Source organism: Panthera pardus, unplaced genomic scaffold, assembly GCF_024362965.1.
Source record: "Panthera pardus isolate Hobbes unplaced genomic scaffold, ASM2436296v1 HiC_scaffold_4, whole genome shotgun sequence".
NCBI lineage: Eukaryota > Metazoa > Chordata > Mammalia > Carnivora > Felidae > Panthera > Panthera pardus.
Genome location: NW_026526969.1, coordinates 11,860,961 through 12,139,011, shown reverse-complemented (window position 1 = coordinate 12,139,011; position 278,051 = coordinate 11,860,961). Strand labels below are relative to the sequence as shown.

The 278,051-nt window shown below is 49.2% G+C and overlaps 5 protein-coding genes and 3 long non-coding RNA genes across 14 annotated transcripts; 5 read left to right on the top strand and 3 right to left on the bottom strand.

The window, feature by feature from the left end:
- Positions 1-2,590: 2,590 nt before the first annotated feature.
- Positions 2,591-8,748, top strand: LOC128774766 (translation initiation factor IF-2-like). Its single transcript, XM_053894243.1, has 2 exons — positions 2,591-3,926; positions 8,238-8,748. The coding sequence occupies exons 1-2, from the start codon at positions 2,591-2,593 to the stop codon at positions 8,243-8,245; spliced, it is 1,344 nt and encodes a 447-aa protein (XP_053750218.1). The 3' UTR covers positions 8,246-8,748.
- A 1,976-nt stretch (positions 8,749-10,724) lies between these two features.
- Positions 10,725-16,289, bottom strand: LOC109251168 (uncharacterized). The gene is made up of 3 exons (XR_002073396.2): positions 16,020-16,289; positions 11,353-11,488; positions 10,725-10,809 (listed from the first exon to the last, which is right to left on the bottom strand). It is a non-coding gene; the product is annotated as an uncharacterized LOC109251168 (long non-coding RNA).
- An 18,376-nt stretch (positions 16,290-34,665) lies between these two features.
- On the top strand, positions 34,666-44,245 carry FSCN1 (fascin actin-bundling protein 1). The gene is made up of 5 exons (XM_019422550.2): positions 34,666-35,626; positions 41,723-41,879; positions 41,989-42,110; positions 42,331-42,498; positions 42,863-44,245. Exons 1-5 carry the CDS (start codon positions 34,795-34,797, stop codon positions 43,063-43,065), a joined length of 1,482 nt encoding a protein of 493 aa, XP_019278095.2. The 5' UTR covers positions 34,666-34,794; the 3' UTR covers positions 43,066-44,245.
- A 7,594-nt stretch (positions 44,246-51,839) lies between these two features.
- Positions 51,840-55,860, top strand: LOC128774728 (uncharacterized). The gene is made up of 2 exons (XR_008419157.1): positions 51,840-54,228; positions 55,138-55,860. It is a non-coding gene; the product is annotated as an uncharacterized LOC128774728 (long non-coding RNA).
- Positions 55,861-56,700: 840 nt separating this feature from the next.
- RNF216 (ring finger protein 216) lies at positions 56,701-201,150 on the bottom strand. Of its 2 annotated transcripts, none has more exons than XM_053894083.1 (17): positions 201,007-201,150; positions 188,088-188,219; positions 182,366-182,499; positions 173,882-174,736; positions 172,648-172,724; positions 165,077-165,179; positions 163,293-163,457; positions 156,201-156,315; positions 152,345-152,484; positions 148,482-148,532; positions 147,433-147,570; positions 145,907-146,055; positions 145,312-145,390; positions 82,265-82,362; positions 74,655-74,877; positions 60,257-60,326; positions 56,701-59,614 (listed from the first exon to the last, which is right to left on the bottom strand). In XM_053894083.1, the coding sequence occupies exons 2-17, from the start codon at positions 188,152-188,154 to the stop codon at positions 59,295-59,297; spliced, it is 2,784 nt and encodes a 927-aa protein (XP_053750058.1). In that variant the 5' UTR covers positions 188,155-188,219; positions 201,007-201,150; the 3' UTR covers positions 56,701-59,294. The 2 variants fall into 2 exon arrangements, with proteins under 2 accessions (XP_053750058.1, XP_053750059.1); XM_053894084.1 differs by having other exon boundaries at positions 173,882-174,565.
- On the top strand, positions 123,130-129,925 carry LOC109251181 (uncharacterized). The gene is made up of 3 exons (XR_002073399.2): positions 123,130-123,238; positions 128,270-128,368; positions 128,407-129,925. It is a non-coding gene; the product is annotated as an uncharacterized LOC109251181 (long non-coding RNA).
- A 45,419-nt stretch (positions 201,151-246,569) lies between the features above and the next one.
- LOC109251174 (zinc finger protein 658-like) lies at positions 246,570-267,875 on the top strand. Of its 6 annotated transcripts, XM_053893980.1 has the most exons (8): positions 246,570-246,633; positions 250,618-250,710; positions 251,911-252,834; positions 256,183-256,225; positions 259,869-260,005; positions 263,528-263,654; positions 263,904-263,999; positions 266,350-267,875. In XM_053893980.1, the coding sequence occupies exons 5-8, from the start codon at positions 259,895-259,897 to the stop codon at positions 267,312-267,314; spliced, it is 1,299 nt and encodes a 432-aa protein (XP_053749955.1). In that variant the 5' UTR covers positions 246,570-246,633; positions 250,618-250,710; positions 251,911-252,834; positions 256,183-256,225; positions 259,869-259,894; the 3' UTR covers positions 267,315-267,875. The 6 variants fall into 6 exon arrangements, with proteins under 6 accessions (XP_053749955.1, XP_019278092.2, XP_019278089.2 ...); XM_019422547.2 differs by lacking the exon at positions 259,869-260,005; XM_053893978.1 differs by lacking the exons at positions 246,570-246,633; positions 250,618-250,710; positions 251,911-252,834 and adding an exon at positions 255,040-255,111.
- A 5,545-nt stretch (positions 267,876-273,420) lies between these two features.
- On the bottom strand, positions 273,421-274,696 carry LOC109251064 (olfactory receptor 10AC1-like). The gene has a single exon (XM_019422356.2). The coding sequence runs from the start codon at positions 274,485-274,487 to the stop codon at positions 273,510-273,512; it is 978 nt and encodes a 325-aa protein (XP_019277901.2). The 5' UTR covers positions 274,488-274,696; the 3' UTR covers positions 273,421-273,509.
- Positions 274,697-278,051: the final 3,355 nt, after the last annotated feature.

Sequence of the window (278,051 nt, the reverse complement as noted above, 5' to 3'; positions counted from 1 at the left end):
CTGAGAAAGAGCCCAGTTGAAGCGGGTTCAGTGCATGAGGTGGGGGGAACCCACGTAGCACCGCCTTCCTCTCTATGCCCTGTTCCTCCCAGGACACGACTTGGGGGAAAGGAGGTCAGAGCGGGCTGTCAGTTCTCACCCCTCGGGAGAAACGTACTGGGCCTTGAATTCAGGTTCCGTTGTACAGATGGGGAAACTGAGGTGGCCATGGACGGAACCTAAGCTCACATACCTGGGTTAAGCTTGGATTCGGGAGCCCACAAGGGCAAGAGACAGGCTCTCCTGGGGGTTGGGTGACCCACACACACAAATAACTGCCACGCTGTAGGGCCCAGCCCTGGCGGGGCGGGGGCGGGGGGGTGCCCCGGGAGACCCGCCAAAGAACTTGTTGGAAACTGGGAACCAGAACCTGAACCAGGCCTCCCAGGTGACAGCTGCAGGGCCTCTATGCTTCCTCTCCCTCGAGCTGGCCTCATCAGCCCCAGCCCCGGCAAGGAGAAGGAAAGCAAGCGGCAGGGGCCACACAGCCAGAACGTGTAGCATTGGAACTCAGCCAGGAGGTGGGAAAACGCTTCCTAAGCCGGAGATCACTGACACCCACAACGTGCAACGACCGGGGCAGGCATGCTTCAGAGCAGGAGCCTAAACTTGGGCGCCGGGACTTTGTCCTGCAAGCATGATGGGCGGCTACAGAGGGTGTAGGAGCAGGAGAGGGGCAGGGCCAAACCTGATGCTTCAGCAGAAAGTTCTACGTAGTTTGTACTAGAAATACCAGAGTTATCTGGTATTCACTCCCCTGGATGAAGTGAGGTGATGAGCCCCTAGTTGGGACGACTGTGCCTTCACAATCATGCTCTTCCTGAGATGCTCTTCCTGAGCCCCTGGCGGCCGGCCCTGTCCTCCTCACTCCCCATCAGATGCTCCTGGAGGCAGAGGCCTAGATGGTTCCCCAAACCCAGGTGAGGCTCAGAGGGTTGAGGAGACATGCCCAAGGTCACACTCAGTTAGGGAAAGATGGTGAGATGGGCATGTCTTCCTTCTCCATGACCCTGAGCAAGTCACTTTACCTGGAAGGGTCTCAATCTCACTGTCAGAATAGGGGTGAGGGGTGCCTGGTGGGGCTCAGTCAGTTGAGCGTCTGACTTCACCTCAGGTCCGTGGGTTCGAGCCCCGTGTCAGGCTCTGTGCTGACAGCTCAGAGCCTGGAGCCTGCTTCGGATTCTGTGTCTCCCTCTCTCTCTGCCCCTCCCCCACTCGTGCTCTGCCTCTCTCTCCCTCTCAAAAATATACAAACATTAAAAAAATGAAAATGGGGGGGCTGCCAGAGGATGGAACCAGAGGGGGTGTTGAGGGGGGTCGCTGGCTGGCTCAGTCATCAGTAGAGCATGTGACTCTTGATCTCAGGGTTGTGAGGTCAAGCCTCATGTTGGGTGTAGAGATTACTTACAAAATCGAAGAAAAGAAAAGAAAGAAAGAGAAGAAAGAAAAAGAGAAAGAAAGAAAAAGAAGGAAAGAATGAAAGAAGGAAAAAAATAAAAAGAAAGAAGGAAGGAAGGAAGGAAGGAAGGAAAGGAAAGAAAGAAAGAAAGAAAGAAAGAAAGAAAGAAAGAAAGAAAGAAAGAAAGAAAAGACAGGCGGAGGGAGGGGGAGAGAGAGAGAGGAGGAAGGGAGGGAGGGAGGGAGGGAGGGAGGGAAGAAGAAAGAAACTACATGGAGGTGCTGGGCTGGAAAAGGTTCACTCTTGTTCCCAGGGAAGCACTGGGGGGGGCAGTCGCCTGTCTCTAAGGCACCTGCCAGCTTTGGGGAGGGAGCAGGCAGGGTGTAGGGAGGAGGAGAAGGGTGTCCATGGACCAGCTGAAGAACTGAGCTTCCTGGCCTTGACTCTCGCCCACTCCCAGGGGCCCCCTGAGCAGAGGGCAAAGAGCAAAGGGCAGGGGCTAGAGTCTGGCCTCTCCCTGTCCTCCTGGGGCCACTTGTAGACATTATCTAGGCTTAATCATGACAGCTGCCTTTCCCTGAGGGTGCCCTGGGTGTGGTGCCAGCCTTCCAGCTCAGCATCTGTAAGCACCCCCTCACCTGCTCCCCCCCCCCCCCCCATGAAACGTCACCCTGGGCCCGGGGGCAGGTATCAGTCATAGAAAACTAAGGCCTAGAGAAGTTTAGCACCACCCACACTTAGGTCTGGCAGACCCCCAGAGGAGGCGGTGACTGTACAGGTGTCCCAGCTTTGCAAGGAGCCCGACCACAGTCCCCGGGCCCTGCTGCAGCGCTGTTATCTGACCCTCAGCTCCTGAGGCCTCGGAAACTCTCTTCGAGGCCCGGGAATTTCTGGGGGACTCAGGAGAATCACAGCCCGTCACAGGCCACTCACCACTCACAGGACCCCCTAGGGTATATACCTGGGACGGCATCCAGGCCCAGGGTCCTGTTCAGGGTTCACGTGACCCAGGGCTGAAAAGCAGAACCTTTGCACCAACCTGGGCCTACGGGGCTGTCTCTGGGCCTCGGTGTGCTCATCCGTACTATGGAGGCGGGTGGCCTCAGACCAGCGTCCGGGGCCCCCAGGCGGACCCCGGACCACCCGCACGGGATGGGGCACAACACCGGGTTCTCAGAATCCCACAGTCGGCGACGCGGTCCCGCCCAGCGGCCAGGACAGCAGGAGGCGGAAGCGAGGGTAGAGGAAGGTTCTCTCCGCTGGGAATCTGGGTCCACACAGCGGGTGTCCAGACAGAGGCCCACCCGCTCCCAGGTTGGGAGGGGGGGTAGGCGTCTCGGTCTGGGCAAATCAGCGGGTGGAGGGCGCGTCCGAACACCCCAGGGAGGCAGCTGCCTGGGGACCTCCCGAGGCCGGCGCGGTCCAACCCGTTCCCCAAGCCTTCCAGCCCGGGGCGGGGCGGCCGGCTGGGCCTCGGGGGTCCAGGCCCCGCCTCCGCCCAGGGCCCGGGCGCTGAGGGGTGGGGTGGGGGTGCCATTATCTGGCGCGGCCAGGCCCGCAAGGCTCAGGCTCACGTGGCCGCGGCTCCTGGCCTCCCAGGTCTCAGGGCCGCGGCGCGGGCGGGCAGATAAGCCGGGCGCTCCCAGAGCCTGGCCGGCGCGGGCCGGGCCGGGCCGAGCTCCCCGCGGGCCCCCCCCACCCCCCTCCCGGCCGGCCCGGCCCACTTGGCCCAACTTCCTCTCCATAAAAGGCGAGGTTTGGGAGCGCCCGGGGAGGGGGCGTTGGGCTCACACGTGGGGCCCGGAGCTTTGCCGGGGCCGCCCCCCCGCGTCCTCCGGCCCTCCCCCCTCGCCCCTCCCCCGGAGCCGCCTCGCCCCTGCCCCTGGCGTCCCGCGGACCACCATCCCGACCTCGCTCTCCTCCTCCGGCCCGGCCCTGAGCGCCCCGCACTCTGTCCCCACTTGGCCTTGCAACGGCTCGAGGCCCCCCACAGCCGGGCGGGTCCGCGGAGGGCGGGGTCGGGCATCTAGGAGCGTCGGGAAGACCAGCGGGACCGGGGGTCACCCTGTAACTCGGCTCCGTGCGGATGCAGACGAATCGTACTGGCGGCGGACTGTAACGTGCATTTTAATACCTCTAGAGCTTGGGGTGCCTCTTCCCGATTTTACGTGTTCGCCCAGCTCGCCTGTGGCCTTGGGCGCACGTTACGTCTGCGCGCAGCCTCAGTTTCCCCGTCTGTTAACCCGGGGAGAGGCTTCTCCTCTGCTGGGTTTGCGCGACTGTAAACCGCAGCGCCCGCCGGGCCCGGCGCGGGGCTGGAGCAGAAGCGGGCAGGGGGCGGAGCCGTCTCCCGCCCGCACGCCCCCCTCGCTCCTCCGGGGGAGACCCCGCACGGCTGCGTTGAGGGAGAGGGGAAGTGGGCGCCGAGAGACAAACAGTGGGTGCTCAATAGATGCAGCGCTGCCCCACCCCCACCCCGCCCCTCAGGGTGAGTCATCCCTGTCCTGGCCCTTTGCCGAGGGTGGGGGGGCGGGTAGGGCCATCGGGTGCCATCTGGCTCCACCCCCGCCGGGCTAGGCGACCTCGCCAGGGCTCCGCTCCTCTCCGGGCCTCAGTTTCCCCTTGCTAAAGTTCAGGGCAGGGCTGGCGCAGGCCGGCTGGGGGCCGCGGGCACCCCCGCGCGGCCCCGGCCACGTCCGCTGCCCACGAGGCCGCCATAAAAGGCAAGCGGCCGCAGGTCGAGCAGCCAAAACTTAGTCATCCGGCCCGCGGGCCGCCCGGCGCGCTGCGCGCAGCTTCCCTCCCCGAACTTCCCGTTTTCCGAGGGGCCCGGGGAGGGGGCCGAGGTGCGGCCTGGTCTTTCGAAACGCCTGGGCTCCGAATGGCTGGGGGCTTGGCCCGGGGGCGTCCCAGGCTGGCGCTTTCATCCCGGAGCTGCGGGTCAGCGCGGCGCCTCCAGAAGACGCCTGCGAGGGAGGCCCAGGCTGCTGCCCGGATAAATCTCAGCCAGCTGCCCCGGGGGTGGGGAGAACAGTGCGGTGCGGCCATGAGCCCGTCGGTGCATCGCCAGAGCGTCTGGGCCGAAACCACCCAGCGAGCGTCGCGGGAGCAGGGCTGGGTCAAGGGATACGGGATGCAATTCAGTGCAACGTAAGGGACAGCTCGAGCTGCAGTCGCTGGTCCGTGCATGGACCTCGGCGGCCCCCTCGTGCTGTCTGGGTCTCGGGTTCCATTTACAGGCAATCAGGACAGTGGCTGTCCAGAGGTGGGGGGGGGGGGGGCAGGGGCAGGAGGCTTGCTGGAATGGAATTGTACCCTGGACTAATTAGGGTGGTGGCCTTAGGGCTGTACACGCAGGATTGGGCTGTCCTATCAAGGTCGCTGACCTCCACTGTAGGTAAATTATACCTCAATTCAGAACTGTAAAAAAAAAAAAAAAGAAAGAAAGAAATGCACACGCAGGGCACGCCCATACATTGGTTAGGGATGTCTACAAAGGTACAGGGAAGGAGTCGTTGCTGCCGCCTCGGGGTGGGTGGGAAGGAGAAACGTGGAACGCCGGGTGTCTTCTGATTCTGATATCCTGTATTTCTTTCAGAAAACAGAGCTGAAGAAAATACGGTGAAGTAATGCCTGGGTCCGGGAGTACATTATGTTCCTCTCTGTCCTTTCCTGTGTATTTGAAATATTTCACACTTTTCACGAAGAAAGGGCGAAAGCACCGTGGCTGGGAATCGGGACACACGGTGGTCAACCTCTTTGACCCTCGGTTTCTTCTTCTGTACAAGGGGGCAATCAATAATCCCTTTGGGGGAAAGCGTATTGGGTGTTAGCTGCAAAGAGCGAGCCCTAGGCATGCAGTAGGTGCTCAGCAAAGGGGTCTGTTTGGGGCTCCCCTTTTCCTAAGCCCACCTTCCCCCCAGCAGGCAGGACTTGCTATAGGGTGAAGGGCCAGGGTGGGAAGGTCTTCACCTCACAGCTCCATTAGGCCGGTGGCCTGGCCTGGCCTGGCTGGGAAGGCTTGTGTTTCTGACAAATGGGGCCAGCCAGCCCCATGCCCTGCCTGTCCCATCCTGTCCTGACTGTCCTGTCCCCGGGGCCAGGGTCACTCTAGGTGAGGCTCAGGGCCAGTATACTAGCAGGACACAGGCCAGCAGGTCACCTGGCCTCGGATTCCAGGTGGCCAGATCCTCAGGAAGCCACTGGGGGTGGTGAGGGCCCAACAGGGATGGTGGGTGCCAGCCAGTCAGCACTGTTAGGGACACAGAGCCCAGAGAGCCCCAGAGGTCTGTGGGCAACCACGGCCAGCAGGAAGGAAGGGAGGAGAGTGCAAGGTTAAGAAAGTACATCCAGGAAGGGAGAGGGAAGAGAAAGCAAAAGCCTGCATTTCCTCTCACTACTTTTGACCATCTGTACATGGGCACTGCACCCGGCTCTCTGGTGAAAGTCTCCCATGACCCTGAGGGGGAACGGAGACCCCCCCCCCCCCCCGCCAAAGCCAGCACGGTTAAATGACGAGGCCAAGGTGACCCAGCTAAGAAAGGCAGGGTCTGGGGGAGTGTGAGCAAGAGAGATTGACGGACGTGTGGCCAGGGGACAACAGGGCCCTTGCTAGGAGGTGTGCTGCAGCTCTAGGGAAGGGGAGGCCGAGGGAGTGGGGAAGGAGGGGTAGGGGACTGAGAGCAGTAAATGACAGCTGGCTGGGGCTGGTCTGAAGGCCGGACTGGCTGCAAGAGACGCCTCTCGGGTGCCCTCTAGTGGGGACATTCTCCTCCCTGGCGAGGCGGATCTGTGTGTCCGCATTCCATGCTTCAGGGAGTGACCGCCTTCTCCCCGTGTTACCCAGCCCATCATAGACACCCCCATCCAGAGCACCTCTTTTCTCAACGCTCCCTCACCTCCTCAGGCTCTGCCTCACTCCAGGCCTTGCTGGACAAGAAGAGGCCGTGGGAAAGCATCAGATGGCAAGAGGACCCAGCCATCATTCGCCCACCAAAAAGTCTGGCTGCAGCCTCCCAGCAGCCCTCCCAGGGGAGACATCTCTCTCTCCTCCTTTTTTAGACAAAGGGAAGAAAAACCCTGAGGTCTAGAGGGTGCACAGGCACCCCCTTTCTCATGCACATGGTCTCATGCTCTGAGTCTGGACATCTGGGAGCTGTGGCCCCCCTTCCCCCGCCTGTGGGCAGAAGAGCCCCTCCTCTGGTATCTGGGGCCTCTAACCTTCCTGGCAGACTCTGTAACACCCTCGGCTGAAGGGACCCTCTCGAAGGCTCCACATCCCCAACCCCCTCTGCAGCCTTCTGCCTTAGAATGAGGGTCAGGGGGTGCCTGGGTGGCTCAGTCGGTTGAGCGTCCGACTTCAGCTCAGGTCATGATCTCATGGTCTGTGAGTTCGAGTCCCGCATCAGGCTCTGTGCTGACAGCTCAGAGCCTGGAGCCTGCTTCCGATTCTGTGTCTCCCTCTCTCTCTGCCTCTCCCCTGCTCATGCTCTGTCTCTCTCTGTCTCAAAAATAAAGACATTTAAAAAAAAAAAAAAAAAGAATGAGGGTCAGATTCCAACATGTCCCAGGTGCTTAGAAGTCAAGGTTGACCCTGGAGAAAATATACTCCAAATGAATGACAAATGCTGCTAATTTCCAATAGGAACCTAGGGATCGGAGTGGAGATGTTAGGCCCTCACAGCGGACTGTGACACTGCATTGGGCCAGATTTATGGGTTTGAGCGGCGCCCCAGAGAGTCGGAATGTAAGGTGGAAAGGCCCCCGACAGTTTGCTAGGTCTGTAGACTGAAGTTTCAAGCAACCCATCAGTGGCCTGCATTCAGTGAGGCAGACTTTCGAGAACTTTCCCAGTGGGGTGGAAGTGGAAAGTCCAAAGAGAGTCACTTATCATGTGCTACCCACACGCTTTTAGAAATACGTCGGTAGGGGCACCTGGGTGGCTCAGTGGGTTAAGCAGCCGACCTCGGCTCGGGTCATGATCCCACGGTTCCTGGGTTCTAGCCCCGCATCACGCTCGATGCTGACAGCTCAGAGCCTGGAGCCCACTTTCAATTCTGTGTCTCCCTCTCTGCCCCTCCCAAGCTCGCACTCTGTCTCTCAAAAATGAATAAACGTTAAAAAAAATGTTTTTAAAAGAAATGTATTGGCGAAGCAGCGGCTTCATCCCTGTGTGGGTACCTTCTGTGGGCTGGCATCAGCCACTGACGTTCCACTGGGCTGGGCTCCTGATCTCAGGGGGCTGGCTGGGGCACCCCGACTGGCAGAGGCTGAGTGGGAACTCTTAAGCCTCAGAGACCAGGTGGCTGGATCACACAGAGATGGAGTGGTTTCCACGAGGTACTGATCTGCCGTTTTGATGGAGGCTAACCGATCCTGATGTTCTTGGGAATGAAGGAGCTGGTGCCACTGAAGTGTCACTTGAGGCGGACAGCTCTGTCGCTCAAGCGTCCGACTCTTGATCTTGGTTCAGGTCATGATCTCACGGTTCGTGAGTTCAAGCCCCATGTGGGGCTCCGGGCTGACAGCACCCGCATGGAGTCTGCTTGGGATTCTCTCTTTCTCTCTCTCTCTCTCTGCACCCCGCCCCCTGCTCTCTCTCTCTCTCAAAATAAATAAATAAATAAAACAAATAAAGAAGTGTCACTTGACCGATATAGTGGGGAAACTTGAGGTCTGGTGGACAGAAACCTGGCTGGAGTCCCCATAGTCTAGAGTTTCTAGGCTTGAGATATGTTATTTGATGCATTAATAAAGGAATGCATGTATTGGTTACTGTATGACACATTTGTTCTTTCAGCTTGTTGACAACTGCAATTAAATTACAAAGTTTCCTTCGGAATGCAAGCGGGTGCAGCCACTCTGGAAAACAGTATGGAGGGTCCTCAAAAAACTAAGAATAGAACTACCCTACGACCCAGCAATGGCACTGCTAGGCATTTATCCACGGGATACAGGTGTGCTGTTTCGAAGGGACACATGCACCCCGATGTTTACGGCAGCACTATCGACAATAGCCAAAGGATGGAAAGAGCCCAAATGTCCATCGATGGGCGAACGGATAAAGAAGATGTGGTCTATATATACAATGGAGTATTACTCGGCCATCAAAAAGAATGAAATCCTGCCATCTGCGACTACGTGGATGGAACTGGAGGGTTTTCTGCTGAGTGAAATCAGTCAGAGAAAGACAAATATCCTATGACTTCACTCATATGAGGACTTTAAGAGACGAAACAGATAAGGGAAGGGAAACAAAAATAATATAAAAACGGGGGGGACAAAACAGAAGAGACTCATAAATATGGAGAACAAACAGAGGGTTGCTGGAGGGGGTGTGGGAGGGGGGATGGGCTAAATGGGTAAGGGGCACGAAGGAATCTACTCCTGAAATCATTGTTGCACTAGATGTTAATTTGGATGTAAATTAAAAAAAAAATAAAAAATAAATATAAATCGCCTCAAAGAGAAAAAAAAAATCACAAAGTTTCCTTTGTAATTCTATGCATGTTACTTTGGGCACTGAAAAGTATTCTGCCCAAATGTCTATCTGTGATGAATGGATAAACAACAGTACAAGCAATGAAAGACAATTCCACTTTTATCTATTTATTTTTAAAGATTTTATTTTTAAGGTAATCTCTACACCCAGTGTAGGGCTAGAACCCATAACCCCAAGATCAAGAGTCGCTTCCTCCACCGCCTGAACCAGCCGGGCGCCCCTATAATTCCAGTTTTAAAAGGACGAGAAGGAAACGTTCACTCTGCTACAACATGCATGAACCTTGAGCACATTACGCTGAGTGACTCAGCCAGACGCCAAAAAACAAATACTGTATGATTGCATTTATACGAGGTATCTAAAGGAGCCATACACAGAAACAGAAAGCACAAGGGTGGTTACCAGGGGCATTGGGGGAAAAGGGAATTTAATGCGTGTAGGGTTTCCCATTTGCAAGAGGAGAAAGTTCTGGGGTGCTGTTTCACAACAGAATTAATGTACTTACTACTAAACTCTAAAGTTAAAATGTTTGCGATGGGGAAGTTATGTTACTTTGCCACAAATTTTAAAATGCAGGATGCAGTAAAAACACAAGTTAAAGGCTTAAACATTTTGTAAACAGCGTATTTCTGAGAAGAGGACCGTATGTATCCTTAGGTGCCACAGGCGACCGCAAGGTTCCCGGCACGGGAAAGGTTAAGAGCCCTGACGCCTCCTACTGGCCGAACCTAGCAGGAATTCCGGGGGCGACAAGGATTCTGGGAATTGTAGTTTGCAGACCCCCAGCCAGAGCCTCGCGGTGAAAGGTGGGCTTGGAGCCGGGAGACAACAGCTCCAAGATGGGCATCTGGGCTGGCGGGGAATTCGTGGGATGCGCGCTCAGCGCGCGCCTGTGCTCCCGCTACGCACCTGCAGCCTCGCACTGAGGCACACACGGTCACGCAGACCTGGCGCGCGCACCTGTCACTTGCACCACGCAGCACGTGGCGCTCCCGGTTTGCGGTCTGCATCGTTTCCAATCTAACTGGCCACCCAAGCATCTGTGGGTCACGGTGACAGGTGCCCCCTTGCTCCCATCTGACACATCCCCACGGGAGCAGATGCCTTGGCAGTGACCGTGGGAAGTACGTACAGGCTACAGGTGCGCAGGGAGGGGTGTGCCAGTGAGAGGACACAAGCCGGTGCAAAGGCCCTGAGGTAGCAGCTTGCACGGCCACCAGGGTGGCTGGGGGAGGACGGCAGGGGATGAGGTGGGGTTGGCTTCTCTAGACCGAAGAGCCGTTTAGACAAGACAGTAGTCGGGTCTCCCAGGTGAGCGCTGGGCCGCTGCCTAGGGAATCGAATGGCACTCTTCCCCCTGGGGCTGCAGAGGCAGCCTCGGAAGTGACTCAGCGGTATTCCGCGAACTGGGGGAGGTTGGCAGGGATGCTCCAAAGGGGCTGGGGAGGGGGCGTTGCCTTCGCAGAGGCCCCACCCCCAAACTCTCTAGGCCGTCGAAGCCCACGGTCTCAGTTCTCCACCCACCCGCGGCCCAGCGGGTTAGCGGCGGGAATATAGCCTGAGGACTGAGGGAAGAAATAGGGAGCTGGAAACCTGATCTGGGGAGGGGGGGGGGAGGCAACCAGGGAGGGGGGCCAAGACTCGTTCCCACCCTCCTGGAACCTCCATCCCAGAGCCTGGCCTCGGCTGTCGGTGGGGCAGACTGGAAGGAAATGGCGTGGGGTGGCGGCTGGCTCTATTTCCAATCCCGGGTGGCCTTTGGAAGGGGGCTGGGCGAACAGAGTTGGGGGCTGGGCGAACAGAGTTGGTTGGGTCTGGATTCCCTGCGTGACTCTGCCGGCTCAGGCTCTCTCGGAGACAAACTCCTCCTCTGCATAAAGGGAATTGTTCAATAAATAGGCCTTCAAGGATGATCATAAATTACCTGGTGGCACAATGGGCGTGTATGTGTGTGTGCGCGCTGCGCGCACGTGCGCGCGAGTGCGTGTGCGTGTGTGTGTGTGTGTGTGTGCACAACGCACACACCCACCTTGGCTGGGACAGGCTTGAGTGGATTAGGACGGCGGCACCAATATTCCAAGAATTGGGTTCTCAGTTTTCCAATGAATAAAATGGGTATAAGGACCCCCAAAACGAGGCTTGCTGGAGTTAGAGGCAAGCAACGCGATGTCGACCTAATTCACCTAATTACGGGCAAGGCCACGCTCTGGCACTTGCACCCAGGGATGGCTGGACTGAGAAGGCGAATAAATAAACGTTCTGCACGGCTCGGCTCCAAAACTCCAATGTGCCCCCTTAGGGCAGCTGTCCACGACTACAAAGACAAAAGATACAGCCTGCTTCCTCCTAGGCGGGAGAGAGGAAAGGACCCCACCCAAGACTGCCGCCCTCAGGGACCCTGCGCTACCCCCACCTCCGGATTGGGCTGCGGAGCTCCTGACGGCCGCCAGGTGGCGCTGCAGACGCTCCTGCTTCGCCAAGCTGGGCGGGGCTGGATTGTTCTGGAGTAGGGCCCTTCCGGAAGCCTCCCTCAGACCTATGTAGAAGCCCTGCAGCCAAAAAATAAAAAGCAAAAAAAGAACTGTGTTCAAAAAAATGCAAAATAAGAATCAATACAGTACTTACATATTTATGTGGTCAAATTACAACTTAACTTGCTTCATCTGTCCTAGCCTGAGGCCCTGGGGCCCCAGTGTCCCGTTTTGGGGGTCCAGAGCAGGGGCCTGAAGACCTGCTCAGGGTTACAGGAAAGAGGACTAGATGGGGTGCAGAGCAAGGAGGCTTAAGCCAGGCTTTAAAAGTGGGTAGAATTACTGTTGCACTATATGCTAACTAACTTGAATGTAGGTTAAAATAATAAATTAAATTAAAAAAAATTGCGCATGCAAAACACAAAAAGGCATATCTTAGAATGACCTTATAATCCAGAAATTCTACTTAGTTTTACATCCAAGATAAATAAACATGTGTGTATACATAAAAAAACAAATAAAAAATAGGGGCGCCTGGGTGGCTCAGTCGGTTGAGCGTCCAACTTCAGCCCAGGTCAAGATCTCGCCGTCCGTGAGTTCGAGCCCCGCGTCGGGCTCTGTGCTGACAGCTCAGTGCCCGGAGCCTGTTTCAGATTCTGTGTCTCCCTCTCTCTCTGACCCTCCCCTGTTCATGCTCTGTCTCTCTCTGTCTCAAAAATAAACATTAAAAAAAATTAAAAAAAAAACAAATAAAAAATAAAAGTGGGTAGAATTTGGGGGGCCTGGGTGGCTCAGTCTCTTAAGCGTCTGACTTCAGCTCAGGTCATGATGTTAAGGTTTGTGAGTTGCAGCCCCACATCGAGTTCCCTGCTGTCAGCACAGAGGGGGCTTCAGCTTCTGTCTCCCTCTGCCCCCCCCCCCAATAAATAAAACATTAAAAAATGTATATATACACACATATACATGTGGGTAGAATTTGGGGGGGGAGAGGGACCGGACTGCAGGCTGGGAGGTGGACCTGGTTCCAACAAGCACAGAGCCCATCACCCAAGTAGGTGAGAGGGTGGATTCCGGAAAGCATGTGGGCGAGCGATGCCCTTGCAAATCCGGGAACTCGGCCTGAACCTGCCTGCTGATGGCGGCTGGGCACCCCCTAGTAGATGAGGTCAGCGAGCTGTGTCTGCTGGGAACTGGAACAGGAGTGACCTCCGAGCTCCATGGGTCAGAGTGGGCTGGGGGGGTACCTGGCCTGGGAGCAGTGATGGGGAGGGGGTGAGTATCCAGGGAGACCCAGGTCTTGACCCCCTTCCTGCCCAGCCCTGATCAAGGTGGGGGAGGAAGATAGGTGCCAGGAGATAGGTGTCAAAGTATAATTTCCAAAAAGCTAAACAGAGCTGGGGCGCAGGGCTGGGTCAGTCAGTGGAGCACACCTTTATCTCCGGGTCGTGCTTCCAGCCCCACATTCGGGGTGGAAGATTACATTAAAAAAATCTTTTTTTTTTTAAATTTTTTTTAACGTTTATTTATTTTTGAGACAGAGAGAGACAGAGCATGAACGGGGGAGGGGCAGAGAGAGAGGGAGACACAGAATCGGAAGCAGGCTCCAGGCTCTGAGCCATCAGCCCAGAGCCCGACGCGGGGCTCGAACTCACGGACCGTGAGATCATGACCTGAGCCGAAGTCGGACGCTCAACCGACTGAGCCACCCAGGCGCCCCATAAAAATCCATTTTAAAATGTTGGGATAAGATTTCCAAATTCAATAAAAAACAAAACCTGACTAATGTCCTTTGGGGCAACGAAGGGTAACCCTTGAACGGCAAATAGCATACAATTTCACTTACAGGTGGAATCTAGAAAACAAACAGATGAACAAACGAGAAAACAAAGAGACTCTTAAATACACAGAACAAACTCGTGTTTACCAGAGGGGAGGTAGCCGGAAGGATGTGTAAAAGGGGATGAAGGGGATGAAGAGGTACAAATTTCCAGGTATAAAATAAATGAGTCACAGAGATGAAAAGTACAGCATAGGGAGTTTAGTGGATACTATTGTAACAACATTGTATGGTGACTATGCTTAGTCATGGGGAGGATGTTAGCCGCATTTCAATAACAAGTAAAACTTTTAAATTATTTTTGAGAGAGAGAAAGAAAGAGAACAAGGAGGGGAGAGGCAGAGAGAGGGGGACAGAGGATCCGAAGCAGGCCCTGTGCTGACAGCAGAGAGCCCAATGCAGGGCTCGAACTCCAAAACCATGAGATGGTGACCTGAGCTGAGTCAGACATTTAACCAACTGAGTCACCCAGGTGCCTGAATAATAAGTAAGTAAATAAATAAGTAAATAAGTAAATAAATAAATAAATTCTTTCTTTCTTCCTTTCAATGTCTATTTATTTTTGAGAGAGAAATAGAGTGTGAGGGAGGGAGGGACAGAGAGAGAGGGAGACACAGAACCCGAAGCAGGCTCCAGGCTCTGAACTGTCAGCACAGAGCCCGATGCGGGGCTCGAACTCATGAACCGCGAGATCACAACCTGAGCCAAAGTCAGACACTTAACAGACTGAGCCACCCAGGTGCCCCATAAGTACATTTTTTTTTTTTCTTTAAACCAGTAACTGTTGGTGTTATCTTTTGTATCAGACACACATCCACAGGTTAACCTGTAACTTCGCCAAGTCCGAGCCCTTAACAGAAAGCAAACAGCAAGGCAAACAGAGGCCTCCTAGAGAGGTAAGTCTTTAGGTGCATTTGTTAGACAAGGCAGTCCTTCTCTGGGCCTTATTTCGAGGTTTTGGATGACATTTCCTGGCACAGGAGAGACGTGGGTGCTTGGCCAGGCCCCGACACATGCTAAAGCCAGGAATACTCCCCAACCTTTCTAGCCTCAGCCTCCTTAGCCCCGAGGGGCTCGGACCCACATCTCCCAGCTCTGACAGTCTCCACCCTCCAAGACCGATCTTACCACCAAACGTATACCCATGGTCCCCATTTCATTTCATCCCTACCCTGCTCTGGTCCAGCCGTCCTAGGGACCACAGGAAGGTAAGGACATTGGGTTCAGAGGGACTCAGAACAGCCACAGTCCCCAGGTCTGCCCTCAGGTACTATGTGATTCCAGGAAAACTCGGCCCCTCTCCAGGCCTCTGCTTCGGGTTGGCCAAAGGGCAAGGTGGAGGGGGTCTGTGGCTGCCCCCGCCTGCTGTTCCAAGGGGCCCCCCAGATTTGAGAATGTGGGAACCCTCCTTGCCCTTGGTGCCACTGAATGCCATTCAATTCAAAAGGAATGAGCCACTGGGGAAGAGAGACCTGATAAGCTCCTAGTGGTCAGGAGCTCAGAAACAAGGTCTGGTCTCTTAAGATAGTGGGAAAATCTGAGACGTTTTGTGGATTCAGCAGGAAATGGTTTAGCAGTTGACTGACAATGTCTGTCATAAGTGCAAAAATGAAAATAGGTTGTATCTTGTGTATTTACCCAACCCGGTCAAGTAAATACAGGCTCTCTCTCTCTCCAGTAGAGAGTCAGGAAAGCGCAGATTCTGGTCCCAATTTTGCCACTGCCTTGCTGAGTAAACTGAGGAAACCAGCCCCTCTGAGCCTCAGTTTCCGTAGCTATATAAAATGAGAGTTAGTATCTTCCCAGGGTTGACGTGACAATAAATATTGCCAGTGAGTATCTTCATGTTGCAAGAAATGGAAAATACCAACGAATCCTGCTTGGAACAACGAACATTGGTTTCCCTAACTGTCTAGAGATGAGACTTCAGGTATGGTATGATCAGGGTTCTGGCTCAATTTCTCTGTGACTCTGTTAGTATTGTTCCCCCCCCCCCCCCCAAAGGTCAGTTCTGTCTTCAAGGACCCGAAGCCTGCTACAGGCCCACACTGACTTGGGGTAGATTGCAATGTTCTGGGCCAGCCCGCTAAGCAACGGCCCTAAAGTTGCTCCTGATTGGGCAATTTCAGTCACGTACCCATCCCTGGAGCACTGCTTGTTGCCTGGCTCAGAAGGAGCCAGGAAGAGAAATAGGGTCTTCTCCCAGGTTAGAGGAAGAGTGTAGAGTAGAAAGGAAACCAGTAAAAAGGAGGGAAGGGAGGGATGCTGGGAAGGAGCCCCTGGGGAGCACGGTGGATGAGGAAAGGAGCGGCTGACAAACTTCTCCAGGCAGCCCGAGGCCATTGCCTCGGGATCAGACAGCCCGGGAGGCTGGAAAGGGCACAGCCGCTGAGGTGTGCAGGGGGGAAGGGGCCCTGGGTGAGGGTGTGGCGCGGTAGTGGGGGGGGGTACTTTGGGGAAGGTGCCTCCAGCCGGAGATCTCAGAAACCACGCCCTGCAGGAAGCCAGTCGGGGTCCCCTCCAGGAGCCTCCCGGTCCCCCGAGCCTCCTGCTGCGCCCTCCGCGGTCTCCGCCAGCAGGAAGCAGGGGGCGGGCTGGGGAGGCGGCGGCTCTCCGCAGGGGGTCGGGGAGCGCACCGGTCCCGGGACGCGGCGGCTGACGGAAGTACCGCGGGGCAGGGGTTGCAGAGGGCAGAGGGACCCGGGAGACGCCCCCTCGCTAGCCGAGCGCACAGTTGGGGGCTCCCCCTTCGCGGGCGGGGCCCCTACTCACTCCGACCCCCACTGCCGGATCCAGGGCCCCTCTCTCTGCCGCGGCTCGGCGCTCAGGCTCCCTCTCCCCGCCCACAGCCCCGCCATTGGCCTCCCAGGGCTGCGGCCGCCTCGGATTGGTCCAGCTCCGCGAGGCCCCGCCCCCTCGCCGGCACAAAGAGGAGGCCCACCCCGCCTCCGGGCGCTCAGATCCAGCGGAATCCGGGGGCCCGCGTCCCCTGGTTGCGAGCCCCGCGCGGACCCCGCGGCGCGGCTGAATCGTGGCCCCCCCAGCGTGGGGGTTGTGAGCCCCAAAGGGACGGATTTATGCCTGGGGTCCCCGCCGGAGTCTCCACACCTACACCCCGCCCCTGGGGCTCTATGACCTTGTCGGAACTGACCCCCAAGTCCCCCTTACTTAATTTCCCCTCCCTGCCTGTAGTGCTGTGGGTGTGGGTGGGTCGACTCGTCGGATTATTAGTGCCTTGAGTATAAGCTCTTACAGGTGAGAAAACTGAGGCTCAGTGAGGGTAGGTAATCTGCCCCCAAGTCACACAGCAGTCAAGGGTACCCAATTACCAATAATGAGGAGTGGGGAAAAAAAGAAGGGTGGTGTAATCTCCGTGCACCGCCCCGCTCCAGTTTCCCTCCAAACACACTCGAGACCCTCAGCTAAGCGGGCTGGAGGAGGGAATTTCAATAAAATTTGGCAGGGGCGTTTGGGGAGCCAATGTAGGCTTTGTTCCCACCTCCCCCTCTTAGGCAGGTTTGGCCTCCCTGAACTTTACTTTCCTTATCTGTGAAATGGGATGATAACCGCTGTGAAGATTAGACCAGACCTGCCTGGCGTCAGGCACGCAGTAGAGGCTAAACATGCGGTGCCTTTGGAGACGCTGTGAAGGGGTCACAGTCCACAGGACATCCTTACAGCACGGAGGACCTGCTCAGTGGGGGTCTGGAAGGGGGCATTGGCACTAGGTTTCCCAGGGGGACTGACGGGCCTGTGGGTCTTGGATTGTGGGAAGGCCCCAAGCCAGGAGAGCAGGGCAGGGTGAGTGTCCAGGCTGCCCCAGCGGGGTGGGAGTGGGGGTGCCATTCAGGGTTTACCAGACAGGGGCCGTGTGAAGGGGACGATGGGAACAGAGCCTCTCCGTGCCCAGCGAAGATGGGGCTAGGGGGTGTAGGCGGGCTTGAGGGCTTCGGGATTTCCAGAACCACCCCAAAACTTTCAAAGTGGTTGGCACTTGTGAAGCTCTGGGAGAGGGTGACCAGATGCAGGGAACACTGGCCAGGACTCCTGGGTTCAAGCTGTGAACCCAGGACTCCTGGGTTCAACCTGTGGCATATCACGGGTGTGAGTCCTGAGTGGTCAGGGCTTCCCTTGTGGGAACCGGTCAGTGGCCCTGTGCTCCTGGCCACCTGCAGGGTCCATGTTTGGTTTCATCCCCAGCCTCTTACAGCATGGACCAGCATCCTTTGTAAGGAGCAGCTGACCCCTTCACCTCTCCAGCACCTGCAGGGCTCCCCTCTGCATCACCTGCTCTCCCCCCATGGTTTCCCAAAGACCCTCTGCAACCCAAAATGTCTTTTTTCTTTATTTATTTAGAGCGAGAACCAGTGGAGGAGAGGCCGAGGGAGGGGGGGGGGACAGAAGATCTGCACCGGGTCCGTGTTGACAGCACAGAGCTGGATGTGGGGCTCGAACCCACGAACCTCGAGATCATGACCTGAGCCGAAGTCGGAAGCTTAACCAGCTGAGCCACCCAGGCACCCCGCCCCAAAATGTCTTTTTAATCTCTTTTTAAATTTTGAAATAAGCACACGCTCAAAGTTGCAAGTACAATACAAAGTAAGGTTTTTTTCTGGAAAAAATTGGAGAGTGATTTCCCAACCTGATGCCCTTTCTCCCCTTATATTCCCTTCAAACAAGTTTGTTCTTCTTCTTTTTTTTTTTCCTTAGAAAGAGTGAGCAGGAGCCGGGGAGAGGGGTAGAGGGAAAGAGATAGAATCTTAATCAGGCTCCACACTCAGCACAGAGCCTGATGAGGGACTCGATCTCATGACCCTGGGATCATCACCTGAGCTGAAATCAATGGTCAGATGCTCAACCGATTGAGCCACCCAGGCGCCCCAAGTTTGTTCTGTATACATAGCCACATTAAGGTTGCCAAAATAGGAATACGTTACTACGCAATGAAACATGACCTCCAGCTAATGTTCAGACCCCGTGAGTTTCACTCGTTGTCCCCAAAATGTCCTTTATAGCAAAAAATCCAAGCCAGGTGTTGTGGTTAGCTGGATCCCCTCTTCGACCCATCTTTGGCTTTCCTGACCTTGACATTTTAAAAGGTTACAGAGCAGTTACAGGCCAGGAGTGGTTTGGACTTATCTGACCTCATGATTTCTTTCCGATTTTGCTTTGTGGCAGTAATATCACAGCGCTGATGCTGTGTTCTCGGTTCGCCCTGTTCCTGGTGCTGCTTCCTGTAATGATTTGATGAAGGGCGTGTCTGCCCAGGTTTTCTCCATGGAAAGCGTCTCTCTTTTTTTTCTTGGTCAATCATCAATCTTTTGCAGATGTGCTATTTTGTAAAATACTCCATTCCTTATCAGAGTTGACTTCCAATTACTTCGTGTATTTATATCTCTACAGAATCACATTTTTGTATCTATTTTACTCAATGGGTTGTAATCTGATAGTATAATAATTTTTTTTTTCTTTTTGGATGCTAAAATTGTCTCCCACTTGGGCTGTGGGAATACCTCCTATATGGCTCCTGTGTCCTTTGGACATCGTGTCATACTTTTTTTTTTTTAAACAGCTTTATTGAGGTCTGATTGACATACACTCAATTGCACATTTTTGAAGTGTAGGATTTGATAAGTTTTGACATGTGTCCACCGATGAAGCCATCAACCCAATTAAGGTAATGAATGTATTCATCACTCTTTGTGCCTTTGTAATCCCATGCCTCCCACCCCACCCATGTCCTCAGGCGACTGCTGACCTTTCTGGCCTACGGATTAGATAACCATTTTCTAGAATTTTATATATGTGAAACCATGCACCCTTTTTTTAAAAGCTTATTTATTTCTTTTGAGAGAGAGAGAGACTGGGAAGGGACAGAGAATGAGCGGGAGAGAGAGAATCCCAAGCAGGCTCTGCGCTGTCAGCCCACAGTCTGACGTGGGGTTCGAACGCACGAACTGTGAGATCATGATCTGAGCCGAAATCAAGAGTCGGACGCTTAATGGACTGAGCCGCCAGGTGCCCTGCTACATCCTTTTTTTTTTTTTTTTTTTAATGATTGAGAGAAATTCACAATGCATAAAATTAACCGAAGTGAACAAGTCATTGGTATTTAGTGTATTCACAGTGTTGTGCCACAACCATCTCTAACTAGGTCCAGAACATTTTTATCGCCCCCAAAGGGAACCCCCATGCCTGTTAGGCAGTCACTGCCCATTGCCACTAACCCTCTGTCCCTGGTAACCACCCATCAGCTTTCTGTGTCTCTGGTTTGACTTATTCTGGATATTTCACACAGACGGAATCCTCCAATACATGGCCTTTTGTGCCCGCTTCTTCCAATGAACACCCTGTTGCCAAGGTCCGTCCGGATTGTAGCGGATCAGTTTTTCATGCCTCTTTACGGCTGAATACTATTCCATTGAATGCATGCAATACATTTTGTTTATCCTTTTAGCCTGTGACAATACCTTTGGATTGTCTCCACCTCCTGGCTATTGTGAATATCAGCGCTGCTATGACCCTCTGTGTACGAGTCGAGTCGTGTTTGAACACCTGCTTTCAATTCTTCCGGGCATATACCGAGGAGCCACGTTGCGGGGTCACATGGGCATTCTATATTTAACTTGTGTACCCGCCAACCTTTCCGGCGGGCTCTGCACCATTTTATATTCTCAGTGGCAGCATAGGGGGGTTGCAGTTTCCCCGTGTCTTCAGCAACACTTATTTTCCTCTTAATTTTTTTTATTATGGTCACTCTAGTGGGTACGAGGTGGTGTCTCCCTGTGGTTTTGACCTGCATTTCCCGGGTGGCTAATGCCTTGGAGCATCTCTCCACGTGCTTGCTTTCCATGTGCTTGCTGATCCTTGGAGAATCTGGATCCCTCTGACAGGTCCTCCCTCTTCCCTGCACCAGCCCTGATCAGACCACACCAGGGGCCCCGTCCGTCCTTTTTGTGGAGCCTAGGGATGGAGGCACGAGGTGTGGCTGCTCCCAGGCCCTCTTGAGGGGAGAAGCTAGGAATTGTGTGCTTGTTCACACGCAGGGCACGTTCACACACATGTATGATTCCCGTATCTATTGATTTGTATTGAAACTCCTGAGTTTACACTGATGCATCTCGGGGTTCACTGTAGTCTCCTCCCTTTCTGTATTTGTAGCTGCCTTCTCTACCAGTGAGAATCTGGCTGCCGTGATCCTAATGTTCCCAATCCTGCTGTACCCGAGTGTGCCCCCAAACGCACCCCACCTCTCATGGCCACTGTCGCCCCATCGCCCTGCAGACACCCTCCTCTCCTGCTCGGTCACGCTGTTTCTACTGCCTCCTTACCCCGCATGGGCTTGGACACCCTTCGCCTCTCCTGCCTGGAGATGCTCCCCCCTCCACTGAGCTCTTTCCCCCCCACTCTGATCCCCGGAGCCGGCCACCCCCCTCCTGGACACCTTCCACGGAAGCCCTCGCCACCTGCTGGCCTCTGGGCCCTGACCTCTGCGCAGAGCCGCAGCGTGCCCCGCCCCCAAGTGTGAAGGCCCATTTTGCTCTGCCCCAGCTAATGGGTTTAGGACTCAGTTGTTCCAGAAGGGAAAGGAAAGGAGAAGGGGCAAAGAGAAGAGGGAGAGGTCGCCTCTGTTTCTTGCTTTATCTTGACAACTCATGGCAGGTGTGCCCTTTGTAACCAAAGCGAGAAGATGCGACCAGATATTGTACCCCCCTCCCAGCACACCTGCGGGTAGAATTGATGGGGAGGGGGCTGCAGTTCCAAGGCCAGGGCTTGGGCCTCTGCTGGGGAGGGCTGGAAAGGACCGCCTGGGGACGCAGGCACCCCGGGGGAGGGCTGGGCACGGCAGGTGGCCTCCTATCCTCTTAGCTTCCTCCCCAGACAATGGGCTGCCTTCTGCGGCCTGAGATAAGAGCCACGTCCAGGAATCACAGAATCACAGCCTCCTGTCTGCCGCCCAGGAGAGGACTGCTTCCCTGGGGACGGTCCCCTCATGTAGCAGAGGCCACCCGTCTGGTCCCCATCACCCCGCGCCTTTGAGGAAGGGAGGTGTGAGGCCCTACCCTTGCTCCAGGACTCAGCTGCTCGAGGAGAATATTTTCTTTTCGTTAAAAAAAATTTTTTTTAACGTTTATTCATTTTTGAGAGACAGAGCACGAGGGGGGGAGGAGCCGAGAGAGAGGGAGACACAGAATCGGAAGCAGGCTCCAGGCTCCGAGCTGTCCGCACAGGGCCCGACGCGGGGCTCGAACTCGTGAACTGTGTGATCATGGCTTGAGCTGAAGTCGGATGCTCAACCAACCGAGCCGCCCAGGCGCCCCGATTACGTTAACTTTTTTAATGTGGCTCTAGGACATTCCAAGTTACCTTTGTGGCTGGCATAGAACATCTCCAGTCCCGGGAGCCCCCGGAGCCCCACCCAGTCAGCACCTCCCCGGAGGCCGCTCTCTGCTGTCACCCTACACTAGCTTTGACTGCTCTTGAACTTCAGGTAAATGGGGTCACACAGCAAGGGCTCGTTCCTGTCTGCGGGGGGTCAGCCGTGGCATTCATGTCCTGGCACATTCACGGGAATTTACTAATCCAGGCCCTGGATGGGACAAGGGGACCCAGCGAGCAACCACTCCACTGGGTCCTTGGCTTGAGGAGCTCGCAAACGGCGTCCCCTCCTGGGGACAGGGGACGTCTCCTCCCTCACCTCAGCCACCATCTTCCTGCGGGTGATAACGAGCTTGTCACACTCCTGCTCCAGCCTTGCACGGCCCCGCTGCTCTCAGGATAAAGCCCAGAGCACAGGTCTGCAGGTCTGGCCTCTGCCACACCGTCTCCCTTCCTCTGCACCCAGATCTGACTCCAGCTGGCCCCTCAACTCCTGCTCCCCTGCGGGCTCCAGTGGACACATCCCCGGAACTGTTCTATGCCAACGACCCCGTGGGGGAGGCAGCACTGCGCCCATTTCCTGCCCCCCGGGCCCCCTCGGAGGCTGCTTCCTCGTCTGTATGCTGACCTCTGTTTCTTTGAGCCTCTCTGTTCCATTGCAGTGAACCTCGATGGGAACCGATCACGCGCTGATCACTAACCGAATTTCCCTCCTTTATGCAAAGTGAGCAGCAAACGCCTCTAGGGCCGTGGCTTTGTCACCAGCAGTGTCACTGATGCCTTCAGACCATATTACATTTATTGCAGAAATTTCAGAATATCATTTAGACTCATCTCATGGTAGTTCTTTTTAAAAAAACTTTTTTTTGGGGCGCCTGGGTGGCGCAGTCGGTTGAGCGTCCGACTTCAGCCAGGTCACGATCTCGCGGTCTGTGAGTTCGAGCCCCGCGTCAGGCTCTGGGCTGATGGCTCGGAGCCTGGAGCCTGTTTCCGATTCTGTGTCTCCCTCTCTCTCTGCCCCTCCCCCGTTCATGCTCTGTCTCTCTCTGTCCCAAAAATAAATAAAAAATTTAAAAAAAAAAAAAAAAAAAAAAAAAAAAAAAAAAAAAAAAAAACTTTTTTTTTTCAATGTTTCTTTATTTTTGAGAGATAGAGCACAAGCAGGGGCAGAGAGAGGGGGAGACACAGAATCCGAAGCGGGCTCCAGGCTCCGAGCCCGACGCGGGGCTCGAACTCACGGACCGTGAGGTCATGACCTGAGCTGAAGTCGGACGCTTCACCGACTGGGCCACCCAGGCGCCCCAAATGATGGTAGCTCTTTTTTTTTTTTTTTTTTTTTTTTTTTTAACGTTTTATTTATTTTTTTGAGACAGAGAGAGACAGAGCATGAACAGGGGAGGAGCAGAGAGAGAGGGAGACACAGAATCTGAAACAGGCTCCAGGCTCTGAGCTGTCAGCACAGAGCCCGATGCGGGGCTCGAACTCACGGACCGTGAGATCATGACCTGAGCCGAAGTCAGACGCTTAACCGACCGAGCCACCCAGGCGCCCCTGATGGTAGCTCTTAAATCCACCACTAGATGTTATTATTTAGTGTGTTAATAAGGAACACATATATTAGCATATTACATTTAAACAATATGTTGAGAACTTCAATGTAACTGATTTCCTTTGTAATCTTATGTATTTTATGTATATAATCTTATGGCTTATGTGTGTAAAAACATGATACTGAGAAAGGGTTCGTAGGTTGTCACAAGTCTAGTTTGGATACTGTTGGGAAGCTGTGACGTCTGGAGCCCTGGCAGCCATCTTTTGACCCTGAGGGGCTCAGCCTGAGGGCAAAGCTGACTCAGTAAGAATGCAGAATGAGGAGTGGGGGAAGTTCCAGGGTCCTTTCCCAGCTATTAGCAGAAATAACCCTGGAAACTCCCCTCTTCAGGACTTCTTCTTTCTTGCTATTTATTAATGACTTTGTTGTTTGGCCAGCTGAGTCAGAGTTTTCTTTCTTTTACTTTGATGGTACCATGCCTGAAACAGGTTGTTTCCAAAGAGGTCCAGGAATGGCCTAGGGAGAGGTGGGTGAGGACAGAATCCTGTTGGTCTGTTCAGAGTCTTAACATGAATTAGAAAAAGGTACTCCCGGGGCGCTTGGGTGGCTCAGTCGGTTGAGTGTCCGACTTCCGTTCAGGTCATGATCTCGCAGTTTGTGAGTTCGAGCCCCGCATCGGGCTCTGTGCTGACAGCTCAGAGCCTGGAGCCTGCTTCAGATTCTGTGCCTCCCTCTCTCTGCCCTTTCCCCGCTCATGCTCTGTCTCTCTCTGTCTCTCAAAAATGAATAAACATTAAAAAAGAAATTACAAAGAAAGAAAGAAAAAGGTATTCCTCTGGGTGGATGAAAGTTACCCTGTCTGGGGGCTGTGAGTTCAGGCAAAAATCAAAGTCCTTTTTCTTCCAGGCTAACAGCCCCCAGGTGAGCACGCAGGGCTTGTGTGGGAGGAGCCTGAGTTGGCTCTCACCCCCATGCAGCCTTTGTGTAGGGTACAACCTGTGCAACTGTACACGGATGGCCTGGAAGATGACCGCCAGGCTGAGGAGAGTGGTGGGTTTTTTGAAGGGACATGTGGCACAAGTGGCCACGTGGCAAGGGTGGGGCCTGCAAACGTCAGTTCTCAAACACAGGCCCTCCGGCCGCACTTGAGGGAGACCCACAAATGGCCGGCACCCATGGTCTGCAACTCCTGTTCCCAGCCCCGTGAGGACCTCACTTTGTCTGCCAGGGACCACCCTGCAGGTGTACCTCTTGTTCATGCCCCAAGGCTGCCCTCGTCCCCATCCGAGGACCCCCACTGATGCCCGGACCCTTGGGAAGTGACATGCACTGGGGGGACATAGGGGGGCCGTCAGCTCAGGACTCCTGAGCCAGGCAGGTGGTGAAAGACTCCCCCTCCCCCACATGAGCATTTCAGATATCCCGGGCTGCTGTGCCCAGCCAGCTGGCACATCCCGAAATGCTAAGCTGTCCCTGGGAAGCAGCCAGAGTGCCGGGCTGGGGGTCACGTGCTCACTTCTGGAAGTGCGGGGTCTGCAGTCTGGAAGGTCCGCAGGTCAGGGAAGATTGAGCCTAGAGAGGCCTGGGCGGCAGGGAAGGTGAGGGAGGGTCTGGCCTCCTGGCCTGGCCGCCCCTTCCCGCCCCTCTCTGCTGCTGTCTTGCCCTGTGGCAGCTCGGCTTCCGGGTCCACAGGGCTTCATGCAGCCCTGCTCTCAGCTGGGGGGACGTGGGGGCTGCAGCCGGGGCACGAGGCAGACGCAGATCTGCCCAGTGGTGCGGCAGGAGGGACGGAAAGTCGCCAGCGGTTTCCGGGGGTCCCCACACCTGTTGGCCATCTGTCAACTCCTCGGCTGTCTCTCCAGTTCCCAGATCCGGCTCCAGCCTCCCGGGGGTGCCCACGCTGTGGCGGGGGCCCCAGGGATGCCCAGACCTGCGCTGCCCAACACGGTCACACGTGGCTTTTTGCATTTAATTTCAGGGGTGCTCGGTCGGTTGAGCACAAGACTTCAGCTCACTCACGTCATGATCTTTGAGCCCCATGTTGGGCTTTTCAAGGGCAGAGCTCATTTCAGATCTTCTGTCCCCCTCGCTTTCTGCACCCTCCCCAACTCATTCTCTCTCTCTCTCTCAAAATTAAACGCTAAAAAAAATTTATACTGGGGCACGTGGGTGGCTCCGTCGGTCAAGCATCTGACTTCGGCTCAGGTCATGATCTCTCAGTTTGTGAGTTCGAGGTCAGGTTCTGTGCTGACAGCTCGGGGCCTGGAGCCCGCTTCGGATTCTGTGTCTCCCTCTCTCTCTGCCCCTCCCCTGCTTGCACTCTGTCTCTCTCCCTCAAAATAAATAAACATTAAAAATTTGAAAAAAACGTTTTAAGTTAATTTCAGTGAAGTAAAATGAAAAGTTCCGTTCCTCAGTCACACCGCCACATTGCAAATGTTCAACAGCCACATCTGTGACTGGTGGCTCCCATGCCGGACAGAGCAGATTCTAGAACATTTCCATCATTGCGGAAAGTGCTATTGCTTGGTGCTGAGCCAGATGCCTGTCTGGACCCCAGGGACACCTAAACTTGGGAAGAAAGTGCCACAACCCCCTGGGGCTGGTCAGGGAAGGAGCCAGGTGGCTCCCCAGACAGGACAGGGAATGTTTAAATGGGGTCTTTTTTTTTTAATAACGTTTAAAAAATTTTTTTTAAATGTTTACTCATTTTTGAGAGAGAGAGAGAGAAAGAGACAAAGCATGAGCAGAGGAGGGGCAGAGAGAGGGAGACAGAATCCGAAGCAGGCTCCAGGCTCTGAGCTGTCAGCACAGAGCCCGACCTCGAACGCACAGAGAGATCAAGACGTGAGCCGAAGTCAGACGCTTAACTGACTGAGCCACCCAGGTGCCCCCTATAACTTCTGACTTTCCCCAAATTTAACTACTAATATCCTACAGATGACTGGAAGCCTAATCTACCACAGGAACAGTCGATTAACACATATTCTGTCTGTTATTTACAAACTGCAATCTTACACTAAAGTAAGCCGGAGAAAAGAAAATATGATTAAGAAAATCATTACTTAAAATAAATGTAAGAAAAGAAAGGGGAGGGGCGCCTGGGTGGCTCAGTCGGTTAAGCGTCCGACTTCGGCTCAGGTCACGATCTCGCGGTCCGTGAGTTCGAGCCCCGCGTCGGGCTCTGGGCTGATGGCTCAGAGCCGGGGGCCTGCTTCCGATTCTGTGTCTCCCTCTCTCTCTGACCCTCCCCCATTCATGCTCTGTCTCTCTCTATCTCAAAAAATAAATAAACATTAAAAAAAAAATTTAGAAAAGAAAGGGGAGTGTGTGCCTGGTTGGTCCAGTTGGTAGAACATGAGACTCCTGATCTTGGGGTCATGAGTTTGAGCCCATAATGGGTGTGGGGATTACTAAAAAATAAATAAATAAATAAATAAAAATAAAAATAAATACAAATAAATAGATGAATAAATAAAAATAAATAAGCTTAAAAAAAAAACAAAACAAGGGGACCTTAGTGGTTCAATCGGTTCAGCGTCCAACTCTCGATTTTGGCTCCAGTCGTGATCACACAGTTCATGAGTTCGAGCCTCACGTCGGGCTCTGTGTTGACAGCTTGGTGCCTGGAGCCTGCTTCAGGTTCTGTGTCTCCCTCCCTCTCTGCCCCTTCCCCGCTCCACTCCTTCTCTCTCTCTCAGAAATAAATAAACATTAAAAAAAAATGAATTAAATAAACAAATTTACAAAAAAGATTTCTAAAAAAAAAAAAAAAGGAAAATCATAAGGAAGAGAGAATACACTTACAAAATCCTCACGTAAGTGGACCCGTGCGGTTCAAACCCGTATCGTTCAAGGGCCAGCTGCACGGGGCAGGACGGAGCAGCGATGGGCACGGTGCGAACGTGGCCGCAGCCCCACCTGGATGGGTGTGAGCGAGTGGAGGAGAGGGAACGGGAGGGGAGGCGGGAGAGAGGAACAGAGGCCAGACCTGCGGGGACCCGACACCGGGTGCTGAGCACTGGGGAGCCATGGGGGAGGTGAGACACCCTGGCTGCTCCCGTGGAGGCATTGCAGGCCGCTGTACTAGGGAGACGGGCTTCTTATTATTCCTCCCCGCGGGCGTCAGGAGTTGATCAGACCTCGCTGAACCAGGGAAGGGCAGACCCCTTGTTCCTTGCCGAGATGCCCGTGGATTTACGGGCATTTAGCGGAAAGGGTTCCGTGCCGGCTCCGGCAGGAGTGGATGGCCGCTCCCCTTGGCAGATGGAGCTGCGGCCCGAGACAGGCCCGTCCCGCTGAGCTTTCACAGCGTGGGTGGGGGTGAGGGGAGCCCCAAAGGGCACAGGCCGTTTGGAGCAGGAGTGGGGTGGTGGCCGGTGCAGGGAGGCTGAGGCCTGCCACCAGCCAGCGGCCTCTCTGTCGCCAAGGAATCCGGTCTCGCTCCTGGCAAGGACATCTTGGCAGGAGCCGGGCTCTGCCCGGGGTGCTAATGCCCTCTTAATTAGCCAGGCTCTTGCCAGGCACCTGCCGTCACAGCCTCACTTTGTAAAACACGCTTGGGCCTCAGAGTCGGACCAGCCACTGCCCTGCTGTAGGTCAGGTGGGCGGCCGGGTGCGGCACCCTGGGACGGCCTCTGAGCAGCCCGCTGAGGCCCATCCGGGCTTCCCTGTCAGGGCATCGACGTTCAGGAGGATGCCAGAAAGTAAAATGATTTCTAGGGACATGTTTTCAGTAACAGAGATGGGACAGGCCGGCCTCCAGACTTTTGCCCCGGTTGTCCCTGACTCTGCCTTCCTGAACTGGTCACTCGCTTCCCCCTGGACTTCCGGGTTAACTCTAGAGTTCCCCCTGCCCAGGACAGCTCACCACTTGGGCCACCACAGATTTGGTGGTGCCTTCCAGGGGCTATAGTTTAGGGCCGGGGTTGGGTCACAAATCTCTCGCCAAAGCCGATGAGAGCCACAAGCCTGGGACCCTGAAATCTGCCCGTTCCTCCTTTAAAGCTGGGCTACCGCCTTTCTGTTCTGCCCAGGCCTCAGTTGCCCTCTTTGTAACCGGAAGGCACTGAAGCCAGAGACTGGCAGGGATGCTTGTGGAGACGGGGTGATGGCCTCATTCTGCCCTCCTCGGTTCTGTCCGGACAGGGCTGGGGCGCAGCCTATGGCCTCGGCCAGCACAGCTGGCCTGGAGTCCCTCCCATTTGCAAGACAGCCTGGAGGGACGCAGGCCGTACCAGGCTGCTTCGAGGGGCCCGCAGCCGCAGAACAACAGAAGCCATTCACAGGCTCTGGCCTCCAAGGCCCCTCATTTATGGTGGGCTGGGCCGTGGACATCTGTGCGTCTATACCGTGGAAGCACTTCCAGCCCCTTATGCACGCCTGGGCCGCACTCCCCTCCTTTTGAGAGAAGGGAAACCCAGTCCCCATCACACAGCTCTGAGGGATGCTGGCCTGAAGCTCCCGGGACACTTCACGCCCCGGTCCTTCTGGGGACGAGGAACCAAAGCTTCCAGGGGGCTGTGATCAGCCCCGGGCCACCCGAGGCCCCAGGGCCTGATCTCCGGGTGAGAGTCCAGAGGAGTGGGCAGAGCCCCGAGCAGGTGGGGTGCGAGGTTTCCAGCATCTCACTGGGCGGGTGTAAACCGACCGAGCCACCCGGGGGGGGGGGGGGTGGGGGGGGGTGGGGTGGGGTGGGGGGGGGCCTCAACTTACCATTTGAAAGCGTGTACTTCTGTAGCTTTCGCCACCACCTGTATCTACCTGCAAAGCATTTGTGTCATCCCCAAAGGAACCCCGTGCCCCTCAAGCAGTCCCCCCATCCCCCAGGCGACCACCAATCTGCTTTCTGTTGGGTGTGTCCCTTCACCTCCTCTGAGAAATGAGGAAGATCCCAGCTTACTAGAACTTCAGAGCAGATAAGGGAGCAGATAACCGAGAACGTTCAGCACAGTGAGCTCCCCACCCCACCAGAGGGACTCGGTGGCCCCTGAGGGCAGAATCCAGCCAGAGGGCTCCTGGGGACGGTGGGAGCCGGTTCTCCAGCTGGGGAAGATTCCTGCCAGGAGGAGGCAGGGGGAGTCCGAGGTGTAGGAGGCCGTGGGTAGCAGGGCTCAGCCTGGGGATGGGGAGAGGTGAGCACACAGCCGGTGCAGGCGGTCGTTGCCCCGGATGGAGCAGCGTCACCCCACTAGGAATTTCATGACCCGCCATGTGTCTTGGTGCAGGCAGGGGTGCGGACGGCCCTGGTGACGGGGGAGGGGGGGCTCATTGGGAAGAGTCGTCAGGAGACTGAAGCAAGATGCAGAGAAAAAAGCCAAAGCCAAATCAATAAACAAAATCCTCAAATATGAAGCTATACGTTCCTATATCTAAACATCTATCAATATCTCCCAGAGTAGGGGCGCCTGCGGGGCTCGGCCGGTTCAGTCTCCGACTCTGGCTCAGGTCACGATCGCACGGTTCGTGGTTTCGAGAGCCCCGCGTCGGGCCCTGTGCGGACAGCTCAGAGCCTGGAGCCTGCTTCCCATTCTGCGTCTCCCTCTCTCTCCCCCTGCCCCCCACTCACACTCTGTCTGTCTGTCTCTCTCTCTCCCAAAAATAAGTCAACGTTAAAAAACTTAGAAAGAAAACATTAAAGCATGGCGAATCTGGGGCACCTGGGCGGCTCAGCCGGTTAAGCGTCTGACTTTGGCTCAGGTCATGATCTCACGGTTCGTGGGTTCGAACCCCACGTCAAGCTTTTCACTGACAGCACGAGAGCCCACTGTGGATCCTCTGTCCCCCTGTCTGTCCTTCCCCCGCTCACACTCTCTCTCTCTCTCTCTCAAAAGTACATAAACAGTAAAATGAATAAATAAATAAACACTAAAAAACCATTAAAGTAGAGCTGTCCTCTGCTGACACAGAAATCACGCTCCATCCATTCCCCTCCCCCCACCACTGCTTTTGGAGGGGCGCTGGGCATTTTCTTTCTTATTTTTGTCCTTGCTGTGCTTCTGTAAAACCTTTTATTATGGAAATGTCCAAACGTTTATGGAAGTAGAGATGCTCACACAGGAAACCCCACGCATCCACCACCCTCTCTCGGGAAGATCTTAAAGCAAACCCCAGGCGTCTCTGTCATTTCGCGGGCAGAACTTCTGGGGAGTGCTTCCGGAGGGTGAGGACAGCGCGTTCTGGTTTTTGCCTAACGCCCGTGCCATGAATAGCCCCATCTGCGATTTCACCAGACGCTCTGCAGGTGTTATGATTCCCATTCACAGGTGCGGCACCAGAATAAGTCTTTCATGCAAGGTCCCGTGGCAAGGATGTGTCAAAGCCAGGACCCAAGGGACTCCAGTGTCCCCTCGACTTTTGTGCCAGGTGTCCCTTTAGAAAGCCTCTGCTCCTCCGTGGTGGGAGCAGGGAGCCCCGGGGCTGCAGGGCTGGGGACAAGGGGTCTGGGTCTCTGTGGCTCAGGGGCCCTCACCTCGGAGCTGGAGAGCTGGGCGGCCCTTCCCAGTGGCCTCATTTCCCTCCCCGGACCAGGCAGGCGGCACGAGGTGGCCAGCCCGGGGGCAGCTTGGTCTAGGTCCCGCCAAGCACTCCGTTCACCCCGTGCCGTGCCCTCCTTCCAGGGCAGCTCAGGTGACGCCTGGGCTCCCGTGGGACCCTGGGACACAGTGACCGTGTTCCTGTCCTTCCCCAGAGGGACCCGAGGCGGGGTCTGCAGACAGCACCCTGTGACCATGCTGGACGTAGAGGTGCCCAACGTAACTGAGCCCTGGGAAAGGCCAGCGGAGGGAACGCGGGGTGGGTGCAGAGCAGCGGACGACTTTTGAAAATGCTAACCGCATCTGAGATTTTGTTCCTGTATTGGCTTCCCGAAATCATTATTAATAATAATATGTATATGTATTTATGTTTAAAGTTTATTTATTTTGAGAGAGAGAGAAAGCGTGAGTGGGGAGAGGCAGAGAGAGAGGGAGAGAGAGAGAATCCCAAGCAGGCTCCAAACTGTCAGCATGGAGCCCAATGTGGGACTAGAACCCACAAACTGTGAGATTATGACCTGAGCTGAAGTCAGATGCTTAACCAACTGAACCACCCAAACCCCCCAATAATATATATATATATTTATATAAATATAAATATAAATACAAATATAAATATATATATATTTAAAACCAAGAAGTTTCCGGGGAGCCTGGCTGGCTCAGTCGGAAAAACATGTGACTCTTGACCTCGGGACCATGAGTTCGAGCCCCATGTTGGGTGTGGAGATTACTTACTTATAAATAAACAAATTATTTATATAAAAAAGAGGCTTCCCACTCACTCCATCCAGGGATCTATGGTCATGAGATTCACACATGGGGTCGCTTGCTCTGTCCACAGGACACCCTCTTTTCCTGGCAGCTGCTGTGGGCCACGGCTCTCTCACTCCCAATCTCCACCCAAGCTAGTCCAGGGCAAATACATGTCACCCACATCGGCCTTGGACAGAGGACGGAGTGAGCTCCCCACTACCAGAGGCATTCAAGGCAAGACTGGACAGCCTTAATTTTTTACATGGTGCACGGGCCATGGCTGGGCAGAGAGATGCACAAAAACATGTTGGTTTGTGGTTGAGGGTTTCACTATTGGGAGGGGGTTCTGGCCAAAGCAGGGCATCAACGGCAACAATCCAAATGTCCATCCTTATGACACCAATTAAACAAACATGGTGCATCCTGCCAGGGAATATTATACAACTGTGAAAAAGAACAAGGAAGCCACTTTTGTACTGAAGCGGAAACCGTGTTAAGATACACCGAGCAAGGAGCACCTGGGTGGCTCAGTTCGTAGAGCATGTGACTTGATCTCAGGGCCCTGAGTTCGAGTCCCATAAAAAAAAGATACATCAAGTAATCAAAGGGTTGAAAATAACGGAGAGAAGAATACAAACTCAAGTTCGCTGGTCTTTGCGTAAAGAAAGGAAAACACAAGACACCAATCTAACTGCACTTGTGGAGCTGATGGGGTGGAAACTGGGATGGGAACAAAGCCCGGGTTGCGTTTTTGAATATTTGAACCCTGGGAAGGCATCATCTATTCAGACAAAAACTTAAATACTGGTAATTTAGGTCCACATCCTTTGAAATTCTTCGTGTACTGACCCCAGCTGACCTCGTCCCCCAAGTCCTAGGACACAGCCGCTTTTCCACAACACTGCAGGATCGATTGTGTTCACTAGACTGAGACGGTCCTTGTCCTGTGGGGACATCTCAGGTGTCCTTTTCTGGTCCTCCCCCATCCCCCGCCCTTTGCAAAATTGCATGTTCATTTATTTCACAAATAGGCACGAGCCTCCGTGTTCCTGGCTGATGGATCCTAAAAGGCTTACACAGACTCCACCTTTGCTTGACTACAGGAGTTCTCGGGGGTTCCTGGGGACCCTGGGGGCCCGAGGGGACCCGTCTGTGTCCCCAGGATCCTCCTGTCAATGTCGTTAGTGAATAATAAAACAGCTGGCATTTGTTGAACACTGACCACACGCCAGGGAGAGTTTCTCAGCAACTGTCCTGGGGCGGGCACTGTCACCATGCCCCTTACAGGATGGCAAAGCCAAGAGCCAGGGATGTGCATTTGAACCCAGGCTCCCACCATACCCATCTGGACTCACCAGTCTTTCTAGCCCTCAAGAGCGTCACCTGGGAAGGCCTGGACCCCGCTCCCACCTCTGGCCTGATCGAGAGGCAGGAGCCCCCAACCTCTGACCCCCTCCTGGCCTCTGGGCTGCAAAGCTGTGGGAAAGGGCCTTGGGGCCAGAGAGGGGAGCTGCAGACAGGGGGGAGGTGTTGCGGGGCCTGATCCCCGTGGGGGGGTCTCAGCACTCCAGCACCACTGCCGGCATGAGGTCGGGCACCCCACGGCCTTCTGTAAATGCTGCAGCTATCTCTCCGCCTCTCCTCGGAGCCTTGGAAGTTGGCCAGAGATCTGGGGTCTTTCTAGTTAAATGGAGGGCTTTCTGGGGATTGGAATGGCTCCTCAGGGAGGGCCAGGGCCAGTGTCTGAGCTCCATGCCCCCAGGGACTCTCAGACCGGCCTGAGATGGGGGGTCTGTATCTCTTCCACAAGACGGAAACTGAGGCTCTGAGAGGTTAAGTAACTTGCCTAAAGTCACATAGCCAGTGAGACCCTGGGTTTCGAGCCTAATAGCCTCGCAATGACAAAGTTTGGATGTTCCGGCTCTTGAGGAACGGGTTTTGTGGGAGGGGAGGCTATGGTCACTGTCAGTAAACCCATTCAAGCCACAGTGGTGAGAAGGGGACCCCATCTTCCCCTGGAAGATGAAATATCCCCGGAGGAGTTTGCCTGGGTTGGGGCGGGGGGGGGGGGGGGGGTGGGCACAGAGCAGACCAACCAGTAGGAGCTAGTTCAGTGCTCTCTGCCTTTGGCCTCGGGACCTTGTGGGCAGCCTGTGGTCATGCTGGCATTCCAGGGGCTCGCTTGGCATGTGGGGAATGTCCCAGCAAAAGTCCTAGCCTTAGAAAAGGGAAGTGTTCCTAGAAGGGGGAGGAAGTAGGAGGGCGGTGGGTGTCGGAGGGAATGTCCCCTTTGAGGGAGGAGGGCAGAGAGCTGGGGTCCTGAAGGAGGAGGGCTACTCTACCTTCCAACCCCCTTCCAGGGTGCCCAGCTCAGCCACCTATGAAGTGGGAGCCTGGGGGTAGAAAGCGAACGGCCCGGTGGTCCCGGGGGCGCCCACCTGGATTCCACCCCTCAGGCTGCATCCCACCTCCGACCAGCCCGGAAAAGGGTACACTGATCCTGCACTGCTCACCCCACTGCCTGGAAGACCAGCACCCCGAGGCTCCTGCAGCCCCAGAATGGGAACAGCGGTCACTCGTCTCTGCCACCAGCTGAAAGGGCTATTTTGGGCTAGCAGGGCTGGGTGCTTGGGCCACCGGGAGGGTCTGGGCGGCCTTCAGGGCAGAGTCTTGCAAGACCTGAGTTGGGGTTGTTGGGGTGTGCCCCCACCCCTCTTCGGCCCACTGGCCCTCTTGGGGGGCTGTGGGGGCGTCTCCCTCCTTTAGAGCTCTGCTCTAAGGCCACCTCCTCCGAGCAGCCTCCAGACCGCCTCCACCCAGTACTGATGTGTTCTGTGGCCTCTGCGGTCTCTGTCACAACCTCAAACCCGGCCCGGCCCGTCCTTCCTCCCATCTAGGCTTGGGATGGAGGCGGGGTGGGGGTGGGGGTGGGGGGGCTTCGAGGGGTCCCGACCTCTGGGTAGATCCTCAGGCTGCGGCACTGCGGGGGCGGGACCCTGGCACTGGGGGGAGCGAGCCGAAGCGGGGACGCAGCAGAGGCCTGCCGCGCAGGAGGAGAGGGGACGCCGAGCCTGCCAACCGCGCCCCTCCGCGCGCTCCCTGCGCCCCCTCCCCGCGCCGAACCCCGGGGCGGGCCGGGGGCGGGGCCTCGCGGCGCTGACGTCACCCCGCCTAGAAAGGGGCTCGCGCGCCGCGGGCCGGCTTTGTGGAGCGCTGCGCAGGGTGCGCGCCGGGCCGCGGCCGTGAACAAAGGAGCAGGGCGCCGCCGCGGGGACCCGCCACCGACCTCCCGGGCCGCGCCAGGGCCCTCCCGCCCGCCGCCACCATGACCGCCAACGGCACTGCCGAGGCGGTGCAGATCCAGTTCGGCCTCATCAACTGCGGCAACAAGTACCTGACGGCCGAGGCGTTCGGGTTCAAGGTGAACGCGTCGGCCAGCAGCCTGAAGAAGAAGCAGATCTGGACGCTGGAGCAGCCGCCCGACGAGGCGGGCAGCGCGGCCGTGTGCCTGCGCAGCCACCTGGGCCGCTACCTGGCGGCGGACAAGGACGGCAATGTGACCTGCGAGCGCGAGGTGCCGGGCCCCGACTGCCGCTTTCTCATCGTGGCTCACGACGACGGCCGCTGGTCGCTGCAGTCCGAGGTGCACCGGCGTTACTTCGGCGGCACCGAGGACCGCCTGTCGTGCTTCGCGCAGACCGTGTCGCCGGCCGAGAAGTGGAGCGTGCACATCGCCATGCACCCGCAGGTCAACATCTATAGCCTGACCCGCAAGCGCTACGCGCACCTGAGCGCGCGGCCGGCCGACGAGATCGCCGTGGACCGCGACGTGCCCTGGGGCGTCGACTCGCTCATCACGCTGGCCTTCCAGGACCAGCGCTACAGCGTGCAGACGGCCGACCACCGCTTCCTGCGCCACGACGGGCGCCTGGTGGCGCGCCCCGAGCCCGCCACCGGCTACACGCTCGAGTTCCGCTCCGGCAAGGTGGCCTTCCGCGACTGCGAAGGCCGCTACCTGGCGCCGTCGGGGCCCAGCGGCACGCTCAAGGCGGGCAAGGCCACCAAGGTGGGCAAGGACGAGCTCTTCGCCCTGGAGCAGAGCTGCGCCCAGGTCGTGCTGCAGGCGGCCAACGAGAGGAACGTGTCCACGCGCCAGGGTGAGTGGGGACGCCGCCCCCCTCCTCTCCCGGTCGGTGCACAAAGCGCACCCCACCCCCGTACCTCCAGCCTCCCGCCCTTTCTCGCCCGCGGCGCTGCTGTGATCCCCAGCGACGTCCGGTGCGCCCCCGCTAGGCGCGCCGGCCACCCCGCCTCGTCGCGGGACGTGCGCTCGGGCCCGGAGGAGGGGGCGAGGGGTGGGGCTTTGCCCATCCTTGCGCGGCGCCGCACACCCCCGCCCCGCGTCGGGGTTGGGGCTCCCCGGGCCCCACGTAGGCGCCGCCCTACGGGCCACCCTCCGACCCCCCACCCCCACCCCCACCCCCAGCCCCAGCCCCAGCCCCAGCCCCAGGCCTGGAACTCCCCACGCGCGCTGATCCCGCGGATCGCCCTGCCCAGCCCTGCCCAGCCCAGCCCTGGGGGGCAACGCCCATCCCCCCTTTCCTCGTGCCCCTCCCTGGTCAGCTCGAGGGCGAAGATGAGGGTGGCTACACGCTCGGGGCACACCCCCACCCCCCACGGTCCTCGCAGCGCAGGCGGGATGGGGGAGCCTTTGATCTCCGCAGGGTGCGCCGCCACCTTCCAGCCCTCCAGGCCTTTCTCCACCCCCACTCGCAGCCTCGAGAGGTCGGCCTCTGCTGGGGGGTGCGCCCCTCGTGTCTGCCCTTCCCCCCCAGCCCCTCCTCCCGCGTCTGCCCCGCGCTCCAGGCCGCGGCCTTTGTGAGCAGGGGGGCGGGCTCCTCCAGAGGGCCCTCCCTCGCCCCCTTTGTCCTGCTCGGTCTCTGCAGATGGGAAAACCAGATGCGGAGGGGCGGGGGAGGGGATCGGTTTTCTGCGGGTCCCCCCTTGCTGAGGACCCCCCGCGCCGCCCCCGGTTCTAGTGCCCGGGTCCGGAGCCTCTCCTGGAGGCGGCCTCCCTCCTTGCGCCCCGGTCCCGGGACGGCGTGGCGCCGATGGCCCCCTGCCAGGCACCCACCCCGCCCTGCGCCCGCCGCGCGTCTCGGGTCTGGTGCGCTCTGCGCTGCGGGCGTTCGAGGGCGGACTTAACGTGAGCCGAGAGACCCCAGCCTGGCTCCCTCGGGAGGCCCCCTACCCTCGAATGAACCCATCCCCAAGTGTCCCGCCTGGAACAATTGGCTGCAACTCGATGCGTCCTTTCCCGGGCCTCCCGCTGGCCTGGCCATTTCCTACCGGCCTGCGCGCCAGAAATGAGCCCCCCTCTTCCCTTCTTAGATTCTCCCCCTGGGCGGTTTCTCTTCCTTCTGACGCCCTCGTCCCTCCTTTGGCAAGGAAGACAGTTGGTTCTCTGCAGCCAGAGGCCCCACTGGACGGACCTGTCGGGGGCTGGCTCTGCCGAGTGGGAAGTTGGAGCCCAGCCTCTGGAGATGGCTGGATGGGAGCCCAATCGGTGGCCTCCCCCTGGTAGAGTGGCCTTCCCGGACTTTCTCCTGATAGCCAGCCTCCTGACTGTGGGCTGGGACTGGGGAGAGGGGCCTGCAGCCCCTTGTCAGTGGGGTAGAGGCCGGGAAGGGGAAATGGCTGTTTTGTGCCTGAGTTTGCTTGATTTGGGCAGTAATATTTCAAGGGAACAGATGAGCGGGTTTGGCCCAGAGAGGTGAAGCCATTTGCCCAAGGTCACACAGCAAGTTAGCAGCTTGCAGAACTGGGTCAGTCTGACTACAGAATAGGTGCTTTTCGGGACCCCCTGATACCTCCCAGCCTCCAGGGCACAATGGGCCTCCCCTTTCTGGTCTCACACAGCGTAGGTAGGGCAGGACTCCTCACCTCTTCAGCAGATCTTGAGGCCCTACCAGGTGAGACATGCTGAGGCCTGAGTGGTGAACAAATGAGTGCGTGGGTCCGGACCCTTCCCTGTTGTGGCTAATGTTCTTGTTGGGACATGAGCAGCATCCCAGAGGTGTCAAAAGGCCTGGGGGTCCAGAAAGTATATCAGGATCCCAGATTCGATGGGGGAGGGTGGGGGGGGGGGGGTTGGTGACTTCTGAAGAGGACAATTGAGCTGACCTGAAACATGAATACAGGTCGTGTGGATCAGGTGTGTGGAACAGTGGTGCCAGCAGGAGGCACAGCTGGTGCAAAGGCCCTGAGGCAGGAAGGAGCAGAAAGCCCAGTATGGCTGGGAAGGAGTTTGTGAGGTTGGTAGGTGGGACTGAAACAGCTGGTGGGGGCCACCATGAGGAAGACCTTGCCCTTGCCCTTGCCCTCGGGGTCGGGAAGAGCTGAGCGAGCCTGGGCAGATGCCCTCTCCTCTTTATTAAGCTTGCTGGCAGCGTTCGGGTGTGATTCAGGCTGATGGGGCAAGGGGAGCCGGAAATTGGGCCAGTAGGAGTGTTGGCTCATCTGTGAGTTTAAAGGTGCATAGAGTTGGGGGAGGGGTCTTTGGGGGCTGAGATTGGGGCTCTTTTGGCCTCAGATCTTGGGGTCTTCCTCTTGTTCTCGTGTTAGCTGACCCCGGGGCTTCCCGGTGGGATGGAGGGTGACCGGAGGACCCGGAGCCGTTTGGGGGTGGGGGGGCGTGTCTGCGGAGGCCATTTTGGACAGGCCTGCGTGGCAAGGAGGCGGTGTCTGTGCTTCTGACACATGCTGGGAAAAGCCAGCCAGGAAGGAGGAGGATCCGGGGCTTAGCCGGCAGGGGGGATGTGAATCATGTCCACAGGCTTGCACAGGCCTGGCCTGGTGGGGGTGGGGTGCTCCCTGCTGAGGCTGCAGTCTGCTCTCTGGCCTCAGTTTCCCCACCTGCTTGGGCTGCCCCAGGGTAATCCTTTGAGCCAGGCTTTGTTTCTGGGAGGGGGCCGTCTCGGCTACCAGGGAGTGGGGTCCTCTGCCTGAGGACCGATGTGACAGGCAGATGGCCTATGTCCATCCCAGGTGCTCAGAAATGGTGTAGCTGTGACCACGTCCCAGGTGAGGAGCTGGCTTGGGTGGGGCTGGAGGTTGGCAGGGTCTCTGGGGGAGCAGCACGTCACTCCCAGTGGGGTCTCCTGCCGTGCTCCTTAGAAATCTCACCTGCCCCCGACGCCAGCCACACGCTGGGCTGTGCCTCACCGAGGTCCCCCCTTGGTCTCACAGCTCCTTGCCTCTGGCCAGCTGTGCCCTGGGGATGTGCTCGGGAAGTGCCCTGTCCCAGCCACTCAGGGGCACTCAAAAGGCAAGGCTGGCTGGCTGGCTGGCTGGCTGAGAAAGGGCTGGCCAGGTTGGGCTTTGCAGGATGTGTGAGAGCTCTCCTGAAGAGGCGGGACATGTGAGGTAATTCAGGCCCTTGTTCTTGTGCAAGGATGGAGGCAGGATCTGAAGGGGTCAGGTGGTGGTAAGAGTGACCAGAAGGTGGGGCGGGGGGAGCGGAGTCTCCCACCCCCCGCAGCCTTAGCAGTCCCCAAATTCGCCTGGCCTGTCCAAAGTGGACACTCCCCAGCACCCCATTCAGGTTGGGGGAGGGGACTGGGAAGCCCTCTCTGAGCTACCTTAGAGAATGGCTCAGAGGCTGGAGACAGGGAAAGCCATGAGGCAGAGGGCCGGGCAGGGCTGGGGGCGGCAGGAGACGTGCTTCTTTGAGCCCCCACATCTGCCTCCCCGGGGCTCCTGCGGGTCTGTGACTCAGGTTTTCTGTGCTGCTGCTGCTGTTGATGAAAAGAAAAATCCCGAAGAAAACCCTGTTCCCATAGTAACCCAGCTCTAATTAGAGACTCCAAGGCCAAGCGGGGCCTTTCCCGTCTGGGCAGGGCCTCGGAGCCAGGAGGGGCCCCGCTGGATGTTGGGGAGACGAATCCCTCCCCCACCCCTTCCTTTTGGGGTTGGAGGACCCTTTTGGTAGACAGAGGGAGACCGAGGCTGAGTGAGGGGAGGGCACTTACCCCAGGGTGCCTGGCCCCCACTTTGGGTGGCTCCCCTGCTGGCCTAGGCCCTTCCAGGACTGCACACAGCCAGCTGATGGGGTCTCAGTAACCCAGTGGCCGGTGGCAGCTGTGTGCCCCGGGCAGCGACGACCCAGCGGAGCCTCCCGACTTCTGCGTTATCTCCCGAAGGCTGGCAAGTGCCTCGTTTATCTGCAAGGCTGTATTAAGATGAGCCCTTTGAACCAGCAGATTTGACTTCTAACCCAGGTCCCTTCCCTGCTCCCTTCTGCCCCTCTTTCTGGGGATCTCCCTCTGTCTTTCCTGCTGTTGGAGCGTGCCTGGAGGGCTTTTACTCTCCTCTGTTCCCTCCTTCCGGTCAGCCAGCCAGCGCAGGTACCCTGGGCAGGTGGCCGGGGCGGGCTCACAGGGCCCCTTCTGCAGCAGTGGGGGTGGGGCAGGTCGGCCCGCTTTCGGGGACTGCAGCCCCAAGGGGTGCTCCTCCCCTGAGTGGCCCTAGGACGGTCCCATTCTTGGTGGCCCGGCTACCCAGGGGGCCCAGTCCCTGCTGACCCTTATCCTCACCCATTGCTTTACTGGGGGTGTGATGGTGGATGGGGCTCATTACCTGCCTCGCGGCCGTCAGCAGATCCCCAACATCAGGGCTCTGCGGGCCCGGGGGGGCCTGGAGGGTGGAGCCCAAGGGGTTCCAAGAGGATCTATTTCAGGGCCCTGGGTCCGCCAGGCCACACAGAGGGAATGGCTGGAGGCCCGTTTGCCCCCTTCCCCTCCTCAGGGTCACCAGGACTCAATACTCTTCCTCTGGGTGACCTTGGGCAAGGACATACCACCTCTGTGCCTCAGTCTCCCTCTTTGTGGAGGTGAAGGTCCCCTCCGCCTGGTGCTGATGTGGGTTAAGACAGGCTCACACCCTGGGCACCTGGGGGGCTCAGTGGGTTAAGCGTCCGATCTCGGCTCAGGTCACGACCTCACCGTTCCTGGGTTCGAGCCCCGCTTCGGATTCTGTGTCGCCCTCGTTCTCTGCCCCTCCCCCATTTGTGCTCTGTCTGTCTCTCTCTCTCTTTCAAAAATAAATAAACATTAAAAAAAGAAAATAGGCTCACACCCTTCAGGCCCTCCACTTGGTGGCAGAGAGCTAAGGGTGGGTCCCGGCCGGGGGTGGGGGTGGGGGTGGGGGTGGGGGTGGGGGAACCGGGGCTCCGCCAGCCACCAGCCTCCATCTGCCCCTCTGAAGGGACAACTTACCGTCCACCAGTGTGGTCCCGTCTTCCCTAAGGTGTCAGGACCCAAACGGTGACCCACTTGTGAGCTCTGAGTCTGGGCACCAGCAGGTGGGGCAGATGTCTCTGCTGTTGGGTTTGTTCGAACCCAGGCGCTTGGGGAGTGTGAGTTCGTTCTATTGGGGCCGCATAGCTTGCTTCCGGGCTGCAGGGCGTGGGAACACTGGAAGCTCCCTCCGGTCACATCAGGTGCTTTGGGGACAGGGACACGTGTGCAAAGATGCTGCCAGATCACCTGCAGGTCGAGATCGGTGGCAGGCGTGCACTGAGGTGGAGAAAATGCCTGTGTCTGCACAGGGGGGACAGGCAAGGAGGGTGACTCCACCCGCCGTGCCCGGTGCGGTCTGGGGCGCGGGGGCGTGAGACTGCGTGGGACTTCACTTTTATGAGTTTTGTAAGTTCTCTGAAAGGAACGTGAGGTCGCTCTTCTGTTTTCCTGTTAACTTGGACACATTCAGAGGCACGGGGAGGCTACGATGTCTCGATTTCCCTCAGGTGCCACAGTCTGCCATCTAGCTCCATCTGTCCCTTTATTCGTTGTTTTTGGTTGTAGGGAAAGCAAATCCCTGGCCTCGGGGCATTTCGTCTCGAGCTGTTTGTGTCTGAAAAACGAGGCCATTTTCCTACATAACCGCAATATCATGAACCGTAATTAATCCTTAATATTTAATCCTGGGCCGCGTTAAGGTTCTCCCGACTGGCTCAAGAATGGCTTTTTGCAGATGGTTTGTCGGAAGGTATCACTTGTATAATCAGAGGACATGATGCCAAGACGGACGTGGCCGGCCTTGGTCCCTGCCTGGCCCTGCCTGGGGTCTTGGGTTCTGGCCTCTGCCGTCGAGGCTGAGGGGTCTCCGCAGCCCCGCCGTGTTGGTGTGTGAGGGCAGGGCTGTGGGTCAGCCCGAACTGGGGTCCCCGTGCCAGTCGGAAGCTCTCCCCGCAGGTATGGACTTGTCAGCCAATCAGGACGAGGAGACCGACCAGGAGACCTTCCAGCTGGAGATCGACCGCGACACCAAAAAGTGTGCCTTCCGCACCCACACGGGCAAGTACTGGACGCTGACGGCCACCGGGGGCGTGCAGTCCACTGCCTCCACCAAGTGAGTCCCTCCCCCCGCCAACCACCCCGCACCCAGACCGGCCCTCTCTGTTGGGACGGGGCCCGGGGACCCGGGGCGGCCTTGCCTGACCCTGCCCTGTCACCCCCAGGAACGCCAGCTGCTATTTTGACATCGAGTGGAGTGATCGGCGGATCACACTGCGTGCGTCCAATGGCAAGTTTGTGACGGCCAAGAAGAACGGGCAGCTGGCCGCCTCGGTGGAGACAGCAGGTAGGTAGTCCCTCCCTGGTTCCCCGGAGGGTCTGCCCACCTCCTAGTCACTCCCCCGCACCGCACCCCTCCCCCCAGGCCCGCCCCCTGCTGGGTCTCACCCTAGGGCTGATTTGCCCGGGGACCCCAGAGTCCCGCCCTCCCTCTCTGAGCCACACCCGGATCACCCCCGCCCCGCCCCCGCCATGAGGCTCACCGCCCTTCCCCCTTCCTGGGCCAGGGGACTCGGAGCTCTTCCTCATGAAACTCATCAACCGCCCCATCATTGTGTTCCGCGGGGAGCACGGCTTCATCGGCTGCCGCAAGGTCACGGGCACCCTGGATGCCAACCGCTCCAGCTACGACGTCTTCCAGCTGGAGTTCAGTGACGGGGCCTACAACATCAAAGGTGGGTTCTCCGGAGGCGGGGTGGCTCAGTGATTTGGCTCTGGGGAGGGACATCCTGTGGCCGCCAGGCCCTTCCCCTCTTCTCTGTGTAGGAGGGGGGCTCCCCGGCCCACCCCAGAGTGGACTCCCTGGCTCCACCAGAGCGAGAGGCGGGGTTCTGGAAAGGGTGGGCCGGGAAGGTGTCGCACACCTGAGCTGTGGGACTTAAACCCCGGGTGGGGGGAAGGGGCGCGGACCCCTGACCAGCGGGGGGGGGAGGGAGGCTTAGACACAGAGGTCACCCCAGTTCCGGAGGTGGTGATTGGCGTGTGGGGAGCCGGCCCAGCATGGGGCCTGATGGGCCTCGCCCCCACCCCCCACCCCAGACTCCACAGGCAAGTACTGGACAGTGGGCAGTGACTCCTCGGTCACCAGCAGCAGCGACGCCCCCATGGATTTCTTCTTCGAGTTCTGTGACTACAACAAGGTGGCCATCAAGGTGGGCGGGCGCTACCTGAAGGGGGACCACGCGGGGGTCCTGAAGGCCTGCGCCGAGACCATCGACCCCGCCACTCTGTGGGAGTACTAGCCTGCCGCCCAGCGCCCTGTCCCCACCCTGCCCAGACCCTTCTGCTAATAACTCTCTTCTCCAGGCGGGCTCCGGTGTCGTGGCAAGTCCCTTGCCTTTCAAACTGGAAACCCAGAGAAAATGGTGCCCCCACCTGTTGCCCCGTGCCTGGTCCTTGGAGGGGATCTCAGACCCCTCTGCCCTCTCCTCTCTGCCATGGGCGAGGCTGGCACCCCTTTCTTCTGACCTCAGACGACTCTGAGCCTTATTTCCTCAAAGTGGCCAAGGAGGGCGGGGGGGGGGGGGCGGGGGGCACTGGGAGGCCTTCCTGAGCCCCTGGGCCTGGCTGGGTGTGTAACTGGAATCTTCTGCCCCCTCCCAAGAGCCTCTCCCCACCCGCCCCTTCCCGGGAGCTGGGCGCTTGCCCCCAGCTTATCGGAGCCCCTGGTGCACCATCCCTGCGGTGGGGGGAGGCTGTGGGAGGGGGAGGGGGTGAAAGCAGCGTGTGCTGGCTGCTGGCCCCTCTGCACCCGCGGCCTGCCCGTCTGCCCCCCGCTGTGGTCTGGGGCCCTGCCGTCTTCTTTCACCCTGGCCTGACTGGAAGCAGAAAATGACCAAATCAGTATTTTTTTTTCTTTTTTTTTGAAACGAAACATTACTGCCAGAGGCGCCCAGGCAAGCCTGGTTGGCAGCCACGAGTGATCTTCAAGGGGTCTCGTGGGGGATCTTGAATCGGCATCTCCGGGCCTCGCAGCCCTACTTGCTTGCTAGTCGTGGGGGGCGGGGGGCAGGGTGCTTCCCTGAATCCCAAACCCGCCCCTACCTCCTCGGGGCCTCTCGCTGGCCCCCTCCCTCCTGCCTGCCCTGGCCTGTGTCCCCATCTGGTGGTGCTGAGTCCCTCACCGCCTCAGCCAGAGCCCCCGGTGTGATCGGTGCTCCCTGTCCGACTGGACTCCTTGGGTCTTGGGGTGGGATGAGGTTGGGCGGCACCCTCCATCGGGAGCCTCCCGGGGAGCCCCGAGGCCCTTGGCTCCCGGCCCTGCCCCCTGCCAGCCCCCCACCCCCGGTTCATCTCTGCCATGCATCTCACTCTGGGTGTCTTGGTCTTTTATTTTTTGTAAGTGTCATTTGTATAACTAAACGCCCATGATAGTAGCTTCAGACTGGAAAGCAAAATAAAATAATGCGTGTGCAGCCCTGAGCTGGCCCGTGTGTGTGTGTGTGTGTTGGGGGGTGCAGGCGGGTGGGGCGGACGGGGCCCAGGGTCCGAAGGGTGGTCTGAGCAGCCTGGCTGCCTCCAGGAGTGGAGGAGGGGGCCCTGTGAGGGATGGCCTCTTACTTACCCCAGAGATCTGCCTGAGGCCACCAGGGTCCCAAGCAGGTAGCGGGAGCTCCTGGGTGGGGAGGTGGCTCAATCTGGTCCCACAGTTTCCTGCCTCCGGTATTTGTGAGGCCCGTTCAGGCCTGCACCGTGAGTTGGGCCCGTGGGCTTAGGAGGTCGAGGTCAGGGTAACACGAACCCATAGATCCAGCTTTCTCCTGCCTCTAGAGATGCCCTTGACTACAGCTTGGAGGACTGGGGCCCTTGGCCGCCCTCTTCTACTGCATAGGCCTTGTGTGGATCCATCAACACCCCCAAACGCTAGGCCTTGCAGAGGCTGGGATTTCGCGGTCCGACGGGCCCTCTGAGGATGGGCACAGATAGAGACAGGTGCAGGTACTGGGAGCAGGCGGCCGGATGGGCTAAGCTGGGGGGAGGGAGGCGCCAGGTTGGGTCCCTGCATCAAAGCAGGCTCAGCCCTGGAAGTTGGGGGACACTTCTCCATCTGGCACACCGGAAGCTGATGAAGTGTCCAGCCCTGAGCCCACCCTGCGTTCTCGGCCCCTGGCAGCCCCCCCTCCCCCCCATCTGGCCAGCCCTGCAGCGACTGCAGTGTATCACTTAACCCAGAGCTTCCCGAGGGGAGCGCCAGCTCCCATCTTACAGAGAAGACTGAGGTCCAGGGCAGTCAGGCACAGCCTTGCGGGTGGAGCACGGCGCCCTGTGGGTGTCCAAGGAGCAGAGGATGGATGCGGACACGGGGGGCGTGCAGCGTAAGGGCCTGGGACCGCTGGGGTGAGGGGGCTGGAGCCGGCCTCGCCGCCAGAGGGCTCAGCGGAAGCGCTGATTGGCTGCTGGTGACGAAACTGGGAGGCGGGCTGTGATTGGTGGTTCCTGGAGGCGGGAGTCTCGAGATTGACAAGGGCAGATGGCAGCCACAAAGGGATGTTGGGGCCCCAGCGGGGTCCCGGCGACCGGTCCCCCCACCCCTGTTAAAACCAGGCTGGAAGCCAGAAAAGTCTCAGTGACATGGAAGGGACAGATGAATCTTCCGGATCCAGGCTCTTAGACCACGGGGGAGGGGGTGGGCGGGGGAGGCACACTGAGAGGGGTTGGGGTGGGGTGCAGGGGTTCCAGTTGGGCACAGCTGTAGATCCTGCTGGGTGAGGTGGCTCGAGCCCCGCCCACGGACCAGGAATGAACTGCCCTGGAATGACACCAGGGTCCGCTCCCGGAATCCCAGCCTCGTCCCTAACCAGACAAGCTAGGCACAGATTCCGAATTCCATCCATTCCACAAAAATGGGCACCTGTCACGTGGCTGCGCATTGTGGGGGCTGTGGGTGACTGAGGCACGCAGTCTGACTGGGGAGATGATCACACTTAGGGAAAGAGGGCATTATAAGGGACAGGAAGGACAGTCTGGGCAGAGGGAACAGCATATGCAAAGGTCCTGTAGGGGGAAACTAGGCAGGAGGCAGGGTGGAGCCTCCTCGGGTGGGTGGAGCCTCCTTGGGTCCTCCCTGAAGAGTGGGTTTGAACAAGCGAGGGAGGTTGTCTCAGGACCCACCTGGAGGCAATGGGCATCTTCAGAAAGAGATCGATCATCCTGTGGCCTTGCGTGGAGCATGTTGGGGACCACCAGCCTCACTCCTGCACACCCAGGCTCCTCACTTCTGGGTCTTTCCGGGCCTTCGGTTCCCTTCTGTCAGAACCAGCTCTGGGGCCCAGGGTTGAATGCCAGAGCAGGAGACGCAGCCCTCGATCCTGCCAGAAGAACCTTCCTCAGTGTCTCCCCATTGACAAGGGCCTGGCCCCATCACATGCGATCCCACATACACATGGACTTATGTACATGCATGGGCATGCGTACAGAGTCCTGTGCACACACAAACACACGTGCACTAGAGACATGTGTGTGCACAGACACAGAAGTGCTCACGGACACACAGATATGAGTACAGATACACATACGCCAGCTCCCGGGGAACAATGAGCTGTCCTGGTCGGTGGGGCCTCTGAGCTTCCCAAGTGTGTCCGCAGCTCAGGCTTCTCCCGTTTGTTTCTTTCTTTTTAATTAAAAAAAAAAAAAAAAAAAAGGTTTTTATTTATTTTTGAGAGAAGGAAGATGGAGTGTGAGAGGGGGAGGGGCAGAACGAGAGGGAGACACAGAATCCGAAGCAGGTTCCAGGCTCTGATCTGTCAGCACAGAGCTCGACGTGGGGCTCGAACCCAGGAACCGTGAGATCATGACCTGAGCCGAAGTCGGACGCCTAACCGACTGAGCCGCCCAGGGCCCCTCCTCTCATTTCTGGGGCAATCTCAGAGGAGGACACTCCAGGGCTGGCTGTGCCCTACTTCCTGCAGGGTCAGAGCAGTCTCTTCCTGAATCAGGAGGGATGATAGGTAACCTCCGGTGACCCCACACTGAATCATAATGTGAGGCCCCAGAAGGATCTGGACTCTCTGGGGACCCTCCGTCCTCAGTTTCCCCCATTTGAGCAGTGGGCGATTGGCTCCCTGGCAAGACTGTCCAGATGGAGGAGGGGTTCTGAGACCCCTGGGGCAGCGAAGAGAGAAGGGAACAGATGTGGTCTCCCCAGGCAGAAAGAGGCGTGGAGAAGGGGCCTGGGCAGGGGGAGGAGGGGCGGGGTAGGGTGGAGCGTTTGGCCCGAAGCCCAAGCCTCTTAGTGGGGCCTCTGGGCTTAACCAGGAGGAGGCTCATCCTCTAGGAGGTGTGAATCAGCAAGACAGAAGCTGCGCAGACTTGGGGGAGGGATATGCACTCCCCTCCCCCTCCCTGGGACCCAGGCCTGCCCCCCTGGGAGGGGAGGGGCAGACCCACCTTCCAGGAAGCTCCTGCTGGTGCCAGGCATTGGCAGGTCCTCTGCACGGGACCAATAACTTGATCGTTATTATTATCCTAAGAATCGAGGTGATAAAAGCAAGAGGATGACGTCAAAGGGTGCCCGACCCCAGTCCTTCTCCCCCCAGCCCCGCCCCCAGCCAGGGTACCACCGTTGACTACGTCTTTTACTCTTCTGGAAAACCGGCTGTTACATACAGTACCCACAGATAGCCCTTGCTACGTGCTGGCTACTAGCCCCTTATTCACTCACTGAGTCCTGTGACGGGCTGAGTTGCGTCCCCCTTAAATTCTCACGCCGAGGCCCCAACTCCCAATACCTCACCATGGGATTGTGCACGGAGACAGGGTATTTAAGGAGGTGATTATGAGAGGTCGCCGAGGTGAGCCCCACTCCAATCTGTGTCCTTGTAAGAAGAGGAGATTAGGAGACAAATTTGCACAGAGGGAAGACTGCGTGAGGCCTCGGGTAGAGGCCCCAGCCCAGCCGTGCTGACTGACACCTTGATCTTGGACTTCCAGCCTCTGGAGCCAACTGCCACCGTCCCCATCCATCCCAGCCCTGGGTAGTGGTGCTGAGTCCTGCTCCTCCCATTTATTGGTGCAAAGACTGAGGCGCAGGGCGGTTATGAAACTTGCTCCGGGTGCAGCTGGGATTTATATAGAGAAACATAACCTGTCTGTGCAGCACATAGACGCTCGCGGGATGGGTTCTCCCAGAAACAGACACGCACTCAAGGCCAGGGGGCTTATCTGGGAGGTGACCCCGGGAACAGGGAGGGGGGTACGTGAGCCTGAAGGGGGACGGCAATAGTGTGTGAGCGCCGTGGGCGACCCGGGAGACCCGGATTCACCCCGCAGAGCCTTCCCGCGAGCGAGCGTGCGGGCGCTCACCGGCTGGCCACTTCCTTAGTGGTTACCCTCCAGCACTTTGGACTTTGCGGTCAGCTGCAGCCGGGGGTGAGGGGAAGTGAAGGGGAAGCCGGGGTGGGGGACTGTGCGTCCAGGGGGCAGCTGGGGGGGGGAGACCGGCAGGCCCGTGGTTCACAGCAGCTCTGTGCTGGGCAGGGAGGGGCTACGTGGCAGGGCTGCTCTGGCCTCTGCCGCTGTGCCAAGATGATCAGGACCCCCGTTGGGGTTCTTTTATTGTAATTCAGTAAGGAGATAATTTGGGACGGTGGTAAAATGCACTGACACAGAACTTACCGTCTTCCCTGCTCCGAGTGGCCAGTTCAGGGGCATTAAATACATCTGCCACCACCATCCGTCCTCTAGAACTTTCCATCTTGTTGATTATTTACAAAAATTGTTTTTAAATGCTTATTTAGGGGCGCCTGGGTGGCTCGGTCGGTTAAGCGTCCGACTTCGGCTCAGGTCATGATCTCACAGTTCGTGGGTTCGAGCCCCGCGTCGGGCTCTGTGCTGACAGCTCAGAGCCCGGAGCCTGTTTCAGATTCTGTGTCTCCCTCTCTCTCTGCCCCTCCCCTGTTCATGCTTTGTGTCTCAAGAATAAATCTAAGCAAAGCAAAACAAAACAAAACAAAAAAATGCTTATTTATTTTTGAGAAAGAGAGAGAGAATGTGTGAACAGGGGAGGGGCAGAGAGGGGGGGGGGCATAGAATCTGAAGCGGGCTCCAGGCTGTCAGCACAGAGCCCAACGCGGGGCTCGAACCCATGAACCACGAGATCGTGACCTGAGTCTGATACTCAACCGACTGAGCCACCCAGGTGTCTGCAGAACTTTCCATCTTGTAACATGGAACTCTTGCCCCCGGTTCAACCCCAACGCCCGCCCCTCCCCTGGCCCCCTGGTAAAGTCCATTCTGTGCCAGGGACCTCGGGTCAGTGGAATCTCACAGTGTCTGCCCTTCTGTGACCGGCTTATTTCCGCGCGGTGTCTGCAAGGCTCATCCACTTGGACCGTGTGCCAGAATCTCCTTCGTTTCTGCGGCGGAGTATAGTGTCCGTGGGAGGGACGGGCCGCCCCACCGCCGGCCGCCAGCTCGCCTCCGCTCTGGCTCTTGGGAGCGCTGCCACCGGGAACACGGGGAGCCGATCTCTCTCCTCGTCCCTGCTTCCCATTCTGTAGGGTCTTGCTGCGTCCTATGGTCATTCCAGTCTAGTGGGGTTTTTTTCTTTGAGCAGCTCCATACGGTTTCCCCGCAGTGGCTGCACCATCTCACATTCCCGACGACAGCGCGCCAGGGCCGTATTTTACTTTTTTTTGCACACACGGGATCGAGTGCCCCCAGGGCCCCTTCCCTTCAGGGGTCTCCTGACAAACGTGCGGTTTCCTTACCTGCACAGGCCGACCTCGCTCTGGCTTCTCCACGACCCACCTGACCCACCTCGTCCGCCGCTCACGGACATTCACATCTGTCCCCCTTGTCCTGAGCGGCACACGCTGCTGAATGGAACAACAATAGTAGGCAGGAGTCCCTTTTTTTGTTGGTTTGCTTGTTTGATTAGAGAGAGAGAAAGAGAGGGAGAGAGTGAGCTGGGGAGGGGCGGAGAGAGAGGGGGACAGAGGATCCAAAGCAGACTTCGAGCTGACAGCAGCGAGCCCCATGTAGGGCTTGAACTCACGAACCATGAGATCATGACCTGAGCCAAAGTCGGACACTCAACTGATTGAGCCACCCAGGCACCCAGGCACTCTGGGGTCACTTGACATTTTGATAGATGTGGCCAGATGGCCTCCCCGCAGCCCCGCCCCAGCCGTGGGTGAGTGTATCTTCCCAGACCTCGACGGAATCGCCCTCGAAGCTTCTTGCCAGGCTGAAGCCTGGGTCTCACGGAGGCAGGAAGTACAAACGTCACCCCGTGTGGGTTAGGGGGTTCGTCTCCGCTAACGGGGAGCACCCAGGCTCGGTGGGGCTTCTCTACCTCGTCTTCCTGCCCACCGCCTTCCTTCTTCCCAAAGCACCACTGGCAGATTTGGGGGGTATAAATAAAAGCCTCCACAACTCTCAGGGCCTCAGATAGAGTCTCCCCCAAGAGCTGGTCCCTGGTCCCCACAGCGGCAGGTGGTGGCCCGGGCTGTGGTCGGCTGCTCTCCACCTGGCCCGAAGGCCTCCCCGCCGGGCTCCCGTCCGCAGACCCGGGCAGCCTGTCCGGGCAGCTTTCTCCTCCTTCGCTCCTCTGCCCTGCACAGCCTAGGCCTCCCCAAGCTCTCATGTCTGTCTCCTTGACTCAGGGAGGCCACAGTCTCTGCCCAGCTTCCGGGTCCCCTGCTGCGGCCCGGAGGCTCTCCTGGAAGGCGTTGGGGAAATCACGGAGTCCCCTTCTCCCGGGATCACTGACTTTGCTCCTGTTGTCCAGCATCTGAAGGGCACTGTCCAGGGAGAGGTAAGCCCCGTCCATCATCCTTGTTCCTCCATTATGGCCAGAAGTGGTGCTTCTGCACCCCAGCCCGCCCCCCTTTCCTAAAACAGCATCACGGAGAGATGACTCACGCACCATATAATTCGCCCACTTAAAGGGTACAACTCAGTGCTTTTGTACCTCACGGATACATGCAGCCGTCACCACGGTCAATTTTAGAACATCTCATCATCTCAGCAAGAAAGACTGTCGTCTTTCAGCTGGCATCCCCTACCCCTCCAGGGCCCCTTCAGCCCTAAGCAACCACTCATCTACTTTTTGAATCTTTGGGTTTGCTGACTCTGGTGGACATCTCACATAAATGGGATCGAACAATCCGTGGCCGCTTGTGTCTGGCTTCTTTCGCTGAGCACCATGTTTTCAGCCACGTTGTAACATGGGTCAGCCCTTCTTCCCTTTCTATGACCAAATATTGCGTTGTACGGATAGAGTCCTTTTTATCTCTTCATCAGATGATGGACCTTTGGGCTGTTTCCAGTTTTGGGCTACTATGGATAATGCTAAATTGTCACCGTATTAGCAAACGTTCTAGGGGAGCATCTTTGTACCCTGAAAACCCCCACTCGGTATCTGGGCCATCAGGACACCTGTAAAATTAGAGCCTGTTGTAGCTGGGAGGGCCATTCGGGTTACCCCTTTCCTTTTACAGATGGGGAAACTGAGGCTCCAGCTAGCAGGTGACTTACCCACCATGACACAGGTGGGAAACCACTTGGCCACATTTTCTGATTCCAAAAACAATTAAGCTGACATTTATGTGGCTTCCGTATGTCAGACTGTGTCCTCACATGCAATAGCTCACTTAACGTCCCACAAACCCCCTTCTGAGGTGGGTATTAAAAAAATTTTTTTTTCATGTTTGAGAGAGAGAGAGAGAGGCAGAGTGTGAGCAGGGGAGGAGTGGAGAGAGAAGGAGACAGAATCCGAAGCAGGCTCCAGGCTCTGAGCTGTCAGCACAGAGCCCGACGAGGGGCTCAAACTCACGAACATTGAGACCGTGACCTGAGCTGAAGTTGGACGCCTCACTGACTGAGCCATCCAGGTGCCTCACGAGGTGGGTATTTATAGCCTCGTTTCAGATTTATTCTCTCAACAATGATTCCCTGAGCAGCCTGGACCCAGAACCAGTGCGGGAGACGCACCGAATATTCTCCATGGCAGGAACCGTGGAGAATATTCCATGGTAGGGACCGAGTCTGAGATGGCCAGTGGCGCGTGAAAAGAGAGCCCACGGAGGACCGGGCCTCGGCTCAGAGCCGGGAAATGGCAGAGCTGGGCAGGAACGTTCTTTGGCAACATCCAGCCTCCAGGACGTCTAGGCTTCCTCTTTGGCCCGGTTCCCCATCAGAGGGGAGGGACGGGAGATGTGTGTGTGGGAGGCATCAGAGTCCCCAGAGGTCTGAGGCTGGGCCGGTTAGGACAGCCGTGTGGGCTGGGGAGCCATGTGGGTCATCCGCTCTGTGCCCCCGTCCAGGCCTGCCCAGGGCCCCAGCGGGGGCCCTCGAAACCCAACAGGGCCTGGGGCCAGGCTGGATCTGATCCTGGGGGTGGGTTCTGGGGTGCCTGGGACAGGGGGCCGCCACCAGCGGGTCGCAGAGACGTGTGCCACCCGCAGAGTGCCCTTCCTTTGAGCTCTGGGCACGTGTTCATCTTCTGGACGTGGTGGCCCTCAGGACTCGTGTGTTTCTCCATGTGAGCTGCTGGGAAGGTGAAGTTGCCTTTAAGGACCCGGCCGGGCCGCCTGGTGGAGACGTGTTTCGGGAGCCCCAGTTCCCGGCTGTGTTTATTTTAACACTGTAGCTTTGCCTCTGCTCCAGTTTGTTTTTTCTGCTTGTTTTATATCATGTGTTATCTTTTTGGTAAGTGGCCTCAATCTCGATAGAAATGAGAAGAGAGAGCGAGAGAGAGAACCAGACGTGGGACAGAGAAAGGAAAGAGAGACTACGAGCTGCCTAAAGGCGGCTGCGGCCATCGTCTCCCTGAGGTGACATCCTGGGCACAGGTGCACAGCCCCCCTCTCCCAGGCCGTGCACGCCACTTGTCCGGGACTTGGTTCAGGGCAAGCTGGGAACGGCGGTTTGTGGTCCCATCTCCGCTCCCTCACCGGGGTGGCTGGTTTTGACCCCTTGATGGGCCGGCAGGGTCCTCCGCCGGCCTCTCGGAGGTCAGTGCCCTGCTGGAGGGAGGCTCGGGCTACGAGGGGTGAGGCCGGCGGGGTCTGTGGTCTCAGCTGAAGCCCAGCGGGGAGCAGAGCTGCCTGGCTGAGCCCTCGACCCGCAGCGCTGTCAGAATCAGCACCTCGGGGGTGTTCCCAGCTGCCACGGTGGCCTGTGGTTTTCTGCGACGGTAGATGAGAGGCCGGAGAAGCAGGGGCCAGCTGGAACCAGCACCCAGAGGAACCGGAGGGCCAGAGAGAAGGCTCCGAGGAAGGTCTGAGAACGCCCGCGGGTGCACCAGCCATCCCCGGGCTGGCAGACACCAGCCCCGCGGTCTCCCCCTGCTTCCCTGGCCTCCGCTCTGCCTGTCGGGAAATCCCGGCACCCTTGGCGCCCTGGTCTGGCCTGCTGTCATCCCCAGCCCTTCAGGACTGGGTCTGCGGTCGGATGCGCCGTCTGGGCTGAGGACGTGGCCCCCCCCACTGTGCCCCGCGTGCCCCGGCCCCTGCTCCCTCAGCCGCCGTTCCGGCGCCTCCTCACTCCACAAGTCCCCACTGGCGTCAGGTCCCCCTGGACTCTCCTGAACCCCCCGGCACGTGCTCTCACCCGGAGCCCAGGAAGCAGCCTCCCCCACCACCCTCCTCCCCCGGGACTCCGCCAAGGCCCTGCGGTGATTCCCAACACTGAACGGTTGATCGAAAAGGCAGATTCCCCGGGAACCCCCAGAATCACGGGCCCCGCAGCCTGCATGTGGACAAGCCAGGAGGACAAGGAGCTAGGTTGTGGCTCCAGTCTCGGATCCGGCCACCATGATGCCTGCCCCATGCCTGGGCCACCCCCGCCGCGTCCCCCTGTCCCCACCTGCCTGGCCTTTGAGGTGCACGTTTCTTGTTGCCCAGTTGAACGGCAGGCCCAGGCCAGGTGGCCACCGCCCGGTGCACACGTGAGACTGCACGGGGCACGCGTGCCTGAGATTCCTGCGTGGGGCTTGGGGCAGCCTCACACGCACCACGGCCGAGGGCAGGTGGGGGGGGTGGGACCTGCGGAGGGGTGAGGGGCAGCGGGAAGGGGGCCGGACGACAGCGCTCTTCAGGATGAGAGCCTCCAAGCTCTTTTCCCACCTCACGCAATCATCTCAGCCTGACGAAGAGGTGCCGTCATCATCCCCCCCTCAGCGGCAGGCTTAAGTGACCTGCTCGGTTCACGGGGTGCCGCCCAGCACCTGCACAGCCTACTGGACGGCCTGGGGCCTGTGTACCATCCCCCACTTGGGGAAGAGGCAGGCCCAGGTGATCCTGGTGACAGCAGGTGCTGTGGAGGGCCAAGCCAAGCCAAGGTGGCGGTGAGTTCTGGGCTGTCTTCACCAAGATGTGCTGATGAAAGGAGAGGAAGCAAGAAGGGCAACCGCTTTCGACGAAATCCTGACCGAGAGAGAAGACACACAGATGGGGCTTCAGGTGAGCGCCACATCCCCCCAGGGGTCATGAGAAGACACAACAGCAGGCCGGACAGGCGCAGCTGTGCACCAGCTTGCAGCAACATGATCACAAGAAGTCCAAAGAGAAGGCTAACGAGCCTGCGGCAAAAGGTTCTAGAAGCAGCAGCTAAAAATCGTCTTTGGGAAGCTCATACCTGGCTCATGTTCGTGGTGGGTCGCCAACTTGTGGTTGACCGGTCCTGGGAGACATTATATACATCACAGGGCGAAACCACCCCAGAAGGAAATGCATCAAAATATCCCCAGTAGTCACCTTTGGGTCACAAAGCATGTTTGTCTTCGTCTTCACACTTTTCTGTGTTTTCAAGTTCTTTTCTATCTCGAAACGTCTGTAATTGGCAAATGTGTATACATCTCTATCACTTCGAGGACGGGAAAGAAAGTCTGGACCTCACAGTTACAAATGCTTCTAACCTAAATAAAAAGCAGTCCGCTTTGCAGAAAGAGGTGTGCATTCAAGGGGTGCCTCCCTGGGGTCAGATTCCGGGAGAGGGTTCAGGGACCCTGGTGACGAAGGTGTGTCAACGAAGGATGAGAACACCGTCTGGGACTGGTGGGTGGGGGCTGCTCGGTCAAGGAACCTGGAGAGCAATCTAGCAAAAGCCACGGCAATACATACACCATCTTACCTTTTCGTTCACGAGGCTACTACTGGAAAGAAGAGCCACTGAAACATCAAAGGGGGTGCTCAGTGAGGTGTTCGGTGGTGGCAGGAAGTTGGAAGTCCCAGAATTTTCCATCAGGGCGGTACAAAGACCCAGTTAGACCTGGAGGGCACTCCATGGTTAGAAAAGGAGAAAATCAAGTCCTGTGAAAGGTATGGAATCACTGAAAATTTTTTTTTTTTTTTTTTTTTTTTTTTTTACAGAGCCCAACGTAGACTTAACCCTGAGATCAAGAGCTGAGCTGAGATCGAGTCAGACACCCAACCAAGCCATCCAGGCAGCCCATTTAAAAAAAAAAAAAAAAAAAAATTAAGTAGGCTCCATGCCCAACGTGGGGCTCAGACTCACGGCCTTGAGATCAAGAGTCATGTGTTCTACTGACTGAGCCAGCCGGCTGTCCCTTGGGATCAATTTTGTTAACAACCAGGGCGGCAGAGCAAGCGGGTGTGGGAGTGGAATGTGCTGGCAGGAGTGTGGGGAGGAGCAAGAGGACCCTGGTGACGAGGGTGGAGGGTGGAAAAGGTGGCAGAAGACGGGAGCATGGCCATTACCCCTTTGCTTACTGGGGGTGTGGGACAGTTTGTGACTAGGGTGTGGCTGCCAAGTACGAACAATACTGAAAATGTACTGGAATGATGAATGATGACAGGGTGGCATGAACTTGTTTAGAAGCTGGGAATGCAGGTAACTTTTGTCTTGGGTTGATTTCAGTGTACTTTTTTCAGAGATGCAAAACAAAACAAAACAAAACAAAACAAAACAAAAAACAAAACCAAAAAAACAACCCCAAAAGTATCACTCAGTAAAGTTGCAAATGGCAGACAGGACAGACCAGATCATGATCTCGGCCGAAACCGAGTTGGACGCTGAAACGACTGAGTCACCCAGGCGCCCCTAGCCCATGTTTCATTAAAATAATTTTTTTTTGATGTTTATTTTGAGACAGAGTGCAAGCGGGGGAGGGACAGAGAGGAAGACACAGAATCCAAAGCAGGCTCCAGGCTTTGAGCCGTCAGCACAGAGTCCGACGCGGGGCTTGAACTCAACGACCACTAGATCATGACCTGAGCTGAAGTCAGATGCTTAACTGACTGGGCCAGCCAGGTGCCCCAGAGCTCGAATTTTATTAAATCGCTGAGCACGGTTTGAGCCCGTGTGTGCTGAGGTCTGCGGGCCTGGCACGTGGTGGGGGCAGAGGGGGTGCTAGGACAGGCACGTGGCTCCAGAGGACTTGTGGGGGAGGTGGCCCCTGTCAACCAGCTTCCCTGCCCCAATGCTCTGTCTCATAACGTCGCGTCCCAGTGCTGGAGGACGAGCTTCCTCCCACCTCACCCAACCTTCGCCTGGTCTCACTTGTGCAGGTGGCTCTCCAGGTCAATGGGTGGCTTGTCGCCCAGGCCTGGAAGAGGGGCTGAGCACATCTTCTGGAAGGGGATTCTGGCCAAGAAACCAACCAACCAACCAACCAACCCCTTTGTGCCCAACTGGGCCTCCGCAGCCACTCAAGCAAGGTTAGCATGAGACACCACCCACTGCCTTCTGGGGAGGGGTGGGGGACAGGAAGTGGTCCTTCCCCACGTGGGGCCGGGGCCTCGGGCTCGCTACTCTGGGTTCACACCCTGCGGATCTGCAGCGGCAGCTGGAGGTCAGCTCCCACGGGGCGGGGAGCCGTGTCACCCTAGACCCGGACACTCCCCAGGACCCTGCCACCCGCCCACGCAGCCCCTGTGATTTCACCACGCGAACGGACAAAACCAGAGGGGACATAATGCACAAACATTTATTTACAAAAAGTCAAAGTTACATATGGTACAAGCTTTTTACACACAGTAGTTTAAACAGAATTCTTTTTATGTGTTTTTACTACCGGAAGGTAAAGAAAAGAATTTAATAAACTAATCATTTCTGCTATTTTTATACAAAGTGACAGGTCATGCACATTTTTTTTTAAAGTTTTAAAATCTTTTGCTAAGTGCAAATACTAGATTCCTCTCTCCAGTTTAAGGCAAGTAGAACGGGACTGTCGCCGGGCAGTCTCTCGTCTGGGGGAGCAAACACTGTGGCCCAGAGAGGGGAAGGTGTCAGGCTGCCTCTGGGATTCCTGCCTGTCCCCGAGACCGGCTGATCTCTGGGGGTTTCCTGTCATCACACCTTGCAGCCACTTGCCGGCCCGTCAGAAGGGCCTGCTTTCCCCCAAACCATCACTAGTGCAGACTGCTTCTCAAGAAACCTGGGGTCCTCTGGGACACAGGCACCTAGAGGGACACTTCGCGGACAGGTGGGGACTCAGGCCAGTGTCAGAACTTGTGGCATTGACCTTCCCCCAAACAGCAATCGGGCTCCTGCAGACAGGGGGGCCACTCCACAGTCCAGCTCGAGGAGGAACGTTAGAAACCAGGCACCCTCAGTTCAGAACAGCAGGAATGGATCCCTAACAGCTGCATATGGTGACAAACAGCCAAGAATTCATCTCAAAGGAACGTCGTGCTTGGCCTTGGGAGGAACCAGTTATTCTGGTCTCTCCCCCTCTGTGCCAGCACCTCCCATGCCAGGTTCCGGTGGACTTGCTGGATGGTGGTGTCAGGGGCAGGCCACCCACCCGGAGCCCCCTTCCCTGGGCTAGAGGGCACAGGGGGGCTGGCTCATTCCCTCCTTGGATGAATTGGCTCCGGGGGCCTAGGACATTCTGGTGTGTCCTGGGGTCACCCTCCCCATTTGGTGGGATGCCTGCTAGAAGCTCACTGCTCTGAGACCCTCCCTTGGGGATGCACAGAGAACATGTTTTTAAGGTACTTCAATCCTGTCACCTGTCACCCTTGGCGCAGCTCTCCCAAGGCACGGTCGTTCAGGCTACCAGCAAGGCAGAGGCAGCCTGACAGGGGCTCCTGGCGGCGCAGACCTCTCCTCGTGTGCCCCGATGACGGTCTGCGAAGCCCTCGCCTGGAGGAAGCGCAGGAGGAAGAATGGGCAACTTAGCAGATTTCTCCCCAATTTAACCCTTGAAATACAGGAGACAGTGATGGCGGTGGATGACCCTGGGGCACGGCCTGCACGGAGATGGGGGACCGGCCATTAGGCTCACCCTGCTGTCTGAGGTCTGTGCACACACGCCGGGAACCCCAAAGCCATCAGACATATAGTGACGGCGACAGACACCAACACTGGGGAGCCAGGCAGGGCCGCCCCCCACAGAGGCCTGTCTCTGCATGCGGGCGGGGTGGGAAGTGGCGCCCAGCGGTGAACAGGCAGGGCCCCCACGCTGGACTCCGCTGGCCTCAGGCGGAGGCAGCTCCGAGGATGGGTGCCGGTGTAGCCTGGGTCGTCTGTCCCCCTGCTGAAACCCACTGCCGCCACCAGATCTCAGGGAGAAGGTGCTCACTGCCGGGCTGGTGGCGAAGGAGGCTTCCCGACAGCTAGGCTGCCCGGGAGGGCCACCAAACCCGTCAGGGTTGCTTCATAAAGATGTTCTGTCTGGCGAGCGTCAGGACCGTCCCGCCCTCACCGGCCGCCTGGTGTGGGTGACAGACTGGACTCTCCAGAGACTGAGCGAGAGAAACTCTAGTAGGCCACAGAAAACCCAGTAAGTTCAAAGCGAGTAAATGGCAAATATTTTAAACTACAAAACAGAACAGACAGCACGAGACAGCTCTCTGTGGTCTCAACTGAGTGGTCCAAGGTCAAAGACCCCTGAACAGTCACGGTGGTGGTGGCCTGGGGTTCTGGATTTGGGGGGACACGGCCCACAGCCTCCCCACCCTGAGCGGTGCTCCCAGGCCCGGGGACTCTGGTGGCTCTGCCCCCACTTGATGGGACCAAGTGGCTTGGAGCAGCAGGGCGTACCTCTCTCTGGGTGGGCTGTGGTATTGGGGTGGGGGGGTGACGGTGGGGAGGGAGAAGAGAGCCTGGCTTCCGGGACGTGGTTCAGGCGGCCCGGCTCTCTCCAAACCGTAGGAGTTGCTGCGTCAGTTTTACGACGCTTCAGGCTGCACTGTGGTCAGGAAGGCCTACGTGGTTAGGGGAGACACTTTGTAGTCGGCCGGGGGAGGGGTGGAGGCAGACACCACCCTGGCCCCAGCAGGGCCTGGACTAACCGCAGAGATGGGCTGCCCGGTGGGGAGGGTCCCTGCACTGGCCACTGGCACGGTGGGACACTCTGGGGAGGTTTCACTGCCCCCTTCTCTTTGGCCCCGTAAGTGCCAGGCAGGTCCTGTTACAGGTGCCTGGGGGCAGTGGCCCTTCCCAGGAAGGAGCAGGAAAAAACCCGGCCCATCTTTTCGAGAGCCCGGTCCATCATGCCTATTTGACAGGCACGGCCCCGGGAGTGCGGCGGGCTCCCCGGACGAGACAAGGCCGCGGGCGGTCAGAAGCGGCGCCGTGGCTGGGGGCCGAAGTGCATGGGCAGGTTGTGCTCCAGCGGCACGTGGACGGGCGCGAAGTCATAGTTGACGCGCACGTTGGGCAGGGGGGGCACGTAGGGCGCCGGGACGGGGCCCATGTTGAGGGGGAAGTTGTTGAACACGGGCCGGACAGGCGGCAGAGGGAAGGGTGGGTGCACGAAGGCGTAGGGTGGGATCTGTGGCTGGTGCAGGTTCTGCGGGACGGGCCTCGGCAGGGCTTCGATCCGCTGGACTTTCTCTGGAGGCTTCTCCAAGGGGGGCCCGATGCGTTTGAAGGTGTTCTCTGAACAGGAAATGGGATTTAGTAGAGGAGACAACGAAAACCCACGGTGCCTGTGTGCGGGGCGGGGCCGGGCCTGCTCATCTCAACCTCCATCCTGCCTGCCCCAAGCGGGAGGCCGAGGGCCTCGAGAACGGAGCGAGGCCAGGAACATCTGACCTTCAGCGTCATCCTTACCGTGGACACGGGAGGGTGGCCAGGCCACAGTAAGGCCGATTAACGTGTACATCCACCTCCCGCCCCTGCTGTCTGAGCGAGTGTTGATTCGGTGATCACTCTGGAAGGTGGAGGATCGACTGAGCTCAGACCAGGTGGAGCTTCTGTGAGCGCCTTTCCTTCGGAGCTAGGGCCCGGACGGCCACTCCCAGAAACTCCCTTTCTTTTCTTTGTGACCTCAGTGAGGCCAGGGTGGGCCTACCGTCTTTTTGGTCTGGCGTGGGTTCCTTCTGTCTGCTTCCTAAGCCCAAACCCACCCTTGGCACCCCCTGATCGAGGGCATGCGGGAACCCTCCTACGTTCCCGCAAGCAGCCGGGGGCCCGGGCAGAGCATGTCCGCGGCCACCCGAGGGCCAGCTGTGGAGGTCCCCCCGCCCCTGTGCACACGGACCGGACCTGGCGTGGGGCCCGTGCTGGGGGAGCGCTTGCCTCCGTTCTTTCTCTTCTGCTCTTCTTCAGCCTCCTTCTGGATCTCCTCAATTAGCTTCTCATCGTCTTCCTAGAAGAATAACAAGAGGGTGAGCTTGCTCCCAATCGGCTCCTTGCAGCAGCACAGAGACCCCGCTGGGATCCGGGGAAGGCCAGCTCACGGCCAGTCAGCACCACTCACTGCCACACCCCAAGGGTCTCCTTGCTCGGTCAGTGGGTGCCGCCGCCGCCACGGGGAAGCCCACCCGGAAGGCCTAGGGCGAGGCCGAGAGCTGCTTTTTTGTTCAGTCACCTGTAAGGCAAGCAGACGAAGGACTCTCCGCAGCTTGGGGCGGGCAGACTGATAACCCAAGGGCTGGGGAAGGGGGCGAGCGTGGGTGGGCCGGGCCCGAGGAGTTTCAGATCCGGTCTATGAACTCCGAGTGCAGCGGCCCTTCTGTACAGAGCCTGACAGTCTTGCCGATTCCCTGACTGCAGGTGGACGAATCCTCAGGCCGGCAGAGCCCTGAAGCTGGCGGGCTGCAGAGGCCGGACTGCTTGCCGCCAGTGGAACGGTGGCTGGGGGTGGGGCTCGCACGTGGGAGGAAGGGCACAGCAGTTTTTGAGCATGATGAACGGAGTGGCGTATCATCAAATGCACGGGTTTGAACGGAATGAACTTGGTTCCTAGGGTCTCCCGGCTGCTTCTCCACGAGTCAGGTACAGTCAAGTTGGGAAGAAGTGTAAGGAGGGCACTGGTGCCCACTCTGGGGGCAGGAAAGCAGAAGAAACCGCAGCACTCGGGAAGCGTTTCCTAGACCAGGCACCGAGCCTCCTCCGTGGCCAGGTGTATCCTGGGTTGGAGAGATCTCGGCGATCGCTTTGGATTTTTCATGCTGATCTGAGGCTCTGACCGACTAAACACTGCGTGTTTACTTAGCACATTCATGTCCCAGCCAGGACAGCACTCGGGGATTTCACCAGCTACGAACCCTCAAAGATTTGCGAGTCGGGAAGATCACTCCATCAGTATGTACCAGATACCTCCTAGTGTTAGACATCGTTCTTAGTGCTGAAACTTCTGATCAACAACGAGACTAAAAGTCACACTGCTGGAATGACTAAATCGCTACGTCATATATTCCCTTTAGTAGATAAAACATTTTAGGACAGTCACAGGAGTCCGTGTGCTCTGTGGGCAATCGTGAGAGGCCCTATTAAATTCACTCACACTCTCCCACCCTCCGATGCTGAACGGCGGACCGAACTCAACGGTCTCGAGATTCTTTCCAATTCTGACATTTGGGAATTTTTAACATACGACCGAATCTTTTTCAGCCTCACCCTGCCAGGTGTTCTGAGCAAAGCAAGAGGAAGAGGAGAGGTAACAAAGGTTAAGTTCCCATCACGCCCGTCGTCAGAAGCTGCCAGGTGCTCGTGCATATCAGAGAATCGTCCGACCCGGAGGAACCCTCACGGCATCATGTCCGGCTCCCCGGTAACACACCCACACACACACACAAATTCTCCATAAAAACCCCAAGACATGGTCATCTAGGCTCTTTGCGAACACTCCAAAGCAGGGAACTTAGTACGCTACAAAGTAACCACTGAGCTAACCCACACAGAGGGCTCCGACAGACAACAGAGTTCAGTGGGCACAGTTTGAAGGTTTCTGTGTGACTGTAAAAATAAATTCTACCAATTATCTACATTAGGAGCTGACACACCTTTTAATTTTGGTGCCAGTGCAAGGCCCATAAAAAAAAGATTTTTAATCTAAGAAAAAAGAAAAAAAAAAAAAGAAAAAACAGAGAGGAAGCGATCCAGAAAACACAAATGGAAGGGCAGCCACCGAGCGGCTGGGAGCAGGCTCTCGAACATCCGAGTCGCCACACCTCATCTGTAAAGTGGGCTGTTGTAAGGACTGAGTGAGCACCAAGTGTGTAAAGGACTTGGCACAAAGCTCTCACTACTAAAGGCAGACAGGTCACGAAAAATGGCAGAAATAAAGATTTTCAGAAGGATGAAAAGTGTCAAGGAAAGTCGTAGAGACTGGGAGATGCCCTCAACACTTCTCTCCGTGGTTCCTTTGTGGTGGCTTCTTCGTGGTACAAGTGACAGGCTTCCTGACTGTATTTACTACGACCACTGAGCAACTGTCAGTTGCACCTAGAACAGGGGTCAGATGGTTCAGATTTCAACTGCCTCCAACTGGCTGGGAGTCACAGGACACTGTGTTTAGAAACTAAGAACTAAAATGCATTTCAATGAATGTGTTTTTTTTTTAAACTTAAAAAAATGTTTATTTCTTTATTTTGAGAGAGAGCAAGCAGGGGGAGGAGCAGAGAGAGGGAGAGAGAAAATCTCAAGCTGGCTCCAATGCTGTCAGCCAGAGCCTAATGCAGGGCTTGATCCCATGAACAGAAATCAGGGGTCGGACACTTAACCGACTGAAGCACCTAGGCGCCCCTCAATAAATGTATTTTTAAAATTACAATTTTTTGGGGTGGGGGAGGGACCGGGGTGGCTCAGTTAAGTGTCTGACTTCAGCTCAGGTCATGATCTCGTGGTTCATGGGTTTGAGCCCCGCATCGGGTTCTGTGGTGACAGCTCAGAGCCTCGAGCCTGCTTCAGATCCTGTTTCCCTTTCTCTGTGCCCCTCCCCTGCTCACACTGTCTCTCTCTCCGTCTCTCTCTCAAAAAAAAGAAAAATTACAAAAAAATTAAAATTTCGTTTTTAGCCAAACATGTTAGATTCTAAGGGGGAGTTCCTTCCCAAGCAGTTTCCCTTAATCATTTAAAGCTCCTTTGGGGTGCCTGAGTGGCTCAGTCGGCTGAGCGTCGAACTTCAGCTCAGGTCATGATCTCACAGTCCGTGAGTTCGAGCCCCACGTCAGGCTCTGTGCTGACAGCTTGGAGCCTGGAGCCTCCTTCGGATTCTGTGTCTCCCTCTCTCTCTGCCCCTGACTCACTTGTGCTCTCTGTTTCAAAAATAAATAAGAACATTAAAAAAAAATAATAAAGCTCCTCAGATCAAGGGGCGCCTGCCTGGGTGGCTCAGTCGGTTGAGCGTCCGACTTCAGCTCAGGTCATGATCTCGTGGTTCGTGGGATCGAGCCCCACGTCGGGCTCTGTGCTGACAGCTCAGAGCCTGGAACCTGCTTCAGATTCTGTGTCTCCTTCTCTCTCTGTCCCTTCCCCGGTCATGCTCTCTCTCTCAAAAATAAACATAAAATATGCTCAAGAGTAAAGGCAGACATTATCATATACTCTTACAAAATGGCAAATCTTACTTTATATGTATTTTACCATAACTTAAAACATGAAGACTGGTCCCCTTGGGTTTGGGCCGAGTGACAGATGGGCTTCTAGGAGACCTTTCTGGAGGGAGTTCCCTTGGGACACACTGTAGGCACCCTGAGTGTCATCATTCACGGTGAACCAGGATACTCGCCACTCTGCAAATCTAGGACACGCCTAGGCTGCTGGAAGCGGGGAACAATAGGAGGAAAGAAGATGAGAAGGCCGGGTGCAGGGGCTGGGTCACAGAAGGAACTGACCTCCAGCACCCCCGGAAGGGGCTGAGTCACCCACAGGAAATCCAGGCGTGCCGGAGCGGCCACCACGGCCAATTTTATCTTCCAGCAGCACTGGCTTCCTAACGGACAGGCAGCGGGCATGACAGGAAGAACTCCAGTTCTGGGGCTCCACAGAGCTGGGCTGGGGGACCCCATCAGCCTCCACAACCTGACGTGGAGCCTATCTGCAGCAGGTTTACCGTGAGAAGCAAATGATCTCTTCTTACAAAGAGACTTTGTAAGCAAAGTGATAGCAAGAATGGAAGTTAACATTTACCGGGGGCCTCACTACGTGCCAGCTCCTACCGCGAGCACCACACAGACCCGGATCTGCGTAACAACTCCACCAGTCAGGTCCGATTAATGAATCCCCACGTTACAGATGAGGCAACCGAGACTCAGTGAGGTTCAAACCCAGGCCTTCCAGCTCCAAGGCTGGAGCTCTTAACCTCCTAAACCACGGGTTTCTGAACTGGAGCTTCTGGAGCAGTGTGACTGCAGGGCCCCTGGAACTCTGCCTGCCCTGCCCCAAGCACTGTCACAGGCGAGTACTTTCAGGCCCTGCTTTGTTCTAGAGAGAGTGCATCTTACCCTCCTTGAAATACAAGAAGGCTTCTTCTCTCTGGGATGGGCAGAACTCCGAAATCTCCTTTTTTCCCACTAAATACAAGAAAATAGGGCAAAACAAAACACCTCCATTCAAGCAGACGAACAGCCAATACAGCAGAGCATCACTTCCCTGGAAATTTTTAGGGAATTCGCATTCTTGGTTAGCTCACCCAAAAGTGCATGTACCATGCCTTAAAAATAGTTCATCTGAGGGGTGCCAGGACGCATGGCTCAGATGGTTAGGTGTCTGACTCTTGGTTTCGGCACAGGTCATGATCTCATGCTTTGGTTTGTGAGTTCGAGCTCCTCATCAGGATCTGTGCCGTGTGGAGCCTGTTTGGGATTCTCTCTGCCCCTCCCCTCCTCGTGCTCTCTCAAAATAAATAAATAAACTTAAAAAAGGCCCCGTTTGACAGTCTCTGACCGGCTTCCCCGGCACTTGGCCTTTGAGACAAAGCTAGCAGGTCCCTCTCATCCAGACAGGAGTTTGGGGGCCCAGAAACCTCACCTCTTGAGCCAGAAACCCAAGGTGCAGGCCAGGCTCTACCATGAGGCCCAGGAGGACTTACTGGCTCATGGTAGTCGGGTCTCCTGTCGCCTCTGACTGAGCTGTTGTTCTTAGCCCATTTCAAGAGTAGGAACACACACTTCCAAATTTCCCTGACATGCTTTTCTTGTGAGGCTACTCAGTTTCTTGCACATCACAGAGTCCCATGGAATTTTCTCTTTCTGCCACACAAAAAAACAGTGTTTCTGATTCTTAGACACATTAAAGCAATTATGGGGGAAAAAAAGTTTAATAAAACACAAATAAAAAAGTCACCAGTAATTTCTCTCCAGAGAACTCCTGGGAACATTTTGGCCTGCTTCCCACTGGTTGTTTTTGTATCCACATCTCACTCGGAAAGGCCCCGAGGTTCTCTTCTGGAAAGTCGTGCTCTGCACATTCGGGTCCCACCTCCCTGTGCGCACCTGCTCTAGTCACACACCGCTCCCGATGTGTCTCTCCCTGCCACCCCAGTCTGCCAGAGACTCTACCCCTCTGAGGATGCAGTCACGTGCCGAAGGTCGCAGGGTCACGAGACGTGAAATCGGGACCAGGCAGAGACCGGCTGCTCCTTCTGGGCTGACAGCCTCCAGGGGTGCCGGGGCAGTTCTGGGCTCTGCAGGTGGCCACAGGCCGCAGACCTCAGGAGCGGGCGGTCGGGGCCCCTTCATCGGCCCCTGAGACCTGAGCTCCTCTCCGCACCCCGCCCGCGCGGGCCTGTCAGGAACTGCGGGAGGAACAGATGGCTCTGTCACAGTCACCGCATCGGACACCCCGACAGGCTTTAGTGAACGGCCACCAAGGGTGACACGTCCCCCAGGACTCCTCCATCTGGTCTCTGGCACGGGCTTTAAGACGGATCCAGCAGGCCTGAATTCCATTCTCTGTATGCTTTCTGGCTCCTCCTAATCGGGGTGAAAATTTTTACACAGATCCACGGAATGTGCATACGAGCGAGGCTAGGCTGAAACAGGAGGGAGTGGACACCAGTCCACGGTCAAGATGTCCCAGGACGGGCGGGTCTCAAAAGGCCGAATATAACGAAACACCGGGCTCGGTGGAAGAGAACCACCCAAAAAATCCCTCTGGCTGCCCACGGCCACTCTGGGAGGGGAGCCCACGAAGCACGACCAGACACGCTGAGGACTGCGAAGGGAACAGGCACAGCGCCCACAGTGGTCCGGCACACCCCGAATGCAGTGCCGAGGCTCAAGGAACAAAGCGGAATGAGGCACGGAGTCTCACCGCCCGGCAGATCTGGAAGAATACTTTAAAGGGAGAAACGAGTGGGCTGCATCTTAACAGGAAGGTTTTACTTCCTTTCCCCGAATTCCTTTGAGCTCAGCAGGACACAAAGTGCCGGCCTGACTTGCAGGCCTCGGACACGCCTGTTTCACATGGAGGCAGCGGGGAGCACGGCGAGGGCACGAGGCCGACGGCAGGGGCCCGGTTTCTCCAAACACACACTCGGCCCGGCAGTCGCCGACAGGAAGTGAGGCAGAATTCACCAGAGAGGTTTTAATTAAGAAAGAAAAAGGCGCCCAAACCCCGACTCCTTAAACTGCACCTCAACAACGAAGCTCCACAGCTCTCCCTGAGCAGCAGAGTCTGGACAGACAGGAGGCAACAGAAAAAGAGGCTGTTTCTGTCAATCAGAGACTGCCGAGATCGCCAGCACAGGCTGGAGGTCCCTAAAATAGACGTGTGAGCGCTTGGCCCCAGGCTGCTCTTGCCGAAGCTCTGAAAAGTCCCTCTGGGCCGGTTTTGTTCAGCATTTCTGATCACCATGGCCGGCCGCCCGCTTGCCTGCTGTCCAGCCTCCTGTGACCACGGAGGGAGGGTGGGTGACTTTTCTTCTTCATTTAACTTTTCCTCCCCTTAAAAAGGTGACTGGGAATCGCAAGTCAACTGCTGCTTCCCTCCTGCGACTCTGGGGGTGGGGTTGGGGCTGGGATCCAGGTCATGTGTGGCCACAGCTGTTGTTAATAAACTTGCAATGATTTCATAAAAGCCTTCCAAAGGGCCGAGGATTCAGTTTCAAATTGTTCCCAGATCGGCTGCAGATCGCCGAGCAACACCAGTCCCTAACCCCCCGCCCCAGCTGTCCCCCTGCAACAGGAAATTGGGGGGGGGAGGGGGAGGCCCAGCCCGGAGCGGCACATGCTGTGCAGCTGGGGTCTGGAATGGCGGGGCGGGGGGCCGGACAACGTGCTGGGGAGCAGAGACGGCCAGGCTCTCGGCGGGCTCAGGCCGCTATCTTGGGTCAGAGAGGCCCAGCGCCCAAACACCTTTCTATCCAGAGCTCCCCACGGGGGCCCGGAGGCGGCATGGAATGTGACGTTTTGACTCTTGTCAGGGTCAAGTGCTCAGCCTGGGCCTGCTGGCATTCGCTGAAGACAACACATATCAGCTGTTTACTGGACTAAGTCATGCTGCTACCCTCCTTGGCAAAGTCTTCCCGTGATACCTACACTCGATCAGGGACACTTTCAAGGTTTGGGGATGCCTGGCCCCCCCTTCTACCATTGGCAACTCGCTCATGGGAAGGGGTCCAGTGATGGTCCTACACCTCTGTGGAGTCCCACCTGGTTCACTGGGCTCAGGGACCCCCACGGGCACCTTCTGATGGACCTCTCGCTCCAGGGTGAGGAGACTTCTGGAGTAAAAGGAGCTGACATCTGGTACAAGACCTGGGCTTGCACCCTGCTGTTACCAAGTGACCCGAATCTCATTCTCCTCACCTGCAGACCAGGTGAGGGGTGGGTCCCGTCCCCATGTTGTAACAGAACGGACAGTGTTTAAAAGGTGACTAGGAATAAAATGCTGAGGCTAGCTGTGGAAGCTGGGCTGAGGGGCAACAAGGGAGCTCACATTTCCATGTCTTTCTCTCTCGTACAAGGCACGCTGAAAAAGTTAAGGAAACAATGGGGCGCCTGGGTGGTTCGGTTGGTTGGGCGTCCGACTTCAGCTCAAGTCATGATCTTGCGGCTTGTGGGTTCGAGCCCCGTGTCGGATTCTGTGCTGGCAGCTCAGAGCCTGGAGCCCGCTCTCTCTCTGCCCCTCACCCGCTCACACTCTGTCCCTCTCTCAAAAATAAATAAACGTTAAAAAAAGTTTAAATTAAAAAAAAGTTAAGGAAACACGGGTGCCTGGCTGGCTCAGTCGGTAGAGCGTGTGGCTCCTGATCTCAGGGTGGTGAGTTCAAGCCCCACACTGGACGTGGAGCCTACTTAAAAAAAAAAAAAAAAAAAAAAAAAGGTTGTGCAGTATCCTCCATACACCAGACCCGGCAGGGACTGGGCACTGGTCTAGTCGGGGTGGAGCTGGAACCACACACGGGAGAAGTCAGGTGGGTGGCTTTAAGACGCCAAGAGAAAAAACAATCCGGGCTGGAGCCTGCGAGATACCGTTCACTGACCGTCATCTTTGTAAAAATGGGAGGACACATCCGCCTTAGAGAATTAAATACATTAACACAGGTCGACATCAGGCTCAATTCGACGCAGGCTTGGGAAAAATAAACACGTCTCCTGACCAAACGGCTGGGTGGGAATGGTATCAAATTGTAAACTGGCTGTAAAAGCCCCAGAGTTTTATTTGAATTGAACAATCTTTACTTTCGCATTAAAAAAATCAAGGAGGTTGTGAAAAACAATTGTGCGCAGTTTCTGATAACCAAAATCCAAGATAAACACTGACTTTGTTTTGCGTTTATAGAGAAGAAGAGGGCTGTGAAGAATTTTGCCCCACTTCTGAATCCACACTGCCAGGTGACTGCCCTGCTGAACGCGGCTTCTGAGGAGACACCTTCTGAACTACTACCGCTCACTCAGCTGCACACGGACAGGGAACGGTCAGCGTGTTTGGATGCAGTCAAGCCCCAGGGACCCTCCCTGCTGCAAAATAACGGCTGCTCACTTATGTGTGGCCATGTGGCTTTGCACCCTGCCCCCCAGTTAGAAAACTGTAGTTTGCTTCTCTTTCCTTCCTGAAAAGACATCTTGTTTTTCAAGACTCGCGGTTCAGTGTTGCTGGCTTCTTGTCGATAACGAGCAGAGGAGGAAAGTTACATTCCCCGTTTCAGGTCTCATATGGAGTTCATTCGGGTTCCCAAGCAATCTCTGGTCATTAAGGGAGAAAACCACCAAGGGACATAGACACTCTTCCCGGCCTCACTGGTTAATTAAGCTGGAGAAAAGGCTTGGATGACAGGGCACGCTTTGTTTCCCTGGGCTTCTCAATGGCTTTGTGTTCTCAGAAGCCCCAACAGATGCTGGCTTGGAATCCAATCAGTCTCCTGGTGAGAATCAAGGAAACGGGGCTGATCCCAGATTTGATGGGAACGGGGCACATGGAACCAAATCTCTGGCTGTAGCTGCCCGAGGAGATCGGAGGAGTTTGTATTTGCCTGACCTTCCTTTTGAACTTTATTCTGAGCAAATACAGAACCTTTCTCAGGGCGGAAGATGACAGTTCAACAAGAAACAAGGGGGCAGTCGCACGCCGTGGCACCCAAACAAGGTAACAGAACACAAGAAACCTTTAACCAATTCCAGGCGTAGGACCAAAAAAGAGGTGGGAGAAGGAACAAGCACAAGCGTGAGGAGAAAGGGAAAACTGTGCAGGCCGAGGACAGGTCAGCCAGCCGAACACCCTCTCGTGTGTGACTCTACTTGGCGCTGTTTCCGGAGAGACGACGCAGAGCAGGGAGCACTTAGTGGGAGTTGTAGCTGAAGAGAAAGAATCCCATTTCCTGGGGCGCCTAGTTGGCTCAGTCGGTTTAAGCATCTGACTCTTGGTTTTGGCTCAGGTCATGATCTCACGGTTCGTGGGACTGAGCCCCGTGTCAGGTCTGTGCTGAGAGCACGGAGCCTGCTTGGGATTCTCTCTCTCCTGCTTTTTCTGCCCCTCCCCCACTCTCTCTTTCTCTTAAAATAAATAAGTAAACCTAAAAGCAAAAATCCTGTTTCCTCACACAGTTCCCCCAGTTTGCTAAGCTGCATGGCACTGAGGAAGCAGGTCGGCAGAAATGCCAGGTCCCGGGAAGGTTCGTCCCCAGAGGCCCTGCGGATCACCTTAGTGAGCCCGTGTCACTGAGGGCCGCACCTCCCTCCACCCCATCAAACCGACACCAGAAGGGTGACCTATTTACAAAGTCTGCCCTTCCTTTGGTGACGGGGGCGTGGGAGTGGGTGGCGGGGAGGAAGGCTTGTTAAGAGTCTCAGTCACAGAGCTGTGGAGTGAGAGCGATTTCTGGGTCCCTCAGCCCAATTTTCTGCCCAGTGAGGTTGTTCCTGACACGCACACACCTGGTTTCCATATACGACTCCCTGCTTTTCAAAACTGGTCGCTCCGAGGATTATGGTTAGGCCAGGAGAATGCTCTGTTGTGGCTGTCACACAGGGGCCGGCCTGTTACCAACACCTCCTCTTGTCAGGCATATTGGAGATGTTCTGCAGCAGGGGTCAAGGCTGCTGGCTGACAAGGCGTTTCCTTTGGCTTATAAAGTGCTAGCTTAAACTGTGTTTTAAAGATACTTGGATTAAGGGCTAATCTCTACCAATCAGGAGAGATCATATTAAAGTACAGATTTCTACCTTCTCTGGAGAATGTGAAGCCATGGCTAAGTAACTGGGAGTTAAAATCTCACTTGGCAACAATCTGTGGGGGCCGAGGGGCAGCCTTAGATGGACGCTTATACCCTCTCCTGTTTGCCACAGTCCCCACCACACCCTACGGCCCCAGACCTGGCCCCACTTGACATTCACCAATCATTTATGTTACTATTGCCCCTGCGGTAACCTGGGTCCGTGATCCCAGCTACATGCTGTTGGGTGTCCTATGTGTAGATCTTTCCATGTTTTTCTTCCACCATGTTTTAAAATATAGCTATATAGCATCTTATTAATGCAGTATATATTACCTGGATATTTAAGTTAAAAAAAAAATGTATACATATAGCATCGCTTAAAAAAATTTTTTTTAAGTAAACTCTACCCCCAATGCGGGGCTCGAACTGAGATCAAGAGTCACATGCTCTACTGACTGAGCCAGCCAGGCGCCCCAGCATCACTTTTTATAGCTGTGTACTCTCCTAATACCAGCATCCCACTCTCGGGCTGTTCGCTGCTGTACTTAACATGTGATGAAAAAATAAAATTCTATCTTGTCTAATCCAATGCTGTTTTTGGACTTCCGTGAGTCACAGCCAAATTGATCCTTATTAACAGAGGGATGTTTATTGATTTCTTATTGAGTCGTATTACTCATTACATATATATATTTTTAAGGTTTATTCATTTTTCAGAGACAGAGAGACAGAGGGTGAGTGGGGGAGGGGCAGAGAGAGAGAGGAAAACGCAGAATCCAAAGCAAGTTCCAGGCTTTGAGCTGTCAGCACAGAGCCCGACTCGGGCCTGAATTCACGGACGGTGAGATCATGACCTGAGCTGAAGTCGGACGCTTAACCGACTGAGCCACCCAGGTGCCCGTGTCATTACATTTTACTATTCATCTGTATCATATGTGTGTTACGACGATTTCCCCCAGTTTTCCATTTAACTTTATCTTTGTTTACGATGTCTTTTGCCAAAGAGGATTTAAGTAATTTTAGTCTGGCCTCGATATACCACTAAGAAGGATCTTCGCACTTTAGGGGATGATAGAAGTCATTTTCTCTCGTTTTCTTGAAGTATTTCCAAATAGCCCAGTGCCCCAAAAGAGCTGCTGAAGGTTTCTCTTGCCACATGGTAGCCAGTGTGATCTTGAACGCTTACATTAGGCCAAGTCACCCCCCCATGTAAGCCCTGCAGCAGCTCCCACTGTAGCTGGTGAGACACACGGCCTGGCTGTGCCTGCCTCCCTCACTTTCCTCCTCTCAGCCGCCACCTGCAAGATACACAGCCTTCTTTCTGGTCCCCAAATAGGCTGAATTCATTTGATTTCCTCCTCCTCCTCAGGCAGGCCTCTCTGCAAATGCTGCCTCCGGGGGAGCCTGCACAGGTCACTCCACCTAAAGGCGGCCTAGCCTCCCTCTCCTGCGCTAGCCTTCTCTGTGGCATCACTCGTCAGTCCTGCCTAACACCAACTACACGAAGGACTCATCTCAGACTGTAAACTCCATGATGACGGGGCTTTTCTGTTCAGACTAGTCCTGGCAACACGGAGTAGTTAAGAAAAAAAGAACGGGTGCATCTATCATTTCTCCAAGTGATCTGAAAGGATATTTTCAGGGTTGTCTGGCTGGCTCACTTGGTACAGCATGATACTCTTGATCTTGGGGTTGTGAGTTCAAGCCCTACGTTGGGGGTAGAGATTATTTATTTCTTAATGTTTGTTTATTTTTGAGAGAGACAGGAAGAAAGAGGAAGGGGAGGGAGGGAGAGAGGGGGGGAGAGAGGGAGAGAGAGAGGGAGGGAGGGAGGGAGGGAGAGAGAGGGAGAGGGAGAGGGGGAGAGGGGGAGGGAGGGAGGGAGGGAGGGAGAGAGAGAGAGAGAGAGAGAGAGAGAGAGAGAGAGAGAGAACGAACACGAACACGAGTTGGGGAGGGGCAGAAAGAAAAGGAGACATAGAATCTGAAGCACCATCCAGGCTCTGAGCTGTCAGCACAGAGTGTGACGCAGGGCTCGAACCTATGAACCACGAGATCATGACCTGAGCCGGAGCAGGATGATTCACCAAGGACCCCAGAGATTACTTTAAATAAGAACTTAAAAAAAACCAAAACATAAAAACCAATATTTTTATCACATTAAATTCTCATTTAACGTGTTTCCGGTCTCTGTTTTGTCCTCTGGTCTAGTCTTGAGTCTACATGATTAGCGCAGCTTAGTAAAAATTAGTCTCATTAGAAGCAACTTTTCAAGGGAAAAAAACCATCCTACTGAGTTTAAATGGGAATCACAGCAAACGTCTAGATTCTGGATAGAAGTGCTGTCTTCCCTTAGAGGGGGAGGTGCGTCTCCACTCTCAGGCCGTCCTCATTGGCCCCAGGGAGAGCAGAGGAGCGGGCTGGCGGCCCCCGGGGCTCTGGTGCACCTTCTTCAGGCCTTTGTTTGCTCCAGGCTTGCAGGGTTTTCACTGTTCTGCTCAATCTTTGTGGGAGAACGACCCTTGGCCCAGATCAACTTATCACTGATTCAGAGTTTCAAACTTAGAACTCACTTTAAGAAGTGATACAGTTTATGTGAAAACTTACTTGAGAAGAAAGCATATTTTTCCATATGTTCAAGTCTCTTCATGTCTTTCAATATAGTTTTATAGTTTTCTTCGTATTTCTTGTTGAACCTAATCTCCTAATCTCTAGGATATTTTATGACTTGTATTGCTATATAATATGAATGACAGCGAATGACATTGTGTATTTATTTTGTATCTAGCCATCTTTGTATGCCTATGACCTCTAATAGCTTTCCAGTTGATTATTTTGTCTTTTCTCAGGCTTAAAACGGTGGATTTAACTTTCTTTACTACATTTAATAGTGCTTAGAACTGTGCCTGAAACACAGTGGATGTTCAGTAAACACCAGCAATTATGTTCTCTAACTTCTGCTCTCTTAGCTAACTGAACTGACGAGCAGTTCCAAAACAAAATAGTGGTGATGGTCTTAGATTTGACGTTTGGTAATGCTTCTATGTATTTCACTATTAAAAACATGCTAAAGGACTATTCTGAAATATAGGATTTAAAAAAATCAACCTTCTATACTATTCTTTAAACCTTAAGATAGATATTTGATTTTATTACATGTCTTTTACCACCTAAAGATATCATATGGTGAAGTGTATTAATAAAGCTCTCAGTATTAAACCATCTTTTGGATTTCTGGAACAATCTCACTTGGTTATAGTTTCTATTTGCTGATATTTTACTTAGAGAATTTATTTAAAAAAAAATTTTTTTTAACGTTTATTTATTTTTGAGACAGAGAGAGACAGAGCATGAACGGGGGAGGGGCAGAGAGAGAGGGAGACACAGAATCGGAAGCAGGCTCCAGGCTCCGAGCCATCAGCCCAGAGCCCGACGCGGGGCTCGAACTCACAGACCATGAGATCGTGACCTGAGCCGAAGTCAGACGCTTGACCGACTGAGCCACCCAGGCGCCCCGAGAATTTATTTTTATCTAAAGACAGAGCGAGCAAGCATGCGCAAGGGAGGGGGGAGGGGAGAGAATCTCAAGCAGGCTCCATACTCAGCATGGAGCCTGATGCGGGGCTCGATCCCATGACCTGAGCCAAGATCAAGAGTTGGATGCTCAAGTGACTGAGCCACCCAGGCGCCCGTTTATTTACAGAGTTTAAAACCTATATTAATGAGTTAGACAGATGTAATTTTCTTTTTTTAGGGTTATCTCTGACAGGTTTTGGTATCAGCCTTATGCTTTATACACAAATATGTAAAACTATCTTTACTTTTCTATGCTCTGGGATTTGTTTTAGATGGCACAGAAACATTTTATTCCCTGAAGGACTGTAAGACTCTGCCTACAAACTGGGCATGCTGCTTTCTTGAGGAGTTGCTTTTTAATTACTTTCTCATTTTTTCCCCGTGGTCATTGGTCTATGTAATTTCCTATCTTTCCAGAAGTCCCAATGAGTTATGTATATATAAAATCCCTTTTCGGTATGTCATCTTACCACGATTGCCCCCTACAAAGCAACAGGCAGCCATGCGTTCACTTACGGTGGGGTCGGTCCAGAGAGAGCATCTTGAACACTCCTGGCAAGGAGCTCCCGGTGAGCGAGGATGCTGGCAGAAATGGTCATAGCCGTTGATGGACACTCGGCAGAGGTAGCACATTTGGGCGCCACAGCGGCAAGACATGCGGTTGCAGCCTTCGGATTTGATGAGGCCGGTCCCACACTTGTGGCATTTCCTGATGCGGGCTGCCGTCATTTTTTCCTCACTGAGAAGAGAACACATGAGAGGAGACAGCAGGGAAGATGACAGGAAGAGAAAAGCGCTGTGGCCACTGAGTCCGTTTTCCCACAGGGGACCGCCTAGCCCTTCTAGGGACACCTGGAGAGTGCAAAGAACCTCTGCTTCGGAGTCGATAACTACGTTCGGTTTAGTAGTTATGTGACCCTGGGTAAATCCCACAACCGCTCGGAGACTCAGTTGCTTCATTTTTAGATTAGGAAAGCCCAGCTGCCTCCATCACGTTTTGAGGATTATTAGGTATGGATATCAAGTACCCTGGCACAGCACCTGGCACCAGCATTTGGAAACTGCTTATTCTGCTTGTTATAGGCCTAAAGCAGAGAAAACGCAAGGTCTTCCTAAATATGTGTTTTCTATAAACAAAGCTGGTTCGCGAAGAGCCAGTGAGCCTAAACCTGAGTTGCAGAGACACCTTCGGTTTTGAATACTCAGTGTGGGGTGGGGAGACACAGGTGGGGACAATCCAGCAACCAGTTCATAACCTCTTCCTGTTGACAGGGCCCATCTCCACGTCAAAATCCCACATCCCCAGACTCCCTTGTAGCGAGGGGATCTGCATGCATAGGAGTCGATTCTGGCCAACGGAAGCTACTCCTTTCCAGAAGCACTCTACCTGATCTGGAGAGGCAGGGGACTAGAGCCGAAATGACACATCTTGGCTCTTTGCCAAGAGCTGGCGCTGCTGGACTAGTTTCTTCCACAGTGCAGTGTTCCTAACTCTAAAATGACACTTGCCACCTTGGCCTGTGACTGTTGATGTGTCTGTCCTCCTCTACTGAGTTGAGTTCTTCAAAGGTATTAAAAGGCACGCCTACGGAGACGAGGGAAGGCAGGAAGGACTCCAAGAGTGGACAGCCCCAAAGCTGGACTTGCCCCACTGCTCTGAGCCCTCCTCTTTCTTCCAAGCGGGAACCCAGAATGGTGACCAGGGAACTGCTTCCCTGAAAAGACTCAACAGTCTGGGCAGGAGTTCTGATCTGTAGCCTCTCTCCTAACACTGAGAAAATAGCCATCTTCCTCCCAGGGCTCCCAGTGTATCTGCTAAGTGAGGGAAGCCAGGTGAGTCTGGGGGCAGGCAGGTGTTTTTAATTACTGATATCCAGAAGACTGTCATAGTTTGCTCCTTAGAAGCCAGATCATGTGCTTAAGAATAGAAAAATGAATTAGGAAATTGGCTGCTATTCATTTAGGTCTAATTTTGAAAGGCCCCAAATGCAGGAAAGCTCCGGCTTGAAAAGAATTTAAACCCAGTTCAAGTCACAGAAGAATAAATGATTTCTAAGTGTCGCTGAATAGGAAACATCGTCAAGGAGACAAAGTTTAAATGAAGTGAATTTGTTATTGTCAACTTGATAATACAGCACACATGTTCATGAATTCAGTTACTCGGCAACTGTGAAGACATTTCTCAATGCTCCATGTTAAGACTTACAAGGTTCTGATGCAAATGTTGCCAATATAAAAAACCTGTGACCAAAACACAAGTGCAATTCTCTACGCGCAAACTTTTTGTCTAAGATCGCCTCCGAGGCTGCTGTGTGGCTTCGAGCTGTCATGCTCTGGTGGCCTGGGGCGGGCTGGCTGGCTTCTTCCCTGGGTAGCTGCTATGGCTGTAGTGTGGGAGAAGAGCGGATGAAAGAACCCAGGTTACACAGCCCTTTCCTGAAAGCTTGGGAAGAAGGCGCACATTTATTTGCTTGCTCTGTTCCACCGTGCTATCAGTCACCAAAGTAACGGTGGATATGGTAGGGGAGAAAAGGCACTCCCAGACGAATGGAGGAGCACACAGGGCACACCGCACACCATGGCTCTGATGTTCAAACAGCTGTTCCACACGGCAGGAAGGTCCGTTCGAGGCCTTCGTTTTTGCAATCATAACAATAGTAAGAGGTAGGGCCAGTCCCCGTTAACTTTTCCTACACCAAACAGAGACTGCTCTTATGGCTTGTGGCGACTTGTTCAGTAACACGAAAGTGCAAACTGGGATGAGGAGACATCAGTTGATTCTTTTGGGATTAGAGCGATTTGGGAACTGGATTCTAAACGAGGCAGGAAACAAACATCCCCACAGGATGTGTTTCTGGGCAGGACAGGAAGAGCAGCCGGAGCTGCAGCCGTGTCTGCTGACCTTGTGCTCAAACAGGAAGGTTCACTGCCGCCTCTACAAAAATGATCTAGACCCCCCTCTACATAACTGATCTAGACCCTACAGCTCCATGATTGTTGATCTGCACCATGTTGAAGTATGTTGGGAATTTGGGAGCTGTCGTCATTTTTGGTGGCACATACCATTCAAAATGTTAGGTGGTTTTCCTTTGCGAATGTGTGTATGGATTTCTTTTATTGTGACAAAACGCACATAAAATTTCCATTTTAGCTATTTTAAAATCCAGAGGCATTTAGTATATCCCAATGATGTGCAACCATCACTGCCATCTAGTTCCAGGCCATTTTCATCATCCCCCCCAAAAACTCCGTACGTACGAAGCAGGTCACTCCCCGCGCCCTCCTTTCCCTGCACCCCCTCATCCGTCTCTGTCTCCAACTGACTGGTCTATTCTTCACACAGGCAAATATCCACATGTCTAAGGACCGCTCAGACACATGGAACGATGCGAGGGTGGCCTTCTGTGCCTGGCTCCTCTCACTGAGGAGGCTTCCGAGGTTGCGGCACGGATGTTCATCCTGTTCTTACGGCTGAGTAAGAATCCCATTCTATGGCGTACTGAACTCCGTTTACTGTTCATCAGTTGAAGGACATCTGGGCTGTTTTCACCTTTGGCTACTGTGGATAGTGCTGCCAGGAACATTCACGTACAAGTTGGAATACCCGTCCCGTCTCGTACCACTTATTATGCTGTATTTTATGATTCAGCAACAGTAAACTGCTTATAATTCCCGGTGTGTACCCTGCCGTTGCTTATTTTTGACACTAGGCAACTGGCACGATTCCCTGGCCCTCTGGTCCGTGGAGTAAGGGCTATGCGGTGGGGAAAGGAAGTGGAAGCCCTCGGAGGACCCCCTCCCTACAGAAAGTACCACCAGATTCCTCCGGGCATCTTTGAGATTGGTGCCATCATCGAAGACTTCAAAGGTACAGCGGTACTGATTCTCAACACACCTCCTATTGTTTCGGTTTGGCCTGTACAGACAGTGGGGCTTTGAGAACATTACTGTATTGTAGGTACTTGTATGGAGAATGTGCATTACTGTGACTCATCAGGTGCTGCCTGTAACTGTAGCCGCTGTTCCAGATGTCATTTCTTACCAGAGCAAATACACACAGCCTCTGGCAACCGGTATGTAGCTACTGATCTGAAAAACACTTTCTCTGTCTGATACGCAGAGAATACCAGAAGCAGTTGGCAAGGACCTCGATCATCTGTGGTCCAACAGGACAATACAGTGGTCTTCTATTCAAAAGACAGGCAGATAGAACCTGGGTGACCAGGAAGTAGCAGGTACTCTAGGATACATTAATATGGTAGGTGAGTGCTAGGAGGCGGGAGATCAGTCCCTTCAAACTACAGAGATCTGTAATCTCTACGACATGCTGGCAGTCTGGAGGTCAGGCGTGTGTATTATGCCGTTCCCTCCAAAGTCAAGCACATGGTACCTTATCTTGTATCCCCTACCATGAAGAAAGAAGTCGGACATCTGGGAGGTCTTTCTGGATTTTGGAATTAACATATGATCACGTTTGGAATTAACGTATGATCATACTTGGATGTGCCGCTCTGATTTAGGCTGATAAAAAAGGCTTCCAGGTTTAAGTAGGGCCCAGACCAAGAGAGGCTTTCCAGTTGTTACTGGATGCAGTGGTGCTCCAATCTAGGTCAGACCAAGACCTCGAATGGAGCCGGAGGCAGGAACTGACAGGACGTCGGGGTGGAGGTTCTGCTTTGAAAAGTAACCAGCTATTCTCTTGCTAAGAAACACTTCCTGGCCTGTGACCAAGTCCTGGAGCAGTCCCAGGGCCCGGGCCCGGGGCACTGACAGTCGGTTTACGGAGCTGGGCAGTGCTCCGTCACCAACTGCAAGTGGAACACATGACCTGAGAAAGTCCCAATGCAAGAAGTTATCTGTGTAAGTGCTTTGTGTCATGTTTGTGAACTAGGGCCTTCTGCTTACACATTCGCGTGCGCACACACACACAGGCACAGTGAACACTTACGGAAGATTTACGGGGCCAGAATCACGCTAGGCACTTGAGCACTTTCATCTCTGTGAGAAGCAGACACAAGTACGCTCTGTACCATACAAATGAAGAAACCGAGGCACAGAATGATTAAGAAATTTGTTCAAGGTTCTTAACTACTGCTATCCACAGCGAGCAGTCAATAAATCTGTACTGACTTCATCAAGAAGACATCCTTCTTAGGGGTAAAAGCCCAGATGGCAACAACAGAAAACTTCGGCTTCTCCCAATCCAAACCAGACGTAACTTGTCCACAGTAATCAGAACAAATTCTGGGGGGAGATGGCTCATAAACTGGCTGAAAGACAACTCCAAAGGAGAAATTTAGAATGTTCTTGGCAATAGCACAACTACTAGACTAAGTATACAGCCTGACAAGATGATTACTTTCAAGAAAGAGTAATTTTTGACGTGTTCATCACTTTAAGGCCATGCCACTGGTCAGCTGGTGGCCGCTCGGAATTATAAACGCTGGCAGACAGGATTTGAGGAATCAACGCTAGACTTTTCTAGTTGGAGGGGCATTTCTGGTATCATGTCAGTTTTCTTTCATTGCCATAGACGTAATCCCATCTGGGGATAAGGGCCATGCTTCTGCCCACTACAGTCTACCCTCCGGCCTCCAGATTCAGAGCCACCCTACACCCTTACGACCACCTCAAACCAAGACCCCAAAGGTCTCATCCACCATAGCATCAGCTCTAAGTCCCAAATCTCACCGTCTAAATCAAGTTCAGGTGAAGACGAGACATGATTTGGGGACACACTTCTGCTGAGATGGCTGAGGGGGGGGTGATGCCTGAGTTTCTTGGAAGCTCCTGGGTCTGACTGAAGGGATCCGAAGAGTCCCTCCCTCGAGCCTTTGCGTGACTGAAGACTCCGACGTTTGGCACACTTCCTTGGTTTTCTCTCCAGGAGCATGTGTTTTCTGACGATGAACATCTTGATTTTGGGGTCTTTTGTCACCTGGACGGGATGGGAATTTCAGAAACAATCAAATCCTGTTTCTGACCCCCAATCTCTCCTTCTGCTTGCACTTTCCTCTCTCCAGGGCTCGCCCTGTGGGTCCTCTCAGCTCCATGTCCAGACGCATGGTCTTCACCCTCTGCTTTCGGCACGACCGCAGGGAAGCCGGCTGAGCCTCTTGCCGCTGACACAAGCACACGTTCCGCCCTGACTTCTGAGTCCTCACCAGCAGGCCTTTACGGCCAAAGGGACGCGAGAGGTCTGTTCACTGAAGTTTCAAGTATTCTCCAGGACAATTCTGGTTTTGTCCACGGTGCTCCTCACTTGCTTCTGAGCCCTCAAGGGTGAGGTTTCTGAAGTCCGTATTTCTACCACTTGAAGGCAGTCTGGGCTTTTTTTCTATCGTGCTTTTGCAAGATGCCTCCGGCCTGTATCCATTGACCGATTCCAAACCCACTCGCACACTTCTATGTATCTGTTATAGCCGCACTCTACTTCCGGCCCCCAAATCCGTGTCAGTTTTCTACTGCTGCTGTGACAAGGCATGTCACGTTATTAGCTCACTGTAACACAACTGCATTATTTTGTAGTTCTGTAGGGCAGAAGTCCAGCACGGGTCTCCTCAGAAGAACACCAAGGTGTCACTGGGCTAGGTCACCTACTCCAGGACAGAATCTGTTTGCTGTTCACGTGGGCTGTCAGCGGATTCCTTCTTTGGGGCGGCAGGGCGGAGCTCCTGTTTTCTTACTGGCTGCACACTGAAGGTTGCTCCCTGCTTCTAGAAACAGCCACGTGCCTTGGCTCAAGGCCACCTTCCTCCATCTCCAAAGTCGGAGGCAGGAGGTGGAGTCTTTTCACATCTCTCCAAGTCTGTCACTACACCTCTAGCTGACCACAGAAAAGCTTTCTGCTTTCAAGGAGCCCTGGGATTAGACTGGGCTCACCTGGATAATCCACGATCATCTCCCCACCTCAAGGTCCGTAACCTTAATCACATCTGGAAAATCCCTTTCGCCATGCCACAGGTTCCAGAGATTAGGGCAGGGCCATCTCTGGTGGTCATCAATCTGTCCACCAAATTTGTGGTAAAGAACACAGTTGGAAAACCATTTGCTTAGATTTAAAACCCTGCTATGCACCACTTACTACCTGAGTGACCATGTGCAAGTCACTTGGGCTCTGTGCCTTAGTTGTATCATTCAGTAAAATGAGGATAATACCACCTACCTGTGGTAGAAACTCAGAGACTGTTAACTGCCCCAAACGGTCATTTCCTACTTCATTTTCTTGGTAACAAAACCCACTCTTCACCCTTCAAATTTAAGTTGGACATAAAATCACCCAGCTAGACATTATATATGGTGTCTGCTGTGAAGCTAGGTGGTGGCCACGTGACTCAGTCTAGACCAATAGGGCAGGAGCAGTCTAGACCAACAGGGCAGGAGCAGAAGTCACACACACACACACGCGTGCACCTTATAGCTTAAAAGCTGCCTGCCTGGCAGCTTGTCTCTTTCTCCTTTGCTGTGGACTGGAGTGCAAATGTGGCTGCAACCCCGCCACAACCATGCGGATGAGAATACCACCTTAGGGAACGGTGATGCAATGTGATAAAGGAACCTGGTCTCTGAATGACCTCATGGGATAGATCTGTGTGGCAAGACTGGACTATTATATGAGAGAGAAATGGACTTCTGTATTATTTAACTCAAGGTATTTAATGAGTTAATATCTGTAAAGTGCTCAGCCACATAGGGAGTGCTAAAGAGTCCCAGTGCTGATTATTAACTGACTGCATTATATCGCATTCTGGAGGCTGTAATTCTGCTTAGTGTCTCAGGCTACCAGTATCCTATAGGAAACATGGATATAAGCAACATTAGTGCAATCTAATCCAGCTAAAATGTGTTACTACTTATTTATTCAGATTATACGGAGAAGAGGAACTAACATTTACTGAATTCGCACGTGCTGGGCATTTACTGTATCACATCTGACTCCAGGACCAGCTCCATGAGGCTCAAAAGGTGAGGAACCAGAGGGAGGTGAGGTCACTTCCTGAGATCACTCTATACTGGGGTGGCCTGAGAGCCTACTCTTCACACGATCCTCACTGTCCCCTGACAAAGGGCAGGCTGATGGGGGGGCGGAGGGCCCGTCGTAAGCCCCCCGGAACGAGGTCACTCACATAGACGTTCGGTACTTGATGTCATCTTTCTCTGCCAGCTCTTCACAGGTGAGGCCATTGTGCTCCTTCCAGAGTCCCTGACACTTCCTACAGGTTTCCTGGGGATAAAGGAGAGACACAAAGACAGCTCCTGGTGAGGACACACCACACAAGTTTCTGTTCTACAACAGGAAATGCGAAACGAGCTTCACGTGGCTTGAGTTCTTTCTGAGGATGATTTTTTTTTTTTTTTTTAATATATGAAATTTACTGTCAAATTGGTTTCCATACAACACCCAGTGCTCATCCCAAAAGGTGCCCTCCTCAATACCCATCACCCACCCTGCCCTCCCTCCCACCCCCCATCAACCCTCAGTTTGTCTGAGGATGATTTCTAAAGACATTTCTCAACGGAAAAGGTAAGAACCATTAGGAGAAAGCACGGTGAAAATTTCTTTTCCTTAGGTTAAAAAAACAAAAAAAGTGTCCCCCCATCACCCAAATTGTGTAAGGCCTTCTACAATGTCAGGAGCCACCTGAAAAACAACAACAGCAAACAAAAACCACAGCAGACAGACTTATGTGAAATCAGGTTTTTACAAATAAAATCCCGGCAGCTGCCTCAGCGCAGGGCCTGTTTGGGTCTCAGAGGTTTCCGTAATCCCTACGCCCAGGGTTCCAGTGCTGCTCTGGCAAAGGAATACTTCTGCTGAACTGATGAAAGGTCTGGATTAGGATCACTAGGGATCCTTAATTAAGGGAGATACTCCCTCAGTCATCCCTCACTCACAAATACAAATATCAACCTCCACAGCTTAGCCTCATTGATAAAGGTGAATTTTAAAAAATTACTACTTTTGGGGCGCCTGGATGGCGCAGTCGGTTAAGCGTCCGACTTCAGCCAGGTCACGATCTCGCGGTCCGTGAGTTCGAGCCCCGCGTCAGGCTCTGGGCTGATGGCTCGGAGCCTGGAGCCTGTTTCCGATTCTGTGTCTCCCTCTCTCTGCCCCTCCCCCGTTCATGCTCTGTCTCTCTCTGTCCCAAAAATAAATAAAAAACGTTGAAAAAAAAAATTTTAAAAAATTACTACTTTTTACTCTAGGAGGCTTTATAGTTTACAAAATACTCATCTGTGTCAGAAACGATCTCACATCTATAACAAGAATTTAAAGGAACATTAATCCAATTACATTTCCATCAAGTGGAAATTACAGCCTTAACATGTACAATAGGAGAAGATGGTACTGTCCCCAGCTTTAACTGGGGACCCGATCCAGTTTGGGGGCGGGGCGTGGGCGGTGGTGGTGAAGGCTTGAGGCAATGGAGCCTGACTTCTGAAAGATGAGTCAAGGGTAGCAAAGAACACCAATCTAGACAGAGAATAGAAAAGAGAATACTCTGGCAGGTGAGGCTGGGCAAGTCTGGTTCCTGTGGTTGGACCGCAGAGAGGAAAAACAGGCTGGGAGAAGCCTGCAGGGACCAGTCTGCATAGACGCGACCATCAGTTTGACCTCTGTCCTAAGAGCACCAGGAAGGCATCAAAAGGTATCAAGCATGGAAGCAACGTGGTCAGGTTTGTGGTTTAAAAGATCTCTGTGTGTGGAAAACACACTGGAGAGAGGAAAGAGTGGACATGCCAAACGACCCAACACAGAGCCCGAGAAGGCCCAGAACAAGGAGGTAGGTGAGGATGGGAAGGAATGTTGACTGACTGGAGAGAAATTCAGGAAGGTGTCAAGGATGAGGTCTTAGTTTCCGGTCTGTACAACCCAAGACAGAGATGGAGCCTGGCAACAATGGAAAAGGTCTGGCTTGGCCTTTTGCGGGACCCCACCGGCAATGTCAGGCGGTGAGCTGGGTGTAAATGTTCAGCATTTGGGAGTGGCTGGGCTAGAGGTCGCCAGGAGACGTACTAGATTTTATCTTTAAAAATTTTTTAAATGTTTATTTATTTTTGAGACAGAGACAGAGTGTGAGCAGGGGAAGGGCAGAGAGAGAGGGAGACACAGAATCGGAAGCAGGCTCCAGGCTCTGAGCTGTCAGCACAGAGCCCGACGCGGGGCTTGAACCCACAAACCGCGAGATCGTGACCTGAGCCAAAGTCAGACGCTTAACCGAATGAACCACTCAGGTGCCCTTAGATTATATCTTGACGTCAATTCTAGAAACATCTCCCACTGCTGTACTCCCCACTTACTACTGAATTTTCTCCAACACATGCTGCTCAAATGACTCAACAAGGCAGAGAACAGTATGTACAGTACAGACACGGTACATAACAAAGGTGGTGGGGGGAGAATATAGCGACACATCAAGTCAACCTGAAGAGTTACCTAAGAAATTGGTAGCACCGATTGTCCCAAGTGGCTGGAAGGCAGGGGTGAAGACTTCTTACTGCAAGCTCTTTTCACCTTTTGAATCTTATACCGTATAAATGTACTGTCTAATAAAAAAATGAGTAGCATTTAAAAAGAGACAGAGAGTGAAATGAAGTGGGCTGCTCGGGGAGCTGAGAACGTGGACGGCCCCTTTGGTAGATGTTGTAAACGGGCTCCAATCAGTGGAAGGGGGTGGGTGGAAGGAGGGAGGAGCTGATCAGAAATTCACTATTACACGCCGCTGCTTCTAAGGGATGCAGTGTTCTCTGTTCCCCTACCTACATTCCCCGCCAGTGAACAAAGGCTAAATCAGTAATGACTTAATTACTAAACAGCAAAATGCAAAGCAGCCCCAAACCCATTTTTAAAAGACCTTGTGCCTGACTATTCTGGGAAACTGAAGGATAAACAACAGCTGGAGAATAGATGAGCTGGTATCTGGATCCTAACCTTCAAAACAATACTAACCTAGCCACCCACCAGGAACAACAGCTTGACAACAATGTGCGGCCTTTAGACAGCGCTTTTCAGCATTCTCGGTGATGCAGTTATTAATTCATGGGACCTTCTTTGTAAGGAAGAACCCATTTTCTAGGTGAGACACTGTCCTGGCCAAATGGAGTCCGTCGTGAACGGTCATACACATGATAGGACACCACCACCACTCACTTCTAAAATCACAGCGGTTCTCCCGCAGCTCCAGAGGCAGATTTCCTGCCACGGTGCTTCTCACTGAAGGGCCCAGGGTTCCCAGAGGATAAAACTGAAATGTCTTTGGAAGAGACCAGCGAGGCATTGAAACCCATAATTAAAATAAGGCGAGAGAAAAGCAGTTTGGGTAGATTTAACATTCGGAGCTGTGTTGTTTCTTTAAAATGTATCTTCTCTTCTAAACACAACATGTATTTCACCGAATAGTAATTCTCTCCTCTCAAGCGCGGCTCGGCTTAGTTCTCAGACTCGACAAATGCTTAAACAAAGGCAGGAGAAATATTCTTGATCGCTTCTGACACAAGGATAATTATGTTCTTCAAAGTGAGGTTAATGAGAACGTCCCAAGGACCACTGTGGAAAGCAGAGTACTCTGCCATGTTAACTTCAAAACTCGAAGGACAAGCGTATCCTGGCTATCAAATCTAACCGGAGACCATGCTCTCCGTCACCTGCGTGCATTTTCATATCAGGAGGAAAAGGTGACTTCATCATCATCCCAATATAACAAAGAAGGCGGCTCCTTCCTTCTGAACGAGGAGGGCACCCACACACCGACGCAGTCAGTAAGGACTGCTATTCCATCTGTGTTCTTCACGGCCTCGGAGAGATTTCTGGTTAAGTTTTCTGTTGCCCTTTCGTCCTCAAGATGCATCGACCTGTTCTGACTACTCACTGAGGCCTCAACTCTGCTGTACAAAGAAAACACTCCAGAGCCTCCCTTCAACCACTTTCTGCTGCTTCGGTAATGTTTTACGGGCAAGGCAGAAGATGAAGCTTGGTTTCAGATGACCCTGTCAGGGAACTGAGAGTTCGTCAACACAAACAGCTTCCTCAAAGAGCAGCCAACACCGTCCCTGGTCGTCACCTCGTCTACGCACAGCAAGGCTTCCTGATGCTGGCGAAGAACCCGGGAGAAGATAAGATAAGATAAGATAAGTCACTAGACCCTGCCTTTGTCATTCGCTGCCCTCCAGGCCTCTTCGGAATTTGCCCGGCTCTCCGTGTACCTTGCATCTCACTTGTGGGCCTTCCAGCCTGGTCCAGAAAGTGGAATACAGTAGAAACTGCTCACTTATTTTTAAATGGTTGTCCAGTGAAACTTCTAGATCTACCCTCCAGAGTGGAGAAGTTGCTGACCCAGATACGGAGCATTAGGCTGTGGCCAACTCAAACAGAATCCTTGCATCTCAAGCTGCTTTGCTATCTCAGGCACTCCCAAAAATGCTGGGTCTGGAAATTCCCAAACCACCCCCCCTTTTCTTTTTTAAATGTTTGTTTATTTTTGAGAGAGAGAGAGAGAGAGAGAGAGTGTGTGAGAGAGAGTGAGAGTGAGTGGGGGAGGAGCAGGGAGAGAGGGAGACACAGAATCCAAAGCAGGGTCCAGGCTCCGAGCTGTCAGCACAGAGCCCGACGCGGGGCTTGAACCCACAAACTGTGAGATCATGACCTGAGTTGAAGTCGGACGCTCAACCAACTGACCCACCCAGGCGCCCCACTCCCAAACCCCTTAATGCAGAAGATGAGGCCCGGGTACCCGACTATTCACAAATGTTTAGCAAACAACTCCAGCAGCCAAAGGGCCACCTGTGTTCAGGCCACAATGTCTCTCAGCCGTCAAGGTTACCAGTTTTCCCCACCTCCAGGTCCAAATGACACACGGACCAAGTCCAGGCAAGAGCCCGATTTTAAGACAGGAAAACAGACAATGAGACTGATGTTGGAACCCTTGAGAATCAATAATGGCTGGCAAACTCAAAGCTCAGCAGAATTGGGTCCTTTCCTTCCTTTAACTGAGGAAATCCGAGAACTTCTATTTTTCCCAGGGTAAGGATGCACACGGTCTCTCGAGGAAGTCAGATATGTAGCAAGCCAAGCGGAGCAGAGTGGAGTTAAGCGTAATAGGGCGCTCGTGCACACACGAGATGGCAAAGAGGGGGAGGAACTAGGTCAGACAAGGGTTCTTTGAGGAGTGGGCATCTTCACAGGACTGAATAAAACAAGTATCACGAGTTATGAGAACACCCAGGCGACCAATACAGTACTACTCCTATTGGGACTGACACCTGTCTGTGAAGTGCCCTTCGCAGCTACAGCAGCCGTCAACGCCAAGTATCTGAAGTGCAGAACCAGATCCCCAAACGTTTCAACTAAGAAACACACTTAATATGTTAATATTTTAATGCACACAAAAGGATTCACATCATTCTATAAAATTATTTGAGTAGGCTTTCATCCCACCGTCTTAAATTTTCTGTATTGAAGCATGCTTTGCAATATATGTCACAACGGTAGCACTCACACACACTCTGTAAACATACATACACCAGGGGGGGTTTCTGCTCTACACCATCCTTCTGAGGCAGTGAGCAATCACAATGTTGTACATCTCCTGCTCTATATACTGGCAGGTCACGGAAGGGATCGAGACAGGGCAGCAGCAATCTGTCCGGGGGCTTGTGTTTCAGAAAGCTTTCACGAATGGCAGAAGCTAGACGAGAGGCGGGAGGATGGCTGAGCAACAACTGGAAGAGTCCACGGGAAAGATGAGGGCGAGAGAAACCTGCAGTGGATTCTGGGGTTCTGTGACAACCTATGACAACCCTGGGCCGGTGGAAGCATGAACCTGGTTGGACCAGGTGATGCAGGAGCAGCGGACGTGAGTGAGGGTGGGAGGCAGAGGTGAGAATGTAAGTTTAATTAGAAAAAAAATTGTATTTAAGTGTTTCTTTTAACATTTATTGATTTCTGTGAGACAGAGAAGGAGCGGGAGAGGGACAGGGAGAGGGGGAGACACAGAATCCCAAGCAGGCTCCAGGCTCTGAGCTGGCAGCACAGAGTCTGATGCGGGGCTGGAACTTACGGACCACAAGATAGTGACCGGAGCTGAGGTCAGATGCTTAATTGACTGAGCCACCCAGGTGCCCCAATGTAAGTTTAATTTTAAACTAGCTTATTTATTCACTCTTTTTAAAAGTAATTTTTTAAGAGATTTTATTAAAATATTTAAATTTATTCTGAGAGACAGAGAGAGCGAGCGAGTGAGCATGGGGTAGGGGCAGAGAGAGAGAGGGAGAGAGAGAATCCCCAGCAGGCTTTGCACTCAGAGCCTGATGTGGGGCTCAAATTCACAAACCATGAGATCATGACCTGAGCTGAAGTCGGACGCTTAACCGACTGAGCCACCCAGGCATCCCAAACATTTTTTTAAAAGCAGGCTTCATGCCCACCATGGAGCCCAATGTGGGGCTTGAACTCACGACCCTGAGATCAAGACCTGAGCTGAGATCAAGAGGACGCATAACTGACTGAGCTACCCAGGCACCCCTTCACCCAATACTGGCTGAACTGTTCTCACTTGTCATATGCTGAGATGCTGGGGACAGCAATAGGCAAGTCAGACTCTACCTTTTCTTTCGTTCTTTTTTTTTTTTTTTTTTTTAACATTTTATTTATTTTTGAGACAGAGAGAGACAGAGCATGAACGGGGGAGGGGCAGAGAGAGAGGGAGACACAGAATTGGAAGCAGGCTCCAGGCTCTGAGCCATCAGCTCAGAGCCCGATGCGGGGCTCGAACTCACGGACCGCGAGATCGTGACCTGAGCTGAAGTCGGACGCTTAACCGACTGAGCCACCCAGGCGCCCCTCTTTTTTTTTTTTTAAAGTAATCTCTACACTCAATGTGGGGCTTGACCTCAGGACCCTGAGATCAAGACTCACAGGCTCCAGTTGGGCACCCCATTACCTTCTTGAAGCATACGTTCTAGTGAAGGAGAGAAATCTGGGGCAAACAGGGATCTGGGGCAACTACGACAGCAATGGGAACATTTCAGAAGAATAGCACTGGGTGCTGTGAGCGTGAAATAGCACTTACGTTAGCCTGGAGATCAGGAAAGCCTTTTTGAGGATGTGACACTGAAGCACAGCCCTGCAGGGTGTGCAGATTTAGCCAGGTATGGGGGAAGGGTGTTCCAGGCAGAGGGAAGGGGGTATGTGAAGGCCTGACGCAGGAGAGGACCTGTCTCACTGGAGGAGCACAGTGGAAGCTGGTACGGCTGGAGCTCAAAGGGCAGGGCCGAGTGGCCAGTGAATCCTGCTTCCTGCTGCAGGCATGGAGTCGAGAAGAAGAGTCTGGAAAGCCGGGGCATGGGTGGGAAATGCAATGATTCGACTTACATTCTCTTCAGTTGATTTATTTATTTTGAGAAACAGAGAGGGGGAGAGAGAATCCCAAGCAGACTCCACAATGACAGCGCAGAGCCAGACATGGGGTTTGAACTCATGGACCTCGAGATCATGACCTGAGCCTAAATCGAGAGTTGGAAGCTCAACTGACTGAGCCACCCAGGGGTCCCTTGACTTACCTTTTCAAAAGCTCATGCTGGCTGCACAGGCAGGGAATGGCTCCTGGGGGTGGGGACGAGGCTGTAGGACCCTGCAGCAGCCTCCTCACTAAAATTAGGGCCAAGTACATAACTTCTAGGGGGACAAGCCCTAGAGTGTGGATTTGATTCTTGGCCAGACTTCCTTCCCAGCCCTCTACAAATAAGGCTATGACCTACTTCCTGAAACAGGCTGCCAACAATGAGCCGACCTGGCAGGGGTGAGGCTGGCCTGTGATTGGGGAAATGGCACCAGGCCTATCTTTCCTTGTTAGGAATAAGAGAATCGCTTTTCCAACATCTCTTCAAGAAGAGACTTTAAGAAGTGGATTTTCAGCTTTGTGTCTTTAGATAAGCTTCCCGTTGAAATGTCTGTATGGAAGGGGGGAAAAAAGAAGGGAGCTTTTTTTTTTTTTTTTTTTTTAAAGACTTCATGTTTTGCAAGTATTCTCAGGGCGCCTGGGTGGCTCAATTGGTTGAGCGTCTGCCTCTAGATTTCGACTCAGGTCACGATCTCATGGTTTGTGAGTTCGAGCGCCATGTCGGGTTCCGCACTGACAGCATGGAGCCTCCTTGGGATTCTCTCTCTCCCTCTCTCTCCTCCCCTCCTATCTCTCTCTTTCTCTCAAAAAAAAAAAAAAAAAAGTATTCTTTACACCCAACGTGGGGCTCAAACCCAAAAACCCGGACATAAAGAGTCACGTGCTCTACTGACTGAGCCAGCCAGGTGCCTAGGAAGGGAGCATCTTTAACATGCGTCCTGAGCTCACACACCCCTCCTGCTGCCCCGCGTCACCGGCTCAAACTCCAAACCAGTACAGGGTGCTTCAGACCCGTGCCACTCAGTCTTCACGGCAATAAGGGAAGTATGGACCGTCAGGTCGCCATTCTTTTCCGTAGAGTAGGCAAGAAAAGGAAGGCTGAGGGAGGCAAATTCACTTGTTTAAGGTTTTGGAGCCACGGACTCAGTCCGCTTGATTCCAAGTCCACTTGCTCTTTCCACGCCGTTCTCACTGCCTGCCAGCTCGGGGCCTGCCAGCAAGAACAGGACATTGTTTAGTGGAAAACCCGAGGGCACAAGGGTATGAGACAAGCCCTGAGGTTACAATGGGCATCTTGTGTGAGAGCAGATGAAAGGGCGGCCAGGCCCCGAGGGGCAGGCGGTGCGACAGGGCGGATAACCAGCTGCAGCTGCTTCCCCGTGCCTCCCCGAGGCTGGGAATGACCCAGCGGGGGCAGGATGCGCTAGGACCGAACCCGAGGACACCATTTCTTAACGATAATGACAGGAACCTGCTAGTCACAGCGAACTCAGACGGGACACATGCGAGGAAGTAGCTTTTCCTGCGACCTCTGGCCAGCTGCACGGCTGCGGGGGCACAGAAGGAAGCGGGCTGTTAGACTGCCGTTAGACATGCAGACAGGTTCCGTGTGAGCATTCCACAGTAGAACCACGCACCGCTACTTGGTCCTTCCGTCACCCAGTCCCTGGGCCTTTATTTAAAAGAAAAAAATTTTTAATGTTGATTTATTTTTGAGAGAGACCGAGCATGAGTGGGGGAGGGGCGGAGAAGGAGACAGAATCTGAAGCAGGCTCCAAGCTCTGAGCTGTCAGCACAGAGCCCGATGTGGGGCTCGAACCCATGAGCTGTAAGATCATGACCTGAGCCGAAGTGGGGCGCTTAACCGATTCGGCCACCCAGGCGCCCCTCCCCTAATGCCCTGGGCCCTTATCTGTAAGTACTGGCCCCTCACTTCCCTGAAGGTGGCCATGACGATGATGTACGAAGACTTGCTAATGACAGCGCCCGAGACCATCATACCGCCGTGTCTGCTCTGGGGGAAGGTTTGTTCCCAGTGACACTGGTGAGGGAGACAAGTTCTGTACTGAAAGGAACGATGACACTCCCCCTTCCGTCCCCTGCCCCCTTCAGTAAACACCTCCTGAGACAGCGAGGCTGCCACCTCGACCGGGCTCTATTCTCAGCAAAGGGATCAGTGGACAAATGAGGTCGCTGCTCCTTACGGTCTCCGCTCCGACCGACAAGTACATAAACATCCACTCTGCAGGAAGACCGTGAAGAACACACAGGGCACAAGCGGGGGCGGGGAGACTGCCATTTTACACTGGGGTGAAGGATGCCGGCTGGTGCTCAGGTGGCGATCCGGTCTGAACCCGAAGGGGATCTAGCAGAGTGGAAGCAAGGGAGTGGAATGACCTGGGACAGCAGGAAAGGAGCTCAGAGAAGCAGCCCCTGGGGGCTTCGTGGCTGATCCTGAGCCAGCACCCAGGGCCAGCACGGTCGGCCTCCTGTCAGGACACACACCTGACACCCTCGACCTCGCAATGCGCTGCCTGCGTGTCCTTTTTCTTCTGGCCACGCCTACCCATCAGTTCTCATCTCAAACGCTAGGGGCTCTGGGTGACCCAAATGACCTGGGCGAGAGTTGGCACTCTTTCCCTGGACTCCTCGAGCACTTGGCTCCCACTCTATCACAGCTCTTTTAAGTGTCTCGTAATTATCTGATTACATCACATCTCCAAGGAGCCAAGCACTCCTTGCAGGCAAAGACTACGCTCTGCTGATCACTACGGACGGACTCGGAACGGAGGATTCAATCAATCTGTTCAAAAAACAGCACCCTTTGAACGCCTACTTCGTGCCACACGGGGATGTGCTGGTGAGTAAGCCAGCAGATTTCTGGATCACAAGGTGCTTACAGCCTACCGCGCTGTCTCAGGTGTCTCTGGATTTCCAGGACCATGCGCTAAGTCTGAGCCACGCGAGGGAGTGAGTGCACGAAAAAACCTCAGACGAAGGCTGTCAATACAAGGCACGTTCCTCTTTATGCAGAGTTACAAACACACCTCCCACCCTTACTCCTGGGACTTCTGCATTTTGTATGTGAAAAAGGCATTTGAGGGGCGCCTGGGTGGCGCAGTCGGTTAAGCGTCCGACTTCAGCCAGGTCACGATCTCGCGGTCCGTGAGTTCGAGCCCCGCGTCAGGCTCTGGGCTGATGGCTCGGAGCCCGGAGCCTGCTTCCGATTCTGTGTCTCCCTCTCTCTCTGCCCCTCCACCGTTCATGCTCTCTCTCTGTCCCAAAAATAAATAAAAAACGTTGAAAAAAAGAAAAAGGCATTTGAAATCTCTTAGTAAACGGATTCCCTTCCCCCAAAGAACATTATCTCCTCCTTATCAGGTCTTCATATTTATAATCATGCAAAATACAATGATGAGTTTATGAGAAAATCAAGTTATATACAATATACTTTCAGAGGGTGCCTGGCTTGCTCAGCTGGTAGAGTACACAACTCTTGAACTCCGGATCATGAGTTCAAGGCCCATGCTGGGTACAGAGCTCACTTAACAAGAATCAATGTTATATATATATAAAAAAAACCTTTCAGGTTGTGTCACCGCAGCTTGTGCCTTAAGGATACAGGTTGTGTCTTTCTTACAGAGGCTCCTTTCCTTGCTCCCCCAATTCCCTTTACCAATCCAATGCACAAAACTGTCACGATCAGTTATTCCCAAGGAGCTAATGGCCAAATGCCTGCGGATGGTGCCTGAGAAAGTCTCGAATCTCTGAATTCCAAGGTGCTTCGTTGGCTTTAACCTACAGTCTCAACATGTAGAAACAGCTCTTCATTTCGGACAAGAGGTGCTTCACTAACAGTAGTGCCTACTAACTCGTTGCACCTTTGAGAACCTCTCTGGTTGAAAGTCAGGACCGAAAAATCAGTCCGCCGCGCTCTCTCCCTCTCCCACCCAGGGCTCTCGTCGGTTACCACCTGAGGTCAGACCGCAGGTTCCTCTGGCCCCCAGCCACCAGAACAAGACGGTCTAGTCTGCCTGGGTCCATTTTTCTTAAAGGGCAAAAGAAATGTGAGCATTAATTCTTTTAATGATGTCCTGTAATTACCTGATTACATCACATCCCCACATGGAGCCAAGCTCACCTTGCAGCCATTTCTCTTCCCCTCAAAGTAACAATCCCTGAGGCAGAAGAACGTTCTTTTCTTTTCTTTATTTTTTAAAGTTTATTTATTTTGAGAGAGGGAGAGAGAGGGAGAATGAGGGAGAGAGAGAGGAGAGAGAGACAGATGAACAGAGGAAGGGCAGAGAGAATCCCAAGTGGGCTGGCTCCATGCTGACGCGGGGCTCATTCTCACTCACACACTGTGAGATCATGACCTGAACTGAAATCAAGAGTCAGACGCTTCAACAACTTGAGCCACACAGGCGCCCAGAACCTTTTGATTTCTAAACGCAGAAATTCAAATCTGGGCATGGCCAGGTGACAGCTCTAGGCAACATTACTGAGGAAGAGACTTCTTCGGGAAAGATTGCACACTGTTCTTACTTTTTGATGGTTATACATACAGACACTAAATTAATTTTCAAAAAAATGTGTGCCCTGGATGCATACCCTCCCATTTCTAGATACAGAAGCAGACTTTGAAAAAAGAAATCACTAGGGGTACCTGGCTGGCTCAGTCGGTGGAGTGTGCAACTCTTGATCTTGGGGTGTGGGTGTTGATAAAACTTAAAAAATAAAATCTTAAAAAAGGGGGAAAAAAAGGAAAAACAATCTCTAAACCTCACTCCCGTAGATTGGAAAGAAGCCAAGCATTCCTCTCCTTTAGGTTCATTTAGGATTAGGTGACAAACTGGAATGGGGGACTTCAAATTTGGTTTCTGTACTAATGCTGCCCCCTAGGGATAAAAGTTAAAAAGGCACCAAGACTTGCAGAGATGCATGCTGCCGAGGACAGGGGAATGCTTGAGAAATTCACACGGGGAAAAACCATCTACATTATGACCACAGCGCCTACATTTTATTCTACTACGGACACCAGAGTTCTAAGATAAAGTGGTATGTAAATGCTGCCTAGCATGTAAGTTTAATTTTACCAGAATAACCATAAACAAAAATACCAATTCCCTTATAGAGTTATTCAAATACTGAGGACTGCTTCTCTCGAATGTCCATTTAACAGAATCACTGGGATGGTATCAGCAACACCCAGGGCAATGTCAGGAGGTGGGCGTTTACGTAGAAATTTGGAGACAAATAGGTAAGCTCCTACTAGGTACTATGACTACTGCTCTGGGCGCTGGGGAACAGAATGAAAAAATATGACCCTCCACCTTCATGGGAGCTACTGGAGACAATGTCACATAAAATACATATAGGACATGATTTTAGGTGCTAAGGAGAAAATTACAGGAAGGAAGAATAGTCTGGGGGTGCTGAGGTGCAGAGATCGTTCCCAATTATAAAGCAGGTGGTTGGGGAAGGGCTCTCTGAGAAGGCGTATTTAAACAAAGATGAGAGAAGGTGAGAAAGCGAGCCTCGTGATGTCTGGAGAAAGCGTTCCAGGTCACTGGAACAGCAAGGAGTGTGGAGGGAACAACAGAAAGAGTGGGGTGTCTGGGGCCTGGGAGGTAATGACACAGACTGTGGCTTATACCCAGAGTAAAGAGAGGTTGAGATGAGGATTCTCTCTACAAGGACCTGAGCAGGTTAAGTCCCAAAGAACCCTATCTGCCAGCACCCCTTTCATGGAGAGCTCTGCTGCTCTGAGCCACCTCTCTCCCAGGGCCCTGCCTTAGAGAGGGCTGATGGGCAGCAGGGCAGGGGCTGTGACTAAGCCCAGTCCAAAGGGGCTTGCTCATAGCACAGTGCAACAAAACAAGTTTGTGCAACCGAAGTTACTTATAGCTATGATTTTCATACTATAAATTGCAACCCACTGTTGGGTATGAAACCATTTTAGTAGATTATGGCCAGTGTTTATTTGTTCACTTTTTTTAAATTTTTTATTTAAAAAAAAATTTTTTTAATGTTTATTTATTTTTGAGACAGAGAGAGACAGAGCATGAACAGGGGAGGGTCAGAGAGAGAAGGAGACACAGAATCCAAAATGGGCACCAGGCTCTGAGCTGTCAGCACAGAGCCCGACGCGGGGCTCGAACTCACGGACTGCGAGATCATGACCTGGGCTGAAGTCGGACGCTCAACAGACTGAGCCACCCAGGCGCCCCTTATTTGTTCACTTTTTTGAAGTTTATTTTATTTTTGAGAGAGAGCACGTGTGTGAGTAAGGGAGAGACGGGGGTAGGATGGACAGAGGATCTGAAGCGGGTTCTGTGCTGACAGCAGAGAGCCTGATTCAGGGCTCTAACTCACAGACCATGAAATCATGACCTGAGCCGAAATTGGATGCTTAACCTCCTGAAGCAGCCAGGTGCCCTTTTTTTCTTTTTTAAAAATATTTTGAATCTTTATTTATTTTTGAGAGAGAGAGAGAGACAGTGTTAGCACAGAGCCCAAGGTGAGGCTTGAACTCACCAAGTGCGAGATCTGAGCCACCCAGGTGCCCCTTTTTCTTTAAAAAAAAAAAAAAAAAAAAAAAAAATCTTTATTTATTTTGAGAGGGAGTGGGGGGGAGGAGAGAGAGAGAAAGAGAGAAGGAGGGAGGGAATGAGCGGGGGAGGGGCAGAGAGAGGGAGAGAATGAATCCCAAGCAGGCTCCACGCGGTCGGCACGGAGCCCGACTGGCGGCTTGATCTCATGAATGGTAAGATCATGACCTGAGCTGAAATCAAGAGTTGGACGCTTCACCAACTGAGCCACCCAGGCACCCCTTGTTTATTTTTCAAACTAGAACAGAAAAGAAGATACTAGAGTTCATACCAAATGTCAGGCACAGGTTTTGTAAAATCACTGTTCTGGTTACATACATGTAAGTTACTTACATACATATTGGTTTTATGGTCAAATATATTCTTACTATAGATCACAGTCAAAACAGATGGAAAGCCATTAACTTATGATTATTACAACTTTTCTAAAAAAAGTTTAAGGGTTGAGAGAGGCTCTTTCTCATAATAGAAATTCCTAGGAAACACTGTCAGGAACTTAAAAATGGCCCCATCTCCGCTTTACCTCGCAGATAACGCTTTTATAGAGAGGAACATCGCAGAACAGCAGCCTTCATCAGGGCTCAGAGCAAAGTAATGTATTAGGAAGTGATGGATCTAATAACAGATTATTTCAAACTGTCAAAGATAAACACTGCTAGGACACGGGGGGAAACAAGCCCAATACATCTCCTCTTTGCTCAATGCAAGTGTTACTTCTGGGCTTTCTGGTGCTTCTGGGGATCGTGGCCCGGCAGGAGCTGCCAGCAAAGCCAGCTCTTCCCTGCTTGGACTCCAAAGTCATCAAGTCCCGGAAGAGAGGCGCCCGATTTCAGGAAAAGCCAAAGACCCATTTCCTACAATACGCTTTGGACCGCATCTATGTTTTCATGTCGTTAGCTAACTGGGCAGGGGTGCTGGGGGAGGCAGGCGATAAAAATAAAGGCCCTCACAGCCCAGCACTCAGAGAGGTCAGCTTTGCCCTCAGCATTAACATGAGAAATGCCACATATTCTCTGGGGAAGACAGACAAGCGGCAAAAGAGCTCAAGGAGCAACACGGCGGATCACACAGGACGGGCGACCAAAAAGAGCGTTCCAGTCTCATGAGCAGCTCCAACTAATTGAGGAGCGGGAAGATGTGCCTGCGTTACCAGAGGTTAGAAAAAGGGGAAATCGGGAATGTGCCAGCCCGACCCCCACTCTGAGGGAGAGGGGACTGCACTGGCCAGCTCAAGCATCTCTGGCCCTGTCACAGCTACCATCCTGCGGCAGTGACAACGGGCCATGGGATAGCTGGACCCCTCCCCTGCCTCGGGCTCCCTCTCACGATGTTCCTGTGGGGACAGGAAGGCCAACTTAGGTATCTACGTGACAGTCCCATCTGTGACTGAACTAGCATCCTGGTTTCCCTCGACCTCGCCGTGGCGGTCCGCTCTGGACCAGCAGCGCCGAACAAACCCTCGGCCCTGGAGCTCGTCTTGTGTGCGCACGAGAGCGACCAGGGCTGCTAAGAGAAGATGCAGGTTCTGACACTGGGGTCCCAGGGGGTCCAGGAAGCTGCACGCAGACCAACTTCTTGGGTCACTGTCAGAGCTCGCTTATGGACCGTGTTTTGAGAAGTCTTGACCCGACTGCAGCACTGCCTCCCCGCGAGGCCCTGCCCTGGTGGCTTTCCTTGGGGACACTGGGACCACTGCTCCCTTGGTGACTTGGTTTCCCCACAAGGGAAAAGCAAATACATGCTGATTAATGTCCCTTATCCAAGAACCTGCTCAGTTTCCCTTTATGGGTTCCCTGAACATATACTTTTGCCACTTTTTTTCTTCCCTGCCAAAATCAGAAAGAAAAAAAAAAGTCTTCTGTACAGACCGTGCTTTTATTTCAGCCTAGGTCTGAGGACATGCTGTGTCCTCAGTAAAGGAGGACACAGTTAGGAGGACACAAGTAGAGAAACCAAGCCCTGCCCCTCAGGCCTGAGAAGCAGAGATGGATGAAGGCCATCCTCGACATGTCCGGTCTGGCAACAGGCTGGGAGATTTACTCAGCCAGGCTTAAAATATAGTAAAATTGATCTCAAAATATAATGGAACAAGAAACGAGATCTACAGCATACACTGTTTGTGTCAATGAAAACCATACATGCCCACACTCTTCTATTTTCTCAAGATATACACACATCCAAGGACATACACACAATTCTTAAAGTGGATGTTTAAGGGATGCGGGCTGGGAATGGGGACGGGAGACGAAGAAGAAAAAACAGAGAGAGGGTCTTGCACAGCTGATTCTGATAGTGTACACTAAGGCGGTGTGGCTGACTCAGGTTCGTGGACTTGGGGGTTCCAGTCCTCACCCCAAGATCAAACACACTGCCTCATGCGCCCTGGGCTCAGACTGCTATCACTGCCCTCACCCTCTTTAGGTTTAGAAACAGGTGCAGAGGGGTGGTTGGGTGGCTCAGGGTTAAGCGTCTGACTCCTGACTTCGGCTCAGGTCATGATCTCATGCTTTGTGAGTTTGAGCCCTACATCAGGCTCCACACTGTAACGGCACAGAGCCTGCTTAGGATTCTCTCTCTGCCCCTCCCTATTCCCCATGCATTCACGTGCTCTCTCTCTCGCTCTCAAAAATAAATAAATAAACAAACTTAAAAAAAACCCCAGAAACCCAGGTATAGTATAACTGGATTAGTCAAAAGGCAAAGCCCTACCAACAGGGCATAAGCACATGAGGGCAGGTGTATTCTGGGGTGTCTCTCACTAATGCTTCTAGTTTGGTTAAGTTTGTGGGTTTACTGCAGTGACCTAGTCTAAAAATGACTCTGCTTTAGAATGTAAAAAACTGTGGATTGCTAAAAATGAGAATTGTAAGAATTAGCATATACTCAGAAAGATGGGTCCCGACAAATGAGAGGACCTCATGGAATCTCTGGTTCTGTATTTCTTGGACAGCGTTCCAGATACTAGGACTTGGCCTTTTTTTTTTTTTTTTTTTTTTTTTACCATTTGAGATGAAATTCTTACAGTGGAGGGAACAGAATTCAATTTTTTCCTTATTACTCACAGTTACGGTCCTGAGATACATATCCATGACTCTAAGCTGTAACCAGGAAAGCCACTGGAGTCTACCAAGATGTGTGGACAGTCTGTCCCTGTCCTGAATGTCCCCAGGCTGCTGGGCCCTTGGAGTCCTCCTGTTTGTTTTGGCTGGTTTCTTCCCTGCTTTCAGGTGGCCTCTTTTTTGTTGCTGTTTCTGTGCTTACATGACACACTTCCTCTTTGTCCCCATCTATCTGTTCAAGAGGTGAAAACCAGACAGCTAAGCATTTTAGAACTGGGTTTCAAGTAAGAATGGACTGATCTAAAGGCAAATCTCTAGGGTTCACCTTGGAGGATGGAACATCAAAGACTGTAATGTTAACTATTTTGGATGCTTCAAAGGCTTTTCAGATTAGCTCCCGCTACCAGTTCAGTGTGGAAGATGAAAAAAAGGCAGCTGTGGAAAATTCTTCACAAAAATGATGACTGTAAAATCTGCTCTGGCTTGACCTTGATGGACCTTTCCCAACCTCATTATCTTCACCTACTGGGCCAACACTGTGGGGGAATGGTGCTCTCTGTCTTGGCAGACACGTTTGTCGGGGGGAGTCGTGGGGGTACTAGGTCAGTACCCTCACCTCCTGCTCAGTTTCTCTGAGGGTGGAACCTCCAGCCTAGGCAGACCACCATTCAGACCAAGGCCAGTCTTTAGTGATGAGGGTGGAGAAAGTGCCTAGGCCTTCTCATTTTGCCAGACGACAAGCTTCTCCCGGCTGGGATGCAGTCCATCAGTTCTCATTAACAGGCTTTCTCACAAAATCCAACCCACGGATTAGCGCAGAGGGAGGCCCAGGTATGTTCCAGGTCTTTTCAGATCTGATGCCCAGGTGTCATTATGTTCACCCTAATCTTGTAGGGTCCGTGAACTTTAACGAAGCCCTCTGTCAAGAAAATCAGTAAACACAGCACAGAGCTGCAGTATCTGGGACTGTGATAGCAAATGTGCATTTACCAATGGGATTAATCAAATGGAGCCTGCATTTCCCTGTTTTCCCTCATTTGATAAAATGGAAGAGTGAAATGCGGATACCTTACCCACCTACAAGAAAACTGTAACAGCCCACAAAGTGACCCTAGATTGTTATGAATTGCGGTGTAACATAACTCTAACTTAAACAATCTCAAGAGCTCACCTTTTTAAAATGAAAACATGCTTGTTTTTTCCCCAGGGCTCAAGGAGAATGGAGTTACTCCTGAAGAAAGCATGACAGATTTAGATATCATGTGGGGGATTTTTATTTATTTAATTTTTAAATTTGTTGTTTATTTCCTAAGTAGGCTCCACATCCAGCACAGAGCCCAACACGGGGCTTGAACTCACGACCCCGAAATCAAGACCTGAGCTGAGATCAAGACCTGAGCTGAGATCAAGAGTTGGACACTTAACCAACTGAGCCACCCATGAACCTCACGTGTGGTGGCTTTTTGAGAACTGCTTGGGAGGAAGGGGGTTGAGCCCAGATGTGGGCAGCTTCAGCATGTACAAAGCACTTAAAGACATGCTTTCGATGAGATCACCCGAAGCGAATGGGGACAGATGCACAGGGTCACAGGTCAGAGCCCCTCGGTGCTCCAGGAGCGGTGTGCAAGGTGGACAAAGGGAGGACCAGGGAGCTTCTCAGTGGAGGGGTTCTTGAAGGTACTGGATTGGGGTTCTACACGGGAAAGACGACAAATGGAAGAGGGTGTGTGGGAGGTGCACATGCACCAGGGACCGGCAATCTCTGTCTGTTCTGGCTCGTCAGTAGCACCACCTCCGTCTCTCTTGGCCCGAGGACTGAGGCACGTTCTACCTACATTGCTCTCTGGTGATGCCTTGTGAAATTCGAGACAGAATCTGCATCATTTTGTAGTCCTACAGTGATAGAACCCGAAGCCGTTGCAAGTGCTGAGCTTCCTGGAACCGAGAGAGATACAAGTAACTGCTTAGCTCTGAGCCCCAATCAGCCCAGAATGCTCAGATAACTCCTGGCTCAAATTCTGTTAATTATTGACGGCTGAGAATTGCCACACTCATGTAACATTAAGACCACAAGTTCGTAGCTTCCCAGAACCACAAACTTTAGCTCTAACTTAGAAAAAAAGGAACTCCTCGGTGGACATTCAGGGTGGAATGTATCAATGATCTTTCCAGTATAGTTGGGCTTGTGGCAAGTATTCACGCCTGGGAGTGGATGTAGAGGAAGAATACAGCCTCCACAGAGGTGTTCAAAGTGGGTTACATTAGGACCATTTAGAAAAAAAGTTTACTTTTGGCGGGGGGAGGGGGGGTAGAATGAGAGAGGATATGAGCGGGGGAGGGGCAGAGAGCAAAGGAGACAGAGAATCCCAAGCAGGTGCTGTGCTGATCTGGGCCCTGAAGCCACGAACCATGAGATCATGACCTGAGCCAAAACCAAGAGTCGGACGCCTAACTGACTGAGCCACCCAGGTGCCCCAACAGAACGACCATTTTCGATACTGACATTAGACAATGACTTCTGGGAAACTTGGAAACAGAATAGGTTCTTAAAGGAGCAGTGGGGGTCAACAGTGGGAAACAACGAAAGAGAACAGCACAGTGGGACAGGGAGGGACAGAGCGCTGCATCCTGTCTCTGCCGTGGCCGATTTCTCCCTGGCACTTCCAGAACGTGCCCTGCATGTCTGCATTTCTCTCTCTTCCTGCCGACCTCTCAATCCTGCTCTTTCTGTAAAAATGTTCATTTCCCCTTTCAGAACTGGACTTCATGAGGTACAGGCTACACACGGGCCTTTCCCTTGAATATGGCCCCCCCACTCACTCTTTGTTGGACAGTGCAATCTCTCGAGTTGCCTCTGGTTCCTGTGCCCGCAGAAAGACACAGAGGCACGCTCTGTTGAAAGGATTTTGTGGCTCACCACTCTGGGCAGAGAGAATGGAGGAAAAACTGACATATAGCAAGTTGAGTAAATGACTTCTGGAGAGTGGTTTGAGGTACACTTCTGAGCTGCTAATTGGAAAGTCCCATTGGACTTCCTTCCATTTTTATTTTTAAAGCTCATCTGCCTTCCTCACCTGCTTGTCCCAACTCCTGAAAGGAATAAAGACAACACAATGTAGCAGAAGGAGCCCAAGCTTTAGACACTAGACAGTTTGCTGCTATTGATGCTATGGGCAGGCTCCCTGGTCTCGCACCAAGACTTACTCTTCCAATCTCCCTGGACGAGTGTTAAGATAAAATGAGAAAATATGTGGCCTCCGGTATGATGATGCCTGGCTCTCAGAGGCTGTCCCGAATGCTGACTTTACTAGAGGGTTCCCCTTTCCCGAGGTACCTCTGACTACTCTGCCACTTCTGTTTCCAATCCTCTAACATTTAGAACATCACCAACAAGCCTGACGTTCCCCAGGGCTTTTGTCTACGCGAGCAGGTAGGGCAATCTAGGTATGTGTCTTTTTTTTTCTTGACTCCCATGATTTTCAGGGCAGATTCTATGATGACACCATCCACGTACGGTATTTACTAAGTCCCCACCGGGGACGAAGCAGAGCATGGGTGCCATCAGCAGTGCCTGATGTCATCAAACCACACGCCCTCTTCATGCTTCAAATATGGTAACAGCCTCGCATAAAAGGGCCTGATCCTTCCACTGTGAACCCTGGCAACACTCTGCTCGGACTACATTTGACCAAAGAGCTCTTTGCTTTTGAGTTCAGGGTTTCCTCACTGCCCAGGGAGTGGAAGGCAATTTATAAATCATTCATCTGAGCTCAGCCACGCAGTCAGCTCCTGGAAAAGGGATGGGGATCAAGGGGACCATGCACCTGTGAAGGTTTTTAGGATGATTTTCCTCCAAAGAACTCACAGTTCTCCCTAATTATTTATATCACAAGGAGACTGAATTCTCACTGTTGTCCCAGAAAGAACAAACAAAGGTAAAGTAAACTGCACAGTGTAATCACTTTTGACCCTTTCTGGCCACCTGAAAATTCGCTAATTCTGTTTTGGATTCAACGGAGGAAGTATAATGATGGGCCGCTTAATTCTTGTCGAGCAGGGTAAGAAAACCAAGAGTGACGTGGCTGGCCGATGTGTTGCAGACGACAGTCCCTTTCCTCTGGTGTTGGAAGGACGGTCCCGTCCTTGACCTTAGCTGGAAGCAGAGGCGACACCACACTTCACGAGTGCCGTCCACGTGGCAGGCTTGCGTGGAGAAAGCCGCTGCCCACGCTGGGAGTTTTTCACGCTCATTAAAAAAACAAAACGAAACCACCGCCCCCCTCGCCCCCTGCAGAAAGTGCACACATAGGCACAGCAGCAGGGACACGGTCTCAACGGAGAAACACTTCACGATAAACGGCAAAGGCAGGCCGCTTTTCTCCCAATCCCTCGTTCCTTTTATTCTCCCAGTTCCGAAGCTTTGGCAACTCCAGTTATGGTATGAGTGTCTTTCACACATTTTTGTCATGGAAAATAGCACAACACTGCTTGGTTAGCACATCACCCATCTGAGGTCTCCAGACAGTACTGTTCTTACGCTCCTACTCACATGCCCACGTGGCTCTTTCTCCACGTGAAAATGAATCCTCTCCTTCAAATATGGGCTGTTTGTTTCATCAGTGATTTTTAGTTCTGGGGGACACGATACCATAAAGAACACTGGAGGACGCTTAATGCAGGCAGGTGGCTATAGATGGTCCCCTTAGAGGACAGTCACCCGGTCTCTTGCTCCTCAAAGGATGAGCAGGACTCCACCCGGGAGCTTGTCAGGAACGACAACAGCAGGCTCCACTCGAGACCTACCAACGAGAAGTGCCCGCGGACATAACGGCGGCGATTCTGACGCGTAGTCCACTTTAGGAAGCGCCGACCTTTTTTTACACAGGTCTCGGTTTTGCTGGTCCTTTTGATACCTCTATTTAGGAAAAAAAAAATCAGACAACTGGGTTCTTTAGAAGAAGAATTTGCTACTGGCAATTACAGGGAAGTTGACAACATTCACTGTCCATTCTTTTCTTCAACGCCCTGAAATCTTCACTCCATCTTGCTTCAAGTGGCAGGTGATCAACAGATTCAACAGTAAGACACCAAAAAGGTATTAGAGAGTGAGGGGACAGGAAGGGCTGGCAGTGAAATCTATGACTGCTCACGTTTGTAAACCAAGGCCTAAACGTAGTATCGAAATTGGCAAGTGGTGTTGAAAATGAGAGGGTGGAGGCGCCTGGGTGGCTCAGTCGGTTGAGCGTCTGACTTCAGCTCAGGTCATGATCTCACGGTCTGTGAGTTTGAGCCCCGCGTCAGGCTCTGTGCTGACAGCTCAGAGCCTGGAGCCTGCTTCCGATTCTGTGTCTCCCTCTCTCTCTGACCCTCCCCCGTTCATGCTCTGTCTCTCTCTGTCTCAAAAATAAATAAACATTAAAAAAAATTAAAAAAAAAAAAAAAAAAAAAGAAAATGAGAGGGTGGACAACGCATTCCGGAAAGCACTCCTGTAAACGATGCCAACACAGCTTCAGGGCTGTACATAAACTGTTAGGACTGAGCACACACCCGCCGGGGCACAGGGATGCCTTGCTGACGCAAGAAGGACCCGGTTACGCAGGGGGTCGGGGGGGGCAGGCTTGCCTGATGCCGTGTCATGCCGGGGTAGCTGCCGAGGGGAGATATTCAGGCCCGAGGGAGAGTGCTGAGCTGACTGTCTGATGAAGACAGACCATCCTTTATTGTCTTACTTGCTGCTTCTTTTTTTTTTCCCAAAGTTTATTTATTTATTTTGAGAGAGACAGTACAAGTGGGCAGGGGCAAAGAGAGAGAGAATCCCAAGCAGGCTCTGTGCTGCCAACACAGAGCCTGACATGGGGCTCGTACTCATGGAACCCCGAGATCGTGACCTGAGCCGAAACCAAGAGTTGGACACTTGACCAACTGAGCCACCCTGGTTTGCTTATTCTTGGATGTAAATTTCCGGTGCTGTCAGCGACAGTGGCTATAAAACAAACCTTAGGATGCTACTACCTCAAACACTGTCATGAGAGCTTGATCAGGGAGAAATGAATCAGTAGTGTGTCCCCACCACTCTGTGCCCAGAGAATGCTTAGTCCCCACTCTTACTTCTTCATTAGCTTCTTCACATTTAAAACCCAAAGGTGACTTCCGGAGGTGGAAGTACAGCTCAGGTGTTGCTGAGTGCGTCTCCTAACACCGCTGCAAATATGACTCCCCCTCCCATGTTTTCCAAGCTGTCTTCAGCCTTCATCTGTAACCCCGGATCTCAGTGCCTGTTACATGGTCTAGCTAGTGGGGAAAGTGCAGTGGTGACCACATGGGCGGCTCATCTACGGCGTCCTAGAGGGCAAGAGTCCAGTCCAAGAAGGTAGAGCTGAAGGTCTCCCTGGTGGGAGCTGCACCAGTCGCACCCCTAGCCACGTGCCCTCCCCTAGAAGGCTTGCGGTGATTTCTGTCAATAAATCACTACCTGGCCCTGCGGAGAGCTGCCAAAGGGTAGTCTGCTGTGGCACTGCTAGTATCTGTTTTCATTCTTAGCGCCTTCCTGCCAACAACTGTTCAAAATAACAGATGGACAATAGGATAAAACTTCACTAGATGCCATTTGCCTTTTGCCAGGTTCCCTGAGCTCTGCTCTATTCAGGCTTAGAATGAACCGCTCTACCTGCCCAGATGAAAGCAGGACAATTTGGAAACACACGGAGAATATATGCTAATACTCTGATTGATTGGTCTTTGGGTTCAATCGTAAGCCCAATCATAATCAGTCCTGCTTTCCAAACTGAATATCAGAACCAGTAAAACAAACAAACAAACAAACCCATGTCATTTATTTATGGCTGTTATGGACTGAACTGTACCCCCCCCTCCAGTTCAGATGCTTAAGTCCTAGCCCCCAGTACCTCAGAAGGCGGTAGGACTTTTAATCAAAATGGAGATAGGGCTTTTAAAGAGGTGATGAGGTTAAAAAAAGATACTTAGCGTGGACCCTAATATCCATTCTGACTGGTGTCCTTCTAGGAAGAGGAGATTTGGACACATAGACACCAGAGATGTACGTTCACAATGCAAAGGCCATGGAAGGACCCAGGGAGAAGGTGGCCATCTCAAGTCAAGGAGAGAGGTCTCAGAAGAAACCAAACTTGCTAACACCTTGATCTTGGACTTACAGACTCCAGAAAAAGAAAAATTAACCGTGAAATGCTAAAAAATAAGTTTCTCTTGTTTAAGCCACCCAGTCTGTGGCATTTGGCTATGCCGGCCCCAGCAAACTAGTAAAGTAGCCTTCAATGTTCATCAAACACTAGATGGTGGTGCATCCAGAGTGGTCGTGATCTCCTCGTGCACATACTGCTGCCTTCTGATCTTCATACATGCTGGAGACTCTAAGTCCAGATTCTTGGGGACACAGATGGGAGACAGGCTGTAGACACTATGACTAAGTCCCAGAACACCAGGAGTGTCACCGATTTACTTCCAATCCAGATGAATACATGGCTTCCTGGAAGTCGCTGCCTCTAAATACATGTTTACTTTGGGGGAACAATAATCTTTTAGTTCTATCAATTACTTACTTAAATTTTTAAAAAGTAATCTCTACACCCAACATGGGGCTCAAACTCATGATCCCAAGATCAAGAGTTGGATGTTCCATCAACTGAGCCAGTCCGGTGCCCCTGTATCAGTTACTTTTGTCTTCACTAATGATATCAAATAGTCTCACCCTAAGAAACGATCAAGTTGGAGAGTTATGTTTGCTAAACTTAAAAGGAGCAAAGCAACCAGCCATGGAATAATCACTCCCCACCCCCAACAAGCAATGGAGTGAGTGCTTGCAAATGTGAACAGATACTTTATGCTACTGACCAACTTCAATAGGCAAATATATTCATAGGTATGAATATATTTCCTGGGAATAAAGAGAGATTTCCAAAATTCACAAAATATGTGTTTTTTTTAATTTATTTTGAGAGAGATAAAGAGCGAGCAGGGGAGGGGCAGAGAGAGAGGGAGAGGGAATCCCAAGCAGGCTCTGTGCTGTCAGCACAAAGCCCGATGAGGGGCTCAAACTCAAACTGTGACATCATGACCTGAGCCGAAACCAGGAGTCGGATGCTTAACTGACTGAGCCACCCAGCTGCCCCCCAAAATACATGTTGAATTAAATCTGCATCCATCTCCCTGTATCCTCTTGCTGGTACCCACAAGTAATTAAGGTTTTTAGGTGTGATTAATTATATCTATTTTATTTATTTATTTTTAATCTTTTTTTTAATGTTCATTCATTTTCTGAGAGAGAGAGAGAGAGAGAAGCAGGGGAGGAGCAGAGACAGAGAGAGGGAGACATAGAATCTGAAACAGTCTCCAGGCTCTGAGCTGTCAGCACAGAGCCTGATGTGGGGCTCAAACCCATGAACCATGAGATCGTGACCTGAGCCGAAGTCGGAAGCTCAACCGACTGAGCCACCCAGGCACCCCGAATTATATCTATTTTAACAAATATTTACCAGGCGAGCCAAACACTGTGTTAGGAAGTGGGGAAAAAAAATCATAAATAAAACTCTGTCCTTAACTTTCAGATTATAAGATTCAAGAACAGTTGCCAAGCAGAAGTTAGACTGTTTGCCCAAGGTTTTAAATTCAAGAGAAACCAAAAATCTGGAATTTTATATAAAATCTAATTTTATATATTGGTAGCTAGCTAAAAACTAGTTTATAATGTCAGTGAGGACTAAACAACCATGGCTATGAGCTGGATCTGGGGTGTGTGTGTGTGTGTGTGTGTGTGTCCACTTTACAACTCAGGTTTGCATTTTACAGGCCAGGCTGGCCTGGATACACCTGGAGGACAATTACTGGCACCAAGGCAACTTTCATAACGTTGGCTCTAAGTTCAGTTTGTACATTTGGTACATCCATCCACTGAACTGCTGTACTCGCCAGCCGGTCCCCTGTTGCCCTCACCTCTCTCCTGCCCACTTGGGGAATGGTACTGTAGTTCTCCTTAACTATCAAGAGAATGTTCTCCTCTCCACCTTTCTCCCCATCACTCCTTGCCGCAAAGACAAGTACAAGGGTTCCTGGCTACTGTGTGGAAAAGGTCCCTCTTCTCATAAAACAGCTATCACCGGGGAAGCGGTGGTGCCTACTCCTCATGATTAACCCACTCGTTCACTTGAATGCTTACGCCAGGTCCTGAGCAGGTGCCAGTTAAAAGAAATGGATCCTACAGTGTTTCAGCTCAGGGACTGGCTGGTGGAGTGGGGATTAAGGAAGAAAGAGGGTCACGTGAGTGCTGCAGGTGCTCAGGAGAGAGGTGGGTGGGGCATGGGAAGACCGCACAAAGGAGAAGGTCTGCGTGAGGTTCCAAGGTTGAGAAGAGGCATCCGGGAGAGGGTGAGGGTAACAAGTATCAAGTGTGGGGATGTGAGGCAGCCGGGCTGGTGCAGAAACTCAAGACATGAGGCTGGAACAAGATGCTGGGGGAAGGAACACATGCAGAGAGGCTGACCAGAGCCAGTGTAAGGCCTCCAGAGGTGCCTCCCGGAGCTGTGGGGAGATACTGGAGGGTTTTAATGGAAGGACAACATGGTCAATGCAGTCTGTTCTTCAGGAAGATCACCACAGTGCGGGTCTGGAGCATGAAACTGGAAGGAGCCGAGCGGAAGAGGAAGCCCTATTAGGATGCTGCCATGATCCAGGAGCGCAACGGCGGGGAGGACAGATGTGAGAGAGCCTGGTGACAGACAGAGGTGGGAGAGTGGGGGTGAAGGGAGGGCGGGGGTCTGGAATAGGTGGCGAGAAACCAAGGCCCCATGAAACACGTGGAGCACAGTCTTTGCTGGACATCGCTAAGGTGTTCCCCTGGCCAGAGGTGCTGGAGATTCTCTCTGTGGATTCCATCGTTTGACCTTTGGGGATCTCTTGGTCAGAAAATCTACAGAAGTGCTGAGATTTCCTGGGCCTTAGGCTAAAGGGCTGTAACTTATGGGGTTGTTGCATCTTTTTTAATATACATATGAAGTTTATTTATAGATTTCAAAAGAGAGAGGGCAAGCATAAGCAAGTGAGGGATAGAGAGAGAGTAAGAGAGAGAGAGAGAGAGAGAAACCCAAGCAAGCTCCGCACTGTCAGCATGGAGCCCGGTGTGAGGCTCAAACTCATGAACCATGAGATCACGACCTGAGCCGAAATCAAGAGTTGGGATGCTTAACCCACTGAGCCAGTCAGATACACTGTGGGTCTGTTGCATCTTAAAAAGCAAGAGACACGACTGGTCTCTTTCAGCTTTCTGCCCACTCAGGGTGGGACAGGCAGATGTGCATAGCGTGGTCATCCCCTCCACTCTATCTAGACCCCTGCGATCAGTTTCTTGAACCTGATGCTGCAACAGATGTACTCTCTTTAATACTAAACCCCATCTGCAGGCAGGGAGGTCCTGTGTCAGGCACAGCACCACCCCAGAGTGAGGGAAGTGGGTTAACTGCTCAGTGGTTACTAGGATTCTTCTATGGAGCCCCAAAGCGTCAGACAGAGCCCCTGCCTGCCTGCCTGCCTGCCTGAGTATGGTAACTGAGATGGACACACTCAGTGAAGCTATGTGAGCTGGGGAAGACTTCGTGGAAGCAACAGGACCAGTGGCGAAGAGAATGACGGAACATGTCCAGGAAAAGGCATCTATGCAAACACATGCAGGCAGGCAAGGGACTGGTCTTGTTTGCGAGAAACAGGAGGAAGAGGCCAGACGAGAAAGAGTGTTAGAAGCCTGGAGTTCTAGAAGCCACTGCAGGTTCTCCCTAGGTGATGTGAAAGAATAGCGAGCAAGGCTGACTGAGAATTACAGGGCAGCCAGGAAGGAAGAGAGTTGGGATGGAGAGCAGGAGGCCAGGGGTACAGTCCAGAGTGAGACTCCGGACCAGGGGAATGGGAAGACACAAGATTCTGAAGAACCTCTTCCAAATGGCTAAAGAGAGAGAAAAAAAAAGAAAAAACCCTAAGAAACCACAGCTTATTAAAAAAATCTGCTGGTCAGGGAATCCTATTCAAAGAGGTGCCAATGCTCAGTCAGTTGTAGGGGCACAAGGAGGGAAGCTTTTGAAATAACACAGATGTGAAATGGTCAGTGCTTCGTGTGTAACACAGCAGAACTCCCACAATTTAATTGAAAGGTTAGTTTTTTATTTTAAAGTAACAGCATGGAAAGAAGTAATGGGTCTGGAACACTTAGATGAGGTGCGGTTTATTCAGTGCCTGTTACACGCTAGTTACCGACCAGGGAGCTCACGTCCATCACCTCAGGCAGCAGGTCAGTCTCGGACCCGCAGGTGAGGCTCCTGCTGGGGAGTGACTTCCCTGGGCCAGGTCTCAGTGCACGGGGAGAGGCAGAACCGCACTGAGGCTCACGGCACCACCTCTATCGCGTTCTTGTTCCAAAGAAACTCCCGTTTTCTCAAGCCCCAGACCTGAGAAGTTTATGTAAACTAACACAAAACAAAGCTGGCAGTAAAAGTGTTGACAGCGGGTGCAAAGAACAAGACGAGCTCCGTCAGCACCGCTGCTGGGGAAAGCTCCCAGCAGCACTTGCAGCAGAGCCAGTGAGCTGCTTCCCGCAGAACGAAACGGTGCAGTCCGCCCCAGCCCCGCTGCTCTGGTCCCGTCTGCCTGGCTGTGTGGCGACCACAGCTTCAGTGGTGCTCCTGGGACACAAACGAGGCCCCGGACACCCTGAGAGGGCACAGGAGGGGGACAGGAGCAACTGGAGAGAGAGCCTTGAGACCTTATTTTTATGGAAGAACAGCACTCCAGGCCTAACCTCCACAAAACGAAGGATTCACAAACACACGGGACGCTATGAGAACCGGGACATGCAGAAAAACCACCGGCCTTCCTTGGGCCTCAAGGCCTCAGGCTCAAAGCGCTTCCCCTCTAGCCATTGTCCCACGCTGCGATTTCAAGGCTGACCTTGGCCCAGGACCAGGTGTGCGTCCAGCTGGGCTGCTCCCAACGGGACTAGCGAGTGCAGGTACAGTCTCATCCAAGGCCCCAATTTCCAGTGGGCAGGGGTGAATGCTTCTTAAACCAAATGAAACCGTGTTTAATGACCTTGTTAAGAAACCTGACCGGAGGCCCAATTGAAGTAAAATGCCACTACAGGATCTGAACATGCACAGCCTCCCACCCGACATTTTAAGGGCGCTCTGACAGAGCTTATTGGGTGTGGAAAGCTGACAAGCATTTTACTTTGTATTATTTCTAAGTTGTCAGGGTGTTCACTTCAGAGCAAGCGCACGTTACTCAGACACTGCTGAGCATGCGATTCTACCGCATCAGTCCACGGGCGGCTGGCGGTGTCCCCTCGCCTCCGAACGCGCTGTGCTCTGCTTGCCGTGTGTGGGGCGCTCATTACTGGTGAGCGTGAGAAGCTGTGCCCACTGCAGAGCGTGACAGCTAATGACATAAGCACATTCTTTTGGCTTTCTTGCCATTTCCCCAAGCCTTCTACTGTAAGGGGGAAAAAAAAAATCTTAAAAAAAAAAAAAGAAAAAAGGAAAGAAAAATAGGCTCTAGGCCTGATTTAAAGGCTCATCTATATGGGGCATCTGGGTGGCTCAGTTGGTTGAGCATCCAATTTTGGCCCAGGTCATGATCTCACAGTTTGTGAGTTCGAGCCCCACATCAGGCTCTGTGCTATTAGGGCAGAGTCCACTTGGATCCTCTGTCCTGCCCCTCCCCTGCTGATGCTCGCTCTCTCTTTAAAAAAAAAAAAAAAAGGCCCATATACAGTACATAGATTATAATAATAACAAGCCCTTATGCAGGCATTGTTCTAAGCACCTACAGTCAGGATCCTCAGATTGGAAAGAAATCATTAAGAACCTGGTTGGAATCTGGCCATTCAATTGCTAATACTGAGGGTTAAGAGCCAAACAGCTTAATCTCATTCTGGGTGTGTCTGTCATTACCTCACTAGCATTTACTGTCCATAGTCCTGGGACAGCTGCTCAGAACATTCCAGGAAAGATACTACCGAGGGGGAGGGTCATTGCAGAGGCCATGAGGGTTACTGAATCAGAACCCAGTAAAAATCAGGGCAAGGGGATATTAGAATATGAAGGACTTGGGCAGTTTCTTGTTCCTTTCCTGGTTCCTGCAGAAGCCGGTGGGTTAACTCCTTTACATACGATGGCACACAATCCCGTGCCCTACCCTCAAAGCAAAACCACACGTGACTATCAGGTCACCAGACTCTGCACTATTCTTCTATAATTAACTGTAATTTCTACCTTCTACTTGACTCCTATCTTGATGTTGGAGGTGCTGGGGTTTCCTCCCAGCTGAGAGAGGAGTACTCCAGTGCAGGCTCGTCTGAATGCTTCCCTACTACGCCAAAGGACACTCGCTGGCTTGGTACCTGGCGAGCATCCAGCTAAGGCCGGAATCTAGATTTTTTTGGTGAGGCTCGGGGGCCCTCTGCTGCCTGCCTGCTGCAAATGTTAGCTCCTCACTAGAGTAAAGAAAATCTCCCTCAGGAACCTACCCACCTGCTGCCGTCTACAAGGCTTTCAATTCATTTCAAATATCCACATGCAGAGAAATGTACAACGCAGCTTTCTGTCATTTGAGCTCCTGCAATGTTAATATTTTATTCACATCTCATCAACAGGGTCTGCAGAACATTAAAGCTTGTGACCAGTCTCAGGAAGGGAACGAAAAGTCAAGGATCTGCCTAAGAAAATCCCCCAAGTAGCATCACAGCCTAGCCAAGCACACACTGTTAATCTTGTCACACAAAACAAAAGTGGGATTCAGACAGATGAGTGTGACAGGGCTTCCCCACATAACCTGTGGTCAGGAACGCTAGGCACATGTGGGCAGTCTGCCTTGGTCACTTACTAAATGGTGAGCACAGGCAGGTGGGTGCCTCAGCTCTCCCAGCTTCGGTTTCTGCAGTCTCATTCTATAACAGGGGATATAACGGGGCTACGGGATCGGATGAGACAACCATCTCCAGCACGTACAGGGTGACGGCACACAGCGGTGACCATAAATGTCAGCTGCTGTTCTGCATTGCTGCCGTCACCACAACTGCTCACGGCCTGGGCCCCTCCAGCACAGCTGCAGGAACACCAGGTCCCATGGGGGTCTCCAGCAAGAAGACAGGATGGAGAGGCCCTTTACACAGAAGGTGACAGAGCCTGTTTCTGGACACCAGCTCACCAAGTGGGAGCTGGCTTCTCTAACTTATAAGGCAGAGGGAAGGGGCACCTGGGTGGCTCAGTCGGTTAGGTGTCCGACTTCGGCTCAGGTCGTGATCTCAAGGTTCCTGAGTTCCAGCCCCGCGTCGGGCTCTGTGCTGACAGCTTGGAGCCTGGAGCCTGCTTCGGATTCTGTCTCTGTGTCTCTGCCCATCCCCTACTCGCTCCGTGTCTCTCTGGCTCTCTCTCAAACATAAAAAATAAAACACAAAAAGAAAAATTTAAAAGGCAGAGGGAAATCAAGAGAGCTGACAGAAAATGAGAGCAAAGGGGGCTAAAAAGTAGATCTGCAGAGACAGCCAAGGAAAACGAATATGCTGTGCTAGAGCGGAGGGTGTGGAGACACAGGCAGTGGACAGTTTACCGGTTGCTTTCCGCTAACCCTGACCACCCAGGGATTGGAACTGGCCGTGAGCAGAGCAACAAGGAAATTTATGCGAGCCACAAGTACAGAATACTGAAAAGATGGCTGAGTCAAGTTGCCCAGTCTAGGAGTACGAGCTGAGATACGCAGCAGGATGAATGACAACAGGCAGCATTCACTGAGCGCTCATGGACTAAGCATCTTCTTACGTTAAGTCATTCGGTCCCCGATCCCTGTAACAGACCTTCCCCCAGGGGTGCTATTTTCCTCCCTGTTCTTCCAGATGAGACTGCGGCACAGGGTGGAGCGGGCAGTGTAATACCACTCAGCTACCGAGGGCAGGGGCTGGGGTCCGAACACGGGAGGCGCTGCTCAGGCCGCCCCATTGGCAGCACTGGACGCACCGCACCGCCTGCTCTGCCAAAGTCTGGGAACTTTGGGCAGATCCCTCGGCCCAGAGCGGCGCTGTACAGGGAACACCGCTGCCTGGCCAACCTCCCAGGGATACGCTGTGAGGACTGAGGCATGCAGGTGAGGACACCGTGTGGACACACTAGAGACAGACTCACTGCCATGGGCTGTTAGGAAGCCAGGGGGAGATGGGCGGGGCCTTTTGGTAGGAAGAAAGCTGACCAGAATGCCCCACCGTAGTCCTCATTGCCTCACGTTTCTGGGGGTTGACGTCTGCACCACACAAACAGATATTTGACAAGGCCTGAGCTCCAGGTACTGTGGCAACATATCATAAAATCAAACCACTGAAATCAAGCAAGTGAAAGAACATTCCTGCTGTAGAATCTGCCAGTGGAATGTACTGCTGCAGGATGCAAGGGGAAAGGAAAAAGAAAGGAAAGGAAAGGACTCAGAGAAGGAGCGTATGTGCATGTGTGCACATTTAAAACTGTGGGTCTTGGGTGGCTCAGTCAGTTAAGCGTTCGACTTCAGCTCAGGTCATTCGTCCCACGTCGGGCCCTGTGCTGACGGCTCGGAGCCTGGAGCCTGCTTCGGATTCTGTGTCTCCCTCTCTCTCTGCCCCTCCCCTGCTCATGCTCTGTCTCACTCTCAAAAATGAATAAGTGTTAAAAACACATTTTTTTTTAAACCGCTGGTCTTAAGGAAACAGCAAGAGGAGTGCCTTTAGAATTGGCCCGGGAGCAGCTAGAAGACCATCACACAGGATCCAGAGCCAGCCACCTTCCCACTTCACAGGCTGGCCCGTCCGTATCTGCTTTTCTGCTGGCCGCAGATGGACCCTGGGCGGGGACAGCAGTGCGGCTGCCCGGGGTGGGGTGCGCAGACTGTCTTCATGCCTTGAGCTGCCCTCACCTCCAGTCCGTCCTCCACACTACCGCCAGAACAGCCTTCTGAAACACGCGATGTGATCACATCACTCCCGTTTCCCACCCTGGATGGACTTCCCACAGGGACCGGCCACTTCCCAGCCACGTCACCTCCCCACCAGCTCTCAGAAACGCTTTGAATAAGCCGTGTCCTTTTCTGGGAGCCTCTCCTACTCCTCTGCCCCAGCTTTCCAGCAGCATTCCAGGTCCGGTCCTGGAGCCGCTTCCCCATGATCTCCAACTCCCCAGGCAAAACCAGTCAGGCCCCTCCTGCCTCACTGGGCCCAGGCTCTGAGGCTCTGACAGCTCCCGAGTGGCAGGCTTGCACCTCCACCTGGCCGCACGTTTCCACTGGGACATCTAAAAGGCATTTAGATATGTCTGAAACACGAACTGGGATGCCCCTGCCTCCCCACAAAGCTGTTTACTCTGCCCTGTATCACTAAAGGATGCTACTGCCCACTAGCTAGTACTTCCAGCTCCACCTCAGATCTCTCTACTCCTTTTACTAACAAAAATGTGTATTATTTTGAGGGGGGGGGGGGGGAGAGAGAGAGAAAGAGAATATCCCAAGCAGGCTCCACGCTGTCGGCACAGAGCCTGACATGGGGCTCAATTCCATGAACCGTGAGATCGTGACCGGAGCAGAAACCAAGAGTCGGACGCTTACCTGACTGAGCCACCCAGGCACCACTTTCTTCCACTCCTGTCTGTGTCCAGAGACCACTACCATTTCTGGCTGGGACCATAGAAGGAGCTTAGATTTTGGTTCTTACTTTCCCTCCAGGGCCTTCTGCCATGTCTCTAACAGCTTCTAAGCTTCTGGGAGAAAAACCACTAGCCCCGTTTCAGTGCACGTTTCTCTCTAGTTTATTCCAAGGGTTTTCTCAAAGCCTCAGAGGTCAGGCAGGAAGGCAGGAGCGTCAGCACCAAGGACAGGCACCCTCTTCCTTCCTAAGCCTACCAACTGTCACAGCATGAACCCTTCTCTGTCCATATTACTCGGGAGGTGTCAACAAGGAATCCTGTGACTCAACTTGGGACAGCTGTACCTGGTGAGCTGGCCCCAGCGTCACTGGTCACAACTTCCACATGCCACAGACAGCACTGGCCAACTTCTTCAGTACATTATTCACTGGCCTGGGTGTCCAATCAAGTGACACACTCTAGTGTGATTTTCTAAATGGGAAACAGATCTAGAACGGGAAGGGAAAAGACCAAACTTAAAAAGCAAGTTCAGAACTAAGATAGTGCCCTCAAAGGGTGCCCCTAAGGATCTTCTAAAGAATGCTACAAGTGTGACTGAAGGCAACAAACTCCCTGAGCCACCACCAACCTTGAGGGAACAGGTTCACACACCCTCAAGACACAGCTTCACGGGCACATCTGACTGTTTTTGTTCTTTTCCCACAGTTTCTTCCCCCCAGAGACGCCTGCACTTAACAAGCAAGTGCCCCTGACCTCTCAAGATAACCGAGACCGCAGTAGGTGCTGTGTTGCCGGGACCAAGTGCGCGCACGCTCTCCCTTTTCTAAACGGCCCAGACGGTGGACTCTGTAGCTAGGTGTCGGCCCACACTTGCTTTTGCTCAAATGTGGCCTCTAAAAATTCCTATTTTGTCTTGAAATCCTCTGGAAACACCTCAAAGGCCACTTCACGGAGTAGCCCTTCACAGCTGTCAGTGTCCCTTTGGAAGGGCAGCCAGTCTCTGAGCTGAAGAATAGACTATGACATTTTTGAAAATAAGCAGCACGTACTGGAGGGAACTGTGTGCAACCCTTTTGGAAAGAATTTTGGAAGTCTCGAGAAAATGGATTCTCTTGGACCTAGGAGTCTTCCTCTAGGGATCTATCCTAAGGAATAATTCTAAAAAAGAAAAGGCTTTACATACAAAGCCATGCACTGTGTCACTTGCAGCAGCAAAAGCAGAAAACGCCTTTTACCTCGGACCCAGGGCACATGTAATAAACTGAGGCACATTTGTCTGACGGAATGATAACCACCCATGACACAGGCTTGCAAACTGTTTAAGAATGCAGAAAGGGTTCAGGTCATGCTAAGTAAAAAAACAAACAAACAAACAAACAAAAAACCACAACAAAACCTGGGCATGACACTGTACACACGGAATGATTACGATCTTATGGCAAAAAGCAAATGCTAAAAACACAGCATCACGTTAGGAAGAGAGGACAGGGACCAAAGGGATCTGTGTGACACTAAGCAAGTCTTGCTCTCTCTGCTTCCTCATCAATAAAAATGGGGAAAGCAAATACCTGGCAGGATTCCTGTAAAGATCAATGAGAAAACTGTGTGTGCCCAATAAATGACAGCTGCTATCCTCATGCAGGGACAAGAGGAACGGGTGGTGCCTCCCACACTCCTCATCACGCCAACGTAGGTACAACGTTATCTCCTTACTCTCCGTGTGAAGTCACGTCGGCCACAGGCGCAGGGGCGTCATAATCTTAACTATGCCACTAGAACCTTCTAAACAGCTGTGCCCTCTATGGGTATGTACTTAACTTCTGAGCCGGAAGAGGCTGCTTTTAGGCAACCCGCTTGAGCAATGGGAATCTGAGTAAGGTAAAAGGGCCCACAGTGACCACTGGGCTGAATGCAAACAGGCTCATTAAGCAACTGACCTTGAAAAGGGCCCTAGCTGACCAAAGGGCTACTTGTAACTGGGCATGGGTCCCCAAAAGGAAAATTCTATCCGTTCCCATCCCTCGTCACTCCCCTCTTAACCAAATCCCCCCACCACTGTCTCCTGGCAGTCTCTCCTTTGCTCTCCTGCCAGCTGCTCCCTTGTGGTGTATTCAATAAACTTTTATCTCCTTTGTTCTGCCTTGGGTGAATCCATTCGCCACCCATGCTGCCGGCTCCCCCCGTGACTGGGTTGCCCCACTGGCCCCAGCGTCCCCATCTGGTAAAATGGGGGTAATGACATCTCTCTCAGGGTTACTCTGAGGACTGGGAATAATTTTTAAAGAGCCTAACACGGCAGCAGATAATAAATTAATCGTATAATTATTTGGGGAGGATGTGGGGTGCTGGCAGTCCCATCAATATTTTGGGACAAAATCTGCAAAAAGCTTATAATGAGCTGAGCAGAGTTTATATCCTAGTTACTCTGGCCATTCTCACATAGACAAATGAGAGACAGGATTCTCCAGCTTCATTCCAAACAGATGGGGACAGGGCAGGGAAGCTTTTGCTTAAAGGAAGAGTAACATTAGGATATGACAAGTTACATACGGTGAGAAGGTTGGCCATGGCTGAGTTAAGGACTAGATAAAAAAGCAGACGGTGACGTGTGAAGAACAAGGGAGTAGAAAAGCAATTCAGCCTAGCCAGTATCTGGCAGTGACTTGTGATAGCTGAACATGGGCTCTCCAAGCCGAGCCTATGCATTAAAACACAAAAACAAACAAAACCATCCTGATGTTCAGACTAGTGCCAGATTTCTGTTTTTCCTGACCTGCTCTAGGAAGCACCGGCCATCACTCCTGGAGCATGACGCTCCCTGGGGTTTCTGGAAAGCAAGGCTGGCTTGTGTCAGCGGTAGCGAAGATCGACCCGAGGAGTTGTGTAGTGTCCTCAGTTCTACTCAAGGCCCAGGTGCCTGTGTCCTGGGCAGAGGGGAGCAGAGCCGCCTCTACGGATATCTTAACAGCTATTCAATGGGCTCCCAAACAGCATCTGTTCAAGGCACAAAACCTTTGCCGTCGTAGGGTCCTCTCCTCCAGCAAGAAGGAAACATGAACTCCGGCCGGGGTGGTCTGCGGCTGCACCCCAGGTCCAGGTTCAGGCTGCGTGGGGAAGGGCCATCATTCAACACCCTGTCCACTCGCGCAGGCTGAGCACAAGTGCCCGGCACTGCTGAAGGTGGGCTGCGACCGGAGGAAGCCAGCTTCTGCTGGTTAGCCCTCTGCGCCCCCATAACCTCACCACCTTTGCTACCGGCTGCTCACTCCACACGATGCCTCCCACAGGGAGACAGCCCACAGCAGAAAGGGAGTGAGCCTTCAGCCACTGGACCCGGGCTGTAGAAACCGGGGAGGCTCCCCACAGTCGTCATCCACCGCAGATGTGGGGACACAGGGGTGGCTCTGCTGGCGGTGGCGGCCTGAGGTGGAAAGGACACACTCACCTGGAACAAAGTCACCCCCTTCCCTTTGCCCCACAGGCTCTCGGGCCTCTTCTGCCTTCACAACTAGATGGGTAACAGTGATCAGTTAGGAGAGGAGACTCCCCCTGGCCCCTGTCTGGGGTCTGAGCTCTTTTGGGGCCTGTGCGATCCCTCCTCTCCACACGGGCCAGCAGGGTTGAAGGAACCCAGGGTGTGAGAGTATTTTTAAGTCTCTGGAAGGGCAGGGCTGTAGAAATCGTTCTGTGACCTTATTTTCCTGGATGCTAAGAGACGCACACTAAACATAACTACTACGAAAATACAGCAAGCTGGAAGATGAACTCCACAGAGGCAACTTCTGCTACCTTACTCTTTCTTCCCCAAACTCAAAGGACAAAGTGATAAGCTGACAATAAAAGGGGAGGGGCTTGGCAGGCAGGGAAGTACGCTTGAGCCCCTCTCCCCGCACAGACACATCCAAACGGCAAGGCACCAAGCTGCAAACGCTGAGCTCAGGAGTAATTAAATCAAATTAATCTTGGGAAAAGAGCTTTAAATATTCAAAGCCCCATTAATCCTCATGCCTTGTAATTAAATATGTATGTTAAGAAGGCTTGGACAAAAGCAAAACGTTCTCAATATGTGAATTCTTTACATTCGTAGCATTATAATGCGTTCTAAGTGCTGACCTCATAGAAAACTATGTAAAAAATCCAGTGAAGCGCACGTTGTAAAAACATGGCAGAAAGAATGTAGCTACAATCTCTGGCCATCCTGAGCACCTTTTAGAAAAATGTGCCTTGATAAACATCTTCAGTTTCCAGGCTCCACATAATTTGCCCAGCGATAACCCTCACTTAGTCTGGAATCTCCCTGGTCCTCACTCCTTGGGGTCCCGACAGGGCAGCCCTCACACATGGCTTGAAAAGTTCTTGGCTTCTGTTGCTCTGGGATCCTCTCTTCTATTTTATTTCCTTATTAAAACACACACATTGTGTCATCTTCCAGGAATAACCTTTCCTTTGCTAATCAACCACCGAGAGAGACTGGTCAGCCCAACCTATCGTGTGTCTTAGAGGGAAGACACCCAATGTTCCAATCCTAAAACACGGCATAATTGCCAAAACCCTCCAGGAACTGCCGCCGTGGGGTCTCTGAAGAGCTCTCCCCTTTCATGGGACCCCACTGCCTCACAACCACCCTGGAAAGGGCACCAGGAATTAGCATGTCCATTTTTCTGATGAGGAAAATCAGAGTGAATGATAGGCTGATGGTCACACAGCAAGTAGTCTGAACGGCATCAGTTCTCCGATTAAGTGCTACAGGTCCGAACCAGCAGCACCTCCAGGAAAGGCTGTCACAACGCGGGCCCAATCACTCAGTGTGCTCCCGTGATTTGTCTAAATTGCTCGATGGGCTCTGTGAGAACTGTTGTTATCAACTACTTCTTAAAAAATACAGGAGCTGGTACTATGGACTGAATGTTTGTGTCCTTGCAAAATTCTTACGTGAAATCCTAACACCCCTGATGTGATGGTAACAGGAGGTGGGTGGAGCCCTCATGAATGGGATTCCTTAGAAGAGACACTTAGAAGAGACCCGGCTCTCTGCTCTGCCACGACGACACATAGAGAAGTCAGCCATCTGCAAACCAGAAGGTGGGCCCTCACAGGAACTGAATCTGCTGGCACCTTGAACTTGAACTTCCCAGCCTCCAGACTGCAAGAAACGAATGTTTGTTGTTTAAGCCGCCCAGTCTACAGTAATTTGTATAACACCCCGAGCTCAGACAGCTGGGTTTGGAAAGCCTGTCAACAAATCTTTCCAAGGTAGTGGTATTTGTGGTCATGGAAGTTTACTTACAGAAAATCTTAACAAGATAAAAGCAGAAGCATGGATTCATTACCATGGTCAACTGAATGTTAATCTGTCAGGAATACCAGGTTCAAACCCAAAACTAGAAATTAAGGGAACAGGTGGAGTTCCCAGAAAACAGAGTCTCTTTGTATCTATTTTTGGACAAAGATACAGTAGAAGGATTCTCATACCAATACCGGCGGATCTAAACAGCATCTTAAGTTTCTCTTCTGCCCCTTGCAAGATGCTGACGTAGGCAGATTTCGTTCCAGGGGGAGAAAAACTAGATAAATGCGGAGAAATCAAGAATAAAAAAAACTTGCCTTTCGTTTATTTCCCAAGCCCCATGAGAGGGAGAAGATGAATGAACCCACCTGTATTGCAAGGACCTGAATATTAAAGGGGCCACCTAAGAATCTTACAAACACCCTCCCCCCATCAATCCTCAGGCCACCCCGTGACACAGGTATGTATCATTATACCCGTTGTACAGATGAGGAAACCAAGTTACTGAAAGACTGAAGGACTGAGCTAGACCACATAGGTTATGCCCAGAAGTCTCACTGTCATTTGGCAATGAAACCAGAGAGGCGAGTGGAGCGGTAAATAAGCGTCAGAGGAATGGGTATGTCCGATCAATGAAGTCTTTGCCTCCTGTGTATTGATCTTGTTCTGTAACTGAGAAAACTTAGGACACAGAAACATCAGAAGTTTCTGCCTTGTGAATCTCACTTCTGCGCGACTGCAGATACGGACCCTGACACAACGCCAGGTCTCACAGATGGAGAGGGCGTGCAGGTCAAGTGAGTGAGATGGAACTTCACCATCGAAACTGCAGGATGCTCTGCCGAGTCTTCTTGGAACAGTCATGAGAGTATTAACGGAAGACACTCCTGCTTCGAGTCCTGGATTCCTACTGCTGGCCTGCGAGGACACCAGGCTTTCATTCTGCTGTTCAAAGCACAGAACTGAAAGTGTAAAAACTGAAAGGCATTTCCAGCAATGATTAGTCTTCCTTCGATTATTTAATGTTGGGAGAATAGAGGAAAAAACTATACAAAGTAGATAGTAAATGAAGAGGGCTGCATACTGTACATAATATGACACGCTCACATAGCCAAGAGCTGCAAAGAAATGGAAGCAGGAGCTACTGACTGGCTCATTCCAGACAGACTGAATGTCAGGGGAAAAGGGTTTTCTGTCCTGGAGCTGTTGGTTGTTTTGTTTTGTTTTAATCTCAGAGATTACTGGGGAGAGCAAACACACCCGTGCACAAGCCACTAAGAAACACAAAAGGCACACATGAAGGCAAAGCGCACTCCTCTGGTTTCAAGCCTTCCTTCAGCAGTTTGTGTTTCATTCCAGAAGATACACACACTTAACAGATAAACGCTTTCCATTCACACAGAAGGAGCCAAATGCTCAGTGTACACACTGCACCTTGCTGTTTTCACTTGATGGTGCATTTCTTACAGAGGTTTCTTGATCAGTACCTATAGGTCCATCTTAGTTTTTTTTGGAATGAGTTACGTAAAATTTGTTGGCGATTCTAGCACCGGGCCATTCTTAATTTACCTATTTCACATTCTTATGAAAAAGGGTTGCTTTTGGGGTGCCTGGGTGGCTCAGTTAGGCGTCGGACTCTTGATTTCGGCTCAGGTCATGATCTCGCGGTTTATGGGTTCCACACCCGTGTCGGGCTCAGTGCTGACAGCTCAGAGCCTGCTTGGGATTCTCTCTCTCTGTGCCCCTCCCCTGCTCACGCATGTACACACTCTCTCTCTCTCCATAAATAAATAAGCTTAAAAAAAAAAGGGCTGCTTTTGATAAAGTATGACACAGGCTCCTGAATGGTTAACAGCTAATGTTACTGTGACGACTGCTGTGCCCTTTAAAGTAAAATTTAATAGGCTCTGAACTCGAACGCTTACCGAATGAGGAAACAGAGAAAAAAGTTCAAAGAACCGAATAAAGGAAATAGCCTTTTTTCATCAAGTGGATCTAGAAAGCTGAGGCTGTCTCTGATTCTGCTGTGGCTCCGTCCCTTGTGGAAGGACGGGAGGGCAGGACGAGGGGACAGGTGAGTTCCGCGCGTGCGCCGCGTAGAGCTGCTGCCTGGGGACGCCTGCCCCTCCCGCACAGCCTGTTTCAAGCATCTGGCTGGTGTGTGCCATACGGGAAAGTGACAGGATTTACTTTCAGTTTTGAACACCGTGACTCACGCCAGCACTCTGTTCAACTGTGGCCGCATTTGTAATATTTAAGAAGAAAAGAGAAAGGCAAGTCACCTCAAGATGAGGAGGTAGGGCACCTAGAAACCTACCTTGTCTCTCAGCTCCACGGTCAAGTGACCAAGAATTCCTCACTTTCTGAAGCTACTTTCAAGAAAAATCGAAACTTTGTGTCCTTTCAAAATGGGCTTTCATGCTTTCCAACAATTGAAAAATACGATTTCAAAGTAGTTTTCCTTTTCTCCTGGGCTTTCTACAAGCCAAGGTTGCACAGTGTGAGAAATCTAGGTTCAGGACTGGGATTCCATGCCAGCACGCGAGTAAAAGAAGGCAGACGTGCAGAGTTCACGAAAGTGGCACGCCGAAGGGGTGGGTAACCCAAGTTGACAGAGTTTGAGTTTATTTATTTTCTTTTTATTTAAAAAAAGTTTCTATTCTTGAGAGAGAGGGACAACAAGCGTGAGTGGGGGAGGATCAGAGAGAGAGAGGGAGATACAGAATTGGAAGCAGGCTCCAGGTTCTGAGCTGTCAGCACAGAGCCCGACGCGAGGCTCAAACTCACGAACCACGAGGTCGTGACCCGAGCCGAAGTCGGACGCTTAACCGACTGAGCCACCGAGGCGCCCCTGAGTTTATTTTCTTTTACTCACATCCTTAAAGTCCCTTTCTGCTCCCCGTTCCTCCGGAAGACACAGCTGGTGCTGCTCAGAAGCGGGGTGGATTTGGGCTGAGGTTTGCGAAGCCCACACGGCTCACAGCGTGGGAGGTGGCGCCGCAGCTGGCACTGGGCACGCCGGCCCAAGTGCCTTCCATGCCCGTCAGCAAGCACCACACAAGCCCTCCGAACGCACGGGGCTGGTGGGGGCAAGGGCCCTGACGGGCCGAGGGCAGAGTTAAGCGCAGGACCCTTCTCTGACGCCACTCCGCCCGTGGCCCCGGATGCCGGGGTGAGTGCACGTCACTTGTGTGCTCCACCAAGCTTACATCTCACGGCACAGATGTCCACACCTGAACGCACAAACTCGCCAGATGAGAGACCCGGCCCCGGAGGGGAAGGGCTGACCCAAGCACTGGGCACACGGCACACGGCCACGAGAGGACGGAGCCGGCCCTCTGCGCTCTCCTCTGCAACCCTGCTGTGTTTTCTTTGGGCTCACGCCACCCGTGCAAAGAGCCGGTTTTCAAAAGGTTGTTCGGCCAGAGAAAGAATTCTAGACGCTTTTACGTTCTAAGAGAAATGAGACCAATCCCCTTCTCTAACCCTGTGCCCCGACACGGAGAGCCTGGGGTGACCGATGTGAAGAGCATTTGTCCTCCCACCAGGAGGGTCCCTGCCAGGTCAGCCTGCGGTGGAGGCCCACCTCCACCCCCGACAACAGAGCGCAGACACCGAGCAATTTTGCCCGACAGCGGTATTTTATTGTTATGACAGTGTCTTGTGACCCACTTTACTCCCTGCTCCTTCCTTCTCGGTTATAAGCAGTAATTAGTAATGTCAGCGTTCTGGCTGGGCTGCTCCAGGCCCATTAATAATGCAAGAACAGGAACAGGACGGATGCGTAAGTGTACAACAGAGGTTTCAAGGTTAAAAGCGGTAACGGAGAGAGCTATGGCGGGGGTAGGGGTGTGGTGGTGGTGGCGTGCAGGTGGTTTTGGGAGGAGAGGAGGAGAGTATGTGTGAGAGAGAGAGAGAGAGAGAGAGAGAGAGAGAGAGAGAGAGATGAAAGGAGTGGGAAGAGAGAGATACGGAGAGAAAGAGAGAGATTTAAATCTATTTTCTGCAACGCTCAGCTTCCCTTTAGGGCAAGACGTATGACAAAGCACAACTTCCTAGTTGTCCTCGCTCAAGCTCGCCCGCTCTTCTGGAGTGGACACACGTCTCTGGCCACCTGGCAGGGAGTGTGTCTGTGCTAAGTCTCTGGCGCTGGAGAGTTACTAGTGTATGAAATTGAGGTCAGAGAAAACTATACCGGTATCTTTCAAACATATTTTCGACGTTCTAAATGACTTCTCTTAGGAAGGCAATGCCTGCTTGTTCAGCAGAACTGGTACCTTCCCACTTACTGCTTTTAAAGGAAAGTCAAGACAAGCGATGCAGAACAGGCCCTGGGTTTGGCAGCCAGCACCGCCCCCCCCTCCCCCCCCGGAAGACAAGACTGCGTTGTTACAACTGCTCCCGCATCTCTGCAAATCCCCATCACAGGGGTTGTGAGGGGAGGATTTCAAAAGGTACAATATCGCACATTCCTGCAGAGGTTCGTAGAAGAACTGAATGACTGCACACAGCCTGCAAATCAGGCCTGGAAAAGGATTAGAACAGCTATTTGAGAAACACTTGCTTGGTAGATGGGGGAGGGACTACAAAGCAAGGCTGAGCCCCATCCTGAGCTGTTCCTATCTTCAATGTCTTTTAAGTAGAGAAGGATTTGCTACTAAACCTTTCATTTGTCCCTCACATACCAAAAGTGAGCACTTTTCTGTACTAGGAGAGTAACAACTTTATCTGCTAATTTCACAACCAAGGGCAGAAATTTTTAAAACTGGTCGTCGTAATGCTTAGGTGAATCAGAACCCATTCTTACTTGTGAGTCAGAAATAGTCTCTATGGGAAAAGGAAGCAGCTGGAAACAGTCTTGAATCATAACTACTGAAAGCTGTATTTATCCCCACGGGGCTGACTTCAGGGCCAAGGTTTTCTCACTGGCTGTGTACTGTCCAGGAGCCCCTGAGCACGTGCCGTAGACGGGGCTCCTGCACAAAAGCCCGTGAGAAGAAGAAAGGCAGAGCAGCCGAGTTCCAGCGCTTTCCACTTGCCATGAAACCCCACCCCCTCACCTAAAACCTAAGGCCACACACTCTTCTTTGAGGGAGGTGAAGTCAGCCCCCACAACGATCTAGAAGAAATGGCTATGGGCTTGAAAACACACAAGCACAGTTTACAAATCACATTTCTACCTTTCCCTGCAAGTTTCCTTAAAGCCAACAAAACAAAATAAAAATCCTTTTGCTTTAAAAGTTCAGGTGACTGAGTTGATGAAAATGGGTGCGTTATTTTTTTTTAATTTTTAAAAATGTTTTTATTCATTTTTGAGACAGAGAGAGACAGAGCATGAGCAGGGGTGGGGCAAAGAGAGAGGGAGACACAGAATCCGAAGCAGGCTCCAGGCTCTGAGCTGTCAGCACAGAGCCTGACGCGGGGCTCGAACTCACGGACCGTGAGATGACGACCTGAGCTGAAGTCGGACGCTTAACCGACTGAGCCACCCAGACGATGGCTATTTTTTAATTGAGAAAGCAAGACACGCATAACTCCCCAACCCCTTGTGCCTTCGTGTGCCTCCCCCGACACAACTCCTGGGGCCAGTTTAAGAAACTGCCCATCCTCCCAGTTCTTGTGTACGTGTCCACACATATCTCCTGAGACCCGAATATAAACGTACCATTCCCACCCGCCACTCTACACCTGGCTCTCTTCACTTAATACATCTCGGGGGCAGCTCAGCGGTGGCACCACCACACCCATGTCATCCTTCTAAATCTTATTGCGCATGCCAGGAGTTGACTGACGGGAGCTCACGGGCCAAATGCGGCCTGCTGCCCATTTTTCTAAACACCATGTTACTGGATCACAGCCACGTTCACTGTTCACATATCATCCAGGGTGACTCGCGAGGTACGAAGGCAGAACCGAGTAGCTGCGACAGAGACTATGCGGTCGGAAAAGCCTCAACTGCTGGCTGTCTTGCCCTTCGTGGAAAAAGTCTGCCATCCCCCGGTGTAGCGCTGTATGGATGCGCCAAAATGTACTTGACTTGTTTCCTGCTGGTGAACACGGTCATGGAAAATTCCTTACTCCTTAGAATTCCTCTTATTCCTTAAGAATAAAATTACAACTCTGCAAATGCTGAGGGCGTGAAGAAGGATGAGGAAGGGAAGAGCAGGAGCTAGCTGGGAAGAGGCCAGCCTGAAGGCACAGGCTTCAAGAGGGAACTTCAGGGTGAGCTACAACCTCCCGAAGTGTCACTTCCTCTTTTTAGAGGAAACAAGAGGCGAACTGTGGGTCTTTTGATAAGAGGAAATCCCCCTCTGCTGTATCAAAGCTACTCCCTGTGTTTGTGTTTTTCTAAGTCTGGCAAGGCTGCCCGAAGCACACTGTGACCAAATTAGGAAGCGAGCAGGCTGATGTCTCTAAGCCGGTCACCGCACAGCCAGGACGCCCGAGCATGTGTAGACAGTGATGGATGGGGAGGGAGAGGCTCCATCCAAGAAGGAAATGCTATTTGCTTAAGCAATTAGCCTTATAAAAGTTACACTTAATAAGAATTAGTAAGTGTTCTGTAAGACGAAATTCACTTGCTACTGCTGACAAAAAAAACAAAGGCTTCAAAGGTTTCGACAAGGAAAGATTGTGGGAGACAGAGAGTGGAGACAAATTTTGAGGGGCATTATCCTGTTTATTTCGAGGGCAGTGAAGATCTTGAGAAGTGCCAGGGGAAAATATACCAACTAGCTCTTCAAAAGATTCAGAAGTTTTACACTATTGAGAAAAAGAAAAAAGAATTCAGGCAGGTCGTGCTAAAAAAGAGTTGTGTAAACGCTCCATTTTACCACTACTGCCTCCCCAACTGCTTCATTTGCTGGAACAGTAAGGTTTAAACTCATCTTACAGTTTCCAACAAGGTCTAGGAATGTGTGACACTGAATCATTCATACTGAGCTCCTTTCTGCCATCTCTACTTGGTGATATTCTCTTCCAGGAATGACTTCTGAGTTAACTTCTGATTCTGAGCCAACAAGCTGACAATCTATTCTGACCACCAGTACTATCGGGGTAATAAAGTTTAAACTTGAAAACCCTTGCTTTCCTCCCAAATTTCCAGATCAGCAAGATTCTTGGACATGGTTTTTATTCCCCGAAGAATGTGCTTGGGTCAGTTCCAGCATTCGCTCTGAAATCAGATGTGCAGTTAAGAGTTAAGGTAAGTTTTAAATGACACATCTCAGTTCCTCTTTACAGGAAAACCTTCAAGGGAGCCAGGCCAAACGATGTGGGCACTGTTTTTGGCTCAATCGGAGAACCTGTCCTCTTCAGCTAGAGAAGGCGGAGGCCCAGGGCAGAGGTCTGTGCGGGCGGCGTGCTGGGGTGTGGGGCTCCCGCTGAAACAGCATGCTGTGCGCTGCCGCTAATGTGTGCTGAGCTGGCATTCTGGTTCCTTCACCAGGCTGCACGGGGCAGGAATTTCGCAGCCCCACTCTCATGTTGTCGAAACAGCTAAACGTTTGCTTCCTACCTACTCCTATACTGATTCCCGAACATCATTTCCTTACAATCACCTCAAGGGCCCATGGATTTTACAGGTAACAAGGTTACAAGTAGGTACTTTCTGAAAGACCCTGGCTGACTCACACGCAGTCCCACCAGTTGAGAACTGTACTTTTATTAGTCCGGGTTTCTGTGGCCCATCATTAGCGGAGGCGATTGGTATACTAACAGACCACTGAGGACACGCACAGATTTGACCTATCCTGGAATCTCTGCAGAGTCCCCATGTAACTGAAAGACATAAGCTGGAGGTCTTCCTCAAGCTACACGAACCTGGCACTCAGTCTCTTCCCTGCACCTGCACAATGAAGGTGCCAGGGCCATACGATCTCCCAGGTACCCCTTGCAGATCCAACGCCCGCAATCACAGATTCGGGAAACCAGAGGCCAGGATCACAGAGCCGTGCGGGCAGGCCCAGTGCAGCTCCTCCGAACAGGGTCTGAACTACACATTCACGTGTCCCGCTCGGCCAGTGCCGAGGATACCCACACCTGTCCTGACCTCACGCTGCCCATCAGATGGCACGCCACGCCCTGCTCTCGGACACCCCCCGCCCCGCAGCCGGGCCTAAGCCAGAGGTGTGCTCTTTCCAAGGCTGTCTTCTGCTTTTTCACTGCAGTGCAGAAGGCACCGCGGCTCTACACAAGCTTCGTTGTCCTTTTATGGTAGAAAAATGAATTGCTTGCCCAGCAGTGGAGCTGAGAGAGATGACAGAACGGAAAGTTGTCATTTGTTGTGGTTCTGGCAGCAACAGAAGAGAGCGTTCTCCCCTCAGCCACCCTGGGATGGACAGTGCACGCCAGGCATTCAGCGGGGGAAAAGCAAACCCAGCCAAACTGCTCCCAGAGGCATTCCTCCCTTGCCTGGCCTGTGAACGGATGTGTTTATTTATGAAGAGTGTCAAGATTTATTTTGGGGGAAATGCACTTTTTACAAAACAAGGTATAAAAAGGCCGTTTTGTGCTCTGCTAGAAGCTCTTAACAAAGGTACCCCAGAAAACACGGTTCCAATCAGATTGCATCCAAGGAACGGGCTTCATTTCCTTGCAGGATGAGGCTATGGGATGGGAGCTGGGCGGGGAGGTGACCTCGCTCAGAAGGGAGGGGGCCGCAGCTGTTGCTGAAGGAAGCCCAGCTCAGCCCACTGCCTGTCTGTCTCTGGCTCAGCTCGGAGGGATGGGGGAGTAGCCACCAACTCCAGATAAATACATTCCTGGGAAAAACACACCAATATCCAAGTCCCTGGGGTAATAAACAGCAGTTGGTACCACAGGGCCTTAAATTGTTTGCATTTCTGTCAGGAGGCCCACAGAAAAAAAGCAGGCCTCCCAGCAGCTGGGAAAACATGTTGCAAAAGGAGAATTAGGCAATTCTCTGTATGCACATCGGAGTTAGGGAAATTAAGCTTATCTGAGTGAGAGAAATTAAGCTTATCCAACATGCTTTCAGCTGGAAAACAAGCCATTTTAAATGGGTGGGGAAAAAACTTTGTGATGGTTACATGGTTTCTTCCATATTTAAAGCACCCAAGGACTAAAAAATCACGCTGGCCACAGAGTGGTAGCTAAGTAGCAGCCACTAAAAGAGGGGCCAAACGTCTGGTTTTCCTACAGCCAGCAATGCAGACCCTTCCACGCAGCAGGGGGTGTGCTCCAGAGACAGCCAGCCTCTGGACATGTGCGCCCAGGATGTGTCCACCTGGCCTGTGAACGGATGTGTTTATTTATGAAGAATGTCAAGATTTATTTCCTTGCACTGTCTCTGCCTCTATCGTCGCTCGTGACCACTGCTGCCTTCACCTTCTGGCCTGCCCGCCCTGGTCAGCCCTCGGAAGACTAGCGTTTCTTCAGGCTAATCCACTCCCACCGAGGTCTTCTGGAGAAGGGTCAAAGATTGCTAGTGAACACCCACAACAGTGCACTAATGGGCTTTGGGACTGGATGGTTTGTTAACCAAGGACAAAGGAGCACCGTGCATTCCCAGGTCGCGGGTCACTAGGTCACCAGAAGTGACCAGATATTCCAGCCCCCCTAACGCTGTGTATCTAGTCTCTCTCCCCATCATGCCCTCTTTCATGGCTCTCCAAGGCCCGCGCTCCCACCAGAACTCTGATCACACCATCCCAGCATTAGGCTCGCAATGGCTCCCTGGGGTGTCTGCAACCAGATTCAGGCCTCTGCTCTGCAAACCCCTTTCTATCTAAGGTCCACTCCTCCTCCCAGTGTGTACTCTTCCTGCTCTGTCACACCCGTCTAACGGCTGACCCTTGTTCAGCTCTGCTTGCATCACTCCCTGGCCAGGAATACTGGTCTACCTGTACCCATCGGGTCCCGTTAGGACTCAGGCCAAGACCCAGCTCTTCCATGAAGTGTTTCCAGACTGTGCCCAATTAAAGTCCCCCCCGCCCCGCCCCCCCATCCCCAGATCCCTCCAGCAGCCCCTGTCACCATCTCACTATTTAGCCGTCTGCATAAGGAGTCGGCTTCTCTGACCCCGATCTCAGAGTACGGTTGTGGCTGCCCCTTTTGTATTTCTTCAGACATGGCAATACTCAGTCAAAATCTGCTGAATGAACGACCAAATTCCAATCAAAGCCAACCGGCCTGTCTTGGCACAAGCCTATGCCGACGGAGCAGTGAAGCAGTGTGTTCAAAGAGGGAAGAAACGTGAGACAGAAGGGGGAAGACCTTCATCAGCTTCTTCTACAGGAAGACAGCAAGGCAAAGGGTTTTAAGAAAGAGCGAATCCGAAGGAAGAACTCAGGGGAGAGAGAAGAGCTGTAGGGCAGAAAGGGCCACGGTGACAAAGGGCTCGGGGGCACGGGGCTTGCCTGGACAGAAGACCCACCCTGGGAGAGCTAAGTGGAGGTCAGAGTGGGCACTGGCCTCAGAAGGGAGGAGGAGGCCTTTACAGGAGGAAAGAGCCTGGGAGCTAAGAGGATTGTGACAACAGGAGACGTTTTAAACAGCAAAATCTCGAAGAGGGGACAGGAAGGGAAAAGGACAAGCAGGAGTCAAAGACAAGAGAAGAAAAAATTGTGACCTATCTCACCCTCTTTGGGCTAGAATCTGGATCAGCTTCTCAGGTACAGGGAGCTTTTGAAATTTAAAATACTTTTCATATGAATTTCTGATGGAAAATAAAACTGAAAAGTGCTTTTATGAGGCTACAGGGATTTGATCTGAGAAACTCTTAGCCTGTTTCTCTTTGAAAACCAAATGCCAACACCAGTTTCAAAACCCTCAGTATTCTAGAAACCAGGGACTTTGGACTGGAAGGACACTCGAAAGGTCATCTGGTCTCTTTTCTGGCCTTGAAGCTGCACCACTTGCTAGAAGGCATTCCAGAGAAGGGAGTCTGTCCAGAGCTGTCCAGCAGCCTCTGGCAGGGCCTCAGCATAGGGCTCCAGGCTCCTGGAACAGTCTCCCTGGTTACAATATGGTCTAGTGACCCATCGTGGGATTCCTTCTGGGTACCTCAGGTCTTTTTTCTCAGGGAAGCTGGAAAACACCAGGTCACTACCACTCCTACGGAAGAATCTTGTACAAATAGAGACCCTCTCCCCTGCTCTTCCCTCCTCCTTCCAGGAGGAGGGGCCCTTTCACACCTTCCCACAAAAAGCTTTTGACAGTTTCCTACACATTTTCCTAATCTCTTAAAAAAGTGACAATGCCACAGAACTGGACATCTGATTAAGGGTCTTTCCAGTTCCCAAGACTGAGAGGCCCTCAAAGGAACAAAGTAGGTAAGAGCACAGATACAGAAAAGTCAAGTGAAATCAGACTTTTAAAACGCAGTATTTAAAAAAAATTTTTTTTTTCAACGTTTTTTAGTTTTTTATTTTTGGGACAGAGAGAGACAGAGCATGAACGGGGGAGGGGCAGAGAGAGAGGGAGACACAGAACCGGAAACAGGCTCCAGGCTCCGAGCCATCAGCCCAGAGCCTGACGCGGGGCTCGAACTCACGGACCGCGAGATCGTGACCTGGCTGAAGTCGGACGCTTAACCGACTGCGCCACCCAGGCGCCCCTAAAACGCAGTATTTTTAAAATTAACTTTGTTATGAAAAAATTTAAATATACAAAAAAGTAGGCAATAAACATGAGTGATGGATCCCCACATGCCCATCACTCAGGTTTCATAATGATCGGCTCAGGGCCAATCAGCTTTCTGTACCCCATCTACTCTCCCGTCCTCTCTCACCCAGTGTAATTTTAAGGTAAACCCCAGACGACATATTCTTTCATTTGTAAGCATTTCAGTTTGCATCACCAAAAGATAAGGAAGGAGAGTTCAAACTGGCCAACCGTACCCAAATCACACCTCAAACCACAGAACAGCCTTGGATTTGACTCCTGATGTTGTCACTTGCTAGCTGTGACTCTGGAGAGACGAGGAGCAGAAAATCCCTGAGAGGCTGTCGGCAGGAGCTCTGCTGGCAGGCTGCTCGGCATCTGCCTGTCGAACTAGGGAGCCGACCCCCATCTCAAAGGGCCCTGAGCACCTGCGCGAACTTTCTGGCAGAATGGCACAACAGCTTGTGGGTGTGCTTCTTCCCCAACCGCAGCCGACTGGACCGTTTCTCAGCGCTGATCCTAGTCAACAAGGTCATTCTGTGCCCGTTTTCTCAAGGCGCATCAGTATGTAACGCAGACACAGAGCACACAGGCTGCCCTTCAGTTTCGTGGGCTGGCAGGGCTGGCTCTTTAGCCTGTGACAGTGGAAACGAAGGGCAGTGGGTTCTGGGTCTGGGCGGTTCATCCCACGTAGAACGGTAAACTGGCCCACAGACAGGCACGGGTTTCTAAACATGGTCTGGGAGAAAGCCATGCGGCCTCTGGGGACTAGACAGGTGACAGAGGCCCTCCTCATTCTCTGTATGTTTGTCTCAAAGTCAGGGAGGACACCGAAGAGTAAAACGCCATGCTCAGTGCTTAGTTACTCCACAGCGACAGGAAAATGACCTTGAGTCCAGCGGCACACATGAGAAATCCCACCCTGCGACGGCTCCGCTCCGTGCTTTAAGCCTTCCTCTTTGCTCCCGCCTCCCGTGCCCCCACGCCTCCTCCCTGACACAGACACCCACGGGGAGATGGGGTGTTTTCACGCTTGTGTTGTCACCATAGCAACCATTTCTCTCCTACCTGCAAGGCTGGAAGCCCTCAGTGCTCTGTGCCGAGAACGCAGAGAGGGCACACGAAGGCTCTGTGCTCCACAACACACACACACAGCACACATGCACACACACGCAAACACGTGTGATGCGTGCACACACTCCTTCAAGGACACTGCAGTCAGCACCACTAAAACAAATTAAAATGCTGACACCGGGTCACACAATTAGTAATTAGACAAAAAGGCAGCAAATGACCATAAAATGACATTTTGTAGACATCAATTCTTGAGGGATTTAAAAAAAATTTTTTTTTAATGTTTATTTATTTTTGAGAGAGAGACACACATACAGAGCATGAGCAGGGGACGGGTGAGAGAGAGAGAGAGAGAGAGAGAGAGAGAGAGAGAGAGAGAGAGAAAGACACACACACACACACACACACACACATACACACACACACACACAGAATCCGAAGCAAGCTCCAGGCTCCAAGCCGTCAGCACAGAGCCCGATGATGTGGGGCTTGAACCCACAAACCATGCCATGACCCGGGCTGAAGTTGGACACTTAACCGACTGAGCCACCCAGGCGCCCCATTCTTGAGGGATTTTTAACGTGAGATTTCTGAAGACTCTGAATCAAAACGCATCTCTCCTCTGATGAGGCACACGCAAAAAAGCCACTAAGTTATTTTAACAAAACATATGAAGGCACTAAACAAATAATGTGTAGTTTCCAGGAAGACAGGCACTGAAAACTTACAGTCCCCCTACGGTTTGCGAACGGGGTCAGAGACTGTGGAGAGCCTGATACGCAATGGCTCACGGTGGCCACAAAAACCGCGAGCAAGGGGTCAGAGTTTCAATTTTAGTAAGTGCCCATACGAATCTGTTAAAAATTCAGTCTCTCCCTTTATATACTACAGACAACGCATCTTAGTAGAAACCAAGACACCGAAGAGAGACAAGGAGGCATGTCCCTTCACTCCAAGGTCAGCGAAAGGTGAGCAGCCCCGACCTCTAGGCCTGCCTGCTGCACCGGCGGCACGTGGGGCAGTCAACACCCCAAGATCAGCATCTTCCCAGGAAGACAAAAAAACATGCCCAACGAGTCACGGAGACAAACCATGGATTTTTATCTTTACTTTGTGACTAATTCTGACTTCTCCAGCAAAACGCACAATCGTTTTTCTAGGTCCATCCTACACTCATCTCTTTGAATATTATTCCCTGGGATGCCAGTTTTCTCAAATAGGGATACCACCACCACCACCACCACCACCACCACCACGAGAAACTCAAGAGGAGGGACAAACCAGTGCTGCGGACCAAGCAACTGAGACTGACAGAACAGACCCACAGGTAGCCTTCATTAGGACACAGCTCTCCCCAGGGTAGCACGGGTCCCTCTCTGAACTTGAACAACGCAGGCTCAAGCGACGGCAGTCATTTCTTCCAGAGTGCATCAGGACAAAATTGAGCTTAAAAAAACCCATCCCCTTTCCACAGTGGCACGCTAGTAAGAAAAGAGTTTTCTGAGTACATGATTTGAAAAACTAGGTATGCAAGGAGTCATTTGTGGGTCCCCCGCGGGACTTCACATCTACCCATTTCAGGGGAATCCCACCCTCTGGTGGTGGCGGACATTTTACAAACCCGGGAGAAGCTCCTCCTTTCTAGGAACTCCTCACCTGCACACACTCACTGCTGGCATCAGTCTCCCCCTTCCTTGTGCGGCAGCTGTTGTTTCCTGACCTAAGAAGTGCCAGACTCTGGAGCGAGCGCTTCACCTGCATCACGCCGTTTACTCCTGGGCCCCTGCTTTAGGACACACGGCCGTTCTCGTTTCACAGATTAAAGAACCATGGCTCGGGGAGGGGACCTATTTACCCTAAGTCACGAAGTCAAGAAGTGGGAGAGTTGGAATGAAAGCATGAGCCGATTTCACATCAAAATCCCTGGTCTTAACCACTGCGCCAGACTGTCTCCTGAGCGGCAGTGCAGGCGACAGCCACGGGCACCTCGGGGTCTACGGCCTCACCACACCCAGCACAGTGCCGGGTCCAGAGCAGCACATCAACGAATGCCTCTCGTATAACTGTTTCCAAAAGAATCTCAAAACAGAGAGCTTAGTAATAAAGCCCAGCAAAAGCGCCTGTTCCAAGCTATGCTGACAGAGGAGGAACACAAAGCCTGGGAACAAGAAGCTGTGTGACTGGCCTCCTGGAAAATGGCAACATTTTAACCATCTAGAGCAGTTTCAATGGGCGAGAAAAGAAGCACTGGAATGTTCTCTGGGAGCAAGACATAGTAATGCCCATGCCCACCTCCCGCAGGTCAAGGAGACAGGCAAATACCAAGTCCGCATGGACACTTCGGCCTGTCTGGACCGCTGGGCTCTGAAATGCACTCCACTACCTGGGGGAGGGGCTGCAGTCAAGCCTTGCGCTTCAGGGGAGGAGTGCGAGGGCCGCGCCAGCCCTCCCGAGGGGCAGCCATGGCAGCGCTGCCCGTGCCCACTTACCAGCCTCCTCTAAGGCCAAGGGGGAGAGGCTGCTGTTTTCACCATTCGGTGCCCATGATCAAGGGATAAAAAGGATGAACTGTAGGAGTAAAAACTACTCCTGTGGGGCTAAGGGGAAACAAAAACAAATGTTTTATTCATACTGGCCTTTTCGTTTAGCCCATGTGTATGTAAATATACGTGTACATATCATTACCTTTCCTCCTCTCAGATAGAAATCTACCTCCCTTTCAAGTAAGTGCTGCAAACAATAGCAGATATGGCATTTACAGGACTTTTACTGGGAAGGCAGGGGAGGAAAGAGGTAAGCAATATTTACCTTCTGTGTTTTTATTCTTCTCGGGAACACACAAACACGCACGCACACCCACTGAAAGAACCAAACTCTAATCGTTGTTAGATGTGTTAAGATGTCAAATAATGAAGTGTAATCATCAACCAAAATTTTTCAAGGATCAAGCAGCCTATGACGAACAGATTCACTATGCTGTTTGCTATGAGGAACTTTAAAAAGTGGAAAATGACAAAAATATTAAGTTCAACATAGAATTAAATCCTGAAACCTCACTGCCATGATTGCAGCTCTGCTCCGTGCTTGACGGGAGGGCGGCTGACACGGATGCCGCCTGGGATCCCCTCTGGGACCGTGTCTGAGGTGGGGGGCCTCCCTCTGGGTTCTCGCCACTGGGTGATATCGTCACCCAACTCCACACCTCCGTGGCCACTTGGTAGGGCAGCTGTGGGGAATGCCGGGAGCCCTGTGAGGCACCTACCCAGCATGCCTGCGCACCACTGTAGCCCGAGGTCTTAAGCTATTCAGCGAGAACCCTCGGAAGGAAGTGACTCACCTTGCGAGCAGGGGCAGGCCACCTCCCCCGAGAGGGAATTCCCACCCCACCCCACTCCCTGTGTGGACTCGCATCATGCAACATGGACTTCCACGCCAGTGAATGAGCCCTCACTCTGGAACTTAAAAAATCCTTTTGTTACCCAAACATTCGGTTCTTGTCAACATAACTTCCTGAATAAAGATCCTCCCTAGTAGTGGGAACAAGAGGATCAAGCTTCATTCACATCTCGATAAATGTAAATGCCTGTGCTCAGCACAGGAGTCAGCTGACTGGCTGGGGCTCAAATTATAGTGCTGCTAATAAGTGCCAACCGTCCACTGTCACAGCTGGAGCCGCCCTGGCACTGACAGCTGGGCCAGGCTCATTGACATGCTCTTCACGCAGCCATTCAGCTACTGTAGGCGGCTGCAGATGCCTGTTTTTTAGCAACAAACTGGTTCACTGCAGATGTGAATTTTGGTTGGATTTCACTGCTACAGAGTCAATCAATAACACTGAAAGCTACAAGGGATAGGACAGGGCCTAGAAAGGGTAGAAAAAGATGTGTAGGGAAGAGAGATGAGAGACATAGGAAAAGAAAGCAAGAAAGAGACAGGGAAACAAAGACGTGACACTGGGAACAGACGAGTGTTTGCACAGCCACACTCACCCTCTTAGCCTCACTAAGGGACACCAAACCAGGTGTCCTTCACAGTTCTGTGGACTAAAGTCTCATGGCCTGATAGGTCTCCCTTCTTGAGCACTTACTTCCTGAATATTCTCAAACCTCCACCTTGTGGCCCTGGCTACCATTCTGGAAAGTTCTACTTACAAACCTCTGAATTTATGGAACAGATCTATGGTTCTGGGAAGGTACAGAAGGACTCAACAGGGAATAAATATTCCAGGAGCATCGCTTTGAAATCTCCTTTTATCTAACACTCAGCAGTCCCACACCAAACATCCAATTCATTCCTAAAAGCAGCATGCTGAAAACAAACTGATGAATCCTTTATCTGAAAACACACAGGGCGCTAAGGGCCTGGACAAAAGCATTCCATCATATCAATGAGACAAAGACTCTCTCTCCATTTCATCAAAGATACAGGATCTCATTCTCTTCAGGGATTTTGGAGGAATGAGTCCAGGCATTCAAGCCCCCGTCTAGATAATGCATTAATATAAACGCCTCATCTCAGAATGACAAGTTCCTGGAAATCTAACCGGAGTTTAGATTACTGGCAAAGATGCCGCAATGAGGAAGCAGATGCCCTTAGTCTCATGTGGGCCAGAATCAGTTTGTGGCTCATTTCTTAAACATTAGCAACCTTCAAGGATGAACGGTTTGTTTAGCCACCTAGTTGAAAAGAAACATCATAAAGATAATTTGTGTAAGTCTAAAGGTCAAAGCGTATGTTCTAAAAACACTGACATCTTTGAGGTTACATTCTGAATGCACATACTGATTTGCTTTGGTACTAAGCCCAAAAGAATACTGTCAATTCTGTTTAGGAGACGGCGTCTTGCTGACTGACATACTTTTGAAATGCTCCAGAGAAAACCCTTCCTCGTGGAGTATCAGTGCCACCTAGCGGTGACTCTCCATAGCGCTTAATAAGAATGGACCGGGCTGGTCCTAATGGTAAGCTCTCCTGGGTGCAGGTTCCCAAGAGACAGTTTTCACTTTATTTTCCATGGTGGGCCAACCTCTGCAGACCTCACCCCAGTGGCAGAGAGCGCGTCTCTAAGGCGAAGGCGCATGCTATCACCTGCAGGGGTGGGTCAAGTTCTGCTGAAGGACACTGTAATTGATAACGCCTGCCTTCTGATGCACTTTCTTTACTGGAAAACATTACCAAGGGACGTGAAAAGATGTGCATAAATGGAAATACCTACTTTGAAGTTAGCAGGACTCACCACTTTAAAGATAATAATTTCCCCAAACTCACCTATGCATCTGAAGAGATCCTAAATCAAATGCTAGCAACATTTCCTAACTCGGTCACCTACTTCCTAAATGCCCCACCGCAGGCCTGCTGTATTCCCAGCTGCGTTCCCTGTCCCGGGGCTCCCTCCTTTCAATGCTTCTTTCTCCTGACTCCCCAAATTTTCCTCTAGCTTAGCTCTCACCTCATGTTCCCGACTCTAGCACTTTGCAAGTAATTCCCGAGCACCTACCACGTGCCAGGCATTAGCAAAACATGCACATACTCAATCTCCCCATCCTCAAAACTCCGCCTTCCCAAAACAGAATTAACCTTCTCTCCTGGAATCTCTTTCTCTTCTATTTTCAACTGTGTGTGAATAGCATCATCACCCACTTAGTGGCCTAAACCAGAGAAGTGAGTCATCTGGACTTCTCCCTACCCCCACAGTCAGAGTATCTTCTTCTAATCCTATCTCGCCATTATCTTTCAAATCTGCTCCTTTTCCCCATACTCATAGTCTCCATACTCATAGTCATGATCTGTATCGGTCCGGACGTGTTAAGTCATGCCGGTGGGAATAAATTCAAACTCCGGTAGCTCGAGAGAGAGACTTATTTCTACATGTCCATCTTGGCAGAAGGAAAAGAGACAACAAACCGTTAGATCTCTCTCTATTGTGTTTAAAAAAACCAAACAAGTGAAATCCTATTAACAAATCTTACAGTGTACAGTACAGTATCGCTAACTGCGTGTGCACTGTTGCATAGCAGGCCTCTAGAACGTGTGCATCTTGCGGGACTGAAATTTTATACCCACCGCACGGCAGCTTCCTATTCCCCGCACCCCCCCCCCCCCCCCCGCCCCCGGAGCCACCATTCTACTTTCCACTTCTGCAAGGGACTACACCTCCAGTAGGTGGAATCCTACAGTATTTGTCCTTTTGTGATGGGCTTGTCTCACTAGTATAATATTTTCAAGGTTCGCTCATGTTGTAGCATGACAGGATTTCTTTGTTTTTTGGAGAGAGAGCTCCTGTGCGCTTGAGGAGCAGAGGGAGGGAGGGAGGGAGGGAGGGAATCTTGAGAAGGCTCCACACTCAGTGGGGAGCCCGATGCAGAGCCCCACGAGGCTTGATCTCACAACTCTGAGATCATGACCTCAGCCGAAATCAAGAGCTGGATGCTCAACTGACTGAGCCACCCAGGCACCCCAGGACTTCTTTTTTCTAAAAAACCTGAATAACATTCCATTGTATGGATAGATATCTCCTTTAGCCATTCATCCATGGATGGACATTTAGGTTGTTTCCGTATCTTGGCTACCGTGAACAATAATGCAATAAACAGGAGTACAAATATCTCTTCAAGATCCTGTTTCCAATTTTTTAGGACAAATATTCAGCAGTAGGATTCCTAGATTATATGGTAGCTTTATTTTTAATTTTGTAAAGACTTTATTAAGTAATCTCCACACGAGGCTCAAACTTACTACCCCATGATTAAGAGTCACATGCTTCATCAACTGAGCAAGCCAGGCGCCCCTATTTTTAATTTTCTGAGGACACCCCATGCTGTTTTCCACAGGGATGTACTGTTTTACATGCCCATTAACAACGGACAATGGTTTACATTTCTGCACATCTTTATCAACACTTGTCATTTTCTTTTTCCTTTTTGTGAGAAAAGGAAACACATCCCAGTAGATGTGAAGTGATCTCACTGGGGTTTTGATTTGCATTTCCCTGATGATTAGTTATGTTGAGCACCTTTTCATACACCTGTTGGCCATCTGTACGTCTTCTTTGAAAAACTGTCTATTCGAGTCCTTTGTTCATGTTTAAAAAAATTTTTAACGTTTATTTTTGAGAGAGAGATAGAGACAAAGCAGGAGTGGGGGAAGGAGAGAGAGAGAGAGAGAGACACAGACAGAATCCAAAGCAGACTCCAGGCTCTGAGCTGTCAGCACAGAGCCTGAAGCGGGGCTCGAACTCACAAACCACGAGATCATGACCTGAGCTGAAGTTGGGCCCTTAGCCGACTGAGCCACCGAGGCGCCCCCTGGCCATTATTTTTTCAAATAAGCTTTCTGTCTTTTTCTCCCTTCTCCTTCTGAAACTCTTATAAGATATACACTGTTTCACTTGATGGTGTCCCTCGCATTTGTCTCTTAAGCTTTCCTTGTTCATTTTTTTTTCTTTTTGCTCTTCTAAGTAATTTCAAATGACTTGTCTTTGAGTTCACTAATTCTTTCTTCTGTTTAGTCAAATTGGATACTGAATCCCTGTAGTGAAATTGTCCGTCAGTTACTATACTCTTCAGCTCCAAATTTTGTTGGGATTCTTCTCTATATTTTCTCTTTGTTGATAACTCTCATTTTGTTCACATATCATTTTCCTGAGCTCGTTTAACAGCTTTATGATTATTTTGAATTCTTTGTCATGTAATTCTCATACCTCCCTTTCTACAGGGTCCTTTCTGGAGGATCTACTTTGTCCCTCTGGTTGGACCATGTTTTTCTTGTGCCTTGTTACTCTGTGGTAGGATCTACACATTTTAAGCAACACTCACCTCTCCCAGTCTTTACACATTGGCTTTGTGCAGGGAAAGACCTTCACCAATCAGCCTAGCTAGAGATTCTGGGAGCTGTTACTGCGGATATGTCTTCTCTGGAATTAAGCGTGAATTCCCAATTTGAGAGGTTTCGCAGTTTCCTTATTCATGAGCCTGCAATTTCTTTCTCCCTCTGGTGTCTGTCTATGGTACTGCAGGTTCTCTGGAGCTGGTGTAAACTGTCCAGCTCCTTCTCGTTCTCCACGGCTCCTGGGCATCTAGAGTACGGTGGGTCTCATCAATGCTGAGCTCGGCAAGAAAGAAACTAGTCCCTTAAAAAACCTCCTTCCCCAAGAAGCTAGAAACTGGGTACATGCTCCACTCTTCCTTTCCCTGAGGGAGAAGCTGCCAAGCTGTATCAGCCTCTGCCTCCATCTGTGTGAACTGTGGGTCCTCTCGGGTGGTAGCCAGCCTCTTGGCTCTCCTGTGTTCTCAGAGGCATCCAGGCATCTAGAGCATGCAGGATCCCGTCAATGCTCTGAGTCCGGCGAGACAACAACCAGTCCTGTAGACAGTACTCCCAAAAGCCGGAAGACTGGACACATGTTCCAACTCTTTCCCTCTTCCCGGGGAGAAGCCAGAAGTTGGGAGTTTTTCTCTAGTTCTTTCCACACTAAGTTGAGGGGAAGGGCAAAGGTACAGCAGCATATGCTAGTTTAAAATACTGCCTCTGGGGGCGCCTGGGTGGTTTATCCGGTAGAGCATGCAATTCTTGATCTACGGGTCGTGACTTCAAGCCCTATGTTGGGCACAGAGCTACTTAAATTAAAAAAAATAAAATTAGGGTGCTTGGATGGCTCAGCTGATGAAGCATCCAACTTCGGCTCAGGTCACGATCTCATGGCTTGTGAGTTCGGACTCTGTGCTGACAGCCTGAAGCCTCCTTAGAATTCTGTGTCTCCCTCCCTCTCTGTCCCTCCCCTGTTCATGCCCTGTCTCTCTCTCTCTCTCAAAAACAAAACACTGGAAAACTTAAAAAGTAAATAAATAAATAAATAAATAAATAAATAAATAAATAAATAAATAAATAAAATGTAGTAAGTAAATAAAACGTTGCCTCTGTTCGCAGCAGCCTCCAACCTGGTGCCCCTTCCTGTCAGTGCTTAGATTCAGGAAAGACAGAAGCCAGCCCCTTGGGTAGCTGCCCAAGAAGTCTGGATGCCAGATATATGCTCCAGTCTTTCCTTTCCCCCCTCCAGGGGGGAAGCTAGGATTTAGGGGTTTCCTGGATGTGCAGGTGGGAGTGGCTCTGGCAACAGAGTTCCACGAGTGTTCCCATAGGCTTTAATACAGCTGGCTTTGCACTGTTTGGAATGAGAGAACCTCTTAACTGGTTTCTAAATTTCTCCCAAAGGGAACTGGTCTGTGTACTGCTGATCAGCGTTTCGGGGGGGGGGGGGGGTCTGAGGCTGCTGACTGTGCCATCTTCTTGACATTACCCCAAATCACATTTTGACCACTTTTCCTGCAAGTGACTGACTTCATCCAGACTGACATTTCATTGACCAAAAGAAGTTACATGACCACCTCCAAGTTCAACAGGGCACGTATATCCCTTCCACAGAAAGGAAGCGGAATATTTGATGTTTCTGCATCAGATCCTTTAAGAGTAGGCTTCATGCCTAGTGTGGAGTCCAACATGGGGCTTGAACTCATGACCCTGAGATTGAGACTTGAGCTGAGATCGGGAGCCGGAAGCTTAACTGACTGAGCCACCCAGACCCCCCTCCGCTTCAGATCTTAAAAGCCACTGGGAGACTTTCACTCACATCTCAGGTTGGATGTTCTCAAGACACTCACAGGACACCGTCAGACGCATGAGTGTAACTGTCTTTGGAGAATAATGGCTGTACCTTCAGTCTTCCAAATTGTGTACGAACAGTTTTACTGGCAGGGTCTAATTTGGAATTCTATCAGGAAGTGCAATCCCAGCTCCACCTTAGGCAATTCATGGAGACTCCGCAGTTGGTGGCCGTGATGTGCATCTTTCACCTGGACTACCCAACAGCCAGAGAGACCTCCCTGTTGCCTGTCCCTTTGTCCCCCCCTCTCTTACTGGCGCTCCAGGCCTGCATGGCCTGACCCCACCTAGTCTGTAAGCCTTCGGTGTGCTACTGTTCCTCAGACCTAGAATATTCCAACATCTTCACTTCCCCCCACACCCCTACCTTTACTTCCCTTGGCTACTGGGGCCTCCCCAGGCATTCTGGCGCTGGGTGCATGGGAAGCACACAGGACAGACAGGTACTACGCTTAGTTCCACAAGCCGGAGACTATCGGGACAACTGTTATAGCAACAGCCTGCAGTGGGGATAAATTATTACACGGACACATCAGTTCTAAGAACGCATTCAGATTTTATACAGAAACGTGAATGCTGAAAACAAAGGGAATAAAGTTTCGTCCATTAGTTTAGTTTCTTCCTCCTTTTCCAATGACTCCTTTCATTTCTCCCCTCTCCCATAAGGCAGAGATATTATAATGTTCAACTCTTGTCATGCCATTTTCTTTTTGAAAGTAGGCTCCATGCCCAGTGCAGAGCCCAATGCAGAGCCCAGTGCAGGGCCTGAACTCACAACCCTGAGAAAAAGACCTGGGTGGACGCTTATCTGAGCCACCCAGGTGCCCCTCTGGTCGTGCTATTTTAGAAAAATGGTTTAAAAATACTTGTCTAGGTTGCTGCCCATATTTATCAAAAGCTCTAAGTGGTTTGTAAACAGTTAACACATTTAAATTTTTATTTTATTTTTAAAAATTTTAATGTTCATTTATTATCGAGAGACAGAACATGAGCATGGGAGGGGCACAGAAGAGGAGGAGACACAAAATCTGAAGCAGGCTCCAGGGTCTGAACTGTTACCACGGAGCCCAACGTGGGGCTCGAACCCACAAACTGCGAGATCATGACCTGAGCCGAAGCCGGATGTTTAACCGACTGAGCCGCCACCCAGGCGCCCCAATAGTTGACACATTTTAAAACACTCTTAGTTAACAGAGGAGCCTAGTTAAAAAGAAGAAACATTTTCTGCCACGAGGTGCTTAGATGGCTTTGGTCTCACCCGACACAATCAGTTCTCCTGAGAACAGTGAATAATCAGATGTGACAGAGAGGATGCCACGATGCCCAGTCCTTTAATCAAAGAAGTGTCACTTGAACTTCGAAAACCACAGGGAGGGAGGGGGAGAGAGAGGGAGAAGGAGAGAGAGAATGTGTGTGTGTACACGCATGTGTGTGCACACAGGGGAAGTATCTGAGCACAGCAGGGTAGTGAAAAGAGCAATCAAGAAAAATGCTGGCCCAGCAGAAGAAACTAGAAACCCTTCACGTTTGGCGTGAAGCTATCTGCCCTCCTAGGAAAAGGTATAAAACAGGGGTCCAGAGCTTTGTGACAGGAGTTCCACACGTGGCCCGTTTCTCTGTAACCAAGTCAAGCATGATTCAAAAGTGGTGATCTTCATTTGCTTTCATGAAAAGCAGAGCACACAAGTCCTGCTCACGGGTCAGCATGCAACCAGCCGCTATCTGGGCCATTAGTGTTGTCCACAATACCATAATTCAAATATGAATACGGAAAAACATGTGCCTCCCTACCTTTCGGCAGCGAGGATTGGGACAGCTGAACCTCTTCACGTCGCTGTCCAACAGGGCTGGAAAGCTACAGGAGGGGCACCTACGATCAACACGGCAGAAGGAATATTGCTCAGAATATGGAAGCCTGACTTGGCTCCCTGTGACCGTTCCCACGAAGATGGGGTTTTCAGCTGGACAGCCGTATCCCCTGACTTTTAATTAAAACACGGACCGAGCCTCTCCATCATGCTGGCTCTTATCAGGAAATGCAGGTGCCACTCTGAGTCCTGCCTCAGTGTAAACCACTCCGTAAACACAGACCTTCTACCTTTGCGAGAACGCCTCACACCTACGTCATCTCTCCCCCAGCCCCCCAACCCAACGTGTAATGATGGTCCTATAAAGCGAGTGATGAGAGGTGCCAAGGAATGTGGTTACAAACACGAAAGGCAGATTTTCCCTTCGTAAAATTATTGTTACTGCTCAGGAGAAAACGCCAGAAGACCTGGAAGATCCAGCTTTGTTACAGAAGTTTCATCGTCTATGACAGTGGTTAGGCAGTCTTCCTAACGGGGACTGAGATCACAGATGACAAGCCCCAACTCAGAGGACTCACCTGACAAGCTCATCGGCGTAAGCAGCGGCCACTTCTTCTTCCGCTTTCCGCTCGTAGTACTTATACAGGACGGTCTGGGGAAGCACCTTCTCCAGTTCGCTGGCTGGGAATGAACACGTGCAACTGCCCTCCATGCAGCTGAGCTCTGACTAGAATTGTGAGGTCAGGAGACGAAGAAAGAAAAGAAAACTCAACCAAGTTTTCAGAAACACAAAATCCCCAGTGGTTCAATGTATTCCTCAACGGGAAGCAAATAAATAGTGGATAAGAAAGAGATCACGCTCAAAATAAGGAAAGCATGAATAAACCCTACAAAGTCCATCTCCGGTGGCACCAGAGGGCCCGTCACGGTCCAAACCACAGGGCCATGGAGAGTGACGAGGAAGGACACGGCACGGTGTCTGAAAAGGAGGGATTTGTGAGAAGCGAACGGATTCCCTCCACAGGCCCTGAAAAGGTTGGAGGTTGAGACCACATGGGAGGCGGAGGCGAGTGGTACAAGGGACTGACGAGAGTACAGAGTAGAGCTCTTCCAGGAGAAAGGACAATGGCCTCCGGGAGAGCTGCACCCGAGGGCCCTGGACGTTGTCTTCAAAGCTACCAGCAGCTCACCGAGTCCTTCCCACATCACGCCACGTCCTCTCCTGCTCTCGCATCCATTTTTAAGGACTCCTGTGACTACACTGGGCCTGCCTGGATAACGCAGGATAGTCTCCCATTTCAAGGCCACCAGACTAGCAACCTTAGTTCCCCTGTGCCACGGAGGTAACATTCCACAGGCTCTGGGATGAGGACATGGACGTCTCTGGGGAGGCCATCATTCTGCCTGCCACACCGCTCTGCCCCCATTACTCAGTTCTTGACTCAAGTACAAGCAACTTTAGAATAACTGAGGCTGAGTGGTTTGATTATTGGTTAGGCATTCACAAAAAGCGATTTTAGGTTTTAGGTATTTATTAAGACAAAACTCCTTCCCACACCGTGTTATGCTAACGTCAAGAGACACCAACTCTGGACAGAGAAATATGATCTTGTACAGTTATTCGTTTTTTTCCAAGCCTCCTTACCTGTTTTTAAGTAACCTCTACACCCGATGTGGGGCTCAAACTCACGAGCCCAAGATCTAGAGTCACATATTCATCAGACTGAACCAGCCAGGCGCCCAACAGTTACTCATTTTAATGCAACTATCAAATTCTTCAAAAATTTTATTAAAAAAACCCCCAACAACACTCTCATATATTCACATAGCTGCAAAGACCTCTGAGTTCAGGCTTTTTATTATGAAAATGAAGATGAGTGAAGGAGGTGCTCCTGGAGCAGGCACAGGGGGGACGCCGGGCACGGAGAGTGACGCCACTCGCTTACGACACCATCGCTGCAAGCAGGGACCGCCTAGGCATCCCACACACGCCAGCCCGTCTCACCCCCCAAAGGGCCATTCCACGAGGCACGTGCGCTGGTCTGTAAGTGTGTCGCATCCTCTGTGAACACCTCGCGCGCGTGGACACGTCCCATGTTCTCACCTTCCCAGATCCGAAGACGGCCTCTTGGGCGTATCTGATGAGACACTCTTTGCAGAACAAGTGCGCGTCCGCACACTGCGTCAGCTCCTCAAACGGAAACTCCCCGTAGCAGCAGCGGCACTCGATCAGCTGGCCGTCCTGCGGGCCGTCAGAGACACGCGTGAGACACCCCGTGCGGAAGCAGACGGGCAGCTATGGGCCACGGTCCCCCATCCCCAAACGCGTTCTGAGGTAAAAAGCAACCTTCAGACGCCATCAAACAACGATGAGCTGTTCTTTCCTCCCTAAGTCTAGCCCGAGATGCTAATACAAATAGTAATCTATAACTGGAGACAGGGAGAACCGTCATGGGTTTTTATTCTTTGGAGGCATCCTTTGTACAAAGTTACCGTATCAGGAATCCCATGCTGCCAGTAGAGCGAGCACACCTATTCTCCGACGCTGACATGATTACACGAATCAGGGGCAAGTGGCATGAAGGATGTTATTGCGAAAAGCTTCAAAAAGTAGGTTTGGCTCTCTTGTAAGAAGGCAGGAGTGTGAGGGGCTGCATCTGAGCCCCAGCTCTATGTGCAGCGGCCCCCGAAACTAGCTAGTGCAGCAACCTCCGGCACCGTGAGGACCGTGAACTTGCTCCTCTCGCTAATGGCAGAGATCGAGCCAGTCACCAGTCCGTCCCCTCCGTGCTAGAAAAGGCCGCTACATGAGGACAGCAGAGAGCGTACAAGTCACCTGGTCCTCAGGTCAGACACGGCGCTTCCTTCTAACCCTTTGGCACCAGAACTAAATTTGCCTCTAAGAGCCTAACGGATTCCAGGCAATGTTTTTCAAGACGAACAATTCTGTCATTCTCTCTGCTTCAATTCTGACCCAGTCTGGGATCAAGAATGCCAACCATGGTTCAAGTATCTGACTGCAAGCTGGTTGAACCACAAAGTCAGTACATCAACAGGTTATACAGGAACCAAAATCTGCCACCGGGAAATGTCGTAAAGAAAACAGGTCACGTAAATACCCAGAAAAAATGAATTCGTGGGATTTCAAACTACCTTTTGATACTGTTCTTCATTCATCTGCAGGGCGAGCAGAAAGTCTTCATGCTGGGGAACAAAAAATAATCCATGCAGATACAATTTAGGGAAGATGCCACAAGCATTTAGCATTTACTTTCATAAACACAAAAGGACTCAATTACGAAAAATCATCTCTTCGCTTACACGGTGTAGTGGTTTAAAAAGTTACCTCAGAGTAAATTTAAAATGCACCAGAAAGCTAAATATAAAAAAGGAAACCGAACAAATACTGGAAAATATGGGGGAAGCTTTCTTACATCGGATTCCAAATGTGGAAGGAATGAGGGAAAATCCGTGTACATAACACTTCTGAACAGCAAAGACTAGCGCAAGCAAACAGTAATGTGAACGGGCCACAACCTAGTCTGACCCAGTGTTTTGTGGGCATGGCTGGAGCGACGCAGGCACTCCGCTCACATGACCGCTACGGGCACACCTAGCACCACAGGACTAAGTTACGTGAGCAATTACCCTTTGACTCATCACCTGCACTTCCAGGAACGTATCCCCAAGACGCTCTGGGGCAGAAAGAGGAAATCAGGTACACATGGGGGTTTTTACCACGGAAACACCTTGAACGTCCACCAAGAGGAATCACCGAATCAACACGGGTAATGCAGAAAACTGCACACCAGGCGGTTTTAAAAACGAAAGGAGAATCTCTGGCTTGCCTAAGAGTGACCAGCAGGGTGCACTATTAAGTTTAAAGGCAAGGGGCAGAAAAGTGGGCTGCCTTCCAGGTAAGAGAGCAAGAACAACAGAAAACAACCTCCTCCCAATATATCTGCTTTTACATAAAATAAGGAAAGACAGACTAAAAACTATTAATAATGGTTACATATAGAGGGACTCAGGGGTCATGGGAAGAAGGGATAGGACAGAAGGTAGGTCTCTCTGTTCCTTGTTTTACAGTTTTGACTTCAGAACTAAAAATATTTTATAAAATCAAATAAAAGCAAATAAAAAACCAACTCCTTAAAACTTACAAACTTGTTTATTATTTATTATATCAAAACCCCGCTGTTTATCAAGTTAATGGCATAACCACATAGACTTATTTCAAGTGACTTTGTAATATTTTGATTTCATATTTTTAATGACATAATCAGACAAAAAATTATAAATAAATCTCAGACTATATTTAGTGCCGTTGTTGGCAATTAATATTGAGCTGGTATTTCAGAAATGTTAAGTATATAGTATAGAATGAAGAAAATAAGTCATTATAAAATTATTAAAAATCAAGAGTTTTGGGGCACGGAGCCTGCTTGGGATTCTCACTCTCCCTCTCTCTGCCCCTCCCCAACTCATATGCTTGCACTCTCTCAAAATAAATAAACTTAAAAAAAAAAAAGAATCAAGATTTTTAGCATAGAAATACAAACAGAAAATGGAGTAAAAAAAAAACCCTATAAACTAAATTCGAAACCGAAATCTCAGTATGAATTCCCACTAAAATAAAACAAGGTATGTTAGACAAACTGGTGATCCCAGGTCCAGGTCAGGCAAAGCAGGGTGAACCTGGGTCACCCTGTGTGCCAGAAAGGAGGGATGCTGTCAAGAATGACCGAGGCCAGGATGGAGACACTGACCCGAAGGGCTGGGGGGGGGGGGGGGGGGTGGAGAGGGAGAGGGAGAGGGAGAGGGAGAGGGAGAGGGAGAGGGAGAGGGAGAGGGAGAGGGAGAGGGAGAGGGAGAGGGAGAGGGAGAGGGAGAGGGAGAGGGAGAGGGAGAGGGAGAGGGAGAGGGAGAGGGAGAGGGAGAGGGAGAGGGAGAGGGAGAGGGAGAGGGAGAGGGAGAGGGAGAGGGAGAGGGAGAGGGAGAGGGAGAGGGAGAGGGAGAGGGAGAGGGAGAGGGAGAGGGAGAGGGAGAGGGAGAGGGAGAGGGAGAGGGAGAGGGAGAGGGAGAGGGAGAGGGAGAGGGAGAGGGAGAGGGAGAGGGAGAGGGAGAGGGAGAGGGAGAGGGAGAGGGAGAGGGAGAGGGAGAGGGAGAGGGAGAGGGAGAGGGAGAGGGAGAGGGAGAGGGAGAGGGAGAGGGAGAGGGAGAGGGAGAGGGAGAGGGAGAGGGAGAGGGAGAGGGAGAGGGAGAGGGAGAGGGAGAAGGAATTTCAAGCAGGCTCCACAGTCAGCACAGAGCCTGACATGCGGCTCGATCCCAAGGCCATGAGATCATGACCTATACCGAAATCAAGTGCTGGACGCCCAACTGACTAAGCTACCCAGGTGCCCCCTTTTAACACTGTTCTGACGAGAAATCGATGGCTGCCATGCTTTGATGCTGTACCATGGAATGGGCCAGCATCCGCAAGACCCACGGAATGCGCGAAATTAGTGCTTTACGTGACAAAACCATCATGTGTGGAAGATCCATTAAAGCACAAGGTGCACTAACAGGTGTTAATGTGACAGATGACAGGTAACCGTGACAGATGGATCAAAAATTCTAATTTCTGCTTGAGGACTAGAGTTTTATCACTGGCCACAATCATTTCACTTTTGAGATAATGCCTGCCCCGTGCCTACTCCTGAATAAGAAGCTTTCTGTCAGCACTTTTTCAAATAAAAAGAGTGTTTTGTGGGGGAAGAGGGCCTGATTGGGCATCTTGCAACTCGAAGGCACCAGCACCTCTTGAGACCCCACTGACCGGTCCGTGTGTGGCAGAGGCACCGTGCCAACTTCCCGGTGGGTCACACAGAGCATCGCGAGGTAACGTGATCAAAGAAGTAAATCTTACTCTTTCATCAAAGGCGTTTTAATTAAAAAAAAAATCGTTTTATTATTCACTTAAAAGAAGGCTCCAAGCCCAGCGCTGAGCCCAACACGAGGCTTGAACTTACAACCCTGAGATCGAGTCAGATGTTTCACTGAATGAGCCACCCGGGTGCCCCTCAAAGGCACGTTGAGAAACACTGAGTTCTTTTGTAATGTGAGTGCCTAGTGGTGCAGAAAGTGGTTACTAGCACGGTCTGGTGCCACCGACTTGGTTTATGCTGAGCCAGCGCTGCTACTGTTCTGTCAGTACGAAGTCAACGGAACGAAACAGGCAAAGGATGTCTCGTGAGGGTGAAAGATCTGACCTTGCAGACCTCCTGAAGAGTCCCGGGGGGGCCCAGAGGTTCACGCGCTGAATCTGAGATCCACCGATGCAGAAAATACAGAGCAAAAAACCCCCGATACATAAATATTCTGGTTGGCTTGCACACTTGACAGTTTACTCGAAGACCTGAAATGCTAAATGGTACCTCTCTCTGGTTGTTCTCCATCATTAGAGGCCAAGAGAGGTGAAATAGGTATGTTTATCAAACTCCAATTAAAATTCTTTCACATAAATCTGATCTATAAGTGGTGAACTTTACCCAGTATTATTACAAAACCCAGTTGTTTTTTTAAAGCTTTATAGTTTATGCAAACCAACCGTTTGAAAGAATATGCAAATCTTAAAAGACTTTTTTTAAACATTTTTAAGGCGGGGCGCCTGGATGGCTCAGTTGGTTCAGTGTCTGACTCTTGATTTTGACTCAGATCATGGTCCCAAGGTCATAGGATTGAGCCCTGTGTCAGGCTCCATGCTGAGCGTGGAGCTTGCTTGGCATTCTCCCTCTCTCTCTCTCTCTCTCTCTCTCCCCCCCACTGCCCTTCTCCCTAGCTCACTCTCTCTCCTGAATAAATAAAAACAACAAAAAAAAGATTTCTAAGTCTGCATACCACAACGTGGGGCTTGTCAAGCGTCGCATGCTCTTGCAACTGAGCCAGCCAGGCACCCCTTAAAGGACCATTCTATACTGAGCCCTAAGAGCAAACCAGAACCCCGGAAACACACCCCAAATCCCCTCTCCTACCTCTGCCATTTCCTTGATTTTCTGCTCATAGAACTCCTGCTCTTGCTGCACAGCTGGGAGAAGGGCACGCCGGTCATAGGACCTACAATGTCGCCGCTTATTTTCCAGAAAGAACATCCTCTTTTCTATTTTTATGTCACCTGGAAGATAAGTGACCACCACACAAGATCATGCAGACAACTGTTGCTAGGAACGCAGGGCGGCCATCCCAGTCTTCTGGGGCCCAGTCCCCCCCACACCCTCAGGCAGTGCGTTTGCGACTCTCGAGAACACATTCTACCGTCTGGGAAAACTTGGTCCCTTACTGTTCCCTAACGTATCACGCACTTTTTGACTTCCATGTTTTCTTCCCCCTTGTTATGCTCCAACTGGAAGGGCCCTCCTATCGTAGCAGTATTGCACCGCGCGAATCTACCAGTTTATTAGCCATTCTACCAAGGGCAGTTGGGTTTATAGTTTGGGGTCGTTAGGAACACGTCTGCACTTCAGCTGAGCACACGTGAAGGAGTGGACGTGCTGGATCATAGAGCTGCATGTCTGCAGCTTCAGAAAACAGCACCAATTTTCCAAACAGTGGTGCCACGCAAGGTACACTCTCCGCCCTCCGGCAACGCGTGCGAGCTCCAGTCACACCACGTCCTCACCACCTGTGCCACCGGCCTGTGATTTTAGCCATTCTGGCAGGTGGCCAGGCATCTGATCAACGCTTTTTGAACTTTTTACTTTGAACACCTTCCTACAGAACAGCTCAAACAGTAGTACGTAAATTCACGGCAAGCAACATTTAGAATAAAAAACAACAAAATGACGGATGTCAGACCACGTAATTGACCTGTTCAGGTTTTTTATTTTTGTGGATTTCAGAACTTACATTTTCCAGAAAACTGTCTATTCCACCCAAACCTTCTATTCTTTCACTAAAGTCTCTTCTTCATAGTATCTTTTGCTTTGTCAATATTTTCTACATCAGGTTCCTGATACCTCTCCCCCACTTCATTCTTTTTAACAATTAAATTAGCTATTTCAGCACCTTGCCTTTCCCTGTAAATTTTAGGGTAAGGTTGCCTGTAGCCACCACAAAGTCTTGCTGGGATTTTGACAGGAATTACATTAAGCTTGTGTATCAATGGGGAGGATTTACGTCTTTCCTATGCGGAGTCTTCCTGTCCATGAACATCATACACGTCTCCATTGACTTCTTTCTCCTCTGATTTCTTTCTTCAGTGTTCTGTAGTTTTTGTCACACAGGTCTTGTAAGTGTTTTGTTAGATTTACACCTAAATATTTAATTTGGAGGTGTGGGGGAATAATTATAAATCGCATTGTATTTTAAACTTTGATTTCCACATACTCATTCTGGCATACAATTGTTTTTTGTCGGTTGACCTCGTACCCTGCAATGATACTGAACTTATTCAATAATTCTAGAAGTATCCTTGGAGTTTCCTATGTAGACAATCACGTTATCTGCTCATAGGGGCAGTTTATTTCTTCCTTTCTGATCTGTGCGTTTACTTTACTCCACTAGCTATAATTTCCAGTACATGTTGAATAGCAGTAAATAGAAGACATCCTTCCCCTGTTCCCAATTTTAGGGGGCAAGGATTCACCATTAAACAGGACATTAGCTTTAGGTTTTCTTGCAGATGTTACCAAGTTGAAGAAGCTCCTCTCAAACTCCTGAGTTTTAATCATACGCAGGTGTGAAATATTATTAAATACCTTTTCCACACCAATTCATATGATGTAATTTTTCTTCTTTAGTCTGTTAATACGGTGGATTATATGGATTGTTTTCCAAAATATTAAACTAGCCTTGCACCCCTGGAATATACTCGAGTTGGTCACGGCACACAATTTTTTTGTGTATCGCTATGTCCTATTTGCTAATATTTTATTAGCGATTTTTGCATGTCTATTTACAGATATTGGTCTAGTTTTTGTACTGTCTTTGTCTGCTTTTGTTATTAGAAGATACTGTATAGAATTAATGTTCATTCTTCTAAAAAAGTTTGGAAGAATTTTCTAGTGGATTCAACTGAGGCTGGAGATTTCTTTTTTGGAAGACATGGAAAACACTGGATTCAATTTCCTTAATAGCTACAGGGCTATCCAAATGATCTCTATCTGAACATGGGTAAGTCTTGGTAGTCTGTGTTTTTTGAGGAACTGGTCCATTTCACTTGTAAAATCTTTGTGTGCAAAGCTGTTCACAGTATTCACTTTGGCTGTCTGTAGGGTCTACAGTGATATCCCCCATAAAAGGTGCTAGCTCCTAATATTGGCAATTTGTGTCTTATTTTCTTGGTCAGCTTTGCAAGAGATGATAGGCTGTATTTTTTATTAATGCTCAGTTTACATCCAAATGCTCCCAGAATCTTCATGAGAAGACTGTGTAGTTATCAACGGATTAAACCATAAACAGTGGAGGGGGAATCCTGTCTCCTCTTCGAGCTCGAGCCAAGCAAGGTACAACCCAAATAGCAGTGCTTGGATGGCAAACGGCTGAAAAGGTGGACAATGAGATTCCTGGAACAGATAGGGGACTCTGAGACTATGTGTACTTATAAGCTGCTGTGAAGAAAGGTTAAATGTATCTGTAAGTCATAAATATCAATGCTGTGTGTTGTCTCCACGCAGCAGACTCACGTGGAGTATGTTCACCCAGACTTTCAAAGAGCTTCTGACAAGCAGAGGAGACACACAGAGAAGGGCAGTCAGGAAGATGAAGCAGCAACAGACAGATTCCAAGTCTTCTCAGAGACAAGAACTACACCCATGGCAGGAAATTTCGGGAACATTTTGACCGGATATAAAAGAACTCCGTAAAAGATAGAGCTGACCAACAAGGGAGTGGACCATCTTGCAAAGTGGCACTTTCTTTCCTCTACCACTCAAAGTTAGAAACCAATATGGAATGACTATGTACTTGGGATGCCTAGTCTAAACCGTGGATAAACTTAGCTGAACGAAGAACCACCTACACGCTGTCCCCACTTTCTTAGCCTTTGGCAAACGTGTGAGAACGTCATGGCAGGAGAGCAATGTACCACAGACTAGCTTGGGGACCTCACAGCTCAGAGTCTATGGGTTTCCTTTCACATCCTCAAGAGCTCAGAAACCCAAACCCTTTCCAACTCCCTGGTTGCCTCCCAGAGTTTCCATTTAGTCACACCTGCAATCAAGTTACGTTAACTATGTGCAGATTTGAGAGAAAGACAAATAGAAAACAAAAGGGAAATAATCCTATTTCTGACATAATCTATAGGAAAATTTTATGGCGGGCTCTTTTATTGGACACAAACGACTCGGATCACATCTGATGTAAAATCCAACAAGTTTACTTGGATCAGATCTGATGTAAAGTCCAACCCGAAGTGACCCCTCTAGAAGAGCTTTCAGAAATTATTTCATCAACAACAGAATGTCCAACAAACAAGTGGCTGTTCAGGAGCTGTGTGCTTTTCCCGTGCAGAAGCCACTTTCTCGGGCACACAGATAATCAATCTCTGGTCTAGATAATTTCACCAGAGATAAAGTGAATTCTTGTCACATCTTCAAGACCGGCCCCACCCCCCAAGTTTGAGAGTGTCCCCAAACACTTTCTCACACACGAACTCTGACACTGCACAGAATGTTCTGGTCATGGTGTTCCCTAGGCAGAAAGAAGGTGGGCGGCAACCACAGCCAGTTTCTAAACACATGGATGTGCTCTCAAAGCAGTCCATGCAGTCGGTCCCTGGGCTGGCCCGGCAGGGCGGCCACGCCACGACTGGCCTTTACCGGCTGTGTGGGAAGGAGACGGTCTGCACAGTCACTACACAGGCTGTGAGCAAAACTCAAAGTTGGCCGTTACCTTGTTCAAACTTGAAATCTATGTAAGAATACTGATTCATTTCTTTTCTCTTTTTTCTTTTTCCACTGGTTTCTGGTGATAGCTCCTGCCATTTTTTAATGGCATCAGAAAAGGCCTAGAAATTGAGAAAGGGAAAGGTTACCGCTGTACATGGGACACAAGAATACACGAAAGCAAGCCAGGCAGCCCCAAACCTCCTCTGACACAGTTTCAGCTATCTCCCCTGCATGGCTTACCAGAAACGGGCCGCAGCAAAATGAATAGGGAGCATTTCATTATTTTCTCTTCTTTCATAAACTGCCACAAGGGCAGAAGCAAAGGCTAACTGACAAAGGGCAACATAAGGAAACACCAACTGTTCAAGCTGTCCTCGACTGCGTCCAGGGTAGGTCACCTAACAGATGGCTGACGAGTTCCACTCTACAGGCATACCCTAAATGGTCTACCTCTGGCCCACACTGCCCATCCACTTTCCACGAACATCCCTATGTTGCTCGCGGCTGCCCCTGAGTCCTCTCCCTGTACAGCACACTGCAAGGCGCGAGTCTTAGGCCAGCAGTAATAATCCCTTTTCCTCCATACCCTCAGCTTCTCTCTTTTTCATATCTTTCCAATCGATACTTCAATGTGTTCGAGTCTTTGCCATCTTAAAAAAAAAAATCCTTCCTCCCCTTGCCTCTTTCCCCTTTCAGGTACCAGCCACCACACCCCAGCCCAAACCTGTCAAAGGTGCCATCTGGCCACTGTTTCCTCACCTCACCTCCTGGATGTCTTCCAACCCCTTCCCATCGGGCACCGAAGCCCATCTTTCAACTAGCTTACCTACTTGGTAACAGGAGGCAAACTCTAGACCCCGTGTTTTAGTCCCCGTGTCACCAGGCCTCTCAGCAGCACGGATGACGCAGACTGCTCTTCCCTCCCGGGGTCCCGCGCCCTCTCTGCCCACTCCTCCTCGCCACCCTCCTCCACTTGGCCTCTACATGCAGGGAGGCCTCCAGGCAGCCTCAGCTCTCTTCCTGTGCCTACTTCATCCAGGCCGGGGAGGTCACCCTGCGTGTGCTGATGACGCCCACCAACCCACTTCCTTTGGCCATTCAAGCATCCAGATGAATTCTTTGTACTTGTAGGCCTCACAGACCTCACTCAACATGCTGGCAACTCAACACTTTCCAGATGGAATTCATGATCCTTTCCCTTCCACTTAGCTCTTTTACAGTATTCCTCATCCCAGGGAGGGACATTCCCCCAAATCCCTCTCACTGAACTCCTACTTCTAGAACATTCAAGGTTTGTGCTTAATATCTCTTGCTCAGGGAGGTCCTCCCGGAGCCTCCTGGTCCACCTTAGGTCCTCCTGTTACACTTTTTCCGAGCACCTTACATTTTTCTTTCGAAATGCGGCTAATGGTAATTACACACTTATTTGTCTGATTCTGCTTCCTGTTATCCCCTCTACGGACTATGGGCTTCTGGGGGACAAGGATGGCTACTGAGCCCAGGCTGTATCTGCAGCGACCTGCAGAGTTTGCATTTCATACTCATTTGGTGAACAGTAAAAGGTTCAGGGATGTGTACGTGTTACAGGAATGTTGCTAAAAAGTCACATTCTGAATGTCTGAGGGGAGCAGCTAGGCTGGCCCTCTGGTAAAGTGAAAGCAAGAGAAAATGAGCATTCCAGCTCCAATAGAGAGAGCGTCACCCTTTCACCTTCACCTACCTTCCGTCCCTTCCTTTTCAAAATCTGAGGTCTGGGAACCTGAAGGGAATGGCCGTGTGCCTCCGCACTGCTGTGAGCTAAGCCCTTTGTGCGGCATGGATACGGCTCATCTCACAGCACCCCCGAGGGAGGTGTTCTTTCACAGCAGAGGCAAGCGAGGCTTATGGACGAAGGACCTGCGCCCAGTCAGGTTGACTAACACTGGGATATGAACTCAGGCCAGTTGCACGACTAAACCCCCTTCCTCTCTTTGACACCGCCTGGTCCTCCCAGAGCGGTTCAGGGAGACCCTGAACCAAGAGCCGGCCAACAGCACAGCTCATCTTACTGCCTTTCCATCTCCCCAACCAACGTCCTCCCTTACTCTGTTTCCTCTTTTCGGAGTTCTGACTACCTGAGGTGTTCCCCACCAACACTTAAAGTCACATGTTTGTGTGGAAAGACCACTAATTCCTACCAAGTTTTACCTAGAAGTAAATGCTCCATCCTTGAACCAGGGCTATCTGCAAAAACCCAGGAAAAAAGGCAGGGCAGGCACAATAATCTGAATATTATAAAGGAGATGATCAAAGGGTAGATGCCAATTGTCAGCAAGTAATGAAACCGGAATGTGAACTAAGAGCTTGTAACTGGCAGCCCACTGGGTTTGCAACTGCACCACCCTCCTGTCTAGAAGTGAAATAGGATCACTACCTTTCTCCCATTTAAATACTATTTTTACTGGGGCGCCTGGGTGGCTCAGTTGGTTAAGCGTCCAACTTCGGCTCAGGTCACGATCTCGCGGTCTGTGAGTTCGAGCCCCGCGTCGGGCTCTGTGCTGACAGCTCAGAGCCTGAAGCCTGTTTCAGATTCTGTCTCCCTCTCTCTCTGACCCTCCCCCGTTCATGCTCTGTCTCTGTCTCAAAAATAAATAAGCGTTAAATACTATTTCTACTTAGCAGGAAAAGAATCCAAACTGGTTCTTGTCAGGAAACTGTATCTTAAAACAGATGTTGCCAACAAATTAAGGAGCCTCCGAAATCTTACCTCAGTAGTTATATCAATCAGCACTTGTCTTAGTATTAACTAAACGTCTAGGGAAACAGACCAAATAAAATTATAAATCAGAATCCTTTCCTTATAGGAACTGCTAGAGTTCACACCTACATACCCAAAGGCACCGTGGTTACTTTTTCTTGCCTCTGCACTCAAGATTCTTCTAGTGAAAACACCCTTCCCTTAAAATCTTGTTCAAATGACGCCCTCATTTCTTTCCTAGTGTTCTCGTGTACCTTTATTCACTCTTTTATAACACCATGTTGTTTTAATCTTTTTTCCCCTTTTAATCTTCTCAAATAGACTGAAAGCTCTCTGGAAGGAAGTTAATTTGTGTTCTACAGAAGCCACTGTCCTCAGGGTCTAGGTGATAACTATCACACAGGAAGTACTCAAGAAACCTACCAGGAGGAACACAGGAATACGAGATATTGAAGATCATTTTTCCTTTTACACTTAGCTGGCATTTCTCCCTCCAGCCTGCTCACATTCACAAATCAAATCCCCACTCAAGGTATTGGTCCTGAGAATCAAGGATACAATCTGGTAAGGATACAAGATTCTTAGGATATCTTGACAATAGCCAAAATTCCTTCAAGAGAGGACCTAAAAATACTACAATGGGCATTTGATGAAATAAAAGTTGAGAAGTGGCCAGAGACTCCTCTATGGAGGCTGGCGGAGGTCAGGTCTAGAAGTGGGGACGTGTCGCCTGCATGGAGACAGAGGTGATCATTAAAGTACACAGGGGAGACATCTAGGAAGGCTGGGGAGCGGAGACACCCAGAATGAGCACATGGCAGAGGACTGAAGGGCTGATTAAAAGACGACACCGCCCACTAGTATTTTAAGCTCCACAGGGGAAAGGATCTTGCAACTGTTCACTGTGACACTCCTAGTGAATGGTTCGTAGCAAGCACTCAACACGCTGTCTGAATGAAAGAGTTAGATCTGTGGCAGACTCACAGAGGAAAAACTTGGAGGAGAAACCCAGTGGTACTATCGGCCACGTGTGAGTGTGTACACCAAGAGAAAGTTGTCAGGTCTAGAACACAGAGGATCAACCTCTGTCCAAAGGCAAAGGGAATTCCTAAGCTGACAGCTATGTTACGAGGTGCAGAGGAGGAAAGGGAAAAAAATGAACTGAGGACTAATGGATAGGTTTGACAATAGAAGCGTGTTTTAGAGTTGTTGGCCATGAAAAGACAGCCACAGGATCAAAAAATAAAGCAACAACAAAAAAAGCAAATGAAAAAAACAAAGGCAACCAATTTTAACCCCAAGAAAAATAGAAAATTCAATAAAGGAAACATTATTGTAGTATATTATCTTCCCTAGCAGTGAACATTTAATTTACATAAATCATAACAAAAACTTTAAAAACAGATTTAACAAAATCACGTATCAAAAAGGTGAGTGTGTATGGGTAAGGCGTAGATCCCCATCTACTATAAAAGAAAACTAAAATAATTATTAAAACTAATAACTCAAGCATAAGCATGTGTTAATAAATGTGGAGATAAGTACTAGAAAGAAGACAGAGAGAGAGTCGAGTTGTCTCTGGAGAACAGAGGAAGAGGGTGAAGAAGGGGACTTCAGACCGTGGTTTAAAGAATTACCCCCCCCCCCCAAAAAAAAAAATTACAAATAAGCATTTTGGCACAAATTGATTTTTAAAAGTATGGCTGAAAATTCCTTTGATAAAAATTAGCATTCATTTTACCAAGCAGTTCCTGCCGTGAGTTTTAAGGATGACCTGTTCCCTCCAGTCTAGAAGTTACTTATTTTTGAGAGCACCTTTGTCCCTACAAAGGGTAACGGCCGGAAGAAACGTTACTGCAGCTGCACTGTGGTGTGCAAGAAACCTACCCACAGGATACGTCCGTAAAAAGAGTTGAGCTAAAATATATCTGACCACACACGCACTGGGGACAAGTCTTCCTGAGCCCTTGGCCTCCATAGCACAGGCTGGGAACAAAGCAGAGCAGGCCCTCGGGTCCTAGGCCCCTCCAGGGGGAGCTCAGTGCTGTGAACTTAAGGAGGCCAAATCACAGAAGGCTCTTGTGCTCTTGTAATAGTACTCTGAGAACGGACTCTTAAAATCACACTGTGAGGCAGTTACCAAGTCACTTCTAAATACAGAGGCTTGACAAGTGTCCCACAGCACACAGAAGGAAGTGTGGATGGAGGGAACTTCTTACTGAAACCTGATACATGCGAACCACTGTGACGGGCTTGCTCCACACTGTACCCAACCCGATTCTCCCATTAGCCACGTAAGGCATCCACTGTTCACCAAGAAAACTGAAGTTCCACACGTTCAAGACATTTGCTCAAAATCAGAGATCTACCTGGTAGAACTGGAATTAAAACTCAAGGGGTGGGGGAATCAAACCTAAGTTTGATCAAGATTCTAGATCCAACTAGAATCGGTCGGATATGTTAGAACCGGTTAATGATGCCACAGCATACGGTCAGCAAAATCTACGTGGTCAAAACCTACAGGATAAATAACCTATTTTTTTCAACAAATGAGCAGCAAGTAAAAGTAAAGGGGGAGGAAGGAGAGAGAAGTTATAGATTAAAAGAGATTTAAGTAACCTATCAACCAGCTGCAATAAACAGATTTTACTTGGAACTCAATATAACTGAAGGTTTTTGACACATCCAGAGAAATTTGAACAATGACTGGACACCTAATAATGTTAATTTTTAAGGTGTGACAATGATATTTTGATTATGTTTTTCAAAAAAGAGTCTTTATCTTTTAAAGGTAAACACTGAAATAGTTATGGATTTAAAGAAAGTGAAACTTTCCTTGGAATTTGCTTCAAAACAGTCTGGGAGAGAGGGAGCGGGCAGGGTGGGATGAAACAAGACTGGGCGGCACTGACAGTTACTGAAGTGGAGTGATGGGTAAGCACGGGCTCGTTAAAATACAATCGCTAATTTTATACGTGTTTGATGTTCATAATAAAAGGGGGAAAAAAATCCAGGGAACTGTGATGGGCTCCGGTGAACATGCGCATGTTGGTAAACTAAGCGATCATCACGCGTGCGGGGCGGCACAGGGAAGGCCTACTGTGGCCATAATGAGAAACATCCCTGGGGGTGCTTCCCACACCCTACCCACGTGGGCATGGCTGTCTAGGGCAAAACTCTTACGCACCATTTGTACACAGCAGGGAGAGGTTCTGAACAGAGGGCATCAGGTTTTAGCTTCTGGCAAAGAGAACTTCCCCTTAAACACCCACTTCCATTCGAACAGTCCAACCCACCCCGTTTCAAAACCCGGTAAAATTTCAAACTACCCACCCAAACAAGCAGACACCACAAAAAATATGCAGGGCCAGAAAAACCAAGAAAGGGATAAGGAAAGTATAAATAACAGGGGAGCCACGAAGCCCTCCCACCTCCCACCCAAGTGAGGAGTGGGCTGTGGGATGACCAGGGACAAGCATCTGCTAGCCAAGTTCCTTTTACCGGTCCCAGGACGGTGGCAGGGACACCGCTCCCAGGACCAACCCACCCCCAGGCCACAGGAGCTGTCCTTTTCACTTCTCATCTGGGCTCCCTGGGAGCTCAGCAAAGGTGTCACGCACCAATGGAGCAGTGAAGATGCTAGAAGAGCCTAAAGAGGAAAGACCCTTTCTTTCTTGTGGTCGCTGGTTTTGGGGGGAAGCTCATTCATTTTTCCCTGACAGTACAGCATCCTCTATTTAGCGTGAGGAATGAGATCCAGAAATAGAAAGCACTAACTATGCGGTCCCCTCAGAGTAATTTTACCTAAGCGTAACCTACAATTAGAGGAGTCTGTGGACAGCTGCGTGGATCTTCCTGGCCATCTACAGGGGGAAGGGGCTAGACTCAGGGTGAGGCCACATTCACCCATGTGACCTGTGCCCAGCTGGAGACGAAATCAGGGAGGGGCGCTGGAACACACGTTTCACACCTAGCCATCTCGCTCTCCACGTGACATTCGTTACCCTCTATATCCTCACGGGGAAACCAGAACTTCCCTGCTTCTTTTTTGACACATTTTTTTAAAAGTAGGCTCCACACACAACGTGGGGCTCAAACTCCTGACCCCAAGATGGAGTTACATGCTCCACTGAATGAAGCGGCCACGAGACCCTACAACTTCCCTGCTGCTAATCTCTTTCTTTTCATTCAGTTCCTCCTGATCAGCAAATACCTTTGTCTATTTATCTTCACCCTGACAAACTCCTTAGCTCTCTGCCATCATAAACCATCCAATTTCCACAAGCTACACTCTTCATTCTGTTATCAAGGGAAGAAGTGGTCATGAGGTGTGACCCCACCAAGAAGACCAATGAGCACCTTTCGGGTGATTGCATAGTGTCCTTTGAGCTCATGCAGGGCCCACTTGATGTCCTGACTGCTGAGCATTTTGAAGTCGGCCATCAGGAGGTCAGCAGCTTGGATGAAGCAGCGCTGGTCAAGAGGAGCCAATTTAGAATAGTCAAAAAAGTCTAGTTTAGGCAACTGAAACGAGAGAGAGGCATAACGTTAGGAGAACAGAAGTGCATTTCCCATGTGGCACAAATCACTTTAAGAACTGCTTATTACAAGGGGCGCCCGGGTGGCTCGGTCGGTTAAGCATCCAACTTCAGCTCAGGTCATGATCTCGCAGTTCATGGGTTCGAGCCCCATGTCGGGTTCTGTGCTGACAGCTCAGAGCCTGGAACCTGTTTCGGATTCTGTCTCCCTCTTTCTCTGCCCCTCCCCCACTCACGCTCTGTTCCTCTCTGTCTCAAAAATAAATAAATGTTAAAAAAAATTAAAAAACAAAACAAAACTGTTTATTACAAAATAGAATACTCTCACTTGTACTGATAATCACTCTATGGGGGTTACCAGCCCTGCACAGAGATGAAGAAATTGATGGTTCAGAGATGCTAAATAAGCTGCCTAGAGTCTGGTGACTAGTTTTACCAGCCAGGACTAGTAAAAAAGTATAGCTATGGATTTGAAACCAATCTGTCAGTCATCTTCTTTCCACAAAATGTTCAGAAAAAACTAGTACTTCTGTTACAGAACATGGAGAAGAGTCAAAACAAGGTGTGGAGAGTAGGACTTAGCAGCCATGAAGCAGTTCTGTTCTAGACTTTCTTTTCCACCTGACACACTAAATACCAGTTAGGATTACAAATAAAAACGATAAAGATTTTAGCAAATCAAACTGTTTATACCATGATACAGAATTTAGTTATATAGGTACATGCACTGTATATAAATCTCACATCATAAGAAAAACTATAAACAGACAATGAACTCTAGGCAATGAAACCCATGCTTAAGTATGTATGGAGAAGTGGGGCGCCTGCGTGGCTCAGCTGGTTAAGCGTCCGACTTCGGCTCAGGTCACGATCTCACGGCTTGTGAGTTCGAGCCCCGTGTCGGGATCTGTGCTGACAGCTCAGAGCCTGGAGCCTCTTCAGGTTCTGTGTCTTTCTCTCTCTCTCTGCCCCTCCCCCACTCACACTCTTTCTCTCAAAAATAAAAAAACATTAAAAAAAATAAAGTGCTTGGATCATTTAAAAAAGTGTGTACGGAGCAGTGTTGATGTTTTTGTGATTTACTTTGAAGTGCATCATAATGAAATGAAACATAAGAGAGATGTACTGACAGACAACTGGATATGTCATTCTACGGGGTGGATATTATAAGGTGGATATAATAAAATGTTAACTTTTACTAGTAGTGCTGGTACTTGGGTATAGAGGTGATCCATGTAAAATTCATTTGGTTTTACTTACCATATGTCTGAAAATTTTCATAATAAAATATTGAAAGAAAAAAAAAGAAATGAAAAATCTTGGCCAATTCTGGTCTCATTTTAAAAACTTGCTTTGTAAGACTAAAGACATGGAGGGTTTGACTTTTGTGGGAAAGAGAAGATGGAGTTACCGTAAAAGAAGTTAAATACAGAAGCCAAAGTGGCTCAGGACAGAAATCCCACTGAAGGAGAAGTATATTCTGAAATCCTGTTTTGCAGGCTGCTCTCTAAGGATGTGTTCTGACAAAGCACTTTCTTCCCACAAAAATGAAAACAGCAGAGCACTTCCAGGTAGAGACTGCAAAACAAAGAGCACGCCACTTGCCTTGGTCTCATCTTGGCTGGCAAGCAGGCTGCTACTGGGGTTGATAATGACTCTGTCTTCCCTCTTTGGATAATCTGGATTTTCCAGAAGAAAATTACAAAGTCTGCAAAAATAAATAACATTATTTTCATAGCGCTTCCAAATCCTACACCTGCCCACCGATTCAAATACAACGTTCGAAAAATAATGTGCCTTGTCATACACTATGACTGGCTTAAGAAATTAAAATGTTTGTGGATCAGAAAAATGAAACAAATAAAAAAGATACACTTACTTTCTACTTTTTGCTTCTAACTTTAAAAAGCAATAATTATACTAAAAACGCACACTTCTCTGAAGTTTTCTATTAGTCAATGTAATGAAGTCACCGAAATTCTTACTGGTTGAACTGGATGGAGCTGGAGAATCTAGATGAAGAGGATCTACTGTTTGTCAGAAAACTCTAACAAATAAAGGATGGGAAAATGTATTCGCATTCACAATTGAAAACAGTTTGCTGGGCGCCTGGGTGGTTCAGTCGGTTGAGCGTCCGACTCTTGATTTCGGCTCAGGTCATATTCTCAGGGTTGTGGGATCGAGACCTATGTCAGGTTCTGTACTCAGCGTGGAGCCTGCTTGGGATTCTCTCCCTCTCTCTCTCTCTCTCTCTCTCTCTCTCTCTCTCTCTGTCTGCCCCTCACTGCTTGCATTCTCTCTCTTTCACTAAAATAAAACAAAGAACACAAACCAGCTTGCTAAGTAAATAAATGGGAAAATTAACCTTCTATTAATATTTTTTTAACCGTATGGCAATATAAATCCCCATGAGCAATTTGAGTGACATTCAGTTTACACAGCTAACTGCAAGGCTGAAGGAACAGGCCATGTCTGCTTAAGAATGGACTGTCTTTTGGCTAAAATGAACAAATCGGGAGACTATAGATGCTGGTGAGGAGGTGGAGAAACGGGAACCCTCCTGCACTGTTGGTGGGAATGCAAACTGGTGCAGCTGCTCTGGAAAACACAGCGGAGCTTCCTCAAAAAATTACAAATAGAGCTACCCTCCGACCCAGCAATAGCACTGTTAGGAATTTACCCAAGGGATCCAGGAGTACTGATGCACAGGGGCACGTGTACCACAATGTTTACAGCAGCACTTTCAACAATAGCTAAATTATGGAAACAGCCTAAATGTCCATCATCTGGTGAACGGATAAATAAGATATGGTTTATAGATACAACGGAGTGCTACTTGGCACTGAGAACGAATAAAATCCTGCCATTTGCAGCAACGTGGATGGAACCGGAGAGTATTATGCTAAGTGAAATAAGTCAGTCAGAGAAAGACAGATATATGTGGAAGTTGAGAAACTTAACAGAAGACCAGGGGGGAGGGGAAGGGGGAAAAAATTACAGAGAGGGAGGGAGGCAAACCGTGAGACTCTTAAAATACAGAAAACAAACTGAGGGCGGATGGGGGGTGGGGGAGAGGGGAAAGCGGGTGACGGGCACTGAGGAGGGCACCTGTTGGGATGAGCGCTGGGTGTTGTATGGAAAGCAATTTGACAATAAATTATATTAAAAAAAAAAAAGGATGGACTCTCTTAATACCAAACCCACAGCCTTGTCCTTTCATCACTCATGAAATACTTTAAAGGTAAGGAATATAAATAACACACGCTGATGTATCATTGCCCAGATTTAACAAATGTTAACCAGCAAGGTTCTTCACCCCGAAACGACCCAATATGGCGACAAACTGAGCTCCTGGGACGATTCCACAGCGACAGCGACAGCCTGGGTGGCATGCAGCACAAGCCGCTGCAGTAGCAGGGAAGCTTACGGGCCATGTAAGGGCCACGGGGCTTCCCTGCGGGATGGCTCCTCCATCCTTTTCCCCTCCCTTGCTCCTGCAGGTTCTTAGGATGACTCCGCTCCATGATTCTCAACTCTCTCCTTTCCAGGTCTCTCCTGCCCCGTGTTGGCTCCAATACTGGAGCCTTTACTTGTAAGACAGGTAGTAAATACTTATTTAAGTAAATAAGACAGGAAGAGGACAGAGGAAAAGCACTCCCCTCCAGCATCTCTTCTCACCCACGGGCCAGTGCTGGGGAACCGAGCAATGGAGAGGCATGCTTCTTCTGCAACCCCGAGGAGCCTCAGTATCGGCCTGATTGCAAAGCCCCCTCCTTAGCCTACTCAAGGACCTGGTCAGCACTGGTCGGCATCCCTCCACATCTTCTTCTTCACCATCACTTCAGGAACCCCATGTGCTTACCATATCCAAGCTCTCTTGGTGATCACCATGCCCAGTCTACTGGAACACAGTGCCAGAGGCCCAGAGAGGGAAAATCCTCTTCCTGCACCACAGCTGTAGCAAGGAGAGGCACCCCAGGTCAAGAACTCTGAGCACGTTTCTCTTCAAAACCACAGTCACTAACGGCGATTCTCTCTTCTGGTATGAAGTGATGAGCACTACGGGTTATACAGATCTTGGCAGGCTGACCTGAGGATTAGCCATCACCAAGAATCACTCAGTATCTATGGGGAAAGGCCTCAAGGTCTAAACTCTGTTCACGTGCACATCTGGACATACTAGAACCCAGAAGTGGAACAGCTCCTCCATTTCAAACATGCCTGTTCGTAATGTTTTGGTAAGTGTGGCTACTACAACCCAACAAACTGCCGGGTATCAGGAATTTGGGGAAAGATAAAAAGGTCACACAGTGAAGAAGCTTCTTTGATAGACTAGTTATCCACGAGTGAAGCCAATGGTCTCCAAGTGGGGTGCATGAAAGATGATCTGCTAGGGTACTGGAAGAAACTACTACAACTCCCGTTTTTTAAAAAGTCTCACCCTTAAAAACGTTTTCTATTTTTACGTATTTTCTAAAGTGTGAAATACAGAATTACAGTATAGGACACAGAGGTAGAATGGGAAATATACTTTCTGGAAAACAAACCAAAAAACCTCCCAACCATAATTTAGGGGGTTCCTCTCTGACCCATTCACCTTGTATTTTTATTATTATTTTTAAATGTTTATTTATTTTTGAGAGAGAAAGAGACAGATTGCGAGCAGGGGAGGGGCAGAGAGAGAGAGAGACACAGAATCTGAAGCAGGCTCCAGGCTCTGAGCGGTCAGCACAGAGCCCGACGTGGGGCTCGAAATCACAAGCCAAGAGATCATGACCTGAGCTGAAGTCACTTAACTAACTGTGCCCACCCAGGCACCTCTCATTTTGTATTTTAACATCTTCAGAAGATCACATACTGAAATGCTGCAAGATACGGAATTCCACAAGGCAGAACTCAAGAGGCTCTCATCGTTACATGTTTATGTTCCAATCTTTTTTTATAATTTTTAAAAAAGTTTTACTTATTTTTTCAGACAGAGCATGAGCGGGGGAGGGGCAGAGAGAGAGGGAGATACAGAATCCTAAGCAGGCTCCAGGCTCTGAGCTGTCAGCCCGGAGCCTGACGCGGGGCTCGAACCAACAGACTGTGAGATCATGACCTGAGCCGAAGTCGGACGCTCAACTGACTGAGCCACCCAGGCGTCCCAAAAATTTCAGAAATAAAAAATTCCTGCTTGAAAATACCAGTAGCCTACAGGATGGTGAAGAAGGCTAAATCTGGTGAGGAATGGAGCATGGGAGGCATGTAGAAGCAGGTTCAAAGGTGCATTATTTGTGAAAATCAAAAAGTGGAAACAACTCAACTGTCTATCAAAAGGAGAGGGAAGGCGTGCCTGGGTGGCTTAGTCAGTTGAACGTCCGACTTCAGCTCAGGTCATGAGCTCATGGCTTGGGAGTTCGAGCCCCGCATCGGGCTCTGTGCTGACAGTGCAGAGTCTGGAGCCTGCTTCAGATTCTCTGCCTCTCTCTGACCCTCCCCCACTCGCGTACACTCACACTCTCAAATATAAACATTTAAAAAAAAGTAGAAGGAGAAATTACAGTATTTTAATACAAATAGATACCACATGGCAATGAAAATGAACGAACTATACTTACACAGGGCACAGAAGAACCCCAGAAACAGAATGCTGAGTGAAAGAAGGCAGTCACAAAAGAATAGAGACAATATGAAATCTTCACAAAATCTTCAGTGTTCACAGATGGTGGCAGCATTCAAATTTTTGAGGACTTCTGGGTGGTAGTTACATGCATGCTTGATTTGTGATAAATTAAGCAGCTATCTTTACTTTGTCCATTTTTCCGTATCAGTATTGCAGTCCACAATAAAAAAGGTTTGAAAAATGCTGAATATTAAAAAAGAACTTGCAAAGTACATCAAATTATAGTTCGGAGTTCCTAGGAGTCCAAACCTAAGCGGAAGTAAAACCCCGGAGAAGTGAGCTAAACACAGAGGCAAGACTGTCCAGAGTGCACTCATCGATCCTAACAGACTTGAGCCCTTAGTTCACAGGGCGCACAAGGTTAAGAGACAAAGCTCACAAAGCACAAGGAAAAGCAAGCCTTAACACTGACGATGAATGGATGGAGAGGAAACCCAAACGCCTTGTGAGAACTGGTGAAGACTACCCAGTCCTAACCCAGGACTAAATGCTGACTCTCCGGATGATCCTGCAGACAACCCTGCAGACAACAATCTGGAATATAAAGTGGTACTAGACCGACATCACCCCTGGGCACATGAGGAAAGACACAGCAAATCCTCCCCTGAAGGAAGAGTTTCTATCAAGACCTCAAAAAATGAGCTCACAATCAAAATTTACAAGAAACACAAGGAAACAGGACACCAAGAGAGCCAGCAGAAACAACAGAATGAGATTCATAAGAACTTGACATCAGAATGATCGCACTCGGAACACAAGCTACGTTTATTCGCTGTGTTTGAAGAACTAAATGAATTAAAAATACAGGTAAAAAATAACACTAGAAAAATGTTAAGGAGAATTACAAGGATGTCAGAATGAAAAAAATATAGGAACCGGAACCAGAAACATAGTGGATGAGTGTAAAGGCAGATTACACGCCGTTAAAAAGACACTTAGTGGGGCGCCTGGGTGGCGCAGTCGGTTGAGCGTCCGACTTCAGCCAGGTCACGATCTCGCGGTCCGTGAGTTCGAGCCCCGCGTCAGGCTCTGGGCTGATGGCTCGGAGCCTGGAGCCTGTTTCCGACTCTGTGTCTCCCTCTCTCTCTGCCCCTCCCCCGTTCATGCTCTGTCTCTCTCTGTCCCAAAAATAAATAAAAAACGTTGGAAAAAAAAAAAAAAAAAAAAAAAAGACACTTAGTGAGCTGGAAGACATCCCTGAAGAAATCATCCAGAGTGTATCAATCACAGAGACAAAGAGGTGGTGTTAAGAGCCACAGAGCACGGGGGAGAGCGTTAAAGCAGAGGTGAGAAAGGGAACAGGATGTGAACAGACAATGGCTACCAAATTTCCATAACCAAGGAACATCATCCATCTACGGCCTACAACAGTCTGCATTCTAACTGTACTGCCTCAATGCATGAAGCACAAAGTAACTATCAAACATTTCTTACTTCACTCAATCAATAGTTTTCATTAATAGTAACATTGGTACTACAATTTTACCTTAGTTTATGTATACTGTAGGACAAACAAAATATATTAATGTTATTAGAAATTAACGTTTTAGTGGAAGAACACATAGATGTAAAATTTAGAAAGACCAAGCAAAAAAACCTTAAATAGTTAAATCTGGATGGGAAATTATAAATATAAGCCCATGATTTAAAAAGCCTTGTCTGTCCCCTGAAATAGCCTACAAGTGATGACATGGTAGTGGCAATGAGGAGCAGGTCTAGTCCTCAGATAGTAGTTTATAGGATCAACCCTTACTCTACGGAACCTAGGTTTCTTGGAGAAATGACAAGATTCCAGGTTTAGGACAGAAAAGTTCAAGGTAAGCAAAGGCAACTCGGTATTTTAGAAAGTAAGGACGCCGGCTCAGACTAATAAGGACCACGCCAAAAAGACACAGATGCATCTTAAGAGGCTCCTACTGGTCAAACTTAGGATAATTCTGTATCAAACACAAAAAGGTTGTAACTGATTGTAAAACACCACTTCTGTAAAACCTTTAAGTTCACAGTAACTCTAAAAAAGAGCAAGAAGAAGTAAAGGGGCAAGATGTTCCTTAAGCAGATAACAATCCATGTGGCAGATGTACCGATGCTTGCTGTACAGTCTTTTAATCTATGTTAAAAAATACTAGGGGGAAAAAGTCAATGTCATTAAAAAAGTAAGCGGCGGGGCGCCTGGGTGGCTCAGTCGGTTAAGGTCATGATCTCGCGGTCCGTGAGTTCGAGCCCCGCGTCGGGCTCTGTGCTGACAGCTTAGAGCCTGGAGCCTGTTTCAGATTCTGTGTCTCCCTCTCTCTGACCCTCCCCCGTTCATGCTCTGTCTCTGTCTCAAAAATAAATAAACGTTAAAAAAATTTTTTTTTAAAAAGTAAGTAGGGGATTGTTCTAGATTAAACAGCTAAAGAGATAAATACATGATGAAAACCTTGACTCAATCCTGGTTTAAAAACTGGTCACAGTGCTGCCGCTGGACAGAGGGCAATAGGATGGCCACTGGCACCAATAGTGTCTTTGTACAAATTAGGAATAAGCATCTCCTCTAGGCTGCTGACCTGGGAAACGGGGCTCTTTCCTCTCGGCCATGGCAGGGAACAGCTCCCAGGTGCACCCCTGCCTGAGTGAGTACCACGGTAGAAGCTATAATCTCTGAGGACGGAGGTTTTGGTATACTCCCCCTTCCGTGTTAATTAGCTGAAAATTTTATTAGTTTCAATATTCTACTGTTCTTCATTAACTTGTAACTGTTTTACCTCCGCATGCTGTAAGGAGGGGAAAGAGTGTGAAAGGAAAGAGACTTACTTTTCATTTTTTATTCTTTGGGACACGGTTATTTTTATTTATTTAAAAAAAATTTTATTCTTCCCCCTCCAACCAGAACATTTATATTTTTATAAAATCACAGTTCACATTTTTATGATAAAGGGACTAAAGAAACACTTCTATGCATTTTCCCAAATAGAGAAAGTGGTTGCAGAACACTGTTACAACCACAGGGAAGAAAATGTCTTTTAACAACCTGACCAAAATACAACCTCGACCAAAATGAGTTATCAATGCTCAGAATTAATGAAACACCTTCATTCCACAGCCACGCAGGATTCAGTAAAACCCAGACAACAGTCTGTATGTGACAAAAATGAGAACTCTTCAAATAGGATTATTAAAAACGACAAAATGCTAAGTGAAATAAGCCAGTCACAAAAAGACAAATACTGTGTTATGCTACTAATATCAAGTCCCTAGGGTAGTCAAATTCAGAGAGACAGAAAGTAGAAGTGTAGGTCCCAGGGCCTGGGGGGCAGAGGAGCGGTGGGAATAAGAAGTTAACGTTAAAGGGGACAGAGTGTCAGCTTGGGAAAATGAAAATGTCTGGAGATGGTGTTGATGGTTGTGCAAAAATGTGAAGAAACTTAATGCCAATGGTCTATATACCTAAAAAATGGTAAAAATGGTAGGTTTTCATATTATGTGTATTTTACCACAATAAAAAAAAAAGGCATGGTAGTGTACTTACACATTCAAATCATAATAATTCTTCAAATGAATTATCTCCTCAACATACCCATTTGCAACATCTGGAAATCTCGCTTCCTAAAAAGGAATAAAGACATTATTTATATTTTATCCACTACAACGGTTTCAAACTGCAATAACAGCCAGAGGGCAAAAAGTAAAATGACTGAAGATGACAAAAGGGCTGTAAAGCAGGTCTGTGCCCAGACTTCTCTGTCTATAGAGACTGTGGACTCTAGAGAGGCCCCTAGCAATTATCTGGTCCTCTGCCACTCTGCATATCCATTCTTCACTCTTTCAAAAAACACTGAACATCTCAGCCCCGGCAAAGGCAATCCAAAGGGGAGTAAAGCACTACCCCTTAAGATGCACGTGAGCTAGTGTGCCGGATGAAAACACCTGGGGGAAGGAGGGTTAAGGGCTTGTTCAAAGGCAAACAGCAGCTGAGCCAGAACACACAGCCCTGCATTACGTGCTACATCAAGGATATCCAACAGAACTCCATTCAATGATGGAAACGTTCTATTCTGTGCTTGCCAACATGGGAGCTATTCAGCCCCACGTGGCTATCATGCACACCGAATGTGACTAGTACCACTGGAAATGGAATTTCAGGTTTTATTTGTTAAGACATTTAATTTTTTTCTTCAACGTTTATTTATTTTTGAGACAGAGAGAGACCGAGCATGAACGGGAGAGGGTCAGAGAGAGAGGGAGACACAGAATCTGAAACAGGCTCCAGGCTCCGAGCTGTCAGCACAGAGCCCGACGCGGGGCTCGAACTCACGGACCGCGAGATCATGACCTGAGCCGAAGTCAGATGCTTAACCGACTGAGCCACCCAGGAGCCCCTATTTGTTAAGACGTTTAAACTTAAACAGCCACATGAGGCTACCACATTAGACAGTGCACCTCTAGCCTGTTTTATGGGTCTGAATTAGAGTTAACTGAAAGCCTTTTTAAAACCAGGGGGATTGCTCTTATGACAGCACCATGGTACCCATGATCTGCTGCTAAAATCCCATAGGGCTTGTTGGGGGGGGGTTAAGGATAGATTAAAGGATCCTAATTTAATTTCTGTATCATATCAGAGTTTCTCTTCTTCTGTTCTATATATCTAGCTGTATATCCCTTAAGAAAATGAAGCCCCCCGCCCCAACACAATGATTTTGAAGTAAAAGAAAATGCAGCTCATTTAGGGTCTATAATTATTTACTTAATAAAATAAAACTTACTGTTTCTTTCACTAAAAGTGCAACGAGTTCTTGATCTACCTCAGTAGCTTCATGCCCCCAAAGGTTTTCCAAATTGGGCTCCTGAGATCCTTGTAGTGGAAAGGCTGGCCCGGGCTCCTCATCATCTATTGCTAACTGCTGGTCTTCAAGCTCTCCTAGAGGATGGCCAGGCTGCGGAGAGGAGGGGCCCGGAATCCCATCCTGCTGGGGTTCTGGTCTTGGAAAAGCCGGCCTAGGAAAAGCCAGCCCTGGGGGCTCACGCTGATACAACAATGGGCCTGGTTCTGCTTCGGGCTGCCGCTCCTGAGGAACCACCTGGTTTGTTATCTCCCGGGGCTGCTGGTTTAGGGACTGGAAGTAACGATGGTCTAACCAGCAGCCTTCTTCGATGACCTGATCATCCAGGATACCAGGTGATTCTCCAAAGTTTGATAAAAGCTCTGTTTCTGAGTCAGATGACTGGTTCTGAGAGTCCAAAGGATCGCCTTCTGGTAAAAGAAGGCCACGTTCTTCCAAGATAACGATTTTCTGCTCTGATCTGGGGTTGACAATGTCATTTGCTACTTGGTTATGACTTGGTCCAGGTTTGGGTTCTCTTTCTGTTTGGCCACTTGGCTTAATGAATTCAGAAACTCCAGGAGGCCCAAGATCCAGAAATTCACCGTAGTCATCTTCAGAATCATCCTGTGCCCCAGAATCAAACAATGAGCTGTTACACACTGAAAAATAGCCGTTCTTATCTGATTCAAAGGCTGCTCTAGACTTTTTAGGCCTTTCTTCTCCCAATCTTTTGAGATCTTGCCACTGGGCAGCTGGTTTGATGAGATTGGGTCGTGATGTCTGAGGTTTATGTGTCTAAAAAAAATTAAATTTTAATAATAATAATTCAATTTCTTTCCTATGTCTTTGTCTCCTTGCGTACTTATGTTGAGCTTCTGAGACAGGACAGGAAAGAAACAAAACCCCAAACACCCTAACCCACAAAACCTATTTTTCCCAATAGTGATCTTAACACTGAAATTTGATCACATTATAGTAATTCTAAGAATCAAAGTAGCCATTCATAGATTGGAACCTGAGTTATAGTTTGAATTATAATCTCACCTGAAACCACTAAAAAGTAACTATGAAGTAGAGGAAGTAATGAAGGAATGACAACACAGTAGGAGTGTTCAATAAACATGAAAAGAATCTAAACTTCATTAGTTACTACCAAAATATAAATTAAAAAAGATCCCTCCCCCCATAAGACTGGCAAACTTTTTAGTTAGAGAATATCAAGTACTGATAAGGATGTGGGAAAACTCTCGTGCTATTATGGTGAATTTAGGACAGCAATTTGGCATTATTTATTAAATTAAAAAATGTATATAGCCTTAGCAGCTTTAAGTGTAACCTTTTCCTATCTATCCCATGAACCCTATGTATCTACAGGGGACATATAAAAAGATATTCACTGCCACATTGCTTATAACATAAAAAGAAAAAAAAAATAGACATTCTAAGGTTTATGCCCAAGAAATTAAGTCAACTATTATCTATTCTACAAAATATTCTCCCAACTCCCCTCCCCCAAAAGAGGTAGCTCTGTATGTACTGAAAAGCTCACCAAGAAATGTCATTAAGTGAAAAAAGTTGTAAAACAACACAAACACAGAATGATTATTTTAAAAAATCAAAACACAAGACATAAACATAACCACTTCTAAAAGCATATATGTGTAACACACACACACACACACACACACTCAAAGAAAATGATCTGGAAGAAAACATGTCAAACTGATAACAGCAATTCCTCAGGGAAATCTCTGGAGAGGAAGGGGCTGCTGAAAAGAGACTTTAGTTTATCTGGATTGTTTGAATTTCACGTGTTACTTGTAAATGTAAAAAATTGAAACGGATGTCTATTTTAAGGTAAGCAGAATACAGATGCCTTTGACCCTTCTCTTCTCTGAAATCACCCTGTCCCAGGGAGGAGAATGAGACACAACTGAAAATCTCTGATGAAACCAGCAGACATCTGTAATCCCGAATCATAACATATATGAGGAGGAGCAGAAAAATGCAGTGAGGGAAGCACAACCACAGATTTCAGGCAAAGCAGAGAAAGCATCAGAAAGGCAGAGATTTTTCCAAAAAAGGTGGTGTGCCCTGGAAGGGCAAAACCAATACCTTGTTTGGAACAAAGGGCACCTCTACCCCATTCGGCAGCGAGGAGTTTCTGAGGAGGTTGGACTGTACAAGGACAAACACCTCTGTTGAAAGGTAGGATATCAAAGAGACAGGATGGACAGAACTTTGAAATGGGCGTCTCTGGAATCAGCAATCTCTGCCAGGTGATAAAAAGTGAAGGCTAAATAAACCTACGTGCATGTGCACAAACACCCCCCTGCCTACACACACACACACACACACCCACCCTCCGTTTTAAGAGGGAGAGCTCTTGCTAGCCAAGAACAGTGCCTGAGCCCCTTCCCAACACAATTGCCTACAAAGAGCTGGTTCTGGAAAACTTCAGCTTCATTCAAAGTTGAGTTAACAAAAATCAACTAGAAACTATATAAAGATACCCAACTTAAAAAAAAAAGAAATGGCAGATGAAGAACATAATTAGAAAATTAGTACTACATGGGCGCCTGGGTGGCTCAGTTGGTTAAGTGTCTGACTTCGGCCTGGGTCATGATCTCACGGTTAGTGAGTTCAAGCCCTGCATCAGGCTCGCTGCTGTCAGCACAGAGCCCACTTTGGATCCTCTTGTCTCCCTCTCTCTGCCCCCGCACGCTCTCCCTCTCTCTCTCGAAAATAAACATTTAAAAAATAAAATAAAGTAGTCAAAGAGAAAACAGTAAATTGAATGAGAAGTCAGAGGATAACAGCCTAAATAAGGCACAGATACAAAATGATTGAAAATTAGGTAAGAAAACAGTAGAAATAAAGAATATAGCAGAAAAAAAGGTTTTACCATCTATGTAAGTGAGTTCTGAAAGAAGAGAGACATAAGCAGTATTTGAAAACAAAATACAAATATCCAAGGACAGTGCTTGATTTGTTTTAAAGATCTCAGTAGGATGAATTAAAAAACCCCAAACAATAGAAACCTAACAATAGCACCGCAAGACTTCAGAAATCAAATACAAGATAAATTCTTAAAAGCAGCAGCACATATTGCCTTCCAAAGATAAAGACTGACTTTTCAACAATGGAATATTATTCCATTGTTTTCTGGCTTTCATCTTCCTAGTGTTAAAGGCAAGTAACTGCCACAAAGAATTTTATATTCAATGAAAATATCAGATTTACTGTAAAGGAAATCCTAAAGACTGTTCTTGAGATAGAAGAATAATCTGTTTGTAAGGCCAGAGATGCAGAAGGGAATGAAGAGCAACAAGAAAGGTAAATATTTGGAGAAGATGAAGTGAATGCCGATTGTATAAAATCAAGAACGTACTGTGTAGGGTTTTAAAAATGTATACACAATTAAAGTATATTTAAAAAACAATATGTAAGTTGGGAGATGAATAAGTAGAATGCAAGCGTTCTAAAGTCTTTACCTTATCTAGGAAGACTTTAAAGCACTCATCTATATTAGCGCTGAGGCCTCTACCTGCCCTTAAAATAGATCATATGTTAGACGTGACACCAAAAACAATTGACAAAAGAATAAGCTGAATTTCATCATAGTTTAAAACTGTTATAAAAGCTTCAAAGGATAAAAAAAAAAAAAGCTTCAAAGGACACTATCAAATAATAAAAAAACAATTCACAGAATGAGAGAAAAATCAGGTATTTGATAAGGGTACAGTACCCAGAATATATAAAAATTCAATAATATAAAGATAACCCTTTTTAAAAATGGGCACGGGGTGGGGGGTGGCGGCACCTGGGTGGCTCAGTCAGTTAAGCGTTGGACTTCGGCTCAGGTCACGATCTCACAGTTGGTGGGTTCAAGCCTGACACTGGGGACTGTGCTGACAGTTCGAAGCCTGGTGCCTCCTTCGGATTCTGTGTCTCCTTCTCTCTCTCTTTCCCTCCCCTGCTTGTGTTCTTCCTCTCTCAAAAATAAACATTAAAAAAAATGGGCACAGGATCTGCATGAGCATTTCTCCAAAGTAGATAAACAAACGGCCAATAAGCACATCAAAAGAGGCTAAATATCATTAGCCCCAGGGAAATGCAAATCAAAAGTATGAGATACAAGGATGGCTATAATGAAAAAGATCTATACTATACTAACAATCGTCTGAGAGAACATGGAGAAAGCGGGAACTGTCATACGCTGCCAGAGGAATGTACAACAGTGCAGCTGCTCTGCAAGACAGTCTAGGAGAGCAAAACACAGTTACCATATGATCCAGCAATTCCACTCCCAGGTGTATGATTTCTATGGTCTGAGTGTCTGGGTCTCCCTTCTCCACCCTAACGAACCTGAACAAATGGGATCGGTGCCTTTATGGGAAAGGCTCCAGAGAGATCCCCTGCGTCTTCCACCACATGAAGCCACAGTGAGAAGTGCTACCTATGAACCAGAAAGAAGACCTTCACCAGAACACAACCACGCTGGAACCCTGATCCTGGACTTCCAGCCTCCATAACTGTGAGCATTAAATTTTTGGTGTTTATAAACTACCCAGTCAGTGGTATTTTATAGCAGCCAGAATGGACTAAGACAATCAAGAGAAACAAAAAGGTATGTCCACACAAAAACTGCTACGTGAATGTTCACGGCAACATTATTCATAAGAGCAACAGGTGGAAGCATCCCAAATGTCCATCAATTGATGAATGGATAAACAACATGTGGTACATCCGCACAATGAAATATTATTCAGCAATAAAAAGGAATAAAGGACTGATTTATGACAGATGAATCTTGAAGACATTATGCTAAATGAAAGCTGGTCACAAAGGATCACATATTGTACGATTCCATTCATATGAAATGTCCATAAGAAGCACATATATAGAGACAGGAAGTAAATCAGTGGTTGCCTAGCGTGGCGGTGGGCAGGGAATTAGGATTCACTGCTAATGGGCACAGGGTTTCCTTTCGGGATAATGAAAATGTCTTGAAATCGACTGTGTCGATCGGTCCAAAACTCTGTAAATTAACAACTACTGAACTGTACCCTTTTTTTTATAATGTTTATTCATTTTTTTGAGAGAGAGACACAGAGTGTGAATGGGGGAGGGGCAGAGAGAGAGGGAGACACAGAATCCGAAGCAGGCTCCAGGCTCTGAACTGGCAGCATAGAGCCTGACATGGGGCTCAAACTCACAATCTTGAGATCATGACCTGAGCCGAAGTCGGAGGCTTAACTGACTGAGCTACCCAGGCGCCCCTGAACTGTACGCTTTAAACGGAAGAACTGTATGGTATGTGAGTTAGATCTCAAAAAAGTTGTTTATAAAAAAATTTTTTTTTAATATTTGAGAGACAGAGACAGAGCGTGAAGCAAGGGAGGGGCAGAGGGGAAACAGAGACACAGAATCTGAAGCAGGCTCCAGGCCCTAGACCCTGAACTGTCAGCACAAAGCCCGACGTGGGGCTTGAACTCGCAAACTGTGAGATCGTGACCTGAGCTGAAGATGGATGCTTAACTGCCTGAGCCACCCAGGCACCCCATCAAAAAACCTGTTGTTGTTGTTTCTTATTACTAAGTTTATTTATTTGAGAGAGAGAGAGAGCAAGCTGAGGAGGGGCAGAGAGAGGGAGAGGGAGAGAATCCCAAACAGGCTTCACACTGCTAGCGAGGAGCTCGACGCGGGGCTCGAACTCACAAAACTGTGAGATCATGACCCAAGCGGAAATCTAGAGTCGGATGCTTAACTGACTGAGCCACCCACGCACCCAAAAAAGTTGTTTTAAAAAAGGAGAGAGAGAGATCCTATGTAGAAGTCCTGAAGAGAGCAATGTCTGCCAGCCTCCAGCTGCTCCAGTCCCCTGCTGCCCAGCTCCAGAACCATCTGACAACAGTCACATGAGCCAGAACCAACCAGCTGAGCCCTTCTCAAATTCCTGATCCACAGAAACAAACGACTGCAGCTGTCTTAAGCCATTAAGTTTTGAGGTGATACATTACATGGCAATAAGTAACCAGAATAATAATATAAAAGGATAAAAGAAGAATGAATAACTCAAGAAGTTAGTAAAAGGCCCATAAGATAAATGCTAAGGAAGTATGTTAAATATACTAAAGCAGAAGAAAAGCATTGAGGAGAAAAACAGAAACTGATTAGTAAGAAAACAAATGGTAGCACTATGAAATAAATGTCAAAGCAATTTCTTTGGTAAAAGAGTAAGAGAAGAGGGGAGGAAGGAAGATAATGGTTAGTTCATTAAATCAGGAAAAAGGGGATAAAACACAAGTACACAAAACAGAAAAGGAAAATGGAGGAACCATAGATCAGAGGATGTAGAAAGAACAGGTTACTTTGTTTTACTAAATACACTAAAAAACCTTGAAGAAATTATTTTGTAGGAAAATATCCATTATTATACCAAAAAACTGGTATTAAAAGTAACAGAAAATATAGACATGTCAATGACCACAGAGGAAGCTGAGATAGTTTCAAAGAACTGACCTCTAAGAAAAACAACAGCCCCAAATGCCTGTATGATAAATTCAGGTAACTCCAATGTTATTTCAAATAGTGTAACAAAGTACAGAAGAACAAAGAAAACTTCTAAATTCTTTTCATGAAGTCAGAATCAATCACGTTTATAAAAAACCTGTCAAGGATAGCACAGGCACACACATACACCCATGGGCCAATCTCACTTATGAGATCTATGAAGAAAACCTTAAGTAAAATCTCATCAAATGGAATTCAAGAGCATACTACCATTACATTACAATACTATTCCGAAGTAGTCTATCCAGAGACAGAATAATTTACCTTAACAGATGAAAGAAAATCCTATGATAATCTGCACAGATGCTGAAACAGAACTTGACAGAATTCTATATTCACTCATAATAAAAACTTAAAGTAGAGGGGCACCTGGGTGGCTCAGCTGGATGAGCGCCCGACTTCAGCTCAGGTCATGATCTCATGGTTTGAGTTCGAGCCCAACATCGGGCTCTCTGCTGTCAGCACAGGTCCTGCTTAGGATCCTCTGTCCCCCTTTCTCTCTGCCCCTCCCCCACTGACATTTTTTCTCTCTCTCTCAAAAATAAATAAGCATTAAAAAAAAAAAAAACACCTTAAAATAGATGGCTCCTTCCTTAATGTACTTTAAAAATGGTATCTCAAGCAAAAACCACCATCACAATTAGCGAAGAAACATTAGAAGTATTCCCATTTAGGGGAACCTGGGTGGCTCAGTCAGGTAAGCATCTGACTTCAACTCAGGTCATGATCCCACAGTTCGTGAGTTCGAGCCCTGCGTCAGGCTCTGTGCTGACAGCTCAGAGCCTGGAGCCTGCTTGGTATTCTGTGTCTCCCTCTCTCTCTGCCCCATCCCCACTCATGCTCTGTCTCTGTCTTAAAAATAAATAAAACATTAAAAAAAAATTTTTTTTAATGAATAGTAAAAAAATTTTTGTAAATAAAAAGTAAAAAAAAGAATTATTCCCATTTATGTCAGTTGGTATTTTTCTCATTTCTATTACCACTATTAAGGTATAATTTAATATAATTAGATAAGAGAAAAATATAAAAACTGGAAAGGGAGAAACTGCAAGTATCTTTATTTCCAGCGAGATCAGATGCCATCCCTTGAGAAGTTAATAGGGTCAACTGAAAAACAACTATAGACAATAAAAATAAGGTGACCTGAGTATGAAATTATCATAAAACCCAACAGACTCTTCAACTAAAAAAGAAAAATGGTTAAAAGGAACAGTGGGAAAAAAGATGCCATTTACAAAAGCGACAGAAAAGAGAAAATAACCAGAAAGAAACAACAAAAAATGTTTAAGATTTATAGTAAGAAAAATTCAGAACACTCTGGCTGAGGGATATAAAGGAAGTCCAGACCGAATGGAAGGAGAAAGTTAGAAAGGGTCAGTATTATAAAAATTGTTCTGTAAACTTAACAATAACATGTGTTCTGAATTTATCTACCTTTTGGAATTAGAAAAGCTGACCTCAAGATCTGTATAAAAATAGCACAAAAACATCCAGGATGATTCTGAAAAATGTAGAGTTACAAAGGGGAGATAAACACTACCTGATATTAAGACGCATGATAAGATTTAGTGATTACAACAATGCAGACTCATGCACAAAGAGAGCAATAGTGCAGAAGTCCGGAAACAGACCAAAACACACGGCCTCTAAAGCTATGGGGACACTGGGCGGGGTAAAAAGGTACTGTTCTCGGAGATGCAGGGTGACAGCACACATGCAGCGGCACAGGCTGCACGAGCGGTGCTCTCAGGCGTCCTACAAGGCCCTACCTCCCACTGCCCTGGGGCTGAAGAATCAGATCACTAACTTGCAATGATGCCTCATCAGGGTAAGTTTAAGAAAACTCACTTCCGTCAGGATGACATCATCATCCAGGTCCTCTTCGTCGTGTTGCTGAGGAGCTGGGGTGACCAGCATGGGAACCCCTTCCTCATCAGAGGAGTCAGATATGGTGATGGGTCCATCTCTGAGATTGATCCAGTCTAAAAGGAGGCAGAGAACACGTTTACCAGGAGGCGGGCACAACCACATTCAGTCTTTTAATTCAATTTTGGCATAAAAAGGGTCAAGCCTAAAGCCAAGCTACTGGTATATTAGCTTATCTCCTCAAGCAGCATGTGCACCCAAATATTAACAGCCAGGTTTCCATGGAGATCTTCGCAATAATACATTTTGGGAATCCGAAGAAATAATCTGACAGTATTATCCACTTTTTCTTATACAAGGTTGGAAAAATCTGTTGATAAAATCCTGACTGCAAATTTTTAAAAAGTGAAATCACGGTCTCCCCCTCATCTCTACTCCTCCCAGGGAATAAACATTGTTTTATTCAACAGATCGGTCTGAAAAAACTTTCACTCAAACACGGTAAAATTTCATTTAATATTTAAAATATCAAAATTTACTCACCTTAGACATAAACCTTAAAAATCATTTATGCAAACACAGTTGAGTGTTTTATTTTTTTTAATTTTTATTAGGAAAAAAATTTTTTTTTACATTTTATTTATTTTTGAGAAACAGAGTGAGACAAAGCGTGAGCGGGAGAGGGGCAGAGAGAGAAGGAGACAGAATCGGAAGCAGGCTCCAGGCTCTGAGCAAGCAGTCAGCACAGAGCCTGATGCGGGGCTTGAACCCACAAACTGTGAGATCATGACCTGAGCCGAAGTCGGACGCTCAACCGACTGAGCCACCCAGGCGCCCCACAGTTGAGTGTTTTAAACACCATTTAGCATCCATGACAGTAAACAATAGAACTTTCCTAATTTCCTTTTAAATACAACTCTCTGGATAACTATATGTTCAAAGTTTCTAACTTTTTTTTTTGTCTGAAGATAGAGCGTGTCCAATTTGAATTACTGAATAACACAAACTGTTAATTTTTTCCTGCCTGACCCATGGGAATGTTAAAGGTTAAAAGAAGCAACGAAGAGAAAATGCATTCAGTGTCCTAGAGAAAAGGTTAGGGGGGAAAAAAAAACCAAAACGAGGAAAGAGGCATCATCATTACAAACACTGAAATTTTTCCATTAAAGCTCTAATATCTTTCTCAAGGTTAATGCCTCATTTATTTTTATGGCACCCAACAATTTGAACAGCAATCTAAAGCCAATTATCTCACGTGACTCATCCCTGTGACAGAGCTGTGGGACAGCAGTTTAAAACAGGTAAGTCTGTAAAATCTAAGGTTCGACCTCCGAGGTCCAAGTCTCTGCTCTACCATATGCCGGCCATATGAGGCTATTATCTAACTTCAGCAAGCACCCGCTTCTCCAACATTAAAAAAGGTTAGTGCAGAAGGCTCAAACCCGCAGCCTGCAGGGGGGACAACCAACCAGAGCTGGCCTAATACATGCTGCAGAATTCTAGATTTTCCTGAATGTTCTCAATCATTATATGCCTTTGGTCATTTCCAGTCATTAAATGGCTGTTTTTGACAATTTTGTCTCATTTTATCACTGGTTTTGGGGAGAGAATTTGCCAAGCTCCTCGGCCACTCCAAAAACCCCACCCTGAGGAGGTCCATTGTGAAGAGACACTGAGGCAGAGTACTAGACACCAGGCACGGGGTCAAGAGAGGAAAGAGGTGCCCGTGAAATAGAGTAACAAACGAGGCCCTGGGTGCTTTCTGTTGCTTAGCTCCCAGAATGCTGGCAGCCGGTCTTAGATTCCATATGCAGGAAACTGTAGACTCCTCTCTGGAAGAACTGGTCCGAGAAAAAAAACACTTAAGAGACCACCTTGGAAGACCCAATGAAAAAGCTGGCTTGAAGCTTCTCACCTCATAGTGAGGTCCAATGGTTGGCAAAATACTCCCCCAGCACACCATGTATAAACACGTTAGCTTTGAAAAAAACAGTTTAAAAAACTAAAGTGTAACAAAGTCTACGAATCAAAAATATAACTTCATGAATTAATACAAAAGGCCCACAACTGGATGACCATCACCAAGGTCAGTAAATACAACATTTCGAGTACATTAAAAGCTTCCTGACTCCACAGACTAGTTGTGTTTGTTTCTGAGTACGCGTTCATTTCTGGCTTTCTTGCAAATACTGGTTCCACGTATCCATGTGGTGGCATGTGCAGTAGCTCTCTCTGCTATCCGCAGGCCAGCACGTGACAACATTACAAGTTATTTATTCTTCTGTCAATGGACTTTTGGGTTGGTTCCAGTCTCGGCAATTTTGGATACTGAACATTCTTACACACGTCTCTTGGTGTGCTCATTTCAGTTGGGTACGTTCTAGGAGCAGAAGAGCTGAATTATATGGGAAGCATATGTTCAATTTTAGTGGACGATGCCAAATGATTTTCCAAATTATGCCAATTTATATTCCCACCAGCAGTGTGGGATGGTACCTGCTACTTCCTGTCCTCACTGGAGCGTAGCCATGCTCATTCATTTATATATTATCTACAGCTGCCTTCACTTTTTTTAAAATAATTTTTTAGAATGCTTTTTATTTTTGAGAGAGAGAGAAAAATAAAGACAGAGAGAGAGAGAGAGAGAGAGCACACGTAGGTGAGGGGCAGCGAGAGGGGGACAGAGGATCCAAAGCAGGCACTGCGCTGACAGCAGAGAGCCCAATGCCCAATGCGGGGCTCGAACTCACGAACCATGTGATTGTGACCTGAGCTGAAGTCAGACACCTAACTGACTGAGCCACCCAGGTGCCCCTGCCTTCAATTTAACATATAGCTGAGTAGCTGCAACAGAGACCACATGACTTGTAAGGCAAAAATAGTGACTCGCTGGCTCTTAAAAGTCTGCTGAGCTCTGGTTTAGATTATTCAGTTAGATGAATCTCATGAGCTTCAAGATTGTATTTTCATTACCATGCAATTAAAAATATTTTCTAATTTCCATTGTGACTTTTTCTTTGAACCATAAATTGTTCTGAAGTGTATTCTTGTTTTCCACGTACAGGGATTTTCTAATTATATTTCTGTAATTGATTTACAGCTTAATTCCAGCATGGTTAGAGAACATCATCTATATGATTTCAATCCTCTGACTCTGTTTGGTGGCTCGAAATATGGTCAATTTCGGTAAATACATTGGGTGCAGTACCACCTATCTATTATGTCAAATTTGTTGATTATGTTCTTCCATGTTCTATATTCATACAAAAGTTTGCGTATGTTTGCATCAGTTAGTGAAAAATACATTTAAAATCTCCCACTCTGATTGTGGATTTATCCATTTCTTCTTTTAGTTCTGTCAATTTTTGCTTTTGACACCATGTTACTGAGTGTATAGAGGTTAGAAATGTTTTATCTTTCCAGTGCAATAACCCTTTTATCATTATGAACTCTATCTTAATATTACTACTTTGGGCTAAAATGTCTATTTTACCTGATAACACATAGACATACCAGCTCTTTTTTTGTGCTACGATTTGCATAACCCATCTTTTTTCATTCTTGTACTTTTAACCTTTATTTTACCTTCATTTTTAAGCCCATTTTCACTGCATATAGAATTCTAGGTACATACTACTCAGCAACTAAAAAGGATTTAATTACTGATACATGCAACATGGATGAATCTCAAACCACTCTGTTGGGCAGAAAAATTCAGGCATAAAGAGTACACACTGTCCGGTTCCATTTATATGAAGCACATCAGCGGTTTCCTCAGGCCAGGAGTGGGGTGAGGACTGACCACAGATGGGGCATAAAGGAACCTTTGTGGTATGACAGAAATGGGTGGTCTATGGGTACATTCATTTTTCAAAGCTCACCGAACTATACAATTAAAATGTGTGCATTTATTTAAGTAAATTATACTTCAATAAAGATGATTTAAAAATTAAAAAGAAAAAAACTTACAGGGGTTGGCACAATAAAAATTATGGTGAAAACACCACAGCTAATAAAAACAAAACAACTCTGCAGGCCTAAAAAAATATCCTCATGCTGGGTGCAAAATACATAAACCCTGTCTCACAGAAAAAAAATGCTTCCAAAGTCAGTAATTTCCTCAAAGGAATTAGATGTTCTGAAATTCTGTTCAAGTATATTTAAAACCCAGTTAAAACACTACTACAACATTAATTTGATATACATGTGGAAAAATTTTAGAAATGATCACATATACAAATTATAGCTAAGATTTAAAGCTTTCTCACTCACAGTGAATTATGGTTACACTCACTACCAAATTAGAATAAACTATTAATAAAATTCTAAAAAAATTAGTACTTCTTTTGCATTCATAATGTGCCTAGTTTAAGCATGTTAATTTATTTTTCTCAATATATTTGCTTAATAAGATCTGTTCAACTTCAAATGTTGTCTGAAAGCCAAATGTATATAACTTACACTCTACTGGGACAAAAATAATCTTCATAAGCACAAAACATTAATAGGAAAAAACAGCAACAAAAAATGGTATAATTTCTTCCATGGAATCTATACTTGTCAAATATACTTTTTCCCTACTCATCAGCATGAATTTTTTCCTTTCAGCCTAAGTGTAAATGTGAAGTAGGATTTGACAGAAAATTGCGTATGCGTTTAGGAATGTTACATAAATACAGGCTCCTTTCCCTTTAAGAATCAATGAACTTGCCCAAATGTTAAATACTGTAAAATGAATACATGTTCTAAAATTCCCTGTAAGGGGGTGCCTGGGTAGCTCAACTGGTTAAGCGTCCAATTCTTGATCTCAACTCAGGTCATGATCTCACAGTTTATGGTTTGAGCCCTGTGCTAATAGCGTAGAATCTGCTTGGGATTCTCATTCTCTCTCTCTCTCCCTCTCTCTCTCCCTCCCTCCCTCCCCGTCCTTTCCCTGGTGTCTCTTTCTCTCTCTCAAAAATAAACATTTAAAAATAAAATAAAATAAAATAAAATTCCCTGTAAGGCAACCAGAATCTCCTGGCAAAAAATGAAATCAAGCACCATATGAGGGGGCAAAAATGCTCCAGCATCACTTTCAGTACCTCTAGAGCATACAGGCCTGGAGGAGCCCTCCTTTGAAGACCCCATTTCTTCAAAAACAGAACTGCCACTGTTCCTATATTCCCACTTGACTTCCTAAGATCCAATGACTGCACATTCACAGCTCTTTTTGGCTTGCTCATTAATAGCTTATGAATCCAGTTGTGAGGAAACATTTTTAAACTTCATTCATGCCAGCAGGTATTACCATTTGACACAAAGTTTTAGACTGATGAGTCCATTACATCAGATGTTCTGATGTCTAAAAACGAAATGTCTCCGGGTTCTACGAGGTGCAAAATAGGTTCATTCCAAAGACTATGGGGGCGCCTGGGTGGCTCAGTCGGTTAAGCGTCCGACTTCGGCTCGGGTCATGATCTCGCGGTTCGTGAGTTCAAGCCCCGCGTCGGGCTCTGTGCTGACAGGTCAGAGCCTGGAGCCTGTTTCAGATTCTGTGTCTCCCTCTCTCTCTCTGACCCTCCCCCGTTCATGCTCCGTCTCCCTCTGTCTCAAAAATAAATAAACGTTAAAAAAAAAAAATTTGAAAAAAAACACAAAGACTATGTAACTGTAACATAAAAGAAGAAAGCAATGATGAAAGGAAGAAAGTGAGAACACTTACCTTGTCCCCGGTGGCAGTGAAAGTTGTTCAAGTGAATTACCTCTTCATTGTTGTTTCCCTCTGCCATTTTCAAACGCAGACATATACATACGTGCTTGCTAATATCTGAACATGGTGACTATTCAAAAGGGTCTGAAAAAGAAAAAAAAGAATACTAAGAATGAGGGATTATCGAAACTCTTCCCACATATTTGGTCAAGGTAGCATTCTAAGCTTATGGCGAAAATACCACTAAAGAAAATAATAAAAGAATGCATAACAAAAAAGGTAATGGTAGGGGAAAAGAATAATTAAAAAATAACTAATTATTGCAGAAGAACATATAAAAGAGGAATAAAGGATTAAAGAACACATGGAACAAATAAAGAATAAAAAAAATACACTTAAAAACTCCATTATAGCAACCTATAGAATGAGAGGAAATATTTCCAACTCATAATATCTGGTAAGGGGTTCAAATACAAAAATATACAAAGAACTCCTGCAACTCAACAGCCAAAACCAAGTAATCCAATTTTAAAATGGGCAAAGGACCTAAATAGACATTTTTCCAGTAAGATATTCAAATGGCCAACAGGTACATGAAAAGGTGCTCAGTATCACTAATCACCAGGGCAATGCAAATCAAAACCACAAGCTATCATCTGTGCTCTGTTAGAATGGCTATCGTCATGACCTGAGATGAAACCAAGAGTCAGACACTTAACTGACTGTGCCATCCTGGTGTCCCCACCAGAGAAATTAAGAATGAAAGGCAAGCCGACAGGAGAAAAAATCTGCAATACACATAACAAAGGGCTCCTATTCAACAAGTATGAAGAATGCTTACATGCTGATTGAAAAACAAACCAGACAACTTAAAGGAAAAATGAGCTAAAAGATTCGAACTCCCAATGTTGAGTACCTTGAGGAAACCCAAAAGGCCAGTAAACAAATGAAAAAGTGCCCAACATTATGAGACATCAGAGTAATGTAAACCGAAACCACAAAGGAATTCTGACAAGATGGCAGCACCACAGCTTTTGACCTAAGCTTTTATTTTCATCTAAAAACAAAAAATTCCAGGGCACCTGAGTGGCTCAGTCGGTCGAGCGTCCAACTTCAGCTCAGGTCATGATCTCACGGTTCATGAGTTCGAGCCCCACATTGGGCTCGCTGCTGTCAGAGTGAAGCCTGCTTCAGGGCCTCTGTCCCCCCCACCCTCCACCCCACCCCACCAGCGCTCTCTCTCTCAAAAATAAACATTAAAAAAAGAATTACAAAAATTCCAAGTTAGGAAAAAAAAAAGCTAAGAATAACTTAAACCCCAAAATATGAGCCCGTGAGGACAAATCACCAAGAGCCACATGATCTTTGAAGTACCATTTGTGCCTCAGAAAACACACGGAATCATTCAGACATGAGGATAAGCCCCAGACAACCAACAGGTATCCACTGAGAAGCACACAGGCTAATCTGAGAAAGCTGTGGACACCGGGAAGGGGTTTGCTCAGCTCAAAAGTGGGTGAATGCAAGGGATGCATGCTAAGGTGTGGGAGGAGTGAAGCAGCCCAGGACCCAGAAAGTTTCAAACCTGATCTAGCAGGGCTCCCTTACAAGATGAAAAGCTGGGAAGAGTGACATTGAGTAAAAAGAGACAACAGAAAGAAAGGAGAGAAGGCAGGTCTACATGAGAACAGAGGACAAAGCCAGGAAATCTCAAGAACCGAGGTATCGTATTTTGAACACTGCATGAAAAAGGAGTTCGGTGAAGCTAGAAAAGCTATCCCAAACTCCTCTCCTGGAAGTCCAAGAAAACCAATTTCATTACAAATGAGCAAAGAAGAGAGCTGATGTCAAAGCTCATATAAAGTTCTAAGAAAAACAAGCAAAACAACATCCCTATAATTAATGAATACATGCCAGGAAGAGGAGACAACCTAAAGGACACTAAAAAAGTACACAAGCCATAAAACAACATAAATCAGAACTAAAAAAACTCAAACGGAATGACAGCTCTCAGGAAAGAATTAGAAATAAAAGGAAAAAAAGCTTTAGGAGTGAAGACAAAATTAGAAGGAACACAAGTGTGAATGAACACAACACACACTGCTTAGAAGAACTAAAAGGTGAAAGGAGGAAAGTTTTAAATAGAAAAATAAAGAGACAAAGGAACAAATAATCAAGGCCAAGACTGTCGAACATAACAAACAGCAGCTCTTGAATAACTCAAAAGGGAAGAGAATACTAAAAACTGAAATGTAAAAAAAAATATTCCTAACGTGAAAATGTTGAGGGGCGCCTGGGTGGCTCAGTCAGAAGAACATCCAACTCAAGTCATGATCTCACAGTTCATGTTATCGAGCCCTGTGTCAGGCTCTGCCCTTACTGTACGAAGCCTGTTTGGTTTGCTCTCTGTGCCCCTCCCCTGCTTGTTTACATTCTCTCTTTCTCACTCTCAAAATAATTAAACTTAAAAAAAAAAAAGTTAAAAGACCACATTTTGAAACAACCCCGTATATACCTAAAACAAAAAACACCTCACCCAAAATGACAACCATCAAGACACATTCTAGTGAAATTACAGGACTTTAAAGAAAAGAGGTCCCTTTAGGACCTGGGCTTGAGACATACAAAAGAATGAAAATTAGATTAATAATAGACTTTGACAGTGATGCTTTATGCCATTAGAAAATGGAGTCAAATTCTTTTTTTAAAAAATGGGAGCCAGAGAACACCTGGGTGGCTCAGTCAGTTGAGCATCCAACTCTTGATTTCAGCTCAGGTCATGATCCCAGAGTTGTGGGAGTCCCTGAGTCGGGTTCCACGCTAAGTGTGGAGCCTGCTTGGAATTCTCTCTCTCCCGCTTTGCTCCTTCCCCTCTCAGTCTCTCTCAAAAAAAAATTTTTTTTTAAATGGGAGCCAGATATTTTCTATCCAGCAAAAATAATTTCAAAGAAAAGGGCACAAATTTATCAACATATAAGAACCTATGGAATATTGATTGCTTCTACAGGTCCTTCCTGAGGAATTGACAGAAAAATAAACTTCAGGCAACCAAAATGACTAAAGACACCACCACGAAGACTGGTAGTGAACATTAAATGTATAATTACTTGTAGCACAGAGATTAAATGCTAACTAAAATCTAACAATACAGTACAATTATAAAAACTATGGGGAGGGGAAGCATATGCAAAATTTTAAAGGAATGTAATCATATTGGTTGTGATGTTCTGAGACTTTCATTCTGATAGCTGTGTGCATATAAGATAAAAAAAACTAGTAGGAGTTATGGAATATTCTAGTTCTATTAATCCCTATGTCCTTGAGAATCAAGATTCTCCATGTAGAAAAAAGAAATTTTACTTATAGAGAAGTAAAACCCTAATAGTCTTAAACTTAAGTTATAAATACTAGTGTGAAGGAAAATATTTTAGTTCTGTACAAAAAAAAGAGAAAGGCCTGAAGAAAACAATTTATTTGTAGCAATCAGCATCTGTAGTGCCTAGATCATGGTCTTGATTTAAAAGTTTATTTATTTGGGGGGGGGGAGGGAGAGAGAGGGAGGGAGAGAGAGGGAGGGAGAGAGAGGGAGAGAGAGAGAGGGAGAATCCCAAGCAGACTCCACACCATCAGCACACAGCCCGATGTGGGGCTCAAATTCACAAACCGTGAGATCATGACCTGAGCTGAAACCAAGAGTCAGATGCTTAATCGACTAAGCCACCCAGGCGCCCCTAAGTTATGGTCTTGAAATACTATTTCCCACCAAAAGAAACCAGGGATTTTTGGGAGAAATTACTAATTCCATATCTGAAGCAAGAAATGTACAAAATGAGCCTACAACATCTTGTCCCATCACATATCACGGAAACTATCAAAAACTACCTATCAAAGACTGGGTCCTGTCAGAATAACTCAAAGAAAAAAAAAAGTTCTGAAGAGGTGCCCATTGGCCAAACATAGAACATTCTGAGCACCAATAAACATAATAATATGACATGACTCTCTGAAGAAAATATATACAAGAGAGTGTTCGTAATTATTAAAAAATTTTTTTTTAATATTTATTTTTGAGAGAGAGAGAGAGAGATAGATAGAGAGAATGCAAGTGGGTTGGGGCAGAGAGAGAGGGAGACACAGAATCAGAAGCAGGCTCCAGGCTCTGAGCTATCAGCACAGAGCCCGACACGGGGCTCAAACCCACGAGCCATGAGATCATGACCTGAGCCGAAGTCGGACACTCAACTGACCGAGCCACCCAGGTGCCCCAATAATTTTTTTTTAACAGGTCATTTTCACAGTATGATATCAACCGATACATTATCTTTAAAATTGGTAAAATCAAGGCACAGATTCAGGTATTTTCTTGTCTTTCCTCTATAAACTATAAATCACTGGATAACCAAATAGAGCGTAAGAAAATGGTTTCTTTATAAAAGTATTCCAATATCAATTAAAAAATTCAATTAAGATACGATCATTTTGTAATCCTTAATGAATTACTGGATCTAGACCTTGCAAATCACTGGCTGCTAACATCACAGAGACAAGACAAAAGCGCATTCTGAGAAAAGAACACACTAGCTACAGCCTTGTGAAAGAGACTGAACCAGAGTTTGGTGAAGGATTTGGACTCAGCCACATTTTTAGAATAGAAGCTCGAGGAAAAAAATGAAATTTTGAATTGCACCCTAAGTATGCAATCCAGACCATGTATCCTCAATGGGAGTGCTTCTGCAAGAGTGTGAAAAGACCTTAAGGTGTTACAATGGCTTGACTCTTCAAAATTCAGTTTCACCCAGCAAAATCTTATTCCTTAGTAATTAATGGGGAGGGTTAGGGGGAAAAATTGTCTAAAAAGGCTCTCTCTATAGGGGAATGATAATTTCTTAGAAGTCTGATGAACACATATTTAGGCTCTGTGAAACTACGGGTCAAACAGTTCAGGTTCAACAACATTTAAGTTATAAGGAAAAAAGAAAAGGAATGGAAGAAGAACCTTAGATTTAAAACATACATCAAATCTTTATTTTTTTAATCTTTTTTTTTAAGTTTATTTATTTTTGACAGAGAGAGAGAGAGAGAGAGAGAGAGAGAATGTGTGTGTGTGTGTGTGAGCATGAGCTAGGGAGGGGTAGAGGGAGAGGCAGACAGAATCAGAAGCAGGCTCCAGGCTGTCAGGACAGAGCCTGATGCGGGGCTTGAACTCACAAGCCGTGAGACCATGACCTGGGCCGAAGTCGGACACTTAACTGACTGAGCCACCCAGGCGTCCCATATGCATCAAATTTTTAAAATGCGTTTATAATACCTAGGGATGTACTCTTGGATGATAAAACCATAGAGAAATACAAGAAAATGACTATAAAAGTCAGACTAATAATTTTAGGGGGAAGGAATGAGTTATGATCAGGACACGATATGTGGGAGGGTGCTGGGGTGGTCTACTTTTTAAACTGGGTGGTGAGTACAAGCATCTTATAATTCATTACGCCATACATTTGTTTTATGTGGTTCTAAATATGGTGTTTTAGGGGCACCTGGGTGGCTCAGTCGGTTGAGCGTCCGACTTCAGCTGTCATGATCTCACAGCTCGTGAGTTCAAGCCCCATGTTGGGCTCTGTGCTGACAGCTCGGAGCCTGGAGCCTGCTTAGGATTCTGTGTCTCCCTCTCTCTCTGCCCCCTAACCCACTCACATCCTGTTTCTGTCTCTCTCAAAAATAAACATAAAAAAAATTCATTTAAATATGGATGTTTCATTTTGAAGGGTAAGAAAACCCTCACAAGATATTATATACCCACAGAATTGCTAAGGGGCACCTGGGTGGCTCAGTTGGTTAAATGTCTGACTTCAGCTCAGGTCATGATCTCATGGTTCGAGAGTTTGAGCCCCGCATTGGGCTCTGCGTTGACAGTGAGGAGCCTGCTTAGGATTCTCTCACCCTCTCTCTGCCCCTCCCCTGCTCACTCACTCAAAATAAATAAAAAATAAACTTAAAGAAAAACAATATGACAAAGTCTGATACTTTATCATAAATTGTAGTGGAAGATGATATGCTCTGACCCAACAGCCCACCACTAGCAATCTAGATTATAGAACTATTGCTTATATGCACCAGGTCTATGTATATAAGAATGTTCACAGCAGTATTTTTCTTTTTTTTCTTTTTAACGTTTATTTATTTTTGAGACAGAGAGAGACAGAGCATGAACGGGGGAGGGTCAGAGAGAGGGAGACATGGAATCTGAAACAGGCTCCAGGCTCTGAGCTGTCAGCACAGAGCCCGACATGGGGCTCGAACTCATGGACCACGAAATCATGACCTGAGCCGAAGTCAGCCGCTTAAACGACTGAGCCACCCAGGCACCCCGGCAGTATTTTTCTAAGAGCCAAAAACTAAAAAGGACTCACACCAACGAAGGAATGGACAGATATCCAGTGCTATGTTCACACAATTAAAAACGATACAAAAAAAACCCCCAAACTATTGTGAAGTCACACACACAACATGGATGGACCCCAAGACATAAAGGTTGAGTGAAGGAATCCAGACACAAGAAAGTATGTATTGAATGACTTCATTTAGATAAAGTTTAGTTTAGGCACAGGCCCAAGCTCAGTCTGGGGTGAAACTTCTTTGTGTGTACTGTATTTCACAATAGAAAAGTTAGGCAAACAAAAGCCATTATAAGAAAAAAAAAGAAAAAGAAGTGGTTGCCTCTGTGAAACAGTAGTTGGGGCGTCATGAGGGGAGAACTACTTTTAAATCTTCCTGCACTTTGATTTTTGAGCCATTTTCTTGCTTTAATTTGATGGACGTTAGGAAAATGAAAATAATTAAGAACGAAAGGAGGACAATTCTAACTGCCATGGGGCCCTTTTAGTCCCAAGATCCTATCTATAACCCACCCACTCAATGTTTTTCCTTCTAAGAAAATCTCAATTTTCTTTGCCTTCCTGGGAGAAACCACGTGCTTTAGAGAAAGTAGGTCCCCAGACCCTGGCTTCTCATTAAATGATGTCTACAAAGAATTAAAAGTCAAATTAACATTAGAATTTTTCCAACTTAGAGAATACTAAGTTGTGTATCAAGACTTTTTAAGTCTTACAACAGAATTCTCTGGTTATCTATACCTGGACAAAGGTAACTCAATTTTTAAAAATTACAAATCTCACTTGAAATAATAATTAGGACATCATTTACAAAGAGCACAGGAGAAAGGTAAGAGCTCTGATGTCAAATTTGAACTGCCACCTATTCAAGAACTTTACTTTTCTTCCAAATACAATTTTTTAAAAGTATTCTGAACACTTAATTCTACTAGTCAAGTTTCTTATTTCACCACAAAGTTCCTTCAATTTTACGACAGAAATCCAACAGAAATGTGATTCATTTTACATCTACCTAATTTAGTTAAAATGTCAAACTTGTGGTTGAACAGATTACTTGTGGTGCTTTAAGAGCAAGATTCCGCACAAACGAGTGGTACATAAAAAGACCCCAAGTTGCAGTGAGAAAAGGAGTCTGACAACAGAACTCCTCCTCCTGACTAGCTTCTCTGCAAAGGTCATGTCCTCTCATTCAGGCTTCAGATTAAACTACCTAAGCATGAATGCTGGTTTCACCATTTAGTCAATCAGTGACTGCATAAATTGCTTAATTTCTTCGACCTAGTTCATTTGTGAAATGAGAATAGTGGTTTTAAGATGAACTGCATTAAATATATAAAGTGTTTAGCACGGTACCTGGCACACAGCAAGTGTCACATTATGACTGTTATTTCCTATGAAATGAAAACAGCTATTCTTACCTTGTAAGGCTGTGGTGGAAGACGAAATCAGAGGCCATTTGTAAATGGTAAATGCCAACAAAACAAGAATTTTGTTATCCCAAGCACACAGATGTATAGTGTTTATTAATTAGTCGGTGATACATACAAACGTTGGGGGAGGGAAGGGCTTTATTTTCCTTTTCCAGGTTAATTTTTACTAGTTTTATTAGAACTATTCACAGTTAAACTTTTACTTCTTTCTATAAGAAACTTCATTTTTTCTGTGAAAGTAGGTTCTTGATCAAACAGCTGAAGAAAATGGTTAAATAAATGTGGAATCCAGAAATTGGAAATGCTACCTAAGAGAGTATTTTATCTTGCCTCTTCCTCGTATTGTAAAAATTTTCATATGTACGTTTATGACTATACTCTATAGTCAGTAAGGCAGTTGATGCTTCCAAGCCAGAACCAAAAATTAGCATATATTTCATCACTTCATTATTCCGCGGAGAATCTTATGTAGTACTACTATATACTAAGGAAAAACTTAACAAAATTAGATGACAATTCTGTGTTTTCTTCTGCCTCCTACAACTATTTTTCAAATCCCCTTCTTTTCCTTGGCTGGATGTATCAACATATGAAAAAGTCCACATCTGAATCATGTTCTCCACCATGTTCTTGACTATCTTATTCATAGCTGTATTTCCTGCATCTCACACAGTGGCTGAATGAATGAGTGGCTCCAAAAACATCTTCCTCTGTCAGAGTCCGGAGCTGTTCAACAGAGCCATACAGAACCAGAGTCTGATTAAGGGACCACAATCAGTTCATCAGGATTTTCTTCAACTATAAATAATCTTCTCATTCTTCTATTCATGTTACATCTCCATTTTTCCTTCTACAGGTTCCTAATATAATACTGCATGGTCCTGGGGTTTTGTAGTGTTACCACTTTCCAGAGTAATCTCCAGCAATGTGTCGGTCACTTCTGCAACACTGATTTTGGGGTAATAAAAGATATTTCCCACTTAACGAGTTAATCTTTTTGGCCACTCCAGAGGAAGGTGGGCAAAGCCGAGCCAGGCATAGTCTGGGAGAAGCTGACATGCCCATGTCATACCGCTCCACAGCACCTCTTCCCAGAACGGTTTCTCAAGGGTCTATAAGTGATTATTGCTCTTCATTCACATTCTAGCTTCTCATCTTAACCACTATTTGGATATCTATTTATTGTAAGTCTGTACTAACAGTTAATCAGCATTAAATCAACAAAACAAAAAGTGAGTGAGGTTATTACTAAGTATTAAGTTTCACGCAGTTATACTTTTTTGCTTTCTTATACGTTCTGACTTTTCTATACGATAAAGAGTTCAGCAAATATTTATTATGTTCTTGCCACATGGTATAAAAAAGTTGTTATGCGTCACAGGAAAACCCAACGTGGATCTTGCCTCAAAAAACTTGGGGGAGTCCGGACAGTGAGAGAAACTACGCACACAATTAAGTACACTACAAATTAGCACAACAGAATGAAGTCTTTGTGCGATAAAGACACTATCCCAGTTGGGAGAGGGCAGATAGTTAGGGAAGCTTAGCCAAGATAGCTGTATTTAAGCTAAACTGAATGCTGTGCTAGTTCCAAACTTTGCTTTTAAGATAACTTTTTTTTTTAATGTTTATTTATTTTAAGAGAGAAAAAGGGAGAGCAAACGTGTGTGCTCGCAAGCAGGGGAGGGGCAGAGAGAGGAAGAGAGAATCCCAAGCAGGCTCCCCGCTGTTGGCACAGAGCCCAGTGCAGGGCTGGATCTCAGGAACCACAAGACCATGACCTGAGCCAAAATTCAGAGCTGGACGCTTAACCAACTGACCACCCCCCCCCCCCCCCCCCCCCCGGTGCTCCTAAGAGAACAGCCACTTCCGCCTAGGGCTCCTGGAGCCCAGAAACACCATTAAGAATTCTGACTCCCCTGCTGGAGAGATCACACGGAAAGCCCTAACTTCACGTGGAGAGAGAAAATGTGGCTGAGCCCAGCCTCCCAGTAGTCCCTGACAAGGCATGGGAGTGAAAAAGCACTTTGGAAGTAGAACCTCCAACCCTACCACCTCTACTAGCAACATGTGGATCAGGAAAAAACAGCCCAGGTTAGCCCTTCCCAATCTCCTGACTCACAAAATTGCCAACAAATAAAACTGTATTAAGTGACTAGGTCTGGGGGTGGTTTGTTATGCATCTATGGATAACTGAAGCCCGGCTCAAATTTTATTTTCTAACCAATGGAAAGCAATGCACAAAGTTGTACTTTAGGAAAATCAACCTCACTGCAATATGAAGACTGTACAAATATCTGGTACCAGGAAACCCAGAAAACAAGAGGCAGTGAAGTATGAACTAGAGATAACAGTAAGCAGGACGAGGGAAAAAATACGATACCAACCACAGTTAGATTCTAGAGGACTTCTGTATGTAAACAGCCATCGGGAAAGAGGAAGAAAGGAGTCAAAGTTGACCTAGATGTTGGGTGACTGGAGGATGGTGATACTATTAAAAACAAGGAAGGTAGTAAGTTCAGAATAAGAAAACACAATGTGCACAAATTTTAACATGTAGACAAAATGGCTCAGTCAGGTGAGCATCCGACATTTGATTTCAGCTCAGGTTATGATCCCAGCGTCATGGGACCAAGACTTGTGTTGGGCTGCAAGTGAGCATGGAACCCTCTTGAAATTGTCCGTGTCCCTCTCCCCTGCTTACTTGCGCTCTCCCTTAAAACAAAACAAAACAAACCAAACCCTCTTGTTAGTCTTTCTACAATAGGAAACGTTTTAAACCAAAAATGAAACTCAACGATCTTCCGTGGGTGCACTAAACAGTTTAACATATTAACCTTAAAATTTTCCTCAAATGTCAACTGAAAATTGGTTCAGAAATTAGATTAAGCAAGCACATCCTCATCCACAAGAGGGAAAAAAAAAATCAATGTTTTCAATGATTTTTTTACAGTTCAATCCTCCATGAACTCATGAATACAGTGCCCCTGCTACCCCACAATGCCTCCAGGTTCTACCCTCTGATGTATTTTCCTATACCACTAAGGGTTTTTTTGTTTTCGTTTTTTTTTTTAAATCACAAAATCTCATCATGGTAGAACCAAAATCTCATGGCCTGTGAAATGGTGTCTCGCATGATCCTTGCTGACCTAGCTGACCTCACCTGACACCTCTCCCCCATTCACCATTCTGCAGGGACAATGGTTCAGGCCTTTGAACATGCCATGCTTCTTCCTCCCTCTGGTTGACTGATGACTTTTCACTGCCTCCCGGACCAAATTAACTCCATTCATCCTTCAGTTTCTCATTTTAAACGACTTCCTCAGATAAACCTTTCCTGACCATCCCCAATGACAACATATCTCACCCCTTCAAAGTGGCTGCCACAATAACCTACACTTACTTGGGAAGCTATGTTACATCGCTATCTCCTCTGCTAACATCAGTTCCAAAATCGTAGGACCCTGCAGCTTATTCATTCCATAGCTACAGGACATAGCACGCTGCCTGGCACAAAGCAAATACTCCAGAAGACCTTTCTGAAAAAACATCATTTACAGACATAGCAGAACAATTAGAAATACGAACTATGGAACCAAACTGAGTTCGAGTCCCAGCTCTGACCCAGTTCTGTGACTCAAGAAGTTATTTTTCAGCACCTCATTTTCTTCCTTTTTAAACCAAGGACAATAACAGAACCCCCATCATTGAAGATTAAGAGAGTTTTAAAGAAAATGCTTAAAACGGTGTCTAGCACATGGTTAGCGTCATGTTTTGTCTCACTGACAATGAAGATAAAATAACACTGCCAGGCAGGAGAATTAGTCCTGAGGTCTGCAAATATCTCAACACAGTCTAGAATATAGTGAACGCTCGTTCAATAGTAGCTATCGGAGTTGGCAAACACAGGCTCACTCAACTACCTTATTTCATAAACTTGCAGTCTCCTTGACTCGTATCTCAACTTCCTTTATCAGATTCCTCCAGAGGGGCTGGAAGGCTTCTTTCGCGTGCTGCCGCTAGGCTCTAGTTAAGAGTTAAGGTGATCCAAAAATCTGGTCCCAGGCTCCCTAGCTGTTTCCTCCAGTTCACGCCACCCCCTGCCCCCAGCCCCAATAAATTACCTATAATAATAATAAACGGAACAAAGCAAGGTTGTTTCTTTGCGGTCTTCAGGCAAGCGTGCAAGACTGAGGTCGGTCCTAAAATCTTCCCTGTCCTCTCCCAGCTCCCAGCAGGGTACAAAAATCTTCTCTTTGCATTAGCAGAGTGCCTAGGACAAGCTGTACCCAGGAACTTATCACACGGTATTGGGAGTTATTTACAAGGCCCCCTGGCTGGTTTATATCGGACCCTGCCGGCGCTCAGGGAGCCCTCGCACGAGACTGGAGCGGCCCGAAGTTTTGAGACGAGCGTTCCACACAGCATTCAGCCACATCCCACGCGGGAACAGCGGTCTCGTTCACTGCGCGGCGCTCCAGGTACATTGGACGGGTTCGCGTTCCCCGCGCTGCAGAGGGTTTTGACGCACTTGGATGTCCCCGCAAGGGCTGGGGGGCGGGGGGGGGGAGTCGCCGGCTTTCTCGAGAAGAGAGCCCTCCTGAACCGAGTCGGGAGGGTTTGGGACCGAGGCCCGGCGCCCCTAGGCCGGGGGCGCCGGAGTTCAAAGTCATAGGGCATCGCCGCCCGCGCGCTCCAGGCCGCGCTCGGCTCCACGGACGCCGCCTCCCGCGAGGTGCCGCCGGGGAAACTCGGTCTTTCGGCGCTTTCGCCTTCGCGCAGCAGGCCCGGGGCCGGCCCGCGAAACTTCCCGAAGTGGCGGGAGCGGGGGAGGGTCCGCCGGCCGCCTGCGCCTTTGTGGCTCCCGCCTCGCCGCCGGCCCCACTGCTCGCGTCCCTCGGCGGCGCCCCGCGCGGCCCCGGGCCCGCTCGCGTTGGGGCGGCCGCCGGGCCAGGCCCGCGCCCCCGACTCCTCGGCCCCGCCGCCCCTCACGGCCGAGGCCCCCGCCCCCGCCCCCACCCCGGGGCTTAATGGAGGCGCCGGGCGGAGACGCCGCTCGCCTCACACGGCCTGCCGAGGAGCTGGACGCGCCCCGCGGCCGACACTTACTCGCCACTCAGCTCGCCGGCTCGCCAAGCGGGCTCGGCGGCCTCTGTCGCCGCGGCTTTTAGTCACCGGGAGCGGCCGCCGACAGCTTCGTCGCCGCCGCCTCCGAGGCTGCCGCTGCACTCCTTCCGGCCCCGCCGCGGCTTCACCCCGCGCCTGCGCACAGCGCCCCCTCCCGACTAATGACAGGAAGAACCATAGAGGCACGCCGGGTGCTAGGGAGGAGGGACCTGGGGAGTAAGACCATAGAGAGGGACGCCTTTCCGCTCACCACCCAGGGAGTCTTGACTCCCCCACGGGGTGGGAGGATGAAGGAAACCGAGGTACCCTTCCCGCCACCCTAGGAAGTGTCGCCATCTCCCTAGAGATGAATAGGTCGGGGTTGGAGGTGGAGGTGGGCAGAAACAGGTGCCCGTGAAAATCCGCTGGATGTGCATTCGTTTGCACCCCTTGCCTTTGGCAAGTCATTCATTCGATACGTATTTTCCGGAGAGGTTCCTGTCAGCCAGGCACTGTTCTAGGAATTGGGGATACAACGGTATGGAGGGTCCCTGTTCTCCTGAAGCTTATGTTTTAGCGGCGGGGATATAGCTAGGGAACTCGCTAACTAGTAAACTAATGAACTAAAACACTGGTTCGGGCAGAAAGTGTTCAGGGAAAGAAAAAAAAAAACCACGCATAGGAAAAATAAAGCAGCAAAAGGGATAAAGCGTGATGTGATGAGGATACCGGTGTGGTCGGGGAGTCTTCTGAAGAGGGGACATTTCAGCAGAATACGGAATGACGTAAGGAGGTGAGAGCGATGGTGACCACCTGGAGGAAACACACTTCAAGCACATGGGAGATGCCTGGCGTGTTAGAAAAACAGCGAGCCTGCAGTGCGGTGAGTGAGACGAGTGTGGTAGGGAATGGGGGTTGGCCAGGCGGTAGGGGGCCAAATCATAGGTCTTTTTTTTTTTAAATCTGTATTTGTTTATTTTGGGAGGGGGGGGAGGGACAAAGAGAGGAGAGAGAGAATCCCAAGCAGGCTGCACATTGTCAACACAGAACCCCACATGGAGCTCCATCCCACCAACTGTGAGATCATGAGCCCAAATCAAGAGCTGGATGCTTAACCGAATGAGCTCCTCAGGTGCCCTCATAGAAACTCTTGATAAGAAATTTGATTTAAAAAAAAATTTTTTTTTAAATCTATTTCGAGAGAGACAGCGTGAGCAGGGGAGGGGTAAAGAGAGAACAAGAATCGCAAGCAGGCTCCTGCCTGCCAGCACGTAGCCTGATGCGGGGCTGGAACTCAGGAACTGTAAGATCATGATCTGAGCTGAAACCAAGAGTTGGACGCTTAACCGACTGAGCCACCCAGGCGCCCCAGAATCTGGATTTTCTTCCAACTGTGATGGGAAGCCACTAGAGAATTGGGAATAGACGTGTGGGCTGATTTTTCCGGGAACGTTTTCCAAAGATGACCCTGGTGGCTATTTGAACAACAGACTCAAGAGAGCTCAGAGTAGAAGCAGGAATGTGTTAGGAAGCGATCGCGGGAGTCAAAATAATTATTATGTGATGGTGACTTTAACTAGGATGGTCAGGAAGGAGGTGGTGAGAAATAATCACATTAGGGATTGTTTGTTTTTTGTTTTTTTTTTTAGGTAGAACAGAGACGTTTGCAGGTGGATTGGATGTGAGGTGAGAGAGAAAGGAATCAAGGGTAACCACAAGGTTTTTGGCGTGTGCAACTGAGTAAATGGTGGTTCCATTCACAACTAGGGGGGGAAATTTGGAGGGACAGGTTTTGGTCGGCCTAGGAAGAAGTGAACGTGTTTTGGACGCATTAAATTGCCAGCTAGACCTTCAAATTGAGATGTCAATAGGCAGTTGGATATATGAGTCTGAAGCTTCAGAAAGACAGGATAACTGAGGCTAGGGATTTACAATGGGGGGGTCACTGAGATATGGATAATGTATAAAGCCATGGGACTGGCTATACTCATACCTAGGGAATGAGTAGACAGAGGAGAGAGGACGGAGCTCAGGGTCACTTCAACGTGTGCCATGTAGAGGAGGGTGCTGAGGAGGAAAGCCCGGTGAAGGAGAAGGAAAACCAGGAGCGTGTGATATCTCAGAGGCCATAGAGACAAAGTGTTCCAAGAAGGAGGAAAATTATCGGTGTTGACAGATGCTGCTCAGAGATGCAATACGATGGAGCTGAATCTCAGGGAAACCAGAAGGAGGGACATTGGCTGAGAGTGAGGCCGGGGACAAGATCTTGCAGTTTTGTAAAGGAGAGAGACAGGATGAGCTGAATGCTGTGGCCTTGCTGGCTCTGGAGTTCTGTGGTCAGAGATTTAAAGTGAAGCCAGGCAGCAAGGATATGGGGCTTTCTCCAGCCACCCACCTAGATGCAGGGGGAAGAAAGGAGCTGGAGACTGGGTCAATGAGAGGTATGCTTGACATTGAGATTTTGGAGATGATGCAGTTGTTGGTAACGATGAGCCCAGGGATCGCTGAAGCCCCACGACGAGGGTGCCTGAGGTAGAGAGGAGGCGTAGATCATCGAAGGGCAGGGATTAAGAAACGAAGGGCTGGGTGAAGATAGATTATATAACAGGATATTAAATCGTCAAGAAAGATGTCAGAAACAGAGGTGGGGCGTGGAATAAGACAGTTCCTAAAATCTTCAATGAGTGAGGAGGACTGACCAGCAGCCCAGCAGATAGTTGCCCAGGAAAGAGGGTGGTATGGTCCCAGGGCACGTGCTTTGACGATTCAGTTAATCGTCGTTGTTGTTTTTGATTTGCTGGCCCTGCTCCATCTTCTCAAGATGTCACAGAGGAGCCCACACCTGCCCTGTCACCGAACCACAAAACAGCAGAGCAGAAAAGGGAACAGCCTTTAACAAACCTCAGACTTTTGAGCAGTATGGGAATATCACAATTTTTGCCTAAGTGACCTATTGCCTGTAAGTAATAGTTTGTTCTTTAGACGGATTCATTTTTCATCAAAATATATTTTTAAAATTTTTTTATGTTTATTTATTTTTGAGCGGCACGTGTGCACGGGCGCGCGCTGCGCGCGCGCGCACACACACACACACACACACACACACACACACACACAGTGTGGATGGGGGAAGGGCAGACAGAGAGGGAGACACAGAATCCGAAGCAGGCTCCGGGCTGTCAGCACAGAGCCTGATGCGTGGCTCAAACCCACAAACTGTGAGACATGACCTGAGCCAAAGTCAGACGCTCAACCAACTGAGCCACTCAGGTGCCCCAAAATATATTTATTTTAAAAGGGAAGCCTCATTTCCCTCTATAAATAGAAAACAAGTCTCACTCTCCATAAAGCAGAAAGTGACCATAAAAATAGGTTCCAGGAAATAAAACAATGTTACTGACTTCTTTTTTTCTTTTTTTTTTTTTAAGTTTTTAATTTAATGTTTATTTATTTTTGGAGGAAAGAGAGAGAGAGAGACAGAGCGTGAGGAGGGGAGGAGGCACAGAATCCAAAGTAGGCTCCAGGCTCCGAGCTGTCGGCACAGAGCCCGACGTGGGGCTCGAACCGGGAGATCATGATCTGAGCCAAAGTCAGACCCTCAACCGACTGAGCCACCCAGGCACCCCTGTTCCTGACTTCTTAAAAAGTTATAATTAGAAGAAAGCAACCAATAAACCAGCCAACCAATAAACTAAGAAACCAACCAATAAAATACAAATAAAAATGAAAATCAAGGTGTGAAACATAGAACTGAAAGTAAGCTTCCTTAAGAGAAGGATGGCAACCTGATACTTACATAACACCGTATGTTAACTAATTGGAATTAAAATAAAACTAAAAAAAAAGAAATTAGGGGGGCCTGCATGGCTCAGTTGGTACAGCGTGTGACTCTTGATCTTGGGGTTGTGAGTTCGAGCCCCACGTTGGGTAGTACTTAAAAAAATAAAATAAAATAAATTTTAATTTAATTTAAAAAAAGAGAAGGATGGAATAGTTTGTGAGCGGTCAGCAGTATTAAGGGATTTTTGCTCCATATTTTTATTATAAGGAAAAATGTTCTATGTCAATAAGAGGAGTCACTTTTTTTTTCTTTTTTTGCTTTTAACGTCAACCAGCACCCAAAATCAGAAAGGGCAGAAGAGATCTGCCTGCAGACAAAACTATTGCCCAGAAGCGATGCTTTGCTACTTTCCTGGGAAGACTTTTCCCATCTATGGAAACTCGTCCCATGTGTATTGGCTATACTTCCGTGCAGTTATGGTGGAAGGTATGCAACATAAGAGCACTCTGAGCCTTCCAGAAAGCTGGGGTATAATTCATACACCTCTGTGAGTCATTGCAGCCCTGCCTCCTGTATTTCATTTTCTGGTTACAATTAGTTTAATGTGCCTGCCACCTGTAAAATCATTTATAATCGTAGAGGACTGCCATTTCCACACTCTGTATATCATCGTCACTCCCAAGAGCTGTGAGTATTGCCATCGGTTTTATCTCGATGAAGCCGTGCTAGTCTGGCCATGGAGGAAATTATTCCTGAACTCGATCTGCTTTCAGAAGCAGTAATTTCCTGCTATTCTAGCGCATTGCTTTTTTTTTAAAATCAGTGTTATTGCAGAATGATTTATATGCAATACGACGCGCCCACTGTAAGTGTACATTTCTGAGTTTTGACAGATTCATGCGCCCACGCATATAACCTCCGCTGCAATCAAGATAGAGATCATTCCCATCACCCCCAAATATTCTCTGGTGCTCCTTCCTCAACCTATAGTGGTTGATCTGCTCCCTCCAGCCCTGGATGCTAGGCAACCACTTATCTGCTTTCTGTCACTTTAGATTAGAATTGCTTTTTCTGTAGTTTCAGATAAAGGAGATCATAAAGCATGCACTCTTGTGTCTGGTTTCTTCTGCTCAACATATGTTTATTCTCTCAATTTTTATTGTGGTAAAATGCACACAACAAATCTCAAATCTTAACCATCTTTAAGTGTATGCCTCAGTCGTATCAAATGTATTCATAATGGATGTTGTGCAAACATCATCACCATCCATCTCCATAACTGTTTTCATTTTGCAAAACTGAAATTCTATACCCATGGGACAATAGCTCCCCATTCCCCGCTCCCCCCCCCCCCAGCCCCTGACAACCACCTTTCTACTTTCTGTCCCTATGATTATCACTGCTCTAAGTACTATGTGTAAGTGGAATCATACAGGATTTGTCTGTGACTGGTTTTATGTCACTCAGCGGAACATTCTCGAGGTTCATCCATGTTGTAGCATGTGTCAGAATTTCCTTCCTTTTTAAGGCTGAGTAATATTCCATTGTGTGCCTTACCACATTTTGCTTATCCATTCATCTGTCAATGGACATTTGGGTTGCTTTCATGTTTTAACCCTTGTGAATAATGCTGCTATGGACATGAGTATACAGCGATCTCTTTAAATTCTTCTGGATATATACCCGGAGTGGAATCACTGGCTCATATGGTAATTCTGGTTTTTTAACTTTTTTTTTTTAAGAGAGAGAGAAAGAGCACAAATGGGGGAGAAGGGCAGAGGGAGAGAGAATCCCAAGCAGGCTGCATATCCAGCATGGAGCCTGACACAGGGCTCGATCTGACAATCCCGGGATCACGACCCAGGCTGAAATCAGGAGCCGGACACTCAACCGACTGAGCTACCCAGGCCCCCCTGGTAATTCTATTTTTAATTTTCCAGTAAAAATCATATTGTTTTCCACTATTTGACATTTCCACCGACTGTGTACGACGGTTCCAATCTCTCCACATCTTTACCGATCTTTACTATTTTCTGTTTTTTGATAATAGCTATCCTAATGAGTATGAAGTAATATGATAGTCCTGATTTACATTTCCCTGATGATTAATGATCTTTAGCATTTTTTCACGTGCTTATTCACAGTTGTATATTTTCTTTGGAGAAATGTCTATTCAATATTTTGGCCATTTTTATGTGGATTTGTTTCATTGCTGTTGAGTTTCAGAAGCTGTCTGTATATTGTGAATATTGATCCTTTATCAGATATATGATTCCCAAATATATTCCCCCATTCTGTGGGTTGCCTTTTTAAAAAATTTTTTTTAATGTTTATTTGTTTTTGAGAGACACAGAAACAGAATGCAAGTGGATTAGGGGCAGAGAGAGAGGGAGACACAGAATCAGAAGCAGGCTCCAGGCTCTGAGCTGTCAGCACAGAGCCCAATGCGGGGCTCGAACTCACGGACCGTGAGATCATGACCTGAGCCGAAGTCGGACGTTTAACCGACTGAGCCACCCAGGCACCCCCTGTTGGTCTGTTTTTAAATAGACACCTATACCTTTGGTGTCACGGCCAAGAGATCTCAAGATTTGGCAATCTATAATTGCCAGATCCAATGTCACGAAGCTTTTGCTTATTTTTTTAATTAATTAATTAATTAATTACTTAATTTATTTATTTTTAAGTAGGCTCCACACCCAACGCGGGGCTTGAAATCACGACCTTGTGATTAAGAGTCAGATGCTCTACCAACTGAGCCAGCCAGATGGCCCTAATTTTATAGTTTTAGATTTTCCTTTTAGGTTGATCCATTTTTATGTCACTTTTTTTTATATGGAATTCTGTAATTCTTTATTTTTTTTTTCTTTATGCCAGGACCACACTGTTTTGAGTACTGTAGCTTTGGAGTGAGTTTTGAAATCGGGAAGTGTGACTCCTCCAGCTTTGTTTTCCTTTCTCAAGATTGCTTTGGCTATTTAAGGTCCCTTGAGATTCCATATGTGTTTTAGGATGGGTTTTTCTGTTTCTATTAAAAAAAGTGTCCCTCGGATTTTGATAGAGATTGCCCTGAATCTGTAAGTTTCTTTGGGTGGTATTGACATCTTCACAATATTAATACTTCCAACCCATGGACATGGGAGGTGTTTTCATTTGGTTACATCTTCTTTCAGCGATGTTTTGTAGTTTTCATTGTACAAGGCTAGGTCAGCATATGTTTTGGGGGTTCCTCCACTTTGCGTGTGCCAATGGTTTATTCGTTTTGCCGCTGAGTAGAATTCCATTACACAGCTATGGCACAGTTTGTTCCTTTACTCACCAGATGATGGGCATTGAGTTGTGTCCAGTTTGGGGCTATTTTGAATAAAGCTGCTAGGAACATTAATGTACATGTTTGGGGGTGGATATCTGTTCTCATTTTCTGGGTGTGGAATTGCTGAGTCATGTATTAAGTGTCAAACTGTTTTCCAAAGTGGTTGTACCATTTTACTTTTCCCCTGGCAAGGAATGAGAGTTCCAGGTATTCCTCTTGGTCACCCACAGTCTTTAATTCCAGCCATTGTAATGGACGTACAGTGGTGTATTGGTGTGGATTTAATATGCATTTCCCTGATGGCTAATTGTGTTGTGCATCTTTGCTTGTTGTGCCTTTTTACATCTTCTTTTGTGAAGTTTTGGGTTTCTTGTTTGTTTGTATTGGCCCATTATTTTTTTTCAAAGATTTTATTTTTGGGGGTGCCTGGGTGGCTTAGTTAAGCGGCCGACTTCAGCTCAGGTCATGATCTCACAGTCCATGGGTTCCAGCCCCGTGTCAGGCCCTGTGCTGACAGCTCAGAGTCTGAGCCTGCTTCAGATTCTGTGTTTCCCTCTCTCTTTCTCTCTCTCTGCCCCATCCCCACTCATAATCTGTCTCTCTCCCTGTCTCAAAAAAATAAACATTACAAAAAAATTTTTTAAAGATTTTTAAAAGTAATCTCTGTACCTAACACGGGTCTTGGACCCACAACCCTGAGATCAAGAGTCACATGCTCTAGTGACTGAGGTGCCCCTCGGCCCATTATTTAAATTGAGTTGTTTGTCTTCTTATAATTGAGTTGTAAGAGTTCTTTTTCTATTTTGGATATGAGTCCCTAAGTAGTGTGTATATTTTCCTTCACTCTCTTGCCTTTTCATTTTCTTTATATTTTGACAACATAGTTAACAAGTTTGATCTAATGAACATATATAGAATATTACACACATCAGGGGAATACATGTTACCTTCAGATATGTATTTATGAAAATGATTATGTACTATATCATAAAGCAAGCACCAAAAAATCTGATAAACAGTATTTATAAGAAACATTAATGGTAAAATAAATGGAATGTACCATGTTCAAGAAAAGGATTACCCAATAGTCTAAAGATAATTTTCTCCCAAATTGACCTTTAGTATGATGTAATCCCAAACCAAATTTTGGAGGCATTTGTTAAACGAATTACAAAATTTATACAATAATGCAGAGCGAAAAAAAATAAAAAAACAAAACCCAGTCAAGATACTTCTGATGAAGAATAAGGTAAGAGGACTTACTCCACTGGATTTCAAGACATTTTATAAACACATAGTAAGTAAGACAGTGTGGCAATAATAGAGGAATAGACCGGTGGAATAGCTCAGAGAGCCCAGAAACAAATCCACACATACGTGGAAACCTGACATATGACAGCTGGTATCACAGGGAAAAAAAGGATGCCCTCATCAATATATGATTTTGGTGCACGTGGGTGGCTCAGGCTCAGTTGGTTAAGCGTCCGACTCTTGGTTTCAACTCAGGTCATATCTCATGGTTCATGAGTTTGAGCCCTGTGTCCGGCTCTGTGCTGATGGCGTGGAAACTGCTTGGGATTCTCTCTCCCTCCATCTCTCTGTAACCGCCCCCATGGGTGCACACACACACACACACACACACACACACAGTCTCAAAATAAATAAATAAACATTAAAAAATAAAATTAATTTTTTAAAATATGTAGATTCTTGAGACAACTGATTATCCGTATGGAAAAAAAACAAAGAAAATAGATCCCTCCCTCACACACACACAAAAATCAACCGCAGATGGAAAAAGGGCGTAAGCAAGAAAGGCAAAACTTTGAGAAAAAAAAATATATAGGAAAAGAAACAATTCTTCAGGCATCCAGATGAAAAAAGGAAAGCTCCTGGTAGCCAAATTGCACAACCACAAATGCCACCTCTGGTCCACATGACCTGACTTCCCTTGTTCCTGCTGAGGCGTTGAGCCCGATAGGTGACCCTAGTTGCTTTCTGCATTCCCCAGTTCTGCGAGTTATTGCTCAGCTTGACTTTCTTGCACAGGCTCCCGGGGACCTCTGTAGCTGCAGAGTGTGACAGGATTCTCAACAGAGCCTAGAGGGTAGCAGGAGGAGAGGCTGGCAGGAGTGGGGTGGGACTGCCTTTGCATTTTCTTAAGAGTGTCTTCTGGGGGCACCTGGGTGGTTCAGTCGGTTAAGCTTCAGCTCAGGTCATGGTTTCATGGTTCGTGAGTTTGAGCCCCACATCAGGCTCTGTGCTGACAGATCAGAGCCTGGAGCCTGCTTCAGATTCTGTGTCTCCCTCTCTCTGTGCCCTTCCCCTGTTCATGCTCTGTTTCTGTCTCCCTCTCTCAAAAATAAATATTTTTAAAAAATTTTTAAAAAGTGTGTTCTGAAGGGCAAATTTTAGTTTTGATATATATATTTAAAATTTTTTAAAAAGTTTATGTATTTTTGAGAGAGAGAGTGCAGGGGAAGGGCAGAGAGGGGGAGAGAAAGAATCCTAGGCAGGCTCTGCACCATCAGCACGGAGCCCGATGTGGGGCTCGAACCCATGAACCATGAGACCATGACCTGAACTTAAGAGTTGGACACTCAACCAACTAAGTCACTCTGGTGCCCCAGTTTTGATACATATATTTTTAAAATTTCCATTCAATTTAAACATTTTCTTATTTCCCTTGTGATTTCTTTGTTGACCCATGGGTTATTTAGAATTGTGTTTAGGGGTGCCTGGGAGGCTCAGTCGGTTAAACGTCTGACTTTGGCTCAGGGCGTGATCTCTCGGTTTGTGAGTTCGAGCCCTACATTGGGCTCTGCGCCGACAGTGCTGAGCCTGTTTGAGATTCTCTCCCTCTCTCTCTGCCCCTTCCCCACTCTCTCTTTCAAAATAAATAAATACACTCAATTTTTTTTTTTTATCTTTTAGTTGGGGGAGTTTTTAAGATATTTGTCTGGTTTCTAATTTAATTTCTTAATGGCTAGAAAACATACCGTGTAAGCTGTCCAACTTTAAAAATTCATTGAGACTCGTTACAGGGCTGGAGAGTTTCTGGTGAATTTTCCATATACATTTGGAAAGAATGTCTATTCTGCCCCTTCTCAGTGGCGTGTTCTGTACATGTCAACTAGGTCAATGTTAAAAGCTACATCCTTCCTGATTTTCCATCCCCTTGTTCTTGTAATTAGTGAGAGACAAGTCTTGAACCCTCCAGCTGTGATTGTAGGTTTGTTGACAACATAGAGTTGAGTCTTGCATTTTTAGCCAATCTCACAATCTCTGTCAATTAAAGTGTTCAGAGTATTTTAATTAAATATAATTCTTGGGGCGCCTGGGTGGCTCAGTCGGTTGAGCGCCGACTTAGGCTCAGGTCATGATCTCGCGGTCTGTGAGTTCGAGCCCCGCATCGGGCCCCTGTGCTGACAGCTCAGAGCCCGGAGCCTGTTTCAGATTCTGTGTCTCCCTCTCTCTGACCCTCCCCCATTCATGCTCTGTCTCTCTCTGTCTCAAAAATAAATAAACGTTAAATATAATTCTTGATGTGATTGGGTCTAAATCTATGTAGATTATCTTGTATTTGTTTTCTATTTGACCCTCCTATTTTTTTTTTTTCCTGTCTTTTGGATTTCACTGAGTAATTTTGAGATTTCCGTTTTTCTCTCTACTATTGGCTTATTAGCTATACTTCCTCGTATTACTATTTTAATGATTTCACGAAGGTTTGTAACATGCATGCTGATCTTATCACAACCCATCTTTAAATAATGTTATTCCACTTTATGTTTAATCTGAGTCACTTACAAGAATATACTTCCATCTCTGCCTTCATCTTTTGTGGTTTTACTTCCACGTATAATATGAACTCCACAACCCTGCCCTTCCCAACATTATGCTTTCCGATTTCTAGCTGCCTGAGTCTCTGAGTTCTGATCTCTATCTCTTCCGCTTGATAAGGCTCCGGGGTTCTGATGAGATTTCCCTTCCTCGCTCCTCTCTGATCCGGAATTGCTTCCAGGCATAAGCTGGGGTGGTGTTAGGCTCACTCAGCTCATTTGTTATCTTACTCTTGGGCACCCAGTCCTGGGCCGCATGCCGCCAATGTCTGAAAACCGCTGTTTCATGATATGCCCAGTTTTCCAGTTGCTTGCTGTGAGCAGATGACTCACCAACTTAGGGAGTGGAAGTCTTAGCACCATTTTGTCCTTTTCCTGAGCAATAATGTTTTTGAAATCATGGATTTTATATTGTGTTTATATTGTTTGTATTGTATTCATATTAAAATAAATAACTGTTGGCGTGCCTTGGGTGGCTCAGTCAGTTAAACGTCCAGCTCTTGATTTCGGCTCAGGTCATGATCTCACTGTTGAGCCCTGCATTAGGCTCTGCACTGTCAGCACAGAGCCTACTTGGGATTCTTTCTCTCTCCTTCTCTCTCTGCCTGTCCTTCCTGCTCAAAGTAGGTAGATAAACTGGAAAAAAAAAAAAAACAACAAAAAACTATTAACGTGAAAACACGTATCAATTAAAATGATTTTGCCCAGCAACAGTGGTATGTGTGTCTGCTTTGGAAAATCTTGAGGCAGTCTAATCTCAAAGTATTGTAAATAGGTGGAAAGCAGAGGGCCTGTGACATGCCTGAGGTCACATGGACTGTTAATTTCCAATTCTGATGTGAAACCCAGGCAGTTTACCAATTTCCAGATTCTTTCTATTGCAAACCCCACCCCATGCCCCATTGCTTTCTCTTCTCCTTTGTCTATCCCTTTTCACATCCATGTTTTAAAGGAAGCTTCTGAGGGAAGAATCAGATTCTAAAATGTGTGTTGAGTGCCTACACTTAGCCTATTCATCATTCAGTCATCGGATCAAATGCTGTTTTTCTCACAGAAACCTTCTCAGACAATTTGGGGGTAGATCAGTGTCCCTTTTGAAATAGTCCTTTATAGTCCATTTACAATTTTTAATTATGTTTGAATTAGTGATTAGTTATTATTGGAGGAATGCTCTCTCCTCCATTGTGGTACACTGTATGAGGACTGGTGTTTTCTTTCTTTCTTTCTTTCTTTCTTTCTTTCTTTCTTTCTTTCTTTCTTTCTTTCCTTTTTTCTTTCTTCTCTGCTCACTACTCTTCCTCTAATGCATAGTGGCTAGCACATAGAAGCCACTCAATAAATACGTGTTGAATAAATTTGCTAAAAACATCATCAATAGAGAAGCTGTAAGCCACTCAAAGTCTCAAAGAGATGCCTGAGTAAGATCTGATCAGGACTTGCTGGTTGAGCTCTAAAAACAAAAAAGCTGCAGAGTGTATCCCCAGATCCATCAAAGTGACCCTGGTATGGGAGGTCTGGTCTGCCCCTCGGGGGCAGATGACGCCAGCTATCTTTCAGTCACCACCTTGGAAGAATGCCAGGGCACACTCAAACCCCCCGAATTAGCCAACATCACCAGGGGATGTGAGCCTCGGTATTGTCCTGAGATCCAGCCATCACAGACCACCCATCAGAAATCCAAACTCATGACTCTCGTGGGACTCCAGACCAGGGGGAAAGAAGGATTGGGAACCAAAGAAGCGATATTTACACCTACCACCAGTTGGAGGGACCATCTCATTAAAGGCCGTGGAGGTTGGCATCCCGACAGTGATCCTGGGAATTTTACTGCGCATTGGCCATTGGTACGGAGAAGATGAAGTGGGTACAGAACCTTGAAGGACAAAAGCCTTCTTGCTGGCAAGAAGTACCTTGACAGGAAAATGCCCATGTCAGGGGCTTGCCCACCAAGACACCAAACTGCCTTTTCTAGAGAACAGTTGTACACCTGTGGTCCCCAGTGCTCTACCTGCCTGTGAGAAACTCTGCACAACAATCACCTTATTCACCTTGAGAGCCAGCGAGGTACCCAAGAGGTGCTGAAAGTGATTTCCTTCATGCCCTGGCTTGAATTTAATATAGGTGACAGACGTTCTAAATTAGACTTCTGAAGGTAACACTGTATGTCATCTCTAATAATAAGCTTGGTGTCAGATTCTTAGTAGGGTGATGTTATGGGCTGAGCTTGTCCCCCAAATATTCACGTGTTGATGTCCTAATCGCTAGTACCTCAGACAGTGACTGTATCTGGAGACAGGGTCTTTAAAAAGGTAATTACATTAAAAAGAGGTCATTAGGGTGGGTCATAATCCATTATGACTGAAGAGACGAGGACATAGACAAACACACAGAGAAGACCAAGTGAAGACTCAGAGAGAAGGTGGCCATCTTGTGCCAAGGACAGAGGCCTCGAAGAAACCAAATCTGCCAACACCTTGATCTTGGACTTCTCAACTTCCAGAACTGTGAGAAAATACATTTCTGTTGTCTAAGCTGCCCAGTCTGTGGTACTTGTTATGGTAGCCCCAGCACACCAATATAGGCAACTAGCCGTAATAATCAAGTAAAGAAATGACGAGAAATACTCACACGGGAAAAAGGAAGAAGCTTTGTTAATAAAGATTGTAATGCACGTACTAAAAAACAAAAATGCATCAATATGGAACTGTAGAGACACAGTGAAGGGGGTGATCATTCATTCCTGGGGGGGGGGGGTGGAGACTAAGAGGGAGGGTCCGTCAATGGGGGGTGAGACGGATCTGGAAGGATGAGCAGCCATTTATTGGGTCAAGAGTTTGGGCTGGAGGAGGGGAGGAGAGGGTGAAAGAATGTGAAGGGTGCTCGGGAGCAAAGTCCTGATGGTGAGCAAGAACACAGTGAGCAGAGGATCTAGGAGTTGACGAAGTAAAGCAGGGAGTGGAGAGGGGCAGGGGGGGTGGGAGACAAGGGAAGAGAAAAGCTGGGACCAAATCCCAGAAGACTTGGGGCACCAGCCTGAGAGATCTGACAGCACCATGGAAGGTTCGGAAGCCAGTGGAAGCGTTGCAGACTTCCTTTAAAAAAAAAACAAACACACACACACACAAAAAAAACACTTAGGGGTGCCTGACTGGCTCAGTCTGTAGAGCACACAACTCTTAATCTCAGGGTTGTGAGTTCAAGCCCCACATTGAATGTAGAGCCTGCTTAAAAAAAAAAAAAAAAGAAAGAAAGAAAGAAAGAAAAGAAAAGGGCAGCCTGGGTGGCTCAGTCAGTTAAGCATCTAACTCCTGATCTCACCTCGGGTCTTGATCTCCAGGTCATGAGTTTAAGCCCCATGTTGGGATCCATGCCAGGCATGAATCCTACTTAAATTAAAAAATAAAATAAAGTAAAAATTTTAAAACTCACTTGGAGGATGGCTGTGTCCACTCAAATAAGATCAAAGTCACTGAGGCAAGCCTTCCACTGGACACAACAAAAACAATGTGGATGTCGCATAAAACAGCTTCTTAAAATAATCACAGAGCCACAAGATCTTGAGTCGTTACTGGGCTGAGAGATCCAAAGAGGATGTTAATTCGGGGGAGTCAATCAGGTTCAGGGCTGCCTGGGCCTGGGGTCACTCACTGGTCCTTTCCTAGGAGAGACTCTGAGGGTTTCATGTGACTAGGGACGGGGTGAATGTTCTGACTTGGGAAACTTGACAGATGGGGTACAGAAGAACTTCCATTCTGGAGGTCAAGGCTGTGCTTTTCAGCTGGGACTTCCTGAGTTGAGATGCCTGCCCCCATGAATCTCCATTGTCTCTTGCCACACGTGGGCTACTCCCCTGTGGTAGAGGGTCCGTAAAGGGAGCTGCTTTTGAAGAGCCTGGCCATCAACCTTCCCCCAGGTCCATTTTTGCCTTGCCATGTCCATACTCTTTATCTTGAACTTGGAGTACTTTGGGTTTTCAACTCTGCTCCTCTCCTTGGTTCAGCACTATGGCCCTTTTGGGAAAGCAGGCCCCTAACAAGAAGCCTCTTCTACCAGAACTGTGCCTTCTCTGCTTTCACAGGAGTCATTTTGAGCCTCAGTTTGTCTCTTTCATGAGGGATCTCCTAGGAAGGTTCCCCAGAGCAGCTGATGTATTCCAACATCCTGAATTTGTCTTGCTAAATTTCTGACCCTAATTCAAGAAGATGTCCCTGCTTAACATGGTGCAAACATTTCCAGATACAGTCCCAAACAGTCATTCCTCTCTGGAGGGCATTTCTGTCCTGCCTGTTTGCCATGTAGGAAGTGCTACATACGCAATGAAAGAATGATGGCCGAGATAGCATCACAAACACATATTGTGCAACTATTTTGTCATGATTATCACTTTTGTTTTCATTTAGGCAAATCTTTCAGAGTTGTTGGCGTTGGTGGGGGGGGGGATGGTTTTCAGCAGGGGTAGGCTTCTTTTTATTTATTACTGCTGGAAACCATGTCACAAATACCTCTTAATTCAAGTATAATGGACACGTAGGAAGGTGCATGTATCATGAGCTTGATGAATTTTCACGAAGTGAACACACTTGTATAATTGGCCCCCAAAACAAGACAAATAACTTGACCAGAGCCCCAGAAAACCCCTCCTGCTCTCTTTCGGGCACTGCCCACCTCTCCCTTAGATGACTAAGGGTAGTCATTATCCTGACTTTTAAGGCCATGGATGGGGTTCTCCAGGCTTTTGTGCCCTTTATTTCCTAAATGTATACAGAATTATATTGGATATACTCTTTTGTGCCTGGCTTCTTTCACTCAGCATTACAACCGGGAGGTTCGTTCCTATGTGAGTGTGAGTCATTTTCATTGTTGGAGAGTGGTTCTCGAAGTGTGGTCTGGAGAGCCCTGCGGCTTCTCGAGACTGCCTTCAGGGAGTCTCTGAAGTCAAAACTTTTTTCATAGAAATACTAGGCATTATTTTCTATTTTTGCTAATGTGCAAAACAATGGTGGGTAAAAGTGTTGGTGTCTTCACATTAATCGAGACAATGGCACTAAACTATTTACCCACATGTACTTGCAAGAAAAAAAAAATCCAGTTTCACTTAAGAATGTACTTCATTATTGGGTCGCCTGGGGGGCTCAGTCGATCAAGCGCCGGACTTCGGCTCAGGTCATGATCTCACGGTTTGTGGGTTCGAGCGCCGCGTCGGGCTCTGTGCTGACAGCTCGGAGCCCGGAGCCCGCTTCGGTTTCTGTGTCTCTCTCTCTGCCCCTCTCCCTCCCTCTCTCTCTCTCTCTCTCTCTCTCTCTCTCTCCCCCTCTCTCTCAAAAATAAAATAAAACATTAAAAATTTTTTTTAAAAATGAATGTACTTCATTAGAAGCAGTGAAAGTATTGACTTCATTGGGACACCTGGTGGCTCGGTTGGATGAGCATCCGACTTCAGCTCAGGTCATGATCTCGTAGCTTGTGGGTTCAAGCCTCACGTCAGGCTCTCTGCTCTCAGCACAAAGCCTGCTTTGGATCCTCTGTCCCCCTTTCTCTGCCCCTCCCCTGGTTGCACTCTCTCCAAAATAAATAAACATTTAAAAACATTGACTTTTTAAACATTAAACATTTAAACATTAAACATTTAAACATTAAACATTGACTTCATTAGATCTGGACCCTTGAGTACATGTCTTTTTCATACTCTGAATGGAGAGTATGCCCGAAACAGGGGTTGTCTTGAGGAAAAGCCTTTGGGTAATAGCTGAGTCATGAACTAAACTGGCTACCTTTTTTTTTTTAATGGAACACCATCTTTTTTTTTTTAATATTTATTTATTTAAAAAAATTTTTTTTAACGTTTATTTATTTTTGAGACAGAGAGAGACAGAGCATGGGTGGGGGAGGGGCCGAGAGAGAGGGAGACACAGAATCGGAAGCGGGCTCCAGGCTCCGAGCCATCAGCCCAGAGCCTGACGCGGGTCTCGAACTCACGGACTACGAGATCGTGACCTGAGTCGAAGTCGGACGCTTAACCGACTGAGCCACCCAGGTGCCCCATAAATATTTATTTATTTTTGAGAGAGAGAGCACACATGGGGGAGGAGCAGAGAGAGAGGGGGACAGAGGAGCTGAAGCGAGTTCCATGCTGACAGCAGAGAGCCCGATGCGGGGCTCAAACTCACGAACTGCGAGATCATGACCTGAGCTGAAGTCAAACACTCAACCAACTGAGTCACCCAGGCAGTCCTGGAACACCATCTTTTAAGAACGACTGGCCAATAAAGTATGATATTTCAGACTCTGGCAGTTGGCAGACACTTTCTTGAAAGCAAATTTAAAAAAGTAACCATGTGTTTACTGCCAGTGATAAAATTGGAGCTTTCAAGAGAAAATTAGAATTTTAGAACATTTATATCTGCCACTGTGAGCTTGGCAGTTTCCCAATACTTAAAATTTTTGTTTGATGAAATGGGTGGTGATATTAACAGATACTTTATGAAAGTATTTATGAAAATATCTTATACTTTATGAAATGTGTCAACATTTGCAAAAGATGCATAACTCAGTGAACGAGTATTTTCTGAATGAGCAAAGCCTGATGTAACAAAATCATGCACGTGTAAAAAAAGATCACTATAAAATGCAAGATAGACCGAGGGCGCCTGGGTGGCTCAGCTGGCTAAGTGTATGACTCTTGGTTTGGGCTCATGTCATGTTCTCACGGTTTGTGAGTTCAAGTGCCAAATGGGGCTCTGTGCTAACCGCACGGAGCCTGCTTGGGATTCTCTCTCACCCTCTCTCTCTGCCCCTCCTCTGCTTTCTCTCTTTCTCTCTCAAAGTAAATAAATAAAATAAACTTTTAAAAAAATCTTAAAAAAACAAAAAAAGAAACTACCACTTGCTGGGGCACCTGGGCAGTTCTTTCGGTTCGGTGTCTGCCTCTTGGTCTCAGGATCTTGAGAGATCAAGCCCCATGTTGGGCTCTGTGCTGGGTGTGGAGCCTACTTAAAAAAAAAAAAAAGAAAGAAAGGAAAAGTAAAAAGAAACTACCACTTGTCAAGTTTTGGTAAGATATCAAAGAAGAATATACATGATTGTTTGAAAAGACTATTAAAACACTCCTTCTTTTCATCATGTATTTACGTGTAAGGCCACAATTGCTTTCCACACTTCAACTAAAATAACATATTGCAACAGACTGAATGCAGGAGCAGAAGTGAGAATCCACCTGATTCCTATGAAATCTGAAATCTGACATTTAAAGAGATTTGAGAAAATGCAAAACAATGCCATTCTTCCCATTCATGCTTTTTTGAGGGGCTGTTTTGGAAAATATAGTTATTTTCCACAGAAATAAAAAGTTATGATACTCCGTAATGAGTTCATTATTATTTTTTGTTACTTTGTAATGAGTTCATTATTTCTAAATGACTTTATAATTAACTATTTAAAGACCTCTCAATTTTAATTCCTAATACAGTAAACACGATAACACTTTAGGGTCTCAAAATTTATGTAAAGGGCTTACAAAGCAAGTAAATTTGAGAAATTGTGCTGCACCACATTTTTTTTAAACTTTTTTTTTTTAATTTTAAAAACAGAGGGTAAGAGAGAATCTTAAGCAGGCTCCACACTCAGCAGGGAGCCCAACGTGGGGCTTGATCCCACAACCCTGGGATCATGACCTGAGCCAAAATCAAACGTCAGGTGTTCAACTGGCTGAGCCACCCAGGCGCCCCTGCATCACATTTTATGAAGGTAAAATTTTAACTGCAAAAAAAGGATTTATTTGCAATCATTCCCCCCCCCCGCCCCCCCCCCTCCCCAGTTACTTGGGGAAAAAGCCACCATTCAATTCTGGGTCAGCGCTCAGCTTGAGCAGAAGCTTGAGACAACACCAGGTCCTAGGCCATGTCGAGGGTACTGGAAATGGGGAGCTTCTCCTAGAGTGGTGGGCTCAGCTATGGAAATGGAAACCGAGGACTGTAGTAGGTTGTTCGAGTAATCACCTCCCCCGCCCCCACCGGCAACCCAGCCCCAGTGAATCACGTGTCCATGCAATTTGCAGTGTGACTTTGCCCTGCCACCCAAGAGGTGGGGTCAGGTAGACTCCACCCTCTGGATCTGTGGCCTTGAGACCAGCAGAATGCCACAGAAGGGGCACTGTGCAGTGGTCATTTTAAAAGTATCGTCAAGATGGAGAGCTTAAACTCTGGAAGCAAAGATTCCTGGGAGAATGACCGAGTTGATAGCACCGTCCCTGTCTGTCTTGGGGATGCTATGATGACTGGGCTGGGATGCCAGCCCAGGGGTAACGGAGACATGTATTCGCCCTCCAGGCCAGAGTGGAAGATTGTTATCAGAGATTGCTCATGGAATCCACCGAGAAGGTGGTGGCTGGTGGGGGTGGGAGGGACCTGGAGTCCCAGTGTCACTTGCAGGGTTAAAACTAAATTATCAGACCCAAGAAGATTCAGGGTCGGTATCAATGCTGTAGCGGAGGGCTGATTTCTTAAATTTTGTGCATGGCAGGCTTGCGTTGGAGGGATGGGCCAAGTCTGGCGATGCCCGGGGTTGGGTCACACAAGTGGAAGTCGTTCCGAGAGCACTCGTTCATTCAAGCCCTTTTTCTCCGTGATCTCGAGTTTCCCCTAGAGGTGGTTCTCTCTGTTGTGTTGAAATGCTTCCTGGATGCTTCCTCTTAGCCTCCTCTGGCATGATTTGCTCGATCACGGGAGCTGGTGAGTGCCAGGCATGCCCGTGTGCTCCCACTTTGGGTAGACACACTGGTTATCATGCTCGCTGTGTTCCGGGCTCTCCGCGGCTGTGATAGGCACGTGAGAGGAGGGGCTTTCTCTAGCGAGGATCAGCTGTGGAACTTTTCCTGGCGTGTTCACACTTCCTCTTTTCCCAGGCCAACTTTTTATCAAAGCACAGTGGTTTTCTGGGAAACGTTTTACAATCTCCTCTCAAAAAAAAAAAAAAAGCCATGACTTGCACCATTTGATGGTTGCCATGGGTAAATCGTTCCACCGTGACTGATTTCAGCCACCAGCTTGATGTCGACTGACTTGCAAAACTTAAAAATGTAAAAGCCATCGCTTCTAAGCCGGCGTGGACTGGATCCAGCATCGCGCCCGGCCAAGACAGGAGGTATTTTGGAATCTCCTGTGCTCCTGGAGTCTTCAACTGTTCCTGCTGTTTTGGGCCGTGTCTCTAACACGCCGGGATAGGCCCTGATCACCCCTGTGAACTTCCTCCTCCGACCTCGCCTCCTGCGCCCTGCCTCCAGTCCACAGCTGTTCCTCAGTCCTAGAGGGCTGACTCAGTCTCCCCGAGCACAGCACTTCAGAGGCTCTCTGGAGTCATGAGGTGGCACTGCCTGATGGCACAGCTGCTAACTGAACACATCCGGCCTCTGAGAAGAGCCTGGAACCCCTCTGCTCCTGCCGCGGCTGTAGCGGAAACTCCTCCGACAGTGTGGGCGGAAGCCACTGCCAATCGTGGCATCTCACTCTGCTGGGCGCTCAGGGGCATTCCACAAGCCCTCAGTTGTCCTTGGTCCCCGCTCTGTCACACTCCTCACACCAGCCTTCCCAGCCGTCCACGTCTGTTCATGCCTGTGCGTCGTCTGACTTTGCTTCCTCGCTGCAGAGATCTGGTCTGCGCTCTCATAGACCTACGCTCTTCTCAGACATCACAGCGAACCATCAAGCCAGTGGCGTGTTGGAGCGGGAAGAGCCCATCGTGTGCAATTCTTCCTGACTCGGCGTTCAGTGACATCGCACCGGTAGCTTGAAATAGGCCACGGGGGGGCATTTACCCCATAGGAATCAACAGCGCTGCGCACCAGAGCTCACTCCCCAGAGAACCAGTCGTGAAGCTTTTACTAGCCCTTATAGCGTTAGGTCTCCGTTGCAAGGCGATGACTGACCTCCCAACCATTTATCTCGTTCCCAGATCTTTCTTTCACTTGCCACTCGATACAGTCTGATCCATTTTGCTATACGTAAGTTTTCCCGTAGCTACTTCAGGTCAGGCTTGCTCTAACCCTATCAAACCTGCTTGGTCATCATCGTTAGTCAAGTAAAGTTTCTGGGGCCGACATTGTTAAAATAGTCCCCTCTTCTGGATCTGAAATTCAAGAATTATGACGGCAACTACGAAAGAAGTCAAGCACGTTAAGAACAGTATGGTGATAGGGGCGCCTGGGTGGTGCAGTCGGTTAAGCGTCCGACTTCAGCCAGGTCACGATCTCGCGGTCCGTGAGTTTGAGCCCCGCGTCAGGCTCTGGGCTGATGGCTCGGAGCCTGGAGCCTGTTTCCGATTCTGTGTCTCCCTCTCTCTCTGCCCCTCCCCCGTTCATGCTCTGTCTCTCTCTGTCCCAAAAATAAATTAAAAACGTTGAAAAAAAAAATTAAAAAAAAGAACAGTATGGTGATAAAAGCCACTTCGTGTCAACATTTACCCAACACCACAAAACAATGACATAAAGACGATGTTCTAAACACATTTCTGGGGAAACAAAAAAAAAGCTAAATAACGAAGTCTGAGGCAAACTTGAAGCAGCAAGAAGAATGATGATAAAGATAGGGTCAACTCAGGAATCAATCGGGCTTTTCCGTCAGGGCCTGCCAGAGACCCCGCACACGCCGTGGTTCTCTCTAGCATCACGGCACCTGCCACGGATACATGGAGCACCACGGCTGGCACCTGTAATGTAGGCAAGGACTCCAGCAGCCTGGCCTTTGGCCCCCAGCCCGGGCCTGCTACAGAGCTCTCTCTTGCTCAGGAAGCACTCAAAAATGGCACCCTTCTGAGTCACCTAAAAAATTGTAGCTCTATTCTCATGTGTGATATGTGTCGTCTCCAAAATCTAGAGAGGCCTATCAAACGCCCAGCCTCTTTCTTGACAGTAGGAGATAAAATGTATAATAACTTGTCTTGGGCACCTGGGTGGCTCAGTCGGTTAAGCGTCCAACTTGGGCTCAGGTCATGATCTCACAGTTCGTGGGTTCAAGCTCCATGTCTGGCTCTGTGCTGGCAGCTCGGAGCCTGGAGCCTGCTTCAGTTTCTGTGTCTCCCTCTCTCTCTCTCTCTCTCTGCCCCTCCCCTGCTCATACTCTGTGTGTCTCTCTCTCTAAAAAATAAACATTAAAAAAAAAACTTTAAGCAACCTTAGCATATGAATCATGGTCCTCTTAGATTCCTAGTCTGATAATTCCAACATCCCTGCTTGTGGGTTTCTGCTGTGGTGAGCTTGATTCTTTCTCTCTGTTCACCTGTCTGTCTAGTTTAGGGGGCAGTGGCTTACCCTACGACCCTTACCCTACGACCTCACCTCTCTGACAGACAAGTTGTGGTTTTCAGTTTGTTGAGTTTCTTACTTGTCATTGGGATGGAGTGGCACCTTCCCAGACCCTCGCGTGCCAGACTGAGATCAGAGTTCTGTCCATCTGTTCTTAGGCCCTTTGTCTGTCTACCTTTGTGTGAATGTGGAAGTTGGTGGGCACTTGCTTGGGGAGAGGTGGCAGGCTCCGCCCTCCCTCATTATCCCTGTTGGTTTTGTTCACCTCTTTGGGAGTGAGAAGACTGGAAACCAACCTGTCCCCAGGCTCCTGCAGCACTAAAACATTTTATTTTCTCAATGCCTAATATATGCCAGGAATTGGTCTCATCACTGGAGATACAGCAGCTAATAAAACACCGTTCCTACCTCCTGGCACCCGCCTTCCTGCCTGCCTAGAGAGGACGCATTCATCTTTCGAGTGCCAGCCTTCCGTGCTGCTTGTTCTGTAAATGTCAGCTGATAGCGTGCTCCGGGGAGGCGGTGGGGGTGGCCGTTAAGACATCAACCTCCTCTAAAGTGCCTGGTGCTGAATGAGGCCCAGATGCATGTAAAAGCTAGAGCAGACAGTGGGAACCGGTGTCACTCCTCTCCAGATCCCATGTTTACATTTCATATTGAATTCTCTTCCGACCTGGAGAGCTGCCTGGAGGCCAGGAGTTGAAGGTGTTTTGCCTGCAGAGAAATATTTTCCCATTACCATGTGCAACTCCAGCTGATATAAGAGAAGATCATTTCCCTGCATGCCAACCTCAGGGGCAGAAGGATGATGCCATCTTCCTAAAGGAAGACACATGAAGAGATAAGCGAATGAGGAAGTCTTGCCTCAGTGCCGTGGTCTCCGCTATCGGCCTATCTACATTCCTCTCCCGCCAACTTGCTCTGCCTCGTTCAATCAAACAACGCTCCTTTGTTCCTCCGAGTGGAGGACAAAGCTTCAGATTTGAAATCAGCCCCCAAATCAGCAGCCCAAATGGACACTCACAGGCTTATCCTCTCTGAATCAACATTTAATTAAAAACAATCCAAACAAAGAACGCGTACAAGGATATGAAGGCTATCTGAACAGTAAATGACTTTTTTTTTTTTTTGGTTTCGTTTGTGTTTCCGTTTTAATCTAAGGGGTTGGACTGAGTGGGTGTTCTTGCCACTGGGCCCCAAAGGATCGTGATTCTGCGATTCTGTGTTGCCATGGGGATGGGATTACATGATTCAGATGCGCAGCAGGGTCCGCTGCCGAGGGAATTACAGGCCTCTTCACCCTCTCTCTCAGGGCTTGTTTTCTCACAGATATTAGCCACGGGACGAAATAAGCTCGGGGCCTCAGGTGCTGAGAGAGAAGGGAAAAATCAGCTTTGTGGGAGGTTTTGGAGGAAGTGAAAAATTCCACTTGCTGGTTGACCCGGGTGGTCTCCTGGAGACAGCCGGACACACGGATGGCATGGTTACAAGTGTCTTCAGAAGGCTCATTCCAAGGCACGAGTCAGTGCCTGCCATTCCACAGGGGCCTGCTGGGATCATGGCTAGATGGCGGCGAGACCCAGAAGGTTTGAGTGCTCCAGAAGGCATCAGAACCTTCCAGACCCAGGGTACCATGGAGGATGAGCAGTGAGGGAAAGGAGGCATGAGGGAAGTTTCTGAGGCGATAGACAATTGTCTCTCCTGCCTGGGTTTTAGTTACATGGGTGTATTTGTTAAAACTCATCAAATGGCACACCTCTGTTCTGGGCATTCGCCTAAAATGTAAATTCTATCTCAATAAAAGCAATACTTCAGATGGGAAGGGGAGACGGCAGCCTTGGGGAACCACAGGAGAATAGCCCTAGGGTGTCTCTAAACTTTTTTTTACCCCCTATGGAGTAGAGATAGTTTAGTATTTGCTACAGGGTACATGGCAGGGCGTGATGTTTGCGCTCGTGTTTTGTGTGCACATTGACCACCCCGGTTGTGGTCCCCTGAGGATGATCGTGCCAGTCTCCTCCTCCTCCCTCTCAGCTCAGGACCTCCAAGTGTCAGTCTGTGTTGCTGTCCTGTGTTGATTGGGAGGGCATAGCATTGGAGCAGGAGTTGGGGGAGCAGGACTCCAGCCCCCATCTGGTCACTAATCCACTGAACTCTAGTTAAATTCTCTGGGCTGCAGTTTCCCCAGGTGCAAAATGGGGTCAGCGAAGCTCAGGGTCACCACGAGGGGACAAAGCACCCTGGAGGGGTCTGTCCTCGCAGCGGAGGAGACCGGAGACTGCCCAACGTGTGAACGGCAGGCGTGATGTAGAACACCGGCAGCTGTCAGGCACTCGGGGACCTCGGGGTCTTCTGGTTTGGGGGGAAATCAAGAAACAAATGGTGCGTGGGGGGAGGGGAATGCATTTTAGAACAAGGTGGTCAAGTCAAATTGTAGCTTTGCCACTTCTGATCTTGTATGGCTGGGCCAAGTCATTTCATTTCTCCTACATCATAAAGCTCCCTGAGTCTCAGTTTACACAACCGTGAAACGAAAAGCACGATCGCAGCAAGTCAAAGGAGAAGAAAGCAGTGGAAAAGGTAATGTGTCAAAGAAAGTGTAGAATTTCCCACAGCCTGGATTCTGTGGATTGTCTCACTGTGGTGTCCTTGGACATTTTTCTTCTGCTCCTTGTTTTTCCTGTCCTGTGGGCCTTGAGATCCGCAGGCTTAGACGGGTTTTGTTTTGTTTTGTTTTGTTTCACCACTACTCCTTGACTATGTTGCCTACAACCATATCGATGAACAGAATATCTGGCTTTCTCGTTTTTGTTTTTGTTTTTGTTTTAAACGTCAGCAGTTGTTGGCGGTCATTGTTTAAGATCATTAGGGATTGCAAAATGACGAATAGTATAATTCTATCAATTCTCAATTGACAGATTACCCCTTATCAGTTACTGGGTTACCCAAGGTACTATTTATATAGGAAAGACAAGATGTCTGCTCCTATATATACCCATTATAAAAATAATGACTTGAGAGGCACCTGGGTGGCTCAGTCGGTTGAGTGTCTCTTGATCTTGGCTCAGGTCATGATCCTGGGGTCATGGGATCAAGCCCCGTGTCGGGCTCTGTGCTGAGCATGGAGCCTGCTTGAGTTTCTCTCTCTCTCTCTCTCTGTCTCTCTCTCCCTCTGCCCCTCTTCCCTGCTCATTAGCACGTGCTCTCTTGCACTAAAATAAGAATAAATAAAAATAAATAAAAAGAATGCTGACTTGGTCTCCTAGTATCTTCCAAAGGTGATTAATAAATATTTTTTTCAACGTGTCAGCAAACATGGTTTTTTTCTAGTCTAATAGGTGAGAAATGGCCTCTCCTCTTATCTCTCTTATAATGAATGTGGTTGAGCAATTTTTAATGTTTTAGAGAACTTGCTTTTTTTTTTTTTTTCCTGTGAGCTCTCTGTTCATGCCTAGTGTCCATGTTTAGGTAGGGCTTTTGTTTTCTCTAATTTTTAGGATCTCTCTCTGTATTAGGCATAGTAACCCTTTGCCTATGACCTACATGACAGGTATTTTCCCCAGTAAGTTCTTTGCCTTTCTACTCTGGTCATGGTATTCTAAGCTTTGTAAATGTTGTTTAAATTTTCATTTAGTCAAATTTACTAATCTTTCCCACTATTGTATCTGGATTTTAAGTCATATTTATAGGGAAGTTTTCTTCATCCCCAGTAATAGAGAAATTTCCTCGTGTTTTCTTCTTTTTCCTTCTTCTTTTTTTTTTAAGCACGGCACCCAATGCGGGGCTTGAACTCGTTTGTGACCCTGAGATCAAGACCTGAGCTGAGATCAAGAGACACCTAACTGAGCCACCCAGGTGCCCTTCCTTGTGTTTTCTTCTAATACTCACATGGTTTCATTTTTTTATTTTACATTGAAATCTCTGATTCATTTAAAATCTATTGGTTGTATGGTGTGAGGAATGGATCTAATTATATCTAATTCCATTAGGCCAGCCAGCTATCCCAGGATCACACATTAAAAAGTCCTCTATGCCTCTTACTGATTGGAAATGCTCTCTTTATCATGCACTTATCTTGCATCTGCAGTTGATTCTTTTTTAAACATTTTTTTAAAGTGTATTTATTTATTTTGAGAAAGAGAGTGCAGAAGGGGGCAGAGAGAGAGGGGGAGAGAGAATCCCAAGCAGGCTCTGCACCATCAGCATAGATCCCGATGTGGGGCTCAAACTCCCAAACTGTGAGATCATGACCTGCGCTGAAATCAAGAGTTGGATGTTCCACCCACTGAGCCATCCAGGCGCCCCTGCAGTTAGTTCTGATTCTGGATTTTGTCTTCTCCTTCTGTGCCCTTCTGTCCGTGAACAGGCCGGTGTCTCATTTTTAATGACAGAGGCTGCATCTGTGTTCTAATATATTGAAATCTGGCTGTCTTTCAAGCATTATCTGGCTGTTCTTATTTCTTCTTTTCCAGATTATAATCCACTTGTTTTTAATTCCAGGGGAAGGAAACTAATAGTATTTTTTCCCCTTGAGATCTTGTTAAATTTATAGATCAACTTAGGGAGGGCTGACATCTTCATGATGACCCTATCCAAGAATGTCCCATGACTTGTCATTTGCTGCAGTTCCCCCTTTGCCTTTCAAAAGTGTTGTTATAGCTTCTTATGTGAATTTTTTAGACATTACTTTTTAATACTTTGCTTAAGTGTTTTATTTTGTATCACCAATAGGGCCATCTCTTCCATAATACCTTTTTTCTTCCATTATATCTTTTGAACAGCTTTTGTTTATACAGATTTTTGCATGCCGGTTTTATAACCTGCTTCTTTTACAAAATCTCCTTATATTGTAGTGTTTCTCCATTGACCCTTTTGTGTATTCGAGAATATGATCACACCATCTGAGATTGTAGTTTTATCTCTTTCTTTGTTCTAATTTGTTTTTTCTTATTTCATTGCAGTGAATAATTCCAACACAGTATTAAAGAGCAGCAAACAAAGTGGCCTTATCTTAGTGAGAAAGATTCTAGTATTTTCTCTTTGGGATGAAGTATATATAGTTTTATTATGTTAAAGAAGTATTCATTATCTCCTGTTTTTATATATCTTTTTTTTTTTCCAACTAGGCTTCCCACCCAGCATGGAGCCCAATGTAGGGCTTGAACTCATGACCCTGAGATTAAGACCTGAGCTGAGGTCATGAGTCGAACGCTTGACTGACTGAGCCACCCAGGTGCCCCTGTATAACACTTGTATCATGAATGGGTGTTGACTTTTCAAAAATGCCCTCTGCTGCTTCTAATTAAAATGGTCACATAAGTTTTCCCTTTAGTCCCATTAATATTATATACTAATGACTTTTCCAACATTGAACCACACTTGCAATCCCATTAGAAACTCAATACAATGTCTTACCTTTATTTTATTTTTTAAAGATTTTACTTTTAAGTAATCTCTGCACCCAACGTGGGGCTCGAGCTCACAACCCTGAGATCAAGAGTTGCAGGAGATCAAGACTGCCTGGCTGACTGAGCTAGCCAGGGGGTCCCAGTGTCTTCCTTTTAAAATAGGATTCTGTTTGCTAATATTTTATTTAAGACTTTTGCCTATTTCATAAGTAAAGTTGGTCTGAAAGCTTCTTTCTGGTGTGTAATTGCTGTGAGCATTGGACATAAATGACATACTTGCTTTATGGAAATATTTTGGTCCTACTTTCCTTTTTTCTTAAAAAAAATTTTTTTTAGTTAACATCCAGTGCAATATTGGTTTCAGAGGTAGAATTCAGTGATTCATCACTTACATATTACACTCAGTGCCCATCACAAGTGCCCTCCTTAATACCCATCACCCATCTAGCCCATCCCCCACCCGCCTCCCTCCATCAACGCTCAGTTTGTTCTCTATCCTTAAGAGTCTCTTGTGGTTTGTTTTTCTCCTCTTTCCTACCCCCCTTCCCGTATGTTCATCTGTTTTGTTTCTTAAATTCCACATGTAAATGAAATCGTATGGTATGTGTCTTTCTCTGACTCACTGATTTCGCTTAGCCATAATACATTCTATCTCCATCCACGTCATTGCAAATGGCAAGATTTCATTCTTTTTGATGGCTGAGTAATGGTCCATTGTACATATATGACATCTTCTTTATCCATTCATCACCCAATGGACATTTGAGCTCTCTCCATAGTTTGGCTATTGTTGATAATGCTGCTATTAACATTGGGGTGCATGTACCCTTTTGGGTCTGTATTTTTGTATCCTTTGGGTAAATACCTAGTAGTGCAATTGCTGGATCATAGAGTAGTTCTATTTTTCGTTTTTTTCCTACCTTTATTTATGTTCTGGAAAGGCTTGAGAACAACTGGAATTGTGTAGTCTTTAAAGGTTTGGTATAGGGGCGCCTGGCTGGCTCAGTCTATAGAGCATGTGACTCTTGATCTTGGGGTTCTGAGTTTGAGCCCTACGTTGGGCCTAGAGCCTACTTAAAAATATGTTTTTAATTAAAGCTTTCATATAATTTCTCAATTAAACAATGTGGACCTGGTGCTTTTGTATTACTCTTCTCTGTTTCTTCTATGGTAATTGGTCTATTTAGGCTTTCTGTTTCCAGTGGGGTCAATTTTGAAAAATGGTATTTTTCTAGAAAACCAGAAATTTCACATAGGTTTGCCAATCTTTGGATAGAGCTCCAGGTTTTCTAATTTATTTGCATAGAGTTGTGTGAAATAAACTAGTGTCTTATTGTTTTGTAAAATATCCCTGTTTCGGTACCTATTTCCCCTTTGTCGTTTCTGATGGAGACTCATCAGATTTAACCGAAGGCACCCTGCATTTACCAGGACGGGGAAGTGCTCCTTGATAAAGTCCAATGCAATTCACCGTCATTCTGGTGCAGAGAGTAAAGGTTACAGTGGGAACAGAGACTGAAAGGCCTAGCATATGTGGGAAGATCCATTAAGCAGAAGAAAGTAGGTGCTGTTACATATGTTAATTTTTCAAGGAGCGTTTCTGATAAATACGTGTGTGGGTGTGGCCCCCAATCCCTGCTCCTCCCCACACGGTAATGTGAGGAGCCTGGTCACGATTAATCCTGTTTAAAAAATATTTATTTATTTATCTTAGAGAGAGCACGAGCAGGGGAGGGGCAGATGAGAGGGAGAGAGAGAATCCCCAGCAGGCTCCTCGCTGTCAGCACAGAGCCGGACATGGGGCTCAAACTCACAGACAATGAGATCATGACCCGAATGAAAATCAAGAGTTGGACACTTAACTGACTGAGATGCAGGTGCCCGATGATTAATCTTTTTTTTTTTAAGTTTATTTATTTTTTAGAGGGAGAGAGAGAGACAGAGCATGAGCAGGGGAGGGGCAGAGAGAGAAAGGGAGACAGAATCCGAAGCAGGCTCCAGGCTCTGAGCTGTAAGCACAGGCCTCAAACTCTAGAGCTGTGAGATCATGACCTGAGTGGAAGTTGGACGCTTAACCAACTGAGCCACCCAGGAACCCACAGGATTAATCTTTTGAAGGAGTGTTTATCTCAAATGAGTTTTAAATTCATAGGTTAGAAATCCCAGACAACTGGTATCTTGATGAAGAAGAAACCAAGGGGATTCCTGGTTTGTGAGTTGGAGCCCCAAGTCAGGCTTTGCACTGATAGCATGGAGCCGGCTTTGGATTCTCTCTCTCCCCCCTCTCTCTACTCCTTCCCTGCTTGTTCTCTCTCTCTCTTTCTTTCTTTTTCTCTCTCTCTCAAAAATAAACATTAAAGAAGATGGAAGAGGAGGAGAAGGAGGAAAAGGGGAAGAAGAAGAAACCGAGGAAGTTTTCTGTTCTACTCCTACTCTATCTACTCTCCTCACTTTCTGCTCTGGTTCTCAGCCAAAAGTCCAGGTCTAAACTATAGAGCACCATCCTTTGGCATGCTGGCTTTGGATTCGGAAATGCTGAATTTTTTAAAGAATTTTTTTAAAGTTTATTTTACTTATTTCGGCTCCTGAGCCGAAATCAAGAGTAGGATGCTTAACCAACTGAGCCACCCAGGTGCCCAAGAGATGCTGAGTTTTTAATCTTGGCTTCTAACTATGTGAGTTTACACACGTCATTTTAGTCCCTCTCAACCTCGGGATCCGCACTTGTAAATTGGAGATCCTAACGTACCTGTCTCACGGGGTTGTAGTAAGAATCCAACAAATCCTGCATGGGAACAGTCAGGACAGTGGCCGGCGTTCAGTAAGGAATCAGTTCACGTGAATCAGAAGTGCTGGTGGGGTGGCATGGCGTGATAGGCTCATGGGATGCCCTTTGGCTTAGAAAAGGAATTTGGAGGTCAGATTTTTGAACTGCTGTGATGGCGGTAACGTTGCTGGCATTTTCTTGATTGTATGGATGAGGGGCTAGTGCTGTGGTTATTTCTTTCTTAAAGTCATCCCGGACACCCCTTTCTCTCTCACCCCACAGCGGATTTATCAGCAAACTCTGTTGACTCTGATATCAAAATGTAATACACATTATATCTAAATTATATTATATATATTCAATATTATCTTTAAACATCCAACCTTATCTCAGAACTTCTACTCGTGTGACCATAAAATAATGTACTTGGATTATTGCAATAATAGCATTTGAAGTCAGGGTCAGCCGACTACTGCCTGCGGGCCGAATTATTGGTTCATATCATTTGCACATTTCAGGTGGGTTTTTTATCTTTTGTGGGTTGATATGTAGGCAGCAGTCATAGATTCTGGATAGTAGTCATTTGCCTATGGTGTGTTTTACGACTGTCATCTCTGAACCTTTAGCTTACTTTCTAACATTATTTATGGTGATATTGTATGTAATCTTTCACATTTTAAATATCAGCTTACTAAATTTTAAGCTCCTGAGGGCATGGGTCTTGATTCGCGCAACTTTTTTTTTTTTTAATTAATATATATTTTTTAAGAGCAGTTAGGTTCACAGCTTATTGAATGGAAAGTATACGGAGTTCCTGTATAACTCCTGTTCCCATATAGGCACAGGCTCCCCAACTATGGCCACTATGTACAGGGTGCTACATATGTTACAACTGATGAACCCACTTTGATGTGCCATAATCACCCAAAGTCCACAGCTTATGTTAGGGTGCACTCTTGCTGTTACACATTCTATGGGTTCGGTGGAATGTATAATGCATATACTCACCACTGTAGTATCATACAGAATAGTAACATTGCCCTAAGAATCTTCTGTGCCCACCTATTCATCCCTCCTTCCCTCCTAACCCCTAGCAAGCGCTGATCTTTCACTGTCTCCATAGCTTTGCCTTTTCCAGAATGTCGTATAGTTGGGATCCTACCATATGCAGCCTTTTCAGACTGGCTTCTTTCACTTGAGAAGTATGCATTTACATGGCTTGAGAGCTCATTTCTGTTTTAGAATCGAATAATACTCCATTGTCTGGGTTGACCACCGTTTATCTATGCGTTCGCCTACTGAAGAACACCTTGGTTGCTTCTAGGCTATAAAAATCAGCCTTTTGTGCGGACGTAAGTTTTCAGCTCCATTGCGCAGATACCAAAGGCTGTGGTTGCTGGATCATCTGGTAAGGGTATGTCTGGTTTTATAAGAAACAGCCAAACTGTCTTCCAAAGTGGCTGCACCATTTTGCACTCCCGCCAGCCGTGAATGGGAGTTCACTCACATCCTCACCAGCATTTGGCGATGTCAGTGTTGGATTCTGACCATTCTCAGAGATGAGTTAGTGTATCTCATTGTTGTTTTTAATTTGTGATTATCTGATGGCAGATGCGTTCAGGGCAGGTCTACAAGCGACACATTCCCTCAGTTTTGTTTCTATGAGAAAGTCTTTATTTCTTCTTTTCCTTTGAACCATAATTTTGCACGTTACATAATTTTAAGTTAGTGGGTTTTTTTCCTCTTAATTCTTTAAATATTTTACTCTGTCCTCTTCTTGCTTGGGTGATTTCCGAGAAGTCAGGTTAATTTTTACCTTTGTTCCTCTATAGGTAAGCTGATTTTTCCTTTGATTTTCTGAAGTTTGAGTATGACATGCCTAGATATATTTTTTGTTTGTTTGTGTTTGGGCATTTATCCTGTTTGGTGTTTTCATTTTTGTTTGTTTTTGGTTTTGTTTTGTTGTTTTGTTTTGGTGTTTTCTGAGCTTTCTGGATCTGAGGTTTGATGTCTAACATAAATTTTGGGACATTCTCAGTCATTTTTGTTTAAAATGTTTCTTCTTTTATCTCTCTCTTCTACTGGTATTTCCGTGACCTATATGCTATGTCTTTTTTAGTTGTTCTTAGATATTCTGTTCTGGTTTTTCTTTTTCTTTTCCCTGTTTTTCCCCTCCTCCTCCTCCTCCTCCTCCTCCTTTTTTCTTCACTTTTTAGTTTTTGAGGTTTAAGATTAAAAATTTTATTTATTTATTTATTTATTTATTTATTTATTTTAGAGGTGGCGGGGAAGGAGCAAAGGGAGAGATAGAATCCTAAGCAGGCTCTATGCTCAGCATGGAACCAGACCTGGGGCTCAATCCCACCACCCTGGGATCATGACCGGAGCTGAAATCAAGAGTTGGACGCTCAACTGACTGAGCCACCCAGGAGCCCCAGTTTTTGAGGGTTTCTATTGAGATGTCCTCAAGCTTAGGAATTCTATCCTCAGATGTGTCCAGTCCCCTGATAAGCCCATCAAAGGCATTCTTTATTTTGGTTACAGTGCTTTTGATTTCTAGCATTTCCTTTTTATTCTTTTTTGGAATTTCCATCTCCCTGCCTACATTATTCATCTGTTTACCTGTTGTCTGCTCTTTCCATTAAAGCCTCAACCATATTAATCACGGTTTTTAAAAATTTTTGGCCTAGGAATCCAACATTTCTGGCATACCCGATTCTCGCTCTCATGGTTGTTCAGTCTCTTCAAACTGTTTTTTGCCTCTTAGTATGCCTTGTAATTTTGTCTTGATTGCTCGACATGACACACTGGGTAAAAACTGCTGTAATGGGCCTTTAGTAAAGTGGTGGTAAGGTGTCAGGGAGGGAGAGCACGTCCAATGACTAGGTCTCAGGTTTGTAGTCACCCTGTGCCTCTGGACTGTGAGCCTCACACATGCTGCTCATTCCGTCTCCCTCACTGGGTGGGATAGTATAGTTACAGCTGGCTGGAGCTGAGTATCTCCCTTCCTCTGGTCAATTAGGCTCTGATAAGACCCCAGGAGGTTAGGCTCTGGTTAACTAGTTTCTCCTGAGGGCAGGCCTTATTAAGAAGAACAGAATGCTCTGGTGTATTTCAAAATGGCTACCGTTCCCTTCTCCCTGCGGGAAACGTGAGGGAGTTTTCCTCGCATGGTCGCTATGAGCACCGGGGGGAACTCCTGAGGTAAGACTCATGAAAGCGTGACCCCCTCCCAAGGTTTGGACTCTCAGACTTGTTCAAAACACCGAGCCTCCAGCAACTCATCAGCTTCAGTGCAGGTTTTCTTAACCCAGATCGGTTCACGCGGAGGTTTCTGCTCTGGTAAGTGGTGATTCTCTGAATCTTCCTGCCTCCCTCTCCATTTTGGGGCCCCGTGGCTTGCCCATGCCCTCACCTCCCTGATGGATCTAAGTAGAGTTGTTGGTGTTTTAGTTTGCTCAGTTTTTAACTTGTGAGGGTAGAGTGGCAACGTCTAAGCTCCTTAAGCTACTGTGGTATTTATGTACAGTTGATTTGTTGGCATCTTGGAAAAGTGGAAACAATAGCTTTGGAGGAGAATTGAGCCACCCCAGAGATGCTGAAGGAAGCACGAACTATCATGGAAAACGGTCCAGAGTTGAAAGCAGGAAGGCAGATTCTACTTAGGTACCTGCCACCCACATAAGTGGGGCTATGCAGAATTTTTACAGTAAGGAGTAAGAGATTTACTTCATTAAATTTTTCTGGGGCACCTGGGTGGCTTAGTCGGTTAAGTGTCTGACTCTTGATTTCAGCTCAGGTCATGATCTCACGGTTTCTGGTCTGAGCCCTGCATTGGGCTCTGTGCGGGCAGTGTGGAGCCTGCTTGGGGTTATCTCTCCCCACTCTCTCTACCCCTCCCCTGTTGGTGCTCGCTTGCCTGCTCTCTCTCCCTCTCCCTCCCTCCCTCCCTCTCTCTCTCTGTCTCTCTCTCTCTCTCAAAATAAATAAATTAAAAAATTTTTTTTCTAAGGAGGAGAAGATTTCAAATGGGATATTAATTCCTTGGTTGAAACCTGATGATATCAGGAGCTTGTACTACTGAAATCTGAGATTTTTTATAGTGTTGGCGTTGTGTTATTTTAACCGTGACGTCACTGGCTGTTTGTTAGAGTGTTACTGGTTGTCTCAGGAAAATATGGGGCTGCTTTCTCACTTATGGGTGTTTCTATATTTGGAAAGAGATTTGATGCTGAATCTGAGATCTGGAGCTGCTGTCTGGGGCAATATTTCCAACAGGAAGGAGCGACAAACCCTGTTGTATAGTTGTATTGGGGATTCCAAGTCCAGCTCCCAAATGGAGGTGCTGAAGGAGCCCATCAGTTCCCATGGAAGGTGGCCCAGGCTTCAGTCATGGAAGGAGGAAAGCAGATTCTACCTGGCAAGCCACATACTCTGGACTCGGGTTTCTCATGATCTAAATCCCTGGTCTGATGAGGCTGTAACTCCCTGACTTTGCATAAGCTACGTGATTGTATTAAACAAGTGGTTCTCGATTTGGGGCAATTTTGCTTCCCCTCCACACCCCAGACACACGTGGCAATGTCCGGAGACATTTTCGGTGGCCGTAAATGTGGAGGGTGCTACTGGCATCTGGGTGCCGCTACACGTCCTACAATGCGCAGGACAGCACCCCTACGACGGAATTAATTTGGCCACAAATGTCAGTGGTGGCAAGGTTGAGAAACTCGTTCAGCAGGGCGTACCTAAAGGTGCAATTGCCGGGGCTTCGCATACATGCATTCATCTGTCCTGTGGCATGCCCAAATGTCACCCTACGTGGTTGCATTAATCTCCACTCTTCACCAGTAACGAGTGTTGTTGCGGTTTTACCGCTTTGCTCATCCTTGGAGTTGCCTGTGCCACCTTGGTGGCTTGTACTTCACGTTTCCTTGGTCATTACTAAAGTTGAGCACCTTTTTGTGTCCTTCATTGCCCATTTGGATCTTCTTTTCTGGAAAAATGCCTGTCCGTGTTTTTGATAATTCTTTTTTCCATTGCATCATCTACTTTTTTTTCTTAGAGATTTCTAGGAATTCTTAGTTCTTCAGATGAGTCTTTGTAAGTTATGAGTATGATAGATCTCCCACGCTGTGGCCAGTTCATTCATTCTCTTTAGGGTGTCCTTACTCTTGGTGCGATCTTACCAACCTATTCCTTTATAGTTAATGATTTTTGGTTTTTCTTAGGAAATCACCTTCCTCATTCTGAAAATCACGAAGATATTCTGTATCTTCTCAAAGTGATATAGTTTTGTCTCTCACAACTAGGTCTTTGGGATTTTTGACCCCCTTTATTTTCATTTATCTTCTATTTTACCAGTTTATTCTCCAAACTTAGGATCATTGTCATGCTCATTTCTTTGGGTTTAGTTTGCTGTTCTTTTTCTGAAATTCTTAATATGGGAGTGTAAAAATATTAAACACAGAAAAAAAGCAGCTTATTTGCAGAAGAATAAATCCCCAAAATCAGAAGAAAATGGAACATTTATATATATATATATATATATATACATATATATACACACATACACACACACACATATATACATACATATATATATACATATATACATACATATATATATACATATACATACATACACATACATATATATGTATATACATATACATACATACACATACATATATATGTATGTATGTATATGTATATATATTTGGGTGCTTCCGAATTGGGTACATAAACATTTATAATTGTTAGCTCTTTCTGATGGATAGACCGTGTAATTATTATATAATGCCCTTCATCATCTCTTGTAACAACCTTTAAAGTCCAGTTTGCCTGATATAAGTATGGCTACTCCAGCTTTCTTTTGACTTCTAGAAGCATGATAGGTAGTTCTCCATCCTCTCACTTTGAATCTGTAGGTGTCCTCAGGTCTAAAGTGAGTCTCTTGTGGGGTGCCTGGGTGGCTCAGTCGGTTAGATGTCCGACTTTGGCTTGGGTCATGAACTCACGGCTCATGAGTTCGAGCCCCACGTCGGGCTCTGTGCTGACAGCTCAGAGCCTGGAGCCTGCTTTGGATTCTGTGTCTGTCTGTCTGTCTCTCTCTGACCCTCCCCCATCATGCTCTGTCTCTGTCTCTCTCTCTCAAGAATAAATAAACATTAAAAATTTTTTTAAAAAATAAAGTGAGTCTCTTGTAAATAGCAAATAGATGGGTCTTGGTTTTTTATCCATTCTGATACCCTATGTCCTTTGATTGGAGCATTTAGTCCATTTACATTCAATGTTATTATTGAAAGATAGGGGTTTAGAGTCATTGTGTTATCTGTAGGTTTCATGCTTGTAGTGGTGTCTCTGATAGTTTGTGGTCCTTGCAACATTTTACTCACAGAGTCCCCCTTAAGATCGCTTGTAGGGCTGGTTTAGTGGTGATGAATTCCTTCAGTTTTTCTTTGTTTGGGAAAACCTTTATCTCTCCTTCTATTCTGAATGGCAGACTTTCTGGGTAAAGGATTCTTGGCTGCATATTTTTCATGTCCATCACATTGAAGATTTCCTGCCATTCCTTTCTGGCCTGCCAAGTTTCAGTAGATAGATCTGCCAGTACTCTTATGTGTCTACCTTTAGAGCCTGTTTATCCCTAGCTGCTTTCAGAATTCTCTCTTTATCCTTGTATTTTGCCAGTTTCACTAGGATATGTTGTGCAGAAAATCAATTCAAGTTACGTCTGAAGGGAGTTCTCTGTGCCTCTCGGATTTCAGTGCCTGTTGGCTTCCCCAGATTGAGGAAGTTCTCAGCTTCCCCAGATTGGGATTTGTTCAAGTACACCTTCTTTCCCTTTCTCTCTCTCTCTCTTCCTATGATACAGATTTTGTTCTGTTTGATTGAGTCACTTAGTTCTCTAATTCTCCCCTCATGATCCTGGATTTTTTTCTCTCTCTTTTTCTCAGCTTCCTCTATTTCCATAATTTTATCTTCTGATTCACCTATTCTTCCCTCTGCCTCTTCAATCCACACTGTGGCCGCCTCCATTTTATTTTACACCTCATTTATAGCATATTTAAATTCATCATGACTATTTTTTAGTCCCTTGATCTCTGTAGTAATAGATTCTCTACTGCCTTCTATGCTTTTTTCAAGCCCAGTGATTAATTTTATGACTATTATCCTAAATTCTTGTTCAGTTCTGTTGCTTAAATCTATTTTGGTCAATTCTTTAGCTGTCACTTCTTCCTGGAATTTCTTTTGAGGGGAATTCTCCCATATCGTCATTTGGGCTACTTTACTCTCCCTTATGAGTTTTAAAAGCTTGTTACGTGCTCTGCACCTGCGAGCACTGCTGTATTAAAGGGGGGTTATACACTGTCTAGCGCCTGGCTCTTCAGGAGGTGTTTTTCGGAGAGTGTTACTTGCTGTCTGTTGTTGTGACTTTGGTTATTTTATTTCCCTACTTGTAGTGATGTTGTGGACCCTCCACCAGGTGTGCTTTGATTTATTCCTTGAAGTAGCCCTATGGTTTCTCAGGTTGTCCCGGTTTCTTCCTGGTAGACTCAGTCTCTTTTCCTCCCAGACTCTTGGGGTTCAAAGTCCTTTGGCTTCAGGCCTTCTTTGTTTGGGAGACTTGGGAAGTATGGATCCCCCTACTTCTCTGCCATGTTGGCCATCTTCAATCGGAATGACATTTTTTTAAGTGCTGATAGGAAAAAAAAAAAAACCTGTTGACCTATAATTCTATACCCAGTGAAAATATCTTTCAAAAATGAAGATAAACTTCTGTTTCCAGTGAAGATAGTATAGCAGAAACCAGATCTACCCCTCTATCTGAAACAAACAAACAAACAAACAAACAAAATCTAACAAAAGTATATGAAACAATTATTTGGGAGACATACTAAGCAGTGAACTGTCAGTCCTAAGGGGGAGGGAATAAATGAAGGAACCCTACAATTGCCCCAGCCTTGGGAGAGTTTTCAGGTTTAGGTACAAAGAGGATAACCCAGGTGAAGCCCGGAGGACTCCCTGATTTGGGGCCGGGACCCGAGAGCCCAGGGAGATCAAAGTAGTTAGAGGCTCTGAGGACAGAGTGCCGGAGAGTGCTAGGTATGATGTCACATATTTTCTAGCACTAGAAGGTAGATTATGAGATGTTAAAATGGCTTCTGTGAATCTAAAGCAACCACTAAAATAATAAAACAAAGAGAGCCCATGAGCCAACAAAAGAGAAAGTGTAATTGCTTTATGTGGGGCATTCCGAATGGGGGGCCAGCGGTGCAAGTGGGGGTAAGAATTCACCCAAGGCAGAACCAAGGAGTTGGAAGTTTGTTGAATACACCGCAAGGAGCAGCAGGTGGGACAGCAAAGGAGAGACTGTCTGCCAGGAGGTGGGGGGCGGGCTATAGTTAAGGGGGCAGTGAGGAGGGTTGGGAACAGATGGAATTTTCCTTTTTTGGTACCTGTGCCCAGTTGTACGTAGCCCATTGGTCTAGGCCAGGGTCTATGGCTGTTTCGAGGTGGGTCCCCTAATGGACTGTCTGCATTCAGCCCGGTGGTCACTGTGGGCCCTTTTGCCTTACTCAGGTTCCCATTGCTCTAGCGTGTTGCCTAAAAGTGGCCTCTACACTGTGGACTGTATGCGTGTCCTCTCCCCCGTCCTATGTTGAAGCCTAACCCTGAATGTGATTGTATTAGTAGGCGAGGACTTTGGGAAGTCATGAGTAGAGCCCCCCTTAATGGAACTTGTGCCTTCTAAAAGAGACCCCAGAGAGCTCCCTCCTGGCTTCCACCACGTGAGCACACAGTGAGAAGACCTGAGTCTATAAACCTGGAGGGAGGTCCTCACCAGACACTGAATGTGCTGGCACCTTGATCTTGCACTTTGCAGCCTCCAGAACTGTGAGAAGTAATTTTCTGTTGTTGATGAGCCACCCGGTCCAAGGTATTCTGTTCTAGCAGCCCAGATGGACTAGGACAGGAATCATAAAAAACATTCAAGTAATCCAGAAGAAGGCAGGGAAATATGAAAAGGAGAATACAAACCAAATAGGACCAATCAAAAACAGTTAGATGAGAGATTTAGACCCAAACATATTAATGACCATATTAAACGTGAATGGCCTTTGCATGGTTTTATATGATTACATAGAAGCAGGAGAATTCTATGGAAGAACAGGTACTAGGCTGTTTACATTCGTTATTTGGGAATATGGGGGCGGGCTCTATGTGTATTATTTGGTGTGCTAACCCATATGTTTCTTGTGCTCTTCAAATACACTGAAAAACTTGAAAATCTACAATCAGAGCAGTTAGATGCCCTGGGCTCCAGCTCTATCCAGCATATCTGGGTAGCTCTTAATGCTTATCAATTTCACTCCCATCCCTAGGAGATTAAATTTTGTCCTCTGGTGAAATGGAGAAAATAAAATCCAACACTGCCAACCATCGAACTTGGGGAGGTGGGGCGAGGCTCCTGGTTAATATCCCGATCGGCTTCCACTTGTTTGGCGACACCTCTCCCACTCTCTCACCTCCTATGGCAGACACTGCTCATTATCTCCCAATATCTGTCTCTGCTTCTCAAGTCATAAATCCTCGTTTTTTTAGCTGGGAATACTGCCCTCCCCGAATGAAGACTTCATTTCCCAGTCTTCCCTGTAGTTAGGGGTGGTCACTTGACGAGACTTGCCCAATGGGATGTGAGCAGAAGTGACTTGTGCCTCTTTTAGATTATGCTCTAAAAGAAAGGCCCTTCTCTGCACTGCCTTTCCCTCCTCACTCCTAGGTGAGAGACAGAATGTCATGTTGGCCATCTTGGGAGGGTAGAGTAGTAATTCAGAAGGAGCTCAGATTTCTGACTCCCTTGAGGCTGTCCAGATGAGTTTATGAACAGAAAAAATCATCTGTGATTTTTTTTAAGGCACTGTTTTTTTTTTCTTTTGGCATCTCTATTTATCACAGTTTTACCCACATCCTAAATAATGTAGCTCCATCCTTTTAGTTCTTCTTGTGTGATTAGCATTGGTCTGCTCCTAAGTGGAATGCTCCCATTTATTTTAAAGTAGTTTCCTTGTTGGGGCGCCTGGGTGGCGCAGTCGGTTAAGCGTCCGACTTCAGCCAGGTCACGATCTCGCGGTCCGTGAGTTCGAGCCCCGCGTCAGGCTCTGGGCTGATGGCTCGGAGCCTGGAGCCTGTTTCCGATTCTGTGTCTCCCTCTCTCTCTGCCCCTCCCCCGTTCATGCTCTGTCTCTCTCTGTCCCAAAAATAAATAAAAAACGTTGAAAAAAAAAAAAAATAAAAAAAAAAAAAAATAAAGTAGTTTCCTTGTAATCTTGATATTAAAGGGTAACTGTAAGAGTTTTATTTTCTCTCTCAGAGAAGAAAAGAAAAAACCGAATTAATAAATCTATTCGGGGTCTTTTCTGGTTCCATGCAAATTTTAGGATTATTTGTTCTAGCTCTGTGAAGAATGCTGGTGTTATTTTCATAGGGATTGCATTGAATACATAGATTGCTTTGGGTAGTATCGACATTGTAACAATATCTGTTCTTCCTATCCAGGAGCATGGAATCTTTTTCCATTTTTTTTGTGCCTTCTTCAATTTCTTCCATAAGCCTTCTATAGTTTTCAGTGCATAGATTTTTCACCTGTTCGGTTAGACCTATTCCTAGATATTTTATGGTTTTTGGTGCAACTGTAAATGGGATCAATTCCTTGATTTCTCTTTCTGTTGCTTCATTGTTGGTGTACAGGAATGCAACCAATTTCTGTGCGTTGATTTTATATCCTGCAACTTTGCTGAATTCATGAATCAGTTCTAGCAGTTTTTTGATGGAATCTTTAGGGTTTCCCATATAGAGTATCATGTCATCTGCAAAGAGTGAAAGTTTGACCTCCCCCTGGCCGATTTGGATGCCTTTTATTTCTTGGTGTTGTCTGATTGCAGAGGTTAAGACTTCCAATACTATGTTGAATAACAGTGGCAAGAGTGGACATCCCCTGTCTTGTTCTTGAACTTAGGGGGAAAGCTTTCAGTTTTTCCCCATTGAAGATGAGATTAGCATTGGGTCGTTCATATATGGCTTTTATGATGAAATAATAAACAAATCTAAAGCTCTATGTTTGGGGAAAAAATAAGTGATAAGTCTCTGATTGTGGTAATCAATACAAAAAGAGATCAATTCCAGGGAAACTCTCTAAAAATAGATCTGGAAATTAAAATGTTTTAAAAATGTTTATTTATTTTTGACAGACAGAGAGAGACAGAGAGGGAACGCGAGAAGGCGTGTGCAAGCACACAAGTAGGGGAGGGACAGAGAGGGAGTTACAGAATCCAAAGCAGGCTCCAGGCTCTGAGCTGTCAGCACAGAGCCTGACGCGGGGCTCAAACTCAAGAACCATGAGATCATGACCTGAGCCGAAGTCGGACACTCAACCGACTGAGTCACCCAGACGCCCCAGATCTGGAAATTTAAAGTAATTTAAAGTAATAGGCTTAATAAAAAAAAACTTAGTGAAAACTTGAAAATACTGAATTAAAGAACAATTTGGGGAAAAAATACATTACCAAGACCAGTTTAACAGGAAGAAAAGAACAAAACAAAAGACATAAAACCCTAAAAGAATTATCCTATAAAAGTTTCTACACTCAGAAGTTTCACGAATGAATCTCCCAAATGTTTTGAAGGGGATAATTTCTACTGTTTGTAACTTTCTCTAGAACAAAAGTTATATATAAAGTTATGTAGCTGAATCTGCAAAGGACTCAGATCTCTGATGTCCAAACCTGACACAGGAAGTAGAAATAAAAGGAGAAGCAGCCCCATGTTACAAAACAATAGGATTACTTCCCCCCCCCCCAAAAAAAAAAGCATGAACTGGGGCACCTGGATGGCTCAGTTGATTAAGTGACCGACTTCGGCTTGGGGTTTGTGGGTTTCAGCCCTGCCTTGGCTCTGTGTTGACAGCTCAGAGCCTATTTTGGATCCTCTGTCTCCCTCCTCTCTCTGCCCCTCCTCTGCTCACATTCTCTCTTTCTCTCTCTCTCCCTGTCTCCCTCTCTCCCTCAAAAATAAATATTAAAAAAAAAAGAGCATGTGGGGCACCTAGGTGGCTCAGTCGGTTAAGTGTCCGACTTCAGCTCAGGACAGCTCGGTGCCTGTAGCCTGCTTCGGATTCTGTGTCTCCCCCTCTCTCTGCCCTTCCCCTGATCTGTCTCTCTCTCTCTCTCTCTCTTAAAAATAAATACACATTAGGGGCACCTGGGTGGCTCAGTCGGTTAAGCATCCGACTTCGGATCAGGTCATGGTCTCACGGTTTGTGAGTTCGAGCCCCGTGTCGGGCTCTGTGCTGACAGCTCAGAGCCTGGAGCCTGCTTCAGATTCTGTGTCTCTGTCTCTCTCTGCACTTCCCCCACTCGTGCTCTGTCTCTCTCTATCAAAAATAAAAAAATTGTGAAAAAAAATTTTTAATAAACATTTAAAAAAGCGTGAACTGAGTCTAACAGTATATTCTAAAAGTTCTTATAGGCTGCACCCAAAGATGCAAAATGGATTCATTGATATGAAACTTACTATTTAAATATATTGATAGTTAAAATGATCATTTTAGTAGACTTTAAAAAAAAAATCACATGATAAGGCTGCCCCTAGCCCCTCTCTCATACAAAATACATGATGGCATAAAGAGTATCTATTTAGACCAATATCCTACTTGGTTGTTCAAACTCTGCCAGTAATTCCAGCAACAGTATAGAATAAGTACAATTTATTGGCACTGTTTAGTAGCATGGGTGATCCCAAAGAACTAAATTTTAATAAATCCAGCGGTATAAATGCTATGAGCAAAGAAAAAGCATAATTTTAAACTTTAAATTTCTTTTACCTTCCCTTACTTTGTGAATTTTGAATAATACATTTATAATGGCAAATGATGAGGGGAAAACCACACAAAAGAGTAGGTAGCCAGAATGAACTGAATCTAGGGGCACCTGGGTGGCTCAGTCGGTTAAGCGTCTGACTTCAGCTCATGTCATGATCTCTCAGTTGGTGGGTTCGAGCCCTGCTTCGGGGCTCTGTGCTGATGGCTGAGCCTGGAGCCTGCTTCAGATTCTGTGTCTCCCTCTTTCTCTGCCCCTTGCCCGCTCACATTCTGTCTATCTCCAAAATAAACATTAAAAAAGAATGAACAGAACCTACAGAAAAATATTGACAATTATATCTCTGAAAATAAACACCGACAAACAGGCCAAGGTTATTTTTTCAGAGCTTGCTGTCTCAAAGCACTCAGTCGTGGGGCGCCTGGGTGGCTCGGTCGGTTAAGCGTCTGACTTCAGCTCAGGTCACGATCTCATGGTCTGTGAGTTTGAGCCCGACGTCGGGCTCTGTGCTGACCGCTCAGAACCTGGAGCCTGTTTCAGATTCTGTGTCTCCCTCTCTCTCTGCCCCTCCCCTGTTCATGCTCTGTCTCTCTCTGTCTCACAAATAAATAAATGTTAAAAAAAAACCAAATTTTTAAAAAAAGCAGTCAGTCGCTGTTAACTTGAGTTTTGGCAGAGACTCAAAGGCAGGCAGGGTAACGGGGAAGTTTTACTATGGGGAGAAAAGGGAAGGTTTCCAAATGCCCTCATTGGCGGCTGATGGCAGGACGAAGCTGGAGGCAGGCTAGCTTGGGAGTGGGGCATCCCATGTGATGGGTTAGCGGGTGTATATTCAATGTTTTCTCTGGTTACTCCTGAGTTAGAAGTGAGGACAAACATTAAGAAAGCTGCCAGTCATTGATGAAGTCCTGGCCATTTGGGACTGTGACAGAAGTTATTGTTCAGCTGCCTGGATTGTTTCTAAAGATAGCAATCTGGCTTTCTGCGCTGTTTATTGTAGACAGGGGAGTTGGTTTCTGCGTAGGTGGCGGTGGTGATAGGTCAGAGTCCTATCTCGGTACATGGTCTGGCCGTTGTCCATTTGTATACTGATTATCTCGTGAGTGTAACTTGATGATTGTCTTATTCTACCATGAGCTGCAACAATATTTGGGCCAGGGTTTGCTGAGACCTGAGACTATTTCAAGGGCTCTTCCAGGGTAAAAATACTGAGAAAGACTGCCTCTGATTCTGTGGAATGGGGATAATGATACCTATGCTGGGGACTGTCATGAGGACCAAAGGATTTGAGTTTGTTTGTTTGTTTGTTTGTTTGTTTTACAAAACCAGGTGCCCGACATGGAGCCCCTCAGGTAACGGACTTCTGGGCAGAGGCATACAGACAGACCCAGGCTGGGCGCCCAAATTGGTGGGGGGGGGGGGGAGGCGGGGGGCGGGGGCGGGGGCGGGTTTGCGTTGAAGGGGACAGCCATGACCGGTCCCTCAACACGGCGCAGGGCTGGGGGCGACCCGGTCCGATCCGGTGGAAAGCCCCCGGGGCGACCGCTGGCTGGTAACAACGCGGGAGAAGGTGCATTTGCCCACAACCCACTGGTCCACACGGCGCCCGCGGCGCCTGCTGGCCCACACCTGCCGCCCCGTGGCCGGAAACGGCTGGGCCGCCGGCCGGAAGTACCTCACCGCGGAGTCTCCCGGGAGTTGTAGTTCCGCCCAGTCCAGGGGCGTCTCGGCTGTGTCCGGAGGTCTCCCACGGCAATCTGCGCACTTCCGGACCCTTGGCGGGGTTCGCGTGGCCGGCACCTGGGACTTAGCCAGTCCTGAGGCTCCCGCTGCATCTGGGACTGACGATTCCCTCTGCCCCGCGGTAGAGAGGGCACGTGTGGCAGAGCCACGGCTGCAGAGCTGGCGAGCCCTGGGAGGCGTGCTCTGCTGGGGGGGTCCGGTGGGCGGCTCTGTCTGACGTCTACTGGGGAGGGTCAGGGTTCCTGTCTGGTTTGGGGCGGGAGCTGTGGGCAGGCTGGTCTCATTGCTTTGCTTTACAGCCCAGCCTCGTCGGAGCCCACCGTCCGTCCACAGAGGGCTTAGCGCGGTGGACCCGTGACGGCCTTGGCCCCGGTGAGCTGGGGGCCAGCTCTTTCTCGAATGGTCACCCTTCTTTCCCGATACTGGATTTGTTTCTGTCCCTTGACCCGGAGCTTTTCTGCCCGTCCAGGTCCCTGAACTCCGCCTGGGTGGCCGGGCCTCCCGTGGGTGAGGAGGGACTGCTGAGGAAGCCCCCCCCCCACCCCCCCCCACCCCCGCCTTCTGTCCAACCCTCTGTCACTCCTTCGGACCCCACATCACAGCCAACGGTAGGCTCTGAGCTATGAGGGCAAGGAAGGAGGGAAGTGAAATGATTGGTGTTTCAGGGATTTATGGTGTCGGTGTTCCTATGACCAATGTTTATTGAGTGTCTGGGTCAGGCAACTGGTGAAGCACCCGGTTCCATTCTTGGCTAGAGACCTAGGGCGGTGTCGGTCCCCTGAACAGATAAGGGCCACCAAGGTGTGGGTGCTCTGATAATTACTCCTATCTATGGATGAATGGACACCAAGGAGGGAGGTCAGTTCCTGCTGGGGGAGGCACAACCAAAGATCAGATTTGAAATAAGGTCTCCATAGGTGAAAAGGGGCAAAAGGGTTGGGGTTAGGGAACAGCCTGTGCAAAAGCATGAAACCCGTGGGTACTGCTGGATTTGGCACCATGGAAGAGCCTGGAAGGGGTGTGTGTGGTGGGACTGGAGGTGGTTCCAGGAGCATATCAACCCAGCGGCTAGGCTAGGGGGTAGGGACTGGGTCCTGTTAGTGCCTGAAGTGTTTTAGGCAAGGCAGTAAGCGTGGTTACATTGGTCTTTGGTGTTACTATACCGGCAGTGAGTGGAGTCGATGGAGACCGAGCTAAGGTAGTGAGAAAAGTAAGTAGGGGAATGTATCTCGGGTTTGTGAAGCCGCCAGCACGGGCAGGGGTGGGTGAAGGTGGGGCTGTGTGAGTGCCTCTGTCTGAATGCTGATCAAGCAGGGAGGAGATGATCAAGCAGGGAGTCTCCAGTTCAGTGTAGACTCTTCTTTCCCCGCACTCAATTAGGAGAGAGAGCCACAGTGAGGGTACCACAGTGATGCAGAGATGAGGGAGAATTTGTCTGTCTTTGAGGCTTTTTTGATCAAGGTAGGACAGACAAACTGGGGCAGGGAGGGGGGAAATGAAACCTGGTCCTGTAATGGTAAGTCTTAATGTTTTTTTCCATTATAACTTGAATCTGGGTCTTCTTGAAGGAGGTTTTTTTCTATTACAACCCATAACTGTTTCTTACTGTGTTCAATTAGTAACATTAGGAAAGATCTCAAATGTATATAGCAAAGTAACAAAAGGAAACTTTTGTAGTTATCATTTAGATTGAGCAAATGTTAAAAGTTTATTTGCTTCAGATCTTCTAAAGAACAAAAACCTTATACGTACCACTGGATCCCTTTTCATATCACCCTTCATTCCATTTCCCTTCCTCTCAGGGTGACAACTCCCGAGATTACTTTATTCTTACATGTTCTTTACTTCCTAGATAGGAATGTGGTCATAAACAATATATTATTTTTTTGTTGGTTACCTTTGCCTGTATTTCTTCTGCTTTGCCTTTTTCTTATTTATTTTTAGTAATTGTTTTCATCTATTCTAGATACAAAACCATTTATAGCTTATGCACATTGTGAGAATCTTAAGTAGTTTGATTGGGCCTGGTGTTTTCTTGATGGGTATAATTCTGAGTACTAATCTATTTTATTTAATGTTTAGTGGGGTTCTGTTTCTGATTTCTGTTGCTTTGTCAATTTTAGTACTTTGTATTTTTCTAGGAAATTGTCCAGTTTAATTTCAGATTTATGGCATTAAATTGTCTATAGTGATCTCATAATTTAAAAACATCTCTACGACATCTGAAATGGTTTCTTTTTTCCCTGTTTAAACATTGCATTTTTTTGCCTTCTCTTATTTTCTCCATCAGTCATACCTGAACTTAGTGTGTTTTATTAGCTTTAAATACCAACCAATTATGCTATTAGTTTTAATAAATCTTTTCCAAGAGCTGATTTTAGTTTTTTCTTTGTAATTTTTTATTTGGGTACAACTTCAGACTTCAGAGAAAACTCACAAGGGTAGAATAGTACAGAGAATTCCAGAACACCTTTCATCTGAATTTCTCAAATATGAACATTTTGCCACATTTGTATGGAGGGAGGTCGAGGGATTTGCGAGCCGATTAAAGAAAAAGATGTCACCGTATGACCGGAAGTACACGCAAGCTTTACTGAAGCATGCACGTTGGGGAGAGGTCCCTCGCGGCATGAGACCATCCAGAATTTGGGGCCCAGGGCCCACTTCCCAGGAGGGAGGTGGAAAGGATACCCCTGGGTGTCTCTGGGTCAGAGGCACGTGGGGGCTTGGTAGCCACACGGTGTATTTTATCTGTGCCTACCAGATGCTAGCGTATAGCTTCATGGGGCAGGGAAAGCAGGCAGGTTCCAAACGACTAAAAATCTGTTCGTATTTGGGCTATCTTTGAAACGAATGCATGTGTTAACATCTGAGTTTGGTGCTGCTGGTCTTTTGAGCCAATGGTCTCAGCCTGCCAGGGGCCACTCTGCAGAGGCCATCGCTGGGTCATTTATACACAACTTGCGCGCTCTCTCTCTCTCTCTCTCTCCTCTCTCTCTTCCTCTTCCCTCTCTCTTCCTCTCCCTTTGACACATACGTGTGTGTGTGTGCAAATACTTGGTGTGCCTTTCCCAAAGACAAGGCACTTCTGTCACACTGCCGCAGGAAAATGATCAAAACCAGGAAATTAGCGTTAAGACAATACTGTTGTCTAACCCACGTCTCGTACTCAGCTATCACCTGTTGTCTCCGTAAGACCCTTTCTAGCTAAAGGAGATCTCGGATCATGCATCTGTTCTCCCATTTTCCTTTGTCGTCTTTTCTCTGGAACAGTACCCCAATCATTCGTTGTCTTTGCTAGCATTGACGTTTTTGAGGAGTACAGGCCAGTTACTTTGTGGAACGTTTATCAATGTAGGTCTGACTAATGTTTCACCATGATTAGATTCAGGTAATACATTTGTGGCAGGCTTTTTCTTTTTTCCGCCTGTTCTATTATTTCTTTCGTTTTTCCTTTTTAAAATCTCTGTTCCTACTTGCTTCTTTTGTGTTGCTTGGGTTTACTCTTTGCTGTGTTAGCCTCCTGCGATGAATGTTGTTAATTTTCAGATTTTGTCTCATCTGTATCTTAGGGCTGTGATTTGTTTTAAGTCTGTGTTTGTAACTGTGCACCAGGTTTGATATGTAACATTTTTTGCAGCCATTGTTCTAAATAATTTTGCATTCTTCTTATTTTCTAGTTGTGTTGCTTTTGTGTTTAGAGAGCAGCATCTATGCAATACTGTTTTAAGTAACTGTTGAAGTTTATTTTTAGCTTTTTCGGGTCAATTTTTAGCTCCCAGGTGTGCTTAAGAAGAATGTATGTTCTCTAATCAAGTACTTTCTTGTGTCTGATCCAGTAGGTCAGGCTTTTAAATTTTTTCTTAATGTTTGATTTTGAGAGAGAGAGAGAAAAAAAGATGAGTGGGCGAGGGGCAGAGAGAGAGGGAGACACAGAATCCGAAGCAGGCTCCAGGCTCTGAGCTGTCAGCACAGAGCCTGACATGGGGCTCAAACTCACGGAGCGTGAGATCATGACCTGAGCCGAAGTCGGATGCTCTACCGACTGAGCCACTCAGGAGCCCCAGATGTTTATTTTTGAGAGAGAGAGAGAGAGAGAGAGAGAGAGAGAGAGAGAGCGCGCACATGTGCAAATGGGAGAGGGGCAAAGAGAGAAGGAGACACAGAATCCACAGCAGGCTCCGGGCTCTGAGCTGTCAGCACAGAGCCCGACGCGGGGCTCCAATCCCACAAATCGTGAGATATGACCTGAGCTGAAGTCGGACGCTTAACCGACTGAGCCACCCAGGCGCCCCAATAGGTCAGGCTTTTAAATTGTTATTCAGATGTAGCACACTCTTGGGGCGCCTGGGTGGCTCAGTAGGTTAAGGGTCTGACTTGATTTCGCCTCAGGTCACGAGCTCATAGTTTGGCTCAGGTCATGATCTCATAGTTTGTGGGTTCGAATCCCGCATTGGGCTCTGTGCTGACAGGATTCTGTCTCCTCTCTCTGCCCCTCCCCTGCTCACTCTCTATTTCTCTCTCAAAATAAATAAATAGGTTTTTTTTTTTAAATGTTGTATACTCTATTTTTTGTATCCCGAATCCTCTAGGATCTGTTCATGGCGATGTGGAGTTGTGTGTTTCCCCTCATGGCGTGGGTGTTCCGTGTGTTTGAGCTGCACACTCATCACGCTCGTGTGTTGGTACGCACAGACCTAAGATCGAGTGGGCCTCAGCTCCTTGCTTTGTCTCTGCAGTGGGTTGTTGTTTCTGGCTTTTTGTACGTCTCGAAGTTTGATTGTTTAAATGAACACCGGGCCGTGTGTGTGGGAGTAGAGCCCCTCTTGCCGTGCGAGGGGCTGGGAGGCAGGAGGTCGGTGCGGTGAGACTGGTCAGGCATTGCCGGCCGCTGGCATTTGCTGTTGCTGTGGTTACGGTCAGGCCCCCGCTGGCTTCGAGGGTCTCTGCTCTGTGCTTAGGGCGGGCCGGTTCCTGTCCCCTGCTCTGGGACCCGCCTACCCCCTTCGACCTTCTCCTCCCGCTCATGCCCCCGCTGGCTCCTCAGTGCTGCCCAGCCTGGTGGTGGAGGGCCCTGGTCCCCGAGTCTGCCCCTCCCGCTGTGGTAGGAGGCTCTGAGTCTGAGTCGAGGACATAGGCCTGTCCCCTTCCCCTGGGACGGGGTGTTCTTCCCCTTCTCCCTGCCGGGTGCCATGGGTCTTAGCTGTGCTCTGGGAGCAGTGGGTTGTGCTGCCCTTCCCTCAGCTGCACAAGGCCTTGTTCCTCCACGGGGAAATTTCTAGGAGGATGGGGCTTCCCCGGCTTTCCCTGCCATGGCAGCCACTCCCCTCCTCCAGACCTCACCACCCAGGGGGTCTCTCTGTGGTCTCCCAGCCGTCTTCTTTCTCCTGAGCGCCCAGTGGAGAGCCACGGACCAGATTACCACAAATTCAGTGATTGAAAGCTAGGCTGGCTCAGTCGGAAGAACGCGCAACTCTTGATCTTGGGGTTGTGAGTTCGAGCACCATGTTGGGTGTAGACATCACTTAAATAAAACTTTAAAATAAAATAAAGTAACACCCGCTGTCACCTCACAGCTCTGCAGGCCACAGTCCAGGGCCTCCCAAGGCCAGAGTCAATGTGGTGGATGGTGGGCCTCTTCCCCTAGCGGCTGGAGGTAGAGTCTGTTCTGGGCTCATTGGCGGAAGTCAGTATCTGGTGGTGTTAGGCCCGAGGTCCCCGATTCCTCGCTTGCTGCCAGCAGAGGTTTTGCTCAGCTTTCGCACGGGATGGCGAAGGATCCTTCTTGTGTTTCGCTCTCTCTGGCTTCCCCTGTGCCCCCATCAGAGGAAAATGTGCTGCTAATGTTTTCACATGAGTCTCACCGTGCCGTCTATTGTTTACAGGTGTTCTTAGTGTCTATTGCAAAGGCTTAGAGACAGGCCGTGACCAGGCAGCTCAGTCCTGCTGTGGATTCCAGCTCCTTCTAACCCCCAGACGGCCTCCAGGCGGGAGCTGAGCCTCCGGCCACGGTAAGTTCTCAGCAGGAGAGCAGAGCTTTGCCCGTTGGAGTTGACCCCAGTCCTCAAGCCCCAGGCACCCCACCGATAGAATAATTCTTGGAAAGAAGGTGACCCGACAGCAGCAATCTGCTTTGGAAGCGGGGCTCCCTCTCTGAGCTCCCTCTCGTAGCTTAGGGATAAAGTTGGAGGTCACAGAACGGGGTGGCTTCCAGAAAGTGTCCCTAAAACAGCTGAGGATGAGCTTGCTGACCGTGAATTTGGGTGATGCCATCGCATTAGGGGATCTGTCTAGGATTTGGTCGAGGGGAAGGTTTGCTAGGAGGAGAGGGGGTCCCCCGCTTTAAGGTTAGGGAAGCACAAACGAGGGAAGGGATCCCCGCAACACTCAGGCGACCCCCGTGCGGATTTCTCTACACTCGGTGCCTTCACTGTCCTTCTCTACTGCCCCCCGGCCCCCCACTGCCCCTCACTCCACTGCTTGTGAGATGCAGACCGTCCTCCTGTAGTCGAGGCACAAAAGTTGCTTTCTTAACCTAAGAGTATTTCATTTTTCCTTCTCATGTTAAAGACGAAAGAAAATGGGCGTGAGAGAGGTGTTCAGAGCCACCCAGCTTACTAGAGGCCGAGCCAGCACTAGCGCCCGGGGCTCCCGTCCACCAGGGCCCGCCAGGCGGGGGCTTCCTCCTGGGCGCCTCAGTTCATCGCTAAAACCCGCCCCTTCCCACCTTCCACCCCTTCAGACCCTCTCACGGATCTCCTCTCCTCCAGGGGAAGGACTCTGGTAGGAGGTCATGGAGAGAAAACCCAGTAAGATGATATATGTATATTTTTATGAGATACTTAAACAGTGAGCATATGTTTATTGTCTAAAATAAATTAGAAAATGCCACTATTGTAAAAACAAACGAACACATCCTACCATGTAAAGGTCACCATTGTTAACATTTTGTGTGTTTTGTCCAGAATTTTTTCTTCTTTTTTTTTTTTTTTTTTTTTTTTTTTTTTTACAAAAACCCATTCCACGTGCTGAAATTGATGTAGACAAACAGGCAACAGAGCAAAGTGTCCCAGTGTCCCCTTTGACCACTGTTTTGGACCCACTCTATTGGGTCTGCCTTCCTGCACTTGTTCCCTGGGGTTCCTACAAGGTACCACAAACTGAGCTGCCTAAACAACAGACACGTGATCTCTCTTGACTCTCTTGACGTTGGAAGTGAAGGCGCGGGTGTGGCCCGTTCCTTCTGAGGCCCTGATTGGGGGGCCCGGTCCCGGCCTCTTCCCCGCCTTCTGGGGCTTGGCCGGCAATCTGTGCCCATTCTTGGTTTCCGCTGCATCACTCCGAGCTCTGCCATCATCCTCCCTGACGTTCTCCCTGTGTGAGTCCCTGGGCCCCAATTTCCCCCTTTTGTAAGGACACTAGTCCTTCCTCCTGGACTGGGGCCCGTCCTCATGGCCACACCGTCACCTGATCATTGACAAGGGCTCTGTTTCTAAAGGTCACATTCTGAGATATTGACGGCTAGGATCCCCAGCAGATCTTTCTGGGGCACAGAGTTCAGCCCAGAACACTCCGCTGCCAGGATGACATCTCTGGTAACCCAGAGGGGTCCTGTTACTTGAGGCTGTAATAAGGAACAGTCTCTCCTGGCTTGCTGGCGGGCTAGTGAACATCTCACTGCCGCATCCGGGTTCTCTCTCTCCCTGTGGATCTGCAGCTCTCCACTTCCCCCCACCCCCCATGGAGGGCCTGTGATCTCTTCTGTCTCTGCCCCTCCTTAACCCTTCCTTCTCATTGGACCACTTCTTTCTCCACCAGGGGCAGGGGTGGAGAAGGGGGAATGGAGGCGAAGTGACACAAACATTTCCTTGCTTGGCGCTTCCGGTAGCTCTCCCCCTGCCCAGCCATCTGTCCTTTATCACGCGGGAGGCCGCGTGATGGCTTTGTAGGGGTGCAGAGCCTGTGACACGAGCAGGGGCTCTCTGGCAGACCTCTGTGCCCGCCCCTGGCTCAGTGCTCTTGCTTCCCAGGGCTGGCTCTCTGTGTCCCGCAGGCAGCCTGCTTTCTCCCCATGTTGTTCAGGCTCCCCTAGCTTCCTGCCCCCCACGTGGCCCCGGGGAACGCTGCATCCTTGTTGTAACACAGGCTGGCCGTGCAGGTGTCTCCCATTCCTGCCCCCACCCCCCACCCCCCACCTGGCCACCACGGTGGCCTCTGCCGGCTTCTCACTTCCAAGAGCTCCCTCCTGCCGTTGGGCTCCCGCATCTGCAAAGCTTCCCCCAGAACGCTTGCGCCCCCCTCTGTTGAACCACCACGCGCCCAGGTGTTTCTGTAGCTGGGCACGCGTCCAGCCTGGGGGGCCAGGTTACTCCCCCCACTTTTGCCGGCTCAACCGTCCCTCTGGTCTTGGGAGGGGGGTAAAACACCATGTATCTACGTCTTCAGTAGTGCCCCTCCCTGCTCCTTCGCTCTTCCTTATCCGAAGGAAGGTGTCCGTTAGGTTGGGTCTGCCAGCTCCTCCGGAGAATTTGGGGTGTCTGGGAATTGAGCTAAAACTTCGGGTACCCGGGGAAAATACCACCCATCTCTGCCTGTTACCCATCTGTGAGTCATGTGTTTGTGAATTTCATAGCTTCCTTTTTATTTATTTATTTTTTCCCCACTTACTGGTGTTGCCAGAAGCTAGTTCTTACAGATACTCTGTAACAGTTTAAGTTGATTCATGGCATGGCATGCTTTGATTGTGTCATAACTGATTAACCAATCTGTTATTTTTAAGCACTTAGGTAGTCTCCAATTTAAAAACCAAAACCAAAACTCCCTCGGAATTCTTTATGGAGTTTCTGTAATTCTAGTTTGAGCGTCTCTGCAGACTTCTTGGACCCAACTCCAGTGTGTCTGTCCTGAGTAGGAACGTTCCTAAGACCAACCTCGTGTCTGTTCAGGAGAGAGATAGGTGTGGGGTCCCGTTGATGATTCCAGCCACGGTAAACTTGCTCCTGAACCTTCGTGTTCCTGTCCCCTGGCCAAATGAGGAAAGGAGGAGGAGGGCTCAGGAGAAGCCATCAGATCTTGTCCCGTGTTTGGTAAGTGGCAGAGCCAGACCGGGACTGCTTCCCGGGCCGAGGCCAGCACAGCCGAGCCAGGGCGGTTCTTCCTGACAGCGAACGTGGACAGGCTGCAGGTGGAACAAAGCACAGGGGACCCGGCAGGTCCGGGATGGGATTGAGGGCCCCGCCAAGTAGCCCTCAGCTTGTCTCAGCTGAACTCCATTCATTGGACTCTGCCCTCCAGATCCCATTGTTAGATTTTCCTGTGAGTTGACCCCAGCGTCTGCCAGGGGCAGGAGAGGTGACAGAGGTCCGGGTTCGAAGCTTCATAGGCTACAGATACTTAAAAAATAACTTCGGTATACAAAGTACCAGTTTGTCCTAGATTAGGAAATTCATCTAAGTACAAAAAAAAAAATGTTCAGTGGTCATTATCTACCTACCTAGGGCTAACTGCTGCTACCTTTTTGCCTTGCATCATCTCAGAGATCTATGTGAGTGTGTGTGTGTGTGTGTGTGTGTGCGCGCGTGCGTGTGTGTCCGTATGCATGGGATCAAATAGTCTTCGGCCACCTTTTTCAATTATCCGTATGCTATCCAATAAAACAGTTTTTTCCATGATTTTGTTTTCATTAGCTACATAACATTTATTTCCCTTTGGAGTAGTGTTTTATTTAACGGGTCCTGTGTAGATGGATATTTCGTTATTTTCTGGGTTTTTTTTTTCAGAGTTTTAACGAACTATAATAAACACCTTGGCGACTAACTCTTCGCCTGAACTCATGATTGTTTCTTCAGAATAAATTTCTATTCAATTTCTGAGTAATGAGGGGAGGGGTTAGTAAATTGCACATTGACTATGGAGACACAGACATGAGCGCATTAAGTAGAAAAGGAGAATCCAGGTTGAACCCTCGCCAGGTTGGGTCCCCATCACTCTGCAAGGCATGGGCATTATGTGATGTCCTCGGTGGGGGGAGGGGGGAAGGGAGCCTGTCCTCCCCCAGGCCTGGTGGGGGGTGGCAGCAGTTGATCCAGAGGCCCGGGGCAAGCTTGACCTCTCACGTCCTCTCCCCTGCCCTCCCCTCCCCATCTCTGCTTACACAGGTGTCTGCTTTCCCCCGCCCAGCAGGGAAGGACCATGTCCCAGGTGAGTGTGGCATTTCTTTCTACCGCACTGTGCTTTCCCGGGGACTTGGGGGTGCTTCTAAGAATGCAGCCAATAAAATACTGCAGGCAGGACCCAGGATCACTGAGGACGCACGGGGAGGGCGGGGCGGATGCGCTGCTGAGGCCACCACAGTTCTGAGCTGCCCGGTGTCTGCCATTTCTGGCACTTAAAAAAAAAGACATAGTTTTTTAATGTTTATTTTTGAGAGAGAAACAGAGTGTGAGCGGGGAAGGGGCAGAGAGAGAGGGAGACACAGAACCCGAAGCAGGCTCCGGGCTGTCAGCACAGAGCCCGATGCAGGGCTCAAACCCACGAACCGTGAGATCCTGACCTGAACCGAAGTCAGATGCTTAACTGACTGAGACACCCAGGCGCCCCTCTGGCACTTTTACTTACTTCTTTTATTAAAATTTTTTTAAATATTTGTTTAAGAGAGAGAGAGAGAGAGAAAGCCATCGGGGAGGGCAGAGAGAGGGAGAGACAGACAAGCCAAGCAGGCTCTGTACTGTCAGCACTTAGCCCCACGGGGCTCGAACCTACGAACCATGAGCTCATGAGCTGAGCCGAAATCAAGAGTTGGACACAACCGACTGAGCCACACAGGCGCCCCAGACGTTTCCGGCACTTTAAAAAGATTCCCTCCAACATAGGATTTGTGTTGTCTGCTTGGGACAAGCACGTCCACGTCCTAGGAGAACTAAAGGTGTTTCCAGTATTAAGAAGGTTCCAGGGTCGGCCTTGGGGTGTGAGGTGTCACAGGCAGGGTCCTGTCTAGTGATGACAGTGAAGTGGACACAACAGCGAGTCTGGACTCTCCGTTGGGTGTAAGCAGTGGGTCTTACGGCCGTGCAGAATCTGTAATGCTGGTTGTTTCAGGGATCAAAATACTCCGTTCTGCGTAAACTGCCTTGTTCTGTCACACTGACCCAGATGAAACCCTGCATTGTCCAGAAGAACAGACGAGTAGCGTGTTCTTCAAATTATCTTCTGTAATAGTTTTTTGACACAGATGGAGAGCAAACAGCCCCGTTTCAGACTTTGGTGGGGGCGGGGAGGGAAGATGATCAGCGTGCTCTTGGCCTTTTGTCCTGGAGTCTGAGCGTCTTTTCGCCACTCGGACCTCACGCATCTGCCCTTGCCCTGGGCCATCGTTCTCTTTGGACGTCAGTGACGTCATTTGCTGCCAGCCTGTCTGCATTCTCAAATTGGACCTACACGGCCCCTCTCTCTACTGTGAGCATGAACGTGAAGTGTGCTGGCCAGAATCCTTCAAGTGACAAGAGCCAGAAACCCAGCTAGAGCTAGTTTAGGGCCAACCCCAAATCTAGGCCACACCTGGCCTGGTACTCAGGGACAGTCACACCTAAGAATGCAGGCGTCTCCCAGAGTCTCTCTTGCCCCTTGTCTGTGACTTCCTTCTCTCATACCGACTGCATCCGTGTGGCCAGAAATAGGCATGGCCCACACCTCTCTTGCGAGGTCTACTGTAGAAAGGGACCAGGTTCTGTATCGTAGAGCCAGTTTGCACAGTCTTTGGGAGAGATGCAGATTTGGGCCAGCTTAGTTCGTGGTTAGGACTGAGAGGCTGTGTCGGTGGTGGGGCGCTCCCAGGAGCTTGGGGTGCCAGAGGGAGAGAGCTAGCCCCAGAGGAAGATGGGCCTCGTGGACAAACATTACAGCTCTCCACTCCAGGAAGAAAAACAGATTCACAGGGTCTTGGTTTCTGGCTTGGGGACCTGTCTTGATGAGCGTGTCTGTGCCTAAAAAGCTTGAACCATCTGGATGTTGGGTACCAGAAACATCTGGGAATGGGACCAGTATGAGAGGTCCGAAACAAGATGGCAGCTCCGTGGCCTCAGAGGAGAGACGTGGGCCGTGACGCGAAGCTGTGGGACCCATATTCAGGGCCGGGGTTTCCTCTGTGCTTCTTAGGGAAATTTGTTTTTTTGTAGGAAACCAGTTTTCACCGGGAACTTCTTAGGGTCATCCACAACAAAGATAGTGACAAAGGTCTAAGCTCCACCTGTTGAATGCTTAACATGTCGCCATTTCATGAATACCTGTGAGATCGGTATCATTAACCCCTCTCCCATTTTACAGACGAACACACACAGGCTGGAGGTATTAAGCAAGCTGCCTGGGATCTTGCATCTATTAGGTGATGGAGTTGGGATGTGAATGCAGACAGACCTAGAACTGGGCCCTCAGTGATGGAGCCACACTGTAGTTTTCTCTGGCCAAAACCCAGCCCCGGCAGAGAAATTCAGTTGTACCCTCTACGGTACGGACTTGTACTGTCCAATGTGGTAGCCACCAGCCACGAGGGGATACTGAACCCTGGTGGCTAGTGTGGCTGGAGACCTGAGTTTCTCATTCACACTTAAATTGTAAAAGGGAATCAGAGGAAAATACTTTCCCATTAAACGCAACTTTATGGGGGCACCTGGGTAGCTTGGTCGGTTAAGCATCGGACTCTTGATTTGGTCTCGGGTCATGATCTCACGAGTTGTGAGTTTAAGCCCCGCATCTGGCTCTGTGCTGACTGTGGAGCCTGCTTGGGATTCTCTGTCTCCCTCTCTCTCTGCCCCTCCACCCCCCTCAAAATAAATATCAAAATATTAAACACAACTATGTTTTTACAGGACTGTATTTCCTGAGAGCGAAATTGAAAACACAGTGTCTGAGTTGAGATGTACTCTAAGTGGAAAATACCCACCAGGTTTTGAACACATGGTATGAAAAAGAAGAACGAAAAGTATATCAGCAATTTTAAAATAATTATATATTGAAATGATAATACTTCAGATATATTTGGCTAAAAGATCTTATCTAAATTGTTTCCTTTTTTACTTAAATGTGACTACTAGAAAATTTTATCTAAGACACTTTATTGAGGTGTGATTGACCTGCACAACTGTGTGCTCACAACTCGAGAGGAGTTTCGATAAGTGCACACCCGTGAAACCACCACCACCGACTTAATCCATCACCTCCCAAAGTTTCCTCCAGCCCCCTTTTTAAATATCTGGATTTTTTTTTTCTTTTGTGGCGGGAGCATTTAACGTAAGATATGCCCTCTTAGCAAATTTCTAAGGGTGCAGCGCAACGTGGCTCATTGTGACACTATGCTGTGCAGTGCATCTTCAGAACTTACTCCGCTTCCGTAACGAACACTGAACCTCTGACTAGCGCCTCCCCCTTTCCCTGCCCCTCCCAGTCCTTGGTAACCACCGGTTCTAGGAGTTGACCACTTGAGAACCCTCATAAAAGTGGGGTCACACGGTACTTGTCCTCCCACGTCTGGCATATTTCACTCGGCATATGTGAGGTTCACCTGCTTGTCGCAAATGAAGGGACTTCCTTCTCTCTCCTGGCTGAGTAATGTCCCGTGCTGTGTGTCCACCGCACGATCCGTTCGCCCACGGCTGGACACTTCGGTTGTTTCCATCTCTTGGCTACTGTGGATAATGCTGCGAGGAGCACGAGAATGCACATATCGCGTTGAGACCCGCATTCAGTAAGATCACGTCGTCTTCGAACAGAGATACGTTTATTTCTTCCTTCCTGATTCCAATGTGTTTTATTTCTTTTTCTCGCCGGATTGCTCTGGCCGGACTTCCAGTACTGTGTTGAATAGGAGAGGCAAGAATGGGCATCCTTGCCTTGTTCCAGATCAAGGAAAGCTTTAGAGGGAAAGCTTTCACCACTGAGTATGATGTTAGCTGTGGGCTTTTCATAAATGGCCTTTATTGTGTTGAGGTAAGTTCCTTCCATTCTTGGTTTGTTGTGAGCTTTTAATCTTTAAAGGGCACTGAAGTTTGTCCAATTTTTTGTGTGTGTGTGTGCGGCTGTTGAGCGGATTATGTCATTTTTATCCTTTATTCCGTTAACGTGGTGTCTCGTATGGCTTATCATGTGTTGAACCATCCTTGCATCCCAGGGCTAAGTCTTGCTTGGTCGTGGTGTCTGATGCTTCTCATGTGCTGTCGGGTTTGATGTGCTAAGACTACCTTGAGGATTTCTGCACCTGTGTTTACCAGGGATCCTGGCCTGTAGTTTCCTTTCTGTGTGGTGTCTTTACTTTTGGTATCATGGCGATGCTGGTCTTGTAGAATGAATTTGGAAGTATTCCCTCTTTTTCTGTTTTTTTTGGGGGGGGGTATTTAAGAAGGATTGGTAGTAATCTTTAAATTTTCGGTAGAATTTGTCCATCAAGGTCCTGGGCTTTTCTTTATTTGGAGCTTTTTGGTGACTTCTTCATTCTCTTTGTTAGTGCTGTGCTCAGGCTTTCTATCAATTCAGTATCGGTAGGTTGTTTTTTTTATATTTTATTGTATTTAAAAAATTTTTTTTTCTTTAACATTTATTTGTTATTGAGAGACACAGAGCGTGGGCAGGGGCGGGGTAGAGAGAGAGGGAGACACAGAATCTGAAGTAGGCTCCAAGCTCTGAGCTGTCAGCACAGAACTCCACATGGGGCTCAAACTCAAAAACTGCAAGATCATGACCTGAGCTGAAGTCGGTCACTTAACCAACTGAGCCACCCAGGCGCCCCATATTTTTTAATTTTTTAAAAATGTCTTATTTATTCTTGAGAGAGAGAGAGGCAGACACAATCCCAAGCAGGCTCCAGGCTCTGGGCTGTCGGCACAGGGCCCAACACAGGGCTTGAACTCACAAGCTGTGAGATCATGACCTGAGCCAAAGTCCGACGCCCAACCGACTGAGCCACCCAGGCGCCCCAGGTTTGGTTTTTTTTTTTTTTTTTTTTTTTTTTTTTTAGAATTGTGTTCATTTCTTCTAGGTTGTCCAACGAGTTGGCATTGAACTATAATAGCTATTATCCTTTTTATTTCTGTGGCATCCGCTATAATGTCTCCTCTTTCATTTCTGATTTTATTTATTCTAGTCTTTTTTTTTCTTAGTCTAGCTAAGGGTTTTTCAATTTTATTTCAAAAAACCAGCTCTTAGTTTCATTTTTTCTATTGTTTTTCTATTCTGTTTCATTTATTTCTAATTTTTATTTCCCTCTGCCAACTTGGGGTTTAGCTTTTCTTTTTCTAGAGGTGCAAAGTTAGGTTGTTTGAGATCTTTCCTTTTTGAATGTAGATGTTCGTTTCTATAAACGTCCTTCTTAGTGCTGCTGTTGTGGTATCCTGTAAATTTCAATCTGTTGTGTTTTCATCTGTCTTAATATATTTTATAGTTTCCCTTTTGATTTCTGTGACCCAGTAGTGTTTAAGAATGTGTTAATTTCCAATATTTAAAAATTTTCCCCTTTTCTGTTGATTTCTAGTTTCATTTCATTGTGATTGGAAAAGATACTTAGAATGATTTCAGTCTTCTTAATGTTAAGACTTGTTTTGTTAGCTAGCCTATGATCCACCCTGGAGAACGTTGTGTGTGCTCTTGACAAGAATGAGTATTCTGTTGCTTGTGGGTAGAATGTTCTGTAAATATCTTCAAGGCCTATTTGATCTGTAGTGTTGTTCACTTCTGAAGTTTTTGTTTTTGCTGATTTTCTGTCTGGATGACTATTGAGAGTGGGTATATAAGTCTCTTACTGTTATTTCATTGCTGTTTCTCCCTTCTGATTGGTCAATGTGTGCTTTATATATTTAGGTCCTTTTGATGTTGGGTGCATATGTATTTAAAACTGTTATATCTTGTTGAAGGGACCATTCTGAAGTTATAGAAGGACTTTGTCTCTCATGACAGTATGTGATTTAAAGGCTGTTTTTTCTAAGTATTGCCAGACCAGCTCTCTTCTGATTACCATTGTATGGCATGGGATATCTTTACCTTGTTGCTTTCACCCACTGTATGTCCTGAAATCTAAAGTGAATGTCTTGTAGACAGAAGTTGGTTGGTTGATTCCCTTTTTGTTAGGGAAGTTGAGTTCATTTACGTCTAAAGTAATTATTACTAGGTAAAGACTTATATTGCCACTTGGTTAGTGGTTTTCTCTTTGGTAGTTTTGTTCCTTTCTCTTACTCTTCTTTATTGTGGTTTGAGGATTTCTTATAGTGATAGGTTTTGATTCTTTCCTCTTTATTTTTGTGCATTATAGATTTTTTTTGTTGCTACCATGAGGCTTACATTGAATATTTTTACAGTTCTAGAAGTCTCTCCTAACCTGATAACTTCAGTCGTATGTGGAAACTCTAGACTTTCTCACACACTCATACTTTGATATTTATGTCAGATTTTATTTCCTTTTATATTGCTTTTCCATTAATAAATCTGTGATTATAGTTGTACTTTTGCCTTTTAACTTCCATACTTCTGTTAAAAATGATTTACACAGTATTACAGTATTCAGTGTAAATTAATTTGTTGTTTTGGTCCTCAATTCATCCAGAGAGAAGATGAAGGAGAAGGGGAAGGAGAGCCAAGCCCTGTTCTGTATTTGTGGAATCCTTTGTCCTTTCCTCTTGGTGCTTCCTTAATTTTGACCATGTCTTTGCTTATAATTGTGCCCTAATTTTATTTATTCATTCTCTCCTGGTGATTTCCCACCTTTTTCTACGTCGGTCATCTTTTGTCCCTCCCCTCCCTAAAATACCATCATAGGCATCCCCATTGTCTATAGGAAAAAAAAAAACCTTTGCCCTGTGATTTGTGCACGTGTGCTCTCTCTCTCACACACACACACACACAGACGCACGCACACACATCCATGCAGTATCTTCTGTATTGTCGCTCCCAAGTATTTGCAGTGTCTACCAGATTTTTCTGTGACTCCTTGCCCTCGCTGATGCCGTGCCTCTTGGACACACGGTTTATCTTTCAAGATTATGCTCCAGGGCAGCCTCCTGTGAGGCTTCACTTGACGTCAGGACCTTGAACATGACTGGTGTCTTTGCGTCTGCTCCTCCTGTAATGTACTTCCATTGCAGCCTGAGGTGTGATCGCACCACACGGAAGTCTTCTGTCCATCTCGCTCCACCCGGGCTCCAGGTGCCTGTAGAACAGGAGTAATATTGTGTTCTGCTTCCCACCCCTCCCACCACCCCCCGCAGCCCCAGGCGGAATACCGTCAACATACCATATAGTCTGTAGATGCTTGCACGCCGAATGAATGCAGATCCAGGAGTGAGATCTTTTCTTATGATCTTTTCTTTTCTGTCCCTGGAAATGTAGCACAGAGTTAGGGGCATGCCAAGCTCCCTAAATAACTTACTGTGGGGCAGTCCGAAGGCCCTAAGAGCCCTCGCCTCTGAGCCTTTGCCGCAGAACTCTGCCAGGTATTTCAGGTTCATCGGGCACGTGTCATTCCAGGGCTCATTGTCATTCCAAGACGTGGCTGTGGGGTTCACCCGTAAGGAATGGCAGCATCTGGACCCCGCACAGAGGACGCTGTACCGGGATGTGATGCTCGAGAATTACAGCCACCTGGTCTCAGTAGGTGAGGAAGGCTTCCTGCATTTCCCGATTAATGTCTTTTCTCAGTTATGTAAAACCTCTGAAATGTTTGGCCTTGGGTGTCAGCTGTCTAAAAGCCTTGCTGTCATCCCACTTGGCGTTATTCGTGAATTTACCTCCTGTGTGAAATAATCCATTCTCTGGCCGACACGTAAAAGTGCGTTGTGCCCCCTGCTTCCTTGGATGGCCCAGGCGGCTCAGCATAAGTCCTGTGACTTGTTCTCACAAACAGGCTGTCAGGTCACCAAACCGGCTGTGATCTCCAGGTTGGAGCGAGGCCAAGAACCGTGGATGGAGGAGGAAGAACTCGTCAGATGCAGCTTTCCAGGTGAGAGGGGGGCAACGGACACACACTGGGCTGCAGAGCAACATCTCCTGTGTTTGTTTCAGGCAATTGTTCTCAAAAGCCTTGGATCTTTGCAAGTAGCTGTGGATATTTGGTCCAAGGCCTTGAGATGCCCACATGACTCCTGCTACCTCCACACATCCCACCGCCCGACAGGATTCCTCCTCTTTCCCTGGCCTTTAGAGAGAGGCATATTCTGCTTTCATTCCATCCTGCTGTCCCCATCTGAGACCTTGCTTGCTCAGTTTTTGTCTAGAATCTTCAGTCTTAACACTTACCCCATGGTTATGAAACAGGCTTTCTCATGTTTTCAGGGATTTGTAGATTCCCGCTATTAAAATTTTTTATTTTTTATTTTTGAGAGATACAGAGAGACAGAGCACGAATGGGGGAGGGGCAGGGAGAGAGAGGGATTCATAGAATCCGAAGCAGGCTCCAGGCTCAGAGCTGTCAGCACAGAGCCCCATGCAGGGCTCAAACTCACGAACTACGAGATCGTGACCTGAGTTGAAGGTGGATGCTTAACTGACTGAGCCGCCCAGGCGCCCCTCCCATTTTAAAATAACTTATTTTGTGCCACTCATTTTTGTCTTTTCTTTTACTGTGAAATGCCTCAAACTTTCTTGCTCCCTTTTATATGACTTTAGATTCCTCTTCTTTCCTAACTACGAAATATGGCCCCATTTTGCTTAATGGGATATGAATGGCACTCCCCCCACATGCACCCTAGTATAATCCCACGGTGGATACTGACTCCCTCTTTCTTTCAGGACAGGGGCCTTTTATCAAGCTTTTGTTCAGGGCACACCAGAAATCAGCTGGGGAGCTTTAGAAATACCACCTGCCTGGGTCTCAGCCCAGAAAATCCTGATGGGGAAGATTAGTAGGCATTGATTCTGTCCCTTAGGAATTCAGCACTGGGGCTCAAGAATTTCCACATTTCTAAACCAAGAAGCTCTGTGGTTGCACTGGGTGTGGGTTTCATGGAGGTAAAACCACGGATAGTTGATGATTTAAAATGTAAGGGCACCGGGGTGGCTCAGTGGGTTAACTGTCCAACTTTGACTCAGGTCATGATCTCATGGCTCAGGAGTTCAAGCCCCGCATCGGACTCTGTACTGACAGGTTGGAGCCTGGAACCTGCTTCAGATTCTGTGTCTCCCTCTCTCTCTGCCCCTCCCCCCACTTGCACGATCTCTCTCTCTCAAAAATAAACATAAAAAAAATAATAAAATGTAGGGAAGGGGCCCCTGGGTGGCTCAAAGAATGGAACTCTTGATACTAGCTCAGTTCTTAATCTCAGGGCCATAAGTTCAAGCCCCACGTTGGGCTCCCCTCTGGGCGTGAAGCCTACTTAAAAAGAAAAAAGAAAAAAGAAAAAAACCAAAATGAAGACAAAACCAAATGAGGATCTAAGCACAGGATGCAGAACCCAACATTTAAGAATCTCAGAGGAGGGGCCGCAGTGATGTGGATACCAACATGCCCGAGGAATGGTGCTGTGGGCTTTATTAGTTAGGAGGCTGGTCTGTGGCCAAGTCCATCAGACATCTGGGAAGGATCTCATTTTTTCCTTTCAAAAGCCAATGGATGAGGGTATGTTTATAGATTTATAGCTGTGGTGATTGAATCTGGGCACTTAGGTCCGAAATTTATTCTTCCTCCTGTTTCTGATATAATTTTATTTTTTTGCTGGGGGGGCCTGGGTGGCTTAGTCTGTTAAGCATCCAACTTCGGCTCAGGTCCTGATCTTGCAGCTTGTGGGTTCAAGCCCCGCAGCAGGCTCTCTCCTGTCCGCATCGAGCCTGGTTTTGATCTGTTTTCCTCTCTTTTTGCCTCTCCCACAGTTCTCTCTCTCAGAATAAAATTCAGAGTAAATAACAGTAGGGACACCTGGGTGGCTTAGTCGGTTAAGTGTCCGACTTCGGCTCAGGTCATGATCGCACGGTTCACAGGTTCGAGCCCCAGGTCAGTCTCTGTGCTGGCTGCTCAGAGCCCGGAGCCTGCTTCAAATTCTGTCTTCCTCTCTCCCCACCCCTGCCTGCTTGTACTCGGGCTCTCAAAAATAAACACTAATAAGATTATTTTTAAAATTTTATTTGGGGGGGGGCGGTGTAGGCAGAGAGAGAGAACACGCAAATCCCAAGCAGAAAAGTGCAGAGCCCGACGCGGAGCTTGAACTCACCAACCCATGAGATCACAACCTGAGTGGAAACCAAGAACCAGATGCTTTACCCACTGGTCCACCCAGCTGCTCCCTGATATCATTTCGTTCTGTGGCACGATTCTGGACACACGAACCCATTCAGGTCATGGTATTTTTTGCCCCTAGAAGCAATTTTGCAAGTCGACGGCCACGCAGGCAGACCACGGGAGCACCGAGCCAAACTTCTGCAGAGCGGCGCCTTCCTGGACGGCCAGGAACCGACCGAGAGAGGGCCCCGGGCATCCGTCCGCCAGAAGGCAGACCTTGACCCCTCACGACGGCAGGGATGCACCTGTGACTCGTGTGGCGCGAGTCTGCCGCGTCACGGAGACGGTAGTCCCACCGCCTACCTGGCCCGGAGGCGCTTCGAGTGCGACGGGCAGGGGAACGTGTTCCTCTACTCCAGGCCCGACGGCCCGGCTCCGGGCGCGCGGCCGCGGCAGTGTGAGCGGTGCGGGTGGCCGGGAGGCCGGGCCCGCCGCGGGGAGCCCTTCCCCTGCGAGGCGGCCGAGCGCGCCGATCCGCGGCTGCACGCGGGCCCCGCGGCCCCCGAGGCCGGCCTCTCCAGCCGCCCGGGCTGCCAAGAGCCGCCCGGCGGCCCCGCGCCGCCCCCGGGGTCCGGCCCATCGCCGCCCGCCGCCCTTCTGGCCGGGGGGAAGCCCTACAGGTGCTCCGAGTGCGACAAGACCTTCTCGCACAAGTCCCGCCTCGTCGAGCACCACCGCTCGCACACGGGCGAGAAGCCGTACGGCTGCGGCCAGTGCGGCAAGGCCTTCTCCCGCAAGTCGTGCCTCCTCATCCACCACCGCATCCACACGGGCGAGAAGCCGTTCGGCTGCGGCGAGTGCGGCAAGGCCTTCTTCCAGAAGTCGCACCTCATCCTGCACCGGCGGACCCACACGGGCGAGAGGCCCTACGAGTGCGGCGAGTGCGGGAAGGCCTTCTCGCAGAACTCCTGCCTCGTCATCCACAGGAGGACCCACATGGGCAAGAGGCCGTACGAGTGCCCCGAGTGCGGCAAGACCTTCTCCCAGAAGGCCAACCTCATCCGCCACCGCAGGATCCACACCCGGGAGAAACTGCACGGCTGACGGGCACAGCCGCCGTGGGCCTCCCTCCCGCGTCCCCGCACGTCTGGGAACGCAAGGACAGACCTCCGCGTGTCCCCCGCGCGCACCACCCTTCAGCGGGAAATCCGGTGCCCCCGCGGGAAGAGAGCGCGACCGAGGGGAAGCCCCTCCCTCGACCGTAGCCAGGGGAGGGGGAGGACACTCTAGAGCCACCTGTTTTTACAAGAGCTGCCCCGCGACAGAGGGGGGGATCGCTGTGAATTCACTCTGGTCGTTGAGCTTTCGAGTCTGTAAATAAATGTAATCATTTAAGACAACAGCTGTGAGCAACATGGGAGCAGTCCCTGGGACGGGGGCGTTTAGGGGTTATGTTCCCAACGATGCTGCATAGGAGGAATTTTATTTATTTGTCAACCGCAGTGGTAATCCAACAGAATTGTGAGCCTGGAGGCACAGCCACCAGACTGTAGAGAATGACCTCTCTGGAGCCCCCGCACTAAATCCTACCCTTTGGTCGCTGTAGGGTATGTTATACCCAGAACAGTACGAACTTATTATTAAACCAGGAGTCCGTGCACCGTACCACTTACCATTTGTCCCTTTGTTTGCTGGCAACGGTTATAGAGCCCCCAACCCCCGCCACCCTCAGATCTGGAAACTGGCGCTTTTGTGACCTCTCCTGCTAGCTCTCAACCAGTTCCTAAGTACGTTTCATGTTAAATGTGTCAAGTTAGGACTCCCTTTTCTGGCAACATGACAGACCATGTAAGGTGAAAGCCCTTCCACTGTGAACGCCAGAAATGATGACCAATGATAGATTACGTGCTTTTACATGCATAATTCAGCTGGCGACCAGGGAAGTTTCCAGGCGCCAGCGAGGGACGCCGAGCTGAGAGCCAAAGATTAAGTTCGAGAGCCGACCGTGGGTTTAACTTGGTTGACCCAGAAGCCTGGGTTGTTGAAGACTGAAGGAGGGTGCGAAGCAAGGCCTCGGGCACATGAGGCAGAGAGCTGGTAATGAAGTAACTCACAAATTCAGAAGTTTCAGAAGCCTGGAGGGAAGGGGTGGACTGGCGAAGAACCTCATTGGCACAGGGAGCTTGTCCGTATCTCTGTGGGCTCCGATGGGGGAGGATTTGCCCTGACCAGCATCCCACGTGAGACAGAATTTGCAGTTTGCCCTATTCCTGTCCCAGTTCAAAAATCGAACCGTTAATATAGAAAATTAGTCCTGGCCTTGGAGAAAAATGATGGAAGCAAACAAAACACGTGGAGAAAGGCGCCCTCAACCCATGTTTGCCAGGATTCTGACATACACACCCAAGATGAGTTCATAATCCCAAACTACAGAACACAAGGGACCAACCCACAGTGAGAGGCAACAGGCAACTTGAACGAAATACGAACGTCCCGGATTTTAAGGGTCATAGAAACCTACAAAACTCCATGAGCTCTATTGTATGGAAACCGATTTGACAAATGATATTTCATATGAAAAAACAGCTGTCTTCACAAGCCATTAAAAACGAAAACACCACATGAAAGTGAGGCACAAAGAGCGAGCACTGGCTTCTTTCGAAAGGGGACCACCCTGGGTGTCTAGAGATGACAGATACAGGCACTGAAAGGTGAAGCTACACCAAAATAATGAGCCACCGACCCAGCCGGTGCTAACTCGGGGGCCGAGAAGGCGAGCAGAAAGTGGAGCGAAGCAGATTCTTAGGATTCGGTCTACAGAGAGGCGGGAAATGTACATGAAAGGGTGAGACATCTGGATGAAAATCAGAGCAAGTAGGAGTTCCTAAAAGACAAAATAGTGGAAGAAAGGGACATCCCAAGAGAAAAAGCGGCTCAGATTTGACAAGACCGGAGATCACCGATACGGGCAGCACAGTGGACAGGTAGGAAATTCGCATCTTAGAGCTGGCTAAGCTGTTTCGGGGTGTCCCCTGCTCCGCACCCGCTTGGTATGGCCGAGGGATCTGCAGGGACAGGACGCTGACACCCGCCTAGACTGCAGCCGTGGAGCCACAAGCGGCTGCGAGGGCCCATCGTGGCTTCTCCCGCGTCCTTGCGAGCCGCTGTCTCCCCCGCTTGCCTGTCTGCCTTACGCCCCCCTCGGCTGAGACCCTGCGGAGGTTACCTAACCCCCTCTTTGCTGCTTTGCATTAACCAGTGTGGTCCCAGCCCACCAGCTCTATTATAAAAGTCACGTGCCCCGGGTTCGATCTCTGTCTGCCTTCTACCTCGATACCCCATGTGGCCCCTCGAGGCCTGCTGTGTACTTCCCGCGGGTCCTGCAAATAATAAACTTCGCCATTTCAGTTTCTCTCCTGGCCTGTTGTCGCACCCGCTGACCACCGGCACCTGTGGTCCTCTTAGCAAACGTTAGTTTAGCGGAGTCCTGACGGTCAGCCGCAGGATCAGGACGGTAGAGTCGTGCTGGCAGCCGGCTGCCGGGGAGCCTTGGAGCTGCGAAGAGCAGGCTAACTGGCTCTCCCCGGTGGGCAGTTAGTTGGTGGGCGCAGCTTTGACCTTGGCCACCGCCCGTCCCAAAGTGCAAGCTGGGGAAGAAGCGACCCGAGTCCTCCAGGGCCTCGGGGCATTGCCCTGGGAGCTGGTTTGCGGTGCACCTGTTCACGCCCCAAGGAGGATGCCTGCCCCCACTTCCCCACCTGGCCGTGGCTCTCAGGTCCTGTTGCATGGGTTAACGGCCAGGACACGGCCCACCCAAGTGCAGGCTATGATAGGGGGACAGAGAGACACCCCGTCCCTGACGGCTGTGCTTGCGGGTGGCACGGGGAGGCGGACTCCTAGTCCCGTCTGGTGACAAACGGCACCCTCACTCGGGGAAGGCACGGCTCCCGGCAAAGGTCGGTGTGGCCGGGGCCTGCGGTCCCTCTGTTGCTGCACACCTTTCTGCTGTCACACGACCCTGTGGGATATGACGGGTCCCACCCCTGGCACATGGTGGCACGGGATCTAGTGGTCTGATGCAAACGGTCCGAGCGCCACCTATAAGGCCGGAGGAAGTTAGCAAGTTCATCGCGGAAGTGAAAGCCCACAGAAGTGGCCGCGGGCCGGTCAGCCTGCAGAGCAGGAACCCGCCAGAGCGCTGGGTCCAGCCCTCGAGGGCTAGGGGTCAGCCCGTGACCTGCCACCGTCACTGTTTTGGAGAGGCCGGGCAGGACACCCCCGAGATGGACCTGGCCCTGGGGGACAGCCACTGCAGATCTTTCCAGTAACAATCTTTTAAGGTCAGATCAGTGGCAGATAATAGAGCATCTGGAACTGCCAACTATGGCGCATTTGGAAGCTGCCAAGAGAGTAAATCTTGAAAGTTCTCATCACAAGGAAGAAAATGCAACCGGGAGTTGCTGATGCTGACTAAAAGGGGTGATCATTTTACAACATACGCATCTATCGAATCGTTGTGTTGTACACCTGCAGCTAACGTTAGCTGCCAATTACACCTCAATAAATAAATGAAAAAAAGAAACCCAAACTCAGTTTCACGCATCTCAAGATTCACAATATTCTCAAAGACTTTGGGCAGCAGGAGGGATTAGGAGGGCGGCCGGCTGAGAAGCTGTTCACACGGGCTCTGAGCTGCTGCCCGCCCCACACGTGGGGCAGAGGCCCGCGGCACATGACCTTTCACCGGGACCGGGGACCGGCAGCGGACGCAGGTGCCTTGAGGGAAAGGTAACCACCTCAGGCTCCCGATCAACCACAAGCGATTCTGCCCGAGGGAGGCCCGGCATCTCATCAGATGCTTGTGGTTCCCACTCGATCCGCGCAGCCTGAGTAACAGGACGGCTGGTGGACCCCCGGGGCCTAACCCCAGCTCCAGAGGGGTACGGGAGCAAAACCAGCCCGGCACAGGACGACAGGTGGCTGAGCACCGGGCGTCGGCAGACCCCACCTGCGGGGCGCCTGGGTGGCTCCGTTGCTTAAACGTCCGACTGTTAATTTCAGCTCAGGTCATGACCTCACGGTTCGTGGGGTGGAGCCCTGCCTCGAGCTCTGTGCTGGTGGGGTGGAACCTGCTTGGGATTCTCGCTCTTTCTCTCAAAATAAATAATTAACTTACATCAAAATAAACTTAAAAAAAGAAAAGCCATCTGCAAGCATCTCTGAGGATCCAGGGCCTTTTCCCTGCCCAATCAGGACGGTCGAGTTTTCCGGACGCAGCTAGTGTGCTCAGTTACAAGCCTGCTGCTCCCGAGGCTACTTGGGTTGGTAAACCGGGCCCAAGAATCGCCAGCTGAGGTTTACAGCCAGCTCTGACAGACCCCAGACCAGACCCCAGAAGACGCGGTCCTACCGCTTCCTGCCCTTGGACTCCGGAGCTATGCCCCTGGGCCTGTAGCCCTTAAGCGAGACGCCCACGCAGCCCAGAGCTTGTCTATGGTTTATTCCTCCATCTGGTATTTACTAAGAACCGCCAAGTTCATAGGGTCTGAGACCTGGCTTTAAAGAGCTCACAGTATAATTGAGTGGTAAGTGAAGGAGATGTTTAAATTATATTTTAGACTGCCAGTTTATTATTATTTTTTAATTAGAGAGGGTATGAGCAGGGGAGAGGCAGAGAGAGAGATCTCGAGCAGGCTCCTTGCTGTCCGTGAAGAGCCTTGACTTGGGGCTCGAACTCACAAACCGGGAGATCACGACCTGAGGCGACATCAAGAGTTGGACACTCAACTGACTGACCTGCCCAAGCGCCCCTAGAGTGACAGCAGTTGTGATTGAGGGGGGGGGACAGAGAGGGGGCTGTCTTAGCGTGCTACACAGACTAGCGGGCTTCTGAACAACGGACATTGCTCACCAGACTGGAGGCCGGGAACTCCAAGATCGAGGTGCCGGCAGATTTCGTGTCTGTTGAGCACCCACCTCCTGTTTGCAAACAGCCGCTTCCTCGCCGTGGCCTCACCCGGTGGAAGGGGAGAGGGAACGTTCTGGAGCCTCCTTTATAAAGGCACTAATCCCGTTAACAAGGGCTCCACCCTCCTCACCTAATTACCTCTAGAGGCCCCACCCCTAAGCCCGGCTCCCGGTGATTAGGTTTCCACGTGATGAATTTAGAGGGGGAGGGGGAGGACAAAAACATTCTCGCTACAGCAGTATTTGGGTTGATCACTGAACAACACGAGGCATTTTCACACGTGGAATGCGGAACGAGAGGAAGTGTGCACCGGGGGCATAAGGCAGCGTGAGCAAAGGCAACGCTGAAGGCGTGGCTCGCTGCGCAAACAGGAGAACAGCTGTAGCTCATTTTAAATACAAGGAGGTGCACAGATCTGATGAAGCTTTGAACACCTACCTACCCATGTAATTACCACGCAGATCGAGATCTAGAACATCTCCAGTGCCCAGACCATCCCCCTGTGCCTGTGCCAACCCAGATCCTTCTCCCAGGGAACCACTATTCTATCAACCAGCACAGATTCGTCTGTCATTGGCCTTTTGCGTACAGGGAGGCATTCGGTTTGCGCTCTCTGTGGCTTGCTGCTTTTTTTTTTTTTCTTCCCAAATGTCTATTTTTGAGAGAGACAGAGCATGAGCGGGGGAGGGGCAGAGAGTGAGGGAGACACAGAATCCAAAGCAGGTTCCAGGCTCTGGGCTGTCAGGGCAGAGCCCCATGTGGGGCTTGAACCTACGAACCTCGAGATCATGACCTGAGCCAAAGTCGGACCGACTGAGCCCCCCCAGGCGTCCCCATCCCGTGACTCGGCCACAAGTCGTTCGCGTCTATTCCATGTTCGTGAACATTTGCATTATTTTCAGTTGTGTATTATAAATTAAGGAACCATAAACTTGTACCTTTTAGCACTCGTTTCTCTTCAAAAGGTACCGTGTGTTCAGAATTTAGAGCAGTTGTTCTCAACAAGGGCTGATTGCGCCCTCCCCCCAGGTGACATTTGACAATGTCTAATGACATTGTTTATTATCTCAACTGGGGGGGGTGGTGTGCAAGTGGCATCCACTGGGTAGAGACAAGGGGTGGCTGCTGAATATTCTCCGGTGCACGGCCACCAGCGAGAACCGTTCAGCTTGAAATGTCCACAGCAGCCAAAGAACTCGGCTCAAGTCCGCTTTTGGAGTCCTTGTGACGCTGGGCTCCAGCAGGTCTTGGGGAGCCACAGACGGCTCTGGGATGGGGAGGTTCCCCTCGCGGGGGGAGATCGCAGGCCAGACGCCGTCTGGCACGCAGCATTAGCTGACCTCGGCCCGGACGATGTTCCCTGACGTCCTGCCGCCGACCACCCGCCACAGGGCACCCTGCACGTCCCGGTTGCGCAGCGTGTAGATGGCGGGGTAGAGCAACGGCGTGAGGTTGATGTAGACGAGCGACACCAGCTTGTCCTCCTCGAGGGAGCGGCTGCTCAGGGGTCTGGCGTACATGGCCGTGGCACAGCCGTAGTGGAGCACGGCCACGGTGAGATGCGACGCCACCGTGTTGAAGGCCTTGCGGCGGCCTGCCACCCCCCCGACTCCCAGGATGACCGCCAGCACCCTGGTGTAGGACAGCAGGATCAGGACCAGAGGCAGCACCAGCAGCAGCAGGCAGGCGGCCAGCAGGACCCTCTCCTGCAGGTCCCGGTCCCCACAGGCCAGCACCAACACGGCCGGGAGGTCACAGAAGACGTGGTTGACGAGGCCCCCCCGGCAGAAGGGCAGCTGGAAGATGGCCACGGTGAGGCCCAAGGCCAGGAGAGAGCCCCCAGCGCAGCAGGAGGCGAGAAGGCACCGGCAGCGCCCCGCGGTCATGAGCCGGGGGTAGCAGAGAGGGCGGCAGATGGCCAGGTAGCGGTCCAGCGCCATGGCGGCCAGCAGCAGGCACTCGGAGCCTCCCAGCGCCACGAAGAGGCCCATCTGGGCAGCACAGGTGGAGCGGGCCACCGCCTGGCCCCCCGGGGGCAGCAGGAAGCCCGCGAGCGTGCGCGGAGTCAGCACCAGCGTGTAGGCCGCCTCCACGGCCGACAGCGCCCCCAGAAAGAAGTACATGGGAGTGTGCAGGGCGGGGTCCCCGACGGCCAGGCCCAGGATGAGCAGGTTTCCCACCAGCGTGGCCAGGTAGAGTGGCAGCAGGAAGGCAAAGAGCAGCAGCCGCAGCCCCCGGGGCCACCCGGAGAAACCCAGGATCACGAACTCCCGCGGAGCCGTCCAGTTTGACCCAGGCCAGGGGCTCATGTCGGAACCTGAGGGAGGACAGGGGTGCAGGCCAGAGAGGAGGGTCGCGGTGACACACCCCTCCCAGAAACACAGGGCCCTCGCGTCTCCGGGGTTCAGCCCCCACACCCCCTCCACCAGGGACGCGGGGCGTTCTCCCCAAGCCGGCACCTGCCGCCCCCGCGAGTCCTCCAGGAATGCGGGTGTCCGCAGCCACCGTCCGCTCTCCCTCTGGCTTCCGCGGCCCGTGCTCTTCCAGGCCCCCTCCCCCCCCCCTCCCCGTGCCTTCTGCACACCTCTCCACCCACCGCCCCCCACCCCCGTCCCGGGCCACCATCCAGCTGACCTCCCCGGAGGGGCCTCAGCTGCCTGGGGGAGTCACCGCCTCCAGGCCTCACGGGTACACACGCGGGTGGATGTCCGCCAACCCCGTCGAACCGCCGGCTCAGGCCGACGCGGCCGCTCCTGCGCACATCCCACCGGCACGCGAGCCACCCTTCCCGTTTAACCAGCGCGTCCTCTGCTGGGGGTGGGGCGCTACTAGCGCATCGAGGGCGTTTCTCCGGAGCACCGCGCCCGCCACCGCACTGTGAACCGTGGTCCTGTCCCTGACCGTCTCCTGTGTGACAGAATATCTAAAGATATTTTGATGTGGGGGCACCTGGGCGGCTCAGTCGGTAGAGCGTCCGACTCTTGGTTGCAGCTCAGGACATGATCTCGTGAGTTCGGGCCCAGCATCAAGCTCCTCGATGACGGTACGGAGCCTGCTTGGGCTTCTCTCTCCCTCCCTCTCTGTCCCTTCCGCACTCACTCTGTCTCTCAAAACAAATAAACTTCAAAAACCATCAGCAAAGATATCTTGATGTTTCAAGAGCCCAGAAAGAATTCGGAGGGGCATCGCGTTGATCTAGAATACTAGGTCAGTAAGGGAGCATTACACCGGGCCTGTCGGCATCAACTTAGGGGTCTTTGAAGAGCCTCAGACCACCAGTGCACATCTCAAAACAGCTCTTTCTAGCCAAGCCAGTGTGTGTGTGTGTGTGTGTGTGTCTATTTGCACACGCGTGTGCAGGGCACAGTGGGTGCCTTCTGCCTCATCACCCAGCCCTGGGGTGGCCTCAGGTCACAGGGACGCCTGGGGCTGAGTAAGGAGCTTTGCTTTCTGGTCCCGTCTGTGATGCTGCCCAAGCCCCACCTTCTCCATGGGGCTCAGATTCCTCGTCTGTCGCCCTTGATGCGACACAGGCCCTGATGCCCCAGGATGTCATTCTGCAATCCTCCCCCCCCCCCCCCCCGGGCACGAGCCCATCCCGGAGCCCGGATGGCTCAGCGGCACAAGCGGGGCCTCTGGGCTCACGTGCACCTGCTCCTGCTCCGTCTCCGCTGTTTCACTGACCAGCTGAGACGGCTTGGAGTCTTTACCCTGTGGAGCCCCAGCAGCCTCCTCAGCCCCACAGAACTGTCGTGACGACTAAGTGACATCACGCCCAGCACAAAGCGCCCAGCACAGCAGGCCCGGCATGCGGGAGATGTTATGGAAGGAATCGCCACCCTATCCTGTCGTGTGCTTCCTGCTGCCTGTGTGCCGGGCACGCCCTGCCCCGGCTGAAGATCTCTGGAGGGAAGCGTTGTCTGCAGAGAGCAGAGAGGGAGGTGTGGGGACCGAGGCAGCAGACCGGCGTCACCTGGCCTATCTGCCCGGATTCCGAGACCCCGGAGCCTTCAGGTGTCCCGCCGCTCTGTTTCTCTTCCCCAAGGGTTCCTCCCGCTCATGCCCCGCAGCTCTTCCCCCGAAGCCTCCGAAGCCTCCCGGAAAGTCGTCCAGGGACACTGACGTCACCTCCAATGACCCTTCGTTGGCAACGCCCCCATATTCCCTCCAAATGCCGACGGGAGGGAGGGAGCGGGATCACAATCGCTGCCGTGTGTCCAGCCCTCACGGTGTGCAGGCGAGCCGTAAACGCCCCGCGTCCACAGTATTCCTGAACATTCTCGAGACCGCTGTGAGGAGTCACGCCACCATTACAACTGATTTACAGACGGGGAGGCTGAGATCTGGGGGAGTCCCACAGCATCTCCCTTAGTCAGAGGCCCCCAGGTCTGTCTGATTTCACAGTCTCCGCCCTTAAGTAGGGGGAGAGCCCGCTCTTCTCTGTGTCTGCCTTGTCTGTCGGTCCTTCCCCACCCAGACGAGGGGAAAATGGAAAGGGGACCGGAGGAGAGAGAAGGAAGCAGATGCAGAGGTGCGGAAACAGAATGAGGCCTGCGACCAGGGACAGGCAGAGGCGAGCCTGCTGAGGGCAGCGGCAGGGAGGTCGCCTCCACTCCAAGTGGTTCGCCAGACTCTGGGCTGACAGAGACAGAGACAGAAATGGAGAGGGAGAGGGGGAGAGACAGAAAGGGAAAGATGAAAGGAGAGGAAAGAGAAAGAAACAGAGAGAGAGACGGATGGGGGGGAGAGAGATAAAGAGAAAGGGAGAGAGAGAAGAGAAACAGAGGAAGAGGTGGGAGAGACAAAGAGAGACAGAAAAACAGAGATGGAGAGAGAGACAGGCAGAGAGAGGAGAAAAATCTCCTGTGTCCCCCCCGGGCCTTCTGGACCCGAGACCCCCTCCTTGAGGGGTTTCCTCTCTCCCGCAAACATGGGCTTCACCTGGGGCTTTGCCCTCAGTCCCTGGCACCCACACCCCACCTCCCACAGCATCGCTGGAGAGTTAGAAAATTCCTTTAAAGGAGACAGCCAGACTTGGGGCCCCCCAACCCCGAATCGCAGCCTGAATTAAATCCTCAGCTCGGCTGGCCAGGCGCCTTGCTCCCCCCGCTAACCTGGCAGACGTGGTTCCCAGCGGTGACGCCGGAGTTTGGGCTGAGCAGGCGACCAGCGTCCTGGCTGGGAGAAGTGCCAGTTCTGACCATCACGACATAGAGCCCGCAAGCCTTATGGGCGCCCCCATCCCTCTATCTCCCGCGCACGCCTTCCCCACAAGCCTCGCGGCGGCCTGCTGCCGTCTCCCACTTGTCCCTGACCTTGCGCACCTGTTTCGTATCAGAAAGTCCTTCCCCACCTGGAAAGCTACTCGCTCTTCACAGCCCAGCTCAAATAGCAGTTCCTCTGTGGATACAAATTACAAAGTAGCGGCGGACTGTGGAAGGATTCTGCGGAGAATGGGGAGCAGACCTCCTGCACCACATCAATCCCCCCCTTCTCCCGTGATCTCCACCTCTGTTCCCAGGGACTCTCTCAGGAAGAAAAGACAAGACTGACTTAATAGGTTTCCCAGGGCCCACTTAGGGGTCTGGCTTCCTCCAAAGCCCCGGGGCCTCATTAGTGCTCTTCCCCGTGCAGTGTGGTGCCTGAGGACCACGGTGGTCTCAGAAGGCTGGGGGCTGAGGGAGGAGTGGGGGGAAGACTTGGGAAATCTGACCTGGGGTGTCCCGGGAGAGTCTGAGACTTCTGGGCCAAGGGGACAGAGGCCGCCTCTCTGCAGGGATGGAGGTAAACTGGGACGGGGGAGGGAGGGAGTAGCCCAAAGTAGCATAGTGGACAGCTCATTGGAGAGAGGGGAGGAGAGAGCCAGCTCTCTC

Bases quoted from the DNA above. Each gene is read 5' to 3' on its own strand.
- LOC128774766 (XM_053894243.1), top strand. From the start codon at position 2,591: ATGGGGCACAACACCGGGTTCTCAGAATCCCACAGTCGGCGACGCGGT.
- LOC109251174 (XM_019422542.2), top strand. From the start codon at position 263,405: ATGCCAAGCTCCCTAAATAACTTACTGTGGGGCAGTCCGAAGGCCCTA. The intron at 263,655-263,903 runs GTGAGGAAGGCT...TCTCACAAACAG, and splicing joins CAGCCACCTGGTCTCAGTAG to GCTGTCAGGTCACCAAACCG. The intron at 264,000-266,349 runs GTGAGAGGGGGG...TTTTGCCCCTAG, and splicing joins CGTCAGATGCAGCTTTCCAG to AAGCAATTTTGCAAGTCGAC.
- FSCN1 (XM_019422550.2), top strand. From the start codon at position 34,795: ATGACCGCCAACGGCACTGCCGAGGCGGTGCAGATCCAGTTCGGCCTC. The intron at 35,627-41,722 runs GTGAGTGGGGAC...CTCTCCCCGCAG, and splicing joins GAACGTGTCCACGCGCCAGG to GTATGGACTTGTCAGCCAAT. The intron at 42,499-42,862 runs GTGGGTTCTCCG...CCCCCACCCCAG, and splicing joins CGGGGCCTACAACATCAAAG to ACTCCACAGGCAAGTACTGG.
- RNF216 (XM_053894083.1), bottom strand. From the start codon at position 188,154: ATGGCAGAGGGAAACAACAATGAAGAGGTAATTCACTTGAACAACTTT. The intron at 165,180-172,647 runs GTAAGTACACTA...TTATTTTTGCAG, and splicing joins AATTATTATGATTTGAATGT to ACTTTGTAATTTTCTTCTGG. The intron at 152,485-156,200 runs GTAACGGCCAAC...CTTATCTTCCAG, and splicing joins AGATTTCAAGTTTGAACAAG to GTGACATAAAAATAGAAAAG.
- LOC109251064 (XM_019422356.2), bottom strand. From the start codon at position 274,487: ATGAGCCCCTGGCCTGGGTCAAACTGGACGGCTCCGCGGGAGTTCGTG.